The 272,813-nt window shown below is 42.7% G+C and overlaps 3 protein-coding genes, 4 long non-coding RNA genes and 1 pseudogene across 13 annotated transcripts; 3 read left to right on the forward strand and 5 right to left on the reverse strand.

Moving 5' to 3' along the window:
• Positions 1-378: 378 nt before the first annotated feature.
• On the reverse strand, positions 379-28,963 carry ABHD5 (abhydrolase domain containing 5, lysophosphatidic acid acyltransferase). The gene is made up of 7 exons (XM_079947401.1): positions 28,798-28,963; positions 11,713-11,798; positions 9,675-10,047; positions 5,889-6,043; positions 4,927-5,038; positions 3,453-3,639; positions 379-1,726 (listed from the first exon to the last, which is right to left on the reverse strand). Exons 1-7 carry the CDS (start codon positions 28,929-28,931, stop codon positions 1,637-1,639), a joined length of 1,137 nt encoding a protein of 378 aa, XP_079803527.1. The 5' UTR covers positions 28,932-28,963; the 3' UTR covers positions 379-1,636.
• On the forward strand, positions 17,021-17,636 carry LOC307199530 (profilin-2 pseudogene; annotated as a pseudogene). Its single transcript has one exon. The product of its transcript is annotated as a profilin-2 pseudogene (transcript).
• On the reverse strand, positions 21,892-24,540 carry LOC307199575. Its single transcript, XR_013832075.1, has 2 exons — positions 23,740-24,540; positions 21,892-22,328 (listed from the first exon to the last, which is right to left on the reverse strand). It is a non-coding gene; the product is annotated as an uncharacterized lncRNA (long non-coding RNA).
• A 6,617-nt stretch (positions 28,964-35,580) lies between the features above and the next one.
• On the forward strand, positions 35,581-137,828 carry ANO10 (anoctamin 10). 4 transcript variants are annotated; one of them, XR_013831981.1, is made up of 14 exons: positions 35,581-35,737; positions 41,430-41,579; positions 44,752-44,946; positions 45,488-45,622; positions 46,680-46,799; positions 49,506-50,075; positions 55,586-55,641; positions 57,253-57,327; positions 57,989-58,171; positions 60,151-60,342; positions 61,097-61,225; positions 95,164-95,280; positions 127,413-127,522; positions 137,690-137,828. XR_013831981.1 is itself a non-coding variant. In XM_079947297.1 (13 exons), the coding sequence occupies exons 2-13, from the start codon at positions 41,441-41,443 to the stop codon at positions 127,455-127,457; spliced, it is 1,956 nt and encodes a 651-aa protein (XP_079803423.1). In that variant the 5' UTR covers positions 35,581-35,737; positions 41,430-41,440; the 3' UTR covers positions 127,458-128,199. The 4 variants fall into 4 exon arrangements, 2 of the variants coding, with proteins under 2 accessions (XP_079803423.1, XP_079803424.1); XR_013831982.1 differs by lacking the exon at positions 137,690-137,828 and adding an exon at positions 128,648-128,784; XM_079947297.1 differs by lacking the exon at positions 137,690-137,828 and having other exon boundaries at positions 127,413-128,199.
• Positions 53,681-55,426, forward strand: LOC307199544. The gene is made up of 2 exons (XR_013832028.1): positions 53,681-54,005; positions 55,290-55,426. It is a non-coding gene; the product is annotated as an uncharacterized lncRNA (long non-coding RNA).
• Positions 58,094-78,553, reverse strand: LOC307199543. The gene is made up of 4 exons (XR_013832027.1): positions 77,497-78,553; positions 70,895-71,005; positions 63,986-64,028; positions 58,094-58,222 (listed from the first exon to the last, which is right to left on the reverse strand). It is a non-coding gene; the product is annotated as an uncharacterized lncRNA (long non-coding RNA).
• On the reverse strand, positions 134,510-161,892 carry SNRK (SNF related kinase). 3 transcript variants are annotated; one of them, XM_079947282.1, is made up of 7 exons: positions 161,600-161,892; positions 157,083-157,228; positions 154,174-154,862; positions 145,239-145,380; positions 143,536-143,748; positions 141,787-141,921; positions 134,510-138,750 (listed from the first exon to the last, which is right to left on the reverse strand). In XM_079947282.1, the coding sequence occupies exons 3-7, from the start codon at positions 154,760-154,762 to the stop codon at positions 137,532-137,534; spliced, it is 2,298 nt and encodes a 765-aa protein (XP_079803408.1). In that variant the 5' UTR covers positions 154,763-154,862; positions 157,083-157,228; positions 161,600-161,892; the 3' UTR covers positions 134,510-137,531. The 3 variants fall into 3 exon arrangements, with proteins under 3 accessions (XP_079803408.1, XP_079803409.1, XP_079803410.1); XM_079947283.1 differs by having other exon boundaries at positions 161,577-161,892; XM_079947284.1 differs by lacking the exon at positions 161,600-161,892 and adding an exon at positions 161,307-161,532.
• On the reverse strand, positions 146,039-149,473 carry LOC307199583. Its single transcript, XR_013832082.1, has 2 exons — positions 149,379-149,473; positions 146,039-149,261 (listed from the first exon to the last, which is right to left on the reverse strand). It is a non-coding gene; the product is annotated as an uncharacterized lncRNA (long non-coding RNA).
• Positions 161,893-272,813: the final 110,921 nt, after the last annotated feature.

Below are 272,813 nucleotides of genomic sequence, written 5' to 3' on the forward strand. Positions count from 1 at the left end.
AAGTTGCGGTGACTGAGTTTATCATAGCAACAGGGAAGTCCCGTATTATCAGACCATAAGACGCACCTAATTTTTGGAGGAGGAAAACAAGAAAAAAATTATTCTGAATCCCAGAAGCCAGAACAGCAAGAGGGATCGCTGTGCAGTGAAAGCAGCAATCCCTCTTGCTGTTCTGGCTTCTGGGATAGCTGCGCAGCCTGCATTCGCTCCATAACACGCACACACATTTCCCCTTACTTTTTAGGAGGGAAAAAGTGTGTCTTATAGACCGAAAAATACGGTATGTTATCTCTTGGCCAGGGAACGTGGTCCATTACTCTAATACAACCCAAGATTATATCTTTAAGGAATAGCAAAATAACTGATTTTCAAGCATCATTTCAGACTGGTTCAAAAACTTTATGTAAGAAAGATTGAAGATTCAGTAGTTATTCCAACATTCAAAAGCTAACCAATAAGTTATTGTGCAGACAGTTTGCTTTACAAGCATTCCCTTGCTGTAAAGTTGACCAAAACCCCCCAGCTTATCTTATTATTAACCAAGTACCTAAAAACATACAGTTCTGTAAAGAACCAGAGCCTAAATAAGCTCTTATTAAAAACACTGCATAAAATCAAGTATTTTAATAAAAACATTTTGAGGTAAGATTAGGTTTCTTGATTCATCTGTCTTATTTAATCTAAAACACCTTCTTCTTACAGGATACCTGGGTTTTTGACTGTTAGGCATTTTCCAGTCAGACTGGCTCAAAATTCCAATAGTTTATAAGAAAAAGCATATTCACACTTTGAGACCACTTTATCCAAGGACTAATTAAACATGGAATTCTATCCCAACTTGTACAAACATGAGAATCAGTTCCGAAGTAGATCTTGCAATAATCTTATCACCAAATGAACAGGTTGTGTGAAGGCAACTAGTCTTCAGATCCACTGGATTCTACATTGTCTCTTTAAAAGCATAAGCGTTAGCAGGATTAGCATCCCACAAAATGCAGCTCCCCTAGGAACCCAAAGACCCAAGAACAACAGTTACTGCAGTGAACAAAGGTTCCAATATAACTACTTGAGTCTTTCCCTAACTTTTCCTACGTTTGTTCTTTACTTGGGTGTTCATCGTTGTTAATTATTTTGGCAAAGTCCACTTCATAAGGTACAATAAAATGTGAAGATATCCTATGCAAATCCTTCCTATCACAATGAAAAACTGAGAAGCTGCAATGTATGGGTTCTGAATGCTGAAGTAGGCAAACTGCAATTTTGCTACGTATATTATTATTAAGAATGTTGAAACACTCGCTGTATGTGTAGAACACCATTTTAAAAGCTCTACATTCTTAAAAAAAAAAAATTAAAATCCAGTTTTAAAATGTGTTTAACATATGTATATAGAGAGACAAACACCTTATCTAAATATATAAAGAACAGCATCCAACTAAAATGTACAATGTTTTCTCTCCCCATCCCAGCAAAAGGCACTGCATGGTTTAAATTGTGCAAACGTTTTGAAAGGTGTGGTGCAAGCAAAATCTGTGTTTGCTTGCTAAACCTCTGTATTCGTTATCTTTTATAATATACTGCAAAGTATTGCTTTTAATTGCAATTGTGTCTGGCTTTTGCAAAGAAGAGAATGCTGTCAGTCCACAGAATTGCAGATCTCTTTTATTTTCTGGTTGAAGTCTTCAGGTTGATCAGCATACACATAATGACCAGCACCAAGGATAGCCTATGGAAGAGGAGAAGGGGAGGGGGAATCAATTTAAGGTACTTGCAAGAAAAACAGCTTTTCCTAGCCAATGAAGTGATTAAATTTAAGGTGATGTCAACTAAGTCATACACTCGTACCTTGGATCCCGAACACCCCAGAACTCAAGATGTTTCGGCTCCCAAACGCCACAAACCCGGAAGTGAGTGTTCCGGTTTGCGAACATTCTTTGGAACCCAAACATCCAACGGGGCTTCTGCGGCTTCCGATTGGCTGCAGGAACTTTCTGCAGCCAATCAGAAGCTGCACTTTGGTTTCCAAACGTTTTGGAAGTCGAACGGACTTTCGGAATGGATTCCATTCGACTTCTGAGGTACGACTGTACTCAGAACAGATCCACTGAAGTAAATTGATTTAAGCTACTTACGTCTATCAGTGACTTTACCCTTAGAACGGCTTTGTTGGCGATCGCCTACGAAAATATATCCTCTCCCAAAATCCACATTTTTACAACAGCATGGGCAAAAACTCAGGTCAAGGGTTTCTGCCTTTACTTGCAGCCCCACTGTAAAAGATCCAGCTATTATCCAGTTCACGCTTGCTTTGACACAGGAGGCTCTGTAGAGCCATAACTTTTTAAGGTTCTGAGGTTAGCAAGCCACTATCACCCCCCTTTTCCAGTTTGGGATACCAGCACACTGCTGAAAATTTGCACCAGCGTAATGATAAGGAACCAAGTCACTGTTCACACACGTAATTTTAATTTCAACTTGAATTCTGTCTCCAGCTGATAAAGTCAACAAAACCAAACAGGATGTAGGAGGAATTTGTGACAGGAATACTAAAACGCAAAATGCTTAATTCCTTCCTTCCACCCCGATTTTCTCTTTTCTCTCTGACTCAACTTTTTCTTTAGATTGTAGTGCAGCAGGCAAAGGCTCTATTCTCTCTATTTTTGTGCAAAACTCAGTACACAGGAGACACTTTTAAATAAACAAACTTCATTTAAATAAATTTTAGAAACAAGATGATGGTATTCTTGTTTATGATCTCCCTGCCCCCACCCCCCACAATCACAAGTGCTTAAACTAGTTTGCCCCAAAGAGCAACTGAAGCTGTAAGAGTAATTTGACGTAGGCAAAAATCACTTTTAAAAAGGAAATGCAAAAGTTGTGTTGCTCTTCAGGGGTATTTCTTACACATACTATGCAAAAAATAGAGTGGGGGCGGGGATAGATTAGTTTTACATTTATTGGGTTTTTCCTATGGCAATCATGCTGAAGATGGATAGAATAATATTCTTGAGGCAGCATTCACATTTTTGATGTTTGCTGCTGGCTGTGGCAAGGTGTATCTGTGTAAGTGTAGTAGCCTAACTTGCAGAAATGGCTCTTCCCAAACCCGAAAGATTTGCAAGTGTTAAAGGGTCAAGGGCAGAAATCCTCTTCACCCTTATCTGTTCAGCAAGGGGAGTTTAGCCGGCATTACTGTAACCACAGATTCTCTGCAGCAGGGAAAACGAAGTTCTGAATCAATCTAAAGGACACACATTACATTTTGCATTTATGCATGAAAGGTAGGGAAGTCTTACTGTAGTGCTGGCAAAGCGTTGTAAAGGGAAATTTCATTTTTCATTTTGGGTTTTAATTTTACGCTGCGATCTTACAATCCTAAAGCTGTCACTGAAAGACGAGAGGAGCAGGCAAATTCCTAATGGCAAACACGGCCTCTAGAATGTCCCACTTACTATCGTTTTCACATATGAATTTGGTCGCAGAGACTGGATGGTGGTCCCCGAATTGCCATCTATGCACGATCGTGCTCCATAAATCACAGTGATAGGAATGTCTTGGTGCATGTGGGCAATCCGCTGCAACATCGGTCTTTTCGCCCATCCATAGGGAACCGTCATGTTTTTGAAAGCCGTTTCACCGCTTAAAAGATATCAATGAAAAACGAAGCTGAATTTTCGGCCACAGAGTACCTATATCAATCTGCTACTCCCTAACACCACAGTTCTTGTTTTTTTAAAAAAAACCTTCTCTGAGTTTTGTCATACATGAAGTATATTTAAAGTGAGAATACACATCAAGGTTTGAAGCTTCCCATTAGCACAAACATCCATACAAAAACGCATTTCCAGAAATTACAAACGAAGCAGCAGCTGATTAATGCTTTAATAAGCACAGCAATAATGCAGGAGCCTAGCAAGTATAGCACAGCAAAAAAAAAAGACATATTGATGCTAAGGTGGTAGTACCCCCATCTATCTCTCTCTCTCTCCAAGGATAAGTTACAGGTAGGTAGCCGTGTTGGTCTGCCATACAGTGGTACCTCGGGTTAAGTACTTAATTTGTTCCGGAGGCCTGTTCTTAACCTGAAACTGTTCTTAACCTGAAGCACCACTTTAGCTAATGGGGCCTTCCGTTGCTGCCGCGCCGCCGGAGCACGATTTCTGTTCTCATCCTGAAGCAAAGTTCTTAACCCAAGGTACTATTTATGGGTTAGCGGAGTCTGTAATCTGAAACGTATGTAACCTGAAGTGTATGTAACCCGAGGTACCACTGTAGTCAAAATGTGTATCTGAAGAAGTGTGCATGCACACGAAAGCTCATACCAATAACAAATTTAGTTGGTCTCTAAGGTGCTACTGGAAGGAATTTTTTTTATTTCCATGGATAAGAAGCAGCTTCCTCGGGATGGAGTGCTTAAAATCGTAAAACCATGGAAAGTGTACAGCAAATGTTCAATCAAAATGGCGCCAGAGGGCTGGCAAAGCAACCTCAAGACCTCTCATCCCAAAGGTTTGCTGAGCTGAACAGCCCCCAGATGATTAAAGTGAATTTTGTAACCCATCAGCTGGATTAATTAATGGCAAAAAAGCAATTTATTCTACAGTTTACTAAATATCACAACAGAACGCCCCATTTATTATATTAAGCCATGTAGAAGAAAAAGTTGTACTTTGGTCCCACTTAACTTTCACTGCCATCTTTAAACAGGAAATTCTAACCTTTCCAGGAAGTAGACTTTGCCTGCCTGCTAGGGCAAGAGATTTTTGCACGTGTAGGGAAGCCTGTAAGAATGCCTCTTATGCATCCTGGCTGGGCAAGGATATCACGGTCAAGGTTATTCTAGCTGGCAACCTACGCTACGTCACTTGCGCTGCGCCATGTGCTGCTACTGCTGTGAGCATCTAGGACTTGCTAACATATGCTTACCTTGGTGACTGCACATTGCAGTGGTAGATATATTCAGTGACTGTGTCATCATCAAACATGGACGAGTACTTTCTCTTGAAGTCGGGCCTAATGCGCTGTACAAGGCTCAATCCTGTCGTGAATCAAGGCGAAAAAGACTTAGAACCTGGCAGGTGGGTGCAGGGTGGTGCTTTAAAAATGATCAGCAACGGTGCTTCGCAGCTGTGGATCGTCAAGAATGAAGATCTCCATCTCTCTCTCTATCCGGAGTGATCTGTCCCTCCACCCAGCAGCTAGAAGACAAATGGTGGGCTGCCGGCCTCCAGTATGTGCCCCCGTCACCGATTACCCGCAGCCTTCAACACCAATGAGAATGCAGCTCGCGACAGTTTTGTCATCTTAAGGAGAATTAAACATGGCTGATCCTGATCCCCATCTCCGCTTTACTCTAGTGAGAGAGGCGCAGGCCCGAGCAATTAGGCAGAGTGGTAGTATCTGCACACACTGAGCATCACTGCAGATGGCAGTCTCCTCCTCATATAATGGAATAAATACATCGTTACAGCATGTGAGTTAGCTGGAAAGCAGAAGCAGTTAGGGAAGGAGTGCTTATGCTCAGCTTAGGCCAATGCACCAGCTACAGCTGTTCTTGGAGTGGGACAGCCAGGCTTTGGCTGTCCATTCTCTGAACTGCCATCTGGACTGCTGCGATGCACTGTTATGTGGGGCTGCCCTTGGAGACTGCCCAAAAGCTGCAGCTAGTGCAGAATGTGACTGCTTGGATGGTGAGTGGGGCAGCCCATTGGGATCATGTGCCCTAAAAACACTGCACTGCCTACCACACTAGACTGCTGGTGTGTGGCAGATGGGGACTGAAAGCCGCCCTAAAGTCTAAGCTATTACATTTTCAGAACTGATGGCAGATGGTAATCCCTTTGTTAAGGAGGCAATGGCACCAGCACAAACCATTAGCTAGCACTCACCAAAGGGTCCTGCTATTCTGAGACCAGCCAGTGGATTAAATGGGCTCAAAACTGCTCCAAGTGCTTTGATCCATATTGGAATGGGCCTCTCGTGTTCGGCACTGGAAGGCCTCTCTGGGAAACCCCACGGCTCCACTAATATGAGATGTTTTGCTCTGCAGGTATAAAAATTAGGACGTTTTGTCAATAGGAACACATATATTATAGTACACGTGGTATTTTAGAGCCAGCATCACCAAGTGTATTTTTACCCCACCTTAGCTTTCGGATGAAATAATTTTAGGTTGCTCCTGCTCTTAACACAGAACAAAGCTCTGCCACCTGCTACTGCCTCAACTCCTTTTAAGTATTACCCTCCCCTCCCTATAGAATAAATGGCCCAATTTCAAGAAACAAAAGGAGATTATGGGCAGTCAAAATTTAAAGGACATTTACTGTGCAGCCGCTAGTAGTATTATGCAACCCAGAGTATTTCCTACAGTCTGTGCAAATCTGTGCTTTAACCTGTGTTTAGAGATAGCTAGCTATGATTCTATGTGACACATAATCATATACGTGCAAGGGATTTTCTTGGAAGTACATGTGTGTAAGATGGCAGCCTTGCTTAACTACTAAAATGTCACATCAGAATAGTCTATACACTAGCCAATCACTAGGTATATGTCATTAGAAGATCTCAATACAGCCAAGTACTAAACAGATCTCCATATAAGCACTCTCTTACCACTTGCATACTCTAGAATAACATTTGTAATTGTCCAGCCGTATATGATCTGGAATTGGCTAAAGGTGATAAAACTGCATGAAGAACTAAGATATATATTCACTAAGAAACAAGCAAGGCTCAATTTTTCTTCAGAGTGAAAAGGGGTGCATCTCCAACTAGCTGTTTTTATCGCATGATACAAAACTGATATTTGTGCAAGGAAAGTCACCATCTTCATAGTGATATGTTAGTCTTTTATGTTCCATTAGTGTTCGCTTCCTCTGCCAATTAGAATTAGAAAAGCAACAAGCATTTGCATGATCGTCCACTAAAGCATTCTTGCCTGCCTGCCTTTCCAGCTTTTTTCTTTTTTTAAAAAATAAAGATGAGCAACAGCATTCATTCTAGACAGCTTAGTAATTTCACATTAAATTTGTGGAGCTTACATCCAAGAAAAAAGGCTAGGATTGGGCTGCAAATTGGTTTGCAAATAGAAGTACGCTTTTTTAAAAAAAAATTGTGGATCACCTGTAACTATTCTTGGCATGTTTGATTCCAGCACTATACCATTACTGGTAAGAAACTCTTTTTCCTGAATACTATTACAGCCACCTGGTATGAAAGATACAGTGGTGCCCCGCAAGACGAACGCCTCGCAAGACGGAAAACCCGCTAGATGAAAGGGTTTTCCGTTTTGGAGGCGCTTTGCAAAACGAATTTCCCTATGGGCTTGCTTCGCAAGACGAAAATGTCTTGCGAGTTCCTGCGGGTTTTTTCCCCTCCCCCCCTTTTCCTAAGCCGCTAAGCCGCTTATCAGCTGATCCGCTGATAAGCCGCTTAACAGCTGATCGCTAAAAGCCGCTAAGCCGCTAATAGCGCTAATCCGCTAAGCTGTCAATGGGCTTGCTTCGCAAGATGAAAAAACCGCTATATGAAGAGCCTCACGGAACGGATTAATTTCGTCTTGTGAGGCACCACTGTACTCATAGCTGATAAGCCTGAACATCACATTTTTATCACGGATGCACAACTATCAAATCATACTTCATGCATCTGTGTTTCATTTCTTAAAAGCCTGCCAGAAATATATCCCAACTAGTTTCCAGATAGTTACATTGGGAATTGCCTGTTTAAGATTTGCATTCTGTAGCATTTAAGGAAAAGGTCAGCCTTCCTTCTTTACATAGAAAACTTCTCTTAAACATACTTGTCCTGCAGCATAAGGAATGGTATTTACGTACTTCCTTTAAATGTAAAACTCATTTTGCAAATATTTGTCCTTTATACTCCAATCCTTTGGGTTCGTCAGCATTCTAGTTCTTGAGAGATAGTGGTATCTGCCCAGTTAAACACATCAATTTCCTTAGAATATATGACATTCCAGAGATAGCCAAAGCAAATCATCATGTTCTATTTTAATTTCCAAAAACTGCCTACTTATTCAGCTCCAATGTTACACATTATAAGGTAGTGGGTTAATCCAGCAATTGCTTCTATAGCTCTGTAATAGAGCACATGCTTTGGAAAACAAAAATCCCAAGTTCAATGCCGATTATCTCCAGGTCAGCCTGGGAAAGACTCCATTTAGAAACCCTGGAAAACTGTTGCCAGTCAGTGCAGGCAATACTGAACTATATGGGCCAATTATCTCATTCAGGACACGGCAGCTTCTAAGTGCCTATGACGAGAACCAATTGACCATTTGCCACAGCCACTGGCTAGAAATGAAAGCAGATGCCTCCAAGGAAAACGAGGTATGATCTACGTAAAAGCATGAGCAGACATTCATGTTACCACCAGATACGGTTATGTGGATTTTACAGCACCCCAAAATTTTCTACTGAGTCTCCCAGGGGTGTCAACTTGAATAAAATAATGGAGGGAGGCCCAGGTAAGCCCCACCCTGCATAACTGACCACAAAACACGGAACATGCACACCATCTGAATGGCAATGCCCATCAACTTTTGGGGGGGGCTGGCCCCCTCAAATATTTTATTTGGGGGGCTAAAGGGACTTGAGCCCCTCGGAATTGGCTCCTATGACTGAGACCATCCTGCTAGGAAACACATGCAAGTAAATAAGCAACAATACTATGAAAGTCATTGAAGAGTAGGCATTTACAAAGAAAGATGGAATTGTTTTGCTAACTTGCATGTGACCAGTTATAGGTACCTGGCAGCCTTGGACAGGGTTTCAGTTCTGTTCAGACACTGCAGCTTTAGGTTAGCCCATAGCTTCTTGCCTTTGTTATCACAAACCCATCTCCCCACTTCACCCCCCAGTTCCTTTAGTGCTAACCTGTGGCCATCCAGAGGCTGTTGGACTCTTGATTCCCATCACCCCTGACCACTGGTCATGATGGGGCTGATGGGAGCTCAAGTCCAACTACATCTGAAGGACTACCAGCCAGCCCTGCTGCTATTATTATTATTATTATTATCTGGATACCACCCTTCGTCTGACGATCACAGGGTGGTTTGCAACATAAAAACACAAAATGAGAACACAAAACACCAAACCAAACCCAAAACCCTCCTTTAGGTTCTGTTCTGTAGTTGTGCTCAAGCCCAGCTCATAATCCAAGTAGCTAACACAGAAATGAGTATGCTATAGTTACTGTTGTCCTGCACTTGTTATTCTGCTATGTAACTAAAACATGCTTTCTCCTAAAAGCATTTTTTAAAAAAAATCCTGGCATTACTGCATGCTGGTAATGTGACATGAGGCTGTGTAAAAACAGTGGGTAGTCTGGCTACACCACAACGTACAAGTACTCTGCGGCTACACCCTGGACACAAAATCGAAGGTACGCTGAGAAATTTGAGAGTAGAAAACACCCTACATTGCATGCAAGTGCAATCAGAGGAAAACATATGATGCAAGTTAAATACAATTTGCATTTTAAGTTTAAAGTTATGAAACTAGTTTTTCAACAATGCTCTATTCTCAACCTCATTAGGGAATGTTTTCTAACCAGACTGCCTCATACAGGTTTGACAATGTTATGCTGTCAAACCTATAACTGAATTTCAAATGAAATGCCGGAAGAACTTCCGCTCGTCTATTATTTTCAGATACCTTGATGGGTACTTCAGTGAGTAAGCAGCTGCTAGGAATCCTCCCAGGTTGTGCCCCAGTAAAATCATTCTGTCCAATCCCATTTTCCGCCTCCATTCTTCAATAGATTCTACAAACTGGTTTTCTGCTACTTCTGCGTCTGTGTCAAACTGCGGTCTACTGCTGCGTCCAAATCCCAAGAGATCAAATGCATACACAGTCCTGTTTTCACAAAGGTCTTCAAAGTTCAGTGCCCAAAGTCCAACACCTCCTCCGAACCCATGGAGGAGGACAAGGGGAGTTTTCTGAGAGAGGCTGTGGGAGAACGTTAGCGTCCATATTTTGTTTCCATTGGATATGAAGACATACTGTTTACTGTATGTACTTGTGATACCTGAAGAAAGAGAAGTGCAAATCTTATTAAACAATGATACCTAAACAGCCCTATAAAAATAAGGGCGTTTATTACAGCATGTCCACAGGCAGATACTCCCACTTCCATCACAGCATTTATAACAAAATCAAAATGGCAGGGATTAGCGCCTGCCATAAAGGTGGCAGAGTTACGTTATGAGGCTCACATTTCTCCCCCTTTTGAGGACTGTGTAGCCTTTGCACAACTTACAAGACCTCATAAAGGCAATAATCTGTATAAGCCAAACATCCATCCCTTATGCTCTACATTCTCAAATGCTAAAGAGCTAAACACAGATAGATCTGGAAGGATATCAGGGTTACAGAGTCATTTTTTTAAAATTGCTGATAAACAAAGGTATGATACTTCAAGAGCCTCCTCATTCCATATGAACCTACCTGAACCCTAAGATCATCTTCTGAGGCCCTTCTTCATGTGCCTCCTCCTCGAGAGGTCTAGAGGGTTGCAACACAAGAACAGGCCTTCTCTGCGGTGGCTCCCCATTTGTGGAATGCTCTCCCCAGGAAGTTCGCCTGGCACCTTCATTATACACCTTTAGGCACCAGGCAAAAACGTTCCTTTATAACCAGGCCTTTGGTTGATCGGATTGATATCCTATACCCTTCTAAAACGTGTTTTTTGGGGGGTGGGGGCTTTTGGGTTGCTGTTTTTATTTTTATTATGTATTTAGTGATTTTATATCTTGTTTTTATTCTGTGAACAGCCCTGATACCCCCAGGTATAGGGTGGTATATAAATTCAACAAATAATAATAATATTATATTGGATTTGTATAGTACTGTACTTGCTTATAGGGACGCGGGTGGCGCTGTGGTTTAAACCACAAAGCCTAGGGCTTGCTGATCAGAAGGTCAGCGGTTTGAATCCCCACGGCGGGGTGAGCTCCCGTTGCTCGGTCCCTGCTCCTGCCAACCTAGCAGTTCGAAAGCATGTCAAAGTGCAAGTAGATAAATAGGTACCGCTCCGGCGGGAAGGTAAACGGCGTTTCCGTGCGCTGCTCTGGTTCGTCAGAAGTGGCTTAGTCATGCTGGTCACATGACCTGGAAGCTGTACGCCGGCTCCCTCGGCCAATAAAGCGAGATGAGTGCTGCAACCCCAGAGTCGGTCATGACTGGACCTAATGGTCCTTTACCTTTACCTTTTACTTCCTTATCTTTTGTAAGTCTTTTCTTGTGTTCAAATAAGAGATTGCACAAATGAATTAATTTTAGGAAAAGCTAAAGAAAAAAGAAGGTAGGGCAATGGTCAAAAAGTGCAACAGTATCTCAGGACCAATCACACCAGAAGGAAAAAAAAGGAAAAAAAGTTCAAAGGCGGGACTCATACTGTAGTCCACCCTACATCCTCAAAAATTTATTCACTGATGGCATTTATCTGGAGCAGATCTCACAAGAACTGCCTGTCTGGATGTGTAACTAGCATAACTTTGGTCCCACTCATTCTTCTTTTACAGGGGGGGGGGGGGAAATCAGCCTAATGAAAATTTCACAAAACCCTCAATCCCTAGCAGAAGATTATCGACAACTGTGCTTTGAACAAGGCCTGATGAAAACCCCACATTCTTTCCACGGTGCTCACGGGTAGTACGGTAATTCCTGAGGTTTCTTACCACAAAGTGCTTACATTTCAATATTTTCTCTTCAGCATCCTTAAGATGTACCAGTGATGTAGGACACCAAGCAGGCAGCCAACTGGACAGCCATCCTGACCTAAAGTAATGAGAGTGAAACAACTGTATTAAACACTTATATGCTACTAACTGTAAGTAGGCTGTGTGCAAGGGATTAAGAGTTCTTGACTAATCACTGAAGGAGAGAATTGGAAACTCATTTGGACTTGCATTTGGTGGCCATCACCAATACACTCAGCAATACCTAAAATATCTTACACACAGTGTTAGAAACTCAGATATGTAAGCTAGGTGCCAAATGGCTCCTTAAGCCAAGATTACAGTCGCCAAAACAGGATGTCTAGTTGCCATTTTGGGGCAAGACAGCCCTAAAGTCTTATTTTTCAAATGATGGACTGACTGTGATTGATGCTAAGTTAAACATCTGGCTAGTTCAGTTGACAACATTCAGCTAGGTTAAGAACTTCGAGAACTTAAAGAAGAAAAGTCACTTGATCCAGGGACAGCCCCCCCCCCATATATTGGCCTATTCTTACTATTCAAAACAGAAGAACAACTGTGAGCAGGGCAGTGGGGTGGGGTAGGTAAAGAAAAGCTACAACAATTAGCTATAACGTCCACCGCTCCTGCTCAGGTTGCGCATAAGAAGCATTTTGTTTCCTTGAATTCATTCTGATTATGCAGATAAAATATAACTGATCAAATTCTACAGGAATGTGCCTCGCTAATTTTGAACACTGCTTATACACCTTGCCGTCTAAAGCCAGTGGCAGTCAAAGCCAGTTCTAGTCGCACAAACCTCAAGGACCGCAGATCACAACATTTAATAACATCTGGTACCTCACAAATCAGTGATAATTAAATTTAGCCTCTTCAGGGGAATCCAAAAAGCACCTCTTGCATGGTGCCTACATCTGGGGTAAAACAGGTCTGCTGTGGGATGGTGGTTAGGAGTAAGGGCATGAAAAGGAGTGGTCAGGTCAGTGGAGGAAAGCAGGAAAACAACTGCCGTCCTGGTAGTTAATTATAGCACAGGGTAGGAAGAAACACTTTGTTTCATTTATTTGTGTGCGCGCATTATTAGCTTGAATCATGACCTTACACAAAAGTTTTATGGCACAGGATATAAAACAGGTCACGTCCGAGGAAAGTCCATAGCCATTAGTTATGCAACTGACCAGCTATGTGTGTGTGTGTACCTATACACACACCACACACCAAATTTTATACAATATGCTTGTTAAGTGCACCTATTGTAGCCATACTTATGCATACATGCATACACTTTTTTATTTTTTAAAAAACCACCACGCATAACATAAATTACGATAATTTTTACATTTATATCTAGCCTCCCTCTCGTCACGAGACTCAAGGCAGGGTACGCAGACTGGCCAGGGAGTTTCATGTCCAGGCAAGCACTGACCAAAATCAGACCCACTTAACAGCAGCGAGCCTGCTGTTATCTATCGCATACCTTCAGACCGTGCTCTGGGACCTTTGAAAAAACAAAACAAAAACCCCTTCTGCCACCAAAGGCCTTGACCTCAATGCAACTTTTACACAAACAACTTATTTCTCAATCCTTCCTCCCGCTGCCTTCATTTAAACGTGCGCACGCAAAGGGAAGTAAGTTTGACAAAGGTTCATTCTAGGTAACGAAGGCTAGAATTCGAAAAAGCAGTATGTATCTATGGAAAGCCACATGCACCAATAATGTACATCGTCAATCCCCCTTGCCCACTGGCTGCATCACACCTTGCCCGAAGGGGACTGGGTTGGTTTGGGGTTGTTTTTTTCAGGGACATGGGTGCAGCAGGAAAGGGGTCAGAAAAGCTCAAGTTTGTGCAAAGAGCACCACATACAGTCACCTGGAATCCGGCCATTTTTTGTGTGTGTTTGTTCCTTAAAGCGTATCTGAAATGGAGTATAGGCAATTCTAAACTTACATGGTGGAACGTGGGTGGCGCTGTGGGTTAAACCACAAAGCCTAGGACTTGCCGATCAGAAGGTCGGCAGTTCGAATCCCCACGACGGGGTGAGCTCCTGTTGCTCGGTCCCTGCTCCTGCCAACCTAGCAGTTCGAAAGCACATCAAAGTGCAAGTAGATAAATAGGTACCACTTTGGCGGGAAGGTAAACGGCGTTTCCGTGCACTGCTCTGGTTCGCCAGAAGCAGCTTAGTCATGCTGGCCACATGACCCGGAAGCTGTACACCGGCTCCCTCGGCCAATAAAGCGAGATGAGCGCCACAACCCCAGAGTCGGTCACGTCTGGACCTAATGGACCTACCTTTAAACTTACACGGGGTTTACGTTCCAGGGATAAGCGCGTACAGCCAAAACCACATCTAGTAAAAACACACTGGGTTCAATGGTGGGCAGGACTGCCAAATTCTTTCCCCCCAGACTCCTGCCCTCTTAAAAAAAGGTTTTTGTTTGTTTTTGCCAAGCATGTAAAACAGAATGCACACAAGTTAAATGCGTGTAAGTTGTATGTTACCGGAACAGCAAAATAGCCAAGTCTCTAAAATTTTAAGATCTAATTTTTTAAAGATGTACAAACATACATTTCAGAATATCTTGCATGCGTGGAAGCATCAGACCATTTTTCCCCAGGCCTGAAATCCACAAAGAGATTGCAAACACCTGCGTTATTAATGTATTGCATTGACTGCCTTTCTGTGCCAAGGTACCCAAGGTGGTTTGCAATTTTAAAGTACAGGCAACGCCCAATTGACGTGCATCCGATTGATGCATGACTGTGCATGTGTGCACCGCAGTGAACCAGAAGTGGCCGGAAAAGGGGGCACTTTTGGTGTGCTGTAGGGCACTATCCTGCCACCAATATCTCTATCAGGGTTTCCCAAACTTGGGACTCCTGATGTTTTGGGACTACAACTCCCACCACCCCTAGCTACCTGGACCAGTCTTCAGGGGTGATGGGGATCGTAGTCCAAAAAGAGCTGGAGTTTAGGAAACTCTTGATCTATAGGAAGCCATCGGGGATGGTCATTAGAAGTCGTGGGGCAAGATGTCACCAGACTGCTACTGGTGATGGAGTTTAAAGGGGATTAAGACAAATTCATGGAGGAGATGGGTATACTATTAGTCATAGCAGCTCAATGCAACGTCTGGGTTCAGAGCCAGCACATCACTGAATACTGGTTGCTGAGGGCAAAGGATAAGGATCACTGCCTTCATACATTGGCTTGGGGGTTTCGCAGCAACTCTTGGTTGCTGACAGCTACAGGGATACTTACCTAGATGGTGATCTGATCTAGCAGGGTATATATATATTTAAATTAAAATTAAGCGAGTGACCACATGTTCTATTAAACATGTCAACAGCAAACCCTCAAACCTATAATCACACATTTGTAAACATCTGTACTAACACCCTTAAGATTGTCTGTAATATAGGCAAGTGACACATAAACTTTGCAGATATTGCCTGAGTAGAGGTGGTACAATGAATCAACTGTGCTGGAACAGAGAAATCAAAGTCCATTGCTCACAGTCATAAATGCGTACTTCCTGCCCTCAAAATGTACATGCAAGTCACTCAATTCTTTTTTGTACCTGGATGTTACAAACCACCCTTTTCCTGTGCATAGTATCAGTTAGCCCTTCAACCATCATCAAAATGCCAATGCGGTCACAATTTTAGTACTACAAATTATTTCACAGACTACTCATGATGTCATATTGTAGCGTATCTACAACAGAGGACGGCTGGAAACCAGGAGGTCTAGATGTGTAGGCGAAACACTTGATAATTTTCCAGATCTGCAGGCAGCCCCTTATGTTTCATGGGCTGTGACTCTGAAGAGTTCCCAGACCTTCAGGAGAGGATTCTGGGGGATGCAGGGGCTGTTTCCAGAGAAGAGAACTGAAAACTGCTCTGTGCATGCACAGAGTACTATGCGTGACGTTCTAAACCCAAGTCTTTATTAATATTGTTTTGCCTTGAGCTACTTTGTTTTGAAGTAGGGCTACGTATCTAAAATAGAATATGATTTTAAAAAGTAAACTAAAATATAGTTTTTAAAAAGCATCCAGGTTTTTTAAAAGTACAGGAACAAACCTTGGAGGTAGCTGCACTTGAACTTTAGATATAGTTCATGCGCCTGTCTAAATTGATTTCTTAATGCGCCTGGCTATTTTCGAACACTGTGTTGTAGCCCTCCCACTCAAGATCCCCAGAAGCTGCTATTCAGAAGCACTCTGCTGCCAACAATGGAAGAAATATTGCCATCATGACCAGTAGCCACTGCCACTTCATCCTCCATAAATTTCACTAATCCTTTTTTAATCCTCCCCGCCCTAAATTAGGATCCTCCAACAACCTACCCTACAGATTCATCAGCCCTACAATTAGCACAGTATGCCTGGGATTCAGCAAGCAGATGCAGACTTCTCACTCCTCCCATTAATAAGAACAATTCTCTCCTGAAAATGAGCAGAGTACGGAGCTTTATGCAACCCATCTGGAGAAAGTACATTCATATTTTTAAGAAAGATGTTCTTTATTACAGAGAAGGAAGTAATAATAATAATAATAATAATAATAATAATAATTTATTATTTATACCCCGCCCATCTGGCTGAGTTTCCCCAGCCACTCTGGGCGGCTTCCAATCGAGTGTTAAAAACAATACAGCATCAAGTATTAAAAACTTCCCTAAACAGGGCTGCCTTCAGATGTCTTTTAAAGATAAGATAGCTACTTATTTCCTTCACATCTGAAGGGAGGGTGTTCCACAGGGCAGGCGCCACTACTGAGAAGGCCCTCTGTCTGGTTCCCTGTAACCTCGCAATGAGGGAACCGCCAGAAGGCCCTTGGCGCTGGATCTCAGTGAACGATGGGGGGGTGGAGACGCTCCTTCAGGTATACAGGACCGAGGCCGTTTAGGGCTTTAAAGGTCAGCACCAACACTTTGAATTGTGTTCGGAAACGTACTGGGAGCCAATGCAGATCTCTCAGGACCAGTGTTATGTGGTCCCGGCGGCCGTTCCCAGTCACCAGTCTAGCTGCCGCGTTCTGGATTAATTGCAGTTTCCGGGTCACCTTCAAAGGTAGCCCCACGTAGAGCGCATTGAAGTAGTCCAAGTGTCAAATACTTACTAAGGAATTATTTCTTTTTTGTCTTCTTGAGGATAGTAAACCCCCACTGCAACTTCAATTAACAAACCTGTTTTCCTATAGCGAGAAGACCCTGCAGCATCCTCCTTCCAGATACTGCCTAAAAGGTGATAAAGGCAGCAAACCAGAGTCTCGTCTGCTGCGGGGGCTGCTCTCCCTCTGCCTTCTCTCTCTCTCTCTCTCTCTCTCTCTCTCTCTCTCTCTGTGTGTGTCTTTCCCCCACTTCCTCTCATCCTCGCCTTCTTTCCCTCCCGCCCGCCTCGAGTCCCGGCTTCCTCTCTCTTCCCTCCTCCCTTTCCTTTCCTTCCTTCTTCCTCCTTCCCCAACCCATCCGCCAGGCGCGAGCCAAAGATGGCAGGCTGGCAGAGCTACATGGATAACCTGATGTGCAATGGCTGCTGCCAGGAGGCCGCCATTGTCCCTGTAGAAATAGATATGATTGTAGGAAAAGACCGTGAGGGTTTCTTCACCAGTGGTCTAACTCTGGGTGCAAAGAAGTGCTCTGTGCTCAGAGATAGCCTCTATGTGGATGGTGACTGTACAATGGACATCAGGACAAAGAGCCAAGGTGGCGAGCCAACATATAATGTTGCTGTAGGTAGAGCTGGTCGAGTCTTGGTCTTTGTAATGGGCAAAGAAGGGGTCCATGGAGGCGGATTGAATAAGAAGGCATACTCAGTGTCAAAATACTTGAGAGACTCTGGGTTCTAGTTGCTAGGCAGACTGTTAAGTATCAGGGGAAATTGCTATTAAACTTTCCTGGCCTCAAGCTACATTGTGGAAACTTTATTAGCAATGTAGGGTGATGGGGTATGAACCTGTGTCTCCTTTGTATCCCTCTATTGGTGGGGAAAGGTGTTATTCTTTCTTTAATTCTGTTCATCCTTGTTTCCTTGTGTACCCCAGCATTGGTTATGGCCATGGGAAAGGGAAGGTGTCCATGGAGGGACACTCAACAAGAAAGCTTATGAACTGGCTTTATAGCTGACATCTAAGCAGCCTCTCCCCATCCACATAGCAACTGTTTTCATCACCACCACTTGTGTTAAAAGTACTACCAGCCTACAGATGGCGGTTTTATTTACACATTTCCCTATTGTCATGGCTCCAGTTACCCTTTTGGTTTGTACGTTAACCACTGTTGCACCTATGTTCTATATCTGGCACCATCTTTTGCAACACAAAAGATGATATGCACGATATTTTGAAGCCTTGGGAGGCAATCATGCCAAGTCCAGGAGTTACCTGTCTTAGCAATTGGTGTGACATTGAGAACTAAACCAATTTAAAATAAACTAGATTAGGTGCCAATTGTACAATCCAGATTGATCAATGCCTCCTCATTACACAGCTCATTAGTCTTCCTTTTGTAGAGCATGGTTGGGAGGGGGAAAGTGCATGCATATCCCTTCTTTCCTCCCCCTTGTCCTTACCTTTAATCCACTCTTCTTTTTTGTTTGCTTCCATCTCTATCTATCTATATATACATACATTTTTAAATACAGTGCCTGGTTTGTTTAACCAATTTGCTGATTGAAAGCTACCACAAGTGTTGCTTTAGTTTTGTTGTTGCTCTTCTGTGTAGACTTGCAAAGCTCTTCATGGTGTCTGAAGCGCATCCTGCTTTTAAAAGGGTAACTGCAAAACTATGAAAAGGTGCCGATGGTCTTCTCCCCTCCCCTCCCCTTCACCGCCTTGAACAAATCTCCAGGGACATTCCATCACTGCAATAGCTCAGGCACTTAATTTTGTTTTTGCCAGCTCCTGTTCTGTAGCTGAAATGTAAAAAGGCTGCCATCATGGACTTTAGATATCCCAGTGTAACCATCTGGAGTGTGTCCGGTTTCATTTTTTCATAGGACCAATCTGATTTGCAGCCTGGGTTTTTATATGAAACTGCATTGTCATTGTCAACAAACTACCACCTCCAGCTATACACCTATAGCCTAGTCTGAGATCAGTCTGTCAGATCATCAACTGAGAAATAAGATTTGCTGCTCTGATATCAGTGTATGTTTTGAAGGTTGGTAGTTGTAAGATAAAAGGGTCAAAACGGATACCATTTCAAATCTAATCTTCATCTGGCCTGTTACGCCCTTGCTGCGGAAATTGTGAACTGCCTTGTGCACTAGTCATCCGAAACACGTGTGTCAGGGAGCTGCCATCAGAGACAGAGGTGGAGGGAAGGCTCCAGAGCGATGCCGGAGAGGGTCCCAGCAGGGAGAGAGGCAGCCCAGCTGCTGGGGAAGGAAATCAACGTAACACCAGGAGAGAAGGGGGGCAGATGGGGGAATCAGAGAAAAGGCTCCAGGACTCTTCAACGGAGACTAGTGGGGAGAGCACAGGTGCTCCGCTGCCCACACCCTCCCTGCGCAGAAGACTTCCGCGCAGGGAGAGTAGGAGGAGACTTGGCGTCAAAGAACTTTTTTGCTGGAAGAAGTTTAAGAAACGCCCACTGACGGATTCTGCCAGCGACTGAGACAGCCACGCAGTGAAGGGCTGTCCAGACAGAAAGGGTTCAACCAGGCAACCAAGCCAAGAGTGGCGGCAACTTACGCATGAGCAACCCCCTAGAACCATTACAACGTGTAACCAAATTGTCAGTTTGAGCACATTACTAACTTGTATGTCCATTTAAAAGAGAGCTGCAGAACTCTGTATACAAAAGAGAAAATGGAAGATGGTCTTGGTTGGAATAACTGAGTTGGCTGTCTTGTGATGAATTTTTAATGTATTCTGTGCCATACTAATGTTTTTAAAAAATGAACTGTTGCGATTGTGAGATGGATTTTAACTGACAAGAAATATTTCTTCTGAATGGCACTACTTTAGGGACACTAGTATTTGCCTTTGTGGATAATGTACAGACTTAAAACAAATTCTTGTTGCTGATTTGTCCATTTATTTCTCTGCACTTTGTTACATCTGGGATACAGTCTAACTCGTCTGATTTAATATGCATTTCAAAAAATGCCATAACTATTTAACACCTTGTTTACAGACAGATGAAATAAATTTATTCCAACCAGAAAAAATAAAAAAAGAAGGCAAACCAGGCAAACGCATCTAGAGAGTTAAGTCCCACAATACAGACCACCACAAGAAAGGCCCTCTGCTCCAGCAGCACCCACTTAACCTCTGAAGGTAGGGGCACATGGAGAAAATCTTAACTTACAGGCAAGTTCATGTGGGAACAGACAATTCTGTCCCAAGTGTAGAAGTAGACCACAACAGATGATCATCTGCAAAATCTAAGGGCTGTGTCACATCTATTCTCAAAGCTGGCAAATTCAGCATTTACACCTCCAAAACAGCAGCTTGCCCACTGCTTTGAGGAAAACGGTTTCTTGTGTGAGCTTTTCTGAGGTTGAATTTGCAAATTAGCTGGGACACTGCAGCTCGTGACACTTCGCCAAGATACCCTGACCAAGGACAAACCTGTCCGCAAATCTGAAGCAAATCAATAGGCTGAAAGAGGAAATTCAGATAGAAAAATATTATTTTGAATAAATACAAGCCCAAGCTTTCTTGACTGTGGCTTCTTCAACTTGATGCTTAAGGACATTAGATGTATTGATAAAGTGGTGAAGATCACAGACAGGATCTAAAGAACTGTGAAACTAGCTCCATGAGCCAAAGGGACCTTCAGATTCCTTCTTCCCCTGTAGATCTGGTGCTGCATAGTAAGTTGTCTTTTAAAATGAGGGCACTTCATAGAAGTTTCCAATATGGCACAGTGGTCCGTTAATGAAGGGAAAAATTTTGCTGGGCTAGATCATGCCCTCTGCATGAAGCTAAGTAGGCCCATGTCTTGAATGCTGTTTCACTTCAATAATTTAGTTGCTGGGTGGCACACTACAAGCATATGTGAGAAATGAAATACAAAATAAAAATAAAAGTAGTTAAGGAATGTCAGCACGTTCTATTATTGAAACCATGCCAGTATCCTGACCTTCATACAAGCCTGGTTTATTTGCATGAGGAAAACATTTTCTACAAACTTAATCCAGTTTAAACCACAACACTTCATTTTGCAACCTTAAACAACCACCGCTCCTATTCCCAGATTTCAGATTTCCACACAGGGCTCAATGATTGTCTTGTCGCAGAAAGGAAGTAACAGAATCCAGCATGCTTTGCTAGCCAAGCATTACTGTGAATGGAGATAGCGATTTTGAGAGACAGTGAATTGAAGATCTGGCTGCAGTGTTTGCACAGGAACAAAGTTGAAACTGGCACTGGTATAAAATGCAGCACTGTGGAGGCAGCACATTTCAAATTCTATTTCGATGACAGAATTTTACAGCTGACTGACATAAACACGAAACCTTTTGAATACAGCACAGCATTATTTTAAAGAGCATTTCCATTCCGTTTGCTTTCTGGCTTATATAAAGAAGAAAGGCGGGGTGGGGGAGAACAGAAGTCATCTCCTGCCCATGAGGACATGAGAGGAGTAAGGGACATAATATATGGAAAGTCAGGTTTCATAATTAAAAAAGCACAGCGATATAGCCAAATGCCTCCTGGGCATTCAGTGTTATGAACCAGTTCATAAGACTTTTCACTGAGGGATAATAAATTTGGCATCATGCTACTACCACATCTTGTGATGGTATATATGAGCATACTCCAGGAAAAACAGTAACCACTACATAGCACCCTTATGTCGTCACACTATGACACTGTGCAAAAAATAACCTGAGGGATAACCTAGTAATTTAAGGGCCAGGTTGCGAGTAATGTCAGCACAAAACCACATCCCTCGTATTGTAGAGTCAGGTGTAAGAATGCAATTTAAAAATAAAACTAAATAAATAGAACAGTAGAACACACTAAGAGTGTGTGTGTGTGTGTGTGTGTGTGTAGAGCTGAGTCAGTGGGCAAAGTTGCTAAAATTATTTAGGAAGCTACCAAAAAGCGAAGACAGGATTTGAAGCTCCAATTTTATATCAGATCTGAGTAACTGCTCAGAAGATCCAAATGGAACACGGTGGAACACAATTAATCCATGTAATACGGTAAATATTACTGAGGCACGAGTTAATTCACATTAATAAGTATACATCATTTTCCTTTGGCTGGGGAACACAGCCAAAGAGTGGGCGTCCAATTAAATCCCTCATTGCACACTAGCAGGAAAGTTTGCAAGAGGAAATGGATCTCAAGACCCAACAGCAACAACAGGTCCATAGAAAGGAAAATGGTTCCATGGTACAGAGGGTGGAGACAGCTCCTGGTGCTGGATTAAGATTACTTTGAAGTGACATGGGATAATCTGAGTCACTTGCACTATGAGCACTTAAACTATCAGAGTGACATATACTGCTGCAGATTAAAAACACCATGTTCGACGCAACCATTGTTTATCGAGCTGCTCCTGACAGGTAGTTCATTCCGAAGATATCTCAGATGGGGCTTCGTTCCTCACGGTGGGTACATTTAATCCGCTTCTGCGAGCTTATCTTTAAAACAAAGTAGTGGGTTATAGTTCCTACCCTGGAGAGGAATACCAAGGGAGAAGGGAGGGAGCTACTGCACAATATTTCTAGGAAGTGTTCTGTACGCCAGCTGTTCCAAGAGCCCTTGGCAGATAATTGCAGAACGTTGCTACATTAGGTCAGAGGTAAAAACAGCTCTTTCCTTGTATAATTATTGCCTCTTGAACTTTGTATTGAGAAAAGATGGCACTCAAGCAATCAAAGGGGGAAAAATTATTATAGAAGAGAATTCGTCCACCCAGAGTTTTCTAAGCACACAACTGGAGAATTACATTGGCCCTTGACTTGCCAAACACCAACATGAAACTGTAATAGGCCATTTGAGGGTTTCTCTTGTTTTCTCAGCCTCCATGATATTAGGACCAATTCTAATAATCTGCTGCGGATGTAGTGTATCTTGATTTTGGTAAGGCTTCTGACAAAAGTCCTCTGTGATCTGTTTGCAGAAAAGCTGGCAAAATGTGGGCTGGATGAGGTTAACTGTTAGGCGGATTTGTAGCTGGTTGACTGGCTGAACTCAAAGAGTGCTTACAAACGGTTCCTCATCATCCTGGAAAAAAGGACAAGTGGGTACCGCAGAGTTCTGGTCTGAGTGGTTCTGTTGCTGTTCAACGTCTTTATAAATGACCTGCCTGAAGGATCTGAGGGGATGCTCATCCAATTTGCATATGACCCCAAACTGGGAGAGGTAGCTAATGCCACAGAAGACAGAATTGGGATTCAGGATGACCTTAACAGTTTTGAAAGCTGCACCAAAACTAACAAAATGAATTTCAACTTAGGCAGGAAGAACCAACTGCACAAATATACAATGGGGGGACACCTGTCTTGCCAGTAGTACATGTGAAAAGGATCTAGGGGTCTTAGTAGACCACAGGCTTAACATGAGTCAACAGTGTGATGCAGCAGCAACAACGGCTAACCTTCTGTATGTGAAGCAGTTGCTATACCACTGAGCTAAGATCCTTCCATGTGACATCAATTTTATGCAAGTTCCTTACTGTCTCAGGTCTTGGTTGTGTTCAAACCAATGGCTAGCTGCCTGCCTTCTGAAAAGCACGATAGGAGACCAACAAGCTGCACTTGTACATTCATGCTGCTTACATGAACTGCCACAGACCCACCTGCGTTGGATCCCCAAGCTGCTAGAGTGGCAAACAAGAAAATAAAATAAACGCCCAAGGTATTATTTTTACTTGCAGAGGGATGAAAGCTACAACTGAAGCTATATAGCACTGTGTGGAATCTGCAGCCCTCCTTTTAATGAGCGGTTCAGTCTCATATCTCAAATCCTCATACTAGTCCATGATCTACATTTGCTTCCTATTGTCAAGAGTATACTAAATCCTGATTCAGATGGAACAGAGAAACAGACCTGGGTGTCATCTACATATCGATCATACCAAAACTCCTGAGGACAGCACCCATTATGGGGAACATGACAACACCCTGATAAACAACACACCACAGTTTCTATGGTGCGGAACAGTGGCCTTTCATAATCACTTTCTGGAAGCTGTCCTGGAGATAGGAACACTCCCCTGAGATGCTCCAGAAGGATACTGTGGTCAACAGTATCAAAAGCTGCTGAAAGTTCAAGCAAAACAACCAGGGACACACTTACCACCGTATCTCTCCCAGCTGATGGCGTCAACTAGGGCAAAGAAGGCTTTATCAGTATTATGGCTAGGCCTGAAGCCAGAGCAACATGAACCCAAGTACTTGGTTACCCAAGTAATCAATTTCTTCCAAGAATGCTGGAAGCTGGAGCCTGCTACTCTCTCAAGCACCTTGCCCCATAGGGCCACAGGGAGGTCTTCTTAAGGAGTGGGCACGCCACTGCTTCCTTCTCCAGAACTTCTCCCTCCTCCAGTGAAGCAATAATCAGCCCTTGGCAGCACTTCAAGCAGCTTGTCCACATCCTCAATAATATAGCCCACAATAATCCAGACTGCTCTGAGATAGATGGAGCCCTAGTAGGGTGCAGTACCCAGCCTAAACTCCACCAGGGAATGATCCATTCATCACAACGAACTCACAAATGAGCCCCCGATTTGCTCTGTGCCCCTCCAAAAAAAGGTCAAGTGTATGTCAGGCAGGGCTGGGGGATACCTGGTTTTCAACATCTCAATATACTGATATATCACAATATCTGAAATAAGGGTGGGGCTATGTAGAGGCAGGGACGCGGGTGGCGCTGTGGGTAAAACCTCAGTGCCTAGGACTTGCCGATCGTATGGTCGGCGGTTCGAATCCCCGCGGCGGGGTGAGCTCCCATCGTTCGGTCCCAGCTCCTGCCCACCTAGCAGTTCGAAAGCACCCCTAAGTGCAAGTAGGTAAATAGGGTCCGCTTTACAGCGGGAAGGTAAACGGCGTTTCCGTGTGCTGCACTGGTGCAGGCTCACCAGAGCAGCTTCGTCACGCTGGCCACGTGACCCGGAAGTGTCTCCGGACAGCGCTGGCCCCCGGCCTCTTAAGTGAGATGGGCGCGCAACCCCAGAGTCTGTCAAGACTGGCCCATACGGGCAGGGGTACCTTTACCTTTACCTTTATGTAGAGGCACTGGTTGGCTTCACGGTTTTCCCACATTGTGTTTGTTGCACAGCACAATTAAGATTAGAGATATAATGCCAGGTCTAAAATTGTGAAACCAATATTACAATATGGGCTTGAAACATGTCAGGCCACATGTGTTGTGCCATTGATGGTGAAACTGCAGCTGCAAGGCTCCAATCTGGAACTTGTTCCAAATTTGGATCGGGGCCCATGCCAGCTTTCTGCTGAAAATCACTCCTCCCATTCTGGCTGTTCTTTGCCTGCAGAGATGTTGATTATAGTAAGCATCACTTTTAGGCAGGCATAGGCAAACTCAGACCTCCAGATGTTTTTGGATTATAACACCCATCATCCCTAGCTAACAGGACCAGTGATCAGGGATGATGGGAATTGTAGTCCCAAAACACCTGGAGTGCCGAGTTTGCCTATGCCTGCTTTTAGGGGTAAAAAACAGCCAGGAGGGAGTGGTCTTTAGCAGGAAACAGGCAACTGACTATGGTTAACAATTCGTCCATTAACACTTTTTTCTCCAAAGCAGAAGCAGCCAAATTAAATATTTCTGTTTGACCCTTACCAAAAGAGCCATTGAGAGGAGCATGTACAGTTTAAAATCCTCATAGCACTGTGATTCTACCTGCAATTTTGACATGCATTATTCTTGATCCAACACAATGCTGGGCATAACGAAACTACTGATCTATCTGCTGAAGCAACACATAATGGGGGGCAGAGGTTACATGACTGCCTCATCCTAAGTACAGCAATAGAAATTAATACCATGCAAATCAGTCATACGACATCAAATATCACACAGGTATCTCACTGATTTCATTTCCCAGAACAAGAGACGTGACTATCTTATTGGGCATGTCCAACAGGGCAAGGTAGTTCAAACTAGTTTTTTGAACTGGTGTGGCACCATGGCAAAGCGACTATATATATAAAAAAATAATAAGAGGAGCACAACAGCGTCCTCTCCACTTGGGCTTTCCAGCAACGGATATCCAGGGGCATATCACATATATATTGGCATCATATAATGGTTAATAGCCACTGACAGCTTAATCCACCATGAATTCACCTGATCCCTTTTAAAGCCATCCATATTGATAGTCATTACTACATATTTTGGTAATGAATTTCATATTTTAGGTACGAGCTGTGTGAAGTGCTTCTTTATATCTCTCCAAAGTCTTCCCAGATTCAGCTTGTTATGACTTGAACAGGACTCTACCACTTCACAGAATCTACTGCACATTTGCAAAGCTAAGCAGGGTCTTGTATGGCTTCAAATTGGATGGGGGACCATGTGTTGAGATTCCTGTATTGCGGGGAGTTGGACTAAATGACCGTCAGGATCCCTTCCAGCTCTACAATTCTATGAGAAGAAGAAAAACTTCTATCCACTAGTTCAAATCTCAAACCAGCTATGAACTTACAAGAAAGTCCATGCCCCTTTTTGCAATAAGCACATACCGTATTTCTCGCTCTATAAGACGCACCAGACCACAAGACGCACCTAGTTTTTGGAGGAGGAAAACAAGAAAAAAATTCTGAATGTCAGAAGCCAGAACAGCAAGAGGAATCGCTGCACACTGAAAGCAGCAATCCCTCTTGCTTTTCTGGCTTCTGGGATAGCTGCACAGCCTGCATTCGCTCCATAAGACGCACACAAATTTCCCCTTACTTTTTAGGAGGGAAAAAGTGAGTCTTATAGAGCAAAAAATACGGTAAATCTTGCCTGCCTTGAAGGAGGATTGTACAAATTACAGAAACAATGCACATGAAACAGCTTGAATCCCCTCAAATGCTATATCAAAACTAAGCATTAATTTGTTATTTTTGGTTTGCGTAGGTCAAGTGTGCACTTGGGAGACAACCATGATTTGTGGGAATTGTTTTGTGGAAGAACAGAACATATACATCATGGAGAACAGACAAACTCAAGGAACTGAAATAACCAGGACAGCAGGTACTTAACACATAATGTGCATTGTGATCTAATTTTACAAAGGCCAACAGTACAAGTGCTAGGAGAACAAATAAACTATTGTAATCTATACTTGGGATAAGCTAAGTAACAGAGGAAATAAATGTAAAGAATAAACTATTTTGCAATATATACATAAGAATAATTGAGGGTACACGGCAGGAAGCTTAGAGGGGCAAGGAGAATTTGAGAAAGCATAATAGTGTGTATTTATTGAGTTGGGTTTGTATTTTGAAAAGATGGAAGGAATGGGAAAGGGGATTATAGCTCAGTGGTAAAGCACATCCTTTTCACACAGAAAGTTCTAAATACATCCCCTGCCATTTCTTCATAAAAGTATCTGATAGAAGATGACCTGAAGAGATGCAGGAGAGCTGTTACCAGTCAGCCTAAGTATTATTACTATTATTATTATTATTATTATTATTATTATCATCTGCCTTTTTCCCTGACAGGAAATAAAATAAAAAGCTAAAAACATAAAACTAAAAGGCAATTAAATAGAATAAATATTAAAGATCTATAAAAACATATGGATAATTACAATGAAAACAGCATGGCTCCTGTGTTTTCATTAAAAGTTCCCAAAAGCCTGTTGAAATAAGGTCTTCTTCACCTGCTGGTGGAAGGACAAGGAGGGAGCTTATAGACACAATTGATGTAGAAGATGGAGAAATACGGTATGTGAAACTGGAGAACAACATATCTAGGTAAGATGCTACTAAATATACATCAGTGACTGAGAAGGGCAGAAGCAGTATGTCTATCAAAGGTGTTTTTTGAGGAGACAGGTTGAAGATCCAGATACTGTACAAAGAAGTACAAAATGGATAATACATATACAAAAATGATAAAAAGTGGGTGCAGACAAAGTTCAAAAGACAAAGTCAGCGGAAGGTGGGGGCTCGAGTACATATGGAAGCCTGTGCTAAAATTGAGGCATTTTTTAGGTTGTCAAGTGCACATCTGAGTACACGGTACTCCTTCCTGCTTTGATTCCTTGGTTTAGCAAACTGGTCCCCCAAACGCCAAGGCCTCACTAGGAGATGTCCAAAGGCAGCCCTGTTTAGGGAAGTTTTTAATGTTTGAAGTTTTATTGTGATTTTCATATTCTTTTGGGTGCCACCCAGAGTGGCTGGGGAAACCCAGCCAGATGGGCAGGGTATAGATAATAAATTTATTTTTATTCTTATTATTGGAGCGCAAAGGCGCCAGAAACACTTGTTATGCCTATGATGTAAGGAACTCACATTTCTAGAGAAGCCTTTATGGGAAAACCACCCAGCTGCTTGAGAGACAGCACAGATCTTGCTGTCCTGGCTGCCTATGTGGCAGCATCAAACTTATCCCCATGTCTCCATCCCCATGTCAATAACCACAGGGGAAGACGGCTGGGTTTCAACACCCCTTTTTTAAAATAAAAGAAGAGGGGGGAACCTTTAAATCAGCCCCATATTCCCAGCAATAAAATAACACTACCTCCCCCCCTCCCCCCCATTTTTTAAAAAAGGACCTTTAAATCAGCCCATTATTCCAAGCAATAAAATAACACTACCTCTCTCACACACCCTTCCCCCCCTTTTTTTTTAATAAAAAAGGACCTTTAAATCAGCCTATAATTCCCAGCAATAAAATATAGGGCTACCCAAGTAGCCCTATATTTGGGGGGGACACGTCCTCGTGTTTACATGGGCTAACAAGAGCGCGCGGTTACGTAAGGCGTCCTCCTCTGCACTCGCACCTGCCTCACGCAGGTGCCCCCGCAGCACAAAACCGAGGCACGTCTACATGCGTGTAGCCGTATGTGTGAATGCGCGTTTGCGTGTGTGTCCCTCCGCCCGCCTGTTTCGCCGAACCGGCCTCCCCCCCCCCCTTCCCCGCACTCACCCTTCGCCGGCCGACTCCGGGCTCTCGTCTTCGGCCATGGCGTCGCGGAGGCTGCGTCCGGGAACCGGTCCGGGGTTAGCAGCAGCCGGGAGCGCGCCGACTGACAGAACGACGGCCGCGGCGGCGGCGGCCATCACGGGACCCGCCCGACGGGCCGTCGTCGCGTCAGCGCGTCGGCCCCGCCCTCCGCTCCGCCCGGCCATAGAGAGCGCGGCGGCCGGAGCGGCGGGGTGGACGCTCCCTTCGCGCCTGCGCACTCACTCTCTGGGCGGAGAGTTCGGGGCTGTTGCCTTTCGCGGTTGCTGGATGGGGGCCGCTTGCTCCCGGTTACACAACCTGGTGGGGGTCTCCGCGGGGGTGGGGGGCGTGGAAAGGCGGCCCTTGGCAAGCGCCACCCGCCCTGGAGCCGGTGTTGCGCTGCCGCCCGCGGGCTGCCTTTGCCCCGCTATGTAAAGTTTGGAGTTTGCTCTGAATTGGTTTTTCGGGGGTCAGGATTTACGCATAAGCTAAACAAGTTATAGCTTAGGGCCCCACTCTCTTGGGGGCCCCCAAGGGAAAAAAAAATCTGTATGTACATTTGCAAGATATTAGATAAAAAACAAACAAAATAATTGTTATGAATAAAGAATCATTTTAAGTTAATTATTTCACTATTAATAGACTTCTTAATTGTATTTCAGTTCAACAATTACTTTGATAAAATACATATTTTGTTATGGGCAAATGGCTTTAGATATCTATTAGGTCCATAAATTACCACATAGCATACAGTGGTACCTCTGGATATGAACGGGATCTGTTCTGGAGCCCTGTTCACATCCTGAAGCAAACGCAATCCGTGTCTGTGCATGCGCGGTTTGCGATTCGCTGCTTCTGCAAATGCGTGAGCGGCAAAACCCAGAAGTAACGTGTTCCGTTACTTCAGGGTCGCCGCGGAGAGCAACCCAAAAACGCTTAACCTGAAGCAACTTCAACCCGAGGTATGACTGTATAGTGAACACAAAAAACTGACAATTTGTTGTTTGTTGACAAAGGACAGCTGCACATGTAAAGGGCCCTATTACCTTCAGTAGCTTAGGGACTCATCAAACCTAAATCCGGCCCTGCTTCAGGCATTTGTTCTTTGTGCTCCCAGTGTGGAAGCTGAACGTGGGACTGACTTCCACGCAACTTACTCAGGCTTGCGCTTTCACCGCTGGGGTCACTGCCTCTTTTGTGGACGCTGCGCTGCTAAACAACTGGGCAGAGGTTGAGTGTGTTTGTTTTTGTTTTGTGGGGAGAAAAAAAAAATAGAATTGTGGAGTTGGAATGGTCATCTTTTTACCTTTACCATCTAGTCCAATCCCCTGCAATGCACAAACCTTTTTGCCCAACATTTGGCTCCAACCCTTGACCCCTAAGGCAGACCTTTCCAAACTTTTTCACGTTGGTGACACGCTTTTTAGATCTGCATCATTTCGCAACGCAGTCATTCAGTTTTACTAGCAAACCAGAGGTTAAGCGAACCCCTTTCTGCCCTTCCGCGCGACATATGTACACACTGCAGCTGACACTGATGTGTCACGACACACAGCTTGGAAAGCTCTGCCTTGAAATTAAGAGTCTCCTGCTCTATTGACTGAGGAAGTTCATTTGGTGATCTTAATCCGGCCACACTGTTTTCCTGCTTGATGGGGTTGCCAGCTTGTTTTAAAGGAGGGAAGCATGCCTGTTTCTCTGCATATGGAGAAAGGCAGGGGGATAAATACTGTAAACAGGTTATATAAAAAGCATTTTGGTTATGTCCTCCTTGGGGGTTCCTCATAAGCACCTGTTTGGCCCCTGAGAACAAGATGCTAGACAAGGTGGCCTTTTCAGCAGGCCTCCTGTTTCCTCAAAGCTGCTTCTGGCTGAGAAAAGTTTTGCACATTGAATTCTGCATTGGATGACTTTAAAGGGATTAGACAAATTCGTGGAAGAGAGGGCTATTGATGGCTAATAGCCAAGGTGCCTATGCTCTACCTCCACAGCAATGCTTTCAAGTACCAGATTCTGGACGCCACAGGAGGGGAGCTCATGTTCTGCTTGCTACTTTCCCAACTAGGCATCTAGTTGATGGCTGCTATGAAAACAGGCTGCTAAGCCACTGGTCTGATCTGGAGTACTATTCTTATGTTCTGAATAACCTTTGTAATTACTTTCGGAACAGCATACTGATACAAAAGTTAAGCTGATGTTGCAGCCATAAGGTCTATAAAGGTGTTGCCCAACTGCATTTTGGAGGGTTGTTTTTTCTTCCTTATGAACTACCTTTGCTTTTTATGGGGTAAAGAAATTAGATTGGGACTGTGAATCAGAGGCAAGATAACAGGTTAGAAAGAAAGAAAGATAATAAAGGAAGAAGTTTAGGCAATGCACCTTTATCCTACACTGGTTCTCCACACCCATCACAAATTAATTGTGATTGCCTTTAAGTGCTCAAGAGCCTTGCCTGTCTTCCTTGATTTCTTAATACTGTATATCAATCTGCCTATGACCTTCACAAAACCATTTTCAGCTACCCAAAGGTCTCTCGCCCACAAACAATTTCATTTTCGATTACTGTCTGGAACTCTCACCCTGAACATAAGTGTGATATTGTTTCTATTCATTCAAATCTTTCTCCATGTAAAATGTGGGCTTTCCAGTCTTTGCATACACACCATACATTTGAAGTACCGTATTTTTTGCTCTATAAGACTCACTTTTTCCCTTCTAAAAAGTAAAGGGAAATGTGTGTGCGTCTCATGGAGTGAATGCAGGCTGCACAGCTATCCCAGAAGCCAGAACAGCAAGAGGGATTACTGCTTTCACTGCACAGCGATCCCTCTTGCTGTTCTGGCTTCTGAGATTCAGAATTTTTTTCTTGTTTTCCTCCTCCAAAAACTAGGTGCATCTTGTGGTCTGGTGCGTCTTATAGAGCGAAAAATACGGTATATACCTTCCTAAAAATAATCCAGGAAACTGGATCCTGGAAGACCTGCCTGCAGGCCTTATTCTACCTAGCCTGGGAGGGCGGGACCCTGGCTGACTCCAGCTACAAAAGCTGAGGCTGCTGAAGAGGCCAGAGACCATCTTGGTGTCAGGAGTGTGTGCAGGAGCCAGGCCCTGTGACCTGTAGGGCTTCGCAGGACTGGGGCCTTCCTAAGTTGGTTCTGTAGAGGCAAGACGCAGCCGCACAGGTGAGGCCGCTTGGTAACTCACTGCACCTGGTGTCAGAAGTTGAGAAGGGATATAAGGTCAGCATTTCCCTTCGGCTCTTTGCCATAGCAACTCATTTCTTGCCTTGCTGCGTTTGGCTACTTGCTTCCTGATCATCGGACCTTTGACTTTGTGACTCCTTGCTTCTTGACCCTCGGACCCCTTACTTCGTGACTCCCTGCTTCCTGACTCTCGGACCCCTGGCTTCTGGACTCTTGTTCCTGCTCCCACCCTGCCATCTTGCCCCCGGTCCCGATGTCCTCAGCTAGGACTTTGACCGCCCGCAAACTGGACCGTGACACTTGGCTGTCTCTTAGTGCAGAGCCAGGTCATCAAGTCTCAGCTTCCACAGGTTCTGACCACCATGAACCACCATTCATGTTGCTGGCAGCAACAACAGTGAATATAGAATCAGAATTGTAGTGTTGGAAGGAACCCTGGGAATCATCCTAGTCCAACTCCCTGCACTGCAGGAATATGCAATTCTCCTATACAGGGATCAAGACTGCAACCTTGGCATTATCAGCACAATGCTCTAACACAGGGTTTCTCAACCTTTTTCTGACCACAGCCTCCTTTTGACCTTGTTTCCTTCCTGTGACCCCCCCCCTTGGGCATAGACAAGGGGGTGCAGGGAGGCAGCTGTCCCCCCAAATAAGTAAAAAGCAATACAAATCTGAGGTTCTACACCCACCCCCATCCTATCGGTAGAAAGGGAGCTATTTAAATGTTTTGTTTGCAAATAGAACATGTTTTATTTATCATTTTTATAATTTATCCAAAAGACAATTGCATAAAATGATAGGAAAAGAAGGAGAAAAACAGAGAATCATGGAGCTGGAAGGGAACCCAAGAGTCATCTTTCTAGTGAAACCCCATGCAATGTAAGAAACTCTAAAGCATTCATGACAGATGGCCATCCAACCTCTTCTTAGAAACCTCCAAGGAAGGAGAGTTCCGAAAGTAAACAACACTTATTTGACCCCAGTTATTTGACACAGAGAAGGAAACCTCCTGTATAAAGCCTTAACTGCTCTGGATTGCAATACCTCAAGGACTGCCTCTCCCTATGTCAGTGTTGAGTATAAATGTTGGTCTTTAGCAACATGTTATTGTGATACGGAACTATTGCCTAGTTCCTTCCATCCAAAATGCAGTTGTGCAACACCCCACATCATCTGCAAGGGTGGCAGAGAGAGTGCTTTACAACCCATTAGCCAATACTCAGCTATGTTAAATTCTGAGGATCTCCATTGTGAAAAAGGCCCAACCCAGCAAGAATATTCTTGTGGGCAATATTTATCGACCTGAACTGTGCACATGCCTTCGTCCTTTTTTATTACCCCACAGGCAGCTAGTGATATCCAGGGAATTGCAACACAACCATCCCCTGAGGCGGCAACAACAAATAGTGTCTCATCTCGTTTACATCATTTTAAAAGCATAAATGAAACTCTCAGCCATTTTGCATTTATTAGAGAAAGACGTTTCATAATGTGGCACCCTAAACACATTAACTAGGAAGGTTCATCTCAGAGATTTCCATGGGCACCTATTTTCCATTGTATCTTGTCAGAGTAGATCTACTGAAATTAAAGTACGTAATTACGCTTGTCTATCAATTTCAATGGGTGTATTCTGAGCCTATTGATTCCAATTAGTCTATTCTTAGGACTAATATTGGCTACAGCCTATTCTATTTAGAATATCATGGTGTTGTTATTGTATTTAATTGACAATAGCTAGCTGATTAGACCACACAACTTTTTGGCTTATGACTAAGGGCTCATGTTTAGGGAAGTTTTTAATGTTTTATCGCTTTATCATCATCATCATTATTATCATTATTAATATTCTGTTGGGAGCCGCCCAGAGTGGCTGCGGAAACCCAGCCAGATGGGCAGAGTATGTATGTATGTATAAATAATAATAATAATAATAATAATAATAATAATATAATAATAATAATAATAATAATAATAATATAATAATAATAATAATATAATTCCCAGGGCCTGGGTGGACTATGTAAGAAATGATAGGATTTCATTTATTTGGGATATGAAGTGAAAATACAACTCCTGGCCAAGATCCTAAAAAAGGTAAAAATTTCAAAATAAGCTTAACAATTTTGCAAAAAAAAAAAAAAAAAAAAAAAAAAAGCAAATGGCAGCCATTGAGATCTGTTGCTACTGTTGCTGCAGGCAATTGGATCTGTTGCGCTATGGATCTTAACTGCCTGAAGCGGTCACCTCATCATGCCTCATGGGTGGGCCGGCCCAAAATCATTATTCAGCACAGCATCTTGCACAACTTTCTGAGGAAGATAGCAACACAATAAAATTCAAATTACACTGGAACCATTATTTGCAAATTTATTCAAAATCCACTCTGAGTCAACCAAAGCGATGGGATTTGATCCAGCAATAACCAGCTTCCCAAAGCCCTATAGTCATTTACACCTCCAGTGCCCCCTAGCTATGAACACTCCCCCAGGTAGACCCCCCACCTTGAGGGGTGCCAGGTGCTGCCCACTTTGGGGATCACTGAAAATATTTCCCCTCCGATACAATAAAAGGCTTTTAGAAATGGCTCCAAACTGCGTGAACTCAGAACTTTTGAATTCTGCAACATTAAGGCCTGTGTGTGTCCCCCCCCCCCCACAATAGAAGCCAACTCTTAGGGGCTGAGTTCTCTTTGCTCTCCCCCCAATAAAGTATTTGAGCCCCTGCCCCAAAAGTTGATGGGCATCGCCATTCAAAAAAAAGTGTGTTTTATGTCATTTGATTAATTATGTGGGGTGGGGCCTGCCGCCCCATATTTTATTCATCCCTGATCCCCACCCCTCGCTCCCAGTCCCAAGATCCAAGACCCTGCAAAAACCCACAAGGAAGACAAGAAGAAAGAAAAAAACAACAGAAATCAAAAGGATCAGAAAATTTTAAATAAAGAATGGGGAAAATTTACAATTTATTTTAAAAACCACTGTAAACAGTTAAAATTGCTATCATCATTTTTTATTTGTATACTGTCTTTACAATATTCAAGGCGGTTTACAAGCCGAAGAAACAAAAAATGTACGTCTTATAACAATCTAACGCAATAAAAATGTGATAATAAAACATAACTTTAAAATAGGCAACCTACATCAAAAAAGTAACATTCAATCATTATATAGTATAAAATAATATCAGCATACAAAAGTTAAACTGAAATCCACTCACCTGTTACAATAAATAATATCTAAACTATAATCAATAAAACAATGGCAAGCCACAGTACATAAAACAAAATAATACACATTGAAAAGCATTGGATTGGAATAGCACTTGTAGCTTAATGGCGAATTTTGGACATAATTGAGATGTAAAAGATTTGGATTATTATAAAAGATGCAGGAGGAAATGATTAATAAGAAGACCCACAAAGTGGAGGAGGCAAGTCCAGGAGATTCTATGGAATCTTGTCATTATGTTGTATATGTGATTGTAAAACTAAATTGGACAACTAAATAAATAATTTAAAAAAAGAAGAAAGAAAAAAGTCCGAAGGGACCAACGGCGGAAGAACCCTTTCGGAAGAACTCTGCGCTCTTCGCAACTAGACCCGGAGTTGGGGGCGGGCCCAGTGACACGCAGCCCCGTCCTCGTGGCCCGATCGGCTCCTCCCGTTGGCGGCTGTCCCCGCCTGTCTCCTCCTTCGCGGAGAGAAGAGGCCGCGGGTGAGTGAGTGTGTGAGGGCGGCCGGGGCCGGGCTAAAGGGGACGGGAGCCCCTTTTCTCTTTCAGTTCCCCTCAGAGCGAGGGGGAGGAGAGGCAGGAGGGGCTTGCGACCCCCCAAGCCGTTAAAAGGGCGGCGGCGGGGAGAGAAACCCGCGGCCGGGGAGTTATGTGGAGGCTTAGGATAAACATTTAAGGGGGAAAAAATTAAAATTAAATAAAATTTGTGTCAGGAAGATGAGGGGCGTCGCCCCCCTCCTTTTCGTCCCGTTTACACGAGCGCACACGCGTGTTTGGTGCCGCCCGGCCTCGCCTCTCGCCTGCTCTCCCTGCCCGAGAGCCATGAGGGGATGGCAAGCCGGGTAGCCGCGTCTGAGAGCCTCTCCTGAGCGACTCACTTTCCGACCCTGTGAAAAGAGCGGCTGCTCTTGGGTTGAGGTGTTTTATTTCCCCCCCGTTTCCCAGCTAAATCCCTAACGGGCGCTTCCTCCACAGGGACTAGCGCCTTGAGAAGTTCGCCTGTTTCCCGACGTTCCGGTTCTCGGGGCGTCACCCCAAATCCTGCTCCAGGCAGGGCTTTCTTTAATCGAAAGTAAACTGGCATTCCCAAGCGCTCAGGAAAAAAACCACACCTTGTCAAAATCCCTACTTTTAGTTAAGTATTTTTATTTATTGACTTGATAGCTCGCTCTCTCACCCAGCCAGCCATGGTTTTTGTAGCGGAGCGAGGGGGAATTTCAGGGCAGTCCTGTCAAATGAATCAGCTTTTTTCGAGAGGGAAGTCAACTAACTGCAGAGGGAGAGACTTGGCATGTCAACACTGCAACGTTTATAATGAAAAATCACACACACACACCACAATTTTTTTTTAATGGCCAAGCCAAATCCCGAGGAAGATTTTCTGACTGAAAACTTCCCGTCAAACTGATGGTGAAGCAAAGTAGCAGTGGGAGGAGGAGGAGGGAGAACATGACTTTTGTTTTTTTTTTTTTAATAAAATGGTTATTAATTTCCAATTTTTAACAAAACTAAAACAACATAAAAACAAACACAAAAAATCATAATTTCTTTACCTTATTTCCATAAACCTCTTTTCTCGGACTTCCCCATACCTTCCCCTTTTTGCATCCTTTATTTTAACCATTGTTCAACAACCCTTTTTAGCCAATTAAATATAAATTCATTCTCCTTTTCAATTTCGCCTTAAACTAAACACAATTTACCGCTGCAATTCTACGTCTTCCTCTCCCTCAGCATTTTAGCACTCCTCAATTTTATAGTAACTCTTAAGATATATTTTAAACTTCTTCCAATCTTCTTCCACAGTCTCTTTCTCTTGGTCGCGGATTCTGCCAGTCATTTCTGCCAGTCCCATAAAGTCGATCACTTTCGCCTGCCATTCCTCCAGCGTGGGTAACTCTTGTGTCTTCCAATACTTTGCTAGGAGAATCCTTGCTGCTGTAGTAGCATACAAAAAGAAATTCTTATCCTTCTTCGGCACCAGCTGGCCGACCATACCCAAGAGAAATGCCTCTGGTTTCTTGTGAAAGGTGCATTTAAGTACTTTCTTAATCTCATTATAAATCATTTCCCAGAAGGCCTTAATCTTTGGGCAGGTCCACCAAAGGTGGAAGAAGGTACCTCCAGTCTCTTTACATTTCCAACATTTGTTATTGGGCAAATGATAAATCTTCACAAGCTTGACTGGGGTCATGTACCACCTGTAAATCATTTTCATAATGTTTTCTCGTAAGGCATTACATGCCGTGAATTTAATACCTGTGGTCCATAACTGCTCCCAGTCAGCAAACATAATGTCATGGCCTATGTCCTGTGCCCATCTAATCATAGCTGGCTTCACTGTCTCATCTATTGTACTCCACTTCAACAGCAAGTTATACATTCTTGGGGAGAACATGACTTTTGAAGCCACCGTAGAATTATCTGTACAGAATTGGCCAAAAAATTATTTTATAGCCTTTAAAAGGCCGTGGCGGGGGGCCATTGTCATGAAGACAACTTGTAAATGAGTCGTTGAGATGATGCAAATGGATAATTGGCGCACACATGTGAAAACTTTTTTTAAAAATGCTTACTGGATTTCCTCCAGAAAGGGTAGATCCCAATTGAATTGGGGCAGGGGGGAGACTAGCATTTTGATGGCAGTAATGTTATGTAGGAGGGACGGGGGTGGTACTGTAGGTTAAACCACAGAGCCTAGGATTTGCCGATCAGAAGGTCGGCAGTTCGAAGGCCCGCGACGGGGTGAGCACCCGTTGCTCGGTCCCTGCTCCTGCCAACCTAGCAGTTCGAAAGCACGTCAAAGTGCAAGTAGATAAATAGGTACCACTCCAGGGGAAGGTAAACGGCATTTTCTTGCGCTGCTCTGGTTCGCCAGAAGCGGCTTAGTCATGCTGGCCACATGACCCGGAAGCTGTACGCCGGCTCCCTCGGCCAGTAAAGCGAGATGAGCGCCACAACCCCAGAGTCGGCCACGACTGGACCTAATGGTCAGGGGTCCTTTTACCTTTAATGTTATGTAGATGCTGCAAAATAATAATTGCATGCTGATTCTACAATAAGCATTCATCTGGAATAAGTGTACATCTGGAAGCGCCTTTTGTCTCAATGGCACCTTGAGGTATACATCTACAGTGGTACCTCGGGATGTGAATGGGATCCGTTCTGGAGCCCCGTTTGCATCCCGAACAAAACATAAGACGCAACAGCTCGTCTGTGTGTGCGCGGGCCGCGTTTCGCCGCTTCCGCGCATGCGTGTGACGTGATTTTGACCGTCTGCGCATGTGCAAGCGGCGAAACCCGGAAGTAACGCTCTCCGTTACTTCCAGGTCGCCACAGAGTGCAACCTGAAAGCGCTCAACCTGAAGCATATTTATCCAGAGGTATGACTGTAAATGAATCATATGAATGCCCTGGATAAACAGCTTTCAACCACATGTATATCTGAGAGGTACACCCGTCACTTTGCCTGTGCCTCCTTGGTGGAGTCTGACAGCTGTATACACATGCATTTTTCTGCCTCGGCAGTGTACACACTGGGAAGTATACACTGCCTAATTATCGGTTCCCATTTCAGGGACCAATATATCCATATATGATAGTAAGATCATGCAACAGCTTCTGCAACTCAACTCAAATAGGGAGATTTTTTTTCTATGTAAGGGGAAGGGTGTGGTGTGGCTCAGTGCATTTTTCTGCCTGATTTGGAGCAGCTGACTGCTCCCTAGCTCCCCTTATGGCGCATAATACTCAAGACCTGCAAGGTATTTTGACGCCTGAGGCAGAAAAGCTCACTTAACTGTACTATTTTGGGGCACCCGCTAAAAACATTATTGTTTCGACAAGCCTACCCAGATGCTTAGGAAGTTGAGGTAATTTTAATCTGTTTTAGTATTTTAACACTTGTATGTTTTAAAGTATAGTAATTTTTTCTTGATTTTGTTTTATCTTTTTATAAACCACTTTGAGGTGGTTTTGTTTTGTGTTTGTTTTTTGCAAACAAGCAGTGTATAAATTTTATGAAAACAAACAAATTCTTCCTATGATTAAAGGTTAACAATAGTACATTAAATACTCTGCTTTCACGGCGCCCAAAATCAGCCATCTTACTTTGAAGATGACAATCGGCCTCTCTTAACTTGGCACAGCCTTAAATCATTATAAAAGCAGTCTTTTCTGAACCCTTATAGTGATGCGTTGCATCAAGAAAACACTTGTTCCAGCTGGGTTTTGAATGTTTTTGTATATAGAAGTTGTAGATAGAACTTAAATCTCCCTGGAATCCTTGTTCTCTAATTGTAACTGTGTACTTGACTCTAATGTGTCCAAACATTTAAACTGCAGTCAACATAGCACTTACGTGGTGACACCACCTCCTTCGTTGCTTATCTGAACTTTCCCATGCAAATGAACGCTCACTTAGGAGGAAAATGGTAACTTGTCAAGACACTAGACTTGTATTATTTGCAAATCTAACTAAGGCGTTTGAAGCATCAAGGAGTGGCTCAATCTTGTTTGACATGAGTATAAATCACACAGTATCCTAATTTGGTAACTGGAATTATCAACAGATTGTTCCTAAATAATTTGAGAAGTGTTCCCTAGTTTTAGGATCATATGATTTCTGATCATACAGTAGTATTAATATATCCTGAGAGAAGCTGGCTAGAGAGTCTCCATCTATTGTTATAGTATTGCTAATACAAGCTCTTACAATCAAATTTAAATAATGTTCCAGTTACAGATAGGTAGCCGTGTTGGTCTGCCATAGTCAAAACAAAATAAAAAATTCCTTCCAGTAGCACCTTAAAGACCAACTAAGTTAGTTCTAGGTATGAGCTTTTGTGTGCATGCACACTTCTTCAGATACACTGAAACAGAAGTCACCAGACCCTTCTATATAGTGAGAAGGTGGGGAGGGGTATTACTCAGAAGGGTGGTGGGAATGGCTGAAGAAGTGTGCATGCACACGAAAGCTCATACCTAGAACTAACTTAGTTGGTCTTTAAGGTGCTACTGGAAGGAATTTTTTTATTTTGTTTTAAATAATGTTATTACCATAAATATATATTGCATGTATATATAAGCAAAAGAAAAAAAAGTCTTTCGAAATGTTACCTAATGGTACAGTGGTACCTCAGGTTACAGATGCTTCAGGTTACAGACTCCGCTAACCCAGAAATAGTACCTCGGGTTAAGAACTTTGCTTCAGGATGAGAACAGAAATTGTGCGGTGGCAGCTGGGGGACCCATTAGCTAAAGTGGTGCTTCAGGTTAAGAACAGCTTCAGGTTAAGAATGGACCTCCAGAACGAATTAAGTTCTTAACCCGAGGTACCACTGTATATTAATTTGATTTATACAGCGTCTATCTCTGTTATGCTTAACCAAGGGAGAGAGGATAACAACTGATTCACTTATGGCCTAGCCATTAATGCTGATGATGTAAAGTGCTAACAGCAGCACAGTTATCTTGGCCAAAGTTTGAATTGAGAAACATTAAAGATTTGCAGTGTACAAAGGATATTCCTATCTATTTTCGGAATTGGGTAAATGTGTTAACTTTGTATCAGTGCAATCCTTTGCTATGCTGCTTTAGATTGCAACCCCTGGGCATAAGCCCATATTGAAAATAGAGGGGTTTACAAACAAATTAATTTGCCATTAATATGGGATTGTGCTCCATGGCTTCAACTACAATTCATTGGGACTTACTTCAGAGTAGACACAAGATTTCATAGTATGGTACATTTAGGAAACTACTTTTTAATTTCACTAAATGAGATCTAGGGAGCAAAATGCACTATTAAATAACTTAAACTGTAACTTTTCAATTCAACATTTTCATTAGATTAGACGGCTTGCCATATTTGATAGAAAAGTATATATATTTGGGTTTTTCTAATGCAGTCTTTACAGCTGTACTTTGTCAACCATGTGTCTATAATTGTAGCCTAACAAGCTATGTAGAAATACTGGAATATCCTTTCTTCAAGGCTGAAGGTGAAATGTTGCTTTTACCAAAGGAAAAAAACTGGGGGAGGGGGGAAGCAAAAGAAAAGCAGATGATAGTGCTACCCAGTTGTTGATTTACAGTAAATTGTATACCCTTGAATGTTCATTTCTTCTGCAGCACTCAACTATTTTATTCTTTTTTCCTTCCTTTGGTAAGCCAGTTATCCAAAAGATGAAGATAAGCTGGTCAGCGTATGACACATTTGAGGCGAATTTCAAACCACTTGTGGTGGTTGAGCTTGCAAAAGACACCAAAGATGAAACGAAAGAATGGCTGACACAAAAGATAATAGAAAAGAAGAAAAATGGAGGTTGGTACTCTTTACTTTTACGGAAATCTCTGTTTCTTAAGGTATGAAAATACAATTATACAAATACATTTTAAAACAGAACAAAAATAGAACATGTATTATATATAGGTTATTTAAATATTTCTTATTGAAAAAGGATCTTATTCTGAGATTTTATTTATATAGATGAAAGTTGCATGGTTGAATATTATCTTGATACTTCATATTCAATTGATTGACAAATAAACTCTCCTTTTTTGCTGAAATTGTGTGGTGAACATTTTCTTTAAGTCTCCTTTAATATGTGTGAGCCTAATTAGCAAGGCTGCCATCCATATTTGCACGAAATCATCTGTTTCTAAAGGTTGTTTTCATGTAAGCATTCATTTACAAAGCTGCAAGTCTTATGTGCTAAGTCAACTCCAGATGCTCTTAGAAGAAATGGTTTCTCTAGGTCCATTTCAGTTGGGTTTTTGATTTTAGAACTGAGACTGCCAAAATAAAGACACTGTTCTTTCTCTTCAGCTGCTTTTTATCTCATTGACTGTAGCAACCTTGGATGCTGTTGAGGGTTCTATTCGCCAGTGCTATTTGTCATCTACATGAAAGCACTCGGCAAGGGCACCTAGATACAGTTGTACCTCGGGTTAAGTACTTAATTCGTTCCGGAGGTCCGTTCTTAACCTGAAACTGTTCTTAACCTGAAGCACCACTTTAGCTAACGGGGCCTCCTGCTGCTGCTGCGCCGCCGGAGCACAATTTCTGTTCTCATCCTGAAGCAAAGTTCTTAACCTGAAGCACTATTTCTGGGTTAGCGGAGTCTGTAACCTGAAGCGTATGTAACCTGAAGCATATGTAACCCGAGGTACCACTGTATTTCAACTAAGATGTTGCCAATCTGCAGTTGACACTCCGCTCTGTCTCTCCTTTTTATCGAATCCAGAAGAGGTAGGTAGGTATTTAAATCAGTGCTTGGCCGTGGTAATATACTGGATGAGGGCCAATAAACCCTGTAGCCCAAGAGGGTCTATTTATTGAGAGTTCATCAGGATTTGCTTGTACAAAAGTTATGCAGGGGTTAGATTGTATGCAGTCTTTATTGAGCATTCATCTGCTGTTTTTCAGCGGATTTGTTGCGCTAGGGAAACAGAGCACTTTAAATCCATTTTAAATTCTGGTCTCCCTCCTGAAAAATAGTGACAGCCTGGAGGTTTTGATTTGATTTAAGATTTGTCTTTTGCTTTCCCAACAACAAACGTTGAGCTGAAAGAAACTCACAAAAGCATTAAAGCAACAACAAATGCTGCAACTATCATACCAAACACAGCATATAAATAAAACAAACAACAGTAACTGTTTCAGCAAAACAATTAATACAATTCAATGGTGTCATAGAAACTCATAATATTGCCAGTATGCTTCCTAATCACATGGAACCTAAATCCAGAACAGCAAGAAATGGATTAGCTGTTCCATGTTGCTGCCCTTAGATTAGAAAAAAGAGAGTTATTTTTAATGGATGACTCATTCAGCTGCTTGAGTGGGTTCAACCTGTTCTGGAGGGGATTGCATTCCCCCTGAAGCAGGGCTGGGGAACCTGTGTCTCCCAAATGTTGTTGGACTCCCAACCCCCATTTGAGACAGCCAGCATGGCCAATGATCAGGGGTGGTTAGAGCATCTGGAGGGTACATTTCCCGACCCCTGTGCTTGCAGCATTATCTGCGGAAGCACAAGTGGCCTCTAGCTCATTGTCAATTTAGGCTGATTTACCAACCATGGCCTTTCCTGGACAGGTAGCCTTACAGCAATTATCCATGCTCTCTTAACCTCTCTCTTGGGTTGTTTTTCTTTTCCTCATCAGCCAAGGGCTCCCTCGTCCTATTGCTTCTCTGTTTTTAACTACAGTGGTACCTTGGGTTAAGTACTTAATTCGTTCCAGAGGTCCGTACTTAACCTGAAACTGTTCTTAACCTGAAGCACCACTTTAGCTAATGGGGCCTCCTGCTGCTGCTGCACCGCCGGAGCCCAATTTCTGTTCTTATCCTGAAGCAAAGTTCTTAACCTGAAGCACTATTTCTGGAGTGTTTAACCTGAAGCATATGTAACCTGAAGCATATGTAACCCGAGGTACCACTGTACATCCATCTTACATGGTTTTTCTTTTTTTGTATATAATTTGTATTAGATTTTCTGTTTTACAATTTGAAATACTCCTTTTACATCCTTAAGATATCAGTGACTTCCCTTCTTTTCTTTCCATGGTTCATTTTACATATCATAAATCCCTGCATATTTTACAAAAACTATATCATTCAGTATTCCATTATTGCATCCATAAAAACTTATTTACACTGTTGAATTTATCTTAATGCTGCCAGCGTTTTCTGCTGTACACAATTATTTCCCATATATTCAATAAACGTTTTCCAATCTTCTTTAAACATATGTTCTTCTTGTTCTCTTATTCTATATGTTAAGTCTGCAAGTTGTGCATATTCTGCCAACTTAAGTCGCCATTCTGCTTTGGTTGGGACCTCGCTCATTTTCCATTTTTGGGCTAACAAAACACGGGCTGCAGTGGTAGCATACATAAATAACCTTTTCCGACACATGGGAATTTCAGTCTGAATTATCCCCAACAGAAAGGACTCTGGATTTTTTGGGAAAAGTACTTTTAAATTATTTGGGAAAGTATTCCCCCCCCCCAAATTCATTATGGAACATTTCCCAATACTCTTTTACGCTTTTACAAGTCCACCACATATGAAAGAATGATCCCTCCACCTCTTTTCACTTAAGTGGCTTTTCTTAAAACACACACAAACCATAAGCATCATTGAGATTCTTATATGCAAGGTGTGTACTTGTTCCTTAGTTGTTGCTCACAAGCAGAGGCTTGTGCTCCACTTGCCTTTTAAATCTATCAAACTCTGGCCACAATCCAGCCAAACTTTAGTATTTTAAAATCTTAATGATTTGATGGTTGGATATTTAAGTATGTCCTTACTACTGAATGTTCTGCTTTATTATCTTGATAACACAAACTTGTTCTAAGGAATCATTTCTATATAACCCTTTAGATGCTGTGCCTCTTAAACTCAGCCTGAGCAATGCATGAGTCCAATTCATTAGGTATTTAAAATATCTTATATTAAAATTACATTCCGTTTAATTCCTTGCCTTATTTTGAAGGAGCCCAGCTTTTGGTGAAACCCTTGATGGCAGATGGGAAGAAAATAGAAGGGAACCAGAATATTTATCTTGTTGGAGCGTCTCACTTGAGGCTGCTTCTGGGAGCTGAAACGGTGGGGTTGGTGAAAGAATGTAACGATAACACAATGAGAGCCTTTACATATACCGCTAGAAAAACCTTCAAAGATTTTGCAGGTAAATCAAACTGTTTTTAGAATTGTTTCCAACATAATTGCATGTTTTTGCTTTTTAGGGCATAAAAGCTATTTAAACTGAACATTGAACTTTCACCTCTCCGTCATGAAAATATATGCATTTCTGAGTTTTGAAATGTGATCTTGCTTTTCTACATTATGTGGAAATTGGTTAGCTTAATTTTCATGTCATTACTATAAAACCTGTTGAATTTTAAAATTTGACTATTAAGCAACTTTTTAAAAAAATAGATTCCAGTGTTTTTTAATAAATGGATCTGAACAAGTAGCTATCCATTGTAGGGGGCTGGAGGTTTGACACTGTAATACAAACTTCTTTGAGAGTAAGTTTCATTGAACTCAGTGAACTTTTCTTCTAATTTGACATTTATAGGATTGCATTTTCGTGTCTTGGTTAGTTATTTCCTTAAGAGACCTCTTGCTTTGGTGACATACTGTGCCTCCCAGATAATTGCTTCCTCTAGGAATTTTGCAAGATAAGAGAACACATGTTCAACCATATCAACTCTTTTCTGATTTAGAGGACAATCATGATTTCCTTACAATGGCAGAGTGTCAGTACATCATCAAACATGAACTTGAAAACCTGAGAGCCAAAGATGAAAAAATGATCCCGGGTTATCCTCAGGCAAAGCTTTATCCGGGAAAGTCAATTAGTGAGTAACTTTGCACTGAAGTTGTTAATTACATAAGCTCTGATATTGGGGAAAAATGGATGTGAAACCATAATTTTCGTTAGCTTTGGGAGAAAACTTAGGTATTGCAAGTTGGCATGTGCAGTTTGCCACAGCTTCTGCTTACATTAATTTTATATAACTAATTCCTATTATTCCTTGATGGAACAACCTAAAAGAAGTCTAGACATGCCTAGCAGCTTAACTTCCTTAACATATTTTGATTGGTCCTTCTGTAGCAGGTAGGTTTTAGGTTTTATTTATTCTGCACTTAGGAGCTGCTTGCTCCCATCACTCTATATGTATATCTATAGGCAACAAGTCTATTTCATAATATTTGGCACTTGCAAAAGTGCAGACATGTAGGAATATTGTATCCAAATCGAATTCCATTATTTATGTAATGTTTCTAGAGCTTAGAGCTGTGAACATGATTTGATAGAAATTTAGAATTGAGCTCGTGGATCTGCCCTGGAAAAAGTAAGTCTGATACTTAAGTGGATTTATTATCAAATTACATGCCTGCGTAGGCTTTCTGGAACAAAAAAATTTGTAAGAGTTGCCAAAAACTCTACACAGTTGTACCTTGGATCCTGAACACCTTGCAAGTCAAACGTTTGACTCCAGAACTGAACGTTCTTTGGAACCCGAATGTCTGACGTGGCTTCCATGTCTTCTGATTGGCTGCAGGAGCTTCCTGCAACCAATGTGAAGCCGTGCCTTGGTTTCTGAACATTTTGGAAGTTGAACAAACTAATGCAATGGATTCTGTTTGACTTCCAAGGTACCACTGTATTGTATAACCTATGTAATTGTTGTTGTTTTGTTGTTGTTTTATTTATACCCTGCCCACCTGGCTCTCTGTGTGGGAATACGATACCAGTACTAGAATGTATAATAAAAAATATAGATTGAAAATGTTATTCAGAGAATCATTTAGTGTGGTCTGGATAAGATAAGTCAGATGAAGCATATTTATTGTGCTACATAAACCATTCCAGAATTAAGACACTGTCCCTCATTTCTTTTTTTCTTTCAGTGCGAAGGCTAATATCCAATGGTATTCTACTTCAGATTTTTCCACTTCATGACCCAGAAGAACTAAAGAAACTTGGACATACCTGGTACAAAAAACTGAAAATTAGCTACCAGCCTTTAGGTAAGATAGCCTTACAATCTTGCCTTCTTCTGGTATGAACTGTGCGATTATATTGGGGCCCCATTACTTATAAGGCTATGTACATCAGCCTTTGATGTGAGATACAGATTCAAGATCACAGCATACCAGAACTGTGTCAGCAACAAACAGATTGAGAAAGTTCACCAACAAATAGTCTGTGAAGGTACAGAAAAGTAAGTTAGGTCACGTGTTGAAGGGGACCGGGAAGCAAAACCAAAGGACACTAGCCAATCTGTCCTGGAGGAAAATTCCCTCTGTTTAAAGAGGTTTAGACACCATGACAAACTTGCCTCCCTGCAGCACCACAGGAGCTCACCAAGTGAAATGGCACAGTCCTTGTTCACATTAAGCCAGAGTTTATTTTTAACCATGGTTTAAAACACCAGGGCTTCGTCACAATGTACTGGATTCTTACTTTGTTCCAAAAGCTTTTATGTCTGGACTTCCTAAAGCGGCTACCCTTGGAGCACAAAGAAAGCTCAGTAGCGCAAACTTCCACATTGTTCCACAAGTAACTGGAGCGCTTAAAATCAGGCAACAGTTAGAAGGATCCAACGGTACTGGCAAAAGCCAGAACTGCTTCTACAGTAAGCTGACTGGGGGAAACCATTGTTTCATAAGAATTTGTCAGCTGCAAAGACAAGCCCATGCCAAAACGCAACAGAAGGAAACATAAGGTGATGAGTTAACATGCCATATTTTTGAAGGATGGCTCAGTATTATTTTCCCAGCAGCCAGCTCTCACACAATACAATCTAATGCATGTTTACGTGGAATTAAGTTGTTCCATGTTCAATTGAGTTTACTCCCAGGTAAGTGGGAAAATAAGTGCAGCCTAACTCAACTTACTATGGTTGACAAGGAGTGTCACAAACTACACTGTACATTCAGCACTTAACCTTCTTAAAGCTGTTAACAACTCTCCCCAAACTAACAGACATTAATACTTTTCCTATCCTTATTCTACGCAAGAGCAAATTTCACAAGAAAAAGTCAAAATAAAATAGAGGCTCATATACAAAGCACTAAGATACCAGTACATGCTTAAGACTAGAGACATTAATGCTAATGGAGTGCTTTAAATTAGCAATCCCATTTGACTCATTTCAAACTTACAAGTATTAAAAATGTGATAGCACCATTGGGTTTAAGCCCTTTGTGGAGTGACCAACGTGTTCAGCTGCTTTAGAAGCTATACATTTAATTGGCAGAAAATTGTTCTTCTGATGCCACTGGAAGAGTAGACAATCACACACACTAAAACTCACAGAAAAGGAGTGATGCAGCCACCTGAAGGAGGCGTTTTTCAAGGTGGTAGCTCATGTTCTGCTGCAAATTTTGATATTTCTGCAGTAGCTACCATAATTTATAAACAAATATTTTGGTATCTTTATACATATGGAAGAGGTAAAAGGACCAGGAACTTGTCTATTTAGTGTCACTGAATCTAAAACAGCAAACTAGTGATATTGCCTCAGATTTTACCCGTATTTTAAATAAGTCACTTCAGACTTGCTCTCTTCACTTCAGCTATTCACGTTAGATTTTGCTCTCTGTGTTACCCCAATCCACCTACTCTTGCTTTTAGTCAAACTGTCACTCTGAAACAACATGATCAAATGACTCTAGCAAAGAAAATGCTGATAATTGCACTTCGTAACCCACACCTTTCACCACAGGAAAACATCCATTAGGAAACTAAACAACTAATTCCCTTCTCCCCACTGCAACCTTTAAAGAGCATCCATCCCCATGTAAAAAACCAAAAAACAAACCACCAACCATTTCCCTCTGATCTGTATGGTTATTACCCTGCTCTGTCATGGGATTTAGTTTGTCTTATCCTGAGCTTGAGCTAATATAAATGGGCATTTCACATTGACAGACTAACAATGGAATCCCAACCAAGTCTAGTCAAAAGTACATCTTACTGAATTCAGCAGGGCTTATGCCTAGGAAAGTGGAGTTAGAATTGTAGTTCATGTGATTTATGTGTGCTTTTTAAAATTACTGAGCAATGGGAGACTGCCTGAAATTGTCTGCACCTGGGAGCAGTTGCATACAACTAGATAAATGTGCATTTACTTGCCACATGGATCAGGTGTGGAAATATATCCTTTCAGCAGTTGGAAACGGCCTGGAGAAAACTGCCTAGTAGTGCCTGATTCATGTAGTGAGCCAGATGATTTTGGAAAGTGGTCCTAATTTACACTTATCCCTGCGCTTGCAAAGCAACAGCTTAAACTCTGGTATTGCTCTATTTTTGAGGAAAATGAGGTACAAATGATTAAGTACCCCATACACTACATAAGGCACTTGATGCTTCAGAATGTAATACAGTGGTACCTTGGTTCCCAAATGGCTTGGCTCCCGAGCAAATTGGTTCCTGAATGCCACAAACCTGGAAGTAAGTGTTCCGGTTTGCGAACGTTTTTTGGAAGCCGAATGTCTGACGTGGCTTCCACAGCTACCGCTTGAGTGCAGGAAGCTCCTGCAGCCAATTGGAAGCCGCGCCTTGGTTTTGGAACGGTTTCAGGAGTTGAATGGACTCCTAGAACAGATTAAGTTTGAGAACCAAGGTACCACTGTAACCCTTTTTATTTTTTAAAATGCCCAACATCTAATGTAAGCCTGTCAAATTTTGTGTGTATGATACTTACATTTATTCTCTTTGTTTTCCCACAGATGAAATTCGCTGCTATTTTGGCGAAACCATTGCTTTCTATTTTGCCTTTTTGGAGTATATCACATTTGCTTTGGTTCCAATGGCTATCATTGGGATTCCTTATTATATCTTTGATTGGGAAGATTATGACAAGTATGTGCTGTTTGCAGGATTCAACCTGGTTTGGTCTGCTATTCTCCTTGAACTCTGGAAGCGGTGTTGTGCTCTAATGGCCTACAGGTGGGGGACACTTGTGATGAAGCGACAGTTTGAGGAGCCCAGGCCAGGGTTTCATGGAGTTTTAGGCATTAATCCCGTGACTGGGAGAGAGGAGCCGGTATACTCTAGCTTCAAAAGACAGTTACGAATTTATTTGGTCTCCTTACCATTTGTGTGCCTTTGCCTCTACTTCTCACTTTATGTCATGATGGTTTACTTTGAATTGGAATACCAGGCGCATTTATATCATGAAGAGAACCAATCTGAATTAAGCAGCTTAATATTGTATGTGCCCAGCATAATTTATGCTGTTGTGATTGAAGTTCTGAACCGCATCTATAGATACGCTGCAGAGTTCTTAACCTCATGGGGTAAGATTTCTCTCTTATTCTCTTATGTTGAATCATGTTCTAAGATATTGTCGATTCAATGATCATGTGATTGTTTGGCTGTTATGAAAGAACCTCTTTATTATGTGAGCTATAATACCTATCACTGTGAAGGAAGCTTATAGCAAAAAGGTTGCACTAGAAACAATTTAGAGAAATTTGTTTGTGCCAGATAAGATGCCTATAGATGTGTGATATAGATAACATTTTTGTTCAGTCATGTTGGCCCCTCAAGAATCCCCTCCCCTCCCACTCCCACTTTTAGAAACATTAAAGCCAATACAGATTCTGAAATAATCTGTGGGCCGCATTTTAAACAATTAACAGTGAAATCATATATATATGTCTACTTAAAAGTAGGCTCTGTTTAGTTCAGTGACACTTATTCCCACCACCATCCTAATACAAGTGTGTGTATAAATTAGTGGAGACTGAAGGTTTTTTTTTCCTAGTTGGGGTTAGTGACCTGAACACAGAAAACAAAAACTCAGCCTATTCTCTCATCTTGGGGTGGAATGAAGCCAGAACTATGTGATCTGAGGGCTCCATACACTCTTCTCCTAAAATACATTTTATAAGGACAAACTGGCAGCTGTTGTATATTTGTAGGAAGAAAATTGTTTGAATTGTGCTTAACACAGGAGAGCGCCCTGATTGAATGCTTGCAAAAGTGCAAGGAAGACGCCGTTTGTTCGTCTCATGCGCTGCAATCTGACAATAGGGGTTTCCATGACTGTGCAAAACAGGTAGAGCTGATTGCTAGACCATGGACAGGAGCAATCCAGTATCACCTGAGCTCTGCAAGTGCGGCCTTCTCCCGACAGAAGGGCAGAGTGCTTGAGGACCGGGAAACCAACATGCTTGTTCCAAAGCTATTGTACTACCAGTCTTACTGTATGCTTGTGAAACATGGACCAGTTATAAATGCTGTCTCCAACTCCTCAAAAGATTCCATCAACAGTGTCTCTGAAAAATGTTACTTATGACTCGGGAAGTCAGGCGAACTAATTTCAGTGTACTGGACGAAGCAAAGATCACCAGTGCCAAAGCAATGATTCTTCAACATCAACTTCGTTGGATTGGTCATGTTGTGCGGATGCCAGATTATCGTCTTCCAAAGCAACTACAGTAGAACCTCTACTTACGACCGCCTCTACTTGGGCCTGATCCAAGTCGCGACCACGGAAAACCCAGAAGTACTGTAAATACCGGGTTTGCTGCAATTCGCGCACACGCAGAAGCGGCTTCTGCTGTTTGCACATGTGCAGAAGTGGCTGCCACCGTCTGCACATGCACACAATGGCGCTTCTACCAGCGACCTGTTTTGTCTAAAGGATAGGCCGCCGGAATGGATTATGGTGCTAAGTAGAGGTTCCACTGTAATCTATTTCGAACTTAAAAATGGAAAGCGTAATGCTGGTGGTCAACAAAAGAGTTTTAAAGACTCTCTCAAGGCAAATCTAAAGAAAATGTAGTACAGTGGTACCTCGGGTTAAGTACGTAATTCGTTCCGGAGGTCCATACTTAACCTGAAACTGTTCTTAACCTGAAGCACCACTTTAGCTAATGGGGCCTCCTGCTGCTGCCGCGCCACCGGAGCACGATTTCTGTTCTCATCCTGAAGCAAAGTTCTTAACCTGAAGCACTATTTCTGGGTTAGCGGAGTCTGTAACCTGAAGCGTATGTAACCTGAAGCGTATGTAACCCGAGGTACCACTGTATAAACATAGACAACTGGGAAACACTGGCCTGCGAGCGCTCCAATTGGAAAACAGCCTTTACACTGTTTCCACTCAAAACCGGAGAGGTTAGCCTTCTTTTCCTAAGCGCCTGATTATCTGGACTGGTGCCTGTCAGTCACCATGCTTCCCTAGGCAAGGGATGCATTAAAACCCTCCGCCAGCAAGACTTATCAGCTGCAGGTCACCCCGGCGACATGTCTTGCCTGTGTGCGGCTCCTGGTCTTGAAACTTTAAAGCTTCAAAAGTAGGAAAAAAAGATCCAGAGACAAGTTTACTCGTTTTTGTTTTTTGAGCAGATGTTTTGCAGAGCCAAAGTGCGCCTCCACGTCGAGAGGTGAAATGGAAAACCGCTGTCAATCGAGACAAAAAAAATTCCCCCAAAGCAAACCCAGAAAGTGTTGAGCCAGTAGAAATGCTGAAATGAACACTGCTGATATCCATTTCGGGGAACCGCAGAGGAAGAGGGAGAAGCCTTGTCAGCAGTGCTGGGAAGAGGGGAGAGACTTCCCAGAATCCTCTGCAACCTGGCCTTATCCTACAAAGCTGTCCTTTGCCATCCTTACCTGGTCTTACCTCCTCTTCTGTCTGCCACCTACCTCCTTGAGGTCTCCTAAGTCGCATAAGGTGTTGCTCTAGTAAACTTGGTGGTCTAAGTTCAGCTGGCTGTCCGAGCCAGTGTCTCTCTGGGGGGCAAGGGGTTTATTCCCATTTGTGGTCCTCCTGCACACAACTTCAGAGTCGCCGATATCCATTTCAGGGGAACTTCGTAGGCAGAGGAAGAAGACCTGTCAGCAGCACTGGAAAGAGGAGAGAGACTTCCCAGAATTCTCTGCAACCTGGCCTGACCCTGCAAGGCTCTCTTTGGCCACTCTGTCTGCTACGTACCACATCCGTGAGGTTTCCAGAGTCCCCCAAGGAGTCATTCTCCTAACCTTCATTGTCTACACTCAGGGAGCTGTCCGAGCCAGCATCCATTTCGGGGAACTGCGGAGGAAGAGGTAGAAGCCCTGTAAGCAGCAGTGAGAAGAGGGGACAGAATGTGTGGCAGCTGCTACACTCGGAAGCTACAATCGGAGGCTAACAAGAGGGAAGGTGTCAGCATGAGGAAGAGACAGGCGTGGATCAGAGAGGCAATTTGTGCAAATTGCCTCTCCTTTCCAGGAAACTAAAACTTGGGACACAGACTTGTATCGGACACCAGAGTAGACCCATCAAAATGAATGAGCACGTAGAACTGTGACCCATGACTCTGAATGGGTCTACCCTGAGTGGTATCTAATGGGAACCACGGCATGTTTCCAGAAAGAGGAATTTGAATGGGGGGAGAAAGAGAATGATTATTTTTTATTAACTTATCTGCTATAAATGGCTTCTCAGCTCTTTCCAACCAGTAACACAAACATTAAAATACAGGGCACCCATAATGAAAACAGCACAATAAAACAAGGACTCAAAGCCCCATTAACAATTGGCAGTTACCAAGAGAGATCAGTCCCCTCACCAGTTTCCCTGCTATTGATTTCCAGAATTTGCTGATGCGCAATCTGCTTTTCTTGCTTTTTCAAGCAACGGAGGATTTTTAAAATTTAAGCCTTTTGCGGGGAAGGGTCGCTTTTTACCAATTCTGTCCAAACCTGACAAACCTGCTGATCCACAGCTCCTTAACTGCAAAGGTGGGTTGGGGTTCTGAGGCGACATCATAAATGGGTTCCGGATGTGGGAATGTAGTGGGTAGTAGGAGAGGATATATTGATTCAATATTATCCTTCCTACTCACGCTAGTGAGCCATATAGTAGAACTCATTCCCCTTTACACAACAGGAAGCTAGTTGCAGATTTGAATCTCTTTAATTAAGCAATCTAATCTGTCTGATCCTGGTAAATCCCCTTTTCCCCCTTCTAATAAGAATAAAGACAAAGGATTCTCCCTTCTAAATAATGAAAACTTTACTTACATTCAGTTCACAGTATGATCCCTGAAGGCAGGCTTTGGCTTGTAGTTACAGATACATAGAAAGGTGTGGATTCATCCCAGCAGTGTAGTTCAAGAGAAGCAAGTGGCTCCGAGAGGAGAAAGATGGCAAGTGAGTCCAAAAGAGAGAGATGGCTGTGTGACTGGACCTTTTGTTAGGCCTGCCAGGGTCACGCCCACCTACCTGGTCACATGCAGGTGGAGGATGCTCACTTCCGGGTCGGCGCCATCGCCGAATGGCGGACTCCCTCCGAGCTCCGGAGGGAGTCGGCTGGGTAGGGGTCGGGTCCTGCCGTGCCGGCGACGCGGGGACCCTCAAAAACCAGGGGCGGAGATGCCCATGGACTTGGTGACTCGGCGGGCACCGTTTGCGCCCCCCCGACCCGCGAAGGAGCCTTTTTAAAGGCTGCGGAGCGGGTGACGGGGGGGTGGGTGGTGCTGTGAGTCCAATGCTTCCCCTGCCCAGCGAAGCCGCATGCCATTCGGCGGAGAGCAACGACTTCTTCTTTGAAAATTTCGGATTTGGACTAAAAGGAACAACCCGTGAGTAAATTGATTGGACTTAAAAGGGAAATTTGATCTTTGAATTTGGAGCGAGCGGGGGGAGTGCAAAAAGGAAGTCCGCCCCCCCCCTGTTGTAGATGGCTCAATGCAAGGATTTGACAACTAAGATCGAGAGATGAACTTGTTTACCTGAAAAAAAATTTAACTTCACGAAGGGAAATTACAATAATTGTGCTGGAGGAGAAGACTGATTTGTGGGAACTAAAGTGCAACCCCCCCGGGAACCGGGAACGATCCGCTATGAGAGACTGGTGAAGAGACACAGAAACTTTGACAGCTGTCAAAGTAGCTGTCAAAGCAGGAAAATAAAAGAGAACTTTGTTACGATGGCTTTGCTGGTTAGATTTGTTACAATTTGGACATAAATTATTGGAAATAAAGGCAACAAGTTATTTGACTTTTGGGTCTGATTTTGAAAGAAATTAAGTTACCATATTCCCTCTAGAGGGAGGCTGGGACATTGCAACAGTAGCAGCAAGTGGAAAAATACTATGAATTTGAGCAGGATCTGTTATCTCTTGGGAAAGCTGCAAAAACGAAGCATTATTTTGTCTACAGAGGTTTCTATACTAAAGGAGACAATGGATTTATCTATTGAAGAAAGGAAGGGACTTGACGCAAGTTATGTTCCTGAATAACAAAAGCCTCTGTGGAGAACAAGAAGTTTCTGAATTAGAAGGTTTCTGCAGCAGAACAGGAAAAAGCAACCTGAGGAATAAGAGCTGGACCAAATTTGAAGCTGGAGTATTTGGAACATCCAGACTTTAAAAGGACCAAGAAATAGAATTTAAGTTAGACTCTTAAACATAGAGGTCTGGATGGAAGAACAATGACTTTTTCTGAGAGTTTTTTCGAGATTGGACTTTCTGAAATTAAAAGCTATCAAAAGACGGCAAAGTGGAGTTGAGACACATGCAGGTGGAGGATGCTCCAGACAGGTGTAACAGGAAGTTCAACTGGCTGGATCAACATCCCCCTATCTTGTGTCCACTCTAGGGAAACAAGGAATGTTGTAATTGACTGCTACAAGGATTACATCCCACATATTTTACTCTGTTATATACAGTTATATACACATTGCTTTTTATCTTTCATTTAAAATATAGAATGATAATGATAATGATAATAATAATTGTGCTTAGCATAAATTGCATCTATTGTGCTTTACGTTTATGTGTGTTTCGTTAATTGGGATTTTTTTGGTTAAATTTCAGAAAACCATAGATTGGAGTCTTCATACCAGAATCACTTAGTTCTGAAGGTCCTGGTGGTATGTAGAGTCAGAAATACTTTCTTCTTATTTGGGAATAGCTCTTGTCAGGATCCATTGAAATGAGGAGTTTGATCTTTGGCTCCAAACCAGTATATATTTTTTAGAAATGTTTCAAGCAAAACACACTTTTTTTTTTATAGAATATTTATTAAGGTTTTTTAAAAATATTACAATGAAAATGAAAAAAGAAAATAACAAAAATACAAAATAAAAATAGTTAAAAACATACAGATTTTCCATTGCTAATTTTCCTTTAGCTTATTTCCCGGACCTCCTCATACCTCCCTTTTTTGTATTCCACTTCAAATTGTTGGTTCAGCAAATCCTTACCATTAAGTTTTTACCTGTTTATAACCCTTTTTTCATATTATCTTAAAGCATTACAGCTGGAAACCGCAAGCAAAACACACTTTCATGTGTGCACGAATAAACATAAACTCTTACTATTTCAGTGGCGTTTACATGGATTTAACAAAGGAAAATAATGTATCCTGTAAAGAAAGAATCAAAGTTCATTTGCAAAAATGGAGTTCTTGAAGGATTGTTCTGATCAGGGGTGTGAGCTAACAAAGCATTATTATGTGGATATTGCATAACAGTCTTGACTGTTAGTGGAAATCCCTGTGGTCTAGTTTAGGATAGTCGTGCGCTCATTCTGCACAAGCTTCATCAAAATGAATGGGGATTGTGTAGGACAAGACTGGGGAAATTGAAGATTGTATTTCTAAACACACACACTTCTCTTTCATACGTACACCCCTAGTCCACACGAATGCACCCCATACTCATGTACAACCCCCCCATCCTCTACACACAAATCCCACTTATGCATCCACATATGTACACCTCCGTTCACATCCCACACAAACATGCCTACGTCCATAGACACAGAACCAGCTGCTAAGGACTGTGAATGGAGGAAAAGAGAGAGCCCTTTCTTGGCTTCCATGCTGCATGGTGAGACAGGGAAGATCGTTTCTCTCCAGGTAGCGTTGAGATGCATCAAGCCCCTTCTTTCCTCTTGCTCCAGAGCAGTGCGGAGTGGAGAAGACCGTAGGGACCGAAGATTAAACTCCTTCCCTACTGCCGTTGATTGGAGATTATACTCAGCGGTGGGAAAGGGAACATGTAACCCAGGGCAAATTTCAAGGGCCAGATTCAGAGGCTTGGCACACCAGAGGTCCCCTGGGTGTTAAGATGGGTATGTGGTAGATTAAATCTATGGTATCCTAAGATCTGTGGATTTTTGCTGTGTATGTGCCTAGTAGATCTGTGTTTTAAAAAACCAAAATCAGACATATTCGATATGAATGCTAAAAAACTGATAAGGAAAACTGATTAGCCAGATGTGTTCTTTTAGTGCATAATCTATGTTTGACTAAATTACCCAAGATTAATTGGCAACATAAGGTCTCTTGACCAGATCAATCCCATTTTCTCCTTGGGAAGTTTATTTTCTAAAATAACAATTGTAGAGGAATCACCGCAGGATGGCAGATGGTGGGGAGGGAAGAGGCCTTCCTGAGATTGTTATGTCACATGGTCCTTAGTTTTCACATCTTGAACTGATGATGGAATTGAATATATATTTATTTTTTTCTTTTGCAGTTCAACTTTTTAAATTGCTTTGCATCGTTATTCTACATTGCTTTTGTCATGTTTGATATGAAACTTTTGAGACAGGTGAGTGATCTTACATTGTTTCAGTTATCTGATTATCTTAATATCTCCAATTTTTTTTTATTAATTTACATTAGACTGATTCAGATAATAATTTCAAGCTTGGAAATATCTTCCAGAATCTCTGCAGCTGATCATCTGTGATAGGTAGTCCTTAAGACTGAACTTAAGGCTACTGTGCTGTAATGTGAAATAATTGCTTCATGTTCTTCTTTGCTTTACTTGCCGTACATTGTAGTGACTTTTCTACTCTTTTCAGTCTTGTAGTAGCATTTAGAGCTGCATCCTTTCTTCACACAAGTCTGAGATACTCTGGTACAAGTGGGTTGCAAATTATATTTTTGTGTGATTTACTTTTAAGTCAAATTTCTGGGTCTGTCCTTTTTTTAGTAAACAGCTGACCATGAAATTGTTAACATAGTAAGGCTAGTGGGAATGAAAACTGCTACCAAAATGAGCTGCTTCAGTGATTGCTGCCATCCTTATTTTTTCAGATTCAGCCTAAAAATTTGCTTTGCTTCAGTTCAGTGTATTGTGGAATTCTTAGATCTGTAGTGCTTGTTACACAGGACATGCTCATTACTTAATTGAATGCAGATATAATACCCTTTTTAAGGACTGCTACAGTCTCGTTACATGTTTGCTTTGCTTAATTTTCTTAAAGAGCTTGGCAACTTTGCTAATAACTTCCCAAGTCCTTAATCAATGTGTAGAAGCTGTGCTGCCTTATTGGCTCCAAAAGAGGCGGACCAAGAGTGTGAAGAAAAAGGTGAAAGCTTTGGATATAGATACTGACCTGACTTTGCTCGAGCAAGTTAATCTGGAAAAAGGGATGGATACCTATCCGGTAAGTTGACTGTATCCTCTTCCGTGGTTCATTGCATCTGAAAAGTGAAAGCTTAAAAAAACAAAAATAAAACAAAATTGACTATTGCAAATATTTGAAACCTTAATGGAATTCACAGTAGAAATAAAAGCCCCCCCCCCCGAATAGTTAGAAAATAAACATTTTTGTGCTAGTTCAAGCCAGTGGTCTAAAATCATGCTTTATGTTGAGTTCACACCCCCCCCCAATCTTTCCCCAGCAGGTAAATCCTAGTGCATGTGACATAGTGGTACCATCAGGACTTTAGGGTCCAGGGCCCCACTCAGCAGAAGGGCTGGCTTACCATATCTATCTATCTATCTATCTATCTATCTACGGTCAAACCTTGGTTCCCAAACAGATCCGTTATCGCACGTCTCGGCTCCTGAAATCCGAAAACCCGGAAGTAACTGCTCTGGTTTTTGAACGATTTTCAGAAACTGAATGGCTTCCGGGGAGTTTTTTTTTTTTCTTTTTTCTCCATTGACTTTGCTGACCGCCCTTTGATCCTCGGTTGTCAAACGTTTTGGAAGTCAAACGGTTTTCCAGAATGGATTACGTTCGACAACTGAGGTTTGGCTGTATCTGTCTTCTGATAAAACGCATACCACATCTTACTTCTTTTTGAAGTAAGTGAAGCAATCCACATCATATTCCAAAAAGGGAGCTCTCAGTAAGACCATTCTAAGCTCATCCCATTCACCCGGACCACCTGTTGCACTAGCTCTAAGAGTTTTTGATTTAGGTTTTCGTATAATAAGAATTGTCAAGAGGTTGGGGGTCTTGTACTCAGCCCTGTTCATCAACGTTGGTTCTGCCTGGAGCTCAGACTTCTGGGTAAAGAGGTGAGCTCATGAGGAAGCAGTTTTTCTTTCTGCTGGCTGCTAACACTCTCTTTAATTGCACCTGGGTGCTGGCTTCTCTGTACCAAGGCTTAAAGGCCAACGACGACGACTTCATTTAATTGGGAAGAATTTTGCAGTTGTGGAGTCACACATATAGCCTAGACTCAGCTCTGGAAAGTTTTGGCCTAGACATCTTCTGATTGGCTGGTTATTAAGTATTACCCACAGGCTGCGTGTGATGCCTCACCTTTTCCCTTTGCTTCCCTGACTGTCCCCTGTGTTATAGGGCCATGGATTCATTGTTAATGTATCAGGCTAGATTAGCTCAGCCTTTTTGCCTGTTCTGTGATTTCCCAGATAGTCCTATATTCCTAATAGCATTTTCCTTTCTTATTTTTCCTATGCTATAAGCTGACTTCATTATATGCTGCTATTTTAATTGTGATTAGAAAACATCTACGTCTTCATTCTAAACCATTGTCTGGACTCTTTTAGTCACATCTGTGACTGTATAATTTGGCTTCTTTTGCATGAGACCCCGAAAGCAGAGCGTGGTACTTCAGCTTTTGGTTCTTGGGATCTTAGGGATGTCTGGAATATCCTGACTCAGATTGGGCGGACAAACAACCTTGGGGGCAGCTGTTCTACCTAAAAGCAGTTTGTTTACTCCCTGTGTGTTGGCCACATTTGAAACACCAATAAACATTTACTTGGGCTTTGGGGCAGATTTCCTGACAATAATTAGTAAGGTTTTATTTAGTAAATTTAGAGTTGGGGCAAAAGCACATACCAAGCACAGTTCTTTAAGAGAGGATGTAATTATTAAAACATCACCTTCATTCTAACTGGTGATTTATGTTGGGCATGGAGCAGCACTGTACACCGTCTCTCATGTTCCACACAAGATGAATTAATTGATCTTCAAATGAATAGAAATGAAAACAGATAGTTGGTGTGTATACTCTGCTCACGTCAATCTTACACTCCCTGCTTTTTATTTTACACCCACACTCTCCACTTTAATATTTCTAATTGGGAAAATACGTAGGTCTGCCAGGATCTGTAAAGCTGCTTCTAATCTTGTATTTATGGTTAAATTGTTCTCTTTTCTTGCAGGGCACTTTTGATGATTATTTGGAGTTGTTCTTGCAGTTTGGCTATGTGAGCCTTTTTTCATGCGTCTACCCTTTGGCAGCTGTTTTTGCAGTGCTCAACAACATCACAGAGATGTATTCTGATGCCTTAAAAATGTGCAGGATCTTTAAACGCCCGTTTTCAGAGCCTGCTGCGAATATTGGTGTATGGCAGGTAATCCATTCAGATGCATAATGTTTGAATAACTTCGTCATTTCTTTATTTGTTTCTCTATTTGTCATTGGAATACATGAGAAGTTAGTCATTTTCCCTCTCTTTTAAGGGTATAAAAGTGGGATATACCATATTTTTACATCTATAAGATGCCCCCATGTATGATGCCCCCTATTTTGGGGGACTCAGATTTAAGAAAATGGGGGGAAATGGCCCAGAGTACAAGACGCCCCCTAATTTTTGACATTATTTTTTAGGGAAAATAACCTAGTCTTATATACGGAAAAATACGGTAAGTCTATAAAGTATCCCATGAGTTTACAGTAAACTGAGAATTCAGTTAAAAAGCAAGCATAGCTACAAAATGACAGAGACAAGAAATAGACGTGTGGGGATTTAGCTGTCAGTGTATTTAGCTACAGTGTCTTAATACTTCTATAGTTCTTAAAAGAAGTATCTTTTTCCTTGCAGATAAGGCAGATTTACATGTTTCTTTTATAGGCTACAGGGCATTCAATTTAGGGTAGAGGTGGGGAACCTGCGACCCTCCAAACGTGGTTGGCCACAACTCAGAGAATCATAGAATGTGATTTTAAGCCATCTTTAGACTGTTTGGCCAGACTATTATCCCCAAACTTTGGATTATTGGCACTTTTGAATGTAACAAAGAGGAATGTCAGGGCTATTCAGGAGCCTGAGAAAAGAAAACATATTTTTGTTAACGGAATTCTGGTTCTTTTTCTTTTTGTTTCAGTTGGCTTTTCAAACTATGACTGTCATATCAGTGGTTACCAATTGTGTCCTTATTGGCATGTCACCTCAAGTAAATGGACTTTTCCCAGAATCTAAAATCGAGCTTATCCTAATTGTAGTGTTGGCAGAGGTAAGTTGACAATTTAATTATTTGCTTATGGTCTGTAAGCAGTGCTGTTTTTTTTCCAGAAAAAGAGGTGCAGGAACTCCCACTTCTTTTTTAATGAGCAACCCTAAGGTGGCGGAATACAGTTCCCTGTCCATAAGAGTTTGTAAACTGTGCATTTTCTTGACTGATACATCCACCAGCTTGCTAGCTAGAGAATCTTTCATATCAGTGATTTTCAAGCTTTGCTATCTCTTAGGGAACCTTTTATACATGGATAGGTCTATTATGAGATACCAGCAAGTTGCAGAGGGGGCACACACAAAGGAGCTAGCTGCATTCTACTGGGGCAGATCCATGCACTGGAAAGCGGTTTTTGCAAAACAGTTGTCTTGACCAATTGTTGTGGCCAGACGTATTCTAGCTTTGGAGTCCAGCTGAAAGCAAAGTAGTTCTCGGGATGGGAAGCAGCAGGTGGGATGAAAAGTCCAGAACTTGCGTCCTGCTTCAAGTTGCCCAGCTTTCCTGCCACTTTGTGGTATTTTGAGATAACCTACCTGCAGAAAAGGGACTTGGGTGGCGCTGTGGGTTAAACCACAGAGCCTAGGGCTTGCTGATCAGAAGGTCGGCGGTTCGAATCCCCGCGACGGGGTGAGCTCTCGTTGCTCAGTTCCTGCTCCTGCCAACCTAGCAGTTCGAAAGCACATCAAAGTGCAAGTAGATAAATAGGTACCGCTCCGGCGGGAAGGTAAACGGCATTTCTGTGCGCTGCTCTGGTTCACCAGAAGCGGCTTAGTCCTGCTGGCCACATAACCCGGAAGCTGTACGCCGGCTCCCTCGGCCAATAAAGCGAGATGAGCGCCGCAACCCCAGAGTCGGCCACGACTGGACCTAATGGTCAGGGGTCCCTTTACCTTTTACCTGCAGAAATGCCATCATACGTGATCAGATTTTCACAGCTTAATGTGAGGTGTGAACAAGGCCTGTGAGATGAGATGATTCTCAAGACTTCCTTCCAAAATACAGTGGTACCTCGGGTTACATACGCTTCAGGTTACAGACTCCGCTAACCCAGAAATAGTACCTTGGGTTAAGAACTTGCCTCAGGATGAGAACAGAAATCGTGATCCGGCGGTGCGGCGGCAGTGGGAGGCCCCATTAGCTAAAGTGGTGCTTCAGGTTAAGAACAGTTGCAGGTTAAGAACGGACCTCCAGAATGAATTAAGTACTTAAACCTGAGGTACCACTGTACTTCCTGTCAATTAGTCTGCGCTGTTTTCAATTGTTTCTTAATCAATGTTCATTACTAAATTCTGTAAAATAATATTTTAAAGAATAAATTGCTTTTGCTTTGAAATTATTTTGCTTTGGAGGCAAAATAAACATTTTGGCATCACACTGCCGCAAGAGAGACTTATGGAAACAGTAATTTAAGAAAAATTAAAAGGGAAATTTGTGGGGTGCTTGGATGTATGAAAAGGCTTTGGCATCATAGTGAGGAAAGGGGAAGCAGTTATAGACACACACATATTGTGGAATCTTTTGAGCGTCACCAATAAACTTTTCATCAAGTCATCACAGCAGGAGAGGGGGCCTGTGGGAGTAGTCAATTATTGTAAAGAAAGGCTATTTTAAAATAATATCTTTTAAAGCCAAGTTTTGAGGGGGGCCACAAAAAACCCTTGATGTACCAGATACAATCCATAGGCTGGATTTGTTATAAGTATCTTAGAAAATTTGCAGCAATAGTTACCAGCAGCTTGAAGGCAACAAATTAGCTGGCTGAGATATCTACAACCCTCTTATCTCTGGAGTAGAGGATTTCTGGGTTTCCCATAGCATTTTTGGCTACACAAAAATGCAGACATCTGGTAAAACTCTAACTGACTTGCTTCATTCTCTTAAAGAAGTTTGAAAACCCAGAATCATTTGAGAACTAATGCGTAAAGCTGCTCATTGGCTATTTTATTCAGATATTTGTATTTGTTTTCAGAACCAAATAAGTAAAACGCATCTCTGCTTGCATGCTAAGCTCACAGATGGTAAAGTGCAGCTTATGAAAATCAAGCAGTGACTTGGTTCAGTGGTACATACATGTGAAAAAGAATTATCAGGCATAATTAATTCAAAATGCTTCAGGAGGTTAATCAAAGTCCATGGTGGTTTACATTAACACATATTTTCTACTAAGGAGTTTATTTAAGGCTCTAATAGCACATTTTCACACAATATGAAACACAAAATCTCTCTGTATGTTTGCCTCCATGCTGGACAAGAATTAGAAATTTTGAGTTCACACTTTTGGTCTATAAAACCCCCATCTTTGGCTATGATAATTTCTTTGCAGTCCAACTGAAAACTTTCTAAATAGCACCTGAACACTATAAATAGTCCTTGGCACTGTTCACATACAGAACAGTTTGGTAATATGCTGTCGGCTTGCATGCTCCCTCCTTCTCTGCTAATTCTTTCCGAATTCCCGATTAGGGGGAAATCACAGCTTTTTTCTGGTTTGGGTATAGCTTCAAATTATGATTAGCTGTATATCTGGACACCAGGGAGGGAAATCGGAACAATGAAGGTGAGCATGGAGTGCATGAGCCAACAGATTACTCATGTCTTGTCAAACCAGTAGTTTGACATTATATGATAACCAGCTCACTGTTTTATATCTGAATTTTCAATGAAGATTATTACACTGGAGCAACAGAAAAGGTATTGGTTCATAAGTCAGCAAATCTGAAATAAGACATGTTTAGATTTGAAACAGCTAAGACAAATTACCTGGGGTTTGTTTGGAAAGTGAAGTTCTGCAAATTGATATACGCTGAAGGGAAAACAGATGGAGTTTAGTTGTAAGCATGTTGTGGCTGGTTGGTTTGGGTTTCTTTCTCTCTGAACTTAGTATAATTGGAAATGATTAAAATTAGTTAACAGCACACACACACCATTTATTTATCTTTGGATCTTACAGACTATAACAAGAGGATTTTGCAGTATTTTATGCTTTGTATTCATTCAGAGTTTTGTACACTGCCATCTTGTGGTGAATTAATACAATTAATGGAAAGTATTTGCCTTGTAGTATGATCTCTTTAAAAATAATGCATTAAGCAGCATTTCCCAACCTTTTTCTGACCGTGGCCCCCTTCCGACCTTGTTTCCTTCCCCCTGGGCATAGCCGGGGGTGGGCAGCTGCCCCACCAAATAAGTAAATCTAAACAAAAAACAATACAAATCTGAGGTTCTGCCCCCCTAACAAAAGCCTGCCCCCCCAACAAAAATCCTGGCTATGCCCATGTCCCCCCACCCTGTTCTACTTGTAGAAAAGGTAACTATTTTTATAATTTATACACAATACAGTTGCATAAAATGATAGGAACATAATGAAATATTGTTGAAGCTGAAAAATATAGAAACATAGAATCACAGAGCTGGAAGGAAGGGTCATAGTCTAGTGCAGCCCCCTGCAACGTAGGGGCATCCATGACAGATGGCCATCTAACCTCTTCTTAGAAACCTCCAAGGAAGAAGAGTCCAGAACGTCCCTAGGAAGATGCGTCTTCCATGTATTATAAAAAGTAAACAGCACTTATTTGACCCCAGTTAGTTGACACAGAGGGGAAAATCTGCAGATACAGTCCAAAAGGCACACAGGGAGTTCTATATATATGGGAGCATTTTTAATAGCAAGTGGTCCTCACTGACGTAGTGCAAAAAGATATTGTCATCCAGAGGAGCTCTGGCTGCCTAGATAAAACACTATAGTCCCACACACCTTTACCTTTACTGAACTCAGTGTGGCTTTCTTCTGAGTAGACAGTTATTTACTAGATGCAAGTCAGCAGCACCAGACGACTCCACTCGGCTGGGCGCTGGGGTGGATTTCACCCCACGCCTTGCAGAGCCAGGGCATCGCACATACCTGACCTGGGGGTTCTAGATCACAGGCTCTACTGGTCAAAACGGAAGCCTTGGTGGTCATTCTTTCCCAACAGAAGCAAACCAGGACTGCTCCCAAGAAATGCACGTGGCAAAAAGGAGCGCTAGTCCCTGGTGAACCGTTCACTTACCCGCTTGTGATTGGCCAAGCGGATAGCCAGCCAATCAGGATTTTTAAAAAAGTTTTCCCCCTTCACTTCTTACTTCCCTCTGTGGCCCTCACAGCCTCATGCTGTGGCCCCCCATTTACGCGATTTTCACCTGGGGCCCCCTTGGAATATCCTGGGGCCCCCAGGGGGCCATATCAGTAATTGACCTCCTTTGTAATGTTTTATTTTGAAAGCTTTAAGATAATATTTTAGTTTTCTGTTGCTTTGACTGGATGCTTTATATTTGACTTTCTTCACATTGTTTTGTTTATGTTTTATTGATTTAATATGCTGTAAACCGCTTTGAGATTTTTCTGAAAAATATAAAGCAGTATAGAAATTTAAAAAATAAAATAAATAAAAATAAATATGGCCCCCAATTGTGAAACACTGCATGAAAGGCTCACCCAGACTTCTACTTGACCTGCCATTTTCCCATGGGAAAACCCAATCTTTTGTCTCTGACTCAGAGTAATTTCAATGTGATTTCTGTGGGTTGACCTTTTCTCCCGATTCAGCGCTGAAGAGCAGATTTTCCTGTGAATTGGCCATATTTCCACTGCTATTTGTAGCACAATACTGCTATAATGTTGTATTTCTTTTATAAATTGCTTTCTGGTCATTGACCGTATTAAAGATATTATTATTATTATCCTGGGGAAAGCGGTGGGGCAAATGGAAAACGGCTCAGATCCGTGCCCAGAAAGCACATGACAAGCGGAAGTGTTGATGAGCCCTTGCTCACCTTTCCTTTAAACAGTTATTACCTTTGACTCCTTTGACCCTCAGGGATTCCTCGACTAAAGGACGTTGGGCATAAGCCCATGACACAAATTTGAATAAAACTGGCATAGGATAAATTATATGGATAGATATGCCTGGGCAAATTAAGATGGTGAGTGGCTGGGTTATTACCCTGTACCTGTAAGCAAAGTAAAGCAAAACTTTGGTTTTCGTTTTTTTTAAAGGGAGAAGGAAAGGGGCAGGCGATCTGGGGCCTGTCACAAAGTATCTGGGAATTAGCTTTCCGGGGCCATTCCCAATAACTAGGTTTTCTTAGTTGCCGCAATACTATCAGTGGAATGTTTAATTGAAATTTTAAGGCCTGACCTGCAAATCTTGTTTAGATTTCATTGACTTAATTGGCTTTGTCTCTGGTGTAAGTGCCTTGAAAATTTCAATGTATACAATTATTGCCTGGTTAGTGAATATAAACATTTCATTTGTCACAATCCAGGAGGAAGGCCAATTACTGCACTATTGAAACAGTTCGTTCCTCTCGGCTAAGGCTCAATCCACATTATCTGCCATGTATTAATAGGCAACCACAGGAGAGGGAGTGCGGGCTGTGCTTGCATTGACAGCAGGTGGTGGTTCGGTATAGGAGGAAACAGGAGAAGGGGCAGTGAAATGGGGAAATTATATGGTACTCCACATCAATTGTTGAGCTTCGGTGCAGACCACAACAGTGCCATTGCAGTTGAAAAGGAAGAAGTGGACCCTGATTTGGGGTTTAGAATTTGGATACACTTTATTCATTATTTACAATTAAGAAATGAGTGGCTGGCGTGGGACTTTTTCTCCCCCACCTCAAACTTTACCTGAAGAAATGGCCTGGTTATCTACACCCCATATCTGCTTTGGGTCCAAGGCTCCAACCTGGGACCAACTGGATCTGGGCCCCAAATTGATGGGGGGGGGGCTGCCCTAATGTTTGTTTAGGGTTTTATACGCTAATCAAGTGTATGGTCGTAGAGTGTGGGGGTGAGGGAAGAAGGAGAAACTGCGTCGTCTTCACCGCCACCCCAAATGTGGGCTTAATCAAGAGTTTTGAAACTCTTATTGAACTTACGGTTGGGAGAGGGTGGAGAAAATAGATGTATCCTTCCCGCCTCCCGTTGTGTTGCAGAAACCAGGAATAAACCTTCTGCTCACTAGCTGTGAGCGGACAATGCAGTCCTGCTCACCTTGGCTTTGTCTTATGTGTTCTCCTGCTGGGAACATGCATAATAATAATAATAATAATAATAATAACAATAATTTTATTATTTATACCCCACCCATCTGACTGGGTTTCCCCAGCCACTCTGGGCGGCTTCCAACAAATCACTAAAATACAATAACCTATTAAACATTAAAAGCTTCCCTAAACACGGCTGCCTTCAGGTGTCTTCTAAAAGTTTGGTAGTTATTTTTCTCTTTGACATCTGGTGGGAGGGCGTTCCGCAGGTCGGGTGCCACTTCCGAGATGGCCCTCTGCCTGGTTCCCTGTAACTTGGCTTCTCGCAGTGAGGGAACTGCCAGAAGGCCCTCGACAATCAGTCAAAGAGCAATGTGGGGCTGTTTGAAAGCTGCCTTAGAAGCAACCCCATACTGCTTTTTGATGTAGATGCCTGCCTTTACACACACACACACACACACACACACACACCCCTGCCCAGCCCTGACTATCTCTTTTAAAAATATATTTTATTCATTTTTAGCTTTAACAGTTAACATCACAAATAAATCATAATCATATACACATAGGATTCTCTGAATCCCTGGTCTTCCCTTCACCCCTCCATGGTTTCCATAGTTATTCTTTTCCAACTGCATCATATACTGCTCACCATATTTTCTTAACACTCAATTTTTTTGAAATCCTGCCAATGTTTTTAGTTGTTTTTTTTATAATAATTTTATTACATTTTCCACAAAAAAGAACAAAAAAGCATATTTTCACAAACATTACAAATGTTTTTAGTTGTTTACAGTGTTTTGGTTTGTGCTTGACCCAAATCCAGTGTACGCCCAACTTGGGTGCTATTCTCAAGCTTGAAGATTTTGACTGCAGTGAAACCCTTTTTCTAGACATATGCATAGCTGTCAACTTTCAGATTTGAAAATAAGGGATCAGCAGCCTTGAAAATAAGGGATCAGCAGCCTCACCAGTCCTGGGGACAGTCTATGGGATATCTAACAATCCGGGATAGCCACAGGAAGCAGTGGGAAACGGCATTGGAATAAGGGAATTTCCCTCAAAAAAAGGGCATATGGTTAGGCTAAGAGCAGGTCCCTTTTCTAGCATGTGCCCAGATCCGCTGGACATTCCCATTCCACATTCCATAGCTGATAATTAGAGGCAGGTCCCTAGCTATGGGGACGCCCTTGTTTTTCTGCTAAGTGTTAGGAACCCCCCCCCCAAAAAAAAAATTATTGACAGCTGCAAAAATTATGATAGCTAGGAAGTGGAATGGGCAAGCAGAATATAAAATGGAAAAATGGTATAAAGTGGTATGCGATATGGCTATTAATGATAAATTAACATGTGCCATTAAGGTAAGACGGGGAATATGCAGGAGAAATGATTTTGAGGAGCTATGGAGGCTGTTTGTAGAATTTGTACCATTAAAACGGAAAGGGGTCAAACCATTGCAAGAGGTGTTGACATTTTGGGAGGCTGGATAGTTATTATGGAATGGTCTCAGTGGTGGGGTGCACATTTTTATTCTTATTTATTTATGGTTATTACTTTGTCAAAATAAAATAAAAATAACAAAAAAGAGTGTTAGGAAAGGTGCGTTTTCAACTTAGTCCTCTCCTGACTCGCCTCCCAAGTTGTGATGGTTGTTCAGTGCAAAGACCATTGAGAATACTATCCTAACTTACGGAGGACTTAAGGAGGGCGAAAAATGTGCCTTTCTGCAGCCAGACATGAGAAAATTCCTTTCTGGCCCCCAAATGGAGCAACCAGCTGCAGCCTGGAGTAAACCTGTTAAGCAAGGGGGCGGGCGTTGCCTGCCAGTGTCCCAAAAAGACTGGGCAACATGAGATGGGCTCATTTGTTTTCCGCTGTCTCTGGTTCAGAGCTGCAATAATGCAGGAGATAATCCTGGAACTCTGGGGAATTCCATAATGGCCTTGGGAAACACGATCACAGATGTGTGTTCTTGGTATCTGCTGACGATTGCACAAATCCAGTTGTGTGTCAGACCACTGTGACCTGCTTTGACCCTGTACTTGGAATACATCCTACTGTACCGAATGTTGCCCTGGTGAACATGATGCCAAAAGTGTTGGGACATGACCTAGTTAGTGTTGCCATTAGGGAAGGGAGAGAACTGTGATTCAGTTCCCATTTTAATGCAAAACTACCCGGTTTACATTACCTTAAACAATATATGCACCGCAACACACCTATCCTTTGAAATGCACACTGTTACAAAATGCACACACTTTTATTTCATAATGCTCTTCCCCAACCAAATGATGTGCATCAAAAATTCATATATTAGGGGAAAGTGTGTTTAAAAATGCATATATTAATGAATATAACATTAAAATATGCCTTCTATTAGGGAGAATTGCTTGTGAAAAGGTTTATTAGGAGAAATATGCATGAAATGTTAATGAACCTTAAAGAGGACTTTAAAAAAAAAAAATCCACACCCAAGCTGATGTGGAAATTGAGGAACTGAGATTAAGATTTGAAAAATGAGAAATGGAATAAAACCAAGATGGACAAATTTGGCCATTCCTGGTTGACATGGGACTGTTCTTTACCCCTTTTCTCGTAATCTCATTTCTCCCTACTTGAGCTAAAGTGATAGCATATGCCATGCTGTAGGCCAGGCCTCTCCAGAACTGAGCATGCTAAAGAGGTAATTGAGTCCAAGCAAAGACCAGTAGCGCTAATGAAATATGCTGTAAAACTTTAATTTCAGTGTAATCAGGGACTGTGACATCTACATGATTTATATAGGGATTCTCTTTAAATCCTGTTGTTTTGGGACAATTTAAACATCTGCTAATTTTGCAAAACAACTTCTGAAATACAAAAGAATTGTCTTTTAAAAATTATATTTTGTTAAATAGGGTTCTGGAATGTACACACACACACACACACACACACACGATTTTTTTGGAATTAAATTTTGCAAAATGCATGAAATGGAATTTTTGAATATATAGGCTTATGGGCTGTCACAATACATTATGAAGGGACTGTCAAAATAAATTATTTACTTATTTTCCCCTCCCTCAAAACTGATTAGAAAGTGTCAATCCAAAGCGTCACTTCTCTGACTGGAGGAAATTAGTCGGGTGTTAATTCTCAGAGGTATTTTTGGTGCTGTGGAAGGAACACAGCATGCATCTGCTTTCTCTTTTTTATACAGTTAGGTCTTCAAAAGAAGTCACAGGAGACTTCTAATGTGTGCATATAATAAGCTGAATCTGTATAGTGGATAATACAAAGAAGGCACAGCATGCAGCTGCTGAAAATGCGTACCCTATAATATGCTTGATCAAGGTTAACACTAGTCAAAGGAACTGTCATAAGATAAAAGTAAGCTATTAGGAGGTGTGTGATAAATGCAAGCTAAAATAAATATTTTGTTTGCTCTTCTTATTACACAGATAGCTTTACATGCATCTTTTTAAAACCCTCTAAACTGCCATCTTGAAATCACTTGCTACCTCTTCCAGCCAGTAACATCACTAATTGACAATGTTGTCAGGATTTCAGATTAAAGAATATGGTCATTTTGTGTACAAATGTTAGGCACAGAATCTGAAAAAGAATTTAGAAAAGCAACTTTGCAGTCTTCCACACACTAACTTGGGATCAATGGGACTTTGCAAGGTCAATGCGCAAAACACTGCAGACTAGATCTTCAAATTCCTTGGGATGTCTCTGAAGCAGTGTTGTCATGCAGTGGTCGCATCTCACCTGTGCCATAAATAAATGGATGCTGTCATTACATATTATAAGACACTGGAAACAGTTATATCGCTAAATTCAGCATCAGTGAAGCCTTTGTGTGAATAATGAGTTCACTTCTGTTTGCCATGCTTCAAGAATGATAGTGTGAAGCTGGAAAGAATCAAATGAGATCTACAAAAAATATGCTTAGTAAAGTGAAGAATACAATTTAGGATGAACATCAGAATAGGTTTAATTGGAAAATAAAAGGCTGAATTGGGATTTGATAATATATAAAATATTGCCTCAATTCAGATGGGGCTCACGGTGTTTTTTTTCCTTGTCTGCTATGACAAGATAAGAAATAACTGACTCAGTTGGTAACCAAAATGATTTGTCCTGGATGTTAGGAAGGGCTTCCTGTAAAAATGTGGCAAATACTTACTAAATGCTTTAGCTGGTCCCAGAGTCAATGAATCAGGCCCCATAACTGATGCGCATATTAATTATTTCCCTCAAGCCAATGTAGTCCAATTAATAATAATAAATTTTTATTTATACCCCGCCCTCCCCAGCCAAGACCGGGCTCAGGGCGGCTAACAACCAATAACAAAAACAAGTTGATTAAAATACAATTTAAAAAGATTAAAATACAACATTAAAACATTAGGATGTAGCCTCTTCACCGGAGGAGAAAGGAAAAAGAAAGACGGGGAGGGAATCAAACTGATTCTAAGCCAAATGCCAGGTGGAACAACTCTGTCTTACAGGCCCTGCGGAAAGAAATCAGATCCCGCAGGGCCCCGGTCTCATGAGACAGAGCGTTCCACCAGGCCGGAGCCAGTGTTGAGAAGGCCCTAGCTCTGGTTGAGGCTAATCTAACTTCCTTAGGGCCTGGGACCTCTAGGGTGTTGCTATTTATGGACCTTAAGGTCCTCCGTGGGGCATACTGGGAGAGGCGGTCCCGTAGGTATGAGGGTCCTAGGCCGTGAAGGGCTTTAAAGGTCAAAACCACCTTAAATCTGACCCTGTACTCCACTGGGAGCCAGTGCAGCTGGAAAAGCACTGGGTGAATATGCTCCCATGGCAGAGACTCCGTGAGGAGCCTCGCTGCAGCATTCTGCACCTGCTGGAGTTTCTGGGACAGCTTCAAGGGCAGTCCCGCGTAGAGCGAATTACAGTAGTCAAACCTGGAGGTGACCATTGCATGGATAACTGTTGCCAGGTTGGGGCGGGAAAGGTAAAATTAATTAAAATAATTAAACCTAATTAAAATAATTAAACCTTCCATCCAAGTTATCTCTTTGGGGTGTCCTCTTCATCCTAACAAGTGATGGAGACCACATGGGCATTCCAAGCTCTTGGTCCCCTATTCCTAATATGACTGTTTCTCCTGCCATAAAATCACAAAACTTTAAGTTTCTCTTAAAGGTAAAGGTAAAGGTAAAGGTACCCCTGCCCATACGGGCCAGTCTTGACAGACTCTGGGGTTGTGCACCCATCTCACTCAAGAGGCCAGGGGCCAGCGCTGTCTGGAGACACTTCCGGGTCACGTGGCCAGCGTGACATCGCTGCTCTGGCGAGCCAGAGCCGCACACGGAAACGCCGTTTACCTTCCCGCTGGTAAGCGGTCCCTATTTATCTACTTGCACCCGGAGGTGCTTTCGAACTGCTAGGTTGGCAGGTGCTGGGACCGAGCAGCGGGAGCGCACCGCGCCGTAGGGATTCGAACCGCCGACCTTTCGATCAGCAAGTCCTAGGCGCTGAGGCTTTAACCCACAGCGCCACCTGCGTCCCTTAAGCTTCTCTTAGAAGACATCAATTACAAGCAATAAGCCACACTTGCAGCAAAGTCATCAACCACACGAGTAGTAAGTTGCAAACTGGTCCCAACTAACCAGACAACCTTGTTTTCCCAGAGATACAAGACCACACGGGAATTTCTAATTGACAATTTTTAGTATGGTCAGATGTGCCCCAGGCATGCTTCTGTGTCCAAGAAACTTAATATGTGTTATTTTGTAGCTGAGATTTCTTGGATTTATTTCATATGCTCAGATATTTTGAGGAATGTAGTATCCTGCTCTAATTTAGAATGATTTTCTTTTCCCTCTGATAATGGTGATAGTTAGCAGTTAAACTTAGAAATGTCTTCGTTAGCAATTAAGCTTAGCAACGTCTCATAAATTTATATTCTTCAAAGGAAAATTTAGTGTAGTTCAGTTGGTAGCGGGGTGCCAACTTGAAAAAAATATTTGGGGGGCCCAAGAAAGTCCCACTCTGCACAATCAATCACAAGAAACGGTATGTGTACACAATTTGAACGGCATTGCCCATCAACTTTTTTGGTGGGGGCAGCCCCCTCAAATATTTTGTTGGGAGGGCTGAAGGGACCTCGGCCCACAGGAGTTGGCTCCTATGCTTGGTAGAACATGAGATACTTAATCTCAAGGTCATGGGTTTGAGCTCCATGTTGGGCAAAACATCCCTGCTTTGCAGGGGTTGGAATAGATGAGCCTTGCAGTCCCTTCCAACTCTTATAGAATTCTAGAATTTTATAAATATTCCTTCATTGTAGCACCAAGTCAGTCTCCTCTTTTGAGAGCCTCATGTCTTTGCTTGCCTGCTCGACGACCTAGGTCATTATGAATCGGAAAGGTATCTCAACTCTGCATCAGTGTGCTTTAGATCCGTAATGCTAGCTTGCATTTTACCAAGTTTTTATGCTGTTGACTAACATCTGTTATTTTCTCTTCTGGAACATTTCACTAAGCTTTATTGACTAAACAAAATGCGCTTAACTGAACCTATATGTCTAAGAGCCATCCCTGAATCCGTCATTTTCTGTGTGCTGAAATGAAAGCAGGGCTATCTCCACTCCACTTGCTGTTGCTTCTGTTGCAGGGGGGACTAGGGGGTAGTTTAAATGTCTTGATGGGGTTACACTTCCTCTGAAGGACTGGGTTCATAGCCTGGGGGGTACTCCTGGATCCTTTGCTGTCGCTTGAGGCTCAGGTGGCCTAGATGGCACAGAGTGCATCCCTATCTAGACAAGGATAGCCTAATTTCTGTTGTTTGTGCCCTGGTAATGTCGAGGGTGGCGCTGTGGGTTAAACCACAGAGCCTAGGACTTGCTGATCAGAAGGTCGGCGGTTCGAATCCCTGCGGCGGGGTGAGCTCCCGTTGCTCAGTCCCTGCTCCTGCCAACCTAGCAGTTTGTTTTTGTTTTGTTTTTAATAAGTATTTATTAAAGTTTTTAACAAAATACAACAAAAAAGAAAAAACACAAAACAGAAAAATACACCAAACAGAAAAAATAGATAACAATAAAAAAGAAAGGAAAAATCCATTATTCTTTTTCTAACTTTGAAGCTCATATCCTTATTTTCTTGACCTCCTCACACCTCCCCTTTTTGTATTCCCATTTACATAATCAAATCAGCAAATCCTTACCCTCTTTCCTTTTATCATCTTTAACTTGTACCTTAACATCTTAACATATCACAACTCCAATATTTTCATCCTTAAATTCATTTTTGCATACTCTTTCTAACTTTGTCACTAATACCACTTGTTTTTAATCCAACATCATTTTAGCATTCATAAATTTTACACTGTTTCTGTAAATAGTCTTTAAATTTCTTCCAGTCCTCTTCCACCAGCTCTTCTCCCAGGTCTCAGATTCTGCCAGTCATTTCTGCCAGTTCCATGTATTCCAGTACTTTCATCTGCCATTCTTCCAGAGTGGGTAGATCCTGTGTCCCAACCTAGCAGTTTGAAAGCACATAAAAATGCAAGTAGATAATTAGGTACCGCTCTGGCGGGAAGGTAAACAGCGTTTCCGTGTGCTGCTCTGGTTTGCCAGAAGTGGCATAGTCATGCTGGCCACATGACCCAGAAGCTGTATGCCGGCTCCCTCAGGCAGTAAAGCAAGATGAGCACAGCAAACCCCAGCGTCGGTCACGACTGGACCTAATGGTCAGGGGTCCCTTTACCCTTTAATGTCGAGGTTAGATTATAGCAGCATGTCATTTGTGGCGCTGCCTCTGAAGATGGTTTGGAAAGTTCCTCTGGTGCAGAGTTCAGCAGCCACATTGCTCTCCAGAGGCAAGACGGTTTGAGCACGTAACAATGATCCTGACCTGACTGCCACTTTCCGGGCCCAATTCAAAGTTCTGGTTTTGATCTATGAAGCCTTAACTGCTCAGGATTGCAATGCCTCCCTATATGAACCAACCCAAACCCTGCAATAGCCATCTGAGGCCCTTCCTCATGTGCCCCCTCCATGAGAGGTCTGGAGAGTGGCAACACAAGAATGGACCTTTTTATTCAATGGTTTCCCATTTGTGCAATGCTTTCTGTGGGGAGGCTATAACCAGGCCTTTGGTAGATTAAACAATCTGTGGCCTTTTAAAATGTGTTGGGGGTGGGCTATTGGTTTGGTGTTTTTTGTTATGCATTTTGTGTTCTTGTTTTGTATTTTTAGGTTTTGAACCGCCCTGTGATCTTTAGATGAAGAGCAGTATACAATTTTAATTAATCAATAATAGTAAAAAAACACTGTCAGATTGTCCAGAGCAGGAGTCAGCAAACTGTCCCTCAGACCTTGTGGGGGTCCGGACTATATTTTGGAAGGAAAAAAAAGAACGAATTCCTACCCCACAGATAACCCAGAGATGCATTTTAAATAAAAGCACACAATCTACTCATGTAAAAACACCAGGCAGGCCCCACAAATGACCCAGAGATGCATTTTAAATAAAAGGACACATTCTACTCGCTGATTCCTGGACCATCCGTGGGCCGGATTTAGAAGGCAATTGGGCCGGATCCGGCCCCCGGGCCTTAGTTTGCCTACCCATGGGGAGGATTGACCAGAACATCTGTTGAGGTCTTTTCTGTATTTTTAAGTGTGCTCCCTCAGTAGTAATGAGGTAGTAAATGCAGTTGCCTACCTTGTGTATCCACCACAAATACACAGACATAGGCCCATGTTGTATAGCTGTGTACCATTTGTGGTCTCAGAGTTCAGTCTATCCCATTAATATAACTCAGGTTGTGATTTTGGCCCAGATTTTGGCTATCAACACATTAAATAGACAACCCTGAAAATATCGCCGAAAGAGGGAATTTAGGATGCATTTCTTTCTGGGACAGTGTCCTTTTCTAGTAGGATGTTTAGCGAGGTTGCATATGGGTTCCTGCTTGAGGGGAGTTAGAATAATAATAATAATATTTTTTTATTATTATTTATACCCCACCCATGTGGCTGGGTTTCCCCAACCACTTTGGGTGGCTCCCAACAGAATATTATTATTAGTAATAATAAAGCTATAAAACATCAAACATTAAAAACTTCCCTAAACAATAGAATAACAAGTATCTCTAGCTGGAGAGGTTTGCATGCTATAAACACTTCATAATTTGCCATTCCTCTTCAAGACTCTGTTCAAAATCAATAGTAAAATACTGTTCAGGCATTTTGGTGAAAGCCTAATTAACTGCCTTAAAAAAATAAAAATCATCTTCTGGAACTGTTGTTGAAAGGCCGATCTGTTTTATCATTTTAAAGTAGTCTATTTGTCATCATAAATAGTTTTTTAGAAAATGTCAGCTAAATTAAGTGACTAATCCCCACGTCTTGATTGCCATTAGGAAATACTTTTATGGAGTAGGTGTTTAATGAATGTCTCGTTTATTAAATAAGGGAACTCGCCCACTAGAGGGCACATGAGTACACAGGCTGTTAGTTAATTTAATTGAACTCTGTCTTCTCATGGGTCTAGTGAAATTTCATTTTGACATTCCAAATATCAACAGGAATAATAAAGAAGAAATGCCTCGGGTGAAAATAAATGAAAAACTGCTCGCAAGCTTTACCAGTGCAATTCTGTGCATGTTTACTGCAAGTAGCTCCCTAATAAGTAGGATTGCAGCTTTAGCATCTAATCATTAGATGTAAATTAATAATTTTAGTTTAGATTTATTAGAAAGTTATAATCCCAATCCTGGAACAAATGTATGTAAGTATATTAAGAAGTTTCAGGAATATATTTGAAACATATTCTTTTTATGTCTTTGTACAGTCTGCTGGGGGACGCAGGTGGCGCTATGGGTTAAACCACAGAGCCTAGGACTTGCCGATCAGAATGTCGGAGGTTCGAATCCCTGCGACGGGGTGAGCTCCAGTTGCTTGGTCCCTGCTCCTGCCAACCTAGCAGTTTGAAAACACATCAAAGTGCAAATAGATAAATAGGTACCACTCTGGCGGGAAGGTAAACGGCATTTCTGTGCGTTGTTCTGGTTTGCCAGAAGCGGCTTAGTCATGCTGGCCACATGACCTGGAAGCTGTATGCCAGCTCCCTCGGCCAATAAAGCGAGATGAGCGCCGCAACCCCAGAGTCGGTCACGACTGGACCTAATGGTCAGGGGTCCCTCTACCTGTACCTTTATAGTCTGCTGGACCATGTTTCGTAGGGTCGAAGGGAGAAATCTAGAAAACAAAAGAAGGAACGTACCTGTTACAGAGCAATCCAAACTCCCTTTGCTCTGGGTTGTGGGGATGTTGAATAGGCAGAAGTGTCTATACATCTAGCGGCACTGGCCTTTTCCTTTGGAGTGATGCCAGAGTCATTCTGGTGCCGCAGAGCCCCTGTTCTACCTGCTGAGAGAGTGGGCAGGCGAAATTTCCACTGGCAGCATCGTTCTGGGGGCAGAGAGGAGCTGAGCTGACCCCACTGCCATCATGTGACAACACTGGATCCAATCTGGACACTGTTGCTGCACTAGGTTGTCACGGAGATCTTCCTGTCCCCCACTTACAGCTGGCCTGCTTTGTTATGTCACAACGGGCAGCAGCTGAGGTTAGGAGCTACTCTTATTCATGCTATAGGTGATAGCTGGCATTAATCCTACTCTTGAGCATACCCACTGAAATCAGTGAACATAAGTCTGTTAACTCCAGTACTGGATATAGCAGCAGTGAAGCATGTTCTTAAAGGAAAATGTACATCAGGGATCTGTGGATAGATGGATCCTTTGGAATGGTATTAGACCTCACGTTTTTCAACCAATTCATAAAGTACTGCCATTTTCAGATGGAGACACAGTGCATTCTATTTGGGAATCTCTCCAAAAGGGCGTTGCCGTGTCCTCTTCATCTGCTTTCATCCTCCCTTGATGGGAAAGAGAGTCTGACGGCTGAGAGGATGCATCTCGTCGGCTTACGTCTTTCTCAACCTTCCTCCACCTACCAGAATCACGGCTCACTCAACTAGGGCAGCCCCCGCATCCTTCTCCCTAAATGCCCCTCTGCAAGAGATTTTCAAAGCACCCACATGGTCGACACCTTCCACTCTCCTTAAGCATTACAAAATTGACACTTTTGCCTCAGCTGATGCTGCCTGTGGAAGGAGGGTGCTGCAGCACGTCCTTCCAGCCACTTAAACAGCAGCTTCCTATTTGAATTCTTTATTTTTTTTTTACAAAGCTTGCAGTGTTGCCTTTTGACTGCCAGGTGGTGCTAAGCCTAAATCCCAATCTGGCAGCACTTTTGTGGGGTCTCCAGAAATACCTTTCGTGATAAGTATAATGGGCTGTTCACAGCTGCACAATCCCTTCAGTATCAGTGCTTATTCCTGTTTTCCACCTTACACAAATTTCTTCTTCTGAGCTGCTGCACCCCCCCCCCCCCGTTACATGTAAGTCATTTTTCATCTAAGTCTTTGTTCTGCACCTGTACTAGGGCTGGGTAATATATTATTATTATTATTATTATTATTATTATTATTATTATTATTACTATTATTTATACCCCACCCATCTGGCTGGGTTTCCCCAGCAACTCTGGAGGGCTCACAACATAATAATAATAATAATAATAATAATAATAATAATAATAATGATGTGATAAAACATCAAACATTAAAAACTTCCCTAAACAGGGCAGCCTTCAGATGCCTTCTAAAAGTCAGATAGTTGTTTATTTCCTTGACATCTGATGGAAGGGCATTCCACAGGGCGGGTGCCACTATTGAGAAGGCCCTCTGCCTGGGTCCCTGGAACTGCCAAAAGACCATCGGAGCTGGACCTCAATATCCGGGCTGAACAATGGAGGTGGAGGCGCTCCTTCAGGTATACAGAACCGAGGCCGTTTAGGACTTTAAAGGTCAGCACTGACACTTTGAATTGTGCTCGGAAATGTACTGGGAGCCAATGTAGGTTTATCAGGACCAGTGTTATATGTTCTTGGAGGCCACTCCCAGTGATATATTGATAAATCATTCGATAGCAGTTTGAAGTCCGTATTGTGATAATTTTTGACCTGGCAATATACTACGAATCGTGTGTGTGTGTGGTATGCAAAAATCACAGTGTTTGAAAAACCATGCAGCCAGCCAGTGCTTTTCTTGATTCCTGCAGCCTCTGTTAACTCTGCCGGCTCAACATTCCCCTACCTTCCCCTTGCACATGCGCAGAAGTGTTCTGTGTGCTGCATGCATGCGCCGAAGCGGCGCCTCTGGATATGGATTTTTTGGGGTGCACATGGACCCCTGGAATGAATTAAATTTGTATCCAGACGGTCCACTGTATGTTGGTATATACATCACAGCGTTGAAAAGCCCAGCCCTAATCTGTACACCATTGGTTTCTTTTTCCATCTTCTGGCGGCTCCCTCGCTGCGAGAAGCCAAGTTACAGGGAACTAGGCAGAGGGCCTTCTCGGTAGTGGCACCCGCCCTGTAGAACGCCTTCCCACCAGATGTCAAAGAAAAAAACAACTGCCAGACTTTTGGAAGACATCTGAAGGCAGCCCTGTTTAGGGAAGCTTTTAATGTTTAATAGACTATTGTATTTTAATATTTTGTTGGAAGCTGCCCAGAGTGGCTGGGGAAACCCAGCCAGATGGGCAGGGTATAAATAATAATAATAATAATAATAATTAGTAATAATAAACAAACAAACAAAATTTGTTTGTTTGTTTGTTTATTTCCTGTTCCTCACTGGCTTCAGCCTGCACCAGGCCTGACTTGGATATACTGTACCTCTGCATAGGCAATTGTCACGCTGTGTTCAAAATCAGGTTTAGAGGAAGTCTTTTGAAAAATAAAGGCAGGATCTTCTGAGTATATAATGTTTCAACATAGTGACTTATCTCTTGTCCCAATGATCTTGCATTAAACATCTTATTGATGGATCTCGCTTTTGCAACAATGAATTATCAGATTGCAAATGAACATTTCTGGGTAGGAGGATGATACTTCCTTGACATTTCCTGCAATAGTGGTATATTTGCCCTTGTTACGCCCGTTTATTCTGCTACAGTTTGTTTTTCCTTCCATTTGTCCTCTTTTTAAGTATCTTGCAAGTTCTGCAGACAAGAAACCTTTTATGAAATGTGTTTGACAGCTGCAGCATTCGAATGCCAAGATCTGGTCCCCACACATCGTATCCTCTCTTTGACTTCTTGTCTAGTATTTTGGCTGAGTTTTGCTGCCTGCTGCAGCCTATGCTTCTGGGTACAATACAAAATCAGTTTGTTCAAGTTCGTCACTCCTGCTGACATTTATTTGGCAATTGTCAGCGTAAGAATTAGTCTCCTCCTGAGTATTTTAGCACAGACAAAATTGATGCATTTACATTGTTTGATTGGCTGCAATAACTGTCCCTATTATGTAACTGCCTTCCCCAATTCATTGTGTTCAGATTTGTTGCATTTGACTTGATCTTCTACACGTTAGAACTACAGACTCTACAGAAGTGTTTCCACCATTAACAACATTATGAAAAGCTAAGATTGGTGCAAACTGTCCATATTTAGATATTTGAATTGTCATGTCCTGGGCTCTATTTGGGTTAATAATTGTATCTGTTTATCGTATATACTTCATGGGCACGGCACACATTTTTAAAATACTGCGTGCCCTTTCTTGACCTCGTACAAATCAATTTTTCATATTCAGAAGAATTTTCTTGCAAACAAAGGTTTCTCATTTTAATATGATTGCTTCTTACATGAGAGAACATGTTGCCCTCACTTCACATTGGACATTTTTGACTGCGTGCTTTTTGTAATAGACCCTTTGTGCCCCTGCCTTTTCATCTGTGCTCATTCAGGCCAAAGTCGGCTTGAAGCTTCCTGGCTCAGTGTTGCATCTATTTTTATCTAATGATTGGTTTTCTCGCTTCGGGGATTCACACATTGTAAACTAAGACACTGATTGCCTTGTCCTTGCCTGATGTGTTTCTTGTCTGGTGGATTACCACATGGAAAAGTAATAGCATCTTCCTCTGGAATACAAGCAACAAATGCCTCAGATGAGAGCCTGCTGTGTGATATGTGTTACTTAACACAGCTTCCCTTAGACAGTTCTTGGTATATTTTATGGTTATACTTTGGTAAAACAGTACAGTGTGTGTGTGCATGTGTGCAATATGTATGTATCATGACAATCCACAGAACTATCACAAACCAATGGCTTTTGTGTGCATGTGGGTTGAATATACGTGTGCATGCAGACTCTGCATATACAGGAGATGCCCTGTTTTCTTCTTGGAGATTGATTCATACTTGAGCAAAACCTCAAGTGCATATTTGTAAGGCCCTGGATCACGTGCTGTGTGTTGGAATGTGTAGCGCAGATTTTAGAAGCATATCACTTGTGAGCATGCAATTTTACTTGTATCAGTAACCAGTTTTTACCTACGAATTTAGGAATAATTAATCAAAGGTGAAACTGCAGAGGAACAATAGCTAGCTATCTGGTTAACATCAGTAATATTGCACAAGCTGAATGGAATCTTCAGTGGGACATTCCCTTCCTCCTCTCACCTTGACTCTAGATCCTATTCTGTTGTTCTGAGAACTTAGCAACACAGTTCCTTTCCCCATCTTATTCTACTAACTATAATTCTCCCCTCAAATCCATAAATAACAGACACTTTTTTGACCATTTTTTGTTTTGTTTACTGCCATTCCAAATTTACTTCTGTCTTAATGGACATGTTTGAACCAATATTTCCAACAAACATGCTGCCCACATGAAAGTTTCTAAGAGTGTTTCAGTTAAAAAAAATTGTTCTAGGCAGTGTAAATCTTCATCATGGGATAACCAAGTCCTCAGCCAACTTAACTGTGCTGTCTCATAGTATATGCTTAGAATAGAGGTTGCCAAACTTCCCTTCTGTTCTGGGGCTTCCATGGTATTGACATCAATTTTGGGCTGTTTATATGGGATATCATGCCACATAAAGCTGTTCAGCATTTTCTGCCAACTTCTTAGTTCTTTTGAATCTACTGACAGAGGTAGTGCAATAAACAGAAGCAGGAATCTTGGCAGAATAACAATCCTAATTGAGTTTACCCAGGCTATACATGATAAATTCAATTCCTCCCCCCAATCTTTTAAAGTCAGACTTTATGTGCTGCATCAGTTTCTTAAACTTCACATCTTCTATTAATCTCACTCTTAAATATTTTACTTTATTATATTCAAACTATGTGGTTGCATCATATAAATTTTGTCTTGCACATCTGAATTAATTATTAAAATCTCTATTTTCTGTTTGTTAACCTTATATGCCAATATCTTGCCAGATGCATCTATAATCCAAAAGATATGTGAAAGCGATGCTCTTGAGTTTTATGAATTTTATGCCCAGTTGATCCTGTCCTGGAGCCTTATTCGCCCCCCTTCAGCTCCTTTCTCCTCCTTTCTCCAGCTCCTTTCCCCTTTCTTCATCAACTATAATTCCCTCCCTCACTTCCTTGTATGGACAAGCCATAGTTTGCTGTTGCATCCAAACCAGAAAGCTATGGTTTCAGCTTGCCCTCCAAACTAGGAAGTGGGTTTCAAATTCTAGTTTAAATGACAAAACATGCCAATTCAGATTTATTTGGACCATAGTTGGTCCAAATGACAAATGGACCAACATTTAAATGACAAAACATGCCAATTCAGATTTATTTGGACCATAGTTGGTCCAAATAGGGAGTAGATTGGAGCATATGAGTGAAAAGGGGAGGAAGCAGAATCTGAGCCCAAGCACTAAAACAAGGGTTAGCTATTACATCAGAACAGCCCTTATTCTCAGTGTAGATTGCAGTAATCGCCTAAGGATTTGTATCCTAGCTATGATTTGCAAAGCAGAGTCATATGGATCATGTGTATGATTACAAAATAGGAAGGAATGCAGATCTAAGATTATACTTCCTAAAAGTAATCTCTTGTTGTCAGTTCATTATCTAAGGGTTTTCACCGGTGAGGCAGTTGGGGTTGCGATTAATATTGCAGCATAATTTGAATTAGCTTTCAGAATGACATGCAGCCTAACACAGTTGCTTTATGACTAGTCCATAGAAATAACTTTATATTAGATAGTTGCATTACTGTTCTGGAATATCAGAAATGAATATACTATATTCTTACAGTCCTTCTACCTGCGTAATGTAGAATATATTTCTAAAAACATGTATAAAGTTTTCCCTAAGTTAATACAGTCTAAGCATTTTTTTTAAAAAAATTCATCCATGGAACATAAAATTGTGTATCAGCAAAGCAAACATTTAAAAGCCTACAATGCGTGATTGTAGCTACAGTTTTTAATTGCATAGTGTTGATACTGGAGCTGGCATGGTGGTATTACTGAACATATTTGTAAAGTGGATGTGGACATGATTGAATTATATTAACTTTGTTTATCTGTCTGAAGCCAGGGCTGTTACAAATGAAAATCTGCTGCCACGTTATGGGATGGAAGATAATTATGAAAATGGAGTCTATATAGGAGAGAGAAATTTTACAGTCCATATGCTAATTGCACTCTTGATTGAGAGAAGCTGGCAGCAGTTATAAAAATGCACCACTTCTATGTAGGAAGCATTCTGTAACCCCTGATGATTATATTTAAGCTACGGGGAGGCAATTTATGTCTCAACAATACAGACATAACCTTGGGGGGGTCTCTGGCTCCAGCTTTCTGTGCAAAGCCCTTCTACTGATACCATGGGTCACACCGGGTCAGATCCTCTGGTTGCTTTTTGGCAGGTAAGAAAGGCCTACTTGTTACCCCCTGTGTCTCACTCAGTTTACAACCCCATGCAGTTATTTAAGCTGGCACAGGATCCCTTGGCATTGCTGGCTTATATCCATTAGGGCACCTCCACCTGGGTATTGTAGTTGAGAGGTCACACAGTGCATGTGTCTGCAAAAGTATGTTAGGAAAAAAATGAGAAAGCTATAAACTAGATCAGGTTGCACTTTTGCTTCACAGCAGATGCATTGTTTCTTGAAGAAGAAGAAAACATGACAGGTATTTTATATTGAGATGGGAACACAACACAACCTATAAGCAAGAGCCCTTACTTCCCAAACATTATAAAGAGGAAACTTGCTCACATTTAGGAAATGTGAATCTCTGAATATGTATTTCTACAGCTGTGTGTATATACACGCTTGATCATGTGTGTTTTTTTCCGATACTATAAGATGCTGAGCACCACAGCTCCTTTTGATTCTGAGAATTTTAGGTTTCTGTTCCCTCCTTAAAATAAGATTGATATAATGAAGACGAGTCCCTTGCTTGTGCAATCAGAGCCAGTACATAGGGCAGTTACTTGTCTTCGTGGTAAAACTTGACTTGTCTTGCATCTGTTTTCAAAAGCATTCAAGTTTTTTTAATTACTTGTAAAAAGCTTTGTTCAGGGCATGATAAAAAATGTTTTTAAAGGAATCAGAGTAGGAAGCACAAAAAGTGAAAGTTTTTATCAGGCCACAGTGAATATAAATCTTTAGTATGACAGCTGTCTTTCAGTATTCTGTATTTTGTTCCTGCATGCATTTTCATTTTATACTATGATGTTCCCTTTTTGAAATATCTACATCTTACGTAGCCCGCTTCTGCTGAATACCAAATGCACTTTGACATTTAGATGCAGTCTTTTAGTTCTGCCCTTTTCTTCTATAGCTGACAAGATGTGATGACAGATTGTTTTTTAATGGTTTGGAGAAGTTAACCCTTCCTCTGTTTTTTCTTTCTTTCTACTCTATCAATTTGCTAGTGGGATCCAATTAGGGATGTGTGAATATGTCAATCTCTCTTTCTCTTAGTTTCTCATTTTCCTCATCTTAAGTTCATCTTGCAACATTTTTTTTGCATCAGTTTGCATTGAAAACAAGCAAATTCCTTGCAAAAAAATTTTATCAGCTATTGCTTAAGAGGGTAAAGTTGCTAAGGGAATACACCTTTGCCCTGCTCTTAGATTTGGCTCTCCAGTTAATACAGTGTTCTAATCTAAATTTTTTTTAATGTGAACTTTTCCATACAAGTGTCACATCCACACCGTATATTTAAAGCATTCTTATACCACTTTCAAAGACATGGAGAACTTTAGGAATTATTAAGGGTGCTTGGATTTGTTACGTCTGCAAGGTCAGATTGTAAGTCTGCAAGGTCAGTATGCAGGATTCTTGCGGAAGCCTGACAGTTAACGAGGCATAAGAGAGCTTTAAATGTATGGTGTAGCTATGACAAAGAACAATGATATGTTGTTATTTGATTGTTCATATTGACAGCTAATATTTCTTAGCAAAGTATTACTCAGGACTGCAGTACCTCAAGGACTGCCTTTTCATATGTGAACCTACCCAGACCCTGAGATCATCTTCTGAGGCCCTCCTTCGTGTGCCTCCTCCTCGAGAGGTCTGGAGGGTGGCAACACGAGAAGGGGCCTTCTCTGCAGTGGCTCCCCGCCTGTGGAATGCTCTCCCCAGGGAAGTTCGCCTGGTGCCTTCATTACACACCTTTAGGCGCCAGGCAAAAACATTCCTTTTTAACCAGGCCTTTGGTTGATCTGATTGACATCCTATACCTTTTTAAAATGTGGCTCTTTGGGGGGGGGGCGTGCTATTGGGTGGTTGTTTTTATTCTGATTTTATATACTGTGATCTTTTTATGTGAACCACCCTGAGACCTCTGGGTATAGGGCGGTATATAAATTCCATAAATAAAAATAATAAGTGGCTCCACTGTGCTCAGGCGCTTCCTAATTCTGCCCTAGGGCGAGGATGAACTTAGGTGTATTCAGTAAGAGGCTGGAGAGGAGGTTCACATAACAGAAGCTCTGCTTCACTGAAGAATAAGGAACACTAGCATTGATTTGATTACAATGCATATTGCAAACTCCTATAATCAAAAGAAATATAGAGAAAAAAGCACTTCCTTATAGTTGTGGGACAAGGGATCCTGAAGGAGACAAATGGTAGAAATCCTACTGTATTGTAGTTGGTATATTTGTTATTTAAAAACAAGTACACCTGCTTGTCCCACTGCTTTCCCCCAAGAAAAAAAAATCAGTCAGTTTTTCTGTTCCATTTCAGCAGAAAACAGCAAGTTTTCCCAGGGAAAGTGGTGGGACAAGCTAAAAAACCTCTCGAACCCTTGCTCAGAAACCACGAGACACGACCTGTTATTTCTAGACACAGAACAAGCAGAAGTGTAGATGAGCCCAAAGTTTTTTTGGGTTTTTTTTTAAGGCTGAAATTGGCCCTGCAATTTTAATTTGTTGTTCCCTCTTCTGTAACATACTGAATCTAATGGAGTAATCTCGGAAGTCGACCACAGTGTGCTTTGTTTCCACATACCTGAAACACACTCCCTTTAGAAAGAAACACATTTCCTCTATCCATTTCCAATAATTTACATCATCTGTGGTTTTCTGGAATGTCCCATCTCTCTGTGTATTGTGACACATAAAATTGCCTACCTTACGAATGTATGTGCCTGGCAGCGAGCATGCAGTGTAAAATAATTCCTGCTAAACGTTATATGTAGAATAATGTGTGTCAGCATCAATGGCTTCTCACATATTGTTTATTCCTCCACAAGCAGCACCATTCTTGGTCAGCTGTCATTTTGTGACAACAAAACAGCAGCAGTACCATTTCTCCAGATTTGACATTTATATCTCCAGGAGCAACAAAACACAAAGTCTTTCTGGACATTTTAGAATTTTTTTTGTCTTAAAGGAAAAACATAACCTTGCATTTGCTTAAATAATTTGTAGGATTAGATATAGGGATTATTCCAATCACTTTTTTAACCCACAGCGCCACCCACGTCCCCTAAAAAGAAACAACTAAAAAAGTGTAAAAAAGAAAGAAAGAGAGGAAGTAAATATAGATTCAGATGTTTGAAACTAAGAAATCATTGCGGGTCCAGGAGGTCAGGAATCTGCAATAAAGACAGGACAATAGTATGGGATTGAAATGGCCACAACTTTATTGATTAGAAATGTCAGTAGGTTTTAGCATGGGCATTGAATATGTATCTGGAATCAACAAGCCCAATTACTGGCTGATTATTCTATCTTGACTAAGAGATCATTATTTGAACCATGAATTATATGCATTTACATAAACTTCATAACACAGTGGGACTTACTTTTGAGTAAGCACACATAGTATTGCATAGTTAGTAACTAAATAACAACAACCTATGAATAAACAATATGTATAATATGATACTAAGGCTTTGCACTATCAGGCTTTCAGGGTTTTAAAAAGGAGTGTATTGGCAGCTCGTGTGTATTTGGTCCCACTTAGACCCATTCAATGTATGTCTAGCTCTACTGGGTTCAGTAGGATTGCATTGCTTTGTACAATATGCTAAGTATAGGATTTGCAGCATTAGCCTATTTTTGAGCAATTATACTTGTGTCAGAAACCAAATAGTTGATTTATGTGAACACAATAGTATTACAAACTATTGCAATGAGTGAATAAACCACCCTTCCATCTTTAAGTGTAACCTGTTGCAATTGAGTCTAGATGTTGTGGTAGAGAATGTTCTCCATTGCACCCGAGGAGGTGTTTTTCTAGGAAGCAAAAGAAATAATGCATTTTTCCAGGAATTTATGAATCACATATAAGTGATTGGGGAAGGAAAATTCTTCAGCTGGATGGAGAACTATTCTGTTGTCAAAAAGCTGGCTGAGTGATTTGAGATTAACTTTAGCAATTGCCAGAATTATTCATCATAGAGTAGTATTATGCGTACTGAAATAATTTATGAGGTGCCTGCTTTCATTCAAGTGAGGAAAATAAAATATTTACAGTGTTTGAAAGACTTACTATACAATAGTGTGGGCAAGGTTAAAGCAGTTTTCAGTAACACAGTAATTGTTATAATTTCTAACATTTTCTATTAACTGTTGCCTCAAGATGCAAACAGGACTTTTAAATAGAAAACAAAGACCCACTTTATGCCCTGTTTTCTATATTGAGGTATGGGCACAATGTTGCAGCCTAAAGATATTTGGAATATTCCAGGACCTAGGCAGTCCTCAGCCAGTGATGTCCCAACTGTGCCTTCTGCTCTGACCTGCTAATTTCTTCCTTGCTCATCATCACATGCTCCCTGTGCAGTGGTACTTTTGGTTGTCCCCTCCCTACTTCCCACTCATACCCTTTCCCTTTTTTACCCACCCCACTCCCTGTAACAAATCCACTTTTCTGTGCTCTTAGCTATATTCTTCTATCCTTTTGATACTGCCTCTAAAGTTTAAAGCTGGGGTCATCAGAGCCACTAGACCTCCCCATTTGGGTGGCCGCCAGATGATTTTGCCCATGGCATGCCCACCTGCCTTATGCCTGGTGCCATTTTGTGTCTAGGCCAAAAGGGATGTTGCAAGCTCTGCCAATCAGCTGATCAGTGCCTGCAAAGCCCTTTGTAAGGTGCTTTGAAGCCCCAACTTACAGCCGATTGGCTGGGTTTCAAAGCACAGTGCAGGGTTCTCTGCAAGCACTGACGGTCAGCTAGGATCATTTTTTAATTAGGTCTTTCCCATTTTTGCAGAAAGCTAGAGGCAGCACTTTGAACACAAACCACTTACCCTTCATGGGGAAGATGTGGTGCTTTTAGGAGCATTTGCCCCTCTGCAGAGATGTCAAGCGGGTTCTCTGGTGAGCTCCCATTGCTCTGTCCCAGCTTCTGCCATCCTAGCAGTTTGAAAGCACACTAGTGCAAGTAGATAAATAGGTACCATGGCGACAGGAAGGTAAGCGGTGTTTCTGTGCACTCTGGCTTCTGTCACAGTGTTGCGTTGCACCAGAAGTGGCTTAGTCATGCTGGCCACATGACCCGGAAAGCTGTCTATGGACAAACACTGGCTCCCTTGGCCTGAAAGTGAGATGAGTGCCGCAACCCCACAGTCGCCTTTGATTGGACTTAACTGTCCAGGGGTTCTTTACTTTTTACCTTTACCTTTCAGGAAGCCTCTTGGAAGGTGCATTCCTAGTGTTAATCTGCTGATTAGTGCTGGAAGTGCTGTAACCAGCAGCCTCCTTTGAACTTTCGCAGGCGGGTGGTCCTGTGCACCTGTCAAAGTTGGCCTGTGAGGGCTGGTGGAGATAAGGATCTGGCCTGCTGACTGGATCCAATTTCCTATGCCTGGTTTAAAGCATTTTCACATCCCTAAAAGTCTTACTTTCACAATTTCTGACGCAGTAGCCTGTTCTAGGGCAGCCAATTATGCACCGCTACAAAGAGCACACAGAATTGCTTAAAGGTTATGTGGCAATGATATAGGAATTAGATGGAAATTAGAAAATATCTGAGCTGATGAAGTCCACATCCAAGATTTTAAGGAACTGCCATCCCTACTTCAAAATTGGCGATTGTTTTTAGAAACAAAGAATGCTTATTTTCCTAGTAATTGGGCCATGGGAAGTGTTGTTTTCTTCTTAATCCCAGCAGGCCGTCTATGAAAATGACTTTGGAGGTCTTGAGCAAAGAACATGAATGGAGTTATTTAACATTTCTGATACTAGAAAAATCTCAAGAGGGTCCAGCAGTCATTTACATTAGCTTGTCACACCTTATGAGAAGGCTTGCCTATTTGCAAGTTGTAGAAACAGTAGGCAGCCCCTCTCCCTTCCCCAAATAGAATAATTTGCTCTCTGTGATCGGTAGGTATGCTATACTGATACTTTAAGACATGTTCCTTTTAGCAGAAAAACTAACATGGTAGTCAGGTTAACATTCCTAGTACTAAAATGCAGCCTTGTGTGTGAAGGGCACATATTAATAGCTGCAACAGTGTGGAGGAAGGAGTATTTAACATTTCCTCACTGGCAGTTCCCACCCCCATCAAACTTGCTCTCATCCAAGCTGTTTTCCTCACCTCTGAAGGGAGAAAATGTAACACATGTGAGAGTAAAGTCTTTTTGGCACACACAATTCAGCTGTTCCATGTGAACATCCATCTTTAACAACCCCAAACTAAGTCAGACATTGGAGATACGTGAGTGGCCCTCTGGTTTCTTCATCCTTTCTTAAAAGAATGAAAATAAAAGATACAGGGGTGAAGGGTGATACCGTTCAAGACCATAGCACAGGAGTAGAGGGTATTTCAAGCCATTTTCTTAATGTAAATCCTCACCCCTCTTCCCATTACTGTTTGGAAACATTTATAGATACTAAGCCAACTCCTTAATTATATGAGAACTGGAAGTAGTCAACTCAGACTCCCTCCTAAAACCCACCAGTGAAGGAGGCAGGAGAGCCAGAATGAGGCGCTGTGACTTGCGCCCCCAAACTCCCATGCATTCCTTGTCTTTCTGCAAACTTCAGTGGTTAGTGTTACAGCCAGCCAATATGTGTTGCCAAACATCAGCTGTTAGGAGGAAACACCTTTGCCTGTGTTTGCTACAAGGGTCTTCTCCCTTTCAATACAACTGCACTGTTCCAGCATCTTTTGTGCGCTCACCATTTGTGAATTAAATGGAAGAAAAATGTTTTATGGAGGGAAGGAAGTCAGGGCAGCAATTTATACTGACCATTTAAAGTTAAGACTTCTAGCATGATGGTGAGGAGAGGAGAAATATCCCTGTCTTCCAAAGACCTTTCTCTCCCTACTTGAGTGGAGAGGGGTCTGCTGATCTCCTAGTGCTGGCTCTGGTTAAGCTTACTGAGATGCAGTCCCTGAGTGCATGCCCTCCATTGTAGATGGGCCTTGAGGGCAAAAGGTTGCCCACTCCTGATTCAAACCAAGAAGAGATTTTTTTAAAGGGCTTGTGCACAAAAAAATTAGTCTCCATGTGTACAATTTTGGAATTCCAGATATTTCATATGCTGAACAGAAATGTCACTTTTTAAAGATTCCAGACATCTTTCCATTAAGGTACATCAGTTAGATATAACATCAGTGTATGATACTGGCAATCAGTTAAGAGGTACTTCATAAAGCATGGCATTTATCACAGTGTCACAAGTTGAATTGCTTGTTCATTTTTCTCTATCCACTTTTCATGTAGAATTTATTTCAGAGCATGATCAAAGCTTTACTCTTCATTAGATACTGCATTAGCTAATTTGACTTTTGGCAACCCACATCCTTGTTCCTATTAAACACCATCCATAAATTGAGATAAGGATTCTGCCAAAACGTTTAAGGATTGCATGATGGAAATATACTATTGGGTGCATTATGCAACTGCATTCTTGACTGCTGGGTGGGTAAATTTGAAGTTAAGAAATGCTATCTTATATACTTGAAAATAAAAGACGGCATTTTAAAGCATCTGAATATTGACAGAAATATGAGAAAAGACAGCCTTAAGGTCCATTGATCAAGGATCAATGAATGAGCTGTCATGTAATTTATTATGGCTGATTAGGGGTTTGTTTGTTCTCTGTATTTACATTTCTAATACTTGCTGGATACCAATTCATGTAGCTGCTTATTGAGAGTTCGCCAGGTATTTTCACAGTTGTAAGGAATGCGGGGGGGCACTGTGGTCTAAACCACAGAGCCTAGGGCTTGCCGATCAGAAGGTCGGCGGTTCGAATCCCCACAACGGGGTGAACTCTTGTTGCTCGGTCCCTGCTCCTGCCAGCCTAGCAGTTCGAAAGCACGTCAAAGTGTAAGTACATAAATAGATACCGCTCCAGCAGGAAGGTAAACGGTGTTTCCGTGCGCTGCTCTGGTTCACCAGAAGCAGCTTAGTCATGCTGGCCACATGACCTGGACGCTGTATGCGGACAAACGCTGGCTCCCTCAGCCAGTAAAGTGAGATGAGCACCGCAACCCCAGAGTCGTCTGCGACTGGACTTAATAGATTTTCAGGATACTGCATTGTTTCCAAAATAGTACCATGCTTTTGCTACAGTTGTGCGCAAACACAGGACGCTCAAAGCATTGAATATGTTTGCACATCAGCATACTGGATTAGTTTCTATGTCAGCAGGAACTTTGAATCCAAAGGACCATGTTTAAAGTTCTGTTTGAGCTCAGAGGCTTTTCCCTGGCTGTCTCTCATGCCCCCCTGAAGGCTGGGTATACTCTGGAATAGTTTTGGGGCTGCAACCAATGGTGAAAATAATGAAAACCGATCTCCCCCACATAGAGTGCCAAAAGGGCATGTTGGATCCATAACATAGATACCGGGTGAACTATTTTGTTCTTCACACTTGAAGAGATAAAATAACATGTCAAAATTGTTTCAGTAAATATGGTAATCATCCATGATAAAGTTATGTAAGTCTTAAGCAACACCCACTCCTCTTATCAGTCTGGTATCCTGGGCATGACTGATAATTAGAATTAACATAGAAATCGGTCCAGATTCTAAGATGTGTTGAAATTGAATAAGACTGTAGTCGGTAGTCTGCTGTGAATTACAAGAACATTTTCTGTGGTTTGGTTGGTCTCTTAGTTGGCGACACGAAAGTGATCTTGAGCTTTAATAGCATATATCCATGTTGTTTCTCATTCTAAGCCCTTGCAGAGCAGCACTATTCTAAATTGCGAGACTTAAAGTCATTCTGCTTTTCAAACACATGTTCTACATGATGATTACAGGGTGTATGTCTGGGTATGAGGAAAACAGGATAGAATTAACATGGCTCCCTGGTGTCAACACTAAAATATCCTCCTATTTTGCCATCTGCCAAATGGGTAAGAAGCAAAATGTCAGTGTCTCTTTCACCCTTGATAATTGCAGCACTATCAAACTCTTCGTGGACTTCTGCCAAGTGCTCAGAGAGCCAGCGGAGCTGGCCAGTTCTGCAAAAAATTACCGCCATGAGCAACAGGAACAGCTGTGTTTCCACATCAGTGTGTCCCTCAACTTTGTCTCTGCTAAAAAATTAGATATGAATTCTTGGAATTTTGAGCAGCTAATTTGATTTCTACAGTGACAGCCAGCCACTATTGCATAGATAAAATAAGATCAATCCAATTATCAAGAGAGGTTAGGAAGGAATGTGTTCAGGAAGGAAATCTGACTGAAACTCTGTTATAAACCGTTGGTGGTTGCTGAATTAGTAACAATCTAACTTATTTATGATTTTATTTTGAAAACTTGTACCAAAACATCAAAACAACAATGAACTATAACACACCCCATTAACATTGCTAGTATTAACATTGAAGTCAAGCCTCCATAACAGAATCCTATGCAGCCATCCAAACTAAGGGCTCGTCCAACACTTTCTCTTGTCCCGCCGCTTTCCCCCAGGAAAACCCACTGCATCAGAACAAACATCAACCAGTTTTTCAGCAGACTAATGTTTGTTCCCATTCAGTGGTAAACAGTGGGTTTTCCGGGGGGGGGGGGGAGTGGTGGGACAAACAAAGAAACAAAACCCCTCTTGGACCTGTGCCTTGAAATCATGGGACAAGCAGAAAACTTCTTGGACCTCTGCTTTCTAGGTATGGGACAGGCAAAAGTGCAGATGAGCCCTAAGAAATGAAAGATAAACCAGCAAAAACAAAACAATCAGCTAAAGCAACCTTTTAAGACAGCCACGTTTTTACCAGCCACTTAAAACAATATAGGCATGGGGCCTGGCATACCTTGCTTGGCTCGACATCATCCCTGTTATGAGGTCAAGATTCCGGCTTATAGAACCTATATGCAGAGTTAATAGGGCACTCGTTTATATATTGTATATTTACAAACAATAAATTAAGGATCAAATTAGGCATGGCGCCACATAGAGCACATCGTGATTTTCATTTTATTTTACTTAATAGCAGGTGCCAGAGAGGGGAGGCTTTTTCTCAGAACTGCAGCACAAAAGGAGGAGGGAAGGTTTAACTTTTCCCTTCCCAGCCATGATCCCGACTGAAGTGCCTCTCACACACTGCTGTTAGCCCTAGTTTCTGCTTTCCCCTCAGCACCCATAAAGAAACGACAAAGTCCCCAAAGCAGTGTGTGTATGTGAATTTCACTTTGTGATTTGAAGCAGTCAGTCAAACCTTTAGCCACAGTCTTCTGGTTTCTGGTAAAATGCAAATAGAAATACAGTGGAACCTTGGTTTTCGAACATAATCCGTTCTGGAAGTCTGTTCCAACTTCTGAAATGTTCGAAAACCAAGGCACAGCTTCCGATTGGCGCAGGCACCCTGGAAACAATAGCTGACAGCCACATCGGATGTTTGGGTTCCAAAAAACATTTGAAAACCGGAACACTTACTTCCGGTTTTTGATGTTCAGGAGCTGAAATGTTTGAGTACCATGGCGTTTGAGAACCAAGATTCCACTGTACAATTTCTAGTCTTTGTTTACATACATCATACTTGCCAATCTTTTAAAATACACTTGCAGCATATCTCTCTGTTCTTTGTCCGTTTGCCTAATCTTTGGTTTTCTAATCTACTTGAGGTACAGCACTACTTGTTACTGCAGAATAGACTATTTTTGGTTTGAGGCCCACAACCTAAAATACAGCTTCATGGATGGATGGAGGGCACCTAACGGATCAAGTGACATTTAAGGATTTACTTTCTCCTTGCTAATAACTGTGAAAGTTGACATGGTAGATATATAGTCTTATCCTGTCAATGTATATGTAGATTTTTTCTCCACTTACTATCACTTACTCCCTAGAACAGGCACCTCCAGCTGTTTTGGGACTACAACTCCCATCATCCCTTGCTAACAGGACCAGTGGTCAGAGATGATGGGAATTGTAGTCCCAAAACAGCTGGGGGGCCGAGTTTGGGGAGGCTTGCCCTAGAATAATGCACAAAAAATGCTGTTCACTTGTGTTTCTGATAATGTTCATGTTATACTTATCCCTTGTGCGTTTTTAATCATTGATGATAATTTCTGCACACAAATACATGCACTCATAACTGAATGGTATTCTGTTTATCTCTTCTCTCCCCATTCCCCCAACCAGCATTTAGCGCTAGCTGTGAAATTTCTTATGGCATACGCGATTGCTGATAAACCACGAGACATCCAGATAAAATTGGCAAGGCTGGAATTTGAATCTCTGGAGGCACTCAAGCAGCAGGTAAGAACTAAGAATATTGTAGGAATATTGCAGGTGAGAGAAAGATGGAAATTGTCACTACTATCTTTTTTTCCTACTGAGTTTTGTTACATACCCTTAAAGCATCCAGTCCCTTAAAATAATTCATAATGCATTATTGCTACCAACGTTCAGTTTTTAATGGTGTAAGTGATGGCTCAGCTGTATGGATACATGCCAATATATACAAGACCATTTCTTCTCTTGACATTTAATGTCTACTTACAATGTCAAAATAAAGGGGTATTTCTAGTGCCAATGCACATTCATTGAGTTCTGCATTTGAAGCCACATTATTTGTCATTAACTCTTGTCTTTTCAAACTTGCCTAGGAGGCACATCAACTTTCTCAGCTTCTCCTGCTAAATTGCTCTTGTTATAGGTGCATCTCCCCAGCCTTCCGCAGCTGTAACTGTACTGCTAAGCCAAAGCAATTTGTTGTTAATTTGGATTAAAGCAGCCCAAAATAATTTGGATAACTCAACAATAACAAAAACAGTTACATCTCAATAATATTAAAATCTCACATAGTAGAATACCCACACCTCTCTTAATCTGCCATCTCTGTACTACCACAGACCAATGACCAGAAACCCAACTAAACAGGAAAACTTAAGCTGGCTTCCAGAAAAAAAGTCATGCTTGTGCTTTTGAGGCAGAGAGGATACTATAAATGTAGAGCAAATGCTGAGGCTGCTTCTTGCAGGCATTTTTTCTTGTTGCTGCTGATCTACTTAAGTTATTTTTAAAAACAACAGCTTTGTGCTTCTCTCATTCCTTGGGGCTTCTCTTCCCTTTCCTGGGATTGAAGAATTTAATAGTCTCAGAGTTAAGAAATATCTACCTGAACATTATCTACAGGTCCAATTAGCATGTATAAGACATTAGCTATTGTTTTCTCCAGGCTGATGTATTCAGCCTTTGAAGAATTATCCAATTATTGGCAGCTTCTACTGAAAAAGCTATCCAAATTGATGGTATTATATATACATGCAAATGCTAATAACTGACTTATGAAAAGTGAGCATGGACATTTGAGACCATTCCACAGGGAAGCAGCCTCATCAGTTTTCAGATGAGATTTAGATACATCCTAATTCCAGTGGCTTGGAAAAAAGGGAGATCCTTAGAAGGTTTTGCATATTCTTTAACTAGATGTGCCTTATATCTGAATGCTGTGTCAGAAGTTCCATTTGAGACATTTCTCTTCCAATTCTTGGTGTGTGTTCCCATCCAGGTCAGGGCTCTCTTCCGCAGTAACTGCATATCAGGCTGAAGATTGAATCTTAGGTGTTACTGCTCAATTTTGCCTTCCTCAGATGCATTTATTGAGAAGAAACCATGGCTAGACAGCAGCTTTGCATAATATTACAAGAGCAGGATTGTAAACCTACTGGAGCTATTCCTTTTCACTGCATTAAAAGAGGAGAAAGTAGGTCACCCATTGAAACCTTAAACACACAAGTTATTCTAGTCACCTTTGGGTTAGAGAGTATAAAACATAATGCCAACTTCAATTTACTGAATCTTTCAGTCCGTAACTATTTGATTCCAGTTAAGGATATTTTCCTCAATTTTTGAAGTGTATCCCCATCATATTTGTCTAAGCCCCAAGAATTCAGACATGGCTTAGAAATTATTTGGTGAGCTGAGCCTCCTGAATATTAATGAAAGCTAAGCTGGCACTGTTGATTTGGTAGGCAGCCCTGTGGCAGACTCGCCTAACATGGCACTGGTTTCATTCCCCCTTTCTCCACCTTAGTATACCTGTGGTCAGAGATAAAGCCCATACTAGAATATTTATAATTAGCCATTGCTTTTATTTTTATTTTTTACTTTTGCAGATGTCTCTTGATTGTGTTCTGTACTGTGGGCTTATCCACCCTTCCTCTTGTTCCACTGCTTTCCCCACCAGGGAAACCGCTCTTTAGCGCCCAGTCGGAGCAAACAGCAACCAGATTTTCTGCGAATTGTCATTTGTTCTGATTGAGGCCTTCTCCACATTTACCTTTTGCCCTGCTCTTTCTAGGCACAGGCCTGCACTTTAAAGCTCTATGTCAAGAGCCTGGGGTTTTCTTGGCCCAGAACTTTCCCCATGGAAACCAGAACTTTAGCACTCAATCGGAGCAGATGTCAATATGCTATTGGCTCCAATTGAGCGAATTTTTTGGGGAAAGCTCCAGAGCAAAAAAGAAAAGAAAAGTGTGTGTGTTTGGAGTTTTAAAGTGCAGACTGTGCCTAGAAAGAGCAGAGAAAATGTACCGTATTTTTCACCCTATAGGACGCACTGGCTCATAGGACGCACCTCAGTTTTTTGGGGGGGAAATGAATAAAAAAATTTATTTCCCCCCCAGCCGCGGGGCTGGGGCGGGGGAAGCCCGAGCTTCCCCCGACCCCAGCCCCCAGAACAGGCTGCCGCCCGCAAGCCTTGAGAGCCCGCGGGAACTCCCCCTGGGCGCGCAAGGCTTGCGGAGACCTGCGCGAAGCACGGGGCGTCCTCCGGAGGGCGCCCCGTGCTTCGGGCTGCAGGCTGCTGCCCGCAAGCCTTGCGAGCCCGCGGGAACACCCGCTGGGCTTGCAAGGCTGGCGGATGTCTTCCTGAAGCCTGGGAGAGCGAGAGGGGTCGGTGTGCACCAACGCCTTTCGCTCTCCAGGCTTCAGTGAAAGCCTGCATTTGCCCCATAGGACTCACACACATTTCCCCTTCATTTTTGGAGGGGAAAAAGTGTGTCCTATAGGGCGAAAAATACGGTAAGTGTGGATAAGCCCTTAAAGCTAAAGAGCAGGTTTTTCCTGGGAAAGGAACAGGGCAAGTGGAAAACACCTCAGTCCCATCTCTAGTGTGGGTCAAGCAGAAAACTACTTGGACCAGTGCTTTATAAACACGGGACAAGAAGAAATGTGGATGAACCAGTCTTTAAGCATTTGAGTTTTTAGTTAATGTAGTGAAGTAAAATGATTATATGAGCTGTCACTCATTGCTCCATTTCTCACGATGTGGACAAATTACACCGGTGCATGCTAAAGTAATTGAATGACTCGAGCACTTAGACACTGTTTTTGAAGAACATTCTCACAAAATTATCACAGAATAATCTTCATCATCTTTTACAAAGCTGTCTGCAAAAGGTATACTGACATCTGCAATGGGCTTATGTGAAAATTGGGAATATTTTTAATTATATATATTTCTAAGTATGCAGTGCAAAATTGGCAGCACTAGTTCATCCGTAAGTCACTTGGATTAAACTTGGCAGTGCCGATTTTAAAGGAGATGGAGAAGATGATGTCAAAACTGTTTTATCCGGGGTAGATGGGCCTGTTGTTTACATGCCAGCATTTCCAGGAGAACACTGTACATTTTGAAATGGGTGGGTGTTTCTCAAGGCATGAGAATACTATTCTCCCTTTTGATTTTTATGGCGTGTATCATAGTCAATGCCAATGTACAAGTGCAGACATGTTCAGCATCTAATATATAAAATGCTTATCCGATCTAGGTGAGAAGAAAAATCCTTGTTTTCTGCTTAATAATAATAATAATAATAATAATAATATTTTTTTATTTATACCCCGCCCTCCCCAGCCAAGGCCGGGCTCAGAGCGGCTTACAAGCAATAATAAAAACAAGATGAATGATTACAACTTAAAAACAAAAATAAAATACAACATTAAAATAATGGAACATTAAAATATTAAAATGTAGCCTCATCACAGGAGGAGAAGGAAAAGAAAAAAGAAAGAGAGGGAGGGAGGGAATCAAATTGGCTGCAAGCCAAAGGCCAGGCGGAACAACTCTGTCTTACAGGCCCTGTGGAAAGAAATCAGATCCTGCAGGGCCCTGGTCTCATGAGGCAGACCGTTCCACCAGGCCAGAGCCAGAGTTGAAAAGGCCCTGGCTCTGGTTGAAGCCAATCTAACTTCCTTAGGGCCCGGGACCACTAGGGTATTGCTATTTATGGACCTTGAGACTCTCCTAGGGGCATAGCTTGTTTGTTGTCTAAAGTGGGTCTGCTTGTGTGTAACTTGCAGTAATCAGGTGCCCTGTCCTTGCATCACATAGTGTTTGGAATGTATGTAGTATTGCGGAAGCAGTTAAGAGAAGAAAAAACATATTTCAACCCACCATTAAGACGTAGGCTGCAGTTCAGTTGAAAGTGAGCTCAATCCTATTGAAATGAGTATTAAACACGTTTCACTCTCGTTCAGCTTGTTCCCACAGTTTTGAAGAAATGCAAAGTACTGATACGGGGTATCAGTTTTTATAAATTATTTTTCCCTGTTACGGTTTAAAAACAAATAGCTGGCGAGTAGTATTGCACCAGAGGCAGGTTTTGGGCAGCGCGACTGATGCTGCCACACTGGGCGTCTGAACTCTGACATAGTGAATTGAGCAGAACAGAAGGTGAGAGGTGGGGGCACGATGAATTTTGAACAGGGTGCTGCTGAAATTTGAGAGACCAAAGTCGGCCCCTGGTCACACCACTTTCATTTTTATGATATGGGACTCAGCACAGTTGTGAATGAGGACTTCCTTACCTCTGCCCCGTTAAGCTGAATGGAAGTGAAACAGAAGATCATGACATTGTTGTTCCACTCTTCTATTTATAGGGAATAATTAAGACCGGGGTAGAGAGGAAAATGGTCAAAAGGAGAGCAGAGGCAATGTTGCAGTGAGAACAAAAGTGCTCTTGTTTCTTTCTTTGAGCTGCTGTGAGCTTGTAACACTGGTGTTGCTATCCATGTTTTCCTCTTTCTGTGCTGTATTGTCACCGTATTTATGCTGAGTTGAACTGTACTGAACTGGTGCCAGCATTGTTTTCAGTCACCAGTGTAATGCACCAAGTATTTTGTAATCTTTCATATCAACTCTGTGGCCTGGGCTATTAATATCTATGTCTGACAGATGAATAACTGTAGCTGAGAAATCATAATGCCTAGAGTTGTCCAGAGGGTTTTGAGCCCCTCTGGCTCTTCTGTTTTACTTAACTTTAATACACACCAGTTTCATTTAATGTAAGAGAATCTTGCTGCTAAGGCTGCTGTGGTTCAGTATTCCTTCTCAGGGACGAACAGAGAGCCTGCTGTATCAAGTGCCACTCTCACTGCCACTGTGTAGGTAAGGGATAAAAAGGTAAAGCGATCCCTGACCATTAGGTCCAGTTGTGGCCAACTCTGGGGTTGCAGCGCTGATCTCGTTTTATTGGACGAGGGAGCCGGTGTACAGCTTCCGGGTCATCTGGCCAGCATGACTAAGCCACTTCTGGCGAACCAAAGCAGTGCACGGAAACGCCGTTTACCTTCCTGCCGGAGCGGTACCTATTTATCTACTTGCACTTTGACGTGCTTTCGAACTGCTAGGTTGGCAGGAGCAGGGACCGAGCAACGGGAGCTCACCCCTTCGTGGGGATTCGAATCGCCGACCTTCTGATCGGCAAGTCCTAGGCTCTGTGGTTTAACCCACAGCGCCACCAGCGTCCCTAGGTAAGGGATATAGAAGGGTAAATGGCATGGTGGTCTTGCCTATAGCCACTGCAGGGGAGGTAAGCTTCAGCTAGCACTCTGTGCTTGGATACTTCACCTAGGTCATGTGACACGATCAGATCAGTGAGAGGATGGCTCTGCCAAAGCCTGTTCATGTCAGGGCAGGCTATGATCATCTAGATCATGTGATAGAATTAGGCCAATAGAAGGGCACCTTTCTCTAGCCTGTCCCTTGGTTGCATTTGAAATCTGCATGTGTATCATACGCATACGGACCAATATCATCAAGCAGTTTTTTGTATGAGTGCAGCAGCCATAGCTTTCCTATCACCCCAAGTTTCACATCACCTCAAACAACGTACTTACAGTGGAGGCAACTCATATATTTAGTGGTGAGACACCGAGTGTTATGATGAGCATCTTTTGATTAGTCCTCTGAGAGGGAAGGAATTCTGCATCGGCTAAATTAGTTAGCATTTTCCCTTTGGAAAGCTGAGAGTTGGCCCCTGAAAGCAGAGGTGTCACTTATTTGTGGATAGCATGTTTAGTATTCAGATTCAATCCCCAGCATCTTTTAACTAAAAATCCCAGGTGGCGAGAAACACCAGTAAACCCCTGTTAACAGTACTGAGCTCAGCTGTTCCATTGCTTTGGCTCAATATTAAACAGTGCTCCCTGAATTAAGATGTGCACCCCAAAACCTGAAAGATAAAAACTTTAACTTAGCTAGTCTTAATAGCATTTTTCTTTTGCTGAACTTTGTGTTACCTGTCAGTGATAACAGGATATGTGAGATAACACCAAGTGCATGGGGCGTGATGATAAAATTAGGTCTGTAATGAGGGATAATTGAGAATTAGCATCAAAACTTTTAATTAAATATGTGTGAAACTTATGTAATTAGTTATTTCCTGTTGATGGAATTGTGAAAAAAACCTTCCTAGAAAGTTGAGGTTTTCTTCTCAGATTGTTTGACCTCTTCCATGACATTGGGTAACTGTGGGTATACCCTGATGCACTTAAATAATCATTGATAAGATACATTTCTGTCAATCTTAATATCTGACCTATATCCTAATGATAATATTTAAAATTAAAATTCTCTTCTTACACTAGAGAGTGTGCATCATCGTTCTATAGGAAAATAAGAAGCAGGACAACAGAAAGTCTGGGTGGTTTCAGTAAACTATTAAAGATGCCTAGTTATCGTGAATATAGTAATGCCAAATGGTTTCATATTAAAACCATTAGTTTTGGAAATTGAGGAAAGTGTTTGCAAAGCATTGAGAGTAGGATTTCCAGGAAGGTAAGGTATGCATGGTGGGGAGAGGCAATCATACAGCTGCTCTGTCCCCAGCCCGTGAATGTGCATCAAATAACAAAATAAGCACTTTGAAGAGGTTGTGGAAACTGATTGGAAGCTAGTGGAGATGGCAAAGTGCTAGCTTAGTGTGTTCATATTGCTCCATCCTGATTTGCAATCTCCCATATTCCAGACTAAAGTCTTTGGGCAGTTTTCCAAACCATCTCCATGTACAGCAGATTGCTGTCATCCAAACAAGTAGTTAACAAGGCACTGATTGCTAAAGGAAGACTCTGTTCAGGTAGTGTTCTATATCAGTCACATCAGCCTAAACCAGTGTTTCTCAAACTTGGGTCTACAGCTGTTGTTAGGCTACAACTCCCATCATCACTGGCCCTGCCAGCTAAGAATGAGGGGATTTGTAGTCCAACAACTGGAGACCCGAGTTTGAGAAACACTGAACTGATAAAGGTGCTTTGATCCACCACGATAGCATGTGCCTCTGCTGACAGAGAGGGACCATTGAACACACCAATCTACAAAACACACCAATCTACAAAATCCAGAACATATTGAACACCACTAACCCAAGCATAGGTTACCCCACCACTAACAAGTTCCTCCATCTTGTCTGCATTGAGCTCAATTTTGCTTAGTATTCTTCTGTCTCTCCTTTCTTTTCCAGCGTGGCATAGCCTTGTTCCTATTTGGGAGGCAACAGTTAGTTTCTGTTTTCTCTCCTGTTGTAGATCAGCAGCTGGGGAAGAGATGGCGAACGCCAACAACCACCAGCTCTGTCAGTTTTCATGAGTAATTGTTATTTATTAAAAGGTGTTATACTGTACAGTAATTCAACAATACAGACAAAATGACCATTAAAAGAGAACAAAAACAAAACCACACAGTAGATCAGCAACTGGGGAAGAGATGGCGAACGCCAACAACCACCAGCTCTGTCAGTTTTCATGAGTAATTGTTATTTATTAAAAGGTGTTATACTGTACAGTAATTCAACAATACAGACAAAATGACCATTAAAAGAGAACAAAAACAAAACCACACAGTAGCATTAAAAACCCATCAAAAACCAGGATAAACAAAATGTTCGTTGCAGCTTTCTTAAAGCTAGGCAAAGGAGTCAGCTTGGTCTCACGAGGACTTAATGTGCTGTAACTCCATGCTACAAAACTTCCAGATTTGATTGTTGCAACATGCTCTACATGGGCCTACCATTGGAGATGACTTGGGAACTTCAGTTGGTCCAAAATGCAGCAGCCACATTACTGGATGGAGTTCAATTTAGATCTCACACAACCCCTGTTTTAAAACAGCTGTGTTTTGGGGCCCAATTCAAGGTGCTGACTTTGGTGTTTAAAGCCTGAAGTGACTTAGGCCCAAATAATCTGCTATAGACCTCAAAGCCTGACTGAGGACTTGGATGATACCTTCCCAGAGTAGATAATACATCACTTCTAAGTGCCACTGTCCACCGAAGGGCTTGTTGTTGTTGGTTAGTCATGTCTGACTCTTCATGACCCCATGGACCAGAGCACGCCAGGCACCCCTGACTTCCACTGGCTCCCGCAGTTTGGTCAAACTCATGTTGGTAGTGTTAGGGTGTGAAACCTAAGACGCTGGCAAGTTAGCAATGTCATGTCACTTTAAGTAGTCAAGCTCGTTAAGTTGTTAAGTTGCTCAGTATATAAAGAGTGTTTGTTTTCTGTGCCTGGGGGGCGTGAAGCAAAAATGTCTGAAAGCTCCGGAGGTGTTTCTGTTATCTTTCTGCAATAAACCTGTCTTTGGAAAGACAGGCTTCCCTGTGTCGTTATTTCCTTGCTGCTAAGACTCTGAAGCATGTACTGCAACAAGAATCTCTGCACTGGACTTAATTAATGCTCTGCAAAGAGAACTGTTGCTGGTTGCGCAGCGGAAGCGTTTACTGGACCAGTACACAGACTCTCTTAGGTTATGGGTTTTCTACGTTTCTACAGCTGTATTGTGTGCAGAGAAAGTGAAAGCAGCTTTCGGATGAGAGAAGACCGGCTTGGTCGTAAATCCAGCTCTTAAAGGAACTGAGAGGCTGCAGAAAGTTGAGAGAGCTGCGTAAGTGAAGATTTACAGCTTCATTAAGCTGCAAAAGGCTAGCTTGACCTCCCGTTGTGTTTTTGTTTTGTTAATAAAAACAGAGGACGGTGGTAGGTTGCTAGTGAAGAGACGGAGAAAAAAGTTTAAAAGGCTTCAGAGGAGGCTGGAGGCGTCTGAAAAGTGAGTAAAACAAATCCCAAGGGGAAAGAGAAGCAAGGGCACACAGAGGGAGTAGCAGCCGACCCCAAGAATGGCAGTGGAAAATTTCCAGGTTCCCTTTACAAAGTTGAACTCTGCTAATTACGTGCAGTGGTCTAAGAGGGCTCAAGTCTGGTTGGAAGCCAAAGAAGTGTGGGCTGACTATGTCCAGAGGCGAAAGCCGTTTGTGGCTGTTGCAGCAGATGCCACAGCAGAGCAACAGGCTGCTGCACATGCTCAGAACAGGGAACATGATAAAATGGACACTAAAGCTAGATGCATGTTGATGGTATCGATAGACGATTCCCAATTACCTCATGTGGAAAATTTAAGGTCTGCATTTGAAATTTGGGAAGCTCTTAGGCAAATTCACCATAGAGCCACCATAGAGCGTGGGGGAACTAGCAGGCAGAGCTGTAAGGAAGCCTCACAAGTGTCTGCTATGGCCAGCAAGTCATGTTTTCGATGTGGCAGCAGGTTTCATTTGATAGCAAAGTGTCCAGAAAAGCAACAGGAATTTCAACAGTCCAAGGTCAGTTTCCGGAGCTACAGGGGAAGACGAAGTGAGAACTACAAGACTCAACAATCCAGAGGGGGAGCAGGTGCTGATAAGGGACTATCTGCAATGGCAGCACAACAGAGTCCTAAAAGGAGCCAACAAACCTTGAAGTGGATTATTGACAGTGGAGCAAGTCACAATTTAGTTCCAGCAACATCTAGTGGCAGCTTGATGAACTGCAAGACATTGCCAGTTGCAAAAACTGTGACTATAGCAGACAATAGTAAACGAGAAATGAACCTTAAAGGCACAATTTATGTTAATTGTTTGCAAACTAACCTTCCTGTTTTCGTTCTTCCAGGAATGAAGAATGGACTTTTGAGTGTGTCATGCCTGGTAAAAAGTGGTTTTAAGGTTGAGTTTGAAAATGATGTGTGCACCATTTCGAAACAGGGGAAGGAGCTAGTTAAAATTCCCTGTGAGGATGGGCTTTTTGTTTTGGATGAAGAGCAGTTAGCAGCAGGTAGATGTTCAACAGGTGAAGCGCAAGCTAAGTGTGTAAATAAGGCTCCTCATACAGGTTGTGCACATCTACTACACAGAAGGTTAGCTCATATATGCTTTAAGTATGTAAGCAAGATGCCAGATTTAGCTGAGGAGTGTAACATTAAACCCTGTCCAAATTTTCTGGATTGTTGTGCTTGTAAACATGCTAAGGTTAAGACATGTAACTATCCTAGATCTGATAGAGTAAGCAAGAAACCCTTTGAACTTGTGCACACAGACGTGTGTGGCCCTATGCCAGTCAAATCGCTTGGAGGTGTGAGATTTATGCAAATTTTGGTGGATGATTTTTCAAGGGCTAGTTGGGTTTTCTTTCTGAAAGAAAAATCACAAGCAGCTTCCATCCTGATGGATTGGATTGAAGAAGTCGAATGGAAATTTGACACCAGGGTGCATAAAATACAATCAGATCGTGGTGGGGAATATGTGAACCACACGCTGGAGACGTGGTTAAAAAGGAAAGGTATAGTTCATAGACTTACCAATCCCTATTCACCACAGGAGAATGCAGTTGCCGAAAGAAAATTTCGAACATTACAGGAAGCCATTGCTGCTTTGCTGTTTGATTCTGGACTTCCACAGCGGTTTTGGGCTGAGGCTGCACTGTATGCGAATTATACTTTTAACAGAGTGTACAATAGCACAGTAGGCAACACTCCTTACTTCATGCTATTTGGAAAAAAACCAAAAATTGATCATCTAAGAGTTTTTGGATGTCGTGCTTATGTGCTGGTGCCTAGGGCACAACGTAGGAAAGGCGATCCTAGATCTAAAGAAATGCTTTTCTGTGGTTATCAAGCCAACACAAAAGGTTGGAGATTTGTGAATGTAGAAGGCAATCAAACAAAAATCACAATCAGCAGAAGTGCGGAATTTTGTGAACAGGATGGTTGGAATAAAATTCATGGAAATCCTGACATACTATTTGATGTGGTGAACAGTAACAATGAAACTCAGGCCCCAGGGCAGGTATTAGTTCCAGAACAGGCTGAGGAATTTGAGTCTGAGGACGAGGGTGAGAAATCGCCTAGTTCACCCAAGTCTGTAAAGTCAGAATCTTCTAGCTCTAAAAGTTCACCCGTACAGCAAGAGAGACGTGTAAAGTCAGAATCAGAAAGTTCTTCAACTACTAGTGATAAACAGGTGACGACTAGTGATTCTGGGTCAGAGGGGGAAACTGAAGGAACATCACAGGAACTGTTAAGGCGTTCCAAGCGTACCAACAAAGGGATACCTCCTGAAAGGTACCAAGCTATTAGTGTTTGGGCTGGTTTGGCAAATTGCGAACCTGAAAGTTTTGAGGAGGTTGAGCAATTACCCCAGGAGGAGGCCAGTAGGTGGCGTGAGGCCATGCAAAAAGAGTTGAATTTTATGAAAGAACTGGGTGTGTTTTCCATCACCAAACTGCCAGAAGGTACCAAGGCAGTAAGTTGTAGGTGGGTGTACAGGATAAAGACAACAGTGATGGGGAAACCAGAGTACAAAGCAAGGCTTGTAGCTCGAGGTTTTACTCAAAGAGAGGGGTTACATTATTCCGAAGTCTATGCACCCACTTCAAGGAGTGAAACCCTTCGGGCACTATTAGCAGTTGCTGCTCAGAAAGGGTTCAAAGTGAATCAATTTGATGTCTCTACAGCTTATCTTCATTCAGACTTGGCTGAAGAGCTCTATATGGAGCTACCGCCAGGATTGAAAGTTGGTAAATCAAATCAGGTATGGAAACTACATAAATCTATTTATGGACTCAAGCAATCTGCTCATAATTGGAATGAGTGTTTGAATGACGTTTTGGTAGGCATTGGTTTTAGCAGGAGCAAGGCTGACAATTGCTTATATTTCAGAGGTTCAGGAGATGCTCAAGAATCTTTGCTTGTTTATGTAGATGACCTGATTTATACTTCAAAGACACAAGAACAAGTAAAAAAACTAGCCAAAGAGTTAAATAAATACTTCAAAGTTAAGAATCTTGGTGATGTAAAGGTCTATCTTGGTGTTCAGATAGATAGGACCAAAAATGGCAGTTTTCTACTGAATCAAAAAGGCAAGATATTGCAAATGTTGAAAAAGTTTGGCATGACGGAGTGTGCAGGTGTTAGAACACCAATGGAAATGGGTTTTGTAAAAGACAATGAGTTCAAGGATAGTGCTGAATTCAAGCGTGCTGAAATCTTTCAGTCAGCACTGGGAAGCTTACTTCATCTTTCGCAATGGAGTAGACCAGACATTGCTTACGCTGTTAACTTACTCAGCAGAGAAGCTTCAAAACCTAGTGTAAATGCATGGAAAGGAATTCAAAGAGTGTTAAGATATTTACAATACACCAAAGATTTTTGCCTTGAATTATCTTCTGAAGGACAAGCACAGATTACTTGTTGGGCAGATAGTGATTGGGGAAATTTAAAGGATAGAAAATCAGTGTCTGGCTGTGTAATAAAATTTGGTAACTCTCTGATTGGGTGGAGATCCAAGAAACAGAACCTGATTGCTTTGTCGTCAACAGAAGCTGAGTTCTGTGCCTTATCTGAGTTATGTAGAGATCTAGAATTTTACAAATGCTTGGCACAAGAGATGTATGAAAAGGCCATCACTCCAATCACTGTATGGGGTGATAATCAACCGTGTCTTAAGTTAGCACAAAATGGGCAGTTTAAAGGTCGTACAAAACATTTGGATATCCGCTTTCAAAATGTTTGTCAAACGGTAAAAGCAGGAATTGTTAAATTAAATTACTGTCCCAGTCATGAAAATCAAGCTGATGGTTTTACAAAACCACTTGGGTTTCAGCGGCATGAAAACTTTTGTGAAGAAATGGGTCTGAAGTAAATTTGGTTTTGTATTGCCAGCGAGAGGGGGTGTTAGGGTGTGAAACCTAAGACGCTGGCAAGTTAGCAATGTCATGTCACTTTAAGTAGTCAAGCTCGTTAAGTTGTTAAGTTGCTCAGTATATAAAGAGTGTTTGTTTTCTGTGCCTGGGGGGCGTGAAGCAAAAATGTCTGAAAGCTCCGGAGGTGTTTCTGTTATCTTTCTGCAATAAACCTGTCTTTGGAAAGACAGGCTTCCCTGTGTCGTTATTTCCTTGCTGCTAAGACTCTGAAGCATGTACTGCAACAAGAATCTCTGCACTGGACTTAATTAATGCTCTGCAAAGAGAACTGTTGCTGGTTGCGCAGCGGAAGCGTTTACTGGACCAGTACACAGACTCTCTTAGGTAGCTTCAATAACACTGTCCAACCATCTCGTCCTCTATCGTTCCCTTCTCCTTGTGCCCTCAATCTTTCCCAACATCAGGGTCTTTTCCAGGGAGTCTTCTCTTCCTATGAGGTGGCCAAAGTATTGGAGCCTCAGCTTCAGGATTTCCAGTGAGCTACCGAAGGGCTAACTGCATGTAAACTTCCTTATCACAGCAGTGGCCTAGAGTGCCTTCCACCAGCTTCAGCTGGTGGCCCAGCTACGCCCCTATCTGGACAGGGATAGCCTAACTACTGTTGTCTAAGCTCTGGTAACTTCAAGGTTAGATTACTGCAATGTGTTATAGGTAGGACTGCCTCTGAAGATGGTTCAGAAACTTCAGCCAGTGCAGAATTCAGCGGCCAGGTTGCTCACTGGAGCAAGACGGTTTGAGCATATTACACCAATTCAGGTCTGACTGCACTGGCTACCAATTAGTTTCCGGGCCCAATTCAAAGTGCTGGTTTTAACCTAGAAAGGCTTAAACGGCTCAGGACCGCAATACCTCAAGGACGCCTCTTTCCATATGAACCTACCCGGACCCTGAGATCATCTTCTGAGGTCCTCCTTTGTGTGCCCCCTCCTCGAGAGGTGCAGAGGGTGGCAACACGAAAATGGGCCTTATCTGCAGTGGCTCCCCGTTTGTGGCATGCTTTCCCCAGGGAAGTTCGCCTGGCACCTTCGTTATACACCTTTTAGGCGCCAGGCAAAAACGTTCCTTTTTAACCAGGCCTCTGGTTGACCTGATGGACATCCTATATGCTTTTAAAATGTTTTTTTTTTGGGAGGGGGCTATAGGGTTATTGCTGTTGTTTTTATTTTATATATTGTAATCTTTTCTGTGAACTGCCCTGAGACCTCTGGGTATAGGGCGGTATATAAATAATAATAATAATAATAATGTTCAGTTTAGTTTTTGCTGTTAATAAAAAGCCTCAGAAGGGAGGAATTTGGAGCAGAGAAATAGCATTGCTGGTCTGTTGTGCCAGATGTACCTTTGCTGCAGCTTTTGGGCCAAGAGCCTTCCACAATGCATTGATGTGTTCAAAGCCTGAAACTGGTACTTTCATAATTATTTCTCTTTGATTCTGGTAGTTGCATCTATGAATATCAACAAATCTTGTCATTTTAACCTGAGGGTCATGTTATGGAGCATATTACTGTATTTAAACTTCAGTCAGTTTTATGCCTCAAATGAACTGTGATGATCACCTGTTTTGACTTCCTGCATGACCCAGTAGCTCATCAGAGCTACAACACCAGGATATGCTTGAGGCTTTAATCATGTGTCTGTTCAGTTGAGACACTTTATGACTTCAGCCTTATATAATGCAATAATATATTCACTGTTGTGGTCACACCAGTGCATCCTACGCAGTCTGAATAAGGGTAGCATAGTGCTATTCCTTTGTCTGTGCTGCAACTGTTCCTTTCTATGCAGGCATCTTTTATTCACAGCAAACTCATCTGACTATAAACAGCCACTTCTCCCCCGGGCAGCCAAACCTAAAGTGTTTGTCTCCTTGGGTATGCGTAATATTTTGAAGCAAACCCTAAATGTATTGGGACAGCGGTGGGGTTAAAAAGAAATATTTCTGAGACCTTGTTTTAATGTTGAAGCCTTGTAGTCTGCTACTTTCAAAATAAAGGTCATCCTTTTCACTCAGATTGTATGATTGGCTATTAATTAAAAGGGCCTAGTAATGTCTATAATTTAGCATCCATCCCTAAAATATTGTTATCAAAGCAGTAAGGGACATGGATTAAGACAGATTATATATATATTTAGAGATTAGAAGGTGGTAGGATGCAACCATAGTTGCTTATGATGTGTTTTCTTGGTTTATCTCTCTTTACAAGTCTTGCAGGTTTTTATAATATCCCACAAAATCTCTGGCTGCAGATAGGCAATAAATAAATGTTGTTCACTGGCGGTAGAGAATCTGTGACACTCTAGGTGCTGTTGGGCTCAACTACTTCATAGCCTTCATTAGGCCAGGGATAATGGGATTTGTAGTTAAGCATTTAGTTCAAAAGCACGTCAAAGTGCAAGTAGATAAATAGGTACCGCTCCGGCAGGAAGGTAAACAGCGTTTCCGTGCACTGCTCTGGTTCGCCAGAAGCGGCTTAGTCCTGCTGGCCACATGACCCGGAAGCTGTCGGCCGGCTCCCTTGGCCAATAAAGTGAGATGAGCGCCACAACCCCAGAGTCGGTCACGACTGGACCTAATGGTCAGGGGTCCCTTTACGTTTTTATTTGGAGGCCCGTAGGCTGAATGGCTAACAATGTCTCTCTTCTACCTGGGCAGGATTAATTTAAGGAAATTGATATAGATGGTTTTGCTTTCCTTGTAATCAAATAAAGCTGTGATACGCTTTAACCCTAATGCCAAAGTCCACAAGCTCAAAAACTGTTTGTCTCTGCAAGTTCATTATTACTGCCGCCTTTCTGATTCCATGCATCCAAGGAAGGCTGACTTCAGTTCTAAACTTGCAAGTTTTTTTTTTTTAAGACAATGGAATACAGTACTTGTCAATAGTCTGCAAATTATTATGATGCTGTATAGTGCAGAAGCCTAACTCTAGGTAGAAAGTATTCTGATTTGGGCTATAATCTGCATGTTGCAGTGCAGTTCTTAGCCTGTGGAAGTTTAAGGTGTGAGATGTTTGCCAAAATGGGCTCAGAGTGAAGGTGCACGAGTCCTCCAGGAAGCCATATATAGAACCTAAATACTCCCTGGTGGGGAGTCTGAAATGTTGAAAGAGTCTGTCATGTTTCCCACATGCGATTATCTGTGCCATTTATATATTGAAAAGGCCAAAAGTTTAGAAAATGGTCATGCAATCTCTCTGTCTGTCTGTTTCTCTGTTTTTCTCTCTCTCCCTCCAGTTGTAGCTTGAGAGCAAGAAAGCTGCCTGACAGTCAAAAATCCTAGAGATCCTTTCGCTGTCACAATATATGAAGGTTATATAACATATATAAAGCAGGTTACGTAAGTGCTGCCCTGTAATGCAGTCAATCAGTCCTATTTTGGAAACTGATTATAATTGGAGTATTAAAGAACATTTCACAAATGCAACTGAGAAAAAACACAGAATTCCAGTGACAGCACTTAATATCAGCAATTTTGAGCTAGTCATATTTTCCTGACTATTAAATGCAGCAGGATTCGCTGTAATATAAAAGCAACCTGAGCACTTTGTATTCATTTTAATTAAGAGCAAAAGCTGGGAGCTTTATAAATCCTAATCTTCTAGAGCAAACCCACACTTGTTTATTTTTTTTTAATAGAATGGTTGTGTGTATATGAAAATGCATGTGTGTTTAAAAGAACTAGTAATCTCAAAACAATGTATATTTTTATCCACTTACCTTTTTCTTACCTCAAATCAGTCAGTTGTGCATACACCAAACAGAGCGCTGCATCTGATCTGGAAACCAATTGCCCAATAGAGATCTGTATTGTCATCATAGCAAATGCGTATTGATTGAATGATCATATATGAATAGATTTTTCCCCCTTTAAATTTATGAATAATCCACAGGATCAAGTCCAGAACATATCTCCTAACGAACAGTTGGCAGTGCCTAACACAGGGAGGCCCAACTTTTCATATGAAGTGGACCGCGAGAGTACTTTGAGGCGGAAACTGCGGGTTGCAGACTGCTTTGTTTTGTGGGGAGGGGAGCATGGACACAATTAGATACTGCTCCCCCTCCCCCGCAGCCCCTGTGCTACCTTCTCAAAGCTGGCTAAGTTCCTATGCCCTTTTAAAATGTGTTTTTTTGGGGGGGCTATCGGGTTGTTGTTTTTATTCTTGTGTATTTTGTGATTTTATATCTTGATTTTATTCTGTGAACTGCCCTGAGACCCCTGGGTATAGGGTGGTATACAAATTCAATTAATAATAATAATAATAATAATAATAAGTGAGATGCCAAGCTTTGGAAAGGAGGCACAAGGTTCTGGCAGGGTCCTAGAGCCCTCTTGCTTCCTTCCCAAAGCTGGGAAAGTGCTAACTAGGCTTTGGGAAGGAGTGGGGGCTCTAGGACCCTGTCAGAGCCTTCATGCCTCCTTCCCAACGCCTAGTGCCTTGCTTACCTGGGTTTGGGAAAGCAATGTGAGGGCTGGGCGGGGGCATCAAATGTTGCTGAGGGTTGCCAAAAAGGGCTCTGAGGGCTGCATGTGACCCTCAGGCCACTCGTTGGACCACCTTTGCTTCCCACCTTGTGAGAGAATAATACCCATTCCAGGCCTTCCTGCCTCTTAATTGATTATTAGGAAGTTCCATGTGCAAATATCACACTCATACCCATTAATGTATGGACAAAAGAGAGGACCAAAAGAGAACTCAAATCCGAATGAAATTGGCATGTCCTGGTTTTTGCATATACAGTGGTACCTTGGTTCTCGAACTTAATCCATTCCAGGAGTCTGTTTGACTCCCAGAACGGTTTGAAAACCAAGGCGTGGCTTCCGATTGACTTCAGGAGCTTCCTGCACTCAAGCGGAAGCTGCGGAAGCCACATCAGATGTTCAGCTTCTAAAAAACGTTCACAAACCGGAACAATTTACGCTGTTTGGGAGCCAATTTGTTCAGGAGCCAAGCCATTCGGGAACCAAGGTACCACTGTACAATCAAATTTAGAAATTATCACTATAATTTAAATAGGAATACATGTATTTCAGCAGTGGGGGACACTATGACCAGGTGAACTGTCTGTGCCTGCTCAGCCAGCTTTCCGGATGCTAACTGCTGATGGGCAACTACATGGCCCCTCTCCCAACTTGCAGATCTGTGATTTTAACTAGGCTTGGAGTAGCCAGCCGTTCAAATAGAGGATTGTAAAGCAGGTAGGGATGGACAGATCAGTCCATTTCAATTGTCCCAGGTTTTGATTTTTTCTAGTCTTAAATTTAGTTCCCCAGATATCTGCAACAATAAAAAAAAAATCCACAGCATTTTGTGCAGATTTCTCCTAATAAACACATGTTTATATGTAATTGCCCCTAATACAAAAAAATTGCAAAATGATTTTTCTTGATCTAATATGTTCTTGTATGCTGCTTTCACTAATGCAGTATATGCATAATTCACTGTATATGCATTATTTGTACAGATTATTTGACTGGAGAACTGCTTTGCAAAATTTGGAGCAGTGTAAATTTTGAATGATGGCTGTGTTTCGATTTGTTTAGTATTTCAGAAGGTGCAGGTTTGGTTGGTTCAGATTGAAATGCAAATTGCATCAAAATTGTCTCCCAACCCTAAAATCAGGGCAGAGGACTACCTTAGCAACTGCTCCATGTTCAAATCTGTTAAAGTGGGGAGCAGTGTTTTGAAAACCCTCATTTATTATGCCACTGTAGCATGCTACTTTAGGTAAATACTGGAATTATTGAAGTAAATCACAGAATCTGTCTTAGAAATACCCCTTCACACGAAGCAATTCATTTAAATTGATTGAATTAGGTTACAAGCACATAAAGAATGAACTGTGTCCTGCTTTCATCAACAATATTCTTTATTTGGACACAATCTTAGGCCCGCCAACTGCTTTAAACTGCATTTAATTTGCCCTCATTATACCCCACATTTCATCTACAACACTCACAAAAGCTTGGTTCTCAAGGACTTTCTTGGACTGGGAAGAGAATGTACCGCTTTTTGTAGGAAAGCCTTAAGGCAAACAAAAGCAAATGGCGAAACCTTCTCTAAATGAAAATGGAGGGGCTAGTCAAAGGAAAGCTGTGAATTTAGGGCACCTTTCTAACTTGTACCTAGTATTTGCTTTCACTGATCTTGGGTTGATGTCAAGTTCACACTGTACTTAGGCCTGTCATGTTGAAGACAATACCTGCAAGAACTAACTTCTCTCTCAAATTGATATCGGTGAAAATTGTATTTAGGGATAAAGGTAAAGGTACCCCTGCCCGTACGGGCCAGTCTTGACAGACTCTAGGGTTGTGCGCTCATCTCACTCTAGAGGCCAGGAGCCAGCGCTGTCCGCAGACACTTCCGGGTCACGTGGCCAGCGTGACGAAGCTGCTCCGGCGAACCGGCACCAGAGCAGCACACGGAACGCCGTTTACCTTCCCACTATAAAGCGATACCTATTTATCTACTTGCATTTAAGGTGCTTTCGAACTGCTAGGTGGGCAGGAGCTGGGACCGAACGACGGGAGCTCACCCCGCCACGGGGATTCGAACCGCCGACCATGCGATCGGCAAGCCCTAGGCGCTGAGGTTTTACCCACAGCGCCACCCGCGTCCCTCATTTAGGGATGCATGCATCTACCTTCATATGTCAGCTATTCAAATATTTGTGGCTAAATTTTCCCAGCATCTCTTTGTTTTCTGAATAAGAGTTTATTTCAGGGGCATTGGAATACTCCTATAGTTAAGGCAAGTAGCAACAATAAGGTCCAGCCATTATTCATTCCGTACCACAATGAACTTTCCACCAGAAGGATGGAGTTGCTTTGAAACCTGGGGTGCTTGGTAGGGCTAAAATGGTCTGGATGGTCTGGTGTTGTATTTGCAAAAAAATGAGAAGGGTTAAGTACAAACTTCCAGCACAGCACCACTTTGCTTAAAAATTGCTCAACGCCAACACCACTTTGCAACAGAAAAGATTTGGGAACTCAGTTGTCTAAAGTGATATTCTGCGTAAATCCCCTTGGAAGCCTATTTTAGAGGGGAAGAGATACTGATTTATACATTCACTGAACTATAAATAAATAAACAAACTATAAATCATTAAGGAAATCTTTCCTACCTAGAATCCATATGTTGCACGTTTTCTTTTTGCCTCTTTAAAATCTGGAAAACTTGCTTTGAATTTTTTAACTACTGGTATGATTATCAATTGTAATGGTGCTAGGAGCCAGAAGCACCATACTCCCTTTTTTTAACCTCAGTACCAGTCTTGCCCCTGTTGCATGAGGAGTCCCCTTTTCCCACTCCATATAACACCGGTCCTGAAAGACCTACATTAGCTCCCAGTACATTTCCGTGCACAATTCAAAGTGTTGGTGCTGACCTTTAAAGCCCTAAATGGCCTTGGCCCAGTAGACCTGAAGGAGTGTCTCCACCCCCATCGTTCAGCCCAGACACTGAGGTCCAGCGCTGAGGACCTTCTGGCAGTTCCCTCCCTGCGAGAAGTGAGGTTACAGGGAACCAGGCAGAAGGCCTTCTCGGTGGTGGCGCCCACCCTGTGAAACACCCTTCTGTCAGATGTCAAGGAAATAAAGAACTATCTGACTTTGAGAAGACATCTGAAGGCAGCCCTGTTTAGGAAAGTTTTTAATGTTTGATGTTTTATCATGTTTTTAGTATTCTGTTGGAAGCAGCCCAGAGTGGCTGGGGAAACCCAGCCAGATCGGCGGGGTCTAATTAATTAGTTAATTAATTACCCAATCCTGTCATTTACAGATTTAAGCAACAAACAAGAGTGCCTGAGGAAACCCAGTCAGATGGGTGGGGTATAAATAATAAAATTATTATTATTATTAGGCATGGGTCAACTCCCAGGAGGATTTCTCTAGCAGTACAGTAATTTGTCAATGAATATACAAATAGTCAAGTTACATCTGAGAGGGAGTGAAAATGACCTGAGAAGATCAAAGATTATGATTCCTCTTTGTGCAAGTGTTGCATATAAGCAGACTACATCCTTTAACAGTTTATTACAAAACTGTGCAGCATCAGGCCTAACCTGGAGACCTGGGTGGCTGTAGTACAGAAAAAGCCAAATTGTCCATGCCAGTTGCTCTATTCATCCCCCCCTCCCCAATTCTTTGCTAGGTGATGGTGAACGTGTTATGAGATCTTTGCAGGAGTGATTCTTTAAAAAATGGAGTCGACTCTATTATGAGCGGAAAGCTTCTGTATGAATGCTCTCTGGGGCAGAATAATACAATTAACAATACTTACCACTGTCAAATTCAATACATATAAAAGGATCACCACTTCCTTTTTAATTTCTTTGACCGTGACATCGGGATGCCTGTCATTGCACAGAATAAGAAATTTATACCTTTGTATGTGGTTCTTCAAGTGGTCCATGTTGACTCTCCAGGTTAGTGTTGAACAGGCTCTGGGTTGCCAAGGCAACAATCTGCTGTCGTCTTGAGATGTTGGAGGGTGCTTAAATGGTAAGATTGCCTTCTGAGAGTGCGTTACTATATTTAACATTTTAGGGCCATTCAGAAAATTATCTTAACTACAAAAGGCTTTGAGCAGGCAGTGGGCTGCTGCAACGTGAAACTTCAGTCAAAGCTGAAATCTCTGGTGTGAAAATAGAGTCCAGAATTTATTCAGAGTAAAGTGGTCAGTGCTGCTTGATTTCTATTGGAGTGTTGTGATTTTTGAATCTTTGTCACATGGTACTTCCTTCAACCAATTCAATATTCCCTTGTGTGTTATAATGTGCTCACTATGTTCCCGCTGTGTTGCATAATAGTTAAGCAAGGCTTCTGTGGCCTAGTTCTTCTTTTGTGTGGCTTAAGTGCAGGGCTTTTAAGCAAAACACATTTATTTGGGTTTTAGGCACTGTTGTTATTCAATCAGCACACGTTGCAAGTGTCAGAGGTTCTTATGAGTATATATAATGTTCGGTTTTGGCCGGGCAGAAATTTCCCTTGAGCTTTTGGCCTGTGTTTACTCCCGAGACAGACGGATGCTGACCAGTCATTCCCACTAATCTTGCAAGTGCCCAACCTGTGATTTGGATTAGCAAGGATCAGGATAGGCAGTATGTGCCATAAAGTAGATATTTAAAATGACACATTTCAGATTTGGCAGGGCTGCAAGGAAGATTATTTTCCGATTATATTTAGTCTCCATCCGCATGGTTTTGCTGTTGGTGTTGCTTTACAACGTGTTTCCTTGCTGCCTGCTGTTTACTTCATATATACAGTATATATATTTGGTTTTTCAGATTAAAATTTTACAGTCACATATTCAACATATAACATAAAAACAAGATTCCAAGGAATCCCTTGGACTTCCCTCCTCTCTTTGGTGGATCCTTTTTTAAAATCATTTTCTCCTGCATCTTTTGTAATCCAAATCTTTTACCTCTCCATTGTAGCCAAAATTCACCATTAAACTACAAGTGATATTGCAATCCTACTTAAAATGTTAACTGTTTACTATGGTCTTTAAGATAAGTTATAAATTTTCCCCATTTCTTCTTAAAATTTTGGTCGTCCTGATTTCTGATTCTTCCGGTCATTTTAGCCATTTCGGCATAATTCATCAACTTGATGTGCCATTCTGTTTACTCCTTATCTGTTCATCACTTTCCGGGGTTTGTCCTCAGAAGCTGCATAGTTGCATTTTTATTTGCTTTCCCTATAAACTTGAACATGGCCATGAATATTTCCGAGGTGAAGTTAAATTTGGATCCAAGGCTGCCATAAAGAATGCTGTAGCCCTGTGACATACACTTCTGTCATGGATCACTTGGGCTTCCTTGACTCCTCTAGTCAGCAAGGATGGGGACCAAGTAAGAATGGGGACGTGACAGACATGCCAATTTTTACTCAGCCCACTGTTTAGTGTTACGTATATCTTGATTTCTCCTGCTCTGGAGGGTAAGACTCAAACCAATGGCTTCAAGTTACAATGCTTGCCAATGAGAAGGTCGGCGGTTCAAATTCCCGCAACGGGGTGAGTTCCCGTTGCTCTATCCCAACTCCTGCCAACCTAGCAGTTCAAAAGCATGCCAGTGCAAGTAGATAAATAGGTACCACCATGGCGGGAAGGTAAACAGAGTTTCCGTGCGCTCTAGTTTCCATCACGGTGTCCCGTTGTGCCAGAAGTGGTTTAGTCATACCAGCCACATGACCCGGAAAGCTTTCTGTGGACAAATGCCAGCTCCTTTGGCCTGAAAGTGAGATGAGCGCCGCAACCCCATAGCTGCCTTTGACTGGACTTAACCGTCCAGGGGTCCTTTACCTTTTCATCTTTTAACTTCAAAATGATTGTGGGCTGCTAGTATACACTTCCGGGTTTGCTGTGTTCGCAACCCGAAGGTAACGTAACCCGACGGTCCACTGTATATATCTTTTGTATTTGTCAACAAGCAAAAATCTCTGCTTAGATGCCAGCCTGTTTTAGCCCAGATTCTTGCATTGTATTGCTAGAATGGAAAATAAAGACCATATTTTGTTCTCTAAGCACACAACTGTATATGGCACTAGCCTTGGCTATATGTAGGACAATTCATATTCTTACAATAGTTAAATAATGCCTACATTTATATATTTCCTGTAACGATTTCTCCAAAATCCTTTATGCACACATAGGCCCCAATCCAGTACTAAGTTAAGGTGCACTTACATCTGTTGAAATGAATTGAATAACGGGCACACTGTTGGATTGCGGAGAAGAATAATAACGACAAATGTTTATGGCTTCAAAATTTCCAGAATGTTTATATCTCTACCTATTCCTGTGTGCTGGGTGCTCATACGATGCAGTCTTTCTTTAAAAAGAAATACTGTTGTATTCTGGGAGACATAATTATTGACAAAGTGTTTTGGTCTGATTATGCCTTTGAAATACGACCACATTGCCAACCATCAATCAGATTATAGCAGTGCCATAGATACAGCTACATTTTTTCTGTGTGTGGGGCGGGTGGGTTAATATTATTGTCTGACAGATGATCATTCATGACTTTTTATAGACAATGTTTTGAAATTCCCAAGCCATTGCCAACCAATCTCGGTTGGCTTCTAGCTCTCGATTTGTTTTAAAATAAAGACCACAGAGCAGTACCGTGCTGTTTGTGAAACACCTATTAAAAAGGGTGGTTCAGAATGGCATGTGTGCTTAATCTGTTTCATATAAATGTGCTGTGAAAGTGCTGGGTCAATATGGATATTGTGCAATCTGTTCTAAACAGCCAGTTGCACAGTAAGTGTAATATGTGGCAGACAGTTATAGATCTCAGGAGTCCTTTCATCAGTGCATGCATCGAATTAATCTGCTCATAAATGCTCATTCAGAGAGTGCCAGAAGATGGTCCTGGTTGGTTGCCATGGCAGATATTATTCTTCATGCTCCTCTGAGAGGTATATTTTTATGAACTGTGAATCTTTTTTCTCAAGTTTATCACAGGAGCAGGCTGTGGTTAGTGTGTGTTTTCTCCACTGACGGACCCACTCCCCTGTCTGATTCTTGCTTTCCTCTGTGTTTCATTATGTTCCCATCAAAATATTTTGAGAGGGGTTTTTTTAACCACTCTTCATTTTATGGAACTCTATTTTTCATTATGAGAAATCCCCCCCTCCACAAAAACGAATGGAAATATTGCCATACACAGCAATGTCTAACCAGAATAGCTAGACATGCCTGCAAAAGAACAAGTTGGAATCTCCTGATAAGCAGATATGTCCGAGCAGAGAGCAAAAAATGTTCAAAGATTTTTTCAGACTGCAGACATTTGCCTTTAACAAAGAGAAAAAAAACATTAGTCCCCTACATGGCTAGAGGATTGAATGAACTGATAATGTTTAATTAATCTTAATCGTTTAAAGGCACGTCACCAAATGCAATATTACATTGGCCTATATGTTGCTGTCCTGTTTTACAAAATGTTTTTGGTCACACACAAAAGTCCGCATGCACTAGATTTTAGTGGGTAGGTATAAAAGGGTTTTTGCTTTGCTTTTCTGGCTGCAGGAACTTGCTCCCAGGCCAGCTTGCCAAAGTACTTTCCGTTGGTGAGGGTGTGCGTTGAGTGTTAATTGCTGCAAGTTGCTGCCAGGAAGAAGGCAAAAGCCATTGTTCTGCCACCTCATTGTGTACATGACTTTTGCTTGAATGCATGCAGTGGCCCTCTCTTGGGCTGTAGCCAAATGTTTAAAGCATATATAGAAGGAGTGAGCTAAAATGACATGTTCCAGAGTGCAGTTGTCTTACAGTGATTCCTAACAGAACATTCTTTTAGCACTTCAACAACAAAATCTCCTGGCCACTTAGGGTGAACCATAACAAACCGTATTAAAAAGACAGAGCTGGGATTTCAGAGGAACAAACAAACCACATTGAAGGAATACGACGAACCAAAGAACCAAGCTTTCCATATTTTCTAACTTCTTTTTCTAACATGTGTTCCATCATCATGGGTTTCAGAATATATATTTTTTTCAGGATTAAATTGGCTTGCATAATAGTGGAGTCTGTATGATTTCATATCTCTCTCTCTCTCTCTCTCTCTCTCTCTCTCTCTCACACACACACACACACACACACACACATGGTTTTTTCCTGTACTGCCTGATAATTATTTCTACAGCTCTTAAATATTGTATTCAGGCGTTTTAGACACAGTGTTGCATATGCTTCCCTTAGTATGGTCCAGTAAACTCAGTGCAGAATCTTTGTTGGTAGAAAGTTTGGCAATTTCAGCCCTTATTCACTTTCTCCTTTCATTTATTTATTGGGGTTTTATACCCACCCTTCACCCTAAGATCCCAGGGTAGGTAACAACAGTTAAATATGTAGCACATTTTCAGAAGTAACAGCTTGCAGAAACTGGAAGTTTCCCATTTGAGCATATATCTATGTGCATTCATTGCAAGGGAAAGTTGTCCATGCAACCGAAAAAGTAAAATAATAATTAGTTGCCGAGCTCTGCAAGGAGATTGAACTAGTATGCTTTTTAAGGAGTGAGGTTATTGCTGTGGAATTGGATTGTCTTTTGCTAATGTTCTGCTATACTGAGGTTCAACAGCATTCATGTAATTAGCAGTTTCATGAATGTGTAAAAGTAAATATCTCCCCAATGCAAATAGCAAGCATGGGGACAAATCCGTCTTGCGATCATAGTGGGGACCCCATGCCAAGGCCTTCACTGGGCCCCCAGGCCTTCCGTTTTATTTTAAAAACTCATTCATGGACCTGAGTGAATGGCATCTCATCTTGTTTGGCCCTGTATTATGTTTGTCTTAAATTTGTTTTAATCTGCTAGAGGCTGAGAGGCAAGGGAAAAACATATTTAAAGAAAATATCCAGCATAAAGCACTTGGAAGTCCTGCTGACTTCAGTGAAAGAGATTTCAGCACGTTGAACTCAATGGTATTGGAAGCACTTAACTTGCTTCCATTATGCTATGAGTAAATATAATTTTTAAAATATTTTTGGCTGAGATATCTTCACTGTCGAGCTGTGAATGGCTGCTCCATCCTAAGCCACGATAGCCAGAATTTTAGTAGAAAGGGAATTGCTTTAGTGAAGGGAATTGAATGCCTTTCTTCTTTCCACACTTACAGCTGTAGTAGACTAAGTCAAGACCTTTTTGTATAATGGGCTTTGTCAATATGCAGGTAGTAACGTCAGAAGTCTGGAGGATAAACTAAGCTCTCGGTTTTAAAAAAGATTTTATTATCACAGACAAATCCTCCTCGAGGCGCTGCATGAAAAGGCACAGCAGACAAACTCCTTAGAGCTTGGAACATCCTAAGTAACTTGTTTTTCCCTTTCCCACCATAAGTCAGTTATTCAGTAACAGCCAAAAAGAAGGATGAAAAAGCCTGGCACCTTGCAGCCTGACACAGCTAGTCTTCCGGAATTAATTTTCTTCGATTGTCCTATTCACAGATGAAACCCCACCATTAAATGAGATTTAATTACATTCAGGCATAGACCGGGGCCTGTGATTTCTATCAGCTCTTGAGTGGCGTGCCGTTGTGCGAGGAGCCATTGCTCAGGAAATGCCATCTGCCTTCCAGCACCTTTTGCTGTGGGGTCGTCTGTCAATTGGGATGTGCCATATTCACAGCAAGCGGCCTTGCCTTCCACAGCGTATTAACTCGCCGGCCCACATTTTGCTAATGCTAGATTGTCTTGGGGCGGGGAGAGGGGATGTCATGGCGAAGCTTCCCGCTGTTGAAAACAGCAAGGAAGACTGTTTGCTTCGCATCCGCATGGTAATAGACATCTTCCTGATCTTTATAGGAAGGGGGGAAGACTAGGGCACACGCACAGAAGAATCCAGGTACCACCAATTTAAGCATTATTGTCTTGCAGTGAAGTGGGAAAGAGCTGAGAGCCTGGAGGAGAGCAGCTACCAGTTGCAATAGATTGTCCCAAGATAGACGAATGCAGTGTAAGACAGCACCATACATAACTTATGGTTACATAAGCCCAGAAACTGAGGTCCAGCTCCGAGGGCCTTCTGGAGGTTCCCTCACTGCGAGAAGTGAAGCTACAGGGAACCAGGCAGAGGGCCTTCTTGGTGGTGGCGCCCGCCCTGTGGAACGCCCTCCCATCAGATGTCAAAGAAATAAACAACTATCTGACTTTTAGAAGACATCTGAAGGCAGCCCTGTTTAGGGAAGTTTTTAATGTTTGATCTTTTATCACTTTTATTATTATTATTATTATTATTATTATTATTATTATTATTAATATTCTGTTGGGAGCTGCCCAGATGGGCAGAGTATAAATAAATTGTTGTTGTTGTTGTTGTTACAGTAGTTTCCAAATGTTTTTTGGGGGGTTCACTGTACCTTGGTTTCGTAAACTGCCCCCTGCTTTACAAAGTGGATTGTTCAGAATATCTGTTTGAACAACCCACTAAGGAAGATATCAATAACCATTAATTGCACATTTATTCTGAAGCCAATGAAAACTAGTTTAGTTCCACAAAATTGATGAACTTGATGCAGTGATACCAGCTTTTCAAAGTAGTCATTTACACCTCCAGCCCCACCTCTCCCCAGTCACCTCCTTGCTTCTTAGCGCCCCTCTAGGTAATCCCCCCCCCACAGGGGATGGTACCACCCACTTTGCACACCACTGATCTAGTAGATTTTGCATGAGTGGTATTTTGATGAGCTAAATACCACCAAGTAGGACCTATAACAAAAAGTGGCAGGGTAGAGCACTCCTGGTCAGGATACATCCCCCTTCCATCTAGTGTTCCATTTGCCACCCAACAAAAGAAAAACACAACCTGCCAACTATTGAGGATATTCCGCTTCTTTCTAAACATCCCCCACCCTGCTTCTGCAAATCCTGTGGTTCTACCAAGCCACTTCTCCCTTGTGGGTGGTTTCATTTTGGCCAGTTAAGGAACCACTTTCAGGAGAATGAGCTTCACTATTAGTATACATTCTATTCTTTGGGAGAAGAAAGGGCTAAGGAGCAAACCCTGCAGAAATTTGGAGTGGAGTCCCTAAGATGGTTGGCTATCGCCTTGTATGCCTCCTTCCAACAACTCCTGCAGCTAAGCTAGCGCCAAATATGTTGCTCTGCTTTCCTTTAGACCACCTCAGTGAGGCTGAGCAGTGGATATTGTCGTCTGGGCAACCCAGGACCTTCAGACACACTGCCCAGGCTTGCACCCAGGAGAGGTCACTTTGGTGCTGCTAATGCAGCAAAAACAACGCAGGAGGCAGCACTTACGAGTTAACGATCTTTGCAGCCACAGCAGGCGCCGTGATTCTCCAGCGGTTTGATTTCACTCCTGGAGGTGCACTTCATTGTGTCTCAAGACCGATGAATGCCAGCCAATTTGTATATAGGATTTACTCTTAGATCCTGACTTAGATCCACCAAGGAACTCAAGGCAGTGTAGGCGGTGTCTCCCCTCCCTCATTTTATCCTCATAACCCCCCTGTATGGTGGTCCCAAACTCATATCTGGAGCTGCACAGCTGAACCTGCATCTCCCGGTCCTAATTCAATACTCTCTAACTGCTACACCACCCCCAGATATCCGAAACCGCTCCTAGTTTTGATATGTAAACCAGATTACTTCCCCATTCATTCTTTGAATACAGTTTTTATCAAGTGCTATTACCTTTGTGTGATTTATCTCAGGCTTTTAAGCAAGGAATACCCCCCCTTTTTTGTTAGCATCTCTATTGTAGCATTTTTAAGGTCACTTCTCATTACCATAGAAAGTGCTTCTTTTGAGAGTGTGATGCTTACGAGTTTTACTTGGATTGTTGGGGAAAGGGAGTACAGCTTTGGCGCTTTTTTTGCTCTTCTCAAGGATCTATCTTGTTTACTGCCATTGAATCCTCTCGGCAAAGCTCAAAGTGGAGCTCTCTTTGAGCAGTCAAAGGTCTGGTTGTTTTCACTGCCAGAGTGTTCCCATCTGACCACTCGGTGGCATGCTGTGAAATGTTTGCAAAGCTCTTTGGGGCCAAAGTTGCCCACATCAAATTTGACACCATATGCGAAGCAGGTCAGAGAAGGGTCCTTGGAGCACCGAGTGTTCAGCGCTTCAGGGATCAGTTTCACTTGTGGCCTGAGGATGTGGCCAGAGTACTTTCAGGGTGAGGTTCATGTGCCTTTTTGATCTTGGGCCATTCTACCTTGTAGAAACTAGTCAAAGAGGATTCGCTGGGTTGGTCTAGGGCAGCGGTTCTCAACCTGTGGGTCCCCAGATGTTGTTGGACTACAACTCCCATCATCCCTGAGCTCTGGCCTTGCTAGCTAGGGATGATGGGAGTTGTAGTCCAACAACATCTGGGGACCCACAGTTGAGAACCGCTGGTCTAGGGGGTGGGTAATGCTTTGCTGCAGAAGGGGATGATGACCACCACCAGGGCTGGGAAAATATGCAAAAGGAGCATACAGTATGCTTAGGGCATCGAGGGGACGGGAACACCACAGAAAATTCCCGTTGCTGGATTTTTAACATTAACGGTCACAAATGGCTCGGCCGAGTATTCATTTTCTCAGCTGAAGTATATTAAAAATCCCAACAGAGCAGGACAGGCAGGATGCCTTATCTCGACTAAGTATTGTATATAAGCAGATGCATTACGTAATATTAGTTTTGAGGATCCGATCAAAGACTTTGCAGTTAGAAAAAAAATAGGAGAAAGAAATTCAAATATAAATAAAGTGGAAGTATACAAAAATAAACGTGATTTTCCAGCTTACCGGAAGAATAAGAAATCAAGATAACAAACTTTTTGTAAAAGAATGGAAATGGTTTATTGAATATTTACAGATAAATTGCGAACAGATAAAAACATTAGCAGGGTTATTGTAATAACCTGCAGTTTTGTAAGAGTATATATTTACAGTAGATAATTAAATGAGCAAGTGAAATGAATTTGAATATGCAGAAGATATTAAATAATAAATGTAAGGAACCGCAGAATGAGGGGGAAGGAAGTCAAATTTTGAAATTGATTGTAAAACTAATGAAATGTATAAATTTGAAAAGAATGAATGAATGGATAAATAAATAAATAAATAAACCATACAAAAGGACTGCTCATCCATCAAAAAATAACAATATAGCCTACGATATCACCTTTACCACATGTGTGCCCATTCAGCCACTTTGATTGGCAGAATTGGCACTACGACAGATGCCACTTAAAATACCTTTTCCGCATTTGTAAGAACTCTGTTTAGTGTGGCAGCGTCTAAACTTTGGAACTCCCCATCTTTTGAGATCAAGCTGGCACCTTCACTGTATTCTTTCTGGTGCCCACTGAAAACATTCTTATTTAGACACTTAGAAGGTTGAGGTGATGTTCATCTGTTTTGGTATTTTAACTTTTGTACGTTTTAAAGTATAGATGTGAATTTTTCTTGATTTTGCTGCTTTATCTTTTGTTATCAGCTTTGAAGATTTTTATAGTCAATTATTTACAAAATTCATTTGTTTAATAAATGAAGAATCATAAAACAGTTTACGCAGTTTCCAAGATTTGTGCTGTATATAGTGAGCACAGCAGAACAGAATACCTCTTCTGATTCTACATTTGCCATAAATTGCAGCACAATAACTTGAGCAAATTGCTTCGGGATAAACGATTTAGTCCAAGTCTGATGGGTCATGAATTCAATAGTATTTTGTATTCTGCCTTCTTCTGATAGTTTTACTATTAATTAATGTAGCAGTGGCTTCTTCTTTTTTAAGGGCTAACTAAATGGAGCAGCAAAGCTGCCTAAAGGAGAATTTGAATGCCATCATTCAGCTCTGGAGATTTCTGTTACAGGGACCGCACAACATTGTGCAACAGGAACAGAATTAAACTTGCTAATAGTTGATCTGGAAGTGTAGCTTCATCGTTTTGTCGTTTTGAATATATTTTACATTTAAAAGATACACAGAATGCGTCCAGTGGTTTGCTGGAGCCATGGCCCTTCCTTCTGCCCAAAAGACTTTCCTTGCCATTTTAGAAGCACAGCACAGAACTCTCCTTTCCAGCAACAAGCATGACAAAACAGTTCTGTGGTTCCATAATTTGGTGGTGGTTTTCAATATATAAAATCCCATATCAGACTCGGTGCACTTCTTCCTTCCTTCCTTCCTTCCTTCCTTCCTTCCTTCCTTCCTTCCTTCCTTTCCCAGTTAATTTTTATTGCTTTTCAAAAAATTTAACAAATTAACATCAAATTATTTCAAATTTAATACAAATTTAAAAGTTGATCTCCCATCCTGCTACATTGATGTTTCTGTTCCCTTCCTTACTTGCTGCTCAATGTTGCATACATTTCCTAACTCCATTGCAAATAACCTCCTTGTAACCTCACTTTTCACGGTAAGGGAACTTCCAGAAGGCCCTCAGAGCTGGATCTTAGTGTCTGGGCTGAATGACGGGGGTGGAGACGCTCCTTCAGGTATACAGGACTGAGGCTGTTTAGGGCTTTAAAGGTCATCACAACACTTTGAATTGATCAACTGGATGGGGTTCATTCAAACCTTCAGGCCCACTGTGTTTGCTTAACTTCCCTCATTTTTCTGCCTTTTTTCTTTCAGCAAATGAAGTTGGTGGCAGAGTCCCTGAAAGAACAAGCAAACTAGGATGCTAAACTGAGCAGCTGTGGAAGGCTATAGACTACACGAGAATTAACAGCAAGACATGCATGGTATTTGTACTACATTCTAGCACTCCATAATATAGCATTACCTATCCTTATTCACCACTAAAAGTCTCATTGAAAGAATATGATTATTTATTTTCCCCCTCCGCATACGCTGCCTGTGCCAGCTCTGGTTTACCATCTAAATAGCACCAATGTGAGGCAGCAGTACTTAATGCACAGCTTCATATCCCCCAAAGCAGTTGAGCAATTGCATCCTTCTGCTAGAATATCTAGTCATCATTATTTTCTGTAAGCGGCTTATTAGATGGTTCCCTGCATTTATGAAGGAATTAATCCAAGTCTTGTTTACTGTAAAATGTGATGTATAAATCTGTCCTATAGGACCAATCCAGCCCAAGGTTTTGGATCTTTTTAAAGAAAAAAAAATGTGTACTGTAAAATGTATGAGACTGAGTATTACAATATTTTAAGCTTAAAACCTGTGCCTTGTCAAGTTATTAATTTTAAGGAGCTGGGCAGGGAAGAATTCAGCATGCAGCAAAGCTCACTCAAAGTGATGCATCCTCACTGAGATGTACAAATTTAACCCTGCTTGTATATTCTTTCTGCTCATCATTCACTTCCATTTTGCTGGGTCATGAGATATAGGATGTATTATACAATGGTTTTATCTGACCAGCAGGAGAGCCATTAAAAATATCTAATCATTGTGCATCTAATTTTTCCTGTGTGTACCAAGATCTTTCTTTGTGGCTTTCAGGCTTTCAATTTTGAGAACTTTTAACCCAAGATCCTCACATTGACATGGCATGAGGCCAGCGATTGTTTTCTAGTGTGTAGGTGTGGCCTGCCCTAGAGGCGAAACTTCCTTCTCTGGAAAACCTTTTGAAGTCTAGATAAGACTCTAGTTCAATACTGTAGCTACTAAGACTGTTGGACTTCTTATATAGTAACATCTGGTATTAACAATGGTGCAGATCAAAGTCCAGCATGCACGCCAACTTTCTCCTAGCACTGCGGTCACAACCCAGACAGAAGTAAATTGTCTGGGTTCAGGGCTTGTTTATTGTTTTACAATGGAGTAGTCACAAGGCTTGTTTACTGGGCTTCCCAACTAAACAGCAGTTGGGAAATCATTTTGATAGCTCAATCTCTTTTGTTTTGCAGATGCATTGAACCACAAAGTGTTATAGTCATACCTTTTGTTACTTTCAGCCAGGAGCATGGTGGCGTCTGCCCCTCCATAATAACCTAGGTGCCTTCATCAGGTGTTCAGCTTTAATTAAACAGACAGATGCAACCAAAATTTCTACAGACATACATAATTTTATTTGTATGCCTCCTTTTTACCATGCTCAGGGAGGCTTACAACGTAAAACAAATGCATAGCTGCAACATAACAAAAGCAGCTATAAACAATAAAAAGTATTTTATAAAATACACAGCCCAGTATTTCCAGCAAGAAAATCTGCTTTTGCCATCTGGTGTTCTGACAAAACATAGGATGACCAGCAAGCCTGAGGCCACTTTTAGAGTAGTTAAATGAAACTAACTATCTGCCAGCTGAGCCAAACTAAATGGTCACACTTCCACCATTCAGGCACTTCTGTTGACCTCTAGGCTTTGCCTCACTTGTACTGCTAGTTAAAATGAGCCTAATAAAACCAGTTGAAGAGGGTGTTTAACATGCTGTGCAGTTGCACTAATAATAATAATAATAATAATAATAATAATAATAATAAATTTCAGTATTCTGTATTCCAGCATTCAGTGTATTGTAGTCCAAAGTCATCCAGTTGGTTAGAGCATGGTGATGTTAATGGCAAGGTTGCAGGTTCGAGCCCCATATGGGACAGCTATGTGTTCCTGCCTTGCAGGGGTTTGGACTAGATGATCCTCAGGGTCCCTTCCAACTCTGCAACTCAACCATGAGAGAACAGAAAGTGGCCTTTCATGGTTTTTGAGAATTGCCCTTCTTTACAGCCAGGCAACTTTTCTCAACCATGGTTCTTGGTAAACTTTGAAGGGCAAGAGCTCAGCAGAACATGCCCCCTGGCCATTCCGCCATAGTGTGCGTCCACCCCCACTCCTAAAAACAGCAAGAGAGCTATGTTGCATCATTATTGAGAGAAAATCAGCCATATGTATGCAGTGTTCTGCCCAATTTATTAGGATCAGCTGGCAGGCTGCGGAAAAGCAAACCGACATGGGGCAGTAGAATGGTTAGCAAGTAGGGTTTTAGCTTGGGAGACTTGGGCTCACTTCCCTGAAATCTTCTGGCTGCAGGAGTCCAACTTGGGAACCCATTAAGCTTTAGATACGTATCTACAGGCAGCTGAAATACAGCTCCTAGCTTTAATTAGGTAAAAAGATAAGAATCCAACTTGCAAAGAGGCACTGAAGACTTTTGCTGCCCAAGGCAAAGGGCGAGAGGGCATCTTCCCTTCCCCATCCACTAACACAACCTGCCTAGACTGGCAGTTAATACATCAGCCCTGGTGATGATGGGGGACTTTGGCAGCCATGTAATTGGTACATAAATGAAAAAGTGTCCCCCAGTGAAGCAGCAAGCTATGCAAGCACAGAGCATTAGACTAATAGTTTGAAGTAGGAACCCATCAATGAAAAGTACTGCCTACCCGCCATGTCATTATTTTGCTCATTCTGTTTTCCTCTGCCATCACAAAAAACAGTAAAACTTGGAAGCCCCATTTCTACCTCATTTGCTTGCCAGAGCAGATGAAAAAAAGGCCCAGATCTGTGGTTCCTTCACATTCCTCCTCCACTGTATCACTGGTCAGGAAGCATTATCTCCCTGGTAAAATTGTGCGTATCAAACAAATAATACTACATTTAGACATGAAACACTGTGCGGAAAAGAGAAACCTCCTTTATAATGTCCTCTACATTCCTGCCAACCTAGCAGTTTGAAAGCACGTCAAAGTGCAAGTAGATAAATAGGTACCGCTCCAGCGGGAAGGTAAACGGTGTTTCCGTGCGCTGCTCTGGTTCGCCAGAAGCGGCTTAGTCATGCTGGCCACATGACCCGGAAGCTGTACACCGGCTCCCTTGGCCAATAAAGTGAGATGAGCGCCGCAACCCCAGAGTCGGTCACGACTGGACCTAATGGTCAGGGGTCCCTTTACTTTTACATTTGTGCTTTCAAACGAAAACTTAATATAAACCGTATTTTCTCCTTGCAATCAATGCACGATTTGGAGTTGCACATCTGGAGGGGGCTGGATAAAACCAAGGTCAAATTTAGCAGAAGTTAATACGTAAGGGCAGCGCAAATCCATATTATGCCCACTTTAAAGCTTAAGCAGAGGTCAAAGGAGCAAATACATTAGGATAATATTACGCAAGCTGCAATTATCAGAAATGCACATGGACAGGAAATCGGGAACCTGATCAATCACCTTGACATAAATTCAACTTGGTCCATTTCAGTGGAGCGTTATGCATCATCAGAAATACAATTTGTTGCATTTTCTACAATCTGAACACAGGCACAATTAGTTCTGTGGATTTCATGTTTTTGAAAATGTAGATAGTCACAGCAGTGATAATTATTAATGTGATAATTAACAATGCGATAATTATCGGGGGAGGGGGCGGGGGGCCGAGAGAAAGTTTAACCTTTTCCTTGCCGGTTGTGTAGCCCTGATGGAAAACACAAGTTTGAAGCTATTTGCATTCAAAAGAAACTCCTAGTAGGTACTAGCATGGGATTTCCTCCCGAAACCATAATGGACCTACCACAAGGAATGTCAACATGGTGCCTTGCAGAAGTTGTTGATCCCATCAGCTTCAGTAAGCATACCCAAGGATCAGGAATGAAGGCAGCTGTAGATCGCCAAAACCATGTTGGCTATCCGTGACAAATTCAGGAGGACTGCAACAGGGGAGGAGCAGGAGAGGAAAGGATTAAACTCCCTTTCCCTGTGTCAAGGGCCAGGAGTCAACTTTGCCTGCTGAACAGCAGCCTGAAGGGGGAGAAGGCAGAGTGACTCCACCTGCAGCTGATCAGCCTTCAAAGACTCAGATGAGAAGGCACTGATGAGAACCAACTGGCTTCAGCCTTCTTAAGCAGAGCTTCCAGCAGCAGTCAGATGCTGGCAACAATGCTTGGAGTTTCTGGCCTGATCTTGCTACTTCCTGCTCGTCTTGACCCCAAGATCATCGGATTCCCTGACCCCTGGACCATTAGACCACATGGATTGCTGTTCACCCGCTCCTAGGACTGGACCTGACTTTGGATGCTGACTCTGTCTCCAGGCAAGAACACCTCAGAGACTCTTCTGGTTGGCTGGCCTCCAGCTCCTCTGAGCTCTGCAATCCTGGTACGTTTTGGCCCTTTCTTCAGCAGTTGCATTTTGAGATAAATGCATGCGCGCGCACACACCTCCCCACATACTCACTTTCAGTTGTTGGTTTTATCTTCAGGGTGCAGAAGAGAAGCAGCCCCTAATTTTGAGGCACCACCCCCATTCCATCTTCAGTGGAAAACCCTTTTGACTTTTCCTTTCCCCGAGGCCACCTGCCTAATCTGCACTATTTCACTTTTCCATCTAAAACCCAACTTAATGCAAAACTTTGTATTGTTATGTTCTACAATGATAGGATTTTTGTTTTCCGAGGAGCTTTAGTTATTTTAACCAAGGCAGGGGAGATGGTTGGGATGGCAGTATAAAACAAGTTAACTGTTGATATTTAAGCTTAAAGTTCCCAGTGAATCCTAACCGTATATGAGCAATCTCTCTCATACACTGGTGTAATCAGGTTACAAGGTAGAACTGGCGATCGTAATGCCATAGCAGCAATGGTTACAGTCCTTTATATACAGTGGTACCTCAGTTTTTGAACATAATCTGTTCTGGAAGACTGTTTGAGTTCCGAATCATTCAAAAACTCAATATGGAAGCCTCAAAACAGAAGCCACGTTTCATGTTAGACTTCCGAGGCGCGTTCGAAAACCGAAGCATTTACTTCCGGGTTTACAACATTCGAAAACCAAGATGTTCATCAACAGAGACGTTTGAAAACTGAGATGCCACTGTATATACATGCAAATTTATGTATATCGGCCACTTGGATTCATTAAAACAATTGGGGGGGGGGTCACATTGAAAAGAGGAAGTGGAGACCAGAGTAAAAAAGCCAATGACCTAGAGATATGAGAAAAAAATGGCATTTTTACCCTTCTCCATGATTGTAGCTAGCACTGATAGAAGGCAAAACAGTGAATATTGAGGAGTGGGGTTTTTTTTTGGGGGGGGGGGTTCATTCATGCATTTTAAACAGCCTCAGGATTGGGAGGGGGGGAATCTTTAGCAGCAGCCAGAAGCATATCCATGCTTGCAAAATATAAGATACAGTAATATTAGCTGTCAATTTATTGATTAAGCCCACAAACTTCACATTAAAATATTATACACTGTACAGAAACAGAATACAAATTCATCAAATATCTCTGTTAGCAGCCAGGAAAACATGACATTGATTTTCACTGGTGGCTTCATTACTCTCAACACGAATTTAGCTAGTTTGTGTCATAAACTTTATATTCAAAGGTGGTGAAAAATAACATTCAGAGTTATAGTAGCCAGGATACCAAATTACTAATAGATTATTTGATTAAATTGTATTGTTTTGTAGAATGCAATTTTGTGTGTTTGTGTATGAGGTCTGTTGACTGCATTAATGAACTGATTCATATCAACTATTTTGCCCCAACCTTCATCTGCACATAGAATTTTCAAGGGGACTGACAGAAATTACATGAATCTAGAGCTTTCATTGGAGTTTTTCCTGGAAAGCGCCCTTTACCAGAGGCCATTTTATGAAAAAGCATTTTAAAGCAGCATCTCTTCAGCTGGTGAAGCTGCGCTGAATATTTTATTCTAAGCCATTTCAGATGACTTGACCCAGGGGCAGGGAAGCAGAGAGAGAGAGAGACGCAAACTCTGTGTGCAGTTCTCACCCGTATGCAGAGAGTAGTTTTGGACTGTAGTCAAATCTGGATTGCAAGCCCAAAGGCGGAAAATTGCAGTATGGTTTGAGGCAGCTAACAGACTACTCAGCATCCTTCCAAGCTCTTTCCTAATAAAGTAAATTTGTTTCTGTTAACTCTGGACTGGCAGGTGGTTTCAAAAAGGTTGTGATCAACGAAACTTTGATTAATCCACGATACCCAGCCCTTTTATTTTCAAATATAAGGACGGGGGTGTGTGTGGAAGAGATGGGACTTGCAGACATCTCAGGATGTCAAATCTGTTGCTCTTCTGACCACGTCTGTCTAAGTGCCCCCCACAACCTGACCAAGTCAGATAGTCATTTTATATTGTCCATTAGCTCTGTTTTCTTCAGGCTTGTCTTATGAATGATTGAGTTTAAAAAGTTAAATTTTAAATTCCTGCTATTCCATTTCTATCTATAAAGAATTTTCATTTCCAACCTTTAATGATGAATAAATCTTATGTTTTTATTTCATTTTTTTGTGGCATTCGTCCTAAACAAATGTGAAGTCCTATCGTCTGGAGCCTTGGGTGAATTGCTAGCAAATTCAATGCTGTCATACCCTGTTTCCAAGGAAGGTAGTATACGGAGTATAGTCATCCAATTAGCACCTCCCCCAAATTTTTGCATTTTAAAATATGGGCTTTGGAGCCTTTTTTTTAAGGGGAGTAAGAGACCACAAACACACCCGTACAGATTTTCTCCTTCCAGTAGTCTCATCAAAACTCTTTTTTTCCAAGTTACAAAACACAATGACTAACACCCAAAGAACAAGACACTTCCTGTTCACATGAGTGGTAGATACAAGAGCTAGCGAGAGTGTGTCTCATGCTCTTTGGAAAACTTCAGAAGTTGCCATATTTTTTCCTGCACGTGTACAGTTTCCAATGCGTGACCGCATAGAGAGCCACTCTAGATGTAATACTGTTTTTTACTTCTGACAAAAAGTCACAGTACATCAGCTTCTGGTGTCCTCAGGCCAGAGAGCGTATAAAGTTGACATGAACATCATTTATGCACCAATCAAGAGGTCATTTTTATTAACTGGATTTTTTTTTTTTCATTTGTCACACACCATGAATGTTTATACAATGAAGAAAGCCAAACATCGCTGGAAGCAATTGACAAGGATCAACTGGTATTTCTGTACCCTCCCCCTAATACACGTAGCTTTTCTCCATTTTATTCTGCTTTATTTTACTAATTGTAAAATTCTGTGTCAAGATTGTCACATCTTAAATACAGATAAAGTTGCTAGAGGTACATTATATACACATACAGAAAAATACAAGACTAGTTGCTTTCCACAATATTTAATTTATATGCTACGTTGACTATATGCAACTTGTAAAGACAGATTTAAGGGGTACAAGAAACTGTTACTTGTTCTATAATAGTTTGGTCCAATATATTTCAATGTAGTGGTTATTCTCTCCCTCCTTTTAATATGACGTAATACAACATACAACACATGCACAATCATTCACCGGTGAATAAATGGATTAAAAAGACAACACTCAAGCTAACATCTGTACACCCAGAGGTTCAACCAACCATACACAACTAAATAAGGCTATGTTACAGCTATGCAGCATAAATGGTCAACACTGCTGTTCTAAAGTGAGCACCGTATATACACATTTGTATATAAAAAACAGAGGGAATGAAAAAACGTCTGGGATTAGTCAAAAGGTGCCATTCCAAGGCTGTACATAACGTGTGGAAAGAATATTTACAAGACTTGAAAATAAAAAGCTGCAACAGTTTATTGCCAATGCCCTTTATAAACTTTCTCCTACTTTTTATATAGATGCTCTGTTCACCGTCATCTGTGAACTGTCCATATTTCTGGCCCTTTGTAAGATCCCTGCTTAAGTAAATTTCAAAGAAATATGCGCTATGGCTTCGCTGGCATGCCTGTTCTTGTAGCTTTCAACTGTGTAGATATCATACATGTATGATAGGCTGTTTTAAAACTACATTGCAACATGAGCTTAAAAAACAAAACTAAAGCAAAGTGTTTCATTCGTAACTTGTTTTGCTGGGAAAATATATTCCCCTCCTAAGCTTGATAATAAAATAGGCTTGCATGATTGAGATTTGCAGCCTAATTCTGAACATGTTTACTTGGAAGTAAGCCATGCTGAACACACTGGGATTTACTTCCTTGTAAATATGCTTTGGATTGCATCCTTTGCCACACTAAAAGAAGCAAACATGAATGTATCGTAACCAAAAACAGTTCTTTGGTGCTCTACAGTCTACAAGGTAAATGAAATGCATTCTACTTGACCATTTTGCTAGCATTTATATACTAAACTGTGTAAAGTCTCTTAATCAGTGCCTGCCTGGGTTGTTGCTACATAATACCATCAATACTTACCAGCATTGCTTTGAAGACCCAGCGCACAGAGCTTGAAAAAATAACATTCTCGTCCTTCCCAAAATTGGGAATCTGCAATATATTTTATTCTAGATAAAAGTTCAAGCAAGTTCACCTGGTCAAAAGTTTCCTTTTGTACATTAAAAATGCCAGCCTATTTATCTGCTGACATCTCAGTAGCAAGGGGTTAAAAAAAATAGAAAAACGAAGAGCTGTGCAGAATGTAAAAAGAAATTGATCCATGCAACTTGTGTTGTCTGACTCGATTTGGAGAGAGAGTTATGGAAGGGAAATAAACAAGACTGTTATACCCCAAACTAAATTTTATATTGGAAAAAAATTCTAGAAATTTGCAGTACATGGCACGTTTTGAGATCTGTGGAGTGTATTTAGGATGCACAATGTTGATGCACTCCCATTAAGATCCTTCCTGATCTGAACAGACATCCTATTCAAATTCTAGCAACCGTTTTCTGCTCTCCCTAAATTCACTTAAACAATTGGTTTAGATGACTGGATACAGTGCTGCATTTTGGAGCACTTTTGATATATCCCACACTACAGGGACACCCATCTTGATTGGCCTGTTCATTTGTTTACATAGAAATAATGGAAATGTGGAATTAAGATGCTCAGTTACATCCTTCAGGTAATCAATAATATTGAGAGCAGGCTTCAAAATGCTGTGGGGTAGGGTAAAAGACAGGAGGAGGAAACTTTGTTAAGCCTTTTACTATGCTTATGGCTAGTTAATTTACAGGAACTAGCTTACTGGAAAAGACCTCTCAAAAGTCACACAAATTGGTCCAATTTAAATAGTCTTGCACTGCACCCAACAACTGCCATGATAATAGACTCTAGTAACATATGTGTTCTCCCTTAGATTGTTTTTTTAAAAATACTCCAAGCAGATGACTTTATAATTTTCCTTTGTAATACAGTTTTTAAAAGATTGTCTGCATGTACAATTTTTCTCAGGGGAAGTTGCCTTAACTATTCCCACTCCCTCCATCTTGTCTGTAAGAAACCAAGATCTTCAGCCACCACCTCCTGCATATTATAGTTTAAGACAAAAGAGATGTGGGGATAAAAATTATAGTTCAAGATCTCTTAAATTCTCAGTGCATCCTTGCTTTGTACAAGCCTTGGAAATCTGAAAGCTCACAGAAGTTTTCAGCATCAAAACATTATTGCTTTGGTTCTGTTGCAAACACACAGAATTATGCCACATCTCACATAGTTTAGGAAACACAGAAGATCAGAACAAGATTGGACATTTCACAAAGAAACAAAAGCGCTCTCTCTCTAATTTAAGTGCAGAATGTGAAACTACTAAGTGCTTCATTTACACTGGATTCGGACACAAGCCTTACTGTAATCCAGATTTTCTATAGTAAAATTATAAATGTAAAAAAGTACACAAATCCTGTTATCGTTGGGAACAAAAAAAAATTTGTTGGCTAGCAGCATGCACAAAATCATGCATTGTCATTTCAAGCAAACTAAATTAAAACGTAATAAATTACTGCTCAAAGCTCATTTAAAAATATTAAGACAATGACAATGAAGGGTTTCAGTGAAATAAAGTATTCACAGCGCAGAAAAGGAAGATTGGTGATGTCAAGTAGAATGAGTTAAGTCTGATTACTGTCAAACAACGTGGCAGCAAGTAGCTTGGCCAGCGGTACACAGCAATCCCTCCTTCGGGTTTCGCTGAATATTCACAGATATAGTCTTTTCACACAGAGGTAGTTGGAGCACGTTATTTTTCAAGTTCTTGCTCTTTATCCGTTCTAATTCGTTTGCAGTGTCTGACATCTGATCAGAAAAGAATTTTATACTGCCCAAGGACGAAGCTGGATTTACATTCCCAGAGGAACTTATGCACATCTTCCACGTGGATTTCTCCTGTACCTTGACGCTGGAAAAGGAGATGGTGTTTTGTGGATCAATAATGTATTTAGTGCTACTGTGAATCTGTGAACCTAAGCAGAGGCTCATTAATTTGAGGCTTTCCACCAGGTCGCCCGCGCTTCTTGAAGACAACTGCATTGAATTTCCAGATCCAGCGCACCTGCGAGTGGAACCCGAATTGTTATTCGTGCTTCCACTAGAACTACTGGAAGGACTTCCGCCCCCTTTGTTGTTGTCGCCAGGGCTCGTTTTGTCTACTCCTCCGTTTCCATTGCTTGGTTTTCCTTGTCCGCTGCCATCTCCCTGATTGCCGGGAGGTCCCTCGCTACTATCCCGTCTGTGCCAGGAGTAAGTAAACCCACTGTCTTTATCAAGACGCCGCCTGCTTTCGGAGTCGTCGTCGCTTGTTTCTGAGCTGCTGCAGCTCGATCCCCGACCCTGGCTTTTCCTTCGGTGGTAGCGCTTGTGCACGGTGCTTGGCGAAGCAATGTTCATTTTTAGACGGCTAAGTTTGGGGGGCAAGTTCTCATCCATGTCAAACTCGTCGTCCGACTCCCCTTCCTCAAAGATCTGATTCAGGACCGGGGCGCTTTTCCGGGAAGTAAGACGGTTTGTAACGGAAGGCTTGCGGCGCAGAACCACTTGGGTCGAAAGGGAGACTGGTTTTTTATCTTCTTCGTCCTCCTCCTCGTCTTCTTCCACCCTAAACAAGCACTTCCGACCGCTAGTTGTAGGTTTTAAGCTCACCGAAGGAACAACGGAAAGTGCTGGTCCTGCTAATTCAGGAATGTCCTCCTTCTTTGATGAATCATTAAGTGCCTTGCTCCGGTGACCATTAAGAACATTTTCAGCGCTGCGAGCTGGAGACTGAGGAACGCCTCCATGGGAGAGAGGAGAAGCTGTAAGGTCATCTTCCAAGTCTTGAGGGACATCGATTTTGGTTGGCCATGACTGCCTAAGAGAAGTGCAAAAAAGAGGAAACAAAAGATTTTAGTACAAGTTTTAAAAGCAAAGCTCCTCTCACTATAACTTGAAAAAATGTAAGGTGATTTTAAAATTTACCAAGCAGGCAAAGAATTAAATTTGTACATATTGGCCAAGATCCAGAGATCTTACCAATTAGTTCTGCACAACTGATGTAGTTTAGGGTTGAGGTTTCTCTAGCAATAGCACCAGCAGCAGCAGCCAGTGGCAAGCCTCTCTGGCGGTTCCCTCCCTGTGAGAAGTGAGGCTACAGGGAACCAGGCAGAGGGCCTTCTTGGTATTGGCGCCCGCCCTGTGGAATGCCCTCTCCTCAGATGCCATGGAAATAAGCAACTATCTGACTTTTAGAAGACATGTGAAGGCAGCCCTGCATAGGGAAGTTTTAAACGTTTGAAGTCTTATTCTGTTTTTAAAGTTCTGTTGAAAGCTGCCCAGAGTGGCTGGGGAAACCCAGCCAGATGGGCTGGGTAGAATTAATAATAATAATAATAATAATAATAATAATAATAATAATATTTTATTGAAATACTTTCAAAAAGTAATTTGTGATCTGGTATGGCAGTCTGCTGTGTAAAGGGAAAAAGCAGAAAATTCTAATAAGCATGCCCACACCTAAGATTACAGGATTCCAGTCTTTTTGAGTTTGTAGCTGCCTTGGTAAATGCCTTTTTGAATGGAAAGATGCAGTTTTTGTAATGAGTTTTAATAACATTTCTTTTCAATGGCATTTCCATCTGCTTTTTAAAAAAGTATTAAAGTGTATATCATTTTATGCTGCTCAACCTTAAAAAAAAGATTTCAAGAAGTCACTATATGATAAGTGGCACAGAATACAAACAAGTCCACTTTTTAAAAGGCACAATTTTTACTGAAGTTATGAAGAAATTCTCGGTTTTAGATGAAGCAAAATTAAGGCAGGAACAGACATTCTTTGCTGCTCTGAATATGCCAAAGTAATACTGGCAAGGTAAATCAAAATTTTAAAAATATTATCCAGAGCAGGTTCCAAAGCCATTGCCATGAATGCCAGAGACTTTCAAAGAAATTGTTCATTCAGAGTATTCAGTTGCAGGCTGGCAGATAAAAAAAATAGCTAGAAATCAGGCCAATAAAAACCAAATGCACAAGGTCACTTAACGAAGTGCACAGCAGATATCCCAGTGTCCCCCTGCACACAGAGTGAGACCCAGGTATCAAATAATTCTTGAAAATACATGTTTGTGGAGTAGTACATTTCCAGTCCAAGCTTCCATGGTTGTGGTAATCATACATTTATAATACACATAATCAGCTTTGCTGAAATTTTTCTCCTAGCGATGTATTTAAACTTTTATATCCTACATCACTTCTGACTGATGCATTTAACAACTAAGCTAAAAAACTATCTGTCCAATTACTTTTCTTGCCTGTCAATTTCAAGTGTGGTTTTCCAGAATTTGTATCCATGCAGCCTCGTCAAAGCATATTCATTCAGAATGAATAACTCCCACTTTAGCAAAACATGCCTTACTCCCAAGTGTGCAAAGGTTGGCAGCTGCAATATTGGAGTCAAACTAGATGCAATTTTAAATACACTTAAATATTTCGATGCTTACAATTGGCAACATAATCTCTCTCCTGACCTCATCCTGAAAACAACTAAAACTAGTTTGGGACCGCAGGACAAGGGTTATCCTTCGTTTATGGTTTTCCTTCTAAAAATCACCCCCCCCCCATTGTAGTTATTTGCTCCAATGTTGTTGTTCTTTAAAAAATTAACAGAGCAAATATAGGCAGAAAGGATGCTATCATCATAAAGGCAGAAGTGTGGCCAGTCCTAACATGGCATTTAAAAGCACACAGACGGAAAGGCACATGAACTTTTATTGGTTATTGTCTTCATTTCGACAAGGCTTCAATTTCTTAAAATAAGGCCTCCTGCCTTTCATATACTCTGATGGAGCTTTTTAAATACAGCGACATATTTCTGGACTTGTTTGTGTTTCTTCTCATTTGCAGTGTACATTTTATTTTAGTCTCTATTGCAGTGGTTTTAAATAGTCCTGCCTTCCTGAAGGGATCTTCCTAATTATACCTTTCAGCTTCTTTAACTATTCCGTTTCTGAAAATACAACTTTCCAGGCAATTTATTTTTTTAACTGCCTACTCCTTTCCCACAAAGTGCCCTCAAGCTTGGTATGGTCTTCAGCAGTTACCTCCCAGTTACAGTTCCTGACAAGAGCCACGATATTGCTATGTTCTATAACTCAGTGGTAGAGCACACACTTTTTCATGCATGTGCTGTGCTCAATCCATGGCATTCCTGGTCTGATGATCTTTAGCAGGGAAAGCTTGAAGGATCTCTGTCCAAGATGGCGGAGAGCTCCTGCCACTCCCGACTTTCATTAGCCCCAGCTGGCATGGCCAATGGGTGGGGTGATGGACATTGTAGTCCCTCACCATCTTGCAGGGGCACAAGTCTCTATATCTGATCTAACAAGAATGGGATGCACTAATTTCCATCTCTCTCTGAGCTCTCATTCTTCATGAGAAATTCTGCCTGTTGGAATAGGGTGCAGACCCTGCAACAACACCCCCACAAAGTGGCTGATTCGTTCTGTGTTACAGTTGTGGCTTGCACTTGGGGGGGGGGCAAGCATGAACTCAGATATTCCTTACCTATTACCCTAGGTTGTGAATTCAATGATAGAAAGGCTAAGAATGGCAACTTCAGCATGACAGGAGAAAAGAAAACAAACATTTCTCCATGGAACTAATTCTGTGGCTGTGCTGCTGGTGAATAAGCTTCCAGATCCCAACCTGCAGAACAGTTAACAACCTTCGGCCGCAAAATGCCCTCAAAATTACCAACTTAGCTGTGCAGAAGCTGTAGAGCACACAGTGTTTTGGCAATGATACACCACAGTAGCATGACAATCTATTTAAAATCAAAAAGGTGGGCCCTTTTAAAGAATGTATGATTTAAAACTCTTAAATTTAGTACAATTTGAGTACTTTAAATTATTACCTAAACTGAGCTTTGATATTGCTTGGGCTTGCTGATCTGGTTTGTATTTCTTTCTCCTGCTTCTCTCTTAGAATCCGCTCTGCTAGTAAGAAGTAGGTAGCAGTGATGTGATTGTATTTGTTGGTTTCCAGAGCCCTGGGGGAAATAAAATTAAAATGGAACACATCATACATCAACAGTTTTCTGAAACTGGACATGCAGCCAGCACTGCTTACAATGCACCTCAAAGCAAATACTGAACAGTGCCTATAAGTAGAAATTAGTCTTTTGACATATTGACAAATAGCTTTTAGTTTATTAAGAACTGGACAACCTAATGTGGCAAGTTCAATAATCAAACTAGGCTATATTAAGGAAAGCAACCAAAAGCTGAATAGATTTTCCCCAATCACAGTAATTTACTGAATGCCAGTCTATGCCAGCTACCTTTTGCAGCTGTCAGATATAACTATACTTTACTTTTACAGATAGTCTGCTCAAACAAAGGAATTCTCTTCTTCCAGGCTAAGCTCCTGATACATACATTTGTGACTACGATTACTGAGATTAGGAGACTGGGAGTGTCTCCACTGCCTCCCTGCGATGACCTCTCACTGCAGGGAGAGGCAACCCCAGGGAAACAAACTTTGTCAGTGTTGACTGAGACTTTATCAAGTGCTTGCCTTGAAAGCAGGAGAGCAGTCTCATTTATTAGCATGGACTTTCCTCACATTCTCCCCCAACTCAGCTCACAGGAGCATTGTTGCCAGCTAGCCACTGCCTAGCACTACACAGGGGAGAGAGGCAAAGGACCAAAATAAAATCAAATTGCAAACAGGCGATATGTTACTTTTAAATCTGCCACTGATCTTCCATAGCCAAACGGACAATGTGTTCATCTAGTTAGTCATTAGGCATTAACAGCAGGCTTCTTGGCAGATACAAATTCCTGTTTCAACTGTTTTAAAGCATCCACTTGTGAATTCAGTGGCTTCTATATTGGGCCTGTCTCCAACATTGCCACTTGCACTATTCAGCAGCTGAACATATAAAGTTAATGTCTGAGTTACAACCAAACATACAATTTAAAAGTGGTTTACACTAGGAAGAAGCCACATAGTGGCCCAAGCCCAAGCAACACCCTACACCCCCCATAACCCAGTGTTTCCTTAACATGGCCAAGAATGTTGGGAGCCAGATAATAGTGCATAAAGAACAGGACATGACTGAACAAGGTGCATGTCATAACCCAGGTGCCCCACTCTCTGGGCCTGCTGCTACATACTCTCCATCCCCAATCAACTACACATGGGAGAAAAGGAAACTGCTGATAAGGCCATTGCCCAGAGACCCAAGAAGAAAGAAATCTCAAGCTACTGAATAGAATATGAATGACAATTTGATTATTGGGCTTTACACAGGGCTCCTCTTTGACCAGACTTGGTAACTTATTTCCAAAAAGTTATCGAAGTTTTGACATGTTCTGTAAATGATTTAATTTGTCTTGGGCCACTTTAGCTTACAAAGATACATCCATCTTGCATCTGCAAATATTCCTCTGAATACCAGTGGGCATAAATCAGGGCAAGTTGGTTGCCTTCAGCTTTACTTTTAAGGCTGGTAATAGCTGGAAACAGAACGCTGGGCTAAGGTGACATGCACCTGATCCAGAAAAGGATTTTCTTGTGCTCTATAGAGAAAATTGTTGTGTAACAACAAAATTGGAATTGCAATCCTGGAATGTAAACACGACAGAAAACGGTGGCTTACTCTACTATGGTATCTCTGTCTGCGATGTCTCCCAGAACCATTCGCTGTATGATGCTGTTGTGCTCTTCCTCGGATAGATTTTTGTATGAAACCAAAGGAATATTATATTTGGTTGCAGGCGATGGATCAACTCCTTGTAGCCAGGGATGGTTTTCAATTTCTTCCAAAGATGCCCTTCGTTTTGGGTCTCTTTGTAACATTCGTGTGATTAAACTGGGAACAAAGATACAGCTTTATAAGTATGTTAGCACCATCACAGTAGGAAAATGTTCCCCAAGCATCCAAGGGGTGCCATTCCCCAAGTTTAAAAGTAAGTTTCTACACACATCTACAAACAAATTTGAAAGTATGGATGTCTGCTTGCTTGTTTAGATGGCAAACTAGCTTATCTACCGTGACTGTTTTCATGTCTCTCTTGATGCTCCTTACACATACATAATACAAACAGAGGTACGGAAAAAATAAAAACAAAACAATGCATACAGTTGAAGGACAAGACAAAATTAAAACTGCAACTAAGGGGCTCTGAAGCAGTCATAGAATTATGACAAGGTAGAATTGTTTTTGGGATTACTTTCCACTTATTAGTTTTTTTTACCTGTCTACAGAAGTCACAGAATGGCTATGGACTTGTGTTAAGCAAGTGTCAAGTCATAAAAAGCAATCAAAATTACTAAAACCAGAATTGCAATTAAAAAACAAATTATTTTTCCCCAGCTCCAAGAGACTTCACAATGTTTACTGAATAGACTTGAGTTCTTAAACTGTCTTCTGTTTTATTAACAAATTACTATTCTACAATGGGCCATGTGAATATAGAAAATCACTCAATAAAAAATAGTTTACAGGGTTTCACGTTTCCAGTTATCAATGTATTCTTCAACTGACAACAGCAGCCAAGTACTGCTGACAGGAGGGCTTTGGCAATGAAAATGGTAAAGGGAGAGAAGGTATTCCTTTAGCTTTGAAAATGTTTCTTATCTGTACATAGACTTTGCATCCATCACACTGATGAAAGTAGATACGCACAGCTTCAAAGCAACCATCAAGTTACGGTAATATTTCCCGTTTGGACCTCAGCTTCGAATAAGTTACCCCTCTCCTGTAGAGCATCAACATGCAAACATTTAATGAATGTGATAAAGGGTGATGTTTAAAGAAGCAAACCATTTCAGAAATGAAGAAAAACTTCATATTTATCTAGGGAGCTCAAGGTAGTATATATGGTTCTTCTATTTCATTATCATGACAACCCTGTGAGGGTTGAAAGAACAGTTCCTGGACCACAGTCCTGAAGTGAGAATAATGGATGAGCTGGGATTACCTGGGACCTAACCCTGTGCGAGTCCTAACCAATCACCACATTGGTTCTATACTGAATGGTTAGTGTTACGATTTTATTATTATTTTTTAATAAATATTTCATTAACTTTTAGAAAAGACAACAAACATAAGAAAAAACAAGAAATACACAAAAATACAAAATTATAAAATACATAAGAAAAAAGAGAAAATAGTTTCAAAAAAGAAAAGAAAAAACACATTTTAAGAAAAAAAGAAGAAAAAAACACACAAAAATCCCTCTTTTTACTTCCCATCTTTGATTCACTTATTTTCTTGACTTCCTCACATCTCCCTTTTTTGTATCCCTGTTGAAAATTACGATTTTAATTTCAATACACTATGTTCAACATTTCACTTACTCTTTACATTCTTTGGACACACGTGATGGCACCGTGTATTTACAGTCCATGATCATTGTCAAAGTTTCACTGTCATTTGCTTCTTGGAATGGCGGCTGCCCACATACCAACATATAAAGGATAACTCCCAGGCTCCATATATCTGTAACAAGATTTTAAAAATATTGTACTTGAAAAACAACAACCTACTGCAACCGGCACAAGGAAAAAAATTAGTTTCCTATCATAGTTAATTTGAACCAACATTTTAATTGTTCAAAACTGAGCAGCATAATACCACAAATGCCTTATACACAGAAAGATGAAATGCAGCTTCATATGCTCACTGAAATAAATAGTGGAAATATGAAGATTATATTCAGCAATGCTGCCACAGTTATTACCTTGGTGGGTGCAGATTTTAATTTTTTAGATAATATTGCCCCCTCTCCCCGGATAAATTATTCACCTTTGTTTATATATATAAACACGTCTTTATTGTGCCCTGCATGCAACACACTAAACTAAAAAGAAAAAAATTTAAAATCAACTATTGGTTGAAAATGGGTATCATGGAAAACTGCTAAAGCATTTAAAACAATAAACAGCTTGAAAATCATCACAATTTTACCATACTAATTTAAGAGTGAAGTTTGTACAGGAAAGAATACAATAGGAGGAAATGCAAACAACATTGTTTATACCCCTGTTGCTAGCCATCAAGTCTAAAGTAAGCAAGATTTTGTTTCCAGGTACCTTCCCATTTCCCTTGGGAACTTAACGGTCATTTTAAGAACTCCCAACATTAGAAGCAGTTGGTGTTTTGTTTTTTTTTTAAGCTTTTCTATTTGTTGCTAGCCTATGTAAATAGCCTGGCAGCATATCTTCACAAAAAATCTGGAACGACGTCAAGTGAAAAAGCACTGTTAGCAAGAATCAATGTTTGTTTCCCTAAAAAGTGGATTTAGAATTGCACAAAATATGTCCAGGAAGAGTATCTGAATGAGAACTGTGCAGGGATATTCTGTGGTTTTAAAAATAAATTCCTTCTCTCAAAATAGGATGCTGTTCTTAAGGACTAGCGGGCTATATGATTTGTGACAGACACACAAATAAGAATGTGCTAAGTGTTGTTGGTCAGCACCTGTGTACCTTCAATGTTACTGAAAAAATCCGATTGAGAAAGAGCTGTTTGAGTACGATTTTTAGAACCATGACAACCAGCCAGTGTATATGCAACTTCCTTACATAACATCAAGTCACTGCCATGGAAACCAAGCAACGTCACTGGCTGCCCCTGCCATGCTCATCTCAAATCTAGTGAGGAGACAGCACCAAGACTTGGCTTGTATTTACATATACAGGCAAAAAAAGGACAGCTTTTCTCACACAAAAAAACTCCAAACAAAAATATTAGGCCACAAATCCCATAGTGAAGGCCTAAAACATTCAGAAATTGCTCCTTGTGAGACCAGATCTTCATGGTTTACAGAAGCTGATAATCACATCGTATTTCTAAGGCGTTTTGAAGCAATTCCAGCATCACAGCAGATGCTTGCCTTCTCAATTTCTAAGTCTCTAAAACAGTGTTTTGCAACCTGTGGGTCATGACCCACAAGTAGTTCACAAAGCCTGAGCAAGGGGGCTGTGGGCTTTATGTAAACCCAAAATAATTGCTGATTTTAATCTGAACTGGTATAATAAACACCTGTTACACCATTTCATTTTGTTAGCCTATTACAATGTTGTGCTGAACTGAACAATGGAAAGGTTTGAGTCTTACATTTTGGGAAGTGAGGTTATCCAAATTTTAAACTGCAATAATTACTTAAATGATTCAAAATGTCATTTTCACATAAAATCAGTATTAAAGCAGTAGAGACAGACAACTACAGATCAAGCTCAACAGTTTCAACTACACTTTTACACAATGTCTTTCCCACGGTCTACCCCACCCCAGCAATCAACTGTGATGATGTTCACACTCTTTCTTGCCCCCTTCCTTTCTGGTTCGGAGAGGATTTCCTGTCTGTGCTGTTGCCACAGAGTGCTTGGCCTGCAAAGTGATCAAGTTCGGTTTACTGTTATGCCACTGATGACAGTGCAGGTACAGTTCAGGAAATGAGTTGCACTAAAAAAAGTCACACACAATGACGGGATGACAAGAAATTCAAGATGTCATCATAAAAAGGTCATGTTGACAGGAAATAAGGCACAACTTTCTTATGAATTCAGAGAAGTTAAGCAATTTAGTGTGGTAGCCCCAATTTTGGACTGAACGTAGAACCAAATACAGAGGTACCTTGGTTGTCAAACTGAATCCATTCCGGGAGTCCGTTCAACTCTTGAAATGGTTCAAAAACCAAGGCATGGCTTCCAGTTGGCTGCAGGAGCTTCCTGCACTCAAGCGGAAGCTGCAGAAGACGTTCGGCTTCTGAAAAACGTTCACAAACTGGAACACACACTTCTGGGTTTGTGGTGTCCTGGAGCCGATTTGTTTGGGAGCCAAGCCATTCAACAACCAAGGTACCACTGTATCTCTTATTTTTCAATCCTTTCTCTGCTGCCAAAGCAATGCAACTGAATTTATAGTTGTCCCAACAAGATACATACTATGTGACTTGAACAATCGCTTCAGATCAAAAGTTTTATGGGGCTCCGATACACGTACAAAGCTTGAGGCCCGCTGTCTCATTTATTTTCGTAATTGAAAGTTCTGTACTCAAATTATGCTTCTGGATGCATGGAATATCCACAAACACTCTGGAATCTCTAAATGAAGTTAATGTAATTTAATGCAACAACTGGCTAGGATCCAATGCTTGATGTCAGAGGTTGCACACCAATTTTTGAGCTTAATCCTGGAGGAAAGCTGAAAGAAGCTGGATAGCATCCTATTCGGAATGCATCATACCTAGAGGATGAGGGTGAAAATAATTCTGATTATGTGCTCTTTGGCATACAAACTATAAATCTTAAATGGAGTAGATACACCCCTCCAAAAAAATGCTGTGGGTGGCAATACCAGGCTCCAGAAGTAATTTAGTACAGTCAAACCTCAGTTGTCGAACGTAATCCGTTCTGGAAGCCCTTTTGACTTCCAAAATGTTCGACAACTGAGGCACAGCTTCCGATTGGTTGCAAGAGCTTCCTGCATTTAAGCAGAAGCTGCATGTGATGTTCAGCTTCTGAAAAATGTCCGAAAACAGGAGGATTTACTATCGGGTTTTCGGCGTTTGGGAGCCGAAACGTTCCAAAACGGAGCCATTCGGGAACAGAGGTTTGACTGTACTAAGGACATACTGATACTTCCCTGACCAAAATGCTCATACTGATCTTGAGATGGAGGGTGAAAATCAGGAAACGTAGTAACGGATGGCTTCAATTGTAATCACAGAGACTGTTAGATGAATATTCCGGTCACACAAAAATATGCATTTTTCATTAGCCTCAATACAGTTCCCTGGAACAGTTGGTTGTGGAATCCACCAAAGGAGGAAAAACTATGGATGCTGCTCAGGACCTGGTAGAAGTTCAAACACTGTTGAAACCAACTGGAACTAGTGACCACAATGCTATAAAATCCAACACGCATAAGTATTCAATTGCCAAAAAATCCAACATAATCACATTTGACTTCAGAATAGTAATATTTTACAAGTCTCCTCATTTTAAAGATTACTATTATTATTTATTAAATTTCTATACTGCCCCTATCTAAGAAATGCATACCGCAGTAGCAAACAATACCCCTCCCCCCTGTGCGCGCACACAGTTTAAAAGGCCATAGATTGGCTAATTAAACAGAGTTGAAAGGGTAAGTCAAGAGGATAAAATCTTCCCACAAAGCCACAATAATTGCTCAGCTAGAATGTATTCAGATTATCAGAAGAGATACCACCAAATCCAAGGATGCCAATGTTGTTAAAGGAACAGAGTCAAGGGAGCTATTGGAAGTAAGAATGCTTCACTCAGAAAACTGATGTTTTGCCCAAATGATAATATGGAACACAAACTTTAACACAAGCAGATAATAAAGGGTGCCTAAAAAGAATTTGAGGTGCACATCACTAAAAACATTCAGATCGACAATCATAATGTCTTTAAATAAATTAGATGCACAAAACTTAAGCTACTGTCTTAAAAAAGCAAGACATAAACTAGGTAGGCACTTGAACAATGGATGAAGAGGTGATGAGGTGTGCTGAAAGGAACATAAGGAAACTACAGAAAATCTGAATGAATTATCTGTATAGTCGTACCTCGGAAGTCCAACGCCTTGCAAATCAAACGTTTCGGCTCCAGAACACCGCAAACCTGGAAGTGATTGTTCCGGTTTGCAAACTTTCTTTGGAACTCAAAACGTCCGACGTGGCTTCCACAAATTCTGATTGACTGCAGGAGCTTCAAATGTGACTAGAAACTGTTTTGGCGCCCTACGACCCAGGTTCAAGGTGCTGTGTGGAGTCTTGCTTTTCTTTGCCAGTTTCAAATGCTGCTAATGGCATTTACTCCATCGGACTGCAGCAAGAGTGAGATATAGGAAAGCACACTCTGATCACTTTTGCTGAGACCAGTTTGCCTCCTAGTTTCCATTGTGGCTGATCAGTATAAAAACTACTTTGTTAACTTTTAAGAAACAGCTCCTGAGTGTCCTTATTCTTCTCTCCTCATCTCCTTCTTTATGCGGTGTTTTTTAGATTGTAACTCTGAAGGTAGGAACCGTCTTGTTTTTACTGAAGCCTTTTGGGCTTAAGAGCAGGGTAAAAAATCCCAATAAGTACCGTATTTTTCCGTGTATAAGACTAGGTTTCCCCCCTAAAATATAATGTCAAAAAATAGGGTGCATCTTATAGATGGAAAAATATGGTACATATTCCTAAAGGTTCTGTTTTTCTCAAAGAATCTTATTACAGAAGACCATCACACAATTGTAAAGGCTCATATTTGGAGCTCACTTAGAATGCGTTCTCTCTCTCTCTCTCTCTCTCTCTCTCTCTCTGTGTGTGTGTGTGTGTGTGAGAGAGAGAGAGAGAGAGAGAGAGAGACAGAGAGAGAGAGAGAGAGAGAGAGAGAGAGAGAGACTCTTGCTGTTATCTCTCTGGCTTTCAATAAACTATGTTTGAACTCTTAAACTTCCATTTATGGTTTGTTGATTAGTATACTTGATGTAGAGCCAATGTGCTAATAAAAAGTATTTATTTGCAGAAGGGTACAAACATTTAACTCTAGGTACTGATACGTCCTACCTCCTCTCAAGGAAATGACCAAGCTATTCCCCCCCCCCAAAAAAAAAATTCATTCTACATCTACCCCCATTCTATAAAGTTTTCCAAGGACCTGTGCTGATATAGAAGATATACAAAGTAACATAGCTGTATGAGGTAAGGCTGAAAGGCAATGCAATGTCTTTTTAAACAATCCAAAAGTCAATCCTTCCAAAAGAGAAAATTACCTTTTTTTTAACTACCTGGTAAAAAGTAATCATCAAATTTTCAAAATTTGAAGCCACATCTATTTTTTAAAAAATCAACTTCTAATTTGCTGCCATATAAGCATCTCTATTCTTTTTCCTCTTCTATTTTTCTTAAAAACAAACAAATGAAGCTGCACCCTTACAATGCTCTTAGCTCCATCCCTGTTTCCTCTTGCTGTGTTGAAGCATTATTTTCATTTTAGTTTTAGTCTCTAAGGGGATTGGTCTTCAACCATACAATGATCTATCAGTTGAAGACCAATGCCTTTAGAGACTAAAACTAGAATGAAAATAATGCTACGACACAGCAAGAGGAAACAGGGATGGAGTCAAACCGGAGTAACTGGCAACTTTTTTTCCTTTACTACTGAAGAAAGAGCCCGAGACAAGAGCAGAATAACCATTTCCACATGGAAGTTTAGCGTGTCTATCTAGATGTCTATCTAGCTAACTAGTCAACGTAGTAAATTACACTAAGATATAATTAAAACATCTAAATTCTTCCTGCATAATTTACACACCCAATTATAAACAGTTCATGAAGGTGGCTCACCCTTCCAAAGTTCAAAATTTACAGCAGGGCAATGCCTTAATAAGGAGCAACTAGAATAGAAAAAAATAGTGAGAAACTTTTGAGTTCTCCAGGCTGAAAATTAAGCAAATGGCTTGGCTCTTGAGGCTGATGTTAAGCAAATGATTCAATAGCATCCAAAATTGGAAGCAGAAGCACATAACTCCCAAACCCAAGTCTCCTCTTCAGATAAAAGCTAATGGCTTCTAATCACTATGTATATTACCCAAATTGGCTTCTATCAATCTTTACCAAGATCGGCTCTCTCCCTCACAAGGGACCTCTGTTTCCATCTTTGTGGGAGAAAGATTTGAGTAACTGTCAGATTTTATATCTCCAAAATCTGGGGGAACAGCCACTGGTATTTGTGCCAGCAGCCTCTGCATCCAGAAATCATTTTACATCTAGAAGGTACTAATCTGCTTCAATGCCATTGGTGTTTCATTTAAAGAATCTTACAAACTGCAGTCTTTTGGGCTCCAACATGTCCAGCTGTCTCTCCCCTTCCCCCAGGAAAACGCAAAAGTTTGTTTACTGTTTTGAGACATTTTAATTGGTCCTATTATGTTACTGTGATTTTTTATATTTTATTCTAATAGATCAACACGCCTACATACATCCCTTATATGTTTTTACTCTTTGGTTCTAGAGAAAAGTAAATATATTTCTATTTGGAGGCATCCCACATTCATCTAACCAGAAGCTCTGATAAATATGTCCCAACACTGTTTGCTGTAAAATGTACTCTGTTCACACCACCGCCTCCACAACGATAAAACCGGAAAGAGCCATCGGTTGTACTGTACTTTCCCCACATACAGTGGTACCTCGGGTTACAGATGCTTCAGGTTACAGACACTTCAGGTTACGGACTCCGCTAACCCAGAAATAGTACCTCAGGTTAAGAACTTTGCTTCAGGATGAGAACATAAGTCGCACGACGGCAGCGGGACGCCCCGTTAGCTAAAGTGGTACCTCAGGTTAAGAACAGTCTCAGGTTAAGAAGGGACCTTCAGAACGAATTCTCACCTATACATAGGGGCTACATTGTTTCAAACAATGTAACACTAAATGCTGACACAGACATGCACCAGCAGAAATATCTAAAAGGAAAAGCCTTAAATGTATCTTAATACTTATTCAATCAAGCTGTAACACGTCATGACTCAACTGGTATTTCCCTTTCTAGCAAGGAAGTCCTGTTTGGGATTTATACAGGCAAATCCAGCATTTATCATAAATGCTTTTATGAAGAAATATTGATATGCTGCTCATCTACATTTTCTGCATGCATGTGCACAGAAACACGCAATTAACTTGGAAATGTTCAAATTAGTTTCTCATGAATCTCCCAATACAGGTCCAGCAAGAAGTCAGTGGACATTACGGGCATCTATATTGAACTAGGCTTCGTTTCATCACTGTGCTTAATTTCATTTACATTTCTCTAGTTAGCTCCTGCCAACCCACACACTGACAGCAATAGGAACAAAAAACAAACAAACAGAATTTCAGGAAGCCTATCCATTTCTTGCATCTTCAGAAGTTAGCTGAGAAATACTAGGAAAACATCAATTAGGGAAAAAAAAACAATTATCTAATATAATTCAGTTACTATATGAAATTAGCCTATTGCATAGCCACGTGAAGGACACTGAATGTCAGGTGTACAATCCTGCCCCCGCCCCCCGGTGGTATTCTGGTGTGTTTTCAGGCCTGGTCAACATCTAATTCTGTTTTCTAAAGCCACTAGCAGAGATCTGAAGCACCTCTTGTGTATCTTAGGGCAAACACATTTAGTGACATCAAATGGACATTTACTTGTCAGAAACAACCCTGCCTTGAGCACCCTGCTTAATGTATTTTCTTCATATAACACAAGGCTTATAAATATGTTCCCACGTTACAACTATAGGGTGCCAACAGATTGTGATAACATGAGAATACACTCCCTGAAGGCACTAACTGCCAATTCTTGCATCCACTGAAATGATTACAGCTGTCCAATATCATCCTCGTGTATTTGATGTTATCCTGTTCATAAAAGGAAGTATCACAGTTTGAGGGGGAAACAAACATTTGAGAAGACACTGGATGAATACAGGAGACCATTTACCAAACACTCTGTGCTACTGCTATGAACAAGAAAGCCTTACTATGTTCCTAATACTGATAGGAAATGCAGATATGTGGCAATTCTCTGCATCATGAGAGCAAATGTGGCTGTATGTACGCCACTTGATAAATTGCTGTCAGTATTCACATGCTGTCAGCACATTCCATAGCATTCTGGGGTTCTAATGCAAACAGAGAGCTGACTTCACTGATAAATACATGAGAAATACCCTGCTTTTTCAGGAACTCCTTGTACATCGGAGTGCATCCATTAATAAGAACATAGTGCAGCCATCAGTAAGAACACAGAACAATTGATCCATCAGGCTCAATATGGTCTACACTGACTTATGGGCATTTTTCCCAGCCCTATCTGGAGATGCCAAGGATTGAACCTGGGAGATTTTCATGCATGGGCTCTACCACTAAACCACAGCCCTTCCTTTAGTATAGATTGTCCTAATTTGGATCTCTTAGTTCCAGCTGGAAACCTTCGGACACTTTGTATTTCTAGTGTAAATTCCTCCAAACAAACCATGTTCATTATCAAGGATGCACAAATACTCCTGTCCAAAAAATTACAAACAAGCCTAACTGCATCAACTCCAAACTAGAAGGCAATGGACTAGATAGTATGTTAAAACATAAATAGCATAATGCAGAGCTACACAGGGACCTTTGCAGACTTTCATCTTCTTATATTTAAATATTTACTTCCAATGGCAGCTTGCTCCGAAACAAAATAATTTATGCAAGAAAAGTGACTTTAGTTTGCTCTCAATTCATTGACTTACCTACTGCGGGTGCATCATACTCATCACCAAGTAGAATTTCTGGAGCAGAATATGCAAGAGAACCACAACTCGTTGTGAGTTTTTTCCCAGGCTGGAATTTGTTGCTGAAGCCAAAATCAGTCAATTTCACAAGTCCTTGTTTTTCAAAGAAGACAACATTCTCCGGTTTTAAGTCTCTGTGAACTACATGCAGTTTATGGCAGTAGGATATAGCATGAACAATCTGAGCAAAGTACTTCTTTGCCAGATCTTCGTTAAGCCCTTCTTCGTGTTTCATGATGTAATCAAACATATCTCCTCCATCACCAAGTTCCAAGATTAGGTAAAGTTTGGTCTGGGTGTCAATAACTTCATACAGGCGAACAATATTAGGATGCTGCACTAGTTTCATGCATCTAACTTCTTGGAATAGATGTCCTGTTGCTAGAGTATCTAGCTTGGTCTTGTCAATAACTTTCACCGCTACTTTTTCACCTGTAAAAACGTGTCTGGCAAGTTTGACCACAGCAAAATGCCCTCTCCCCAAGGTTTTATCCAAATCATACAGTCCAGCAATTTTTCCATCATACCCTCGCTTGAAACCAGCCATACTGCTTGAAGTAGTAATGCTGAAACTTTTTAAAAATTGTGTCTTCTCATATGAAAGTATTTGAAACAGATGCACAACCCATTTTCACTGCCATACGTACCTAGAAGTCAAAAAGAAATTTTTTATAGAATATACATTTACTTAAGATAAGAAGAATAAGATTTCACCTACTCTAAAAGCTGGCCTTCGGTCCAGAAAACAGGTTTAAAAATACTTTCTTGAAGGAGAATTGGAATAGCTAATTGAGATGTGTCTAAACTCTAAAAGTGTATAAGATATGCTGTAGAGTTTTGCAAAGCACTTCAGAGCAGTTAGTTCAGTACACAAGTACAAATTTATTTCAGGAATGAAGAAAAAAAGAATACAAAAAAAGTAATTCTTCCTGGGACTGCCTGTGCCTAAAATATGCATTTTAAATGGGAAGAATGATGAAACTGTTGTAAGCTAATCTAAGCAAAGACATTATTCACATACAGTATTGCCATTCATTATTTAATGAGGGCAGCATAACATTAAGATCTGTGGTACCTAACATACAATTAGACCATTCAAAATAAAAAATACCATGTAGTTACCACCACCTCAATAGTTGCTTCAAGCAACATCTATATGCTTGATCCATGCGGTTATGTACTATGCTAGTGAAGCATCCACAAGGTAATCGTCATCAGCATGATATGCAACCATATAATTCATCGCATTCTCTTGGATGCAGCATGTACTGGAGTGGTATGGCAGTAACCATGGAGGTGATGCTACAGGCAATGTGTAAATGAAGTTTTAGGAAAGCTCTAATGCTGAGAGTTGGAGGAAAATAATGGTCGCTCTATAGGGCTAGTGCCATCTGACTGGAAATGAGAAAATATAGTTCATCCATGCATTAAGATGTATGAAACTTTGGGTATCTTCCAACAAAACAATAGGTACTTATACTTCAAGAATTCAAGTATACTTCAACATCTGAGAAAACCTTGGAAGAAACTAACTCTAGTTTTTCCAAGCACAGCAGCTACATCAAAAGTGATTGCACTAAAAAATTATGACTCTTGACGTTGCATGACTAACTATAACTCTAATACATTTCTGAAAGAGCCAGCATCTGTCTGTCTATGGTAATCATTTTACAATGCTGTACAAGGCCCCCTTGGTAATGAAACACCACAATGTAACTTTCCAATGTACAGAGTGTATGGGCCACACACATGTCTAGAGTGTATAACCGTCACAAGTAGTATTGGCTAGTTCTGCTGGCAGTCATTCAATTTTCCAGGCTTATTTAAAAACACTCTTTTTTTCAATGAATGTCCTCAACATCACTGTCAATAGCAATTAATGGCATTGCATTTCAAACTCTAACCTCACTTTTCCAAATCATTCCCAGTGTTCCTTCGAATTCTATAATTCCATGTTTCTAATATGCTAGTGTACAACTTTCAGAACTCCATGGAAGTGCAGAGTCTCTCCACAGAAAATGCTTGTTCCCAACCACTATAAACACCCTTAACTTGCTAATACAGGGATATCATCTGAGGGGGAAATCTCTCTTTTTGTATTCTTGATACCAGAATATAAAATTCATTCATGGTACATTTTTATTTAAAAGTATATATGCATGCTTTCTTTACTAATTCCTCATTACAATACAAGAGCTCAGCAATCAGGAAAGGATCACAGTTGCATATATTAAGGGAGCAGCCAAAAAACATGCACACGCATTTCATGACATATGCATTCAGACACAATGTGAAACCATGGTTTACCATTATGAGAATAAGCTACAGCTAGCCTCAAAACTGCATACTTCCCCCTTTAGCATGGCCATGAAGAGATCAGGAGTTACTGTTTTATATAACAGTTTAGCAGGCCATCTGAACTCTAATCTTGGGTTAATCTAAACTATAGTTAGTTGAAACAAGCCAGTTTAATAAACTGGTTTGAGGTTTGTTTGTTTCAACAAACCGTAGTCAAGGTACAGTTTATTCAAGACACAACAACAAGTTGCAGCTAATCTAAAATAGAAGTGAATGCATCCATACTGCTTCACACAGTCTCACTAGAGAAGGGGTGTGTAATGAAACTGAAGGTATATTTCAGTTTGCTCTCATATAAGCCTAAAACATGCCTTAACAAAAAATCCAAATCAATCCATTGTGCACATTTTGTAAAATCAATTTAAAGCATAATACTAATAGTTACACTAGCAAAACTGCTTGGAAATCATGATATAACTGCAATACCTCCAGAGGAATTTCACAAGCACTGCAGTGAAGTAATTTTTAAAAAACTACATTTTAATAAATCAGAAATGAAGTCTACCAACCATGGTACTGCCCTCTCCAAAGGTATCATCTTATCTATGCTTTGCTCATGTAGTTTCAATTTTTCCTCATGTTTTCCATAGATTCATCTGCTGATACTTCCATATCCAGTTCTGAGGAAAGATTCGCATTCTTCTTCCCTTATTCCCTAAGGGGGAAAAAATACTTAAGTTCTCCTTCAGGAATTATATGGCTAACACACAATCAAATATGTGCATAAATCTCACAGAAATCAGTGGTATGTATTAGGCGCATAGATTACCACCCCAAAGTTCATATGGACCAATAAAAAGAGAGTGAGTCTAATGTTGACATCCTGAGTAGCAGCTATAATGGATGAATTCAGGAGCTTATCCCAACACTCAGCCTGTACAAACCTTTAAAGTTTAATACACCTACAGTAGTTTTCTATATTGCTGTCTTCTAAGTACTGTTTTAATGCTTTGAGGAATCATGGGACATGGTGCCTGACTTCAGTTGATGCAATATTAGATTTAAATATTACAGTTGCTTTGCATGGCGGTTCCAAAAAGGAGCAGTAATCAACCAAAGATAGAAAATATGCAAGATTAACAGTTCTTAGTTCTGGCACATTTTCTAATCTTAAGATATACCACTACTACACCCACCTATGGTGCATAATAACTGCCTCTAGATGAACAGAAAGGGGAGCCTTTTTACAAGTTGGTAGAAAATGAGCCATTTACAAGAGCTACAAGCTGCTTACACTTGTATACATGGGCAGGTGGACTAGTGGAAAATTGTGATCCAATAACTTGTATTTGTACAACTGGCACAAAATTTCTCTTATAATGACATTTTTGCCTTTATTAATCACATTTCATTTCATTTCTTTTTCTAATATATTGTGAATGATAATAAAGCTTGAGTATCTCACTGCAGAATCAGGCTAAATAATCAGCTACAAACACACAATGGATAACATCTTCATGATGTGTGACAAGTTCTGTATATCTACCATGTACAACTTATTCCTGCCATTACTCAAAATTCTTAGTAAGATGTCAGTACCAAACAGATGTGGCATGGGAAATATATGGTTAGGATCTCTCATAGTTTTACAAAGTATTAACAACAGTCATGGGGGGGGGGGAAGGGACTTTGATCATGACTTGCAGTGATGCGGGATGGACTCAACTGTTTTCCATCTACACTTTTTCTTCATCTGGCTTCCCCTCCTAAAGTACCTGCCAATTCACCCCTCAGGGATAAAGAACCAAGGGGTCAATTCAGATAGGGTTCAAATGATACAGAGGAAATGGTTAAACACACAACTCAAGTGTTACAACCCTGATCCAAATTCCCCACTGAGTCTTTTTAAATAAAGCCAAAAATTCCAACCACAGAATTCCTGCATCACATCTGTTTTAGACTGTTGTTTCAAACCATGAATTCACTAACTGGATCCACCCCACATTTTTTTGTGACATTATCTAGATGAACTGTGTGAATTGAACTATTAAAGAAAGAAAATCTCAAAACTATTGTCATCTTCTATTGTCCTGCTCCCAAGCCTTGACCCATTTAAAGTGTCTTCAAAGCACTTCATACAGAAAATCCAATATGCTGTATTGAATGAATTTTTGCATTACTTTTATACACGGAGATGGCTCTGCAACCTATTTCCACAAAACAAGTGTACAATTGTACAGGTACACCAACAAAAGCAGGTCTTTAAAAGGTGGGTTAAAAGTATTGCCCTCTTCCTTAATTGTGAGAAAGAATAAGGGGTACCAGAAAGTCACTTGGTGAAGTCCTAAGTTTCAACAAGTAGAGTAACAAAGCACTGTATTACAGCAGTGTGCATAGGGGACAAGCAGTAGCACAAAGGTTTCGGAAGAAGCACATCTTACCCCGTCACTTGGAAGTTTACCACAGGCAACTGCTTAATTAGAAGCCTGCTCTACAGGTTTTCTGCAATTTCCATGTTAATAAAAAATACACAAAGGCATGTGTGTGTCAAACATTATTAGGCACCTTAAGTGCTTGTTAAGGCATTCATTTATTGTGCACAATATGACCTTGTACATCTTACTCACCATCATTTCACAAAAAGGCGGAAGACAAATGACCTGCCCCATAAAGTCTCTCTAATAATTCAAGTATCCAACTGCAAATAATATTGCAGGATGGAGACAATACAATGGGAAACAGAATTGTGAAATGAATTTGGGAATGGGGAGAAAGAATACCACGAAGGTACCTCTCTCTCGCGCTTGTGTGAAATAAGCAACGAAAGATATAAAGGTGACATCAGGTACAAGAGAGAGCATGGTATGAAACAGTGGCGCAAACAGACATACGGAAATTGTTTCTAGAGCACTGGAAGGCCAGAGGTGCAAGCTGATAAAATTGAATTCCAGTGCAGAAGAGCTAATGGAATTATCAGAATACAAAGCCCCTTGTCAAAAAGTGATTTCTGAGCATTCCAGACAGACTCAAAGAAAGGACATTACTGCAATCTCTACTTATCCCTTTAAAATATCAGTGATGGGTGCCTTTTTTCTAGTCAGTAGATTTAATTAGGAAGTATGACCTGGTTGCCTAAACATTTCAGTAAAGTTAACAAAATTCTACATCATTAAAGCTATATTGGCATATATTTATCTGGGGAACTAAAAGGAATTTGTTCAACCATTCAGGTGTTATTTCAACCAATAGCTGTTCCAGTTCTTCCAGTTCAATACCTTCATCAGGTACTCTACAAAAACAAGCAGTGTACAAAATGCATGGTTACATTTCTTCTCTTTAGATACTGTATGACAACCATTGATTATGTCACACAAAAAGCAAAAATGTACATTTCTGGGAGAAATTATCAATGTGAAAAATGGCAATGCATCATCACTATTCATCTTACTCCATGGGGCAACAATATTAGTGGCAAATGATGCAAAACTTATCCAATTTTAATACTCATCAATGTGTTTCCTTAGTGGAGACTTTCTAAGTGTTTTCTATAGCTTGGGAAAGGAACTGAAAATACATACTTCAAAACTCTTGCCTTTTTTCATTTTCTACACCAAGTATCTATTATTATGAATTCCCCAAAACTGATATATAAACACAGCAGCCTAAATGAGTAAGAGTGGCTGCACTAGAGGGCAGGCTTTAAACAGATCTGGACTCACATTCTTTAAAAAGAATTCATATCTATACTAGCAGACTGTAGCAAAGCCATATTTAAAGCTCTAACTACCTTAGTAGTCAAATAGATTATTTCCAGTCCCTAAATATATAACAGCAAGCTTCAAAATACAAGCCACATGAAGGCTTCTCCTTCAAATTATTTATTTAAAAGATTTCAATGCTGCCTTCTAATGGTACTCCCTTCTCAAAGTGGCTTCTATACAGTACTTCCAGGGTCTACTCAAGAAACAAGGCATTAATAATAAAACAATTCATAATAGTGCACATACTGATAAAGGACCTTACTGAAATTAATCATGGTAAATTTCCATCATTCTGGTCAATACAGTGGTTTTCCTTTCAAGCATTCAGTGCTATAATCATTCTCAGTGAGACAAATACCATGTCTTTCTACCTACCTGCTCCGTTACTGCTAACAGCCCAAGAGGGGAGAAACGTATTTTAAACAACAAAACCCCCACAGCTTTGGTGCCTGTGTTGGCGTATAAAGCAGAAGTTGATACAGCTTAGAAAAATGGCTGTTTGCCAAAGAGATCATCAATGCCATAATGTGTTTTCGGCATGACAACCCGATGCAAAAAAGCCCTTCCACGGGGGGAGGGAAAGGATGCCAAGCTCTTTCCTTTGTGGCAGATACACTCTGCAGCATCGGAGGGGTGGGGGGGAAGGCGGCCACATTAAACGCTCCGGACAAACCTGTTGGCTCCGTCTCCGGGTTGCAAAAATAAGATGCACCGTCATCCACCCCCCCCCCAACCAACCACCACAAAACAGGTCTGCAGCTCGGGTGCAAGAACTTCTCAGCCACCCCGTAAGCCTGAGGAATATATAGCCGTGAGGAGGGATCCAGGGATCTGCTCGCTCTCCTCAATACTGCAGGGGATTTGGAGGGGGAGGGAGGGAAAAAGAACGCTGGCGACATCCAAGAAAGGAGGGCGGGGGGGGGGTGTTTTGAACTCAGCTCCAGCCTCCTTTCCAGAAGCGGCTTGGCAAGGAGGTGGAAATGCCGGATGCGTAGCACTGCCAAGCCTCGCCGCCGCCTCCCTCCAGCGTACCTGATACTCCATCCCGCCACTCTCTCTCTTTCTCCGCTCGCCGTTCAGACGTGCACACGAAAACACGCACACGCAGCGCTCCATCTTTCGCGCACGCGCACTCACGCCCCTTCCCCCAACCTGTCGCACGGAGGGCGCGCGCGGATGCGATGGGGACGGAGACACGGAGGGCGGACGGGGCTCCGCGGGGGGGACCCAAAACCGCGGGGCTGGGCCTTCTGCGTCCATTCCTTCTCCTGAGGAGAGCGGCGCGGCCCCAGCGCCTCATACCTCGGCGCCCCTCAGCAACTTACTCCCGGGCGTCGGCGCCGGCCGCCGGCCGCGGCCCTCGGCTCCCTTCCCCAGCGCCGCATGGACAGCGGCAGCGGCGGCGGCTTCTTCTTCGGCTTCTCCTCCTCAGCGAAGGTACCACACGCGCCGGAGGGTCGAGGCGAGCGGCCTCCGCCTGAGCGAGCGAGCGAGCGAGCGGACGGAAACGGTCTTCTCCTCCTCCTCCTCCTGCGGCTCGCGCCGCTCTCGTCCTGTGAGGGAGGCTCGCTCCCGAGCGCGCGCGCGCGCGCGCACACACACCCAACGGACCTCCGCCGCGTTCCCGCGACCAACCGCGGCTCGCGCTCTCCGTCGGCGGGGAGGGGGAAAGCGGCGAAAGAGAAAGAGGCCGTTGCTGCGCGTGCGCGAAAGGGGCGGTGGGAAGAAGAGAGGAGGAGGGAGGAGCCGGCCAATAAGAGCCTAGCGCCGTCGCCTCGGATTGGAGGGCCGCCGGGGGCGGGGCTGAGGGGAACGGGGACGACCGTGGCCTGGCTAGTAAGCTGCCAGTACCCAGGTGCCTCCGGAAGCGTTGCTAGGATGCTCCTGAAGTATCAGCGTTCATTTGTTTATTTGCATTTGTATGCCGCTTGGTTAAAAATAAATAAAATCAAAGCGGTTTACAAAAAAGGGCAAAAATCAGGGGGAAGGGGGGAATCCACAGCCCGCCTCTATTATGCTTTCCTATTTGTTGGAAGCAGTAATAATAATAATAATAATAATAATAATAATTTTATTAAATTTATTATAATTTAAAGGATTATTATTATTATTAATTTAAAGGATACAAAAGTTAAACAGGTTAAACTTGCCTCAGCTTTCTGAAGCATCTGTGCAGGCTTGTCAGAACGGGGATTTTATCTTTTGTATATATTTTTTATTAAGTTTTCTGTTTTACAATTTAAAATACTCATTTTTACATCCTTAAGATACCGATGACTTCATTTCTTCTCTTTCCATGGTTTCTTTTATATATAATAAATCCCTGCATATTTTACAAAAAATATACCATTCAGTATTCCATTACTGCATCCATCAAAACTTGTTTACACTGTTGAATTTATCTTAATGCTGCCAGCGTTTTCAGCTGCACACAATTATTTCCCATATATTCAATAAACATTTTCCAAACTTCTCTAAATGTATGTTCTTGTTCTCTTATTCTGTATGTTAAGTCTGCAAGCTGCGCATATTCTGTCAGCTTAAGTAGGCAAATCGCCTGGGGCAGATGGACTATTGGTAAAACAGGGATGTTTTGACCCCTTGCTGGAAAGAGCGCAACAGTTGCCTTCTTGGTCTCAGGAGGCAGGGAGTTTCCCCTCTATTTTACTTACTACATTTATGTGCCACCCTCCATCCAAAGACCCCCCTGGGTGGTTCGCAGAATAAAATGCAAGTGACTAATTCAACCAAGACAACAAGATGGTAGCCATCACTGTGCCTGCCCTACCAATGCTGTTGTCCAGCTCTGTCGATGAAAAGGGGTCTGGCTATGGTGGAGCCCAGGTAGGCAAAATCGTCTGCCAGCTCAAGTGTGTGATCGCCAGTGCTAGTGCTCTGAGGGCTGGCAACATCCTGACCCAAGATGCTGGCCTTTGATCAGGTTGATTGTGAGGCTGAACTCCCTGCAGGCTTGGGCAAAACAGTCGATGAGTCTCTGCGTCCCAGGAGTGCACTGTCAAGGCTGCGTCATCGGCAAACAACATCTCTCAGATCAGAACATTTGGTATAAAGTGTTTGGTATAATTCCCTGCACACATAAATAAACCGGAAAGGAAATTTCTCTTAAGCGCCTTCATTTCAAAATCCTTTATTTAACATACCTGTCACAATTTCAAACATTTCCTTCCTTTTAGTACATGGAGTGTTGAAACTTTGACGAGCGCTGGATTCAAATCCCTGCTCAGAAATCCCTGGTGGGTTCAAGAGTAAAGGCTAGAGGATTGGCAACTTGTAGATGTATAATGAGTGGAAGGCCACATCTAGTCTGCTGCTGCAACAATAGCTAGGTATCTTATATAATAATATTTCACATCTTTATGAGTCCATCTATGCGCTTTCCCCTCCTGGACTGCTTTGCTAGTACAGTGGTACCTCGGGTTAAGTACTTAATTCATTCCGGAGGTCCGTTCTTAACCTGAAACTGTTCTTAACCTGAAGCACCACTTTAGCTAATGGGGCCTGCTGCTGCTGCTGCCGCCGCGCGATTTCTGTTCTTATCCTGAAGCAAAGTTCTTAACCCGAGGTACTATTTCTGGGTTAGAGGAGTCTGAAACCTGAAGCGTATGTAACCTGAACTGTATGTAACCCGAGGTACCACTGTACTAGCAGGAGAGATGCTATCTGAACACTGAGAGGGATTGGAAGGTAACAGACTGGTAACAGAGTCCACAAATGTTATTTCCTTCTAGCAGTTGCATAGGGAAAAGCCCCTGCATTCCGTGGCTTAAGGGAGACATCAGACGTCAGATTTTTTACAGCAAGCAATATGACTACACCCATCCCTACCCTTATGCCAATTTGTATACTGTCCCTGGAAAATAGGGACACTTGGAGGGTCTGAAACATAAGATCTGCAATGGTGCCCAAGCGTTCCTGACTGATAACTTGCTGCGCTCTCAAGCCTCCATCCAGGAAGGGAGGTGGCAGCTCCTCTTCAGTTCCTCTCTATACATAAATAACAATAAACGATAATATAAAGCAAATATCTAACACCCTTTTATGTTGGCGCTTATTTTTAGGTGCAAATGAACACCTGCGTCAATTAACGAAGCGGCGGCGGGACATTGTAATCCCCGCCACCCTTGGCTCTTTTAACAGCCTCGGTTCTTTTTGTGGACTGCAAAGAAACTTAATTAAATATAGTGCGTGCTCAGGTGTGACAAGACGAGGCATGAATTCCTGCAACCGAACCTCCGCAAGTCATGTCTCAACAACATAACACCATGGACTTAAACAGAAGCAATTTGGGAGACTGAATTGTGGAGCTTGCCTGTATATTTGGGGAAGCAGCCTCGCCCCACCCACCCACCCCTGACCTGGACATTATCAACTGTGCTGTTTCAAAATCCAGTCTGGGGCAGCAGCAGGCATTTCCAGGGAAAGAAGTTATCTTGGCTGAGGCAAGGATGGCCAGAATCAACCCACGGATATTGGTGAGGGAGGAGGGCAACTCCAGCAAGCTGTCTCTTTGCCGATTCCAAGTGCCGCCCTCGGATGTCAGAGGGTACAACTCTGCAACAGGAGCAGCTCTGCCCCTAGATCTGATCTAGGGTGGGAGAGCTCTCTGAGACAGCAAGAATTTGCGTAGATGGAACTAAATAATAAGAAAACCACAGAGAACTGGTATCTTGGGTTTTCTTTTTTCCCTCTTCCCTCCCATTTCTTCATCCCTTTCTTTCTTTCTTTCATTATAATTTTTATTGGTTTCACAATTTAGTTTTACATTCACACACACACACACACAAAAAGATAACATAGAAAAATATAGAATTCTCCGAATTCTTGGACTTCCATCCTCCCTTTCATGGAGTCCACTAATAACCATTTTCACTGCATGTCTTATCATCCTCCATTTTCTTTATCCTTTTAGAAAGGGGGAAGATTAGACGTGGACACACAAAGCATGGAGAAGGCAATGAGATGCTCCCTCGCAGCGGTCACTACCTCCACCGCTGTTGCTCGGGACAAGCGCCTGCTCTCCTCCTCCCTGAGCCGCCGAGACCACATAACATTGGCCTTGAAAGACCTACATTGGCTCCCAGTACATTTCCGAGCACAATTCAAAGTGTTGGTGCTGACCTTTAAAGCCCTAAACGGCCTCAGCCCAGTAGACCTGAAGGAGCGTCTCCACCCCCATCGTTCAGCCCGGACACTGAGGTCCAGCACCGAGGGCCTACTGGTGGTTCCCTCACTGCAAGAAACAAAGCTACAGGGAACCAGCCAGAGGGCCTTCACGGTAGTGGCACCCGCCTTGTGGAACGCCCTCCCACCAGATGTCAAAGAAATAAACAACGATCTGACATTTAGAAGACATCTGAAGGCAGCCCTGTTTAGGGAAGTTTTTAATGACTGATGTTTTAATGTATTTTTAATCTCTTGTTGGGAGCTGCCCAGAGTGGCTGGGGAAACCCAGCCAGATGGACGGGGTATAAGTAATATATTATTATTATTATTAGCTCAACTCTGGCAGCTCTGGCAGGGGAACTAGGGACACTCCGGGGTCAAATCAGAAGCTGGGATGGCTTTCACCATTCCAGGAATGTCCCTCGAAAATTGGGACACTTGGAGGGGATGCAAACCTGCTGATCCACTCACTGTGCAAACAATACAGTGGTACCTCGGGTTAAGTACTTAATTCATTCCCAAGGTCCGTTCTTAACCTGAAATTGTTCTTAACCTGAAGCACCACTTTAGCTAATGGTGCCTCCCGCTGCCGCCGTGCTGCTGAAGCACGATTTCTGTTCTCATCCTGAAGCAAAGTTCTTAACCCGAGGTACTATTTCTGGGTTAGCGGAGTCTGTAACCTGAAGCGTATGTAACCTGAAGCGTATGTAACCCGAGGTACCACTGTAATCAAGATCTCACTAAGGCAACCTCCTTGGGAAAGGGGGAAAAGTTTTAAGCAGCAATGTTCAAAAATAAAATGTGAGGGCTTTTATTAATAAAGCGTTAATGCAAGGCTGGGGAATATGTGCTCCCCCCAGATGTTGTCAAATCCATCTCCTTTCATCCCTGACCATTAGGAATGCTGGCTGGGGTTGATGACAGCTGGAATCCAATGGTATCCTGAAGAGCCATAGGTTAGCTGTCCCTGCTTTAATGTACAGTTGTACCTTGGAAGTCGAACGGAATCCGTTCCAGAAGTCTGTTCCAAAACGTTCGAAAACCAAATCACGGTTTCTGATTGGCTGCAGGAAGCTCCTGCGGCCAACCAGAAACAACAGAAGCCCCATCGGACGTTTGGGTTTCAAAAGAACTTTCGCAAACCAGAACAATCACTTCTGGGTTTATGGTGTTTGGGAGCCAAAATGTCCGAGTTCCAGGGCATTCGGGATCTAAGGTATGGCTGTACAGTGGTACCTTGGGTTAAGTACTTAATTCGTTCCGGAGGTCCGTTCTGAATCTGAAACTGTTCTTAATCTGAAGCACCACTTTAGCTAATGGGGCCTCCCGCTGCCGCCGTGCCGCCAGAGCACAATTTCTGTTCTCATCCTTAAGCAAAGTTCTTAACCTGAAGCACTATTTCTGGGTTAGCGGAGTCTGTAACCTGAAGCGTATGTAACCTGAAGTGTATGTAACCATACTGTATAGGATTCATTGAGTTTTCTGTGCACTTATTCCTTTCCTTTAAGAACCTAAGATGGCTCAAATCTTATATTATTTGCACGTGTCTCAAACTATTGCATTGACATCCGCCTGTCTTGAGAGACAATGGAGTGTGCCTCTGGGGGTGAAGTCAAACCGCTGCATTAGCAGCACCAAAGTGACCTCGCCATGGTGCAAGCCTGGGCAGTGTGTCTGGAGGTCCTGAGCTGCCCAGATGACAATACCTCCTTCTCAGCCTCACTGAGGTGGTCTAAAGGAAAGAAGAGCAATATGTTTGGCACTAGCTTACCTGCAGGAGTTGCTGGAAGGAGGCATACAAGGCGATAGCCAACCATCTTAGGGACTCCACTCCAAATTTGTGCCTTAGCACTTTCTTCCCCCAAAGAGACCTCTGCTGAAAGGAAAAGGTGCAAACCTCTTGGAAGGAACTGCATGGCCTGGCTCGGTTATGTATGGAAGGCTGAGTGCAAGTACAGGAAAGAAAGAAAGAAATAATAATAATAATAATAATAATAATAATAATAATAATAATAATTTATTATTTGTACCCCGCCCATCTGGCTGGGTTTCCCCAGCCACTCTGGGCGGCTTCCATAAAAACCAAAAATACACTAAAATATCACAGATTAAAAACTTCCCTGAACAGGGCTGCCTTCAGATGTCTTCTGAATGTCAGGTAGTTGTTTATCTCTTTGACATCTGATGGGACGGCGTTCCACAGGGTGGGTGCCACGACCGAGAAGGCCCTCTGCCTGGTTCCCTGTAGCTTTGCTTCTCGCAATGAAGGAACCGCCAGAAGGCCCTCGGCGCTGGACCTCAGCGTCCGGGCAGAACGATGGGGGTGGAGACGCTCCTTCAGGTATACTGGGCCGAGGCCGTTTAGGGCTTTAAAGGTCAACACCAGCACTTTGAATTGTGCTCGGAAATGTACTGGGAGCCAATGTAGGTCTTTCAAGACCGGTGTTATGTGGTCTCGGCGGCCGCCCCCAGTCACCAGTCTAGCTGCCGCATTCTGGATTAACTGTAGTTTCCGAGTCACCTTCAAAGGTAGCCCCACGTAGAGCGCATTGCAGTAGTCCAAGCGGGAGATAACTAGAGCATGCACCACTCTGGCGAGACAGTCCGCAGGCAGGTAGGGTCTCAGCCTGCGTACCAGGTGGAGTTGGTAGACAGCTGCCCTGGATACAGAATTGACCTGCGCCTCCATGGACAGCTGTGAGTCCAAAATGACTCCCAGGCTGCGCACCTGGTCCTTCAGGGGCACAGTTACCCTATTCAGGACCAGGGAGTCCTCCACACCAGCCCGCCCCCTGTCCCCCCAAAACAGTACTTCTGTCTTGTCAGGATTCAACCTCAATCCATTAGCCGCCATCCATCCTCCAACCGCCTCCAGGCACTCACACAGGACCTTCACCGCCTTCACTGGTTCTGATTTGAAAGAGAGGTAGAGAAAGATGCAGAAAAATAAAGAAAGATGCAGTTTGTTTGAACGTTTAAGGAAAAAGCGGTCATCTTCAACGCAGAAAAACTAAGCCCATGCTTGGATAAGCATGCGAATGCAAATAGTTTGCATATAAAGGTAAAAAAGGTAAAGGACCTCTGGACGGTTAAGTCCAGTCAAAGGCAACTATGGGGTGCGGCGCTCATCTCGCTTTCAAGCCAAGGGAGCCGGCGTTTGTCCACAGACAGCTTTCTGGGTCATGTAGCCAGCATTCTGGCACAACAGAACACTGTGATGAAAACCAGAGCGCACGGAAATGCCATTTACTTTTCTGCCACAGTGGTACCTATTTATCTACTTGTACTGGCGTGCTTTTGAACTGCTAGGTTGGCAGGAGCTGGGACAGAGCAAAGGGAGTTCACTCCATCATGGGTATTCGATCCGCCAACCTTCTGATTGCACATATTCTTCTTTAGCTGTGCGTTCTGCAAGTGAAAGCTTTTGGATACTTTAGCAAGTGTTTGGACCTTGCTTTAATTTCAGGAATGGAGTCAGCCTTGCACATGGCTTGACTTGTTCGCTGCAATTTAGCTCCTCGGCCAACAAGAGTCCCATCCAAGATGATATATTAGGTCTTTGCATGTTCTTATGTTCATGTTCACAACCAGGAAAGGCCTTCGAGGCCTGTCCTCCTTGGCAGTCAATCACTCTAGCCAAATTATCCTGTACTAATTAGTCTCTCCTTCTTTCCAGTGTTGCAGTGTTTGGAAGCAAGCGCAGCAGCTTCCAATGTAAGCGCTAATTAGAGCCATCACAAATCCATGGTCCTCCGCCTCCCTGGTTTCCTTGGATTTTCTAGGGAGATGGGACAGATTCTCATTATTTAGTTGGTGTGGTGACGAGAATCTGAAGGGAACTGGGATTTAATACTGTTCTGCAAGTGCAGCGGTCAGGGGCACCATCAAGGGGAGAATTGGGAGCTAGCCCCCCCCCCCATTTTTCATATCATTCTTTTTAACATTTAAAATATAATGATATGACTTTAATTTTTTGAAATTATTTTTATTTGATTTTACAAGTGTAGAATCATAACAATACAAAATACATGTCCATATTTAGAAATTTCTGTGAATCTCCAGACTTCCCACCCTCCCCTCCATGGGTCCTATTATCAACTTTCTCAGGTGCATATTATTTCATAATCCATATTTTGTACCTCTCCATTTTGTCCATAATATTTGCTACATTACAAGTGTTATAAGAATCCTGCTAATGTTTTCATCTGTGTACAGTGGTCTCCTGGATAAATTATAAATTTTCCCCATTCTTTATCGAAATGTTGGTTTTCTTGGTTCCTGAGCTTTTTTGTCAACTTTGCCATTTTGGTGTACTCCAACAGCTTGATTTGCCATTCCTCTCTGGTAGGGACTTTATCTTCTTTCCATCCCTGGGCTAGTAACATCTGTGCGGCTGTCGCTGCATACATAAAAAGTATTTTCTGCTCCTTTGGGATGTTGGTACCCATTTTCCAAGGAGGGAGCTGGACCCCCTCAAAATTCCACAGTGTCTGCGGCAACTGTTTGCATGTCTTGCAAAGTGCGTGCCACACATCAGCACATAGCATGGCTTGCGTGATTGATGTTGGCGTGTCATTGTGACGTTCGGCTTCCCAAAAACATTCACAAACCGGAACACGTACTTCCGGGTTTGTGGCTTTTGGGAGCCGATTTGTTTGACAGCTAAGCCGTTCGAGAACCAAGGAACCACTGTATAGGATTGCTCTGCTAGTATGGGATCTTTTCAGTGGCAGTTTTCATTTTCAAGTGGTGCTGAAATTTTGACCTATCTTGGGAATTGTTCCCCCACCCCAAATGTCAGGCGGCAATCTGTGGTTGGATGAACACGACCGAAAGGCTCTCTGCACATGTTCAGATTGTTCCCTCGCTTATTTGTTGCTCATTGTTACATTCCAGGGCTGAACTTTGGCACCGAAAACAGGTTCTTATGAATCCTACTTCAAGTGGTGCATGCAGACACGCCCAAAGCTTAGCAAGTAGAATGTCAAACTACGTGATACAGTCAGCTTCATGAAATCCGCATTTATCTGAACAGCCAGAAAGGAAACAAGTCTTTGTGCTTCAAACAACCGCTAAAGTTCTGGAATGCAGTGCTTGGTAACAATCATAGGAAACAATGAGCTTGGAAATCTGTTTTGTGTTTCTTTTAAGCCTCCGGCTTATTCTTTTTTAAAAAAACACACACCCCTCAGAATTAACAACAAAAACAAATTAAACATATGGCACAGGCCACAATTCAGCAACAGTTAAGCACCTTTAGATCCCGATGACTTCTTCACTTCGCTCTGTCATCAAATTCAATCCAACCTGAATGTACTGAACTTTCATCACTCACACAACAATCGATACTACTTGTCTTAAATTTGGTTCAGTCCTGAGCCCCCTTTGTGCTTATTTGCATGCAAAGGTTTGCAGAGGACACACAAAGAGCCAGTGTGGTGTAATGGTTAAGAGCAGTGGGCTCGTAATCTGGTGAACCGGGTTCGCTTCCCCGCTCCTCCACATCACATGCAGCTGCTGGGTGACCTTGGGCTAGCCACACTTCTTTGAAGTCTCTCAGCCTCACTCACCTCACAGAGGGAGGAAGGGAAAGGAGATTGTTAGCCGCTTTGAGACTCCTTAGGGTAGTGATAAAGCGGGATATCAAATCCAAACTCTCGGACAAAGTAAGCAACCCCTGCGGACAGCTCCTTGCATGCAAAGAATTTGCTGGATGGGGATAAATGTTTATTTACATCCAGAAAGAAAGAAAAATCCGAGGAAGTATTGCAGAGTATAGTTAATGCTATCCTGCACCACTATGTCTCCTACGGAATGGTGAAACCTGGAGATAACCCAGCTGCTGCCTTTGCATTCCTACAGGAAATGATTCCAAGCCCGAAACCTGTACATCACGGTAATCTCAAAAGTGATGTTGACGTTGGTGAGGCCAGGCACACCCCTGTAAGCTCTGCATCCCACGTTGACGCTCCGCTGAAAATCAAAGGGAGATCTTCCTTTTGAGGGCTGAGAAAGATTAAGGCATGAAGAAACTCCCCATGCCTTTGATCCAAAGAAAGGCCTTAACTAATTTAAAGCCGAAGAATCTGCAAGTCTCGTTTTCTCCTCACTATTAGCTTAGTTTTGAAGCTGGAGCTATGGAATTTGAACGCCAGCCCTTCGTTTCTCGCCTTGATTTTGGTCGGCTGGAGAGCCGCTGCTCACTTCGGAAACATTTTATCAAAATGTCTACTTCCTCGGCTGTACAGCTTATGACATCTCTTGCCAAGTGGCAGCGATGCTCATACCGGAAAAGTTATTTCCAGGGACACATATTGTTCTCTTTCCCCTCAGAGCTATCCTGTTAACTTAGTCTCCTCAGAAATCAAATGAGGAGAGTAGTTCAACTTCGCTTTTGGTTTTGTTAATCCGTCATCCTATTCTTCATTTTTTCATTTCACTATTAATTTTCATACCACCTTTCGATTTTCCTATATACAAGGTGTTTTACGAGCAGAAGAAACAACAGAATATACAACAAAGGTCACACACATTATAAAAATCTGATCCAATATAAAGAATCATGCTTCACCTGTAGGTGTATAATTAATTTTATATGCGGGACATGGGTGGCGCCGTGGTCTAAACCACTGAGGCCCTTGGGCTTGCCGATCGAAAGGTCTGTGGTTCGAATCCATGCAATGGAGTGAGCTCCCATTGCTCTGTTCCAGCTCCTGCCAACCTAGCAGTTTGAAAGCATGCAAGTGCAAGTAGATAAATAGGTACCACTGTGGCGGGAAGGTAAACAGTGTTTCCATGCACTCTGGCTTCCGTCACGGTGTTCTGTTGCACCAGAAGTGGTTTAGTAATGCTGAAAAGCGAGATGAGTGCTGCAACCCTATAGTTGCCTTTGACTGGACTTAACCATCCAGGGTCCCTTACCTATAAATCATTTAATGTGTCAATATGAATGAAGTCATTAAAACAGCAGTTGCGATATAAGGGATTGCTATTTTGACTGGAGCGTAATGGGAATTTATAAGATTTTGGAACACAGAAATAAAGTAAACCATCAATCCTAGCATGCAGGGGGCCGCTTAAATTGTATAATTTGGCATCTCAGTGACTGGTATTATTAATTGTATTATAATTTGGCATTGTTATAATGAGGCTATTATTGAATTATTGTAATTGAAAACTATTTAAAATTATTATATAAAAAATATAAAGAATCATGAAACTTCGCCAGAAGAGGAATTAACTAATGCAATATTCAATAACCCATTAGAATACAACAGTACGCCATTAAATTAAATAACAACAAACAATTCAACATTAACCATTTCAATAAATGACTGTCACAACCCTCAAACAAATTATGTGTACAAATTAACAAACGTAGAAAATTCTGTTGCAAAATACAAAAGCAAAATATAAATTAACAGAAAGCATTTAAGAACAATTTAAAACAACCCCCGCCGCCCGCCGCCCCAAGTAAAAGAATATAAGCACATCTATTACAGCAAACACAGTCACAGGGGTTCCTTTACAAGACGAAACAGGGAAATAGATCTTGATGGGAACATCAAAGATGCGTTGCCTGGCGGTGGCCTGCCGAACATGTGTAAAGCTACAGCAGATTGTCAGGAATACGGCTCAAGCCTTGATTACAAAGAAATTTAAGCACTTCAAAGGGAATAACCCGCGGTCTCAATCTGTTAGTCCTCTTCGCTACTTGAGAAATGTAAGACACATTCCTTATTGCTTGTTTGCTTGGATGGCAAATGTCTGAGAACTCTCTCCACACCCAACCGCAAAAGGCAAATGCCTTCATTCTGAGTCACACCTGAGCGTAACTCCAACGAGATCCCCAAACTACGGGGAACTGAAGCACTGCGGTATGATATAGATTTTGTTTTGCACTCTTTGTTAAATATCTGATGCACATCTCCTTTAAGGACAGCAGCAATGATGCAGAAAGCTGATTGAGTTAATCCGACTCTCGTTTAGGTGTGGTGCACAAAAGGAAGGCCCAGGTAGTCAGCGCCGCAGGACTTAATTCGTGCTGGGTGCATTGGGCTTCAGCTCTGTAACTTAAAAACAAACAAACACATATCAGAACACACCTCCACACCAAGTCAGAAGAGGTGTCCTCTGAGCATGTGCAAAGTGACATTTCCTGATCACCAGAAAACCACATCTTTATATGCGTGAGACTGAAGGCCACTTCACAACCTAATAATCACGATGATAGTTTTATTATTTATACCCCGCCCATCTAATAAAACATTAAACTTTTTTTTTAAAAAAAAAACTTCCCTATACAGGGCTGCCTTCAGATGTCTTCTAAATGTTGTACAGTTACTTATCTTCTTGACATCTGATGGGAGGTTGTTCCACAGGGCGGGCGCCACTACCAAAAAGGCCCTCTGCCAGGTTCCCTGTAACCTCGCTTCTTGCAGTGAGGGAACTGCCAGAAGGCCCCCAGAATCTACAGAGGGGTATTGGGAAATGATTTATAATGAATTGAAAAAAATGTTAAAAACTACTCCCCTCCCCCCTGCAAAAAACAACAACCCAGAGTCCTTTTTGTTGGGGATAACCCAGACTGAAATTCCTAGGTGTCAGAAAAGGTTATTTATGTACACAACAACTGCAGCCTGCGTTTTGTTAGCCCCAAAATAGAAAATGAGCGCGGTCCCAACTAAAGAGAGTTGGCAACTTAAGTTGACAGAATGTGCACAACTTGCAGATTTAACGTATAGAATGAGAGAGCAAGAAAAACATATGTTTGAAGAAGACTGGAAAACATTTATTGAATATGTGGAAAGCAACTGTATACAGCTGAAAGCGCCGGCGGCATTAAGATAAATTCAACAGAGTAAATAATTTTTGACAGATGTAAAAGTGGAAAATGGATTTGAATGGTTACGGTAAAATATGCAAGGACGTATGATATGTAAAATTAACCATGGAAAGGGAAAAAGGGAAGTGATTGGACATTTTAACGTTTGTAAAACATTTATTTGGAATTGTAAAATTGAAAATGTAATAAAAAATATGATATATATTTTTAGAGCCTGCAGGGGGAACCAATAGATTTCCTTCAGATTGCCCCTAAACAGAACCGGCTCAAGATATTTTGGCACCTGAGGTGGACCCCCAAATGGCTTCCCCCTTACCACCAGGAGGTCATGGAAGATCTACAACAGGAACAAGGAGGGTGGGAAGAAAGAATCCCAGCAAGATCTGCTACCTCACCTTGCCTCATGGATGGGCCGGCCCTGACCGGAAATCACCTCTGATGTTTTAAAGACACCTCCTGTTCATTGAGATGTGGGTGGCGCCGTGGGTTAAACCACAGAGCCTAGGACTTGCCGATCAGAAGGTTGGCGATTCGAATCCCCGCCACGGGGTGAGCTCCTGTTGCTCGGTCCCAGCTCTTGCCAACCTAGCAGTTCGAAAGCACCTCAAAGTGCAAGTAGATAAATAGGTACCGCTCCAGCGGGAAGGTAAATGGCGTTTCCGTGCGCTGCTCTGGTTTGCCAGAAGCGGCTTAGTCATGCTGGCCACATGACCCGGAAGCTGTACACCAATAAATGAGCACCGCAACCCCGAAGTTGGCCACGACTGGACCTAATGGTCAGGGGTCCCTTTACCTTTACCTGTTCATTGGCCAGTCTTTTCATTCACCCTTCCTCTGCCACCTATGGGGAATGGGACTCCCGATATACGATACAACAGCGTAGGGATGAGGATAGGCAAAAAAGGAACGGAATGTGAAGGAGAGCCAATGGCTAGCTGCTGCATCTTCAGATTAATCAGCAGCCTTGAAAGAAGAGAGCAACTCTCCGGCTGTAACCTGGCAACCCTATTTTCCCTTCACTGAGATAATCTCTGTGTGCAGGTGTGCACCACCACGTGTGAAAATTGTGCCAGCGACTATTTTGCGGCAAGGGTCTACGTTTGGGGAGCTCCGCATGGGGTAGGGTTCCCAGTGCATGCGGCTTGTTTATTTGCTGTTTGCTTGCGTACAAAAGGGCTATATTTACGTAAGCGGCATTTTGCTAAAGAGCAGGTATACAGCCCATCAGACACCGACTTATCCAGTTTTCATACATGGCGATACACACGTTTTCCTCTTCGGCTTATCAGGGCAGAAAATGTGGCTTCCTTTCCAGGCAGAACCCCATCTTTCTTTTAAGAAATACGAATACTGGCTTCCCCTTATCTACTGGTCTCGCTGCAAAGTGCGAGACATTAATTTTCAGTCTTAAAGCACATATCAAAACCTATATTTCAGTGCGGGGGCAGTTTTTCATATCCCCCTTGCATTTTAATTGCACCGGTAATTTTTTGCTTTTAGTTTGAATACAGTTTTCAGCATTTTATAGCACAATCCCCGTGCATGTCTTCTCAGAAGCAAACCTCATGGAGTTTCTTTATGAAAAGTGTACACAGGACTATAGGCTTAGGGCTCAGCCATACTTTTGCTTGTTCCATGCCTAGAAAGCACATTCTGAATGGTTTTCTGCTTGTCCCTTGCTTCCGAGGCACGGGTCTGACTGGTTTTGCCTCCCTCACCAAAAAAACTTGCTCTTTAGCGCTAAATCGGAACAAACAACAATATGTGGGAAACCCAATTGTTGTTTGTTCCGACTGAGCACTAAACCATGGGTTTTCCCAGGGGAAATTGGCAGGACAAACAGAAGAGTGGTCGAGCCCTTAATTATGCTTCTTGTAGCTTTCGCTTAGCCTGTTTCAATATATAAGTCAACAATTATGAGACAATGGCCTAGTTTAGACGTAACAATAAAATAATGGTTTGGTCACCCTGACTTCAGCCTCATGCAAGCTCCTCCCTTCCTAGCTTATGTGAGCCATAGTTTATCTGATTCACATGTCACAGTAAAATATGACTTGCCCAAACTAGGGGTGTGTTCACATTAACTCTTTGGAGTATAGTGAAGCTGGTTTGTTGTTGTTTTTTTCTGGTGAGTTTCAGAGGGCTTCTCTCTAGCTGTTGACATCAACACAACTTAATTTATTTCAGATCTATTTCTGTGCTTCAGTACACACCAAGGGGTGTCGATGGGCGGAGGATGTCTTCACCCCATGCAGCTCCCTGAAAGATTCCATCAACGGTGTCTCTGAAAATTTTTATACATCGACTTCCGGGTTAGCGCTGTCGATTAATGGCGGATTCCCTCCGAGCTCCGGAGGGAATCGGCTCCGCAGGATCGGGTCTTGTCCGCGCCGGCGACGCGGGGACCCTTAAAAATCACAGGCGCTGATGCCTGTGAGCGTGGTGACTCGGCGGGCACCATTTGCGCCCCCCCAAACCGCGAAGGAGCCTTTTTAAAGGCTCAGGAACGGGGACGGGGGACGGCGCGGTGCTGTGAGTCGATTGCTCCTTCTGCGGAGCGAAGCCGCATGCCATTGTCGGAGAAGCGCTGACTTTTTCCTTGGAACATTTGGACTCAAAAACAAGAACCCGTGAGTAAATATGGAATTTGGAACTCAAACAAATTCTTGTTGAATTGGGAACGAGCGGGGAAGGGTCAAAAAGGAAGTCGCCCCCCCCCCTCTGAGTAGATACTCTAACGCAAAGAGCTTGCAACTTAAGGTCGAGAGAACTCTCTTTTTTTTATAAAAAAAAAAAAACCTTCACGGCTTGACGCTATAAATTTTACCGGAGGATAAACATAACGTTAGGAGCTAAAGTTTCACCCCCCCCGAACCCGGGGGCGTCCCGCGAGAGAATCTGTTGAGGAACCATTGAAGATTTTGACAGCTGTCAAAATAGCTGTCAAAAGGAAAGGATAAAGGGAACTTTGTCTTTGTTGCATCTGCTGGCTATATTTGTTGCAATTTCTGGAAAATAAGGGAGAGCAGCTACAAATTAACTTGCTGACTGGTTTTTAAACTGAAAGACATTGAAGGATTAAAATCCCCCCTTCTGGGGGACAGAGACACTACAAGAATGGCTGAAAGAAGCAAAAATCAGACTAAACTCAACAAAATACTGGCTCTCCTGGGAAAGTTACAAGATCAGACAGATGTTTTGACTACAAATGCGAACACTCTGGCCCTGGCAGTAAACAACATTGTTGAAGCTGACAGGGAGTGGAGGCAAGAAGTTTATACATATCAACAACAAGAGGAATTTGAGAGCCATGAGACTATGGAAGAGACACATGTTGTTTTTGAGGAAAAGGAAGGTGGACTGGTAACTTTGCAGATGTCAAGGGAGAATTACAGTTTGGGGCCTGGCATGCAGACAACAAAGGAGAATAAAAATTTGAGGTGGAAAGTTTGGACTGAGTTGGAAATTGTAAATTCGAGAGTGGAGCACCTCATTAGCACTAATTTTAAATATGGAGGGCCAACTGAAAAAATCATGGATCTTGTTGGGTCAGAGCCCCTTCGAGCCTTGGGGCTTAACCTAAAGGACTATCCAAGAGGCCGGCAAAGAGGAACTGAGGATGACTTGAGAGCCTCGGATGTGAGATCTCCAGGTTAAACAGTATTGACTGATGAACATTTATTGGGGACCAAACCGGGAAAGGGGGGTTGGAGTTTGGTAATCCAAAGGGTACAGAATTATTAATTACTTTGTTTTAATTTGTTTTGTTATTTGAATGGAAGTTGGGAAAGCCTGACTTTAAGAAATATGTTAAAGAATAAGAAATGATGCATAAGATGTTTAAGATTAGATAAGTTAAAATTGGTGTCTAAAATGGTTAAAATGAAATGAAAATGAGGAATGCAAAAATAATTTAATGGAAGAATGAGGAAAGGTAAAATTACAGTATGTTAAAATCATTAAGTTTAAGGTTGAGAATTAAGTAATAAGGATTTGCAGGATTAATAACTTGAACTGGAATACAAGAAGGGGAGGGGAGAGGAGGTCTAAGAAAGAAGTTATATGAAAATAAGCAATTGAAATCTCATTTGTTTTTAATTGTTTTTTCTAAATTTTTGTATTTTTTGTTATTTTTTCTTTTTCTGTGTGTCTATGTTTATTATTGAAATGCTAATAAATATTTATAAAAAAAAAAAAGAAAATTTTTATACATCACTTGGGAAGACAGGTGAACTAATGCCAGTTTACTAGAAGAAGCAAAGATCACCAGTGTTGAAGCAATGATTCTTCAACATCAGCTTCATTGGACTGGTCATGTTGTGCGGATGCCTGATGATCATCTTCTAAAGCAACTACTCTATTCCAAAATTAAAAATGGAAAGAGTAATGCTGGTGGTCAACAAAAGAGGTTTAAAGACTCTCTCAAGGCAAACCTTTAAAAATGTAGTATAAACACCGACAAGTGGGAAACACTGGCCTGCAAGTGCTCCAATTGGAGAACAGCCTTTACCAAAGGTGTCGTGGAATTTGAAGACACTCAAATGAAAGGGAGAAACGTGCTAAGAGGAAGGCGCATTTGGCAAACCCTCACCATGATCAACTCTGCCTGGAAATATATGTCTCCACTGTGGAAGAACGTGTGGATCAAGAATTAGCCTCCACATTCACTTACGGGCTCACTGTTAAGACTGTGTTTATGGAAGACAATCTTACTCGGCTATGAGTGATCACCAAAGACAAACAAGAAGAAGACCCCTTGCTGTGGAGTTCATACCATGGCCGGAGATGAATTAGGAATGACTTAAGGACTCCAAGTGGTATGAAAGTGGCTTGAGAAACACCACATCAGACAAAATGAAGGATACCTGGGGCTTTTTTAAAACCAGAAGTCATTGGAACTCAGTTCCGGCACCTCTCAGATGGGCACCATTATAAGAGGGAGGTGTTCATGGTGTGTTCCAGCACCTCTCTTTCTAGAAAAATGCAGTGGTGCCCCGCAAGACGAATGCCTCACAAGACAAAAAACTCGCTAGACGAAAGAGTTTTCCGTCTTTTGAGGTGCTTCGCAAGACGAATTTCCCTATGGGCTTGCTTCGCAAGACGAAACGTCTTGCGAGTTCTTGCGAGTTTTTTCCCTTTCCCCCCCTTTTTCTAAGCCGCTAAGCCGCTAATAGCCGCTAAGCCGCTAAACCGCTAATAGCGCTAATCCGCTAAGCCTCTAATAGCCTTGCTTCGCAAGATGAAAAAACCGCAAGACGAAGAGACTCGCGGAACGGATTAATTTCGTCTTGCGAGGCACCACTGTAGCATGGAGGATGCATAGCATTATGGATAATGTCTTCTGGATTAAAAACCCAACCCTGGAAACTCAATGAATAGAAATGAGGACGCAGCTCAGGGAGGGAAAGAACCAAATCAGATTAAAGGAGGAAGTAGGGACAGCCTTAAGTCCATTCATAATGGCCATAGTTTGGCATTTATTCACCAACCAAGGAAAGTGAAACACAAATATGTGAAAGAACAAAATAATAGTTTCTACTTATTCCCGGGTGAGCATAACAAGGATAATTCCTTGCGGGGAAAAACCTTTATGTGGAAAGTACCAAGGAGATGTAAGAAGCCAAAGGTCCTGTATAAGTTAACATCCCTCAGTACAGAAGGGGGAGAAACCCTTATTTCTTCCAGCACATCTGTAATCCATAACTTAGCACTCAGATTGGAAACGTTTTCAGATAGTGTCCAATAGACCAGCATTAGTTTTACATTACTGGTCATGCATGCTTGCCACTTTGTAGCTTGCTTGAATATTACCCTGTCATCAGCAACTTATTTTTTATTCTAACGTCTTGAGGAAACAAGCATGTAATGTGCTGGTTTGTGCACTAGTAGATCAGGTAATCTAGCTGTTAAATACAGTTGTTAGCTGTGGCTTGAGCAAAGGGTATTGCTGCCTCATGTATGGAGGAACAACCCCAAGGAATACCGGTAGCCTTTTCCCACGTCCATCACTTGAGCTATCATGATCTGGCTTCATTCGTCTGGGATAAGGTGGTGGCTGATTGCTTATATAGCTTTTTCACACACGGGGAGGGAGCCACGCAGTGTTTGAAATTTGCCAGGCACCGATGTGCCCCAAGGTAAAAGACTTCTGGGAAAGGATTTATAATGAATTGAAAAAAGTGTTGAAAAAGACATTTATTAAAAAACCAGAAGCCTTTTTACTTGGTATAGTGGGGGGTGAAATCCCCAGAAAGGATATTACTTTTTTCTGTATGCCGCAACAGCTGCAAGAATATTGTTAGCGAAGAATTGGAAGAAACAAGATTTACCAACTATCGAAGAATGGCAGATGAAGATTATGGACTATATGTAGCTTGCCGAACTGACCGGGAGACTCCGAGTCCAGACAGAAGAGATGGTGGAAGAAGACTGGAAGAAGTTTAAGGAATATTTGAGAAAATATGTTAATATTTAAATCTTAGAATAGCTTTGGAAGTGGATATAGGCTGTAGGCTTAGAAGTAGAAGATAGGATATTTTAAAACAGTATTATTTGTAAGTGATAAAATGTGAAGTCATTTTAAGTGTGATTAAAAAAAAGATGGTTAGAAATTATGATATATGTAAACTGCTAAAGATGAAGTAAAATGAAAATCAGATAGGTGGGACTTGGGGAAGCCCACTTAACAATGTTTAGAAAAAATAAAGATATGACAAGAATTTGTTTGTATTGTTTGTCTTTTCTGTTTGTGTTTTTTTATTTGTGTTATAAAATGAATAAATTTTTTTGGAAAAAAAATTATGAAATTTGCCAGGCACCAGGCAGAGGCATAGGAAGGTCAGGTGGTACCCAGTGCGGAAAATTTCTTGTCACCCTCCCCCTATTATTATTATTATTATTATTATTATTATTATTATTATTATTTGCCTGCAAAAGGCGAAGGCAAGGCAAGGCCTAATCTACTCGGCCTAGTCTCATTTTACTCACATAGGCCGACTTTCCAGGACCTGGGAAGCCCATCGGAGGTTAGGGCAGTAGGGCGATTCATAAAAAACTTTTTTTTGAAAATGCCTGTTCCAAAGGTCTTATCTTACTAAACTAAAGATTATATAGCTATATCTGAAATTTCATGCATATTTAGTTAATATCTTGACCCTGCTCCACTGAACTGAAATTTCAGCGTTCACGACATAGGAAAACGGCCATGTAAACAGCTATTTTCGTGGAGGAGAGTCAAGATATTAACTGATATGCATGAAATTTCATATATAGCTATATAATCCCTAGTGTAGTAAAATAAGACCTTTGCAGCAGGCATTTTTTAAAAAAATAAATAAATTATGAACCGCCCTAATAGGGCAGTAATTGTTCCTTGATAAATTGCCACCCCCTCCATGGTAGCACCCGGGGTGACCCGCCCACACACCCCTTTCCTATGCCCCTGGCACCAAGTGAAGATGCCCAGGTCCCAGGAGGTGCATGCCCGGGAATCCTTCATCTTGCCTGTGTTCACACCACATCCTGTAGAATTCTATCCATTATATTTTATCTGCACAATCAGAACGAATTTCTGGAACCAAAAAGCCGTGTTGGAAAATACTACTTTTGAGCCGCCCGGCCCCAAAGTGGCAATTAGACCTTCCATTTTAGTGACTGTAACCCTAGTTTGAGGAGCCATTTGTTGTCTAGCTTACAGATCTGAGTTTGTAACACTGGAGCCACATTGATGCTTTTGGTTTGGGCTGTTTGTTGCACAACAGCTTAAATCAACAGCAAGCTTCCTTTGGTGTGGTGGGAATTAGCAACCAAATGCTTTCTCTGAGTTGCCATTTCTTCTTTCCTCGAGCGTGTCCAAGCCAAGGACCATTTTAGGAGAACAGCAGACAAGGAAACTCTGTTCTCTCGTTCCCAGGGACAACTCCGGAAGGAAAACGGTCCCCATGGACATAGCCTTCTTATTATTCGAAAGACACTTCTGTGTGAATCCAAAGTTTGCTTCTCATTGAACAGCCGTGAAGGAAGCAGACGATAGATATCTGCATGGTGTAAACCCAATGAGCCAGAATTGCACAAGCTCAAGCTTAGCTGTGATAACGCCTTGGTGTTGAAAAGCCTTTGATGTCACAACACAGCCTTAAACTCATTGCTTTGTTTAAGTTGCTGTCTGTCTGTCTTTGCTTCCATGCAAGCGGAAGAGTCACTTCGAAGCTGGAGCACATTTGCTGGAGTCGATGATGCTTGCTGCTCAAGTGTCAGGCTGTCAGCTGTCCAAAGTTCAAAATGCTTGGAAACACATCTTGTTTCCTAGGGAACTTCTCTGCCTTCAGGGTTTTTTTCCCCAAGGCACTCAGGGGATGTTTCGTGAGAATTACTTTGCACCCAAATGCAATCAGGGCATAAAAGTTGAATTGGCTCCTCCCACCCCACTAACCGGAAATGTTCTTGATGTAGAACTCCAATTATGGATGGCACCAAACAGATTTGCTTTCTTTCCATCTTCCCCTGTTAAATTTAAACTCCTTTATTTCTAGGACAGGATTTCCTTTTCCATCTCCAATCCTCACTCCCAACCCTTTGCCTTCCTTAAGGAGGGAGAAAGCCAAATCTATCAAATTTGCCATTTCCAAAACAACATGTGAATTTTGTGAACAAGCTTGAATTTTGCAGTGTGGTTCTCCGCAAAAAATGCACTCACAAAAATAAAATAAAATATCAGTTTATTAGGAGAACCTGTGCATCTGAAAACTAACCATCTCACTAAACCATTTATCTTGCAATAAGCCTATTTGCATGTGAAGTACCTTCAAATGAAAATACCATATGATTTCTTACTTAGCATATATTAAAAGGATATTATAGTTATTTCTGCATGGATTGATAAACACAAATGACAAATAATTGTGTGGAGTCATTAAGTGTATTTTTGTCACATCGGGACGATAATATCTGTTTCCAAGTCTGCTTCCCCGATTTCCTGTAGGTATTTTTTGAAAAGCAATTATGTAAATCGTGAAATTTGTTAATTGCTTTGTATTTAGAGGCTTCTCATTATCCGAGGCCCTAAGTTGCCGCTTCCTTTGCTTGTGCATAAATCCAATACTGTTGGCAGGTTGTGGCTCATGTTCTGCGAAAAGTATGGCTTCTGTTGAAAATTCGTTGTTAACCAAAGGAAGTGAAGTGGCAGCCTGAACTATACCACCTCAGAAAAGGGCAGGGCAGAGCGGAATATATACGATATTTGAATTCTCCCCCATGTGGGGCATGAACTGCCTTCAAATATGAAGCTAGAACATCAGAAAGAGCTGTTCTAACCCTGTTCGCTCCTGGCAGTTAGATCGTGACTTTTACACCACAAGAAAAGGACAGAAGAGGACACACATTTGCTTAAATTTTGCATATTTCCCCCAACATTTTTTAAAATTGATTTCCATACAATTTAACAAATTCAGTTCAGTTTACGTACAATATCCCCTTAACAGCTTCTCATCCTTACTTCCACGATGTTTCTGTTCTTTATCTACTGCCATAAATGTAATACTTATTTCTATAAAATATATCCCGCATTGTATACCTTTATCATTCTCATTCCTTTGCTTATTTTTCCAGTCCTGCCTGCGATTTCATTTGACTATGATATTTTCTCAGATCAGAAAGGGTCTCCACTCTTCCACAAATGTTTCGTCTTGTTGGTCTCATATTTTCGCCGTCAATTTCGTCACCTCGGTGTAGTCTAATAGTTTTAAAGCCCACTCCTCTTTTAAATTTTGCATGCTATGATTTACATAGGCTGAAGAATTGATCACCGAAGAATTGATGCTTTTGAATTCTGGTGCTGGAGGAGACTCTTGAGAGTCCCATGGACTGCAAGAAGATCAAACCTATCCATTCCTAGGGAAATCAGCCCTGAGTGCTCACTGGAAGGACAGATCCTGAAGCTGAGGCTCCAATACTTTGGCCACCTCATGAGAAGAGAAGACTCCCTGGAAAAAACCCTGATGTTGGGAAAGATGGATGGCACAAGGAGAAGGGGATGACAGAAGAAGAGATGGTTGGACAGTGTCCTCGAAGCTACCAGCATGAGTTTGACCAAACTGTGGGAGGCAGTGGAAGACAGGAGTGCCTGGCGTGCTCTGGTCCATGGGGTCACAAAGAGTCAGACATGACTAAACAACAACAATGATTTACATGCAGAAGTGCAAATTTAGAAATAATTGCTAGAATTTAAACGAAAATACGGCTTGTCTCACAGCAAGGGGGAAGTTTCCTCTCCAAGTGCCGTCAATTGGCAACTTCAAAGCCTCTCCTCTCCCTTCTTACACCTTCTCTTTGTCTTTACATCAGACTTGGGCTGGACAGCCCTTCAAACAAACAACACCTACAGACAGACACAAGGCCACCCAGCTTTTTTTTTCTTATTTTCTGCTAACCGGAAATATTTTACAGGGCAGCATTCAAAAGCGACATCCACTGGGGTGGAAGGTTCACAGGCTTTGAAGGACTTGCTCACAAATTTATTGACAGCTGCACGAATTATGATAGATAGGAAGTGGAAGGGGCAAGCAGAATATAAAATGGAAGAATGGTACAAAGAGGTTCGGGATATAACTATTAATGATAAATTAGCATGTGCCATTAAGTTAAGATGGGGGAATATGCAAGAGAAATGATTTTGAGGAGAAATTTGTACTGTTAAAACGGAAAGAGGTCAAACCATCGCAAGAGGTGTTGAAATTTTGGGAGATTGGATAGTTACAATGGAATGGTCTCGGTGGTGGGGTGCACATTGTTATTGTTATTTGCTTATGATTTGTCAAAATAAAATAAAATAAAATAAAATAAAATAAAATAAAATAAAATAAAATAAAATAAAATAAAACGACATCTACAACCTGATGTATCAGAGTTCCACACCATGCTTGCCAGCTTTGGCAGTTAAATATTCATGTTTCAACAAGAATGATTATGAAATAAAATATCTTCGTCAGCAGAGCGTGTGACTGGCCATCGCTGCTCAACCACTGATTGCACAAAAGTGTGACTGACACCCAATTCCATTCCTGTTGTTTTTTTTAAAGGAAAGCATTTCCCCATCTGATTCATGAAAACTGACAGGGCTTCCTTCTGTATTGTGCAACGAAGCGCATATGTTTCCCCGCTGCCCATTTTATTTCTTTCTCTGGATCCATATTTAATGCCCCGTTGTAACCATTTAGAATGTCATTATATCGGTTCTCAAACATGCACCCTGTGGCCTATTATCTTTCCACAATAATTTGTCACTGCTTTTTGAAGCCACCTGAGGCTTTGCAAGATCCATAGACCACCAATCGATTAGAGTTTGCAGGTCGCTGATTTCATTTTTTCCCTTTATTTATTTGGTGCTGAAAGGATTGTTTTTCTTCCTTGGCTGTAGCGCAAGATTCGTACCTCTGTGTGTGCCGACACAGCTTATTATTACCGGGACAACATGTGTATTTAAGGAGCTCTGGGAACGGAAATATCAATCTGAAAATGGAGACAGATATGAAAAGGTAAATGGCATTACCTTGTTGCAGCAAACACACGTGCAAAAGAGGCACCAGGTGTGGGGAATCTTATTCACCCGAGGGCTCCATTTTCCTTTCACATGCCAGCAGGAGTGGAGCTGGAGGCAAACTGGGAGGAGCAACTCATTTGCATTTTACCTTTGTTATTTTCTCCATACTTAGACACAAACCCTCTATCCTCAGACCCTGCAAGTGTCCCTGTTTTCCAGGGACAGTCCTGGATTTACAGAAGGCGTTTCTGATTTGATCTCGCAATATCCCTCTTTTTCTTACGATGTCCCTATTTTCACTGGAGAAATGTTGGAAGGTAGGTAGTTATGCGACCCCCCCCCAAGCCAAGGAGATAAGTAACTCTATGTCAGGCTTCAGGGAATTGACTTCCTTGCCCCACCCCCGTGGCAGTAGATGATAATAATAATAATAATAATAATAATAATAATAATAATAATAATTTATTTATTTATACCCCGCCCATCTGGCTGGGCTTCCCCAGCCACTCTGGGCGGCTTCCAAAAAAATATCAAAACACTATAATACATCAAACATTAAAAGCTTCCCTAAACAGGGCTGCCTTCAGATAAGATAAGAAGATCAAATCAAAGGAACACCTTACCAGTCAGAATCTTTAATAATCACAGTGAGAGACAAAAGAACATGTCTCCCTAAAAATGGCGGTGCTTCCATTTAAGGCTCACTCCCCCTTCCGTCCCTGTTAATCTACATCACTCCTACGTACAGTGGTGCCTCGCAAGACGAAATTAATTCGTTCCGCGAGTTTTTTCGTCTTGCGATTTTTTCGTCTTGCGAAGCACGGACTTTGGAAAAGCTTCAAAAATCACCAAAGTCTTCAAAAACCTGCTATGAGTTGCTCCTCGAAGTGAATGCACGGTTTTAAGAAAAAGGAAACAAGCTTGCAAGACAAAGGAAACAAGCTTGCAAGACAAAGGAAACAAACTTGCAAGACGTTTTCGTCTTGCGAAGCAAGCCCATAGGGAAATCCGTCTTGCGAAGCAGCTCAAAAAACGAAAAACTCTTTCGTTTTGCGAGTTTTTCGTCTTTCGAGGCATTCGTCTTGCGAGGTACCACTGTATTACAGCATGAGTTTGTACCCTCTGCGCTTTCTTTGGGCAAAACAGGGAGGTGAGTCGCCGGGGATCAGGACTGGCCGCTACCCCAACAAAGATAAAAGGCTGTCGGGCCCCGCCCCAGGTTGTGGGAGCAACATTGCTGTATGCTAGATTCTGTGCCTGTCCTTGCCTGGTTTCCTGCCTTGGCCCTGTCAGACTGACTCATAGCCGAACCTTCAGATTCTGGACCGGTCTTGGATTGCCTTGCACAGGTTACCCCCGGGCCCAGCATACCATGTAGGATAGCGGGTAGAGTGACAGACTAGGACCCGGGTTCAAATCTCCACTCAGCCATGAAGTCCACTGGGTGAGCTTGGGCCAGTCATTGCCTCTCAGCCTAATCTACCTCACGGGGCTGTTGTGGGGAGACACCCCACTAAGGCACCCGGCCAGTTTGGTTGCCATAAATATTGCTGCAGACATTTCTGAGATCCTGGTCTTTCTAACAAGTGGCTTTTGTTCAGGTTTGTTTATTGTATTACTTTAAATGTTGTGAGGGTCCTGTGCCCTTTTTAAATGTGGGGTTTGGGGGGTAGGGGGTTATTGGGTCGTTTTTATTTTGATTATGTATTTTGTGGTTTTATATTTTGATTTTATTCTGTGAACCGCCCTGAGACTTCCGGGTATAGGGCGGTATATAAATTCAACAAATAAAAATAAAAATAAGACTTGCTCTCCTGGGAGAAAAAGGCGGGAGAGAAATACAATAAATCACGTTAACCAGGTTTTTTCGGTCTGTTAAACCTGTGTCCTTGGGGTGTCTCCGGACGGTCACTATTTCGTGGAAGGGATGCAAGTACGTACAGTTAAATTGGATTCAGGCACACACTAGAATTTTAGGTTACCAGAGTTAACAGTGGGTTCAAGAGCTCTGTTGACAAACACACTTAAAAATAATAGCGAGACTTTCTGTGGTTTCAAAAGTGATGGTTTGAGGAGTGCTAACACTGCGCCAAATATTTTCAGGAGTGGTGGAGTCGTTGACTATATATAAAGGTATAACCGAAGAAGAATAACAACTTGTTGGCATCTGTCTGTCTCAGATGACAATGGAGGAGTGTGTCTTTGCAGGTGAAGTTAAACCACTGGAGAGTTATAGTGCCTGCTGAGTCTGTAGAGACTGATATGGAAGAGACATGTTTTGTTGCAGCTGGGACAGACGAAGGTGTCCGGTTGTGCTGCTGCAGATGCATCTTGGCATTTTTTCTCTGTGCACTTCTTCCAGCGGTCATTTCTCCTCTGGTCACTGCTGCGGGGAGGTTAAACATGCAGCAAAAACTGCAGCTGAAACTTCCTTTGCTGCCATCATTGGGTAACAAGTTGCTGGAAGGTGAATAGCTATCCAGAAGCAAAATGACATCCCCCCCCCCCTAGATAACAACAGTTTCTAGGAAGTTCTTTCAAAGCAGATGTACCGGTATATATTTATCTGGTGAAGAGATTGCCCTGGCTGTTTCATTGCTTGCTTTGTTCTTTTCCAGTTTAGAAAGAACAATGAGAGTTCTCCATCTGTAATCCATGCCAAATTAGAGACTGGAGATTTCCTGCTAAGTATTCTTCCCATTCCCATCACAAGGTTGCGCAACCAGTTCTAGTGGCTATCACTTTAGCTTATGTGGCTGATAGCGCCGCTTCTACAAAGTCTTAAGGCAGAGACAAGAGATGTTTCCAGACTCTTGTTGCTTTCGGATGGGATTTGATAATAAATAGAAGCTGCTCAGTGAAAGCGGATTAGGAGCTGTGTTGCGATGAGCCTGCTCCCCTCAAATATCAGATTTTGGAGGGATAGAGCGAAGTGGGGGGAAATGAACTGGAAAATGCAGGATAACACTTACTTGGCCTATGCGGCCTAGGACCCATGCACCTATGGGACGGCCTCTCCTGGTATGCCCCACGGAGGACCTTAAGGTCCACAAATGACAACATTTTGGAGGTCCCAAGTCTCAAGGTGGTTAGATTGGTCTCAACTAGGGCCAGGGCCTTTTCAGTACTGGCCCCGACTTGGTGGAACGCTCTGTCACAGGAGACTAGGGCCCTGCGGGACTTGACATCTTTCCACAGGGCCTGCAAGACAGAGCTGTTCCGCCCGGCCTTTGGTTTGGACTCAGTCTGACCCTTATGTTTCCCTCCCCTTATGGTTTTGATCTATGGGCTACTTTTAAAATGAGCCTGCATTTTAAATTGCATTTTAACCTATATTTTAAATTGGTTTCTCTCCCCCCCCCCATTATGTTTTTACTGTAATTTTACTGGTGTTAGCCGCCCTGAGCCCAGCTCTGGCTGGGGAGGGCGGGGTATAAATAAAATTTATTATTATTATTATTATTATTGGTACAATGTAAGCTAATTTCTCTGCTAGCAAATCAGAACAGTAGCTGCCAGTGAAGATGAGAGAGGCAGTTTTACTTTCTTGGCTTACTAGTGCAGAGGCAACTGGCAGTGACCGAGAGGGAGAGGGTTGAGGCAGCGGGGGGTTGGCATGGCGAAGCTGCAATTTGATGTCTTCGGCCTGCACCCATGCAGTGCCAACCGCCTTGCCCCATCCTCGGTTACCAGCAGTGACCTCCACAATGAGAAGTGCCACCTTATCTTAGCTCCCTGAAAACAAATCAGGAAGAATGCTCAAGAGACGCATTTTCTGGAAGTGACCAGTGTGTGCGAGCATCTGAGGCACTGGATCTCTTCTATTGCAGCACTGTAAAAAAGGTAAAGGTAAAGGGCCCCTGGACAGTTAATTCCAGTCAAAGGCAAATATGGGGTTGCAGTGCTAATCTCGCTTTCAGGCTGAGGGAGCTGGCGTTTGTCCACAGACAGCTTTCCAGGTTATGTGGCCAGCATGACAAAACTGCTTCTGGCACAACAGAACACCATGATGAAAACCAGAGAAAGCACACGGAAATGCTGTTTACCTTCCTGCCAGAGTGGTACCTATTCATCTACCTGCACAGGCATGCTTTCGAACTGCTAGTTTGGCAGGAGCTGGGACAAAGCAATGGGAGCTCACCCTGTTGTAGGTATTTGAACTGCTGACCTTCTGATTGGCAAGCCCAAGAGGCTCGGTGGTTTAGACCAGTGTTTCCCAACCTTGGGTCTCCAGCTGTTTTCGGACTACAATGCCCATCATCCCTGACCACTGGTCTTGCTAGCTAGGGATGATGGGAGTTGTAGTTCAAAAACAGCTGGCGACCCAAGGTTGGGAAACACTGGTTTAGACGACAGCGCCACCAGCAATTGGCACCTGGCCATCGGGGCTTGGGCACAGAAAATTGAAGGCTGCCGTGTGATCACTAGTTGTTGTTTCTTCTTGTTTTCTAATGCATTTCTTAGCAATGAAAACAATCGGTGTGGCGCAAGCAAATTTTTGTTCCAAAATAAAGAGAGAAAAGTTTGATAACCCCTATTCCGACACCCAAATCGCTATGACACATTGGCCGTTCATTGCGCAGAACCAATGAGCAGCAGGCCGAAGGTCTAGAATGATGCATGTGCCTGAACTGTTATCCCCTGAGGTTGCAAACAAGGGAGAGGCAGGTGATGGCCACTCAAACAACCAAAATGATACCCAGTCTCTCATACAGACCAGAGAACACTAAGCAAGATACAGTCAGCTGAACATCAATGCTTTAACTGACAAACGTTCGCTCTGCCTTCACTCAAAGAGACAACTCTTGTCTCTCTGTGTTTACATGGCTACACAGTTAAAAGCGCATGACTGTATTAACACTACAAACTGGAATTCTGACTGCAGTGATAGCCCAAATGGTGTCATGCCTGTTCATATTCTCTCTCTCTCTCTCTCTCTCTCTCTCTCTCTCTCTCACACACACACACACACACACACACACACACACAAATAAATATGGGATGTTTCACAGCAGACAGGAAAAAGAACCCCCGAGCCTCATATCCTCAAAAAAATTTACTTATTTTTTGGCGATGTTTGCTATTATAATATCCTGCTGGCTGGTGAAAAACGGATCTGTGGAAACGGATGTTATTAACTCCTGTCATCACAAGTATTTATAAGACTTAGCACCCCAGTCATGATTAGCAAAGTGAATAATGTGCTGTCTTTGGGAGCGTGTTCACACCTAAGGCACATGGATGCCTCAGTTGTAAAAAGCAGAATCAATTCTAAGGGCTCTCCCAGATGACCTGTTTATTCAGAATTCACCCTGGTTTCCTGGAATGAAGCTTATGTGGTGGTTCCACTATGCCTGGTCTCGTATTTATTTTAAAAATTTACACCCTGCTTTTTAGGGACCCGGGTGGCGCTGTGGGTAAAACCTCAGTGCCTAGGACTTGCTGATCGCAAGGTCGGTGGTTCGAATCCCCGCGGCGGGGTGAGCTCCCGTCATTCGGTCCCAGCTCCTGCCCACCTAGCAGTTCGAAAGCACCCCTAAGTGCAAGTAGATAAATAGGTACCGCTTTATAGTGGGAAGGTAAACGGCATTTCCGTGTGCTGCGCTGGTGCTGGCTCGCCAGCTGCAGCTTCATCACGCTGGCCACGTGACCCGGAAGTGTCTTCGGATGGCGCCAGCTCCCGGCCTCTTGAGCGAGATGAGCACGCAACCCTAGAGTCGGACACGACTGGCCCGTACAGGCAGGGGTACCTTTACCTTTACCTTTACCTTTAACCTGCTTTTTGCCACCTGGATCTCAAAGCAGCTTACGACTATCTGTCATCTATCTATGTATCAAATTTCTGAGGTTCATTTTATGTTGTCAATTTTATATTGAAATACAATACATAAAATACAATACCGTATTGGCCTGAATATAAGACGCACCCGCAAAGAAACCACACCTTTAAAATTCAAGGCTTATTTGTGGGTGCGGCCCACCTCCCGGCACTACTGCCCTGAACACCTGGCACTACCACCTCCCCCCCCCCCCCACCGTTCAGGGCGGTAGTGCCTGAATGCTTGGTTCCAAATATAAGCTGCCCTTTAACTTTTCACAGTCAGATTTTTTTTTGGGGGGGGGGAGTGTGGCTTATATATGGGCCAATACGGTATATAAAATGCAGCTAGACCGGGGCAGGGGGGCAGGTTTCATTTTTTTTCCTTTCTTTTATATATAATATTTATTCAAATTTTGAAAATTACAAAAAAGAACAATAAAAAAGAAAAATAACAAAGACATAAAAAATACACACAAACAATTAAAAAACAACAGATAAGACCTTTACATAGCTTTCTTTCCTTTGCTTATTTCCTTGACCTCCTCACACCTCCCTTTTTTGTATTCTATTCTAGTTCAATTAGATGTTTCAGCAAATCCTTTCCAGCTTTGTTTTTATCCTAATAATTTATTTTAATATGCTGTAATTCTCGTCTTTCACCAATTAATAAATCAATTTTAACCTAATCCTTTATATCATTTCTGCTAAAACCACATTACTTCATTCCAACAACCTTCTAACATTCCTTAATTTTACAATGTTTCTGTAAATAAACTTTGAATTTTTTCCAATCTTCTTCCACCAACTCTTCACCTTGGTCTCGGATTCTGCCAGTCATTTCCGCCAGTTCCATATAGTCCATCACTTTCATCTGCCATTCTTCCCGGGTGGGTAAATCTTGTGTCTTCCAATACTTCGTGATGAGTATTCTTGCTGCTGTTGTTGCATACATAAAGAAAGTTCTGTCCTTCTTTGGCACCAATTGGCCGACCATGCCCAGAGGGGGGCAGGTTTCAGCTGGAACTCTCCGGAACTGAGTTTTGGCACCTCTCAGGTGGGCGACATGGCCATTCTAAGAGAACAAGGGTGAGTTCCGGTACTTCTTTTCCTAGAAAAATATCACGGAGCTATACTGGAACAACACCACCCCATAACAAACACAGCAGCTGAACCTTTCGGATCTGTGCACAAAAGATAATAAATACCCTCTGGACTTCCAGAGCACTTTGTTTCCTAGAATGACCAATTATGCGACACACTCTCAACCGCCCAAGCGAGGGCCGGGTTTGATTGCATCAGTATTTACAACCTCAATATACTGGTTCCCTGCGGCCAGGCGAAATGATTGACAGGGTTCCTAGACTTTTAGTCACTAGGTAGAAGCAGGGGGTCCCACCAGGTTTTTCCACACCTGGTGTACTTTAGTCTTCTACGCAATTAAAGTTGCAGTAGCCCCGTCCTCTTCTTCATCTGACCACCCTACGGTGACCACGTGGTTTCTGCAATTTTAAGGCACCTTGCTCTGGGATTGCCTTGGCAATGGAGACTAGGTACACCTACCTCTTTCTTATTTTGCTTTCTTGGGACAACCATGGCTTACAAATACAGTGTGTCCCACAAGACGAATGCCTCGCAAGACGGAAAACCCGCTAGACGAAAGGGTTTTCCGTTTTGGAGGTGCTTTCGTCTTGTGAGGCACCACTGTAAATGTCTCAATCAAGCCCCGCCCCAAAAAAAACCCCCAGGGGGAAACCAAGAATTTCCAAATAAGGTGACACTGTAATTTCAGAATAAAGTGAACGAGAAAATTATTCAGAAGGATAGGTAATCTGTGAATTTTAAAGTGTTGTACATCTTACATCCTGTTCATGGTGCAGTGTCTGGAAGGCTACAGGTTCCCCAAAGTTATTTTAAGGCTACAGGTATTTGAAGTGCCACCTTTACGATGCTTTTATCACTCCATCTTTTACTGGAGAAAAGCTTTACCTGCTGTACGTCTGCCCATCAGGGAAAAAGATAATCCTGCTACAAATGTGTTATGTACTGAGTGAATAGGATCCAAAATGCAGCAGTCTGATTGGTCCTAGAACAATAGGATTCAGAATGCAGCAGTCTGATTGGTCCTAGAACAATGCAGCAGTATGATTGGTCGGCAGGAGCCACCCAATCCGGCTCCAGATGGAAGTGAATCCACAACCTGATTGGCCTACAGGAGAATTCCGGAATTAGCCAATCACATGCAGCCCATTGTGTAAATAATGTATATAAAGCAGATACTTTGAGGGGACATTCATTCCTCCTCACCACTATGAGCTGAATAAAGAGCATGAAATCCACTCTCGACTCAAGAGTATATTTCAAAATGTTACCTGATGAAATTCGGAAACTGATGTGATTTTGTGTTGTTTTTTTTAAAAAAAGTGTCTATGGCTTTGTAACTGCAGGATTCACAGAGCCCCCAAGAGTGCTGTGCATTTGTTTTTACCAAATGGCCTTCCTTTGTGTAATTCCACAATAATTATGCAACGATCTCTGGAAAGCTGCAGGGGTGGGATCCTGCCTGAGAGCTGCCCTTGGAAACAAAGACCAAAGAATATTGTCAAAGAACAAGGTTTTTATCCTGCTTTGAATCTCTTGAGCCTCTTCTGCTGAACTCCCTCCCTTTCTTTATTAATGCAAAGCTGGGGCAGCAATTGGCAAAAAAAAAAAAAAGGAAAAAACCCGCCAACAACCACACATTAAAGGAATGTGTCGGCACAGTGTGTTGTGTAATGGAAATAACCGAGCGGGCGAGGATGTGTTGTTTCTTGCAACCATGAGTTGCAAGATTTGACATGCCTGAAATGATGCTTCTGTGGTTGCTGGAAGATGAAGTCAGACTTGGAGAATTTGCAAAAGCATGGTTCCCCCCAACCCCTTTCAGCACAAAGCTCCCACTATCACTTAGTTACATTCTTGTCTTAAAATGACCTGGATCGCTCCCTGTCCTTAGTATAGGGCCGCAGCTCAGCGGAAATGCGCAGGCCGTGCATGCACAGGAGCATCTAAGGAACGAGGGACGCTTGCTTACGCTGAGTCAGAGAACTGGTTCATCTAGCTCAGTAGTGTAGGCATTGCCTGCTGGCTGCTCTCCAGGATTTCAGGCAGTAGGCTCTACCTGGAAACACCTGGGATTGGTGGCATAGTGTGGGTTGCCAGTGCCCGGGGCCATGCGGGTGGGAGGGTGTTAGGGAAATGGATGGAATACGCATGCAAATTTAACTGTCTAAGGCAGGGATAGGCACCCTGAGGCCCATGAACCACCCCCAAACTGAGCTGCCCACTCTGTCAGTCCCCATGCGCTGCACTAAACCGGTGCAGCGCAACTCAGGGACTCGCTTCCACAGCACTGGAAATCGCGTCAGCACACACGCAGACACCATCGGAAATTGTGTCTGCGCAGACGCAGACACCGAAAATCGCTAACACTTGCCCGCGATCTGGCCCACAGAGGGGGCTCTGTGGCAGTGAACCGGCCCAGGCAAGGTAAACCTTGCTGACCCCAGGTCTAAGGCATCCACGTCACCCAGGAGATCGCAGCCGCATCGATAAGAAAAATGGTGGCGTTCCATTGTCTGGTGAGGTCACTTCCTGGTTACGGGACGTGGGTGGCACTGCGGTCTAAACCACTGAGCCTCTTGGACTTGCCAATTGGAAGGTCGGCGGTTTGAATCCCTGCGACAGGGTGAGCTCCCGTTGCTCTGCCCCAGCTCCTGCCAACCTAGCAGTTCAAAAGCACACCAGCGCAAGTAGATAAATAGGTACCGCTGTGCACTCTGGTTTCCATCCCGTTGCACTAGAAGCAGTTTAGTCATGCTGGCCGCATGACTAGGAAAGCTGCCTGTGGACAAACACCAGCTCCCTCAGCCTGAAAGTGAGATGAACGCCACAACCCCACAGTCACCTTTGACTGGACTTAACCATCCAGGGGTCCTTTGCCTTTTTACCTTTATTTCCTGGTTTGCATGGAGAAGTCATTTTCAACAGAGCCCAGCCATGGAAGCACGAAGCTGTATAAAGGCAGCACCCGGTTGTTGAAATTTTGCACCCTTAACCATTTTTGCACCTGGGGCAACCACCCCTGTGCCCCCATGCCACACCACTGCCTGGGATTGAACCTGGGACCTGTTTGATGCAACGGATGTGAGCTCTGGTCCTTTCCAGATTCATTCCCCATCATCTGCAGGTTGTTGTTGTCATCCGTCTGTCTTGGGTAACAATGGAGTGCGCTTCCGGGGGTGAAGTAAAATCGCTGCGTAAGCAGCACTGAAGTGACCTCCCCGAGGCGCAAGCCTGGGCTATGTGTCTGGAGGTTCTAGGCTGCCCAGACAATAAGACCCCCATCTTGGCCTTGTTGAGGTGGTCCAAAGGAAAGCAGAGCAAGACGTTTGGCACCAGCTTGGCTGCAAGAGTTCCTGGAAGGAGGCATACAAGGTAACACCCAACTGTCTTAGGGACTCTACTAGGGTTACCAGACGTCCCCAGATTTGCAAATCTGTCCCTGGACAAATTCCGACCCCGGAATGTCCCCATATTTGCAAATCTGTCACCGGGAAGCGTGGCAACGGCAACCTCAGGAGCCAGCCTTGTAGCACAGTTGGCTCTGGCTGGCTTCAGGAACTGCTCTCTGCTCGCTGCTGTGGCGCACCCCCCTTTTTCCTCGCTGGAAGTCCCCATATGAAGTGTCTTGTGCACAGCTCCTAAAGCCAGCCAGAGCCAACTGCGCTACTAGGTTGGCTCCGGGCTGCTGACTGCCACTGCTGAAGGGGAACAGGGGACGTACAGCAATACAGATCTCCTGCCCCCTGCCCCCTTTGTTTTGACTGATCGGGGGAGGCTTGGGAGTCGTGGGCGGCCGGCCGTTGCCCAGTCTTTAAAAAAACTCTGCGCATTTATGTTTCACAGGGTGCGAAAGAAGGGCTTTGCACCTTGCCTGGCAGAGAAATCGCGTGCCTTGTTCCCCCCCGGACAACAGCTGCCCACCTGTGACTCCTGAGCCCCCCCCAATCTGTCAAAACAAAGGGGGCAGGAGATCGGGGAAGGCTTGGGAGTCACGGCGCGCGGCACACCGTTACCCAGTTTTTTTAAAACTGTGCATTTATGTTTCACAGGGTGCGAAAGAAGGACTTTGCACCTTTATACAATATGCATGTGTGCTTGGACCCAGGGTCTTTTGCCTCACCATCCCCACTACTGACTCCTCGTTGCTACTCAGCTTCAAAAAAAAAAAAGTGTCTCCGGATTCATTGAAAAAAATCTGGTAAGCATACTCTACTCTGCATATGTGCAGGTTTTGCTCCTTAGCCTTTTCTTTTCCAGAATATGTCTCGCAAAGCAGCAGAGGTTTAGGAACAGAGTTTTCCTTCTCCCAGATGGGCTGTCTGCCCAGGTTGAACTAGGAAATACCGGAAATCAAACCCTGGAGCAGCTGCCACTCAGGGGGGAAGGAACAATCTTCTGAGTCGGCACATGTGAGACCATTGTAGGTTTGCAGATCAACAACGTTAATAAAAAGGAGAGTGGTTGTGTCAATTAATTATAATTTAATTCAGTTAATTGGATCTGTGGCATACCTTGCCCTGAAGGAATCTGAAATATACTCGGAGTCGAGTGTGAATTTCATGCTCTTTATTCAGCTCGTAGTAGCAATGAATGAAACTTTCCCCAAAACGTCTAGCTATATATACATTATTTACACAATGGGCCCCGCGTGATTGGCTAATTCCGGGCTGCTCCTGCAGGCCAATCAGGTCACTGATTCACTTCCACCTGGAGCTGGATTGGGTGGCTCCTGCCGACCAATCAGACTGCTGCATTCTGGATCCTATTGTTTTAGGATTCAGCTCAGTACATAACAGAATCATTGCACAAGAAGCAGAGCAAGACAATAATTTGAGTAAGACAGATGCCGGCTTAATGTTATGTCGACTGTACTCCTCCTAGTGCAACAGAGGAAATGTCCTTCATTGCTCCTGGTAATGGGCAAAAGCACAGAGCGAGCAATTCCGGATATTGGCATCTTTAAGATCTCATTGGTGAGAATTTCCCTTCTTCCTCGTTTTCCATCTTGCCCAGTTAGCTCTGTGTAATTGTAATTCATCTTGTTGCACAAAAGTGACAGGGAGCCTGAATAAGACTTGCCTCTTTCAAGCAGCCTTCTAAGGGGAGATTTTAACCCCACTCAGTACTTCCTCTGGATTTGAAATGTTTTTTTAAATATATATCTAGTTGTTCTTATATGCCATGGTTTGGAAACGGTTTTATATATGCATGGTAGAATATGAGTTCACGAAATTATGGAGAAAACTCATGGCTATTCAAGGAAAATTCAGGGCAAATAAAAGAAAGTGTTTCTTCATGCAGTGCATAGTTATACTATGGAACTCCCTCCAACAGAAGGCACTGATCACTGAGGACCAGTAACTTGGATGTTTTTAAAAGATTAGATAAATTTATGGAGGAGAAGGCTTTCAGTGTTTACTAGCCATGATGGCTGTGGTCTGCCCCCATGGCCATAAGAAAGAATTCTTCTGAATATCAGTTGCTGGGAACAGAAGGAGGGTAATGATGATGATGATGATGTCCATCCGACTGGTTTATCCCAGCCACTCTGGGAGGCTTCCAATAAATTAAAACACAGTAAGACATCTAACATCAAAACCTTCTCTATACAGGGCTGCCTTCAAACCAGTACAAAGCAGCCAAAATTAATCACCTTTCCAGGCCTTTTGATGACAATGGGGGGAGATCTGAGCATGCGTTTCACTCTCCCGCTGAAATCTGCTTAATCTGGACTTGGCTGAGCCCTTTGGTGTGTTTCTTCTATTTCCCGTTTTCTTTTTTCCCGCAAAGGCGAGCTCTATTGTCCTTTAAATAAGCCCATGTTCATTTCAAAGATCCCTGTGTGATTTTAATCCTAGATTGCGGAACCCTTTGATGACCAAAGCTAATAATTACGCGTAAGCTGGTCATCAGGGTTTTTTAATTTTACGGTAATGAACGACGAATAAAGTCAGCACAATCTATGCAGAGACACATCTAACGAGGAATGCTAAATAACTTGAATAAAATATTGAGGGGGAGGGAAGTAAGCCTCACTCTGCAGAAACAATCACATGAAGGGGTGCACACACATTATTTGAATGACAACTAGAGATGGAAAGGCTTGAGAAAAAATTGGGGGAAATGGAAAATACCCCAGTTCCCCTCCCCCTTTTTCCTGTTTTTCCCACCGACTTTGGGGGGAAACGGGGGGGGACTGTGTCCCCCAATTTTTCTTGTTTTTTTCCTAGGCCTTCTCATCTCTAAGACAACACCCATCAAATATTTTATTGGGTGGGAGGCAAAGGGACCTTGGTCCCTAGGAGTTGGCTCCTATGCATGTAACTCTGACTGACAGTGGATTTCCTGGGTTTCAAGACGGGGTCTCTGAACTGTACCTGGAGGCACCTGGGATTGATACTGGGACCTTGATGCTATGGTCCTTCCGGGACACGGGTGGCACTGTGGTCTAAACCACTAAGCCTCTTGAGCTTGCCGATCAGAAGACTGGGGGTTCGAATCCTTGCAACAGAATGAGCTCCCGTTGCTCTGTCCCAGCTCCTGCCAACCTAGCTGTTCGAAAGCACAACAGTGCAAGTAGATAAGTAGGTACCTCTGCAACGGGAAGGTAAATGGCGTTTCCGTGCACTCTGGTTTCCGTCATGGTGTTCTGTTGCACCGGAAGCGGTTTAGTCATGCTGGCCCCTTGAAAGCTGTCTGTGGACAAACGCCGGCTCCCTAGGTCTGAAGCAAGATGAGCATAGCAACCCCATAGTCGCCTTTGACTGGACTTTACCTTTTACCTTTATGGTCCTTCCTCAGTGTTTTCCTTAACTTTCTCCCGTTAGGTGTGGTAGAAGGAGAAAAAGAAACAAGATTTAAAAAACCATGACACCCCCCCATCTCGAAATGAAATACAGTGGTACCTCAGGTTACATACGCTTCAGGTTACATATGCTTCAGGTTACAGACTCCACTAACCCAGAAATAGTGCTTCAGGTTAAGAACTTTGCTTCAGGATGAGAACAGAAATCGTGCTCTGGCGGCGCGGCGGCACCGGGAGGCCCCATTAGCTAAAGTGGTGCTTCAGGTTAAGAACAGTTTCAGGTTAAGTACGGACCTCCAGAAGGAATTAAGTACTTAACCCGACGTACCACTGTAAAGCTAACTGTAATACAACCACAAGAGAAGAATCATATCAAGAAAGCAAATATCAGATAGGTCCATATGAGTGGATTTTTCATGCGTACTTTGCCACTTCCCCATTGTGAGCCAAGAATTGCTACAATCATTCATTGGTGTGACCTTTGTATACTATTGAATTTTCCTTGTTTCTTAGCCTGGGAGAGTCTGACACATGAGTAGAGTTTCCTTAATGCACTGAAACACTTATTTTCCCAGTAGAAAACATTTCTCTATGATAAAGTCTAGGTTTCCATCTTGAATTGTTTCTATTAATATGCCCTATCCTTTTATCCTTTCCACTCCCCTTTCCTCCCCTTCTGCTACTTAACCCTGGCCAAAATCACCCTTATCGTTCTCAGGAATCCAAATGTTGAAGGCAGAAAAGACACGCATGCAGTATTGCCCAATTGACCTGAACATCTGTTTTGGATCTGCTTTCTTCAGAAACAAAATAAAAAATTAGAACAGTATACACCGTTTGCTTAAACCATGCCCAAGATTCAGGTTGGGTGGGTGGATGGGAAACCTTCAAACATGCAGATAGGAGGTTTTAATATAATTAAATATCCTGGGGCTTGACGGGAGGAAGTGACAGATGTGTGGCTTGACTCTTGAGATCTGCTGAGGCAGCATGTCCAGAGGCCCCGATGAAAATCATCTGTCAAATTCATCAGCCACTCAAGACACTTTATCATGAGGTACAGCAGAAAATAACTCTTTAAACAGGATCAATTTTAATGCACTGGTAAGCGCTTGTTTAGCACGACTCCCCCTCCCCCCCTTCTTTTGAAAAAAGAAAAAATTAAAAATCCAATGCTGAGATGCCCCTTATTCCACAGGCACCGTTAAGGAGGTTATGCAATGTGATGCCATAACAGCTTTGCCATTGGTAATGAAAAATCGATAGCGTAAGGATCATATTTATTTCCAGTCGCTGCTCCGAAAGCCCTGCCTCAAAGTCTCAAGCCAAAACGCTCCTCTGAGCCGTATGATAAATCTTGCTGCGGATAATGCCCTCCCTATGGACATGAACTAAAGCCCATTGAAAGGCATCCACAGACTTTAGTAGCTTATATCATGGCTTAAACGCATTATCTTTCATTGACATAAGACAGGCTATTACAGATGAGAGGTAGACTCTACTGGGAAGAACGGATCCTACAAAAGCCTGGTTTAAATGTCAAGCAAGCTGCGTTAGAGAAGCGGCGCTCCTACGGAACGGCTCAGACCGAGGAATTGCTTTTGGATTTCTGAAAACAATATTTAGTCTGTAAAAAGGGTGTCAAACATTTTTGGCATTTGATGTATCCTAAATAGTTTGCAGATGATATCACTTTTTCTGATCTGTCCTTAATTGATCGTGGGACGCGGGTGGCGCTGTGGGTTAAACCACAGAGCCTAGGACTTGTCGGCAGTTCGAATCCCCATGACGGGGTGAGCTCCTGTTGCTTGGTCCCTGCCCCTGCCAACCTAGCAGTTCAAAAGCACAAAGTACAAATAGATAAATAGGTACCACTCCAGCGGGAAGGTAAATGGCGTTTCCGTGCGCTGCTCTGGTTCGTCGGAAGCAGCTTAGTCATGCTGGCCACATGACCCGGAAGCTGTACGCCGGCTCCCTCGACCAATAAAGCAAGATGAGCGCCGCAACCCCAGAGTCGGTCACGACTGGACCTAATGGTCAGGGGTCCCTTTATCGCTACCTTTAAAGAGGGAAAATTTGGAGAGAGGGAGTTTTTATGTGTAAATATCCATGCTCTGTGGTTCCCAAAATCCAGCATCTTTCCCCCTAAAGGCCCTGTGTAGTGATTGGCAGTTGGTCTGGGGCTGCAGGCCAATGGGAGCGGGACTGGGAGGAGCCAGATAGCATCCCTTTCCCTCCCTTCCTCTCTCACAAACAATTCACAGATGACTTTCTTCCTCGCCATCTTTCTCCCTCTCACAAACAGAAACAGACACAAGCCCTTCCATCACCCTCAACAGACACAGGGTGCCATGATGACTCCCACAGGGCTGTTAGGATCAGGGTTGGATTGGCAGACTCTAATCCAGGAGGAGAAAGAAATGGGGAGGGGGGGTGAATGGCAGAGACCTTGGGTTGGAGGAGGGGATCTCCCCTTTCTGCCCTGACTACAGCCAATTTGGAAGGGGGAAGATGGATACCAAGACTTTCCCCAAATGTCCTGCGGAGTGGAGACCCTTGGTGGAGGTTGGAGGAGGCTTCCTGCAAGGTGAATATTTCTCGGGAGTGAGCATGTCACACCTCATTTTAAAAAGCTTGGCAGTTCATGTGTGGAAACTTGTTGGGACATCTTTGCCACTTCTGTCCTGAACTTCTTGCTCTGCTCTTTTTTTTTTTTTAAATTATTAACAATTTCAACATAACAAAATATCAAAACATATCATAATCGTTGTTTCCCCCCTCTTTTCCCACCTCCCCATCGAACTCCCCCTCCCTCCCCCTGAGACTCCCCTCAGCTCCTCTCTCTGATTTCACAACACATATTATTCTCTGCATATTGTAAAATTGCACAAATCCTTATATTATCTATTTACTATGTTGTTGTTGTTGTTTAGTCATTTAGTCGTGTCCGACTCTTCGTGACCCCATGGACCAGAGCACGCCAGGCACTCCTGTCTTCCTATTTACTATGTTAACAATCAAAAAAAATGTGTATGTTTATTCAAAACCTGCCAAGGAGTCCAATTCATTTTGTTGTCTTTTTAAGTACTTTGTAAAAAGTTCCCATTCTTCTTTGAGGTCACAGTTGTCCTTATCTCGCAGTTTGTATGTCAGTTTAGCCAGTTCTGCATAGTTCATCAATTTCTCTTGCCACTGTTCTTTTGTCGGGGTTTCCTCATTCTTCCATCCTTGTGCTATCAAGACTCTTGCCGCTGTTGTAGCGTGCAACTTCTTGCTTTGTTCTTGAACACCTGAGCTGTGACTCCTGAGCCCTGTGTCTGCAGCTGAGCCTGTACCATTACATGCCCAAATAAAGGTATCTTGCTTACTTACGAGTGAGACCTTCTGCTTGTGCATTTGAATCTGGATCTAGGACACAGACATACACATAGACACCTTCACAGAAGCACCTACTTAAATTGGCTTTGCGGTTTAGATAATCACAGTTACCTATGAGTTCAATTTGCCCCTTTTCCTTTATTCCTTTTTCTGTTTGTTGAATTTGGTTAGGTAGCTGGAAAGCACGGTAGACTTTGGCCTTGGCCTCCTGATAAAGAGCTTTGCCGATAAAAGAAACAAACAAACAAATGAAAGCGCTGCTTTCAAAGGCCATCATTAACTGATTAAATCACGGCAACAGTGCTGACACACCTTTGAAAAACCAGCAATCAGGGTGCAATTTTCTTTCCTGACAAAACGGGCAGGCTGAATATACCCCTGAACAACACAGCCCCAACACAAGTGTGCAAGAATGCGGTAATATCAGAAACTGTTCTTTTTGTGAGAGTGAGCGTGCGCTCATGTGTTGGTGCAAGTGTCTCTGTCAAAATTCGGAGCCCTGTTGAATCAGACCAATGGTTCATTCCGGCTTAGCAGGAGGAGTCAAACATCAAACATTAAAAACTTCCCTAAACAAGGCTGCCTTCAGATGTCTTCTAAAAGGCAGATAGTTTGTTTACTTGACATCTGATGGGAGGGTGTGCACAGGGTGGGCGCCACTACCGAGAAGGCCCTCTGCCTGGTTCCCTGTAACCTCACTTCTTGCAGGGAGGGAACTGCCAGAAGGCCCTCGGAGCTGGACCTCAGTGTCTGGGCTGAACGATGGGGGTGGAGACGCTCCTTCAGGTATACTGGGCCGAGGGCCTTTAGGGCTTTAAAGGTCAGCACCAACACTTTGAATTGTTGGTGACTCCTGTGCACAGCCTCACATTTCCCACTTTGGCCAGTCAGATAGGAACATAGGAAAGTCCCTTGTACTGAGTTGAACCACCAGCGCCTTTCATTATACTGAGAGGTCGATACTGGAGTCCGATGCAATCGCATTCTGTTTTTACAAGATTTATCAGGACCACGTATATCGATTTGCTTGTCTCTTCATCATGGATGAATGTGATTGCTTCCAATCTAGCTTGCCCAACTTACCTTTGTCGTGAACTCTTGATTATTTCTGTCCTTGATTTTGAGGCGCTCGTTGGCAGGAAATGTGCAAGATGCAGTTTCAGGGTTTATAACTTTGGCCTGATAATGCTAATGTCTTACAGCATCTGGAATCTGTATACTTCATTATGAATCACCCTGTATATATGGTGGTCATAGACACCAAACCTGTCAAGGGCTGGCTGAATTAAGAGGAGTGCTGGGAGACTCCAGCCTAGGAAAGTCCCAGAGGAGGAAGGCTCTGAAATGTCGGAGCTTCTGTACAACCGAACTGTAATGGCTCTCCTCCTCGTCGTACCTTCGGAATCCATGGACCTCTGCTCCGATGGTGATTAACGACCTAAGCCTTTAATGAGGCATCAGGCACACTCCCATTACCCAGAGTATCCAGACAGCAGCAAAAGGAGCCGAAGTACGTGCTACATTGCTACGTTTATTTCTAACTACTCAGGACAGAAAGAATATGCGTCTGCTCTCTGTGAGAGACAGTGCACAACAAGGAACAAAGAAACGGGAAACCAGTAACATCAACATCCATCTCCTGTCTCCCATGAGACTTCCAACAGTCTGGAATGTCAACAGAGTCTTGTGACTCCAAAAACTGCACAGTGGCATAACAAAAATCTAACAAGAACCAGGGGATTGGTGGTGTGACACGGGGAACAGGTTAGAGGATGAAGGGGGAGCAGAATGATTGGAGGCTGAAGAAGCGGCTGGCTTGAACGAGAGAGATGCAGGAATTGGTCTTGTCCTGGGAGTTCAGGAACAGAACAGAATCATCGTCCCAGATGGAATGCCCTAATAACAAACACATTCTCCAAGGGACCAACACAACATGATCTGCACATGAGAGGGGGAAAGGAAAGGTTGTGGGGAAACTGCAAAAAGTAAACCAAAATATATTTGGGGGTGGGGGACTCTACAAAAACATCCCCATGAGGAGGACTGAGCATGCTCAGTGGCTATGGAATGTTGATGTCATGTTGAGGCAAGGAGGGAGTAGAAAACCACAGGGAAGCGGTCACGGAATGGAGCCTCTTGGGAAAGGGCTTGGCTGGCTGGCTAGCAAGCATCCTAAAGTGGAATACACAAGACGGCCACATTTTGTTGCTTGTTATTACTCTCCTTGCACTAGAAACAAGTGTTATTTATAATGAAGGCAAGGCGTATTATTGCCTACCCTTGCCTATGAATATTTTAAAAATAACTATTAAGACGGGGGGGGGGAGTGTGGTATTTTTGTACCCCCATGCTGCTGAGTTCAGCAGCGGGGGTGGGAGGGAGGTGGAAACATCGCCGCCATGCCAATACCTGCAGGAGACATTATTTTGTTTGCCTGCAGGATATAATCCTCTTTTAATTTAATTATTCAGCTTTCAGTTGTTAGGAGCTGTACTCTGGGCTAAGCTTTTGGTCATTTTTCTTTTTAAAAATTGGAACTCCCTTCTGTAGCCAGCATCCCATGCACGAAGTAAGATGAGAGCCATGTGTGCTGAACATTAATGTAGCCCTCTGTTGTGTGGTGTCAGTGCACAGTGTTTACAGTGAATCTGAAGCAAGCCACCTGCGTTTCTCAATCTCTCCCCACCACCTGCCCAGTTATATTATCCCAGAATTTTGCAGTTTTGGTGGGACAACAGGGGTGACTGTTCATGCTTGCGATGCTCCTCACCAGTGGTATCTCCTCACCCATCCCTTGCCACCCGTTCCTCAACTCTTTCCCCCAGTTACGAATCTCTGGTGAGAAATGAATGGACCGAATAATGGATTCTGATCAAAATAATATGTACTCCGTTTCACACCAAGGATGGTATTGGGGGGAAAGGAAACAATAAGACACAGCATACCTGAAGGAACGTCTCAACCCCCGTCGTTCAGTCCGGACACTGAGGTCCAGCGCCAAGGGCCTTCTGGAGGTTCCCTCACTGTGAGAAACAAAGCTACAGGGAACCAGGCAGAGGGCCTTCATGGTAGTGACACCAGCCCTGTGGAACGCCCTCCCACCAGATGTCAAGGAAACAAACAACTATCTGACTTTTAGAAGACACCTGAAGGCAGCCCTGTTTAGGGAACTTTTAAATGTTTTATTGTGTTTTTAATATTGTGCTGGGAGCCGCCCAGAGTGGCTGGGGAAACCCAGCCAGATTGGCAGGGTATAAATAAATTACTACTACTACTACTACTACTATTATTATTACTATTACTATTACTATTACTATTATTATTATTATTACAGGATCTAATCACAATAGATACGGGTGATCCTCACAAGGGCGGGTTACCCCTAAAACAAATGGTGAAGTACTGTATTCCTTATAGACGAGATCACCGTTTCTGTCCCATCTGCCTCAAATCTCTGATTTTGCCGTGAGCATTAAAGGCAGAGGAGCTTCAATGGCGCTGCCCAACAGAGGAACCAACTTGTGAGGGAGATGGGGGGGGGCAAGTCACGTACATGACGCTGCATGCTATGTCCCAATGTCATATCAGGGCTTGGTTTCCAGACCCTTGATCATCTCCGTCACCCTCCTCGGCCCACGTCCCAGCTTGCCAACATCCTTCTTAAATTGTGGCACCCAGAACTCCCCAAGATCGGCAAGCTACTAGTCTTTAGCCCCATACAGAGCTATTTTTCTAGACAAAGAGGTGCCGGAGCTCACCACGAACTTCTCCCTTGTTCTCTTAGAATGGCAATAGCGCCCACCTGAGAGGGGCCAGAACTGTTGAGCTCCGGTTGAAAGAAAGAAAAAGCCCTGGTCCCATATCTGCCTCCATTATTTGAGCCACAGAGGAAAGGAAGACTTGGCGGTATTTCAGTGACTCTGTCAACTCACCAAGGTTCTCCAGCTTCATCAGGAGCTCTCAGAGGTCTCGATCCCACCTCCATCTATGACAACAGCAGGGCTCCCTTTAACTTCAGGCAGAGCAAGAGCTGCCTGGAGATGTGGACGGCTGACGACTACAGCATCTGGAGCCTGTCAGTGTTATGCTTCTCACCAGCCAAAGGGGCTCATTCGAGAGCAATGTGAAAGGCTTCTCCACTGCCAGGGGCTGAACAGGCTGTTTTCATGGTGCGTTCAAAGCTTTCTCTTCTCAGATAGTCACAGGAGCTAGATGTTATTGTTGTGTGTGTATATATACAGTGGTACCTTGGGAGTCGAATGGAATCCGTTCCGGAAGTCCGTTCAACTTCCAAAATGCTTGGAAACCAAGACAAGGCTTCCGATTGGCTGCAAGAAGCTCCTTCAGTCAATCGGAAGCCGCATAGGATGTTCGGGTTCCAAATAACGTTTTCAAACCGGAACACTCACTTCTGGGTTTGCGGCATTTGGGAGCCAAAATGTTCAACTTGCAAGGCATTTGGGATCCAAGGTACGACTGTGTGTGTGTGTGTATGAACAGAAAATACTTTTTATGTATGCGACAACAGCAGCACATATGCTACTAGTTCAGAGATGGAAAGAAGAAAGAGTTCCTACCAGAGAGGAATGGCAAACCAAGCTGTTAGACTACGCTGAAATGGCAAAACTGACTGGAAAGCTCAGAAACCAAGAAGGCAAAAACTTCAAGATAGAATGAAAATATTAGCAGGATTTTAATCTCACTTGTAATGTAACAAACACTATGAATAATATGGATAGATACAAAATATAGATTATGAAATAATATGTAGCTGAAAATGTTGATAATAGGACCCATGGAGGGGATGGCGGGAAGTCTCGAAATTCAGAGAAATCTCTTCATACAGATATGTATTTGGTATTATTATAAATTTATATTTGTAAAATCAATATATATATATATATATATATATATATATATATATATATATAAAATTTTGACAATATGCAAGGTCCAGACTCTTTATATTCAAAAGAACTTGATTTTCATAAACAAATAACTGAGAAGAGCAGATCTACAATCTCATGCTTATTCACTTTGTTCCTTATAGAGAGCACAGGTTTCTCCCTATTAACATCCCAATTATCAACCCAAACCAGCCACACTGACACAACCTTGTCCCCAGCTGCATCCAGAGAAACCTCTCTCAGCAACCATTCTCCCATGCACACACGCACGCACGCACGCACGCACGCACACACACAGAGTAGAACAGAAAACAGTTAAAAACTTCAGTTACTGGAATAACAGTCACAACAGAACGGAATGCCTCTCTCATGTGACTCACAGTCAGCCAATCCCATGTGAGAGCTACTGCCAAAGAAAAATCCCATGCTAAGAATGCACAGAAATTCAACATAACCTAGGATGGCCATATGTCGCTAATCTCCTGGATGTTGCCGGGATTCAGCCATTGGAAGCAGTGTCCTGGTGGAAATCGATGCAATGTCCATGAAAATCCTGACATATGGCAACCCATATGGGAAGTGCAGATTTTGGCAAATTTGCTAAATAGTATCTCTAAAAACTCATTCATTCATTGAGATTTTGCAGGGGGTGGGGTGCACATTAAAAAAAAGAAGCTCAACAACTTTTGTGTCCAGATTTTCACTTTTTGAAATACGGCAACCCAAACATAAGGAAACATTCCCATTTCGGGAAATTTTAATCCATTATCTTTAACCAGAGAGGTTGTCCTTAGAAAAAAAACCACACTTGGGACAGGAGGGTTTGGTCCCATTTCCCTGAACCGTTTTGGAGTGGCACGCGATTCGACTTGGAATCTGTTTTGCTGACATTTATTTCATATATAGTTAAGACTATTCAAAATTGCAGGCTTGATTCAAACTAGTCCTTGGCAAAATGGGACAGCCATACTTTCTCCTCAAGAATGCAGTTGTGGGATAAAGCCGTACCATGCCCGGCTCCAACATCCAAGGGATCCAAATTGAGACACGTGGTTTTGGGTCAGCTGATCTGGCGTGAGCCAGCTGACTCGCACCAAAAGGCGGGACATCCCAGGATCCAATCAGAAGCTGGGATGGCTTCTGTAATTCTGGGATGCCACACTGAAATCTGGGCGGTTTGCCAGTATGTAGCCATGCTCCCTTGGGCATGCTGTCCCAGGAGCACAGCCTGGTTGCTGAAAACAACCCACAATCTGAATGGCAGCAAGACTTTTTATTGCTAAGGGATGGGGAGATGAAACCTCAGCCATTACATATTTAAATAAACAGTGGTACCTCGAGTTACAGACGCTCCAGGTTACAGACGCTTCAGACTCCGCTCATCCAGAAATATTACCTTGGGTTAAGAACTTTGCTTCAGGATGAGAATAAAAATCGTGTGGCAGCAGAGGGAGGCCCCATTAGCTAAAGTGGTACCTCAGGTTAAGAACAGTTTCAGGTTAAGAACGGACCTCCAGAACGAATTAAGTTCTTAACCTGAGGTACCACTGTAAGCAGAAAACTCTTGAAATCTGTCTGCCCCTGAAAGTCATGTTTGCAAAGGACAATGCAAAATGGGGGGCTCAGTAGGGGCAATATATGGTCCGGGTTAAAGGTAAAAGTAAAGGGACCCCTGACCGTTTACCTTCCCACTGGAGTGGTACCTATTAATCTACTTGCACTATGATGTGCTTTCAAACTGCTAGGTTGGCAGGAGCAGGGACTGAACAACGGGAGCTCACCCCGTCGTGGGGATTCGAACCGCCGACCTTCCGATCAGCAAGTCCTAGGCTCTGTTGTTTAACCCACAGCGCCAACCGCGTCCCAATATGGTCCAGGTTACACAATACTAAAAATGCAGGCCAAACCCAGTGTGCATTAGTGCTGATGGTAATGGGCAAAAATGAACATGATTTATGTTTGTAGAGTGGTACATTTACAGAAGAAGGCCCTTCTGCGCCTCACTTTGGAAATGTAACCCTGCTGGATGAAAAATGCTGCAATGAAAGAAAGCTATTTTCTTTCAGCTGTGGGCGACTAAATTAACCAATAATATATGACAGATGTATATTCAGTCTTACCTACATCAGCACATCTAGGCAGAGATTAATACACCCAAATGTACACATTAGCACCTAACCTCGGTAACTGACAGCACCCTTTTATAAACCCAGAAGTGAGCTCGACTGAGCTCAACGGGTTTTACTCCCAGGTGGTCTAAACCACAGAGCCTAGGACTTGCCGATCAGAAGGTCAGTGGTTCGAATCCCCGTGACGGGGTGAGCTCCCGTTGCTCGGTCCCTGCTCCTGCCAACCTAGCAGTTCAAAAGCACAAAGTGCAAATAGGTACCACTCCAGCGGGAAGGTAAATGGTGTTTCCCGTGCGCTGCTCTGGTTCGCCAGAAGCAGCTTAGTCATGACCCGGAAGCTGTACGCCGGCTCCCTCGGCCAATAAAGCGAGATGAGCGCTGCAACCCCAGAGTCGGTCACGACTGGACCTAATGGTCAGGGGTCCCTTTACCTTTTTAAGTAGGTGCTCAAGACTGCAGACTATTTATTGCATGTTACTAGAGAGCTGGGTTTGTATGACCAAAACTCCATGGGCTTCCCTTTTAGTTTCCAAAGCAATATCTTGAAAAACTACAACCACTCAATGTGGCTCTAATTTCTTAAAATGTACAGTTTACTTTTAATGATGCTGAATCTGTATGCCAATAAAGGTTGGTTGATGGATGTTGAATCTGAAATATTTTAAACACCAGAGCTTAGTGGACTTTAGAGCTATTGGACTACACGGAGATGGCGAAATTGACGGCAAAAATAAGAGAGTAAGAAGATGAAGCGTTTGTAGAAGAGTGGAGACCCTTTTTGGACTATCTGAGAAAATATTATACTCAAATGAAATTGCAGGCAGGACTGGGACTATAAGCAAAGGAATGAGAATGAGAAGGGAATGCAACATGGGATATATGTTATAGAAATAATTGTTACATTTAAGGCAGTAGATAAAGGACTTGAACAGAAACATCACGGAAGTAAGGATGGGAAATCAAAATGTTAAGCATGGAAGCTGAATAGAATTTGTTTAATTGTATGAAAATCAATAAAAAATTATGGGAGGACGGGACACCAGTGCTTTTGTGTGTGTCATTCCAATACTGCTTTGCATTTTCTGATGAAAGGGACAAGGAAGAATCTAACCACACACACACACACACACACACACACACACACACGATGACATTCAGACCAAAAAGAAAAAGCGAGGAAAATTAAAGGATTTTTGCATTATGTAATTTTTTTTGACCCTTTGTACCTTTTACTTTGTGTTGCTTGAAATTATTCAGTAACAAATAGGACAAGATGTGGAGTATTAAACCGTCTATCACACACACTTTGAATTCCAGATGCTAAAAACACACTCCATCCTATAATATTTGGAAAATCCTCTCCGATCTGTGCACCATAAGGATGAATAATTTACATGGGACTGAGGAAAATCCGTCTAGTTCTTTGAAGAATTATGATAGTTAGTATATCTGTCTTAATGAACGTCGATCTTATACCACCCATTGTTTTCCAGCATCGGTGTGGAGATGACCTCATGAAGCCAGGTCTTCCGTCGTGAGGGGGTTTACAATTTATAGGGACTGCAAACCAACCCCTGAGTAATCTAACCCATGTGTCTTTGAGTTGCATTTCAGGGCACACATGTGAGGGAAGCTACTTACCAGAAACAAGCCTTTGCAGGATAAGGGCATTTTTGCCCGATCGTAAATCTCCCAACAAACCGTTAGATGTTAACGGATCAATTGGGTGCCTTGGATTGGTTTAATTTATTTTGATACATTTAATTTAAAGCGGCCTGTCTTCTCAGCAGCCTATTAACCTGAGGTTGAACTCTTCCTGTAAAGTGAGGGTAGGCAAAAGCTCTTTCCGAAAGCGGTCTGGGTTTGTGGGAGCTGCACATTCACACAGGAGCAAAGGGTTGCTGTCAGCTAACTTTTACTCAGCGTGGAGCCCTCGAAAGCAATGGAGCTAAGTTTGTCATGGCCATCGATTTCAATGGATTTCCTCCAAGTCAATTGAACACAACTGAAAACATTTTGCTGGCATAAGCGCTTGATTTTGAAGTGTGTATGTCAACCGGCCACAATCCACATTTTCCCGAGTTTTGTGATGTAGTTCTCTGGCCAGATAATGTGTATGAAAAAATGTATATATTGGCCCAGAGATGGAAAGAAGATAAAGTTCCTATCAGAGAAGAATGGCAAATTAATTTGACGGATTATTCCGAAATTGCCAAAATGACCGGAAGGATCAGAAATCAGCAAGACCAAAAGTTTAATAAGGAATGGGGAAATTTTATAACTTATCTTAAAAACCATTGTAAACAGTTAAAATCATTAGTAGGATCGGATGTTGAATTTTGCATATAACGGAGATGTAAAATTTTGGATTATCATAAAAGATGCAGGAAGAAATGATTAACAATGGGGCCCACAAAGGGAAGGAGGGAAGTCTGGGAGAATCTTCGGAGTCTTGTTTTTATGTTGCATCTTGGATACGGGATTGCAAGACATTAATCTGAAAAACCAAATAAATAAATTCTTAAATAATAAAAAATGCATATATTAGCCAAACTCCATACAAAATGTATAGCTTTAGGGGCAAATGCTTTGCAGAAATGTGTCTAGAGGCATGTGCCCTAAAATGCTGACATATTTTCAGGAGAAAAACCACAAACTGATGCGGAAACATGGAGAAAATTTGAAACCAAGAGTAACCGAAATGGGTAGATTTTTACATCTCTTAATGCAGTGGTGTAGCATGGAGGAAGGCACAGAAGCGGTTGCTCTGGGCACAAAATTGTTAGGGGCACAAAATTTCAACACCTGGTGCTGCCTTGATACAGCTATGTGCTTCCGTCGCTGGGCTCCATTGAAAACGACTTCTCCATGCAAACCAGGAAGTGACCTCCCCAGACAACCGAACAACTCTTCTTTTCTTATCTTCAGCTGCAATCTCCTGGGAGACGCAGATGCTGTTAGGCACTTGAATGCGCATGAATACGCCATCCATTTCCCTTCCTCCCACCCGCGGCCCCGGGTACTGGCAACTCACGCTATGCCACTGCCTTAACCTGCCATCACCATGCCATTATTTAGGACTGGAGCTCTTCATTCCTTTGGGAAGTGCAGCGTGTCATGCCTCCCATTTTCCTGGGCTCTTAAATGCTTCTTTATTTGAACCTGGTCCTTGCCCAGTGACAGTCTTGGGTGAGCACTTTGATAAGAGAGGACATGAGTTGTTGCTTTGCTCCTCCTCTTTTCTCTGGCTTGGTGGTGGTTTAGGCCGATGCCCATTGTATATGTTGACGTATAATATAGAAAAAGCAAAGAAGGAGAAAGCAGAGTTTGAAGTTCTATCATCCGACAGCCAGAGCCAGCTTTGTAAAGCAACAAATCTTCTGGGTAACTGAAGACCACACTTTCCCCCTTTCCATTTCCTCTCAGTTGTGTAGATTATTCATTTTAAGACACAATATTTTGAAAGATGTATCTGGATTTAGAGGGCTGTATGGCCCTCCAAATATTGCTGGACTACAGTTCACATCATCCCTGACCATTGACCATGCATGGTGGGAATTAGAGTCCAAGAACATCTGAATCCCTACTCTTCCTCTGCAGCCATTTCCTGTTCTTCCTTTGTACAGTCGTACCTCGGGTTAAGTACTTAATTCGTTCCGGAGATCTGTTCTTAACCTGAAACTGTTCTTAACCTGAAGATCACTTTAGCTAATGGGGCCTCCCGCTGCCGCTTTGCTGCCAGAGCACAATTTCTGTTCTCATCCTGAAGCAAAGTTCTTAACCTGAAGCACTATTTCTGGGTTAGCAGAGTCTGTAACCTGAAGCGTAAGTAACCTGAGGTACCACTGTATTCAAGTCTTCAATCATTGCAACCTTTTTTAAAATGCCTGCCTGCCGATATCAAAACCTCTTTATTGCTGTATGTCCAAATTTATCTGTATATAACATCTGAAATATGTGTGTGTGGTGACTTGCTAAATAAAATCTGTTCTAGGTGAAATGGAAATGATTGAAAGCTTTTCCTCTGTCGGTGACACCGAAATGCGTGGTTGACATTAACAAGAAGCTAGAAAGATGCTTCTTTGCTTGGTTTCTCTCCTCCCTCCTGTCTCCACAACATTCTTCAAACAGAAGAGTATCAGAAAGACAACAGCTTGGTTAATAAGGAAGGTCTGGGAAATGTCCGACAACGCAGCCCTGTGTATGCTCAGTGGTTCTGACTTCACAATTACTCATCTTCAGAAGCAGTCCTGCTATGATAAAATAATAGCTAAAAATAACGTCTCCATGTTCACAGGTAGGAACACTCCCATTGGTAGACGATGGAGACACACAACAGGAGTTGAGATTCTTGTCATGCACAGCAAATGGACAGCCTAAGCACATTGGGTTAGCCAGCAGTTTGATGGCACTTAGGGCTCACCCAAACTTCGTTTGGTGCCACGCTTTCCAGGCACAGATTTGGACTTTAAAACACAGCAGAGACTGTCATAGCTTTAAGAAATATGGTTTATTCACCTGTTTACACCTTCAGTCTGCATGGAGGGAGTCCTGATCTTACAGCATGGTCTATTCAAGAGGGGTTGGTTCTCTCCACAGCAGTGCAGCCCTGATGTCCAAGCCAGCCTTCAGCCATCCTGCCCAAGATGGATCCCAGTCTTTTCTCTCTCTTCTTCCCAGAACACCTTGCTCAAAACTCTATTTTCCTGTCACTTCAAATGCACATCCCTTGGTAACATCTGTCTCCCCAGGCTAAATAATTCCTCTCAGATGGCCCACTGACACCTTTTGTCATGTTAACAGTTTTGCTCTTCATTAGGCCAGACAGGCTAGTTTGCATAACTCTGCAGCTTGTACTTTCAGCCACATCCCAATTAATCAAAATCCTACCATTTATTACATGGGACGCAGGTGGCGCTGTGGGTTAAAGCCTCAGCGCCTAGGACTTGCTGATCGAAAGGTCGGCGGTTCGAATCCCTGCGGCGGGGTGCGCTCCCGCTGCTCGGTCCCAGCGCCTGCCAACCTAGCAGTTCGAAAGCACCTCCGGGTGCAAGTAGATAAATAGGGACCGCTTACCAGCGGGAAGGTAAACGGCGTTTCCGTCTGCGGCTCTGGCTCTGGCTCTGGCTCTGGCCAGAGCAGCGATGTCACACTGGCCACGTGACCCGGAAGTGTCTCCGGACAGCGCTGGCCCCTGGCCTCTTAAGTGAGATGGGCGCACAACCCCAGAGTCTGTCAAGACTGGCCCGTACGGGCAGGGGTACCTTTACCTTTTACCTTTTACCTACCATTTATTAATTTTTATGGTTTAGCCCCCCAAATCTATAACAGCTACATTCTTTGATTAGCTTAACAAAAGGAGAATCGATCTTAAGCTTTTAATATTGGTTCCACCAGATTTATTTTTTAGCCAATGTGCCCTTTCTCATTCACCACGTATGGATGCAGTTTATATCTTCTCTTGGATGTTTCCAACATTTCAAAGGGATTGTGCAATATACTTTGAGCCTTTAAAAACATGCCCTATATTTCTGCAGAGTAAAAATTGCCTCATGCCCATGATCATCATCTTGCCTAGAGGTTCCATTTTTCATTCTAGGGGTGTTCAGTGGTTGCAGAACAACCCGGTGTTCACCAAAATGTAGGCAAATTTCGTCTTTTTAAAATTTATTTATTTTAATTATCCTTTCAAGTTTATACATTTCACTAGTTTTATACATTTCACTACTTTTACATTCATTTTGACATTTCAAAACTTGACTTCCTTCCCCCTCTTCTTTGGTTCCTTAAATTTGTTTTTAATACTTTCTGCATATCCAGATTAACTTAATTTGCCCAATTATTCATCTTCTTTAAATATATACTCTTATAAAACTGCATGTTGTTACAATAATCCTGCCAATGTTTATAATTTATCTGTAAATATTCAATAAACCATTTCCATTCTTTTATTTAAAAAAATGTTATCTTGATTTCTTAATCTTCTGGTAAGTTTCACCATTTCTGCATATTCCATAAGTTTTTGTATCCATTCTTCCTTTACTGGGACTTCTGCTTCTTTCCAATGTAGGCAAACTTCTAATTCTTTTTTCTTTTAAAGAAAGAAGGAAATGGGTTGACTTTGAATTAATTTGGGAAATGATTGATATTGAGGGCAAAAATCCCGTCTCCTTCAGTGCAACTGGATTTTCCATGTCTGCGGCTGACTTAGTTTTTCTACAGCAGCTCAGCACACCCTATTAATCACAGTCTGATCCAGCTAAGAGACACAGCTGCATGTCTAGTCAGAATGACTTAGTGTCAGCACCACAAAAAATGAGAAGATCTAGCTGTATGGCATACAAAACTCAGACTAACATTTCAATAATAATTCCATGAGAGAGGCCTCCGAAGCTTCCTTAATTCTGCAAAGTTCACATACGGCCTCCATTCTTCAACTTGTTTGTGCATAACCATATCATCGTTTGAATATTTGCATGTGTGCGTCTCGGGAGATATGCAGCTTTTCAAGGTGAATTTGCAGGAAGGAGCTGAGGATAAAGACTGCCAAAAGTGATCTTTCCCTGACGGAACATCTCAAACATTTTGCATCCGACTTCTCCAAATAGAAGGATCCGCCGGCAGATGTCTGCGCGATTTCTTTGTTTTGTTTTGCTGCGGTCTGTTGTTTTTGTCAGTTTCGTACATCTCCCTGTCAATGGAATGTAAAGAAATGACACTCAGCTGACAGTTAAGGGAGAAGAAGATTGGAAGGAACTGAAATGGATGGCAGAATGTTGTGGGAAGATTGAGGGATGGCATATAAAAGAAAGACGGGGTCTTAGTGCTTCTAAGGTAGGGTATTCTATTCACACCAACAATGGTTTAATAGCAGCAAACAAACTTTACACATGCTGCACACAAGCCCCTGCCTAAAGCCATCTGGACAGGCCAGTTTGCTTTGGAGAAGGGACAGGGAGGCAGGGAACGTTAAACTGTCATGGGCTGGTTGGACACAGAGGAAAAGTGGGAGGACCCAGCTGGGGAACCACCCAAGGAAGAAGGCTCAGAGCCCAGGAAGTGTTGGTGGGATGATGAAGAGAAGACTGGGGGGACAAAGTATTGGAAACTGAACCGTTAACAGGGCTTAGTGTGGTGGCCTGGGATTCAGACTCGGAGGCTGAACCTGAGGGATCCCAGCCTGCACAGCATTCCCCGCCTCCAGAACCAGCTGAGCCGGGGCTGGGGCTTGAGCCTGAAGGGTCCTCACCTGTGCTGGATCCTCAAGTGCAGGTGCCAGCTGAGTCTGTTCTGGCTCCTGAGGTGATGGAGGACCCGTTGCCTGCAGGTGCTCCACTCTCAGCCCCGTCAGGGGAAGGTGAGGTTGCCTCTGTTTTTTTTAATATATATATATATATTTATTAAAAATTTTAAACATAATTGCAGAAATACAAAACAATGAAACATATATCATAACATATTTTCTTAGCTTCATTGGACTCCCTCACGTCTCCCGCTCCCACTTGCATCATTGTCAATTCTTACCCGCAATTTATCATCTTGTTTACATTCTTGTATCCCATTCATTTAAAATACAATCTAATAATTCTCCCAAAGGTTTATATTTTTTCCTCAATCTCACTTGTCATCCTAATTCCATCTAGTTTAAAGGTAAAGGTACCCCTGCCCGTACGGGCCAGTCTTGACAGACTCTGGGGTTGTGCGCCCATCTCACTTAAGAGGCCAGGGGCCAGCGCTGTCCGGAGACACTTCCGGGTCACGTGGCCAGCGTGACATCGCTGCTCTGGCGAGCCAGAGCCGCACACGGAAACGCCGTTTACCTTCCCGCTGGTAAGCGGTCCCTATTTATCTACTTGCACCTGGAGGTGCTTTCGAACTGCTAGGTTGGCAGGCGCTGGGACCGAGCAGCGGGAGCGCACCCCGCCGCAGGGATTCGAACCGCCGACCTTTCGATCGGCAAGTCCTAGGCGCTGAGGCTTTAACCCACAGCGCCACCTGCATCTCTTCCATCTAGTTTAGTGGTGCTCAATTATTTATGATCTAGCATCCTTCTTAACATTCAACCAAATTACAATGCTTTTTAAAATAAATCTTAAATTTCTTCCAGTCTTCTTCAACTTTCTTTTCTCCCAGGTCTCGGATTCTGCCGGTCATCTCGGCTAGTTCCATATAGTCTATCAGCTGCATCTGCCACTCTTCCAGTGTGGGTAGATCTTGGGTTTTCCAGTGCTTAGCGATAAGTATCCTTGCTGCTGTTGTTGCATACATAAAAAATGTTCGGTCCTTCCTTAACACCTTCTGGCCGACAATACCCAAAAGGAAGGCCTCTGGTTTCTTAGTGAAGGTATACTTAAATACCTTTTTCAGCTCATTATATATCATTTCCCAGAAAGCCTTCACTCTAGGGCAAGTCCACCAGAGGTGAAAGAATGTTCCTTCATTTTCTTTACATTTCCAACATTTATTATCAGACAAATGGTATATTTTGGCAAGTTTAACTGGGGTCATGTACCATCTATATATAATTTTCATTACATTTTCCTTCAAAGCATTACATGCAGTGAAGTTCAACCCAATGGTCCACAACCTTCCCCAGTCCTCAAACATAATGTTGTGCCCAATGTCCTGTGCCCACTTTATCATAGCCGATTTAACCATTTCATCTTGTGTATTCCACTTTAACAGCAAGTTATACGTTCTTGAAAGTACCTTAGTCTTAGGCTCTAACAGTTCTGTTTCCAACTTCGATTTCTCCACCTGGAACCCTAACTTTTTGTCATTTTTAAAGACTTCTTTAATCTGAGCGTAGTGTAACCAGTCTCGCACTTTATCCTTCATTTTCTCCAAACTCTGCAATTTCCAATTGTCTCCATCTTTTTCTAGTATTTCCCAATATTTTGGCCATTTGGCCTCCATATTGGGTCTTTTTCGGGCCTTAGCTTCCAGCGGTGAAAGCCACCTCGGAGTTTTATTTTCCAATAAGTCTTTATATTTTGTCCAGACATTAAACACTGCTTTTCTGACAATATGATTCTTAAAGGCCTTATTGATCTTAACCTTGTCATACCATAAGTATGCATGCCAACCAAAAGCATTGTTAAAACCTACCAGATCCAGAACGTCAGTGTCCTCGAGAAGTAGCCAGTCTTTTAGCCAGCAGAAAGCTGCGGCCTCATAGTACAACTTTAGGTCTGGCAGGGCAAAGCCCCCTCTTTCTTTCGCATCAGTTAATATCTTAAACTTAATTCTGGGCTTTTTGCCCTGCCAGACAAACTTAGAGATGTCTCTCTGCCACTTCCGGAAGCACTCCGTCTTGTCCACAATCTGTAGTGTTTGAAACAAAAACAACATTTTTGGCAATACATTCATCTTAATAGCAGCAATTCGGCCTAACAAAGAAAGTTTCAATTTTGTCCAACTGTCTAAGTCTCTTTTAATTTCAGACCAACATTTTTCATAGTTATCCTTAAAAAGACTCAGATTTTTTGCTGTTATGTTTACCCCTAGGTACTTTACTTTTTTAACCACAGTTAGTTCTGTCTCTCTCTGAAACCGTTCTGACTCTGTATCTGTCAAATTTTTTCCCAGCACCTTAGTTTTCTGTTTGTTTAATTTAAATCCCGCCACCCGACCAAAGTCTTGAATCAATTGTAACACTCTTTTCGTACTAGATTCTGGCTCCTGCAGGGTCAAAACTAGGTCATCTGCAAAAGCTTTAAGTTTGTATTGTTTCGCTCCGACCTGGATTCCTTCCACCAACCAGTCCCCTCTGATCATATTCAAGAGCACCTCCAGAACCGAAATAAATAGCAGAGGGGAAATGGGGCAGCCTTGTCGTGTTCCTTTTTCAATTTTAAACTCTTCTGTAACCACATTGTTAACTATCAATTTAGCTTTTTGTTCTGAATATATTGCATCAATCCCATTCTCAAAACCCCGTCCCACTCCCATTTCTTTTAAATTTCCCTTCATAAATTTCCAAGAGATATTGTCAAAGGCCTTCTCCGCATCTATAAAAATTAACACTGCTTTTGTATTTATGTCTGTTTGCAAAAGTTCCAAAATGTCAATGATATTCCTTGTGTTAGCAAACAGGTGTCTACCTGGGAGAAAGCCTGCCTGGTCTTTATGAATTACTTCATTTAATACTTTTTTGAGTCTACTTGCCAAAACGTCTGCAAATATTTTGTAATCCACATTTAAAAGGGAGATGGGACGATAGTTCTTAAGTTGTGTCTTTTCAGCTTCCGATTTTGGTATCAATGTGATAAAAGCTTCTTTCCACGATTCTGGCGCCTTCTTCCCCTCCATAATTTCATTGCTGACCTCCATCAGTGGTTGTATCAGATAGTCTTTTAATGTCTTGTAGTACTTGGAGGTCAGCCCATCTGGCCCTGGGGATTTGCCCAATTGCATGTTCTGAATGGCTTGTTCAATCTCTTGTCGTGTTATTTTGCAATTCAGGATTGATCTATTTTCTTGTGACAATTTTGTTAGTCATTTTTTTCCAAAAATTGTTTAATCTCAACCTCATCTTGCGGCCCTTGAGTATATAATCTTTTGAAATATCTCTGGAAGCACTTTCTGATCTCCACAGGGTTCTGAATATTTCTTCCTTCAATTTCTAAATTTGTGACTGTATTTAGTTTTTGTCTCCTCTTCAACTGCCAAGCTAGCAGTTTCCCACATTTATTTGCCGATTCAAAAGTTTTTTGTTTCATTAATTTAATCTTCCACTCTATTTCCTGGTTTATCAATTTAGAATATTGTGCTTGATGAAGTTTGATTTCTCTCAGGGTCGGCTGTGACTTCGGATTTGATCTTAACTTCTTCTCCAATTCTTTGATTTTCTCCAATATCTTGTCTTTCCTCTCATTTTGTATCCTTTTCTTTACAGCATTCTGTTGTATCAAGAACCCCCTCATTACAGCCTTACTTGCGTCCCAGATAGTTCTTTTTTCCACCGTAGTGTTCATGTTTATCTCAAAATAGTCCTTCAAGGCTTTTTGGGCCTTCTCAACAATCTCCTGATCTCTAAACAAATTGTCATTCATCTTCCATCTAAAGGAGCCGGTTGGTAGTAGTGTCATGTCCATCTTCGTTGCATTATGGTCGGAGCAGGTCTTTGGGCAGATTTCCACCTTTCTGACCTTGGGTGCCAGACCTCTAGTTATCCATATTTGGTCGATTCTTGTCCAAGTCAGCTGGGCTTCAGAGAAAAATGTTCCCTCTCTTCCCAAGGGGTTCTTCGTTCTCCAAATGTCAATTAAGTCCATATTGTCTGTCATTTCAAAAAAAGTCTTTGGTAGTCTGCCGTCCTTTGTAACATTTTGGCTTTGTGACTTATCCATGTTAGTTGATACGACCCCATTCATATCTCCCATCATAATGATGTTGTCATAGTCCAGATAATCCAGCATTGTCTCATGCAACTTCTTGTAAAATTCCGATTTCCCTTCATTTGGTGCATAAATTCCTAATAACAAAATTTTCTCTCCTTGATGTTGTATCTCAATTGCTAAAATTCTTCCATGTTCATCTTTAAATAAGAATTTGGGTGACAGGCTCTCTTTTGCATATATCACCACGCCTCTCTTCTTTACTCTGTCCGAAGATATAAATTCCTGGCCAAGTCTTTTGTTTATTAACACTTTTCTGTGGAGCCTAGTCACATGTGTTTCTTGTAGGCAAATGATATCCAATTGTTCCTTTTTTAATATGTGAAAAATTTTCCTCCTTTTTTCCGGGATGTTACAGCCATTTATATTCCAACTCAAGAGTTGCAGAGGCATCCTGAATTAGTCTGATTATTTTCCTGGGGGTGGTATCTTGTTCACTGGATCTTCAGGTTCCGAGGGTGCAGGTACCGCTGGTGCTCCAGGCCCAGAGGGTAATTCAATTCCCTTTTGAAGGTCCTCTCCGTATGCAGTCAAAAATTTATCTCTGTCTTCCAATGTTCTGATTTTAACCTTCTTCCCTCTAAAAGTGAAAGATACTCCTTGGGGAAATTCCCACCTGAAGATAATTGAGTTGCTCCTCAACAATTTGACCAGTTCAAGATAGTCAGAAGGTGAGGTTGCCTCTGGGTCCGGTAACCCTCCAGCCTCTCCTGAGCTGCAGAGGCTCAGGGCAGAGAGGCAGAGGGAACTAAGTTCCCACAGGAGGAGTGCTCGCCTCCAGGCCAGGAGAGGCGAGTCACCTGAGGATCGGGGCCGCCCTATGCCTCGGGGCAGATAAAAGCCAGCTATCCCAGTCCCAGGTTGTGGGAGCAACATTGTTGGTAGCCAGTTTCTGCCTGCACCCTGTCCTGCTCTCCTGCCAGAGCTCCTGACCTCACCCGACTCCCTGCCTTGGACCCAGCTTCAGCTTTGATGGACTGCCTCCATGCTGCACCTTCGACTTCGGACTGGACTTGGTCCTCGCCTCACGGTTAACCCACGGGACCAGCACACTTAGTGAGCTGGCCGAGTCTGTGGCAGAGAGAAGTCCAGAATCAGAGGTGGAAGCTGAAGCAGGAGAGGTGGGAGGATGAGATATTCGTTCGACTCGTGAAGAGTCAAGGGTGTCTCCTGCTCCTGCTGTGACAAGCTCCCCTCCCCACTTGCCTCCCAGAACCAGAAGAGGCATGGAAAGGGCGGGGGAGAGATTGGCAATGCACAGATGCAGTCTCTTGATTGCTTAGGGGGAAAACCCTGAAGAGGAAGGGACTTAGGCAGCTGTGGGGAGGCAGGGACCTTCAGTCTCAGCAACTGCTTCATGGGGATGCGGGTGGCGCTGCGCTCTAAACCACAGAGCCTCTTGGGCTTGCCGATGAGAAGGTCAGCAGTTCGAATCCCCGCGATGGGGTGAGCTCCCATTGCCCTGTCCCAGCTTCTGCCAATCTATCAGTTCGAAAGCACACCAGTGCAAGTAGATAAATAGGTACCGCTGTGGTGGGAAGGTAAACAGCATTTCCATGTGTGTTTTACATATTTTTTATATTTTTTTAATGCAATGATTTTGTATACACAAAGAAAGAAAACAAGATGACGTTTTTCTCCGGCTGGTCGTATTCTATCAGTAAAAAGGTAAAGGGACCCATGACCATTAGGTCCAGTCGTGATCGACTCTGGGGCTGTGGCACTCATCTTGGTTTATTGGTCGAGGGAGCCAGGGTACAGCTTCCAGGTCATGTGGCCAGCATGACTAAGCCGCTTCTGGCCAACCAGAGCAGCGCACGGAAACGCCGTTTACCTTCCCGCTGGAGCGGTACCTATTTATCTACTTGCACTTTGATGTGCTTTCGAACTGCTAGGTTGACTCTGAATCAAACATTGGGCCATTGTCCATCCCTATTTATTCCACAAAGAGGACAAAATGCAGGAGAAGGAGGTCCAGGTCGGTCTTGCTTTGAACAGCTGCTGCTCCTTGAAGGTTTCAGGAGGACTTTTGCATGGCTGGAGCGATGGGGAAGCGTAAGAGCTACAGAGAGATGTCTGAATGGAGGAGGAGCTGCAGCCTTTGGGGAATAAGAGATTTTAACATTCCAAAAAATAAGAAAGGGGAACCCTGTGAAGCTGGCGGTGCTTTGGCAAGTGGCCTCGGTGGAATTAATGTGGCCCATTTTGTAACGAGGGCTGGTCTGGAACAACTGGGCTGCTGCGTTCTTTTCGCTGGTTGGCAAAATTCAAAGCTGGTGCTTTTCTGAGAATGTTGACTCTCTTAACTGTGCCAAGAAGGCAGTGGAGAATTTATTCAATCTTCACAGGGCCTTGAGCATTCCAAGATAAAAATATCTTGAACTGGGGCTTTAGATCGCAAGGAACTATTTCTTTCTCCATCTCTCTCCCCCCCCCAGCCCCCGCCTTTAAAATCAAAACTTGGCTAAGCTGATGGACTATGCTGACCGGAAAGCTCAGGAATCAAGAAGACAAAAACTTCAAGAAAGAATGGGGAGGGGGGATTATAATTTATTTAGGAGACCACTGTAAGCAGATGAAAACTTTAGCAGGATTTTAATTGCACCTGTAATGTAACAAATATGATGGTTGATATGGATAGATATAATATGATGTAATATGCAGCTGAAAACATTGACATTAGGACCCACTGATGGGATGGGGGGAAGTCGCAAGATTCAGAGAAACCTCAAAATATAGTTATGCATTCGGTATTGTTATAATTTTTTGCTTTGTAAAATCCAATAAAAAGTATTTATAAACAAATTAAATTAAATTCAAACTTGGGTTAAAAGCAGCAGCAGCTGGGAGCTCCGATATAAGGGAGGGTTGTGCTTTGATGCAACTTTGTTACTGTAATGGTTCTATGGGGTTGCTCGTGCGTAAACCGGCGCCACACCTGGCTGGGTTGCCTGAGTGAACCCTTTCTGTCCGGACAGCCACTCACCCGTGGCTGTCTCAATCGCTGGCAGAATCCGTCAGTGGGCGTTTCTTGAACTTCTTCCAGCAAAGAAGCTCTTTGACGCCTAGTCTCCGCCTACTCTCCCTGCGCGGAAGCCTTCTGCGCAAGGAGGGTGTGGGCAGCGGAGGACCTGTGCTCTCCCCGCTGGTCCCCGGCAAGGAGTTATGGGACCGCCTCGCCAATTCCCCCATCTGCCCCCCTTCTCCACTGATGCTATGCTGATTTCCTTCCTCAGAAGATGGGCTGCTTCTCTCCCTCCCGAGACGCTCTCCGGAATCCCTCTGGAGCCCTCCCTCTCCCTCTGGCTCCGATGGCAGTTCCCTGACAGTTACACTTTGAGAAAAAGGACAGACTGCCGCACTCCTACTTTGTTTTTGTTTTTGCTGTGGTATATTATGGTCGGAGGCCTCCTAAAACGATTAAACCAGCACAATAAGTTTCAGCTGGTGGATGAGTGTGGAATAAAGAGCACCCAGCATCAGTTTGTACAGCTATTCCTTTACTTAATTTATTTATATTCACTGCTTTCTGTTGTAAACGGCCCCAAAGCAGTTTCCATATAGCAAACCAAACAGTATGAATAACATATATGAACTAAAGTTTAAAATGGCAGCATTTTGAAAAAGGAAACACAACGGTTCGAACTGAGATTAAGGCAGACAGTAAACAAGGGCGGCTTCCTATGAACAAGTGGTTCTTTGTCATAAAATGAAATCCCCTTGGAGATGTGGCAATCCAAACATCTAAGATGCCACCTCCTCAGTGATGAGACAGGTAGTGACCATGGAGATGGCCTTTTGGAGGGCAATGTCTGCAGATCATCTTCCTCAGGAAAGGGCCATGTGGAGACAGGCGATTCCTCTGGTACTCTGCTCTCAAGAGGTAGAGGTCTTTCAGAACCAGCATTTTGAATTATCTCTTTATTCATTATTTACCCCGCCTTTCCTCCAAGGACCTTGAGGCAGCAAACGCGGAGTCTCCTTCCTCCATTTTGTCTTCACCGCAACCCTGGGAGGTAAGTCAGACTCAGAGAGAGAAGGACTGGCCCAAGGTGGCCTAGCAAGCTTCACAACCAAGGCTGCATCTACATAGCTATGAAAAACGCTATGAAAATGCTCTGGGAAAATCTTCTGATTAACAACCTTAAACAACCTTAAAATGTCAATGACTTCCCTTCTTCTCTTTCCATGGTTCAATTTGCATATCATAAATCCCTGCATATTTTACATAAACCAAACTGTTATGTAGTGAAGTTTCACCTTGGGCCAGCAGGGGGATACTGTAGATAGTTTTCACTCAGGTCTGTAGATAGTTTTCACTCAGGTCCACGTCAGTTATTTTAGGCGGGAAACTCTGGGTTGTTGTTGCTACAATGTTGACAGCCGGCTGCCTATAAAAGCAGGCCGGCTGAGCTGTTTGCTGTTCAGTTCTGTCCAGCTTGCAAGTAAAGAGCTGCTCTGGAGAAATCGCTGTGTCGTCTGCTATGTTCACCCACAACTTAACACAAACCATTCAGTATTCCATTATTACCTCCATCAAAACTTGTTTAACCTGTTGAATTTATCTTAATGCTGCCAACGTTTTCAAGTGTACACAATTTCCCCCCATATATTCAATAAATATTTTCCAATCTTCTTTAAGCGTATGTTCTTCTTGTTCTCTTATCCCTGACCACTGGTCCTGTTAGCTAGGGATGATGGGAGTTGTAGTCCCAAAACATCTGGAGGGCCGAGTTTGCCTATGCCTGTTCTATATGTTAGGTCCACAAGCTGCGTATATTCCATCAGTTTAAGTTGCCATTCTTCTTTAGTTGGGACCTCATTCGTCAATCTCATCGTCTCTCCTATGGGTGTTGCTACGTGTCCTTTGTCTTTGAGCTCTTTGCTCTCCTACTTTCAAGCCTCGCCGGGTTTTGGGAGATGGAGGGTCTGGAATGATTTCTAAAGACACTGTGTCCATCAGCTGTCACTCCCCTGGTGCTGCCTCTTCCTCCTCCTCTTCCAATATTTTCCAACTTTCCCCCTCATCTGCCTTTGAGCTTTGACCTCCCTCAAACCCCTGTTGTAAATCTCAACTGTCGTCATCTTCTTTGCAAGGGTCAGGCTGGGAAGGCGGTCTCCTCCATTCCTCCTCTGCCCGGTCCCTGATTGTTGCTCAGTGAAGCACCTTATTCCAGCTCAGGAACTCTGAGGCAACCTAATTTAAGAAGAGAACGTCGGAAGAGATTTGGATGACGTCTCTTCTGCTGCCCCTACTTAATAACGAAGCTAGATTTAGCATCCCGATAATTAAAAAGAAGAACTTTGGAAGAAACGAGACATCGTCTGAGGAAAGCTGGAAATTAAAAAGACGATGAAGAATGATCCCTATGTCTTATTCAGAAGTCCAGTCTATATTTAACACCTTGTGCATGAGGAACTATTAGCTCTGTTCCATCATTTGTCTCTGTGCAAACTGAGTGTATAGATAAGGATAGAAGCTTAAAGGAGGAAGTAGATAAAGGAGGAAGTAGATAAAGAAAAGTTTTTTGCTCCTTCTCTCATAATGTTAAAACTCAGAGGCATTCAATGAAGCCAAATCTTGGAAGTTTCGGGACAGACAAAAGAAAGTAAGTTTTCTTTTTTCCTAATTTTTTATTTGCTCAACACATAACAAAAAAAGGACAAATTACACCATAATAAGAATACCATCAGTCATGCCTTATATAAAGAATTAATATAAATTTCATAATCCATAAACTGTAACAGTCCCTTCCTTTTAAGTCCGACTTCCGATCTACTCCATAAATCGAATTAAAAAGAAAGTAAGTTTTCACACAGTGCATAGTTAAACTATGGACCTCGCTCCTGCAGGAGCCAATGATGGAAGATGAAGCTTCTAGCTATTATGGCTCTTATGTTTCGGGCCTGTGGAAACAGGAGAGGAGGGAGCCCAAGAGTCAGAGATGAGTCAGGCTGGTGAAAAAGCCAGGGGGTCTTCCTCTGCTATTATGACAAGCTCCCCTCTCCCTGGTTTTCCAGGACCAGGAGTGGTATGAAGTGGGAGGAGAAAAGGCAGGGATGCAGGCATAGTCTCAGATTGCTTGGGAAAGGCCTGGGAGAGGAGGTGACAGGCAGCTGTGGGAGGTTGGGGACCTTCAATCTCCACAACTGCTTCACATGGGCAAGAACGCGGGCAAGAAAGGCCGAAGAAGAGTCCTTTTGGACTCAGAGCTATCCATGGAGGCCCAGGTCAATTCTCTGTCCAGGGCAGGTGTCTACCAGCTCCATCTGGTACACAGGCTGAGACCCTACCTGCCCGCGGACTGTCTCGCCAATCTCCCGCTTGGACTACTGCAATGCACTCTACATGGGGCTACCTTTGAAGGTCACCCAGAAACTACAACTAATCCAGAATGCGGCAGCTAGACTGGTGACTGGGAGTGGCCGCTGAGACCATATAACACCAGTCCTGAAAGACCTACATTGGCTCCCAGTACGTTTCTGAGCACTTCAAAGTGTTGGTGCTGACCTTGAAAGCCCTCAGTGGCCTCGTTCCAGTATACCTAAAGGAGCGTCTCCACCCCCATCGTTCAACCCGGACACTGAGGTCCAGCTCCAAGGGCCTTCTGGCAGTTCCCTCACTGCGAGGTTACAGAGAACCAGGCAGAGGGCAGAGGGTCTTCTCGGTAGTGGTGCCCACCCTATGGAATGCCCTCCCATCAGATGTCAAGGAAAGAAACAACTGTGTGACTTTTAGAAGACGTCTGAAGGCAGCCCTGTTTAGGGGAATTTTTAATGTTTAATGTTTTATTGTGTTTTTAACATTCTGCTGGGAACCCAGATGGACAGGGCATAAATAAATTATTATTATTATTATTAGTAGTAGTAGTAGTAGTAGTAGTAGTAGTATTCTCATTAGGTCCGGCATGCCTGAGCAGGTCCTGTTCCTTCTAATAAAGATTTAACTTCACTTCCTCTGTGTGATTTGTTGCCTAAACTGACTGGGAGCAGCTCTCCAGGGTATTGAATGGGGTGTCTCCCAAGGAAACCTGGATAAACCAGCAACTGAATCTGGGATCTTTTGCATGCTCTACGACCAGGTCCTGGCCCTTCTTGAGGAATTCCTGAACAATTGTCATTCTTGTTGCTGAGAAGACAGAACTGGAAACGAAATCCCCTTTCCCGATGGACTAATGCATACAGTCTGCAGCAACCCAGATCCGACTGCTAAAAAACACTTGATATATAATGAATTGAAAAGGAAGTTCAAAATAACTTTTATTTTTTTAAAAAAACCAGAAGCTTTTCTTTTGGGAATTTTATAGAAATTTATTTATGTACGCGACTACAGCAGCAAGAATGTTACTGGCCCCAAAGTGGAAAGAAGCAGAAGTCCCAGTAAAGGAAGAATAGACACAAAAACTTAGGGAATATGCAAAAATTGCGAAACTTACCAGAAGAATAAGAAATCAAGATAACAAACTTTTTATAAAAGAATGGAAATGGTTTATTGAATATTTACAGATAAATTGCAAACAGATAAAAACATTAGCAGGATTATTGTAATAACCTGCAGTATATATTTAAGAGTATATATTTAAAGTAGATAATTAAATGAGCAAGTCAAGTGAATTTGGATATGCAGAAGATATTAAAAAATAAATCTAAGGAAGCACAGAAAGAGGGGGAAGGAAGTCAAATTTTGAAATGTGAAGTGGATTGTAAAGCTAGTGAAATGTATAAATTTGAAAGGTATAAATAAAATACAGTGGAACCTCGGGTTAAGTACTTAATTAGTTCTGGAGGTCAGTTCTTAACCGGAAACTGTTCTTAACCTGAAGCACCACTTTAGCTAATGGGGCCTCCTGCTGCTGCTGCGCCGCCGGAGCACGATTTTTGTGCTCATCAGGAAGCAAAGTTCTTAACCCGAGGTAGTATTTCTGGGTTAGTGGAGTCTGTAACCTGAAGCGTATGTAACCTGAAGCGTATGTAACCCGAGGTACCACTGTACTAAAAGAAAAAGAAAAACACTTGTAGCTGTGAAAACTGCAGAATTTCCCCCTCCAACAGCTTTAACTCAGGGGAGATGTCAACCTGTTCCAGAGCGCTGGGCAACGTGGCTTCTTACCACAGCTGGAGAGGCATGTGCTGTTTTTGGCAATGCGAAGCAGGTCCTGGATTAGGCCTGCCTTGTGCTTTAGGTGCCGCATTCCTCGCCGACATTTGTTCCAGGTTTGTGCTGATTGCAGAAAGAGCTGAGACGGATAAGAAGCTGAACTTGGCACCCCGGATGGGCACTAAACAGAGAGAGCCAGTGTCTCGTAGGGTGTTGTTGTTGTGCTGGTAAAGCTTATATCTAATCCGGCGCTGCTGAGTAAAGCTGGGACCGATTCAAGAATTCCCCGGGTGTCCAATTTCATTTGTCACTTGTGATCTTTGAACCGCTGATTGCTCTTGAAAGGGCACAAGACCTCTGGCAATTCACACTAGATGCTGGGGGCAGCACTTCTGAATCGGCCTTTTGCCCAGCGCAGGAGACATTAGACGCCCTTTTTGACACTCTCCCTGATAAATTGCATATTTCTTTTGCACAAGTGGGACACACAGCCAGCCTTCCCACTTAACATACTGTCATAAAGGTAAAGGGACCCCTGACCATTAGGTCCAGTCACGGACGACTCTGGGGTTGCGGCGCTCATCTCGCTTTATTGGCCGAGGCAGCCGGCATACAGCTTCCGGGTCATGTGGCCAGCATGACTAAGCCACTTCTGGCGAACCAGAGTAGCGCACCGAAACGCCATTTACCTTCCCGCCGAAGTGGTACCTATTTATCTACTTGCACTTTGAGGTGCTTTCAAACTGCTAGGTTGGCAGGAGCAGGGACCGAGCAACAGGAGCTCACCCCGTCGTGGGGATTCAAACCGCCAACCTTCCGATCAGCAAGTCCTAGGCTCTGTGGTTTAACCCACAGTGCCACCCACGTCCCAAGAGCATACTGTCATAGATTTGCAGAATTTAATAAATGGTGGGGTTTTGATTATTTGGAATGTGAAGGGAGAAATAAAAGCCGAGTCCCTCAGCCTGAAACCGAGATGAGTACCGCACCCCATAGTCACCTTTGACTGGACTTAACCGTCCAAGGGTCCTTTACCTTTACCTTTTTTCTACTAGGAAAATTGCATGCAAGCAGAAGGAGAAATTCACACTCTAATGCAGATGAATTTTCATGATTTGAAAAAGAAAATTCGCAAAATGGTGGGGAAAGGAACTTAAGAAAGACGAGGAAAAACAAGGAACTGAATGAAACTGAAATCGCCCATTCCTAGCTAATGCCGCCCTCTTGTGCATGGGGCGGCACTTTTTTGGGTACAAAAGCAACAACATTCAGAGCCTGAGTGGCAGAAATCAAACGATAAGGTTGAGGTGCACTTTCACGCTACGTAGAACTGTTCTGGTTGCTTTTGGAGCACAGGAAGGGACAGAAAGTGTAAACCTTCTGTGCAGACTAGAGCTAAGGACATACAGTGGTACCTCAGGTTACATATGCTTCAGGTTACAGACTCCGCTAACCCAGAAATAGTGCTTCAGGTTAAGAACTTTGCTTCAGAATGAGAACAGAAATCGTGCTCCGGCGGCGCGGCAGCAGCAGGAGGCCCCATTAGCTAAAGCGGTGCTTCAGGTTAAGAACAGTTTCAGGTTAAGAACGGACCTCTGGAATGAATTAAGTACTTAACCCGAGGTACCACTGTATTCCAAATCACAAGGAAGAGAAAAAGACGCACAGCCTTCCAATTTTAGCCCGAAGGCCTCAGTAGCCCAGAAGCCAGCCGCATTACCCAACAGGGTGAGAGACCATTCCATCAGGCTGAGGCAGAGGACTTCTTCCATCTTTTCTGCTGAGAGATCTGTAACTTTTGCCCTCCACTCTCCATCCCCCCCCCCATTTCTGCTGTTGGCTACAAGATCTCAGTACAGTCACACCTTGGGTTACAGACACTTCAGGTTCCGTTTTTTCGGGTTGCGGACCGCCAAAACCTGGAAGTACCGGAATGGGTTACTTCCGGGTTTCGGTGGTTGCGCATGCGCAGAAGCACTAAATCATGCTTTGCACATGCGCCGAATCGCAATGCGTGCATGCGCAGATGCGCTGCTGCGGGTTGCGGACGCTACGGGTTGCAAACATGCATCCCGCATGGATCATGTTCTCAACTGGAGCGTCCACTGTAACTAAAAATGAATGTAATAGGTTTGAGTTCAATACGGGATATGTACAATTTTATAACATGCAGAGAACAACATGTGCAAAGAAATCAGAGAGGGGAGCTGAGGGAAGTCCTTGGTGGGGGGGGGGAAGGGGGAAAATAATGTAACTAACTATTTGGACTGATAATTTGTTATGTTGAAATTGTTTAATAAAAATATTATTTTTAAAAAAAGAAGTTTTTGAGTTCAATATATTGAAATAAGTGCCTGAGCTTTGTCCCTCCCCATTCACCCTTGGAGCCCCTTTTCTTTTTGTGTTGTGTCGTTGTCCCCCACCCCCACAAGTGTCCCTATTTTCCAGGGACAGTCCCAGATTTACAGAAGCTATCCAGGTTTCTGATTGGATCCTGAAATGTCCCGCTTTTCCTTAGGATGTCCAGAAATATTGGAGAGTATGGTAGGCTATCCCTATTTTCATTGGGGAAATGTTGGAGGGTATGGAGTTATCCAACCAGGGGAGTCCTCCACACCTGCCTTCCCCCTGTACCCCCAAAACAGTACTTCTGTCTTGTCAGGATTCAACCTCCATCTGTTAGCTGCCATCCATCCTCCAACTGCCTCCAGAAACTCACACAGGACATTCACTTTAAACTTACATACTTATATATTTCATAATTGCCTTTCCTGCAGAGGATAAAACCTAGCTAAAGATTTGAATGAGCAGGCATCAAGCTTATTTGATCGATATATATGAAATGAAATATGGGAAATGGCAAGTTGGAGAAGCTTTCGCTGCCTGTGTTTTCTTTCAGCACCAATGTGATCTGTCAAATTAGTCTCTGCTCAGTCTCCAGCACTGTATTTATCATCAGCCGAGATTAAGTCCTTAGCTACTTGCGAGTTATGCCTTCTGGGCCTTAGCTACCACCTGCCAGCAAGAAGGAGGATGTTTGCTTTAGAATAAAAAAAATATTTAGAGCGGAATGCTCAGAGATGGAAATGCCAAGAGATAATATTCTGCTTTCCTCTGCGAATAATGAAAAACAGAAGAGTATTCAGATCCCCCATAATAGCTTCTACGCCATGAAGATGGCCTGCGAATCAGGGCTAACTTTTTCTGCTTTTGGGAAGGAAAACGAGTTTTACAGCTAGGAGAGAAGTTGCTGTCATTTTCACACACAGAATGTATCACTTGAATGTTGCCTTTTTAAAAATCACCTGCGCATTCTACCAAATGGCAGATTCGGAAAAGGCCAAATAGTCGTCATCGTCTTCACTGGTGAAAACAGCCTTTTGGAAGATAGCCTTTTTTTCAAATCACCTGTGCATTTGTCCAAATGGGAATAATAATGATAATCAACTTAACGGGTCAAAATAGTCTTTGGAAACTGATGAGATGTTGATCCCAGAATGATGGCTTTCTTTCTTTCTTTCCTTTCTTTCTTTCTTTCTTTCTTTCTTTCTCTCGAAGCCTTTGCCGAGTTAAAACCCAAGCCTCAATTTTTTCCTTAGGGTTAGGATATCAGTTCAAGGCAGCTACATGATGTTAAAAACTCACTGTGGCTTAAAGATAACACGGCCCTCTCTCCAAACATGCCTACAATATAAATTTACATCTGCTCCATACCATTTAACCATCATGTCGTTTCCAAGCGAGAAACTATGGGAATTGTTCTCAGAGGGATTAAGGATCTCTAACAGAGAATTCACAGCGACAACATTAACATTCTTAGAGTTTTGAGAGAAAAGCCATGACATCGTAATCAAACCCCAAATTCCACGTACAGACAGAGAGTTCATGGTTCAATCAACCATACGGAGATAATTTCAGACCTGAGGTTGGCAACAAACAGAACGAATGCTGTCCTAAAATGTCATCAACTAATCAAAGCAAACTAGTTTTTTTCTCCCCTTCCTTTTATAGTGCTTCTCTCTGTAAGAAAGATTTTTTAAAAATAAAATAAAATTGAGAGTAATCCTTTAACTCATTACCTGTAGTTTTGTTAAGCTGCAGGAAATAATGTGAAGCAGCCCTGTTGGTTGGTTTCACTTTTGATTTGTTCATTTTTTCTGCTTTGATCCTGCATTTTGTTAAGTGTGGGCGAACATATCAGACGACACAGCGATTCTTCCAAAGCAGCTCTTTATTTGTAAGCTGGAACAGAACTGAACTGAGGAGCTCAGTCAGCCTGCTTATATAGAGCTCCAGAACAACGTAACTGTTGCAACTTTCTAAAACTATCCAATCACTGAACGTCACTTTCGATCCTTCATTTGCATACAAACTATCCAATCACTGAACGTCATTTTCAATCCTTCATTTGCATAACTATCTACAGTATCCCCCTACTGGCCCAGGGTGAGAACTTCAGTACATAACACATTTAGTTTATCATATAAATGCAAGTGTTATTGCAATCCTGCTAATGTTTTCATCTGCTTACAGTGGTCTCCAAGATAAATTATAAATTTTCCCCATTTTTGTTAACGTTTTGGTCTCCTTGGTTCCTGAGCCTTCCGGTCAGTTTTGCCATTTCAGCATAGTCCAACAGTTTAATTTGCCCTTCTTCTCTGGTAGGGACTTTATCTTCTTTCCATCTCTGGGCTAATAGCATCTGTGCAGCTGTCACCGCATGCATAAAAAGTATTTTCTGTTCTCTTGGAATATCAGCACCTACAATTCCTAATAAAAAAGCCTCTGGCTGTTGTCGTTTTTATAAAAGTTAATATGAACATATTTTTCATCTCATTGTATATCGTTTCCCAGAATGCTTTTATTCCCTTACAAGACCACCACATATGATGAAAGGTGCCTTCTTTTTCTTTACATTTCCAACAGATATTTGTACTTGTCTTGTACCTTTTTGCTAATTTGTTGTTGTTGTTGTTTAGTCATTTAGCCGTGTCCGATTCTTCGTGACCCCATGGACCAGAGCACGCCAGGCACTCCTGCCTTCCACTGCCTCCCGCAGTTTGGTCAAACTCATGCTGGTAGCTTCGAGAACACTGTACAACCATCTCGTCCTCTGTCGTCCCCTTCTCCTTGTGCCCTCCATCTTTCCCAACATCAGGGTCTTTTCCAGGGAGTCTTCTCTTCTCATGAGGTGGCCAAAGTATTGGAGCCTCAGCTTCAGGATCTGTCCTTCCAGTGAGCACTCAGGGCTGATTTCCTTCAGAATGGAGAGGTTGGATCTTCTTGCAGTCCATGGGACTCTCAAGAGTCTCCTCCAACACCAAACATCAATTCTTTGGCGATCAGCCTTCTTTATGGTCCAGCTCTCTCTTCCATACATCACTACTGGGAAAACCATAGCTTTAACTATACGGACCTTTGTTGGCAAGGTAATGTCTGCTTTTTAAGATGCTGTCTAGGTTTGTCATTGCTAGATACCAAGGGGACATACTATTTTGAACCAGCTGCTTGGACAGCCTCTCAGTGCAACCTCGACTTCTTTTGCTTTAGCAGAATTAGGAAAATATATCTATTGAGGAATGCTTTTGTGGCACTGAATCCTGCTGCAGCAGAGGGTCAAGGTCTTTGTCTTATACTTCCAATGTGACCAGTCGACCTGATAGAGCTGCAAAAGCTATTCCCGGCGTGTTTCTCTTTAGACACGCAGCCCATTGCTTGCATACCTTTCCCCCATATCGAGCATACTTCCCTATCAAGAGTTCCCCGAATGCTTCTGTAGCTCTGGATCACATCCCCATAACGTTTATTTTCTCTGCGGGCTCATATTTTCCATGAAGCGTGCCACGGAAACATTAGAGCTAGAGAAGAGTTCTCTGCCAGCTTGTTTAATGTCATGGTCCTTTAGCCTGGTAGCAGTTGCAATTTGCCCTCATAGCAGTGAGGTGGGGAGACCTCAAAGCCCTTCTGCTGCGCCCATGTTTGATTCTGGCTGTGAAAAATCACAGGGTTGAATCCAGATTGTTTGCTCGCTTGTTGCATCCATTGTTAGCTATCTTGATTTAATTTACGGAAATTGGGAATGCTTTTTTAATATACCACATTTTTCCATGTATAACACGCCCCCGTGTATAAGACGTCCCCTATTTTGGGGGCCCAAACCTAGACAGCATCTTAAAAAGCAGAGACATCACCTTGCCAACAAAGGTCCATATAGTAAAAGCTATGGTATTCCCAGTAGTGATGTATGGAAGTGAGAGCTGCACCATAAAGAAGGCTGATCACCGAAGAATGGATGCTTTTGAATTATGGTGCTGGAGGAGACTCTTGAGAGTCCCATGGACTGCAAGAAGATCAAACCTCTGCATTCTGAAGGAAATCAGCCCTGAGTTCTCACTGGAAGGACAGATCCTGAAGCTGAGGCTCCAATACTTTGGCCACCTCATGGGAAGAGAAGACTCCCTGGAAAAGACCCTGATGTTGAGAAAGATTGAGGGCACAAGGAGAAGGGGATTGCAGAGAATGAGATGGTTGGACAGTGTTCTCGAAGCTATCAGCATGAGTCTGACCAAACTGCGGGAGGCAGTGGAAGACAGGAGTGCCTGGCGTGCTCTGGTCCATGGGGTCACGAAGAGTCGGACACGACTAAACAACTAAACAACAACAACATCATTTTTGGGGCCTCCAAATTGAGAAAATGGGGGGAGGATTGCCCAGAGCTGTTGAGCTTTTAAAGGGGGGGAGGTGCCACAAAAAGACCGCCTTTTTGCCGCAGTGGCAGCCAATCACCAGCAACCCTTCACACAGCCACCAATCACCCGCCCCATCGCCGCTGAGATTCTCCTGCTCGCGGCTGCAACCAATCGCCTGACCGTATCCTGCACTACCCGTGTATAAGAAGAGCCCCAAATTAAAACCTTCTTTTTTAGTAAAAAAAAAAACACCCTAGTCTTATACACAGAAAAATATGGTATCTATTTTTATTAACTTTTCTGTTTTACAATTTCAAATACTCATTTTACATCCCTCAGATATCAATGACTTTTCCTTCTTCTCTTGCTATGCTTTTCCTGGCTGCCAGCCGTTGGAAAAAAAGAGGCGTAATTTGAAGATAGTGTCATGGAACAACACCCTCTCCAAAATAATACTCAGGGCTACCAGATACTGTCATTTTGCTTTTATTTATACTTGTCCTTGTACAAATTATAATACTCACAACAGCCATTTAGCAGGATGAGTGGATGTCCCTGGCTTACCCTGAGTCAGTCCTCCATTCAGCACGCTCAAAAGCTGTTGTTGGTATTATAATTACTTGTAGAGCAGCTCTTTAAGGTCTTAGACAGGGAGGCAGGATCTCCTGGAAACAGGGCGGGATTTAGGTTTGATGAGGCCCTAAGCCACTTGTAATGGTTCTAGGGGTTGCTCGTGCGTAAACCGGTGCCACACCTGGCTGGGTTGCCTGAGTGAACCTTTTCTGTCTGGACAGCCACTCACTCGTGGCTGTCTCAATCGCTGGCAGAATCCGTCAGTGGGCGTTTCTTGAACTTCTTCCAGCAAAGAAGCTCTTTGATGCCTAGTCTCCTCCTACTCTCCCTGCGCAGAAGCCTTCTGCGCAAGGAGGGTGTGGGCAGCGGAGGACCCTTACTCTCCCCACTGGTCCCTGGCAAGGAGTCATGGGACCGCCTCGCCGATTCCCCCATCTGCCCTCCTTCTCCACTGGTGCTACGCTGATTCTCTTCCCCAGAAGATGAGCTGCCTCTCCCCATCCCGGGACGCTCTCTGGAACCCGTCCGGAGCCCGCTCTCTCCCTCCGGCTCTGATGGCAGTTCCCTGACACCACTGAAGGTAATGGGGCCCTTTATATGTCCAGCTGTCCTTTGTCAACAACAAATTTTGTGTTGAATATATGCTATATGGTAATTTATGGACCTAAAATGTATCTAAAGCCATATGCACATAAAATATGTATTTTACCAAAGTAATTGTTGAACTGAAATACAATTTCTGACTTGTTTACACATTTTTATCTACTTGAAGAAGCCATGGTCTGATCTGAAAAATACAAATATTTAGGTTACAAAACTATAAAAATAAAGAAAAATAAAGTTTGCAAAACAATAATTAACATGTGGTTAGGGTAGATCAGTGTGTCAGTGTCCACTTATCCCCAGTGTAAATATGACATATCGGCAAAAGTCGGAAATTGAAAGATAACTATAGCATGTACACGAAAATCGATTTCAGATTTGAAATCAGCATTGAAAGAACATATAAGAACAGTTGAAAAAATCTCATGCAACAGAAAATGGAAAAAAAAAATTGTTCCTCGAGTGATCCACTGAAAAATGGAGCCCTTGCCTCCGGAACTTTCTCTGGCAACGGTTCTAATACTGTTCTTTTTCCACTCGGCAATCTATCATTGGCCAGCGGCAGATGCGAGACATTCTGAACTTTGCCTGGTGGAGCTATTCTGAGCAACTCGCCGATCGCACCTGCAGGAAGGAGATCACATTCACAAGGGAAATAGCTGTGGAAGAAATCCTGCTAAAGACCAGATCACAGGATTCCTTCCCGGTTACCCTTTTAGAGGGGTGCAAATGATTTGTGGCAGTGTTTTGTTGCTGCTGCGGTTCTAAAAGGATATCTGTGGGACTAGGAGATCATCGTATTCTGAAGCGAAGGAGCTGACAAATGATCGTCCACAGCCCAGATATGCAACAAAATCAAATGCCTGTTTACTGAGATGCAAGTCCCAAGACAGGAGGGCCAACTTGGCCCCGCAACTGTGGGTGCCCAGGGTGCCATGCAGCGCGCATGGGCCTGGCACTGAATTTTGTGGCTGCTTGGGCACCCAGGACCCCAGGAAACCGGCACCTGTGTCCCAAGAAGTGGTATGGGCAGTCACATCCACAACATACATTTAAAGCACATGGCGTTTTTCTTTTTAAAGTTTTTATTTCTACTTTTCAAATTTATACATTTCATTAATTTCACAATCATTTTAACATTTCAAAGTTTGACTTCCTTCCCCCTCTTTCTGCGGTTCCTTAAATTAATTTTTTAAATACCTTAAGTAAAGGTAAAGGGACCCCTGACCATTAGGTCCAGTCGTGACCGACTCTGGGGTTGTGGTGCTCATCTCGCTTTATTGGCTGAGGAAGCCGGCATACAGCTTCTGGGTCATGTGGCCAGCATGACTAAGCTGCTTCTGGCGAACCAGAGCAGCGCACAGAAACGTCGTTTACCTTCCCGCCGGAGTGGTACCTATTTATCTACTTGCACTTTTGATGTGCTTTCAAACTGCTAGGTTGGCAGGAGCAGGGTCCGAGCAACGGGTGCTCACCCCATCACGGGGATTTGAACCGCCGACCTTCCGATCGGCAAGCCCTAGGCTCTGTGGTTTAACCCACTGCGCCACCCACATCCCTTAATACCTTATGCATATCCAAATTCATTTAATTATTTACTCTTTTGAAACTGCAGGTTATTACAATAATCCTGCCAATGTTTTTATCTGTTTGCAATTTATCTGCAAATATTCAAGAAACCATTCCCATTCTTTTATGGAGAAGTTTGTTTCCTTGATTTCTTATTCTTCCAGTAAGTTTTGCCATTTCTGCATATTCCATAAGTTTTTGTATCCATTCTTCCTTTGCTGGGACTTCTGCTCCTTTCCATTTTGGAGCTCACGTGGCGTTTTTCAAAGAATCATGGGCACTGTACAGTGGTGCCCCACAAGACGAATGCCTCGCAAGACGGAAAACCCGCTAGACGAAAGGGTTTTCTGTTTTGGAGGTGCTTCGCAAAACGAATTTCCTATGGGCTTGCTTCGCAAGACGAAAATGTCTTGCGAGTTCCTGCGGGTTTTTTTTCCTCCCCCCCCCCCTTTTCTAAGCCGCCAAGCCACTTATCAGCTGATCCGCTAAGCCCCTAAACTGCTAATAGCGCTAATCCGCTAAGCCGCTAATGGGCTTGCTTCGCAAGACGAAAAAACCGCAAGACGAAGAGACTCGCGGAACGGATTCTTTTCGTCTTGCGAGGCACCACTGTAGTTTTTTAAGGTTACTGGGAATTGTAGCTCTGTGGTGGGCAAACTACAGCTGCCTTCAGCTACCCTCCAACATTTCTCCAGTGAAAATAGGGACGTCCTCTTGAATACTACTACTACTAATAATTTTATTATTTATACCTCACTCATCTCACTGGGTTGCCCCAGCCACTCTGGGCAGCTTCCAACATATATAGAAACATAATAATATGGATGGAAACACAATAAATAAATTAAAACTCAATTAGAATAAGAATAAGATCTAAATAAATTAAAGCTCAAGAAGGACAAGCAGGAGGAGGCTGGAATCTTTTCCATCCACAGTTAGGACAGAAGACTGAGAGGGCACAAAAGTCATGTGACCACAGTCTTCTCCACTAAGTTGAGATGTATGGCATTTCTATTTAAATTAGATTTTTTTCTAAATGTTAAACATAGATTAGCGCATGCAGATTTCATGCCCTCTCGTGATGCAGCTCCTCTTGTTTGGCAAGGCACGAGTGCTCTTTTCTTAATACTGCGGCTGACGTAGCTTAACAGCACCAGATTGCCATTACAGTGGTACCTCAGGTTACATACGCTTCAGGTTACATACGCTTCAGGTTACAGACTCCACTAACCCAGAAATAGTGCTTCAGGTTAAAAACTTTGCTTCAGGATGAGAACAGAAATCGTGCGGCACAGGAGGCCCCGGGAGGCCCCATTAGCTAAAGTGGTGCTTCAGGTTAAGAACAGTTTCAGGTTAAGTACGGACCTCCGGAACGAATTAAGTACTTAACCCGAGGTACCACTGTACTTAGAATTTAAAAATGTTTCACGGACCCAAAAGCAGGCCTAGCTGGGCTTGATGTTTTCACCTGTAGTGCTGTTCTGGTGGAGGCAGCAAGACGATAAAGCCATGCCTTGCAGTAACTCTGGAATAAATCTTCCTAACCTGACAGCTCATAATACTAATAAATACAGGGAGAGTTTATTTCTCCCTCTGTCCAGGGAGAAAATGACTGCATGGGAGTCCGCTCTGGCTACTCAAGCGCTTTATAGATGATTACCAAGTCAATCCCTTCGGCGTCGTGTGCCAAGTGCACCATCTTAATAATTAGAAAAAGGCCCACATAGTCATTAAAAAAATAAAAATCATTGGTAATAATCATTATTCCACCCCTCTTGCTGTTTATGCAGACTGCCTGCCTTCCTTTCTTGCTGTTTCTTTAATTTACATCCCCTCCAACATGCCTCTGATGAAAATAGAGACTCCCCCTTCAACATTTCTCTTATGGAAATACAGTCGTACCTAGGTTTTTGAACAGCTTAGTTCTCAAATGTTTTGGCTCCTGAACACCGCAAATCTGGAATTGACTGTTCTGGTTTGCAAACTATTTTTGGAACGTCCGACACGGGTTCTGCTGCTTCTGATTGGCTGCAGGAACTTTACCTGCTGTAGATGGAAAGACGCAATATTAATAATTATTATTATTATTATTAATTATTTGTACCCCACCCATCTGGCTGGGTTTCCTCAGCCACTCTGGGCGGCTTCCTGGTTCCCTGTAGCTTTGCTTCTTGCAATGAGGGAACCGCCAGAAGGCCCTCGGCGCTGGACCTCAGCATCCTGGCAGAACAATGGGGGTGGAGACGCTCCGTCAGGTATACTGGGCCGAGGCCGTTTAAAGGTCAACACCAACACTTGGTGCTCGGAAACATACTGGGAGCCAATGTAGGTCTTTCAAGACCGGTGTTATGTGGTCTCAGCAGCCGCCCCCAGTCACCAGTTTAGCTGCCGCATTCTGGATTAGTTGTAGTTTCCGGGTCACCTTCAAAGGTAGCCCCACGTAGAGCGCATTGCAGTAGTCCAAGCGGGAGATAACTAGAGCATGCACCACTCTGGCGAGACAGTCCGCGGGCAGGTAGGGTCTCAGCCTGCGTACCAGATGTAGTTGGTAGACAGCTGCCCTGGATACAGAATTGACCTGCGCCTCCATGGACAGCTGTGAGTCCATGACTCCCAGGCTGCACACCTGGTCCTTCAAATAATTCCGGGTGGGTTGTTACAACAATTCAGCTCTCTTCTCCCCGGCCCAGTATGTTTCGCAATGCCTGCAGTCGCAACATCCTCCCCACTTTTTGAATCATAGCATATGACCAAATCGCTTGGGTCTTTTCCTGTGTCTTTAGCTATGACTTAAAGTGAGTGGAATCTGGTCTGTTAAGACAGTGGCTGATGCCCAACTTATTGGTAGATTGGATCATGCTAGCCTCTGGCAGTCAGAGAGGTCATCTTGGAGGAAGACTTTTTTTTATAAAAGGAGGAAAAGAAACATTTGGGTCTTGGTTATTGCGTCTACTGAATATTTAACCTATGAACAACTTCTCCGAATGTGATGCTTCACGCTGAACAAACTCGTTCTTTTGTCCTGCTTTTATTTGCCCTGTGACACAACATCTCTGCTATTTGTCTTCGCCAAGCACTCGTAAGAGCAGGTTATTAAAATGAGTCAACCTGGAATCTGAGAGCTCTCACATTGGAATTCACTAGGTCAGGAAAGGACAGAGGAGGACGCTAGCAACAGGGGATTAAAATATTTGCTAACTTTAAAGAGATTCCTTTTATGCAATGCACACAGTTTATCAGAGAACACCACCCATGACAGGCCCAGAGGTTAGATAACATAAACAAAGAGTTTTATTGGTGTTAGTTTTTTGGCGAACCTTTGCAATGGCTCACCCTGAATGGTTAACCAACTGGTTGGCCAAGGTGGGGTGTTGAACAGTACAAACTCCAGCAAGAATTGGGATGGAGATGTAATGTTTGAAGAGAAAAAAGACTGGCAAAAGAGCTTTGGTCCCATTCCATATATTTTACTGTCCCAATGTGAACTTGTAAGAAACCGTTCTGCAAAAATTCCAGCTAGAATCAGAGCAAAGATGGCTGTGGAGAACATCAGTAGGCTGGTGCCCATGACGTATCGCCAACACACCTTTCCTCATCCACTTTTTATTGCTAATCGATTTTATAAAATAATTCAAGAAATGTGTGTGTGTGTGTGTGTGTGAGAGAGAGAGAGAGAGAGAGAGAGAGAGAGAGAGTTTGATAGCTGAGGCAGTGTTCAACTTTCAGGGATCACACCACTAGTGTAGGGACCCATGAAGTTGAACTGAAAGTGCTTTTCTTTATCTTCTCTTCATTTCTTGACAAATGTGACTCAGGGTATTTTCAGACTGCCCCTATTTTCTTTCATTCGTATATACCGTATATTCTGTTTTACAATTTCAAATACTCATTTTACATCCTTCAGATATCAATGACTTCCCTTCTTCTCTTTCCGTGGTTCATTTTATATATCATAAATCCCTGCATATTTTACAAAAACTAAACCATTCAGTTTTCCATTATTGCATCCATCAAAACTTATTTGCACTGCTGAATTTATCTGAATGCCGCCAGCGTTTTCAGCCATGTATTTCCTGTATATTCAATAAACGTTTTCCAGTCTTCTCTAAACGTATGTTCTTCTTTGATCTCTTATTCTATATGTTAAGTCTGTGAGTTGTGCATATTTTGTTAACTTAAGTTGCCATTCTTCTTTGGTTGGGACGAGCGAGGTCCCAACGACAGACCGCCCCTATCTTTGATCTGTTCCATATTATTATTGTTATTATTATTATTAAATCTTGGTCAAGACAAAGGGGTGTGATTAACTTGACCGGGAGAACAGGAACATGTACACACTCACCTTTTGTTTTACTTAATGGGTAGGAGGTGGAGGTCTAGGGAGGGATGGGGGCAAACCTGATAGCTCAGGTTTCTGCCAGGAGACCCCTCCCAGATTATGACACAGCTGTGATGTATATATGATGTATGTGTGATGCTTCACTAAGGGTGTTGTGGGTAAAAAGGGAAACTTATAAAAAAAGGGAGCTGAAATATACTCGGAGTCGAGAGTGGATTTCATGCTCTTTATTCAGCTCATAGTGGTGAGGAGGAATGGAAGTTCCCCCAGAATGTCGGCTTTATATACATTATTTACACAATGGGCCCCATGTGATTGACTATTTCTGGGATTCACCCGTAGGCCAATCAGGTTGCGGATTCACTTCCACCTGGAGCTGGATTGGGTGGCTCCTGTGGACCAATCAGACTGCTGCATTCTGAACCCTATTGTTCTAGGACCAATCAGACTGCTCCATTCTGAATCCTATTGTTCTAGGACCAATCAGACTGCTGCAATTTGGATCCTATTGTTCTAGGACCAATCAGACTGCTGCCTTTTGGATCCTATTCAACTCAGTACATAACAGGAGCCATCCTATGTTCTGGGCTTCTTCCTGCTTCTTCCATGTGATGGTTGGAAGCTTTGTTGCAACAATAAAGATCAGGCCTACAGGCTGCTGTTTTGCTCCTATATTCTTGGCTGGTGTCTTTGTTTGGCAATCCAAGTGAGCCTGGAAGATTTTCCTATAACAGCTGCAAGGAGCAAAATGATCATGGTGTGTGGATCTCAGCATACTATGAAAACTCCAAACCAATCTGAACACTGGTTTGCGAAATATCCACGAAACACAATTCTCTGAGATCTCTAAGGTGGCTATTTCCTTGCAGTAGGAACAGAAACTAGACAGCAGAGATGGGAAATAGCTGACTTTCCAAATGTGGCTGGATGCCAGCTAGCATCACACTGACCATTGGACGTGCTGCCACCCGGTCCTGATGCAAGTTGTAGTCCAACAATATACGGGGGACCTCAGGTTCTCCGTCTTGCCGGATAGGAACCTTTGTCCAGGTTTCTTAAAAGCCTGTTGCTCTGAAGGACGTACTTTGTATGGTAAAGGGCTCTTCCAACGTATTTTGAATGCAGGATAGGAAAAACATAATCACTGCCTGTCAGAGGTGCCAGCTTCATGTCAGTGATCAATCTGAGAGTACTATTTGCTGTGATGCTGTCAGATTTCTCTCAATCTGTCTGAAGTTTTGCTCCCCCCCCCCATACATTAAGATGCTTAGAGGGGCACAGGATTTATAGGAATATTTTCAGAATTCTTCCGTCCAGTTAACCTGCGAGAGGAAGAGCAAATTGTTCTTATCAATGACTAGCTGAGCAAACGTTTACCGTTAACCCCCCCCCAAAAAAAAATTCAAAAGCAATTGCTCTCCTTTACATGCTATTATAGGGATGCGGGTGGCGCTGTGGGTTAAACCACAGAACCTAGGACTTGCTGATCAGAAGGTCAGTGGTTCGAATCCCCATTACGGGGTGAGCTCCCGTTGCTCGGTCCCTGCTCCTGCCAACGTAGCAGTTCGAAAGCACGTCAAAGTGCAAGTAGATAAATAGGTACCGCTCCGGCAGGAAGGTAAACGGCGTTTCCGTGCGCTGCTCTGGTTCGCCAGAAGTGGCTTAGTCATGCTGGCCACATGACCCGGAAGCTGTACACCGGCTCCCTTGGCCAATAAAGCGAGATGAGCGCCGCAACCCCAGAGTCGGTCAGGACTGGACATAATGGTCAGGGGTCCCTTTAACTTTAGCTTTTACATACTATTATACTGTCTGCTGCTACGTAGTCCGTTCAAGCAGACTAGAGAACAAATCAAGATGTTGCAATAAGGACAAATGCAAATGTTTATAGATTTCTTTTTCATTCAAGGGATATTCAAGGTGGTCTCCAATACTTAAAAATCAGCAAATTAAAAAGTGTTTTCCCATGCATGCCTACCCAGTGGTAAGCCTCATTACGTTCAGTGGGACTTGCTCTCAGGTAAGCAGGTATAGGATTGTAGTCTCAAACACCGACCACATAACAGAACATAAGAAAAGCTTGCCAGAACAAGCCACTGACCCTTCATGTCCAGAATTCAGAGTTGGATAACGGCTCGGATTGGAATTGAACCAGATGAAGCTGCGCTAGTAAAAAGACAGTTGGAAAAGTATATATACACAAACAAAGCTGTATTCGACGGATGAAGGATATACGATTTCTGACATGATTGAGAATCGCAGAGCCAGAGACAAAGAAGTTCAGAGCATTAAAATCGAGTTGTGGAAATATGGAAACAACGACGAGAGGCAGGATTGAGATTTGGAGATAAGCTTCAAGGTCCAGTGCTATGTACTGAGTTGAATAGGATCCAAACTGCAGCAGTCTGATTGGTCCTAGAACAATAGGATCCAAACTGCAGCAGTCTGATTGGTCCTAGAACAATAGGATTCAGAATGCAGCAGTCTGATTGGTCCTAGAACAATGCAGCAGTATGATTGGTCGGCAGGAGCCACCCAATCCAGCTCTAGATAGAAGTGAATCCACAACCTGATTGGCCTACAGGAGAATTCCGGAATTAGCCAATTACGTGCAGCCCATTGTGTAAATAATGTATATAAAGCAGATACTTTGAGGGGGACTTTCATTCTTCCTCACCACTATGAGCTGAATAAAGAGCATGAAATCCACTCTCGACTCTGAGTATATTTCATCCAGACTATGGGAAGTCCCAAAAATTAATAATTATAATTCAGAAGATAATTTGATCTTTTTTATTTTATTTTTTTATTTTTATTGGATTATGATTTGATATGATAATTGGATGTTTTTTATTGGAAAATTAATAAAAACGATTTAACCAAAAAAAACACACCCCACATCATGTCCAAAATTCTGTTCTCCCGGCTAGTAGCCATTGAAAGCGCTCTCCTCCATGAATTTGTCTCATCCTCTTTTACAGCCATCCAAGTTGTTGACCATCGTGGCCTCCTGGGGCACTGAGTTCCATAGTTTAACTGCGTGAAGAAGCACCCATTGAACTCAACGGAATTCACTTTTGGATAGTCATGCACAGAATTGCACCACTGAGCAGGTAAAAGTCAAGCGGCAAAGCTCTCAAGAATGAAAAGCTTTGGATTAAAACCGAAGCCGTTCAGAAAACGGGGTGAAATTATCTACCTAAGAACTTGGCAGAATAGTCTTTTTTTTTAAAAAAAAAAAAAACTTTTATTCAAAATTGAAACAAAACATATTATCCAGAAACATATCATCCTTATCCCGCCCCCATTTTTCCTTCCTCCCCCTCCCTCCCCCACAGAACCCCCACCCCCCACCCCCTGACTTCCCTCAGTTCCAGTCTTTGGTTTCTCTAAAAATACTGTTTTCTGCATGTTACACAGTTGTATAGATCCTCAAACTATTTAGCTGATTATTATCAATAAAAAGTTTGTGAATGTTTATTCAAAGCCAGCCAAGGAGTCCAGTTCGCTTTGTTGCGTCTTCAAATACTTTGCAAAGGGTTCCCATTCATCCTTAAAGTCACAGTTATCCTTGTCCCATAGCTTGTATGTCAGTTTTGCCAGTTCTGCATATTCCATCAATTTTTCTTGCCATGATTCTTTAGTTGGGGTTTCTTCAGTCTTCCATCCTTGTGATAGTAGAACTCTCGCGGCCGTTGTCGCATACATGAAGATGTTTTTCAGCTTCTTTTGGCAGATCTTTCCCTACAATCCCTAATAAAAATGCTTTAGGTTTTTTAACAAATGTTAAATGGAACATTTTCTTCAATTCGTTGTATATCATTTCCCAATGTTTTTTAATTACCTTACAATCCCACCACATATGATAAAATGTCCCCTCCTTTTCCTTACACTTCCAACATATATTTGAACTAGTTTTGTACATTTTCCCTAACTGCACTGGTGTTGTGTACCATCTGTACATCATCTTCATGTAATTCTGGCAGAATAGTCTCTATTAACGGACTAAGGTGACGGCCCTATATGGAAGTAGAGTCCTTACTGAAAACAATGAGATGAAGGCCAAATGGCAAGTTTCCGGATCAGAGTGGGCTCCCGCGTGCTTTGGGGCCTGAGTGAAAAAGAAGAGGTGATATTTTGCTTATCACCACTTACATGGCCCCTTTCACCGTTCCGTCACTTTCCCTGGCGAGGCCGAATCCTATCGGGATTTTCAGTACGATGGGAAATCAGAGAGAGGTTCCTTTCTTAGGAAGTGCGACTGTCCGTCATATGCCCATCGATTTTTCCATTGACTTTTGCTGGAGCTTAGATATTGAACAGCCATCTGTTGTGTGTGTGTGTGTTTAAAAAATATCCACTCTGACCGCAGAAATATAGGAAGACATCATGCAAACATGATCAATGATGACAAATCGGATGCAGTTTGGGCCCATGCTAATGGTCTAGCTTGATGCTTTAATGAGAGATTGAGAGAGTGCCTGTTCCTCTTAGCATCCCTTACCACTTTCCTTACACACACAGTGTTTCCACGCCACCCCCACCCGAAGCTTTTATTCCTGGCTTTGTCCCTTCAGATCTTTATGGTGCATCAATTTTTCCATTGCTCTGATTATGTAATGCTGGATCAAGTAATCTCCGGAGGCCATCAGTTATGTTTCCGAAATGGCCAGGGGGCATATCACTTCCCGGATGATGCAAAGAGCTCTCTGCCCCTCCTCTCACCCCCCCCCCGAGCAGCGACCTCATCCCCACTCGGTGGCATCTCACAGCTGGGGAATAAAGGATTTGGTTCTAACGTCAATTTCAGACTGCAGATCAACAGCTGACCAAACAAGATCGGTATAAAAACAACAGCTTTTAAGCATTCTTAGCTATTTATTCCCCAGGCTGGGATGGGCAGTGCAGCTCACCCAAGAACAGGTCATTTAACCCTCATTTGGTGTGAAAACATTGCGTTACGTTTTCCAGTGCAGATCTACTCTTAGGAGAGCCTGACCAAGAGTAGACCTCCCTCCCTCCCTCCCTCCCTCCCTTCCTTTTATTAAATTCAGGGATGGGGAACTTCCTTCCTTTAAATTCAGGGATGGTGAAATATACTTGGAGTCCTGTAGTGATTTCATGCTCTTTATTGCAGCTTGTAAAACAGTGATTTAATTGCCCCCCAAACCTCAGGCTTTTATATACATTATTTACACAATGAGTCCCGTCTGATTGGCTGATTCTGCTTCCCTCCTGGAGCCTGATTGGTCTTTTCCTGCAGGCCAATCAGTTGTTACATTCTACGATCCTACCAGCCTAATAGTCTGATTAACTTCCTCCTGGAACCTGATTGGTCTTTTCCTGCAAGCCAATCAGTTGTTGCATTCTAGGATCCTCCTTGCCTATTGGTCTAGGATCCAAGCTTAGTACATAAGAGATGGGGGACTTCCTTCCTTCCTTCCTTTAAATTCAGGGATGGGGAACTTTGGGTGAATAGCGCAGAGGAGGACTTGGATTAGTGACTGTGGACCATTTCTTGGACTAACAGGAAGGACAAAATTGCCCTGGCAAATGTTCCCACCACAACGTCAGACCAGGGCTCAGCTCCTGTTTATGCTTCCTCGGTGTAAACCTGCCTAGCAGAATGAAGGCTTTGGTTTTATTCCATGCCCTTTTAAGGCCAAACCTCATTGACTAAATTGTAACCGGGTCAAGCTCTTTAGAGGCTGCCATTTAATAGAAATGAATTTTTTACAGCTGAGTAATGGGTTCTTTGTACAAGCAAAGCTTTCCTCAAAATTACCTCCTGATTCTTTTTTGCGCGTGTGGTTATTTATTTATTTATTAAAAAATGAACAAATAGCAAAGGCAGCTCTCTGTTCCTTTGAATACCTAGGACATTTTGGCAGTGGTGGATAACGATTTAATTAATGACTCACATTCATAAGGGCTGATCCTGATTAACAACTTTGCTTCAGTTACTCTTGTTCTCTCGCTCTGTTCCTAAATTACACTATTAAGCTAAAGAGCCCGGGAATATTTTTGTGTGTGGTGAAAATAAACTAAATACTGCCCTCTGTCAGAATCTGAGCGGAACTGTTCAGGTGACTATTTCCAAATTTATAATAAGGCCTTCAAAGCCGGTTGATGAGTAATATTTTTTTCCACTCTTTTATTCACAAGGATTTTAATGGACATTGATCTGATCTCAGCACAGAAAGCAAACCATTGTAAGGCAACAATCTTTGATTATCGTTCTCCAAATGCAAAAGGAAATGTTTTTGCACAAATTTAAGTCGCTTAAATTTCAGACAAATGCTGTCACCCATTCTTTTGGCTCAAGGGCATGTTCAGTTGATAGAGTTGCCAAGTCAACCAGTATCTTTTGCAACATTATGGAGCGCAGTGTCATTTTTCTAGGAAAAAAGAGGTGCTGGAACTTACCATGAACATCACCCTTGTTTAATAATAATAATAATAATAATAATAATAATAATAATAATAATTTATACCCTACCCATCTGGCTGCGGAAACCTGAGCAGTTCCCAACAGAATATTAAAAACATGATAAAACATCAAACATTAAAAACTTCACTAAACATATCTATAATGTTTATATAATGCTTATTTCGGAACAGTTCTAGCTGAAAAAAACCCAGCTACTCCCAATGGCTTCAAGTATATATTAAATAGCACCAGAGATAAGATTGACCCCTACAGCACCCCATAATGTAGAACCTCCTATTCCCTTCACTGAGCTATTCTCTGCACCCTTAACAAACTGCAGTTCCCTGGATTCTTTGCAGTTTACCTCTCACACCACCAGCCCCCTAGTCCTGGTTTTCTGCCTCAGCCAGCTAGGCAGACTCAAGGCCAAGCTACACATTACACTAAACACAGAAAACGGTTTCACTATGCAGGGTGGCCTGGGCTCCTGGACTAGACCATGCCCCTGTCTGGATCAGGCCCTATCCCAGTTTCTGGCCAGATATCGCCCTCTTCTCCCTCCCACCTTCACTTCTGTGCCCAGGGCAGCTTCATCTGGTACGCCGGCTGAGACCCTACCTGCCTGCGGACTGTCTCGCCAGAGTGGTGCATGCTCTGGTTGTCTCCCGCTTGGACTACTGCAATGTGCTTTATGTGGGGCTATCTTTGAAGGTCACCCAGAAACTACAACTAATCCAAAATGCGGCAGCTAGACTGGTGACTGGGAGTGGCCGCCGAGACCATATCACACCGTTCCTGAAAGACCTACATTGGCTCCCAGTATGTTTCCGAGCACAATTCAAAGTGTTGGTGCTGACCTTTAAAGCCCCAAATGGCCTCGGCCCAGTATACCTGAAGGAGCGTCTCCACCCCCATCATTCAGCCCAGAAACTGAGGTCCAGCTCTGAGGGTCTTCTGGCAGTTCCCTCACTGTGAGAAGTGAGGTTACAGGGAATCAGACAGAGAGCCTTCTTGGTGGTGGCACCCACCCTGTGGAACACCCTCCCATCAGATATCAAGGAAATAAACAACTATCTGCCTTTCAGAAGCATCGGAAAGCAGCCCTGTTTAGGGAAGTTTTTAATGTTTGATGTTTTGTCATGTTTTTGTTGTGTTGTTCTGTTCTGTTGTGAGCTGCCCAGGGTGGCTGGGAGGCCCAGCAAGATAGGCAGGGTAAAGGGTAAAGGGACCCCTGACCATTAGGTCCAGTCGTGACTGACTCTGAGGTTGCTGCGCTCATCTTGCTTTATTGGCCAAGGGAGCCGGCACTTGTCCGCAGACAGCTTCTGGGACATGTGGCCAGCATGACTAAGCTGCTTCTGGTAAACCAGAGCAGCGTACGGAAATGCCATTTACCTTCCCGCCGGAGCGGTACCTATTTATCTACTTGCACTTTGATGTGCTTTCGAACTGCTAGGTTGGCAGGAGCAGGGACCGAGCAACGGGAGCTCACCCTGTTGCGGGGATTCAACCTTCTGATCGGCAAGTCCTAGGCTCTGTGGTTTAACCCACAGCGCCACCCATGTCCCGATAGGCAGGGTATATTATTATTATTATTATTATTATTATTATTATTATTATTATTCCTAAAAGGGTTGACTGCAGTTTAGAGCATCTTCAGAGGGCAAACAGGAGTGATGTGGACATTCAGCAGAATAGCAGACCAGCGATGGAGATAAATCCAGTTTGGGGTTCCCTTTACCTGCTTTTCCTTCAAAATAAACGCAGCCAACTTAAGCATGCTTAAAAAAAGAAAAACAAACCATGGCTAACGCAGTGTTTGACCCTGAGCTTTCATGAGTCAAGGATACTCTCTTGATTTCTAGCTTAAATACTGTCAGCTAGAGATGGATGAATCTGCCACTTTTGGTTTCTCTCCATCGCTCACTCTTCCAGTTGCAAGTTTGGTTTTCCACATTTCTGCATCAGGGCAATCATCAGCATTCCAGTGGAAATTTACTTGCAAAAATATTTTTATACCGCTAGATCAGAGATAGATAAATAATATGCTGCTTACAGCAATGAAAGCATAAAACCATACATTAAAACCAGTAAAAAAAATTTATCCAGAAGTGTTTTCAGCTGTACACAATTATTTCCCATATATTCAAGAAACATTTTCCAATCTTCTCTAAACGTATGTTCTTCTTGTTCTCTTATTCTATATGTTAAGTCTGCGAGTTGCACGTGTTCTGTCAAATTAAGTTGCCATTCTTCTTTGGTTGGGACCTCACTTATTTTCCAATTTTGGAGCTAAAAAAACATGGGCTGCAGTAGTGGCATACATAAATAACCTTTTTTGACACCTGGGAATTTCAGTCTGAATTATCCCCAACAGAAAGGACTCTGGTTCTTTTTACTTCTTCCTCCTCATTCAGTCAATGAACACAGCTAATAACAAACACCAGGAACTATCCATTTCCCTTTCATTGACTCTGTCACTACTGCAAATCGCTGGTTCCTTACTTGTGGCCTCTGATTTCACATTTAGCATCATAAAAAGGGTGACTCATACTAATAGCTAATGACTTCCTCTCTCCTTGCTTACCGTATTTTTCGCTCTATTGGATGCAGTTTTTCCCCTCCAAAAATTGAGGGGAAATGTGTGTGCGTCCTATGGAGCGAATGCAGGCTTGTGCCATAGCCACACGCAACCCTTCCGGCAGGGAGAGGCTGCATGGGGCTATGGCTTCTTTAGCCCTGCGCAGCATCTCCCAGGAGGGAGAGGCTGCATGGGGCTAAAGGGGAAGCCAAAACAGCGAGCGGGATCCATCCCACTCGCTGCCTTGCCTTCTTCCATAGCTGCCGCAACCCCTCCGGCAAGGAGAGGCTACACGGGGCTATGGATTCTTTAGCCTCATGGAGGTAGAGGCTGCACGAGGCTAAAGGGAAAGCCAAAACAGGTTGTGTGAAGCCTGTACGCTGCTCTTTGGGGCTGGGGGGGGGGAATATTTTTTTTCTTGATTTCCCCCCCTAAAAACTGGGTGCGCCCTATGGTCCGGTGCACCCTATGGTGCGAAAAATACGGTACTTCTCCTGGCCATTTAAAGGATACGGGCTCATAGCTATTATCATTCGACCACCTCATCTCCTGTGTGTTTGGCTGCTGTGCAGAACAAAACTGAAGATACTCTTCTCTCTCTCTCTCTCTCTCTCTCTCTCTCTCTCTCTCTCTCTCTCGTGTGTGTGTTTGTGTCTGTTTGTGTGTTCCACTTTTCCTTCCCTTCCCTTGAGAAACGAAACTAGTCCTAGGCAAAGAAACACCACCCCATCCCAAAACTGGAAAAATAATTCAATTTATTCTGGACCCAGTTTAGAAACCAATCAACCCCTATTTGAGTCCACATTCTGTTGGATCTGCACCCCTTTTGCATAGGCACCATACCTTTTGGACCTGACCCTAGCCCCACCAGGATGCAGACCCCCTATGGGGGTTAGGTTCCCATCCCAAAATGCAACAGAGGCTCTTGCTTGCAAGTAAGCAAGAGATCTTTATTGGAGGTAATAACTTCTTATTTTCTTCTTTGGTGACCACTCGTAGCCAAGTAAGATTGTCTTCCATGAACATGGTTTTAACAGTGAGTCCTTAAGTGACTGTGGAGGCCAATTCTGGATCCACACGTCCTTCCACAATGGGGACATAGGTTTCCTGGCAGGAGTTGATCAGGGTGAGGGTTTGCCAAATGTGCCTTCTGCTTAGCGCGTTTCTTCCTTTCGTCCTGAGTTCAAGCATCTTCAAAGTCCACAACACCTTTGGTAAAGGCTATTCTCCAATTGGAGCATTCGCAGGCCAGTGTTTCCCAGTTGTTGGTGTTTATACTACATTTTTTTAAGATTTGCCTTGAGAGATTCTTAGAGCCTCTTTTGTTGATCACTGGCATTATACTTTCCATTTTTAAGTTCGGAATAGAGTAGTTGCTTTGGAAGACGATCATCAGGCATCTGAACAACATGACCGGTCCAACAAAGTTGATGTTGAAAAAGCATTGCTTCGACAGTGGTGATCTTTGCTCCTTCCAGTACACTGGCATTAGTTCACCTGTCTTCCCAAGTGATGTGTAAATTGTTTGGGAGACACCGTTGATGGAATCTTTTGAGGAGTTGGAGATGGTATTCATAAGCAGTCCACATTTCACAAGCATACAGTGGGGTTGGTAGTACAAGAGCTTTGTAAACAAGCATTTTGGTTTCCGTGCAAATGTCCCGGTCCTGAAATACTCTGCACTTCAATTGGGAGAAAGCTGCACTTGCAGAGTTCAGGCGATGCTGGATTTTGGCATCAGTGTAGAAAGATGACTGCCCAGGTTGGAAAAGTGATAGACACTTTCCAATGTTACACCATTGAGTTGGATTTGTGGTGCTGCAGAGGGCTTGCTTTGTGCTTGTTGGCGCAGCACTTTGGTTTTTGGGACATTGAGCGATAGGCCAAGCTATTCGTAAGCTTCTGCGAAGATATTTAGGATGGTTTGGAGGTCATCCTCTGAGCTTGCACACACTACGTTGTCATCAGCATACTGAAGCTCTATGACGGAAGTTACGTGACAGGAAGCACAAAGTCCACATGTCAAGGTTACATCCATAACTGAATGGAAGCTAGGAAGCTGTCCCAACAAGTTGACATACCCTTTCCCACCAAGCATTTAAAGATGAGGTGGGGAAGGCTCACCCATGGGACTCTTTTGCCCTACGAGTCTGCTATGCACTCACACACATGTTCCACTGTGATGGGTGCATCTGATCCTATCTACAAAGGCAGTACCTGGTTCGTGGTGACAAAACTGTCTTCTGCTCTTCTGACTCCAGCTCTGATGCCTCCTCCTCCTTACTAGTTAACATCCCCTCTCTCTCCCTGGTGAGGATACTGTCCTCTGCAAAAGAGGTAGGAGAGAAAGATGGCAGTTGTCGCCCAAAACATCTGTAGTATGTATGTATGTATGCCGCCATGAGCCCAGTCTTGGCTGGGGAGGGCGGGGTGTAAATAACAAATTATTATTATTATTATTATTATTATTATTATTATTATTATTGGAGCAAGTTGGTGAAGGCTGATTTTTGAGAAGGGTAAATTGACTTTTTCTTTAAAAAGCATCTTAAAAAGCAGAGACATCACCTTGCCAACAAAGGTCTGTATAGTTAAAGCTATGGTTTTCCCAGTAGTGAAGTATGGAGGTGAGAGCTGGACCATAAAGAAGGCTGATTGCCAAAGAATTGATGCTTTTGAATTATGGTGTTGGAGGAGACTCTTGAGAGTCCCATGGACTGCAAGAAGATCAAACCTATCCATTCTGAAGGAAATCAGCCCTTAGTGCTTACTGGAAGGACAGATCCTGAAGCAGAGACTCTAGTACTTTGGCTACCTCATGAGAAGAGAAGACTCCATGGAAAAGACCCTGATGTTGGTAAAGATTGAGGGCACAAGGAGAAGGGGACGACAGAGGACAAGATAGTTGGACAGTGTTCTCAAAGCTACCAGCATGAGTTTGACCAAACTGCGGGAGGCAGTGGAAGACAGGAGTGCCTGGCGTGCTCTGGTCCATGGGGTCACAAAGAGTCGGACACGACTAAACAGCAACAAAATTGACTTTTCACATGGATCTTGCAAAGCAGCTTTGAGGTGAAGGGAACAGGGACTGAGGCTGGTCCGTTGAATGTGGAGCCACTCCAGGGACACAATCGGGGGGGGGGGGGAACCTTTAGCGGTTTTACTTTCAGGATATGATTGCAGAGCAAATGGTGCTGAAAGGGACGCATGAATCCTCAAATGAGTTTAATTTCTGCCATTTGGAATAAACGTGGCTAAAGAAGTAACTGATTTATTTCAATGTCCAATGAGCCACTCCAATTACAGAAAAGCAAATCACCAGAGAAAACCGGCAGCCATAATTAAGTGAGCATGGTAATTAAAAATGTTTCCCAAGATATCCGATACGTGACACCCCCACCAGGCGTTGTGCTGGTGTTTTTTTTCTATTCCTGATTCCAAGTAAATGGCATCTCCAGTGTTGCCATGGTTACAGATGCAGGGAACAAGAAAAGCTGTGATGAGTTTCATTGCACAGTGACCTTGTGGCGCTCTGAGTATAATGGTTTAACAAAATTTGTATTGGAAAGAGCCTAAAATGTTTTGTTTACATACAAAAATATGTGTATTGGGAAAAATGCATTGTTTTAAAGTTCTGTAGATGTTTCTTTATTTCTGAAATAACTTGTGCTAATGTCTCAAGCACAAGGCATCAGTGACCTCTGCTCTGAAAGTCTCTATACCATGGATAGGCAAACTAAGGCCCAGGGGCCAGATCAGGCCCAATCGCCTTCTAAATCCAGCCTAAATCCAGCTGGTCCGGGAATCAGCGTGTTTTCACATGAGTAAAAGGTGTCCTTTTATTTAAAATGCGACTCTGGGTTATTTGTGGGGCATAGGAATTTGTTCATTCTTCCCCCAAAAAATATAATCTGGCCCCCCACAAGGTCTGAGGGACAATGAACCGGCCCCCTGCTGAAAAAGTTTGCTGACCCCTGCAGTCTATCTCTAATCTCAGTTGTGTAGACAGGGGCAGATGGAGGATGGGGGGAGAGGAGAAATTCAGCTCACATTTAAAGGTGAAATTCCTCAATTTGCACTTTCCAAAATGCTACAGGAACCGAAGCATAGCCTCCCTTTGAAATTCGCACTTCTCCAAATTTTGCAGTGAATGTCTGCATTTTTAATGTGCAGGGGGGAAAGGGAATATGCTGGAGTGAAATGAGCATATAAAGGGACATATTAGTGAAAAGTAATATACAGAAAAGCATTCTATTTGGGGAAATTGCACGATAACATGTACACATTAGGAGAAAATTGTGCAAAAATACTTACAGATTTTCACGAGGATTTAAAAAGACTAAATCACAAACTGATGTGGAAATGTTGTAGCAAACTGAACTTAAGAGTGGCAAAATAAATAACTGAGAAAATCTGAGATAGACGCATTTGCCCATCTTAACAGTGCATGCGGAAATGTACACAGTGATGGATTAGCCACACCAAGTAACCATGGAGCTTCACTGTTCAGGGAACAATGGTTTGCTAAAGGCTGGAGACAATAATAGGGGGCAGAGGTCTTCATTATACCCAGCTATGAACTTTGTGGGGGAATCTGGCTGGTCCACTGTCAATGAGCTGACCATTGAACTGTTTTGGGGGGACAGGGGGCAAGCAGGTGTGGGAGACTCCCTGGTCCTGAATGGGGTAACTGTGCCCCTGAAGGACCAGGTGTGCAACCTGGGAATCATTTTGGACTCACAGCTGTCCATGGAGGCGCAGGTCAGTTCTGTGTCCAGGGCGGCTGTCTACCAGCTCCATCTGGTACACAGGCTGAGACCCTACCTGCCCGTGGACTGTCTCGCCAGAGTGGTGCATGCTCTAGTTATTTCTTGCTTGGACTACTGCAATGCGCTCTATGTGGGGCCAGCTTTGACGGTGACCTGGAAACCAGAGCTAATCCTGAATGCGGCAGCTAGACTGGTAACTGGGAGTGGTCGCTGAGACCATATCACACTGGTCCTGTGCCAAGGGCCTTCTGGCGGTTCTCTCACTGTGAGTAGTGAGGTTACAGGGACCTAGGCAGAGGGCCTTCTCAGTAGTGGCACCTGCCCTGTGGAACGCCCTTCCATCAGATGTCAATGAAATACCGTGGTACCTCGCAAGACGAAATTAATTCGTTCTGCAAGTTTTTTCGTCTTGCGATTTTTTTTGTCTTGCGAAGCACGGATTTTGGAAAAGCTTCAAAAGTCACCAAAGTCTTCAAAAACCTCAAAAAAGGCTACCACACCGCGTGCTATGAGTTGCTCCTCAAAGTCAAGTCGCAGCTGCACCCCCTGAATGCACGGTTTTAAGAAAAAGGAAACAAACTTGCAAGACAAAGGAAACAAACTTGCAAGATGTTTTCATCTTGCGAAGCAAGCCCATAAGGAAATTCGTCTTGCGAAGCAACTCAAAAAACGAAAAACTCTTTCGTCTTGCGAGTTTTTCGTCTTACGAGGCATTCGTCTTGCGAGGTACCACTGTAAACAACTATCTGACTTTTAGAAGACATCTGAAGGCAGCCCTTTTTCAGGGAAATTTTTAATGTCTGAAGTTTTATCCTACACATGCCTACACAGTTGTAAACCACCATGAGTTCAATGGGACTTACTCCCAGTTGAGTGTGCACAGCCACAATCATATATCTGCTATAAGAATTCTAAGGTCCCAAATATGAAATAAACGTTCATAAATATACAAGGGAAACACATACCGGTACATAAGTATATAAACTGTCTCCTGTGATGTATTTCTGCTGTAGACCGCCTCCTTCTTTAATGTACGTATGATGTTTTGGGGGTTGGTCTTGAGCTACAGGGTGGGCAATTTCAAAAGTCTGTATAAGGGCTTTTGCATCATTGTTCAGGTTTCTCCTCCCTCCTGCGTGTGGTGAGTGAGGACCCTGCTGCAACAGTTAATAAAGATCAGGCTTACTAGCCGCTTTGCTTCGCAATATACTCTGGCTGGCCTCTGTTATTTTCTCCTACCAATAGGGAACCCACTTAAGGACTCTATCTGGGCTCCTGGATACCCCATAAGGGAAAAGGAGCTGGGGTTTTTCTATAACATATTCTTCCATTTCTAGGAATGATGCTTCCTAGCAGCATTCTCTCTATAAAATAATAATAATAATAATAATGTGTGCTGGAAACCAGAGGCATTTCTCTTGGGCATGGTCGGCCAATTGGTGCCAAGGAAGGATAGGACTTTTTTTTATGTACGCCACTACAGCAGCAAGGATCCTTCTAGCAAAGTATTGGAAGACACAAGAACTCCCCACACTGGAAGAATGGCAGACGAAAGTGATTGACTTTATGGGATTAGCAGAAATGACTGGCAGAATCCGCGACCAAGAGAAAGAGACGGTGGAGGAAGATTGGAAGAAATTCAAAGCTTATCTTAAGAACTGTTACAATATTGATGAGTGTTAAAATGTCAAGGGGAAGGAAGATGCAGAATTACAGCCGAAAATGTTTGATGATTTAAGGTGAAATTGAGAAAGATAACAAATTTAAATTTAATTGGCTAAAATGGTTGCTGAAAAATTGTAAAACAAGGATGTAAAAAGGGTGAGGTATGGGGAAGCCCGAGAAAGGAGGCTTATGAAAATGAGGTTAAGAACTTATATTTGTGTGTTTGTTTGTATTTGTCGATGTTTTTATGTTGTTGTGGTTGTTTTGTTTTAAAATTGGAAAACTAATAAAAATTATTTAAAATAAATAAATAATAATGTGTGCTGATGTTGTTCAGCTTCTTGTGAGCGGCATTTAAATCCCTGATTTACACTGGAGCTCCTCAGATGTCAGTAGGGGGCATCATTGCCTATGATCATTTCCTTATCTATTGCGTTGTGATTTCTTCCATTAATGCAAGGACACGAGAGACACTCGCTTGACAGTTTTGGAGCCCAGTTCTCTAATCCCTGTAAGCATAATCAGGCAGGTGTGGTAAATGAAATAGCGCTCATTGACACGAAGAAGGATTTCAAAAAGCGAGGGGTGTTTAAGGTCTGGCTTACCTGCACCCTTTGAAAGAGGAAAGACTCTTTGATCCCAATGCCCTAATGTAATGAAATAAAGCTGGAATAAAGCCAAGGTCCCCATTTTCTTCTCCTTCCCCCAGCGGCGTAGCGTGGGTTGTCAGCACCCGGGGCAAGGCAAGTAATTTGCGCCCCTAACCCCTAACCTGCCGCCGCTGCCAGCTTCTTCTTGCTGCTGCCTGGGCTGGTCGGGTGTGGTTTTCTCCCGCGCTCTGCACTGCGCTGGGCGGCCGCTGCACTGTCCCTCCCCCAGATAGTCCCTCCCTCGCTATCTCTCCGCTCCGCACCGCAACGCACGCCTGGCACCCTCCCCCTCCACAGTGGGCGGCGACCCGGCAGCTCAGATCGGATTCGCACAGCCAGCACTGCAGTGAGAGAGAGTGAGTGAGCCAGGTAGGGGCAGAGAGCTGTGAGTGCGAGTGCGCCCCCCCCCCAAATGTTGCGCCCGGTGCAGCTGGCCCCCCCTGCACCCCCCACGCTATGCCACTGCCTTCCCCTCTTGTATATCTTGTTTCCATATCTAGACTGTAATCTCCTTCAAGCAGAGTCCTCTGTTTTCCTTCTTTGTGGAGTCCCATGTGCATGGACAGAATAATAATAATAATAATAATAATACAGTCAAACCTCAGTTGTCAAACATAATCTGTTCCAGAAGACTATTCGGCTTTCAAAATGTTCGACAACCAAGGAACAGCTTCTGATTGGTTGCAAGAGCTTCCCGAACTCAAGCGGAAGCTGCACTGGATGTTTGGCTTGGGAAAAACGTTTGAAAACCTGAACATTTATTCTAGGTTTTCGTAGTTCAGGAGCCAAAACGTTCCAAAACGGAGGCATTCGGGATCTGAGGTTTGACTGTAATATCCTTTTTCCTTTTCCTTTTCCTTTTTAACATCGTACATCTTTTACAACTCAGTCTGAAGAACACTGGGTGCAAGCCAGAGGTAAGGCAATGCAACACTAAGGTAACTCTCTCATTGTGGAAAGTGCTCCACCAGCTCACAGTTCATATATCCAATGAGTTGGGACGCGGGTGGCGCTGTGGTCTAAGCCACTGAGCCTCTTGGGCTTGCCGATCGGAAGGTCAGCAGTTCGAATCCCCACGACGGGGTGAGCTCCTGTTGCTCAGTCCCTGCTCCTGCCAACCTAGCAGCTCGAAAGCACGTCAAAGTGCAAGTAGATAAATAGGTACCACTGCGGCTGGAAGAGAAACGGCATTTCCATGCACTCTGGTTTCCGTCACGGTGTTCTGTTGTGCCAGAAGCGGTTTAATCATGCTGCCCACATGACCCAGAAAGCTGTCTGTGGACAAACGCCAGCTCCCTCAGCCTGAAAGCGAGATGAGCGCCGCAAGCCCCATGGTCGCCTTTGACTGGACTTAACCATCCAGGGGTCCTTTACCTTTTATATCCACTGAGGAGACAGCCTCTTTAATTTTGGCATGAAGCTCAATGTTTCAGCCTTTGTTTCGTCAATGGGATATGATTCCACATAGGCTCTCCGGCTGCAAGGAGTTTTTATCAATCAGTTATAAGAAAGCCGGGGATGCGGGTGGTGCTGTGGGTTAAACCACAGAGCCTAGGACTTGCCGATCAGAAGGTTGGTGGTTCGAATCCCCGCAATGGGGTGAGCGCCCTTTGCTCGGTCCCTGCTCCTGCCAACCTAGCAGTTCGAAAGCACGAAGTGCAAGTAGATAAATAGGTACCACTCCGGAGGGAAGGTAAACGGCGTTTCCGTGCAGTGCTCTAGTTCGCCAGAAGCGGCTTAGTCATGCTGGCCACCTCCACCTTCCATTCTTGAAATCGTGTGCAGATAAAAGAAAGAGGGAGGGGCCGAATTCTCCCCCCCCCCCTGTGGGCAAAAATGACCCTGCGATCGACTTATAACAACCGGGGGCCGATCTGTCAATTGCGGTCGACCTGTTGGACATCCCTGATATATATGGTCGCTCCTCTTCAAAGTTGATCTGCTTTGAATGCTCCTTTTCATACTTGCATCTGGAAGAAATTAGCAGGGGAAAGATAGATCTTCTCTTCATAGATCCATATGTCTAGGGAAGTACAGATTTTGTTGGATTCTGCTTGAGGTATGCCCTTTTAAAGTGCCTTATTTATTGCGCATGTAGAAATCAGAGAGAAATTCTTGTTTTCCTAGTGGATTTCCATATGTTTGCACTAACTCCTGTCCCAATCTGCAGGTGTTCTCTTGATACAACCCTTTCTTTTATTAAAAAAAGATGCACAGTGGGGTGCTATGGATATATGCGAGGAAAAATAAAAAGTGTCTCAGCTGGTACTTTAAAGACTCTGTGTTTCACGCCGTCTGCCTTCCTCATTATGACAATATCATAGGTATGTCTTCCTATTTTTTTTAAAAAAGAAAAACACGGTTAAGGAATAAAAAAACTGCTAAGCAATACAGCTCTTGCATGGAAACCAAGGGAGACAATACATTTTCCTTTTAATTTGAGCACCTTTTTATGTACCTTGGTAGTCGAATGGAATCCATTCCAGAAGTCCGTTTGATTTCCAAAATGTTCGGAAACCAAGGCGTGGCTTCTGATTGGCTGCAGGAAGCTCCTGCAGCCAATCGGAAACCGCAGAAGCCACGTCGGACATTTGGGTTCCAAAGAACGTTCGCAAACCAGAACAGTCGCTTCCAGGTTTGTGGCGTTTGGTATCCAAGGTACTGTATTAATAAAACTCTTAATGCTTTTATTTGTAGGTTATTGGTTACTGGAATAATATTGGACAGAAGCTGAAAGGACCTGGAAAGGAGACTCCAAACATACCATTTATTTAAAGTACACACTTGTCCAAGATTCCTGGGAATTGTAGTTTTTTAAAGGTGCTGGGAACTGTAGATGTGTGCAGAGGGTAAACTACACTTCCCATTATTCTTGTTGTGGGTTTGGGTGCTTTAAATGTTCTTCCAATGTAGGGTGTGCATGTAGCCTAAGGGTGGGGTCTTGTTCTTGCCCAAAATAATGCATTTCTAGTGTGAGCCTATGTATACCTGCTCAGAAGATAGTTCCACTATCTGCTACTATTTTATTTTATTATTTTATTTTATTTTATTTTATTTTATTTTATTTTATTTTATTTTATTTTATTTTATTTTATTTTATTTTATTTTATTTTATTTTATTTTATTTTATTTATATACCACCCTATACCCGGAGGTCTCAGGGCGGTTCACAGAAAAGATCACAAAGATCACAGTATATATCTCCTGAGCCAGGGGTCAGCAAACTTTTCAGCAGGGGGCCAGTCCACTGTCCCTCAGATCTTGTGAGGGGCCGGACTATATTTTGGAGGGGGGGAAATGAACGGATTCCTATGCCCCACAAATAACCCAGAGATGCAGTTTAAATAAAAGCACACATTCTACTCATGTAAAAACACACTGATTCCCGGACTGTCCACAGGCCGGATTGAGAAGGCGATCTGACCCATGGGCCTTAGTTTGTCTACCCATGTCCTGAGCAGATAGAGATGTATACTGATGTAATGCCACCTTTAAAAAGAAAAGAAAAGGATAATTCTGTAACACAAAAGAATAAGGATTTTGGAAATCCCAGGCTGATCTACCCCTTGAGACATGGTTCAACAATATCTGGGACGTGGCTATTTCAGAGCAACTAATTGGGCTTTAGGGATGCGGGGGGTGGCACTGTCGGTTAAACCACAGAGACTAGGACTTGCTGATCAGAAGGTCGGTGGTTCGAATCCCCGCGATGGGGTGAGCTCCCGTTGCTCGGTCCCTGCTCCTGCCAACTTAGCAGTTCAAAAGCACATCAAAGTGCAAGTAGATAAATAGGTACCGCTCCAGCGGGAAGGTAAACGGCGTTTCCGTGCGCTGCTCTGGTTCTCCAGAAGCGGCTTAGTCATGCTGGCCACATGACCCGGAAGCTGTACGCCGGCTCCCTCGGCTAGTAAAGCGAGATGAGCGCCGCAACCCCAGAGTCGGTCACGACTGGACCTAATGGTCAGGGCTCCCTTTACCTTTACCTTGAAGTGGGCTTTGAAGCCTCGCAGAAGGTGTTATAAGGAGAGACGCCTTTGATGAAACCTGTTTTTTTTATATGCAAGGGATGTATGTTGGTAGCAAATTCTTCCCACCGATTTTGCAAACATGTCTGCGGAGAGCCTTACATTCACCGTTCATGTCTTAAGATCATGCAAAACGATGCAATGATTTCAATGCTACGTTTATTCATTCTTTTTCTCAGGAGACTGCATTAAATTTTATTTAATCAATTGTTTTTCCGTAACAAAGGGCAAAAAAAGGGGGGGGGGAAGGAGGTTGTTGCTAATGTCAATCATCTAGGAAGGCGCTGAAGAGACTAACAGACTGCTCCTAAAATGCTCATAATCCTGCGATAGATAGTAACAGATGAGCTACGCAGAGTAGCTAGCTTGCTAGAGTGGCTTTTGAAACATGAGCAACTGTGCGGAATCAGGAAAGTGTGAAAATCTGGTCACTACATAAATTATCGGCAGCGTTTGTGTCAATTACAGACTGTGCTGTAAGGAGGAGATGGGGAATAATCCTGACAACGAGGCCACATTAGCATCGTGTGCATATTCAAATCCATCATCTCTGGTCTGGCTAAGGGGGAATTAATGTCAACAAGAGGAGATTATTCATTGTCATTGCTCCCAGATCTGGAAGTGCTAAAGTGATGACGATAATGTGGCTTTGTTTGGATTTTTGTGCGACTACTGCCATCTGTCCCTTTGGCAAAATGAGCTCGAGGTAAATGCTGTACCCGAACTCCTCCAGATTCTCTTTGGGCCTATGCCTCAACTGCCCTTTTAGATGGTCCTGAAATTAGCCCACAAATAGGGATGGCTGACTCTGCACACCATTTAAGTGTCCCATTGAATACTAGAGCTCAACGACAGCCGCAAGGATGCTTCTAGCCCAGAGATGGAAGGACGACAAAGACCCTGCCAGAGAAGAATGGTAGACCAAACTGATGGAGTCTGCAGAGACAGGGGAAATGACCAGGAAAATCAGAAACCAGGGAGATCAAAGTTTTAATAAAGAATGGGGGGAAATTATAGTGTGTTTGGGAGACCAAACAACTGAACTCATGGAATTTCCTTGTACCCTCCATCTTTCCCAACATCAGGGTATTTTCCAGGGAGTCTTCTCTTCTCATGAGGTGGCCAAAGTATTGGAGCCTCAGCTTCACGATCTGTCCTTCCAGTGAGCACTCAGGGCTGATTTCCTTCAGAATGGATCGGTTTGATCTTCTTGCAGTCCATGGGACTCTCAAGAGTCTCCTCCAGCACTATAATTCAAAAGCATTAATTCTTTGGTGATCAGCCTTCTTTATGGTCCAGCTCTCACTTCCATACATCACTACTGGGAAAACCATAGCTTTAACTATACAGACCTTTGTTGGCAAGGTGATGTCTCTACTTTTTAAGATGCTGACTAGGTTTGTCATTGCTTTTCTCCCAAGAAGCAGGCGTCTTTTAATTTTGTGGCTGCTGTCACTATCTGCAGTGATCATGGAGCCCAAGAAAGTAAAATCTCTCACTGCCTCCATTTCTTCCCCTTTGCCAGGAGGTGAAGGGACCAGAGGCCATGATCTTCGTTTTTTTGATGTTGAGCTTCAAACCATATTTTGCGCTCTCCTTTTTCACCCTCATTAAAAGGTTCTTTACTTCCTCCTCACTTTCTGCCATCAATGTTGTGTCATCTGCATCTCTGAGGTTGTTGATATTTCTTCCAGCAATCTTAATTCCGGCTAGGGATTCATCCAGCCCAGCCTTTCGCATGATGAATTCTGCATATAAGTTAAATAAGCAGGGAGACAATATACTGCCTTGTCGTACTCCTTTCCCAATTCTGAAACAATCAGTTGTTCCATATCCAGTTCTAACTGTATCTTCTTGTCCCACATAGAGATTTCTCAGGAGACAGATGAGGTGATCAGGCACTCCCATTTCTTTAAGAACTTGCCATAGTTTGCTGTGGTCGACACAGTCAAAGGCTTTTGCATAGTCATTGAACTCATTAGCAGACTGCAATAACATTTGTTATGTAACAAGAACTATGGATACTTTGAGGAAAGAAAAATTGGAGAAACTTAAAATATGCATGGGAAAGGGATTAGCAACAGAACTCATGGAGGTTTTGAATGGAAATAGTCATTTGTAAAACCAAATAAAATATATTTTAAAAAGATCACTCAGCCATGGTGCAAAGAAGGAAGGAAGAAAAGAAAAGAAAAGAAAAGAAAAGAAAAGAAAAGAAAAGAATATTGGAGCTCAACAACCCCAAACACACTCCTGGGAAATCTAAGAACTTGATTCTGTTAAGTAGGATAGGCAAGAATAAATAGCCATCCTGCTGGGAGAAAGGATGTAGCAAAAGAGAGTAAAACCGAGTTTTACAGCTACCAGGAAGCCCAGCCATGGTATAGGACAAGACCAGAACTGAAGACCCTTCAGATCGTAGAATAATAGAATCTTAGAGTTGGTAGGGACCCAAGGGTCATCTAGTCCAACCCTGTGAAACGAAGGAATCTCAAGTAAAGCATCCATGGCAGATGGCCATCCTACCTCTGCTTAAAAATCACTGAGGAAGTTACTGTAGGGGACGTTGGTGATGCTGTGGTCTAAACCACTGAGCCTCTTGGGCTTGCTGATTGGAAGGTGGGCAGTTTGAATTCCCACGACGGGGTGAGCGCCCGTTGCTCTATCCCAGCTCCTGCCAACCTAGCAATTCAAAAGCACACCAGTGCAAGTAGATAAATAGGTACCACTGTGGCGGGAAGGTAAACAATGTTCCGTTGTGCCAGAAGCAATTTAGTCTAGCTGGCCCCATGACCCAGAAAGCTGTCTGTGGACAAGCGCCAGCTCTCTCGGCCTGAAAGCGAGATGAGCGCCGCAACCCCATAGTCGCCTTTGACTGGACTTAACTGTCCAGGGGTCCTTTACCTTACTGTCAGAAAGCTTTTCCTGATGTTTAGTCGGAATCCCCTTTCTTGCAACTTGAAGCCATTGGTTCAGGTCTTCCTGCCCTCCATAGCAGGAGAAAACAAGCTTGCTCCATCTTCCATGTGAAAGCCCTTGAGATATTTGAAGAGTGCTGTTGTTTCAAAAGTGAGGTAGTGCTCACTTTTAAGATCTGAATTTCAAAATGCTGCAACATGTTGTTGGACTGTAACCCCCATCATCTCTGACCATAGGACATGCTGGCCAATGAAAGGAACTGGAGTCTAAGGGCCACACATTCCTTGTCTCTGGCCTAGGTACCTTGTCAGTGCCAATCTGGGGGGTGGGAGGCAACATGGATATTGTTGTTGTTGTTTAATCGTTTATTCGTGTCCGACTCTTCATGACCCCATGGACCAGAGCACGCCAGGCACTTCTGTCTTCCACTGCCTCCTGCAGTTTGGTCAAACTCATGCTGGTAGCTTTGAGAGCACTGTCCAACCATCTCGTCCTCTGTCGGCCCCTTCTCCTTGTGCCCTCCATCTTTCCCAACATCAGGGTCTTTTCCAGGGAGTCTTCTCTTCTCATGAGGTGGCCAAAGTACTGGAGCCTCAGCTTCAGGATCTGTCCTTCCAGTGAGCACTCAGGGCTGATTTCCTTCAGAATGGATAGGTTTGATCTTCTTGCAGTCCATGGGACTCTCAAGAGTCTCTTCCAGCACCATAATTCAAAAACATCAATTCTTCGGCAAAAGAACACGGATCTCTATTTCTCTAGGGTTATGTAACAGTGAAGGACTGCTGTCAGTTTATTGCTCGTGAGAAATCATTAAAAGCGATTGTCTGATGAAACCTAGAGCTGTTTGATCATTTCTTAGAAAAATTCCAGAAGGGGGCGAGAAAATGTCTTGTTGTACTTCAAAGACTAACACAGAAGACGGTGGGGTTTTGATGCAATGTGCTAACATAGAGACATCGCCCCCCCCCCGGGAAATTGTTAGAATACAGTGGTACCTCGGGTTAAGAACTTAATTTGTTCTGGAGGTCCGTTCTTAACCTGAAACTGTTCTTAACCTCAGGTACCACTTTAGCTAACGGGGCCTCCCGCTGCCGCCACACGATTTCTGTTCTCATCCTGAAGTAAAGTTCTTAACCCGAGGTACTATTTCTGGGTTAGCGGAGTCTGTAACCTGAAGCGTCTGTAACACGAGGTACCACTGTAACGGGCTTTGCTAATTATCAGACCTTTCCCAAAAATCCAGCCAGCAATAGCTTGTCAATGCAGGAGGGCAATTTCACTTGGGGGCTTCTAGCCTTATTCTGTATTAGCAGCCTAGATCCCGACATGAATATATTCTATCAAAGCACCTGTGATGTTCAGTCGGGTGGGGGAGGAGGAATGCCCAGCTATTAAAAACTTAGTTTTCCCCAGATGTGCATCAACTGATCAGGGTCAAAGACTTCAGCAGTTAAAGCCTGACATGAATTTGCTGGAAGGGTTCTTAACAATCGTATCACCTTAGGACGATCTCATTATGCAGACAAACACCAGCTAATATGAGACAGCGACACAAGCCCCCTCTGATTGTTATTCTTATACCGTTATAGGGCAGCAGGCGGAACTCTCTTAGATTTATTGATGATGTGCAAAATTCTACCTTGCTATGAGGCTGACGTTGACCCACAAGATTCGCCAGGTGAAATCTGAACGTCAGGACAGAGGGATTTGGGGCTGGTCATCTTTCTTTTATATATACAGTGGTACCTTGGTTCCCAAACTTAATCCATTCCGGAAGTCCGTTCCAAAACCAAGGAGCGCTTTCCCATAGAAAGTAATGCAAAATGGATTAACCCATTCCAGACCTTTAATAACAACCCCTAAAACAGCAATTTAACATGATTTTTACAGGGAACCAGACAGAGGGCCTTCTCCGTAGTGGCACCCGCCCTGTGGAACGTCCTCCCTTCAGATGTGAAGGAAATAAGCAGCTGTCTTCTCTTTAAAAGACATCTGAAGGCAGCCCTGTTTAGGGAAGTTTTTAATATTTAATGCTGTATTGTTTTTAACACTTGATTGGAAGCCGACCAGAGTGGCTGGGGAAACTTAGCCAGATGGGCGGGGTATAAATATATATTATTATTATTATTATTATTATTATTATTATTATTTAATGAGACCATTGATCCATAAAATGAAAGCAATAAACAACGTACTGCAGTCACACAATCAATCAGTAGCTGAACTGGGTTCCACACAGGTGTCTGTATAAATTGGCTAAAAGAGTGGATTGTATTAAAAGATGGTGATTTCTTAGATCTAGAAGGATTTAATAATCATTATGGTTGGCATGCGTATTTAGCTTATGAAAAAGGGAAAGTACACAGGGGATTTATGAATCATGTCATAAGGAAATCATTATATAAAACATGGACAAAATATAAGGATCTCCTAGAACCGAAAACACCATGGTGGGCATTTCCTCTAGAAGAAATTACAATAAAAAAGAAAAATATGGAATTAGAATGGGCCACATATAAAGATCTGATTAAGGAAAAAGACAATAAATTGGTAATTAAAGATTATGAGGAAATTAAACAACACCTTACGGGTTGGATCCAATACCATCAATTGTATGAAGTGTTCAGGACAGATAAGAAAAAAGGTTTCTCAAATGAACCTTCATTATTAGAAAAAGGGTTATTATGAAACAAAACCAAGGTAATATCAAAAATTGGAGGTCAAAGACGAACAGGTCAAGGAGGTAATGATCAAGTGGGCTTTAGATATTGGGAAAACCATTAGCTTAACAGAACTATTTAACATCTACCAAAATAGCTAAAATGTATAAGACAAAAACAAATCTGTGCTGGAGTTGTGGTAAAACAGAGGAGACACTAGCACATGTTTGGTGGACCTGTGAAAAAATCAAAAGCTTCTGGAACACAGTATATGACGAGCTTAAAAAAATGTTTAAGTATAACTTTATGAAAAATACAGAAGCTTTTCTACCAGGGATAACGGACACAGGTATAGCAAGAGAAGATCAGAAAATATTCCTCTATGCCACAGGAGCAGCAAGGATCCTAATTGCTAAAAACTGGAAAAAAGAACCAGGGAACCAGGCAGAGGGCCTTCTCAGTAGTGGCACCCACCCTGTGGAATGCCCTCCCATCAGATGTCAAGGAAATAAAGAACTATCTGACCTTTAGAAGACATCTGAAGGCAGTTCAGGGAAGCTTTTAATATTTGAAGTTTTATTCTGTTTTTAATGTTCTGTTGGGAGCTGCCCAGAGTGGCTGGGCAATAAATTGTTGTTGTTGTTGTTGTTGTTATTTATATATGTCTGCTCAGTGGAACTTTCTCCCAGAGGAGAGGGTAAAAAGGTAAAGGTAAAGGTACCCCTGCCCGTACGGGCCAGTCTTGACAGACTCTGGGGTTGTGCGCCCATCTCACTTAAGAGGCCAGGGGCCAGCGCTGTCCGGAGACACTTCCGGGTCACGTGGCCAGCGTGACATCGCTGCTCTGGCCAGAGCCAGAGCCAGAGCCGCATACGGAAACGCCGTTTACCTTCCCGCTGGTAAGCGGTCCCTATTTATCTACTTGCACCCGGAGGTGCTTTCGAACTGCTAGGTTGGCAGGCGCTGGGACCGAGCAGCGGGAGCGCACCCCGCCGCAGGGATTCGAACCGCCGACCTTTCGATCGGCAAGCCCTAGGCGCTGAGGCTTTAACCCACAGCGCCACCTGCGTCTCTAAAATCCTCATGATTTCTTGCTTGAAATCAGGAACTTAGTTGTCCATAACTAAGGGGATTGCATTTACTTGTGGATTTCTTATTTCAGGGTGTTGGACTACTAAACAATCCTTGGAGTCCACATTTTCAAAGCTAAGCAGGGTCAGGTATGATTTCAGATGGGACTATGTGTTAAGATTCCTGCATTATAGAGAGTTGGATTACATGACCCTCAGGGTCCCTTCCAACTGTTCAGATTCTTTCTCCTTTCCCTCCAGATAAGGACAGGCAAGTTTGGATAAAGAAAACTACAACTCCCAGCATGCATCTGGGCAGCTGGCAGGAATACTTACTTGAGCATGAGCAAATCTGTGTCCTTCTGGGAAGCCAGTGCCAGGCAAAGAAGCACCAGCTGTAAACAAAAATGTGGGCAAGGTTGGTGGGCAAGCAAAGCTACAGGGAACCAGGCAGAGGGCCTTTTCGGTAGTGGCACCCGCCCTGTGGAACGCCCTCCCATCAGATGTCAAAGAGATAAACAACTACCTGAGGTTTAGAAGACATCTGAAGGCAGCCCTGTTCAGGGAAGTTTTTAATGCGTGACATTTTAATGTATTTTTAATCTTTGTTGGAAGCCGCCCAGAGTGGCTGGGGAAGCCCAGCCAGATGGCGGTGGGTACAAATAAATTATTATCATCATCATCATCATCATCATTATCATTATTATTATCATCATCAATTTTCTCCATCAATTTCCCTTCTTTTTTAAAATAAATATTATTTATTTGGTTTTTCAAATTAATTTTTTAGAGATATATCAAACATACCATATTTTTCGCCCTATAGGACGCACTTTTCCCCCTCCAAAAATGAAGGGAAAATGTGTGTGCGTCCTATGGGGCGAATGCAGGCTTTCGCTGAAGCCTGGAGAGCGAGAGGGGTCGGTGCGCACCGGCCCCTCTCGCTCTCCAGGCTTCAGGAGAGCCGCAGCGCCAGGCCCACAAGCTCGGGGGACAGCGGGGAGGCGGAACGCCGCCATCCCGCTGTCCCCCGACGTGGTTTGGAGGCTGCCGGCGGGCTTCCCCCTCCCTCAGCCCCGCAAGCTCCCAGAGCTGCCTGTTATGGGGGCTGGGGTCGGCGGAACCTCGGGCTTCCCCCGCCGGGGGGGGGGGAATAATTCCCCCCCCCCTTTATTTCCTCCCTCAAAATCTAGGTGCGTCCTATGGGCCGGTACGTCCTATAGGGCGAAAAATATGGTAAATCATAAAAACAAGATTCCAAGGAATCTCCTGGACTTCCATCCTCCCCTATGCGGGTCCTAATATTAATCCTTTCCTCCCGCTTCTTTTATGATAGTCCAAATTCTTTACCTCTTCCATTATGTCCAGAATTCAACCTTATATTATTTTAAACGATATACCAACAATGAGGAGTTTGATAAACAGGCTCTCTGCACCCTTAAAGTTAAAGGTAAAGGGACCCCTGACCATTAGGTCCAGTCATGGCCGACTCTGGGGTTGCGGCGCTCATCTCGCTTTATTGCCCGAGGGAGCCGGCGTACAGCGTACAGGGTCATGTGCTCAGCATGACTAAGCTGCTTCTAGCGAACCAGAGCAGTGCACGGAAATGCCCTTTACTTTCCCGCTGGAGCGGTATCTATTTATCTACTTGCACTTTGACGTACTTTCGAACTGCTAGGTTGGCAGGAGCAGGGACCGAGCAACAGGAGCTCACCCCGTTGTGGGGATTCGAACCGTCGACCTTCTGATCAGCAAGTCCGAGGCTCTGTGGTTTAACCCACCGCGCCACCCCTTACTTCTGCTCAAAGACTCATACCTGCAGCCTTCAAATGCACGTTTCCTGGGATTGTAAACTCGCCTTGAATTCTGTGCAAAAGCATCTGTTATTACAGCTTCACAGCTAGGCATGGATCTCTCCCCTGTCTTTAAAAGTGCATCTTATATCCTCACCTCCATCCAAGGAGGTCTTTGTGTTAGGCCTCTCTCTCCACCCCACATCCTAACATCCCTCTAAGGTGGCTTCAGAGACAATCCAAAGGGTCACACACAGAACTTCCTGGTGAAGGTGGGTGTTACGGAAATTACGGGGGGGCGGGGGGCACATCTTTAAAGTTGCTAAATGTTACAAATATTATGCCTGAATGTATCCTTTCCACTTGACAGCTCAGGGAAGTTACCTAGCTTTAATAATAATATAAAATCAACTCCTTTGCCTGTTTCCTCCATTCCAAAGCTATTTCCCCCTTGAAAAAGGACTCTAGGAAGTTCCCAGAGGTGACTATTGCTGAAATGATTGTTGGCCAGGTATTGTTGGCCAAGGAAAGCCTAATCCCATCACTGAACTTGCCAAGGGGCCAGACATAGAATCATAGAATCATAGAGTTGGAAGAGACCACAAGGGCCATCGAGTCCAACCCCCTGCCAAGCAGGAAACACCATCAGAGCACTCCTGACATATGGTTGTCAAGCCTCTGCTTAAAGACCTCCAAAGAAGGAGACTCCACCACACTCCTTGGCAGCAAATTCCACTGTCGAACAGCTCTTACTGTCAGGAAGTTACTGAAGGAAGTTCTATTGTACTTTGGGTGGTGGGACTTCAGAGGTGTTTGCCTATGCTAATCTTATACCTGGGTCTTGCCCTGATATGTCTGCTTAAGCTAATTTTGTACCAAGGACTTGTCTGGAAATGTTTGCAAAGGTCAATCAATCAATCAATCAATCAACCTTTATTACGGTCCAGAGACCCAACAAATTGTTACAAAGCAATACACAATTCATACAGCCTACCTCCAGG

This window comes from Podarcis cretensis (assembly GCF_951804945.1).
Source record: "Podarcis cretensis genome assembly, chromosome: 12".
In the NCBI taxonomy this organism is placed as follows: domain Eukaryota; kingdom Metazoa; phylum Chordata; class Lepidosauria; order Squamata; family Lacertidae; genus Podarcis; species Podarcis cretensis.

Coding starts and splice junctions, on each gene's coding strand:
- SNRK (XM_079947282.1), bottom strand. CDS start 154,762: ATGGCTGGTTTCAAGCGAGGGTATGATGGAAAAATTGCTGGACTGTAT. Junction 145,381..154,173: donor GTATGATGCACCCGCAGTAG/GTAAGTCAATGA, acceptor ATCTTGTTACAG/ATATATGGAGCCTGGGAGTT. Junction 143,749..145,238: donor GTGTCCAAAGAATGTAAAGA/GTAAGTGAAATG, acceptor CTTTGTTCCCAG/TTTAATCACACGAATGTTAC.
- ABHD5 (XM_079947401.1), bottom strand. CDS start 28,931: ATGGCCGCCGCCGCCGCGGCCGTCGTTCTGTCAGTCGGCGCGCTCCCG. Junction 11,799..28,797: donor CCGGAGTCGGCCGGCGAAGG/GTGAGTGCGGGG, acceptor TCATTACTTTAG/GTCAGGATGGCTGTCCAGTT. Junction 5,039..5,888: donor CAGAATAGCAGGACCCTTTG/GTGAGTGCTAGC, acceptor GATTCACGACAG/GATTGAGCCTTGTACAGCGC.
- ANO10 (XM_079947297.1), top strand. CDS start 41,441: ATGAAGATAAGCTGGTCAGCGTATGACACATTTGAGGCGAATTTCAAA. Junction 50,076..55,585: donor AGAGTTCTTAACCTCATGGG/GTAAGATTTCTC, acceptor GTTAAATTTCAG/AAAACCATAGATTGGAGTCT. Junction 60,343..61,096: donor CGAATATTGGTGTATGGCAG/GTAATCCATTCA, acceptor TTTTTGTTTCAG/TTGGCTTTTCAAACTATGAC.